This window comes from Syngnathus acus, chromosome 21 (genome assembly GCF_901709675.1).
Source record: "Syngnathus acus chromosome 21, fSynAcu1.2, whole genome shotgun sequence".
In the NCBI taxonomy this organism is placed as follows: Eukaryota; Metazoa; Chordata; class Actinopteri; order Syngnathiformes; family Syngnathidae; genus Syngnathus; species Syngnathus acus.
In genome coordinates, this window is record NC_051105.1 from 13,713,409 (window position 1) to 14,001,766 (window position 288,358).

General features: G+C 45.2%; 3 protein-coding genes, 6 long non-coding RNA genes and 1 pseudogene across 15 annotated transcripts in view; 6 read left to right on the forward strand and 4 right to left on the reverse strand.

The window, feature by feature from the left end:
- Nucleotides 1-3,051: 3,051 nt before the first annotated feature.
- Nucleotides 3,052-63,073, reverse strand: LOC119115099 (ribosomal RNA processing protein 1 homolog A-like). Its single transcript, XM_037239286.1, has 12 exons — nt 62,892-63,073; nt 60,948-61,030; nt 56,944-57,001; nt 56,774-56,859; nt 56,634-56,695; nt 56,425-56,554; nt 31,812-31,876; nt 26,100-26,212; nt 4,621-4,715; nt 4,366-4,463; nt 3,242-3,261; nt 3,052-3,158 (listed from the first exon to the last, which is right to left on the reverse strand). The coding sequence occupies exons 1-12, from the start codon at nt 63,016-63,018 to the stop codon at nt 3,052-3,054; spliced, it is 1,044 nt and encodes a 347-aa protein (XP_037095181.1). The 5' UTR covers nt 63,019-63,073.
- Nucleotides 63,074-83,176: 20,103 nt separating this feature from the next.
- On the reverse strand, nt 83,177-89,395 carry LOC119115100 (annotated as a pseudogene).
- A 20,922-nt stretch (nt 89,396-110,317) lies between these two features.
- LOC119139728 lies at nt 110,318-110,870 on the forward strand. The gene is made up of 3 exons (XR_005101427.1): nt 110,318-110,544; nt 110,659-110,736; nt 110,810-110,870. It is a non-coding gene; the product is annotated as an uncharacterized LOC119139728 (long non-coding RNA).
- A 33-nt stretch (nt 110,871-110,903) lies between these two features.
- Nucleotides 110,904-111,470, forward strand: LOC119139717. Of its 2 annotated transcripts, XR_005101416.1 has the most exons (3): nt 110,904-110,980; nt 111,012-111,095; nt 111,190-111,470. It is a non-coding gene; the product is annotated as an uncharacterized LOC119139717 (long non-coding RNA). The 2 variants fall into 2 exon arrangements; XR_005101415.1 differs by having other exon boundaries at nt 110,904-111,095.
- A 19,173-nt stretch (nt 111,471-130,643) lies between these two features.
- LOC119139696 (syncytin-A-like) lies at nt 130,644-132,717 on the forward strand. Its single transcript, XM_037280636.1, has 2 exons — nt 130,644-130,857; nt 130,959-132,717. The coding sequence occupies exons 1-2, from the start codon at nt 130,847-130,849 to the stop codon at nt 132,577-132,579; spliced, it is 1,632 nt and encodes a 543-aa protein (XP_037136531.1). The 5' UTR covers nt 130,644-130,846; the 3' UTR covers nt 132,580-132,717.
- A 40,207-nt stretch (nt 132,718-172,924) lies between these two features.
- The window catches only part of itgb2 (integrin, beta 2), a 134,358-nt gene continuing 18,924 nt past the window's right edge, over nt 172,925-288,358 (forward strand). For 3 of the 6 annotated variants that reach the window (XM_037280633.1, XM_037280635.1, XM_037280630.1), the window contains exons 1-12: nt 172,925-173,065; nt 175,912-175,972; nt 205,693-205,796; nt 223,526-223,727; nt 226,609-226,779; nt 226,870-227,108; nt 245,710-245,868; nt 252,132-252,227; nt 252,321-252,410; nt 252,514-252,651; nt 253,561-253,751; nt 264,446-264,678. In XM_037280633.1, coding sequence (XP_037136528.1) covers nt 175,915-175,972; nt 205,693-205,796; nt 223,526-223,727; nt 226,609-226,779; nt 226,870-227,108; nt 245,710-245,868; nt 252,132-252,227; nt 252,321-252,410; nt 252,514-252,651; nt 253,561-253,751; nt 264,446-264,678 — 1,681 coding nt within the window. In that variant the 5' untranslated portion in view covers nt 172,925-173,065; nt 175,912-175,914. Of the gene's footprint in view, nt 173,066-175,593; nt 175,736-175,911; nt 175,973-205,692; nt 205,797-223,525; nt 223,728-226,608; nt 226,780-226,869; nt 227,109-245,709; nt 245,869-252,131; nt 252,228-252,320; nt 252,411-252,513; nt 252,652-253,560; nt 253,752-264,445; nt 264,679-288,358 lie in introns of all 6 variants that reach the window. The other 3 variants (XM_037280631.1, XM_037280632.1, XM_037280634.1) reach the window with 3 other exon arrangements.
- LOC119139727 lies at nt 177,091-177,295 on the reverse strand. The gene is made up of 2 exons (XR_005101426.1): nt 177,252-177,295; nt 177,091-177,157 (listed from the first exon to the last, which is right to left on the reverse strand). It is a non-coding gene; the product is annotated as an uncharacterized LOC119139727 (long non-coding RNA).
- On the forward strand, nt 184,212-198,606 carry LOC119139721. Its single transcript, XR_005101420.1, has 3 exons — nt 184,212-184,223; nt 185,391-185,393; nt 198,383-198,606. It is a non-coding gene; the product is annotated as an uncharacterized LOC119139721 (long non-coding RNA).
- Nucleotides 206,774-209,247, forward strand: LOC119139743. Its single transcript, XR_005101441.1, has 3 exons — nt 206,774-206,957; nt 207,766-207,769; nt 209,217-209,247. It is a non-coding gene; the product is annotated as an uncharacterized LOC119139743 (long non-coding RNA).
- LOC119139746 lies at nt 272,401-275,725 on the reverse strand. The gene is made up of 3 exons (XR_005101444.1): nt 275,600-275,725; nt 275,357-275,360; nt 272,401-272,411 (listed from the first exon to the last, which is right to left on the reverse strand). It is a non-coding gene; the product is annotated as an uncharacterized LOC119139746 (long non-coding RNA).

The window sequence follows — 288,358 nt, forward strand, 5'->3', positions numbered from 1 at the left end:
TATATTGTAGCGTTAACAAAGTACAAGGAAAGACATGGGTTTGGTAAACGGCTCTTTATTTAACAACACAAGAGTTCAACGAGCCAACAACTACTGAACTGTAACGATAAAAAAATATACAAGTTGCTACACGAAATAAAATATATCAAATAACTATAACAAATAGTTCACCCGACAGGGCCCCAAGCACCGGCGTCAACTTCCAGGCGTGTGGCGGCGTGGACTTCCATCCCCGAAGGTGGCACTTCCAGCCACGGAGGTGGAAGAGAGCCCCATAGAATAGGACCGGGCGTGCGTAAAAGCCATGTCCGAGCCCCATCCACAATCCCCGGACAGCCACCTGGCCGAGCACCGGCCCCCGACTTCCATCTACGGAGGTGAAAGAGAGCTCCGTAGAGTAGGACCGGGCGTGCGTAAAAGCATTGTCCGAGCCCCATCCACCGTCCCTGGACAGCCACCCGGCCGAGCGCCGGCCCCCGACTTCAATCCACGGAAGTGAAAGAGAGCTCCGTCGAGTCAATCTTTGTCCTTTACATAAAGGACAAAGATTGACTCGACGGAGCTGCTGCTGACGCGACGTCGCGCTGCTGACGTCACTTGAAATTCAAATTACAGTAATCCCTTGCTACATTGCGGTTCGTTTATCGCGGTTTCACTTTTTTTTTTTTGGAAAATGTTTGAAAAAAAAAAACACACATAAGTCGCTCCTTATTATAAGTCGCCCCCCCACCCAAACTATGAAAAAAACCGCCACTTATAGTCCGAAAATTACGGTACATTCCACACAATTTCCCAACTTCAACCGAATCCGGTTTGTAAATAACTCGTCTACGAGTGATGAAAACCCAATCGGAAATTCACATTGTGGCGGTGTAAAAACACTTGTTTTCCGCGTAAGTTAAGCTAACAAGTGGAAATGATGTGACGAAAGTAGCGCCAAAATGCTGCCGAAAATAAGGCGGATGTTGTCGCATCACTGCTGCCAGTGAGTTAGGTTTACAGAGGCAAACCGATTTCCGTACTCACAGCTTAACTAATTTTGCCTTGAGATGTACCAACAGATGCCATCACGGCGGGCAGGCGAATGCTCACGAGTCGCTGAGGCTAACGTTGCCCGGCCAGCTGGTCGGCCACTTTCATATCGCCTATACGTATATAAAAAAAAATTCTCAACGGATTTACACGATTCACGAAAATGATAATTTCGATGGAAAAAAAACACGGAAATCCGTGGATCCGCGAAATGAGCACAGACACTCAGGAAAAGTGGGGAGTGCAATATTTCTTTGTTGAGCACAGGGGCACCCCGATGTGTCACTTTTGCACTGAAAAGGTTGCGGTGCACAAGGAATACAATTTGAAACGTCATTATACAACTAGACATGCTGAGGAGTACAGAAAATACCAGGGAGATGAGAGAGCCAACCAGGTTGCCAGTCTTAAAACACGTCTGCTGAGGCAACAAGATTTCTTTAAGAAAGCAACCACAGAGAATAATGCAGCAGTCGAAGCTAGCTACGTCGTTGGTAAGATGATTGCTAAAGCAGGAATTTTTTATTTTATTTTGTTATTCAGTTTTTTAATATATTTATTTATTTAATTTATTATTTTGTGTTAAAAATAAAGATTTTGAAAACATTGGAATGTTTTATCAGCGCTTTTCTAGTCAGTCAGTCAGTCAGTCAATCAGTCAATACAGTCAAACCTCGGTTTTCGAACATCGTGGTTCTCGAACAAATCGGAATTCGAACAAAAAATTCGAGATTTCTTTGCTTCGGTTGTCGAACAAAATTCAAACGTCGAACCTCGCGAGATGAGCCGAAAGGACCCGAGAAAACCCGACCGTGCGGCCCGGATGCCAACTGACTCTGTTCGTTATTGTATTTTCGTTACTTTGAGGATTGTATTAACCCCTAAATCATGCCTCCAAAGAAAGCAAGTGGGAGCAGTAAAGCCATCCTAAAACACAAAGACGCTCTTAAAGCAATGCAACAGTGAGCGCCCGGCGCGCTGCGGTTGCGCGATCGGACCAAATTAAGCTCCCTGCCCACTGAGGTCCACTTAAATTTTAGAAAGTACATCAGGACTTTAAAAATATTTTCAAAATTTCAGCGACGTCTCTGTCACAATAATGCGACCAGCGCGGTGCAGTTGCGCGGTCGGCGGCGCGCTACGGTTGCGCGTGCGGCGGTGCGCTGCATTTGCACGATCGGACAAAAATGCGCAAATGAAAAAATGCTTAAAAAAGGCGTTTTTTGTAGTCTTGGAACGGATTGAATTTTTTTCCATTATTTGTAATGGGAAAAATAGATTCGGGATTCAACCGATTCACTTCTCGAACCAGCTTCTGGAATGGATTGTGGTCGAAAACCGAGGTTTGACTGTATGTGGTTTCTTCAGTCGTCTGTATCTGCTGTAAGATCATTAATATTGGAATATTGGAATGTTTTATCAGCGCTTGTCTTGTGGAAATCCTGATGCGGCCCAGCCTCACCCAGACTCTGCCTTCAGCGGCCCCCATGTAAATTGAGTTTGAGACCCCTGCTCTAGAAGGACAGCCAACAAGATATACCAAGCCTTAGAACCCAAATAAAATTTAATTATACTTTATAATTTGGTTCGATTCCCAGTGAGGGAACCATATGCAGCCATGGGGGGGGGTCTCCCCTGTGCCGGTCCCGAGCCCGGGTAAATGCAGAGGATTGCGTCAGGAAGGGCATCCGGCGTAAAAACTGTGCCAAAAACCTCTCATGCGAATCATATGGACAAAAATGGATGGTTTGCTGTGGCGACGCGTTTGGGGATAAGCCGAAAGGAGCCACGACCTAAATGCAGTCAAAGGCTTGATGTAAACCTAACTCGTCATTATGTTTGTTTAATTTGTATTGAACATAAGCAGTGTTGAAAATGGATGGATGCATGCCTGTTTTATTTTTACATGAATAAACATTTACTGAGCCATCTTATTGTGATATATTTCCACTGGCGCATAGTTGGCAAATGACTAGGCTTGATTCCCACATTTTGCAGTGATAAAGGGCATTACAGTTCTTAAATGCTTCCCTTACTTCCACGCTTTATCTTATTTCTGCTGCCAAACATTTCATCATCCTCATCTGTTGAGACTTCCTCAGGATAGCCATCTTGAGGAAATATGCCTAAAAAAAAGGCAGAGAAAGAGTCACATAACACAAGCGGAAAATACATTTTGTTTAGACTACTAAAAAAAAAAAAGCAATACCTTCATTGAGATCCTGCAGCCTGCCATTCAATAGAGAGAAACAGAATGTTAAAAGACAAGTTAGGCTAATAATGCTTGTCAGAAATAACATTCTCTTCGCAGGAAACCGATCTTTTCAAATGAGTTGAACAACTTTATCAATTGAAAATTTGTGAATAGGGATAATTTCTGCCTTATTAAATTCTTATTTAAAGCAGGGCAACTTCTTGGGTACCGATAATGCAAAGTGTTACAAATTTCATAAACTGATCAAGTATCGTATTTTCCAGACTATAAGTCACTCTGGTGTACAAGTTGCATCAGCCATAAAAGGCATATTAAAGAAGAAAAAAACATATACAAGTCGCACAGGAGTACAAGTCACAGTTTTGGGAAATGTATTTGACAAAATCCAGCACCAAGAACAGACATGAATAGGCAACAACAAGCTAAACGATGCAGTATGCTAACGTTACATAAACACAAACGAGGAACTGAAAATGTGCCTGACGTAACATATTAACAGTTATTCAAATAACTATAACATAACACGTTTATCAAACCAGCCGTGTCACTCCAAACCATTAAATCCATCAAAATCTTTGTCCTCTGTGTCACTTAAAAAAAAACACAGTTGCTGACTCCGGAAGTACATGTGGCGCTGAGGTCAGACTCATTGTCAGTTGCGGCTCCAATTATTCCACAGGCCTAGTGCGCCCTATGTGGTTTAAAGTGAAAATAACATGTGAGCAACTATACTATACTATAGTAGTAATGTGTTGATGATAAAGTAATAATGTGTTTATAATTACACATATAAGGCGCTCCTGATTATAAGTCACACCCCGGCCAAACTATGAAGAAAACTGTGACTTATAGTGCGGAAAATACGGTATAAAAAGTATAATTTTCAAATATTGTTTCCAAAAAAACAAAAAAACTGACTTATAGTGCAGAAAATACGGTATTAAAGTATAATTATCAAATATTGTTTCCAAATTCACACTGATGATGCCTCACTAAAATGGGTGTCTGACAACTCCTTAGTCCTTTTTGCCCCCCAGAAATGGGATTATTAACACAGATTTGATAACAGACAGAACATTTAATACAATATGATACTCAAAATGTTATGACATACTTACACTTTGATGATTTTGTAGATTTTCTGTCTATTCTGGCTGGGTGTACGACTTTGACTTGACATCGCTAACAACTTGTCAGCAAGAGCTGCATAGTCGAACTATAAAACAAATGTTTCAAGGGGGAAGGGGAAGTGTCTGGATGAAAAGTGGTCCAGTGTAGCATATAAATTTTAAATAAACCACATTCATTAATATCTATACGTATTCATTATTAAAACAACAAAATGCATTTAGGTTAAAAATAAGAAATCTAACCTGTAGAACTGGTAGTACATTATCGTCATCAAATGGTAACTCAGTGTCTGAGTCTCCTGATCCATGATTGTCTTGTTCAGCGTATAATTCACGACCTGAAAACAAAGTAACCAGCAAATAATGTCTTCCTAATATGTTCAAAAAAATGATTCACACACCGTAGACCAGGGGTCACCAACTCCGGTCCTCAAGGGCGCCAATCCAGCCTGTTTTAGGTGCAGCCCTACAACAACACACCTGATTCAAATAATCAGGATCGCTATCAGCCTTAATAGAGCTTGCTGATGAGCTGATCATTTGAATCAGGCGTGTTGTTGTAGGGCTGCACCTAAAACAGGCTGGATTGGCGCCCTTGAGGACCGGAGTTGGTGACCCCTGCCGTAGACATTAGACAAATGAGCTCAACATGAATGAGTACACAGCTTGATTTTCAAAATGAATGTCATTCATTGATTCAATTAAATGGAAGTTTGACGAGACTTGTGTACCCAGTAGTAAACGTTCATGCAGAAACATGGAACATTGGCTCCATGGACCCCAAAAACTGTTAAATAATTGTTTCGAGCCACACATTTTTTACAATTAATTTTTGTTCTATTTTTGTCAGAAAGTAAGATGCAGCTAAATACGCATCTGATGGGCATCCATTACTTGGCATTATCTTCCGAAGACTAAGCCATTTTGACAAAAGAACATCATATCATTTCTTCCATGGCAGTACTGCTCTCTGAAGTGACGCGGCGTAAATAAAGCTTCCCATTGTGCACGTGCAAAATATGCCCTCCAAAAGGGGCATGATTAAGTAAATCTAGTTGAATTACTTGAACTTGTACCACCCAAGTGACCATGTATAACACATAAATATGAGTACAGTTTGGACATCCCACCCACATAAACAATCGCAATTTAGCTGCTACTAAATAAATAGCTAGCCACCGAACCAAAGTAGCAATCAAAGGCGTCATCTTTTGAGTGTACATATTTGGAAGACGCAATGTTACCACCAAATGGATGATCATGACAAATATCATTACACATTAAAGGGGCATTCAACTACTGTATTTTCCGCACCATGAGGCGCTTTGGGTTAAAAGGCGCAGACTCAATTCTTGGGGCTTTTCTATATTTAATCCACACATAGGGCGCACCACATTATAGGGCGCATGCATGCCATGATTTACGGTAAACAAATAAACATAACGGGAGCAAGACAGTGAGTTTGGTTGTACAGTGGAACCTCAGTTTTCGAACGTCCCGGTTCTCAAACAAATCGCTATTCAAACCAAAAATTCGAGATTTTCGTGAGATGAGCCGAGAGGACCCGCATGCCAACTGACTCGTTCGTTATTACGTTCTCGTTACTCTAAAACACAAAGACGCTCCTAAAGCAATGCGACACTGAGCACCCGGCGCGGTGCAGTTGCGGTGCAGTTGCGCGGTCGGCAATGCGCTACGGTTGCGCGTTCGGCGGCGGGCTGCAGTTGCAGTTGGACAAAAATGTGCAAATGAAAAAATGCTTCAAAGCGCGTTTTTTTTTTTGGCTTGGAACGGATTAAGTATACTTCCTGCGTAGCGTCCTGTTCTTTGCGCTATGCTTACTGTCTGCTGTATGCGCACTGGCTCAGTTTTGCTCCTCTTATTTATTGGGTTTATTGGGTTGTTGGTTTATTATTTATTCATCGCTCATTTTATTTATTTATTATTTTTTATTTATTATTTATTGTTTGTGCCTTCTTGTTTTTATTTTGTGTCGTCTACTTGTATGTCTCGTCACCGTGGGATAGAGGAAACGGAATTTCGGTTTCTTTGTGTGTCTTGACATATGAAGGATTGACAATAAAGCTGACTTTGACTTTGATACACACATATACACATATACACACGTATACACATATACATATATACATATACATATATACATATACATATATATATATATATATATATACATATACATATATACATATACATATACATATATACATATATACATATATATATATATATACATATACATATATACATATACATATATACATATACATATATACATATACATATATACATATACATACTAGGGGTGTAAATCGCGGGTTTTGTCACGATACGATATCATATCGATACAAAGGACCACGATACGATTATTGCCGATATCTTAAAGCCTGCTGTGATTCATTCACGATACATCACGATATAGTGCTCCACGATCGATATTTTTATTTATTTTTTTAAAATAAAAAATATAGAACAATATCCTGATTTATAACAATTCATACGCAAAATCAACAAGGTACTGCAAACTCTTTATTTAGGAAATTACAAGAGTATTGTAGTATACAAAGTGCTTATTTTAACACTGAACTTTATCAAATTCCTATATTTTTTCTCATATAAGTAAAGAAAAATGAATATTCTTTCTTTTTTTGTAATACCATTAACTTTAAAGTGCATTACTGAACTATTTATTTACAATCATTTTAATTGTCCGTTGAGCCATCTTTTCTTTGGAATCCAAAGTGCTTCCAAACGAATGACTTGAAGCCCAAAGGGGAGCGAATTTCCTCGTTTTCTTGGACACTAGCCATAGCACCAGCCCAGGAGCCGCGTAGTTGTCGGCTCCCCTTTCACGTGCCTGCTCTGCTCACAACACAGCACGCCGCGTACTGCTCCCGGAAAGAGGAAGCAAGCAACAATGAACTGGATTTCAAAATAAAGTCGCGTCTAATGTCCGAGGTCAAACACGGCGATATAAATCGATGTTTACGTTTAGCATCGATGCCAATAAATCGTAGAGCATTATATCGATTAATCGATGTGTAACGATGAATCGTTACACCCCTAATACATACATATATATACATATACATACGTATATACATATATACATACATACATATATATACATCCATATATATACATATATATATATATATATACTATATATACAGTGCCTTGCGAAAGTATTCGGCCCCCTTGAACTTTTCAACATTTCGCCACATTTCAGGCTTCAAACAAAGATATAAAATTTTAATTTTTTGTCAAGAATCAACAAGTGGGACACAATCGTGAAGTGGAACGAAATTTATTGGATAATTTAAACTTTTTTAACAAATAAAAAACTGAAAAGTGGGGCGTGCAATATTATTCGGCCCCCTTGCGCTAATACTTTGTAGCGCCACCTTTTGCTGCAATTACAGCTGCAAGTCGCTTGGGGTATGTCTCTATCAGTTTTGCACATCGAGAGACTGGAATTCTTGCCCATTCTTCCTTGCAAAACAGCTCGAGCTCAGTGAGGTTGGATGGAGAGCGTTTGTGAACAGCAGTCTTCAGCTCTTTCCACAGATTCTCGATTGGATTCAGGTCTGGACTTTGACTTGGCCATTCTAACACCTGGATCCGTCTATTTGTGAACCATTCCATTGTAGATTTGGCTTTATGTTTTGGATCATTGTCCTGTTGGAAGATAAATCTCCGTCTCAGTCTCAGGTCTTTTGCAGACTCCAACAGGTTTTCTTCCAGAATGGTCCTGTATTTGGCTCCATCCATCTTCCCATCAATTTTAGCCATCTTCCCTGTCCCTGCTGAAGAAAAGCAGGCCCAAACCATGATGCTGCCACCACCATGTTTGACAGTGGGGATGGTGTGTTCAGGGTGATGAGCTGTGTTGCTTTTACGCCAAACATATCGTTTTGCATTGTGGCCAAAAAGTTCGATTTTGGTTTCATCTGACCAGAGCACCTTCTTCCACATGTTTGGTGTGTCTCCCAGGTGGCTTGTGGCAAACTTTAAACGAGACTTTTTATGGATATCTTTGAGAAATGGCTTTCTTCTTGCCACTCTTCCATAAAGGCCAGATTTGTGCAGTGCACGACTGATTGTTGTCCTATGGACAGACTCTCCCACCTCAGCTGTAGTTATCTGCAGTTCATCCAAAGTGATCATGGGACTCTTGGCTGCATCTCTGATCAGTCTTCTCCTTGTTTGAGATGAAAGTTTGGAGGGACGGCAGAGTCTTGGTAGATTTGCAGTGGTCTGATACTCCTTCCATTTCAATATAATTGCTTGCACAGTGCTCCTTGAGATGTTTAAAGCTTGGGAAATCTTTTTGTATCCAAATCCGGCTTTAAACTTCTCCACAACAGTATCTCGGACCTGCCTGGTGTGTTCCTTTGTCTTCATGGTTCTCTCTGCGCTTTAAACAGAACCCTGAGACTATCAAAGAGCAGGTGCATTTATACGGAGACTTGATTACACACAGGAGCATTCTATTTATAGTCATCAGTCATTTAGGACAACATTGGATCACTCAAAGATCCTCACTGAACTTCTGGAGTGAGTTTGCTGCACTGAAAGTAAAGGGGCCGAATAATATTGCACGCCCCACTTTTCAGTTTTTTATTTGTTAATAAAGTTTAAATTATCCAATAAATTTCGTTCCACTTCACGATTGTGTCCAACTTGTTGATTCTTGACAAAAAATTACAATTTTATATCTGTTTGAAGCTTTCCATGGGCTCACCACCTGTGGGAGGGGCCAAAGGGGTCGGGTGCATTGCAAGCTGGGCGGCGGCCAAAGGCAGGGACCTTGGCGGTCTGATCCCCGGCTGCAGAAGCTGGCTCTTGGGACATGGAATGTCACCTCTCTGGCTGGAAAGGAGCCCGAGCTGGTGTGCGAGGCAGAAAAGTTCCGACTAGATATAGTCGGACTTGCCTCCACGCACAGTTTGGGTTCCGGTACAAGCCCTCTCGAGAGGGGCTGGACTCTCCTCCACTCTGGAGTTGCCCACGGTGAGAGGCGTCGAGCAGGTGTGGGTATACTTATTGCCCCCCGGCTGGGCGCCTGCACATTGGGGTTCACCCCGGTGAACGAGAGGGTAGCCTCCCTCCGCCTTCGGGCTGACTGTTGTTTGTGTCTATGCACCAAACGGCAGCTCAGAGTACCCACCCTTTTTGGGGTCCCTGGAGGAAGTGCTGGAGGGCGCTCCTTCTGGGGACTCCATCGTTCTACTGGGTGACTTCAATGCTCACGTGGGCAATGACAGTGAGACCTGGAAGGGCGTGATTGGGAGGAACGGCCCCCCCGATCTGAACCCGAGCGGTGTTCTATTATTGGACTTCTGTGCTCGACACGGATTTTCTATAATGAACACCATGTTCAAACATAAGGGTGTCCATGTGTGCACTTGGCACCAGGACACCCTAGGCCGCAGTTCGATGATCGACTTTGTAGTCGTGTCATCGGATTTGCGGCCGCATGTTTTGGACACTCGGGCGAAGAGAGGGGCGGAGCTGTCAACTGATCACCACCTGGTGGTGGGTTGGCTCCGATGGTGGGGGAAGATGCCGGTCCGACCTGGCAGACCCAAACGTTCTGTGAGGGTCTGCTGGGAACGTCTGGCGGAATCCCCTGTCAGGAAGAGCTTCAACTCCCACCTCCGGCAGAGCTTTTCCCACGTCCCGGGGGAGGCGGGGGACATTGAGTCCGAGTGGACCTTGTTCCGCGCCTCCATTGTTGAGGCGGCCGACCGGAGCTGTGGCCGTAAGGTCATTGGTGCCTGTCGTGGGGGCAATCCCCGAACCCGCTGGTGGACACCGGCGGTAAGGGATGCCGTCAAGCTGAAGAAGGAGTCCTATCGGGCCGTTTTGGCCTGCGGGACTCCGGAGGCAGCTGACAGGTACCGGATGGCCAAGCGGAACGCGGCTTCGGCGGTTGCTGAGGCAAAAACCCGGGCGAGTTTGGCGAGGCCATGGAGAATGACTTCCGGACGGCTTCGAGGAAATTCTGGTCCACCATCCGGCGTCTCAGGAGGGGGAAGCAGTGCAACGTCAACACTGTTTACAGTGGAGATGGCGTGCTGCTGACCTCGACTCGGGACGTCGTGTGTCGGTGGGGAGAATACTTCGAAGACCTCCTCAATTCCACCGACACGCCTTCCATTGTGGAAGCAGGGCCTGGGAACTCTGAGGCGGACTCTCCAATCTCTGGGGTCGAAGTCACTGAGGTAGTTAAAAAACTCCTCGGTGGCAAGGCCCCGGGGGTGGATGAGATCCGCCCGGATTTCTTAAGGGCTCTGGATGTTGTGGGGCTGTCATGGCTGACACGTCTCTACGGCATCGCGTGGACATCGGGGACAGTGCCTCTGGATTGGCAGACTGGGGTGGTGGTTCCCCTCTTTAAGAAGGGGGACCGGAGGGTGTGTTCCAATTACAGGGGAATTACACTCCTCAGCCTCCCTGGTAAGGTCTATTCAGGGGTGCTGGAGAGGAGGGTCCGTCGGGAGGTCGAACCTCGGATTCAGGAGGGACAGTGTGGCTTTCGTCCTGGCCGTGGAACAGTGGACCAGCTCTTCACCCTCAGCAGGATCCTCGAGGGTGCATGGGAGTTCGCCCAACCAGTCCACATGTGTTTTGTGGACTTGGAGAAGGCGTTCGACCGTGTCCCTCGGGAGGTTCTGTGGGGGGTGCTTCGGGAGTACGGGGTACCGAGCCAACTGATAAGGGCGGTTCGGTCCCTGTATCACCGATGCCAGAGTTCGGTCCGCATTTCCGGCAGTAAGTCGGATTCGTTCCCAGTGAGGGTTGGACTCCGCCAAGGCTGCCCTTTGTCACCGATTCTGTTCATAATTTTTATGGACAGAATTTCTAGGCGCAGCCGAGGCGTTGAGGGTGTCCGGTTTGGGGACCTCGGCATCGCGTCTCTGCTTTTTGCAGACGACGTGGTGCTGTTGGCTTCTTCAGGCCGTGATCTCCAGCTCTCACTGGAGTGGTTCGCAGCCGAGTGTGAAGCAGTCGGGATGAGGGTCAGCACCTCCAAATCCGAGTCCATGGTCCTCGATCGGAAAAGGGTGGAATGCCCTCTCCGGATCGGGGATGAGATCCTGCCCCAAGTGGAGGAGTTTAAGTATCTTGGGGTCTTGTTCACGAGTGAGGGGAGGATGGAGCGCGAGATCGACAGGCGGATCGGTGCAGCTTCGGCAGTAATGCGGACTCTGTACCGGTCCGTCGTGGTAAAGAGAGAGCTGAGCCAAAAGGCAAAGCTCTCAATTTACCGGTCGATTTACGCTCCTACCCTCACCTATGGTCACGAGCTATGGGTCGTGACCGAAAGAACGAGATCCCGGATACAAGCGGCCGAAATGAGTTTTCTCCGCAGGATGTCCGGGCTCTCCCTTAGAGATAGGGTGAGAAGTTCGGTCATCCGGGAGAGACTCTGAGTAGAGTCGCTACTCCTCCACGTTGAGAGGAGCCAGATGAGGTGGCTCGGGCATCTCATCAGGATGCCTCCTGGACGCCTCCCTGGGGAGGTGTTCCGGGCATGTCCCACCGGTAGGAGACCCCGGGGACGACCCAGGACGCGCTGGAGAGACTATGTCTCTCGGCTGGCCTGGGAACGCCTTGGGATCCCCCGGGATGAGCTAGATGAAGTGGCTGGGGAGAGGGAAGTCTGGGAGTCCCTCCTGAAGCTGCTGCCCCCGCGACCCGACCCCGGATAAGCGGAAGATGGATGGATGGATGGATATCTGTTTGAAGCCTGAAATGTGGCGAAATTTTGAAAAGTTCAAGGGGGCCGAATACTTTCGCAAGGCACTGTATATATTTACATATATATAGATAGATAGATAGATAGATAGATAGATAGATAGATAGATAGATAGATAGATAGATAGATAGATAGATAGATAGATAGAGTCAAGTAACATGGTGGATGGGGAAAACAGATGGTGCAAAAAGTGAGTATTGGATTGTTCCCAGGAATAAATTTTAGCAGCAGATGGTGCAAAATTTGAATTGAGAGTTATTGGGTAAATTGGCATTGCTGGAATTCCAAATTTTTCCCAAGAGATGGTGCCAAACCGTTACATGAGACCAGAAGGGGAGTCGGGCAAAACAAGCTGAACTAGCAAAAATAGGGATAAACAGAATAACGCGGGGTCGGTTTTGGGTCCCACATGGAAGCACAAATGTTTGGATTTTTGATTTTATTTTATTTCTTTGCTTGGCTAAATATATTGAGTAACAGCTTAAAGCAATATTATCACATCATTGGACCAAGGTGCCCACTACTATGAATATGGTGGTGTGTTAAAAAATGTTTAGAAGGTTGATTCAAAAGTTATGACATGTGTCAATCAGTAAGAAATGTTTAAAAGGTTGATTCAAAAGTAATGACATGTTAATCAGTAAAAAAATGTTTAAAAGTTTGATTCAAAAGTTATGACGTGTTAATCAGTAAGAAATATTCAAAAAGGTTAATTCAGAAGTCTTGAGATGTTTCAATCAGTATAATCAAGGTTTCATGATTTTATGTTTTGTTGACATGTAACATTGAAGTGTTATTTTCATAAAAAGGTATGTGAAGAATTCAAAAGAGGAATTGGGAGGCTTACCAGGGTGTTGGCTGTATTTTTGGTGGAAAATAGTGCGTGGGAAAAATGAAAAAGCGGAAACAGCTGCCAAGGGGCAGTAGTCTTGCTTAGCGTGGGAAAGGGCGCGGATTGCGCAATAAAGATGCTGAGGTTCACAGCTGAGGGGCAAAAGGGCAATCAGCTGAGATTGGGCAATCCTATGCTATACAAAGTATAGGTGCCAGTAAAGGGGGGGCAGTGAGGCCTATAAAAAAGCCGCCGCAGGCAACCACGGGGCTTCTCTCTCCCGAAGAGCATTAATACGTGAAGAAGCCCGCAAGAGTTCCAAGACTTTTTTCAAGCCTCAGGAATCTTAGTGTGAGACGAAAGATCGCTTGCTTGGATTAACTTGGATTTACTCAAAGAATTGGACTTGACGACATTTTATGAGGAACTAGGTGAGGGGAACGGCTTTTTCTGTGTTTACACGAGGGGGAGGCCAACCTATTTCCCAAATTTGAATTTTAGAAATAAAAGCGAACTGATCACTCGACTTTATTTCCACCAAAACTAGCACACAAATGGTAGCTACCTTTTCCTACTTTTCTGATTTATGTTTATAATCAAAAGGACTCCGGGACTGAATGATTTCATTTGCACGGGTATCAGTGAGTGAAATTGTTCAAGTTGTTGAAAGAATTAAGATTTGTAATTCTATTTCATGCGTCTTCAATAAATGTGGCTTGTATAATAATTTAATTCGTTGTGCGCTAATTTGTATGGTATATGATGGCGCCGCGGATGGCAGCCACGGTGAGTCGCTCTCTGTTTCTTTGTCTTGTTTTGTGTGTTTTCTGTGCCCTCTGCTGTCCATCCCGGATCACTTTTACCAGAGAAGCGCTGTTAAACATCGGACAGTCTTCTTCTGGTATTTTCTCTCCTGTTCTCTCTGATTCAGACTGTTTGTCGGAGATTCTAGCCGGAGCGGCGGTGCTATACAAGCTAGCGCGAAGACGGCGGCGCGGAAAACGAGCCGGAGCACTCGTAAAGCTGAGGCAGAGAGGGTTCCGTTCTGCCCTACCGTCAATTCATCTGGCGAATGTCCGCTCCCTGGCGAACAAGATGGACGAACTGCTGCTCCTCACTTCAAGGAACACGGACTTCAGCAGATCCGCCGCGCTGTGCTTTGTTGAAACGTGGCTCAGCGAACGAACCCCCCACCACGCCGTGGAGTCAGCGGGGTTTCGGCTAACGCGGGCAGATCGCAGCGCGGAGCTCTCCGGAAAATCAAAGGGAGGTGGTCTCTGTTTCTACATTAATGAACGTTGGTGTACTGATGTCACGGTGTTGAAAGAGTTTTGCAGCCCTCTCCTAGAAACACTTTTCATAAACCGCCGGCCGTTCTATTCACCACGGGAGTTCTCCTCGATCGTTCAAGCAGACCAGAAACACACTGAACCGAGAGGTCAGGAAAGCCAGGAGGTGTTACGGAGAGAGCCTGAAGAGACACCTCTCTGCCAATCCTGATCCCTCAACAGTGTGGAAAGGTCTGCAGAGCATCACGGGCTTCAAGAAACGAACCCCCCGTCCTGTGGAGAGCCCAAGGCTTGCTAACCAGCTAAACAGGTTCTACTGCAGGTTTGATCGGTCCTCCCACACAACGGGACTTCCTGCAGCACAATCTACATACTCACCTCTCCCCACAACTGCTCTGTCCACACCTCTATCAACGTTGTCACCCACTCTCTCTCTTGCAGAGGCCGCGCCCGCACTCCAGATCCGCGAGGAGGAAGTGCGCCAGATGTTCCGGAGACAAAAGACCAGGAAGGCACCGGGCCCAGACGGCGTGTCACCTTCCTGCTTGAAAGTCTGCGCTGAGCAGCTGGCGCCCACCTTTGCACGGATCTTCAACCGTTCTCTGGAGCTGTGTGAGGTGCCCTCGTGCTTCAAGAGCTCCACCTTCGTTCCAGTGGCCAAGAAGCCCACCATCACAGGTTTGAATGACTATAGACCTGTTGCACTGACATCTGTGGTCATGAAATCTTTCGAGAGGTTAGTGCTGAACCACCTGAAGGATGTCACGGGCCCCCTGCTTGACCCCCTCCAGTTTGCCTACCGGGCAAACAGGTTGGTGGATGATGCAGTCAATGTGGGACTGCACTACATCCTGCACCACCTGGACACCCCAGGAACGTACGCCAGGATCCTGTTTGTGGACTTCAGCTCGGTGTTCAACACCATCGCTCCTGACATCTTCCAACAGAAGCTCATCCAGCTTGCAGTGCCTGCCTCCACCTGTCAGTGGATCACCAGCTTCCTGACCAACAGGAGACAGCGTGTGAGGCTGGGGGGCGTCACCCACGATGCACCACCGAGAGGCATCGCAGGTCCTTCCTCCCTGCTGCCATCAGACTATACAACCAGGCTAAATCACTGTAGCTAACGGACAATAATTACGTGCAATAATAACGTGCAATAACCGTGTGTAGTCATATGTGCAATATCTGTCTACCTCATACTCTTTCTACCTGCTTTTGCACAGTTTTTCCTTCCCTTGCACTATTTTTCTTTATCTAATAATTTCTTATCTCCACTGTATATTGTGTATACTGTGTAAAAGTGTATTGTGTACATACTGTCCATATTTTTTTTAACTATATATATCTTTACTTTTTTAAATCTTTTACCCCCTTCCCTGCATGCGTGTGTGCATGTATGTTAAGTGTACTGCTGCTTACACAGGAGTTTCCCCATTGAGGGAATAATAAAGGACTATCTTATCTCTTATCTTATCTGACACCCGGACAACCAATACTGGAGCCCCTCAGGGGGGCGTCCTCTCCCCACTGCTCTTCTCTCTCTACACCAACGATTTCTCCTCAGGTGACTCTCCTGAAGTATGCAGACGACACCACTCTCATCGGACTGATCCAGGACGGTGATGAGACTGCGTACAGACGGGAGGTGGAGCGGCTGGTCCATTGGTGCAGCCAAAACCACCTGGAGCTGAACCCGCTCAAGACCGTGGAGATGACAGTGGACTTCAGGCGAGACCCTTCACCACCTTTACCCCTCACTATCCGCAGTAATACTATTCTCTCCACGGACACCTTCAAGTTCCTGGGAACCACAATCTCTCGGGACCTGAAATGGACCGGCCACATAGACTCTGTCCGGAAGAAGGCCCAGCAGAGTGTACTTCCTGAGACAGCTCAAGAAGTTCAACCTGCCGCGAGAGCTTCTGAAGACCTTCTACACTGCCATCATCCAGTCTGTCCTCTGCACCTCCATCACTGTCTGGTTTGGATCGGCCTCCAAACAAGACAAGCACAGACTGCAACGGACAATCAGGACTGCAGAAAGATAATTGGAATCAACCTCCCATCTATCCAAGACTTGTACCTCTCCAGGACCAGGAAACGTGCAAGGAACATCTCTACAGACCCTTCTCACCCAGGTTGCAGTCTGTTTGAACTACTCCCCTCCGGACGGCGTTATAGAGCTCGGTACGCCAAACCAGCAGACACAGAGACAGCTTCTTCCCCCAGGCTGTTGCTCTGATGAACTCACACCACTCTTAGAGTCTCAGAGTCATTACTGTGCAATAACATCCTGCTCTCCACACCTTTTTTTGAATTTGTCTACACTGTTTGTACTATGTGTCCTCTCTGCATCCATTGCAGCCTGGTCATCCTGGATAAGGGACCTTCCCATCTGTGGTCTCTTCTCAAGGTTTCTCATTTCCCCTAGCTGGAGTTTTGAGTTTTTCCTTGCCCTTTTGGGAGTTTAAGATCAGGGGATGTTTGAGAATATTTGCCATTTTTCACATGTCCTGAGTGTTGTTAGTCACCTAAATGTTGAACAGAGGGTGTGATTTACCGAAGTCAAATTCCTTGTTTGGCACGCTCAAACATGGCGAATAAAAACTCTTGAATCTTGAATATGCAATAGATTGTTTGTTGTTGTTCTGACAATTCGATTCATTTACAGGTAGTTATTATTATGGTATAAAATCGGACTGTGATAAATAAAATTAACGAGGGTGTTTAAATTAGTCTAGTCGGATTATTGTTAGATTCAAATCCGTTTGATTGTCCGTTGGTCACGGGCCCGTCCTGTATGTGTCTCACTCGGACAATTGCCGAATTAAATTGCCTTCAAAATTATTTGAAGGATCAGTTCATCCCATTAAATATTTCATTTGTTCAAATATGTACTTCATTTAAGTAAGACAACGAATGTGTTTAAATTAGACTAGTTGGATTATTGTTAGATTCAAATCCGTTTAATTGTCCGTTGGTCGCGGGCCCGTCCCGTATTTGTCGGGCCGCGTCTAAGTCTAACTCGGACAATTGAAGCATTAAATTGCCTTCAAAATTATTTGAAGGATAATTCTAATTCGTTTAAAAATTTGATTCGTTTTAAAAGAAATATCATTCATTTAAACAATCGAGTTGGTTGAAGCATTTCAACGGTTAGGAGTTTATATATAGTTTTAGAATGAATGATTAATGTATTAAATTTCTTCTCAAATACTATTATTGTCATACTTCCATTAATTCGATCCTTCATCGAATAAAGACAAGTAGGCTCGCTACTTCGGCAACAAAGTAGAGCAGACCCATATAAATAGTTACTTCGACACAACTAGGGCAAGTGTGCGCTAGATTAACAAATCCCTGAGGTCTTAACAAAGACATTTAAAAATATCCGTAACATAACAAAAGCCTCAAACAATAGAAGGGAGCCATCATTATGGCGCGGTTATTCTGACGACGTGCCTCAAATTTGAGTTACTCAGCACGAGCGTCGTTTGACTTGAGAGGGATTGGCGTCAGAAAGAGATTACCGTAAATTTCGGACTATAAGCCGCGACTTTTTTCTCAAATTTTGAACCCTGCGGCTTATAGTCCGGTGCGTCTTATATAGGATTCTTTCCGTGATTTTTGTGACGACTTGATCACTTTTATACACTCGTAAAAAGGCTGTGGACTGCTGTTGTGCAGCACCGCTTTGCTGGGCGGAGGGATATGACATGGTCACTGGGGAGAAAAGTGGTGTGTTGATCGCATGTCCATCCGCCAGGCAAATAAGGCCGTAAAATTTACACAAAGATGAGACAGAACGAGATCAAGACGGACATTACTGAAAGGAAGCTTTTATACACAAACCATCATTATGGGGGGCTTATATATGATTATTTCCGTGATTTTTGTGATGACTTGATCACTTTTATACACTCGTAAAAAGGCTGTGGCCCGCTGTTGTGCGGCACCGCTTTGCTGGGCGGAGGGATATATGACATGGTCACTGGGGAGAAAAGTGGTGTGTTGATCGCATGTCCATCCGCCAGGCAAATAGTGCCGTAAAATTTACACAAAGATGAGACAGAACGAGATCAAGACGGACATTACTGAAAGGAAGCTTTTATACACAAACCATCATTATGGGGGGCTTATATATGATTATTTCCGTGATTTTTGTGATGATCACTTTTATACACTCGTAAAAAGGCTGTGGACCGCTGTTGTGCGGCGCCGCTTTGCTGGGCGGAGGGATTTATGGACACGGTCACTGGGGAGAAAAGTGGTGTGTTGATCGCATGTCCATCCGCCAGGCAAATAGTGCCGTATAATTCACACAAAGAAGAGACAGAACGAGATCAAGACGGACATTACTGAAAGGAAGCTTTTATACACAAACCGTCATTATGGGGGACAAAAGAAATGCATATGATGCCGCTTTTAAGCTAAAGGCAGTCGATGTTGATGACATTGTGTTGCATCACCCTTTTCTTTATTTCGTGGTCCCGTCTACTCTGGAGCTATACGTGTCGCTCGCTAGTTTAATGTAATTTAGCGCTTCGTGCATGAATAAAATTAGCATGAACAGACCCTCATCATGGAAAATGCTAGAAGAAATGCATAAAACCGACGACGAAAGAGATACTGAGAAAGTGTGTGGCAAAGGATAACTAACGCTATTCCAATCGGAAGACTTCGATGGTTTCAATGCACAGGAGGAAGATGAAGACGATGAAGCACTTTTTTTTTTTACTTTTACTTGTATGCTTTTTTAATCAGCCCTGTTAGTGCTGTGCTACCGTGTTGCTGCTGTGTTACCGCCGCGTCTCAGTGACTTTTACCGGTATGTTTTATTTAATCAAACCCTGTTAGTGCTGTGTTACTTCCGTGTTGCTGCGGTATTACTGCCGCGTCACAGGCAGTGTTTGGAAAGAAATGTTAAGGTATGTTATTAAAACTTTAAAAAAAGCTTTCTGTGTCCAGTCTTTCTTTGTTAATAACTCGCGTGCACACTTCTGTGTTGCTGCGGTACTACTGCTGCGTCACAGGCAATGTTTAGAAAGACATGTTAAAGTATGTTATTAAAACTTTAAAAAGGCTTTCTGTGTACTGTCTTTCTTTGTAAAAAAACTCGTGTGCACGTGCGGTTTATAGTCCGGTGCGGCTTATATAAGAAAAAAACTAAAATATCCCCGGATTTTAGCTGGTGCGGTTTATAGTCCGGTGCGGCTTATAGTCCGGAAATTACGGCATATTGATTCTTTTAGAATTAATTTAACTCGGGTGGTCAGAGACGGATGAGTCCCTTCACCCCGGCTTATCGAACCCTTTGATGGGAAGCCGGTCACTTTGATAAAAAGTGCAGGTTTGACTATATATATATATATATATACCGTATTTTCCGCCCTAAAAGGCGCACCGGATTATAAGGCGCACCTTCAATGAACGGCCCATTTTAAAACTTTGTCCATATATAAGGCGCACCGGATTATAAGGCGCATAAAATAGAAGCTATACTGCAACAAACTGAGGTTGACTAGGGTTGCGGTATGCATCCACTAGCCAATAACCAACGAGCCCTCTGTAAACAATCGCGTTTCTCAAACGATCTCCTATAAAATGATCGGAACTGACTAAAGTTCGATCTAACGCATTGGTACTACTTACCTATGTTTCCCTTCCATATCGATCCGTAGATTTACTCGAAACATTAACAGAGCAGCCTATTTTCACATGAAATAGCCTGGTACGTATAGCAGCTATCGCCATAGCATTAGCCATCCGCAAAGTCCCACGAGCCTCAGCTCGCAATCTCCCATGAGCCTCCGCAAAGTGTAAACAATCGCGTTTCTCAAACGATCTCCTATAAAATGATCGGAACTGACTAAAGTTCGATCTAACGCATTGGTACTACTTACCTATGTTTCCCTTCCATATCGATCCGTAGATTTACGCGAAACATTAACAGAGCAGCCTATTTTGACATGAAATAGCCTGGTACGTATAGCAGCTATCGTCATAGCATTAGCCATCCGCAAAGTCCCACGAGCCTCAGCTCGCAATCTCCCATGAGCCTCAGCAAAGTGTAAACAATCGCGTTTCTCAAACGATCTCCTATAAAATGATCGGAACTGACTAAAGTTCGATCTAACGCATTGGTACTACTTACCTATGTTTCCCTTCCATATCGATCCGTAGATTTACTCGAAACATTAACAGAGCAGCCTATTTTCACATGAAATAGCCTGGTACGTATAGCAGCTGTCGTTATAGCATTAGCCATCCGCAAAGTCCCACGAGCCTCAGCTCGCAATCTCCCATGAGCCTCAGCAAAGTGTAAACAATCGCGTTTCTCAAACGATCTCCTATAAAATGATCGGAACTGACTAAAGTTCGATCTAACGCATTGGTACTACTTACCTATGTTTCCCTTCCATACCGATCCGTAGATTTACTCGAAACATTAACAGAGCAGCCTATTTTCACATGAAATAGCCTGGTACGTATAGCAGCTGTCGTTATAGCATTAGCCATCCGCAAAGTCCCACGAGCCTCAGCTCGCAATCTCCCATGAGCCTCAGCAAAGTGTAAACAATCGCGTTTCTCAAACGATCTCCTATAAAATGATCGGAACTGACTAAAGTTCGATCTAACGCATTGGTACTACTTACCTATGTTTCCCTTCCATATCGATCCGTAGATTTACTCGAAACATTAACAGAGCAGCCTATTTTCACATGAAATAGCCTGGTACGTATAGCAGCTATCGTCATAGCATTAGCCATCCGCAAAGTCCCACGAGCCTCAGCTCGCAATCTCCCATGAGCCTCAGCAAAGTGTAAACAATCGCGTTTCTCAAACGATCTCCTATAAAATGATCGGAACTGACTAAGTTCGATCTAACGCATTGGTACTACTTACCTATGTTTCCCTTCCATATCGATCCGTAGATTTACTCGAAACATTAACAGAGCAGCCTATTTCACATGAAATAGCCTGGTACGTATAGCAGCTATCGTCATAGCATTAGCCATCCGCAAAGTCCCACGAGCCTCAGCTCGCAATCTCCCATGAGCCTCAGCAAAGTGTAAACAATCGCGTTTCTCAAACGATCTCCTATAAAATGATCGGAACTGACTAAAGTTCGATCTAACGCAGGGGTGGGCAAACTTTTTGACTCGCGGGCCGAACTGGGTTCTAAATTTGGACCGGAGGGCCGAACCAGGAGCAGATGGACGTAGTGTTTGTGTGAAGTAATATAAGCGACCTGTAAAGGTCATTGCATAAAAGATTTTGGCCTTTAGTAGGTAGTAAAGCATGGATATTCAAAACAAGTTTTTTGAAAACAAATGCATTTATTAACAGCATTAAAAAAAAGAAAATAATTCACTAAAAAACTGCTATCAGTGATTCTCATAAAATACGACACTGTTATTATGAATAACAGTTCTCCATCACTTCAGTGCCTGCAGGTCAGATTAATGAAAGATGTTTATCTTATGAGATCACATCAAACGGCAAACATTCTGACCAAATATATCATCTTGAAGAATCGGTGAAAGCATACATCCAAATAAAGTAATCAAAACGGCAACACGGTGAGGGGTATCTGAACATCAGAGCAGAGTTTTAACTCACAAACACCTGGTAACAGAGGTGAGGAAACGGGAAACATTTCCTTAAAGTAAGCCTTAAGAACTTTACAGGTTAAGATTAGTCGCAAACAGGTGGTGCATCAATGTCCTTGAGCATCCTGCATTGTTTGAAAATGAGAATGGTCGCTAGTGTTCAATCCCTGCTATGTGTACAAATCATATTCAAAATGCATTTTTTTACAACAAACTTGAGAGCTTCCCCTTCATTTTCAGTGGGAACAGTGTTGTTGGTCTCCCTTTTTTGCTAGTGCGTCATAGCCTGGAGTAAAATTTGTTGTGGCAATTCTTAGGAGAGATCCGAGGTGTTGGTCCGTTTACCTCGATCTGTGACGGGTTGATGTTGATGTGGCTGAACGTCACGTCGCGTACGTCGAGCCAAATTGGCCACACTTTTTTAAACACTCGGCACTGTGTCCACCTTGCTTTTCCTTGGGCGACTCATTTTAATAGAAGGATTCCAGGGGAAGGTTTGTGGGTGGCTTTAGCGTAAAACTGTATCTGAAAGCTCAGCGCGCGAATTACAAGAATGCTGTCGTCACAGCCCACGCTCTAAATTCGGGACTGATACAAATAGAGCGCGAGTGCGCCATGTCCGTACTACTGAGTACGTACACGCACTTGTGAGTGTGCACCGAGCTTTCTGACACGGCTTCCGGTAGTAAATGCGCAGGCGAGCGGTTCCCCATCTACTGGGGAAACGCAGTCATTGCATGCAAAATGACCCAAAAAAATTTTTAATAATACAATTTATTCAGGGTTGGCGGGCCGGATTAAACGGTCCCGTGGGCCGGATGTGGCCCGCGGGCCGTAGTTTGCCCACCCCTGATCGAACGCATTGGTACTGCTTACCTATGTTTCCCTTCCATATCAATCCGTAAATTTACTCGAAACATTAACGGAGCAGCCTATTTTGAAGTGAAATAGCCTCGCGGGTACAACAGCTATTCGGTGACGCCCCCTGACTACAGTTACCGTAATGTTGGGAAGCGATGCGACCTTGTAATTTACTAGTCGTACTAAAACGTACTGAAACATTTTGGCAGAGCACTGTGTACAACCAGTATGGATCGACAAATTCATCAATTGATCCATATATAAGGCGCACTGGACTATAAGGCGCACTGTCGGCTTTTGAGAAAATTTTAGGTTTTTAGGTGCGCCTTTTAGGGCGGAAAATACGGTATATATATATATATATATATGCCGTCACGGCTGTCAAGGGAATGCTCGCGAGTCGTCGAGACTAACGTTGCTCGCTCCCCGAAATACATAAAAAAATATATTTTTCTCAACGGATTTACACAATTCCCGAAAATGATACTTTCGACGGAAAAAAACACAGAAAATCGCGGATCCGCGGAAAATTCTCATCCCTGGATTAATATTGTGTTTGTAGAATATGAATCAAGTAGCAGAATCAAACCATTTTTTTTCAATCTTAGGGGTAAGCAACAGAATCAACCCATTAGATGATACCCCAACACCAGAACCTCCGCCCCCACCCTCACCTCTACCCCCCGTGTCGGATGGTTGCCAGTTGTTAAACTGGATTCGATTGAAGTTGGGAAATTGTGTAAAATATAAATAAAAACAAAATACAACGATTTGAAAATCCTTCTCAACCCATATTCAATTGAATACACTACAAAGACAACATATTTAATGTTCAAACTGATCAACTTAATTGTTTTTTGCCAAATAATAACTTAGAATTTCATGGCTACAACACATCCAGTAAAAGTTGGGAAAGGTGGAAAAAACTACTGATAAAGCTGAGAAAAGCTCATCAAACACCTATTTGGAACATCCCACGTGATCAGGCTAATTGGGAACAGGTGGGTACCATGATTGGTTATAAAAGGAGCCTCCCCAAACATGCTCAGTCATTCACAAGCAAGGATGGGGCGAGGTTCACCACTTTGTCCACAACTGCGTGAGAAAATAGTTGAACAGTTTAAGAACAACATTTCTCAAAGCAAAATTGCAAGGAATTTAGGGATTTCAACATCTACGGTCCATAATATCATCAAAAGGTTCAGAGAATCTGGTGAAATCACTACACATAAGCGCCATGGCCGGAAACCAAGACTGAATGACCGTGACCTTCGATCCCTCAGACGACACTGCCTTAAAAACCGACATGAGTGTGGAAAGGATAGCACCAAATGGGCTCAGGAAAACTTCAGAAAACCACTGTCAGTAAAGTTAAAGTTAAAGTCCCAATAATTGTCACACACACATCTGGGTGTGGTGAAATTTGTTCTCTGCATTTATGAAAATCACACGGGGATGGGATTTTTATCCATCCCCTGGGGGAGAGGGGAGCAGTGAGCAGCAGCGGTGCCACGCTCGGGAATCATTTGGTGATCTAACCCCCCAATTCCAACCCTTGATGCTGAGTGACAAGCAGGGAGGTAATGGGTCCCACTTTTATAGTGTTTGGTATGGCCCGGCCGGCCCACAACCTTCCAGTCTCAGGGCGGACACTCTACCACTAGGTCACTGAGCTGGTAAATACAGTTCGTCACTACATCAGTAAGTGCGGGTTAAAACTCTACCATGCAAAGCAAAAGCCGTTTATGAACAACATCCAGAAACGCCGCCGGGTTCTCTGGGCCCGAGCTCATGTAAAATGGACTGATGCACAATGGAAAAGTGTTTTGTGGCCTGATGAGTCCACTTTTCAAATTGTTTTTGAAAACACTGGACGTCGTGTCCTCCGGACCAAAGAGGAAGCGGACCATCCGGACTGTTATCAACGTAAAGTTCAAAAGCCAGCATCTGTGATGGTATGGGGGTGCATTATGGTATGGGTGACTTACATTTCTGTGAAGGCAACATAAATGCTGAAAAGTACATACAGATTTTGGAGCAACATATGCTGCCATCCAAGCGGTGTCTTTTTCATGGACGCCGCTGCTTATTTCAGCAAAATAATGCCAAGCCACATTCTGCACGTGTGACAACAGCGTGGCTTCGAAGTAAAAGAGTCCAGGTTTTCCCCTGGCCCGCTTGCAGTCCAGACCTGTCTCCCATTGAAAATGTGTGGCGCATTATGAAGCGTAAAATATAACCGGGAAGTCAAAGTCAAAGTCAAAGTCAAAGTCAGCTTTATTGTCAATCCCTTCATACGTCAAGACACACAAAGAAACCGAAATTCCGTTTCCTCCATCCCACGGTGACGAGACATACAAGTAGGCGACACAAAACAAAAACAAGTAGGCACAAACCATAAATAATAAATAATAAATAAAATAAAATGAGCGATGAATAAAAACAGACCAATAACCCATTGAATATGAGGGGCAAAACCGAGCCAGTGAGCATACAGCAAGAACAGGACGCTACGCTGAAAGGGGGAGCGAGTTCAGGATCCTAACAGCCTGGAGTACGAAGCTGTTGGAAAGTCTGGTGGTGCGGGAGCGCAGGCTCCTGTACCGCCTCCCAGAGGGCAGAAGTTCAAACAAAGGGTGAGCGGGGTGACTCACATCACTCACAATCTTGGTCGCCTTGCGGGTGAGATGGGAGGTGTAAATGTCCTTCAAGGAGGGGAGAGAAGCACCAATAGTCTTACTAGCCGTTTTCACAATGCGCTGCAGGGCCTTCAAGTCTTGGTCAGTGCAGCAGGGAAGACCCCTGGGACTGTTGAACAACTGAAGCGGTTCATCAACCAACAATGGGAAAGAATTCCACAGGAGAAGCTAAGAGAATTAGTCTCCTCTCTTCCAAAACATTTGCGTATTAAAAGGAAAGGTGATGTAACGAAGTGGTAAACATGCCCTTTCCCAACTTCTACTGCACGTGTTGAAGCCATGAAATTCTAAGTTAATTATTTGAAAAATAAAATAAAGTTTATGAGTTTGAGCATTAAATATGTTGTCTTTGTAGTGTATTCAATTGAATATAGGTTGAAAAGGATTTTCAAATCATTGTATTTTGCTTTTATTTACATTTTACACAGTTTGGTTGAAGTTGGGAAATTGTGTAAAATGTAAATAAAAACAATTTACATTTTACACAATTTCCCACCTTCAACCGAATCTGGTTTGTACTTGTCTGTGCCACAAAAAAAGTTAGGGACCACAGCTGTGTAGGAACGCGTGATGTTTCCTGTGAAAATGTAGTACCATTAATCTGTTTAACTAGGTTCTTCTCATCCCCTTGAGCTGACTGACCTGCATCAGAGGACTCTGCTTTCAGCTCCTTCAGCAGATCTTCAATGGCATAGGGAGCCTGGTCAATAATCGTGCTGAAAATGCTGTTGCAGATGGCTCGGAAAAGTGTCCAACTGGACAGTCAAAGAATGATAAATTAGTGGATGTCAAAAATTACAATGCAAGCGGGAATTTTAACATCAAGGCCGAAATATGCAGCAACTGTGCAAACACTATATTCATGAATGAACAGTTAACAGTAAACAAGTTAGAGATTTCCGATTTTATTTTTCCAAAGGCAGGTAATTACAAAAGCAATGTAAAATTGTTTCAGTCGGTTGTCAGCATTTAGTTGTGCTTCGCTGACTGCATACAGTCCACCCCCCCCCTCCCTGCGCCAGTATTAATCTCTCCAATGCAAGAGCACTGATGCTTAAAACAGCAAATAAAAAGTTTGTTTTAAGCTTTTCAAAGTACCGACAGATTGTGTGAAGCAGAAATGCAAATAATGCACAAGCTCTATGAATTTTTAATTGCTGTATTGACTCCGCTTTATATTTTATGTAGCTATACAGTAATCCCTCGCTACTTTGCGCTTCACCTGTTGCGGCCTTGGTGCATCGCGGGTTTTTATGAAAACAAATGTGGATATATTCGGTGCATCGCGGCTTTTTGCGACTTTACAGCACACTATTGGCCGGTAGAGACAAAACCAATGGGAACATGATCTGTTGATCTGCATCCTTGCTGCTGATTGGCTGAGATATCTCAGCCTCCCGCAATCACGCTACATTAACATCTCTGATTTGCATTTCCTTTTGTCACGAACGAAACAGGACAATTAAATGCAGCACGGGCTCACACAAAGTTTAAAGGAGACAAGGAGGGCTGGAATGACAGCAGAGCAGGACAACAAGGCAAGCTGACGAGCCAGTCAGCGAGCTTGCGTCATTGAAGCAGACGGGCATAGCAACCTTTATAAAGCTGCTTAAAAAGTTTTTAAAGATACAATACAGTGTTTAAAAGTACAATAAATTATAAAATTCTTGTGCGGGTGCCCTCGCGCTGGGGCGCGTTAACTGGCCAGCACGCAAGAGCAAAGAGGAGTCGTGACACGTTTACGCTTCATAAAACGTTCATCAAAGTCTTGTGTGGATATTGTAACAATATATTTGCCCTTGTTTATTTTATTTATTTGAATAAATAAGAATGTTTCTGAACGTCAGTTTGACTTTAAAAATCTTTACAAAAGTGAAAAAAGTACAAAAGACCATTAGAATTACAAAAAAGTGAGTAGTCACCTTATCGTGGTGGAGGGGTTTGAGTGCCCCTATGATCCTAGGAGCCATGTTGTCTGGGGCTTTATGCCCCTGGTAGGGTCACCCATGGCAAAAGGGTCCTAGGTGAGGGGCCAGACAAAGCACGGCTCAAAAAGCCCCTTATGACGAAAAACACAAATGGACTTCGTTTACCCTCGCCCGGACACGGGTCACCGGGGCCCCCCTCTGGAGGCAGGCCTGGAGGTGGGGCTTGAAGCCGAGCGCCTGGTGGCCAGGCCTTCGCCCAGGGGGCCCGGCCGGGCATAGCCCGAAAAGAAAACGTGGGTTCCCCGTCCCATGGGCTCACCACCTGTAGGAGGGGCCAAAGGGGTCGGGTGCAAAGTGAGCTGGGCGGCGGCCAAAGGCGGGGACCTTGGCGGTCCGATCCCCGGCTGCAGAGGCTGGCTCTTGGGACATGGAATGTCACCTCTCTGGCTGGAAAGGTGCCCGAGCTGGTGTGTAAGGCAGAAAAGTTCCGACTAGACATAGTCGACTTGCCTCCACACATAGTTTGGGCTCTGGTACAAGCCCTCTCGAGAGGGGCTGGACTCTCTTCCACTCTGGAGTTGCCCACAGTGAGAGGCGTCGAGCAGGTGTGGGCATACTTATTGCCCCCCAGCTGGGCGCCTGCACATTGGGGTTCACCCCAGTGAACGAGAGGGTAGCCTCCCTCCGCCTTCGGGTGGGGGGACGGGTCCTGACTGTTGTTTGTGTCTATGCACCAAATAGCAGCTCAGAGTACCCACCCTTTTTGGAGTCCCTGGAGGAAGTGCTGGAGAGCGCTCCTTCTGGGGACGCCATCGTTCTACTGGGTGACTTCAATGCTCACGTGTCCAATGACAGTGAGACCTGGAAGGGCGTGATTGGGAGGAACGGCCCCCCCCCCCGATCTGAACCCGAGCGGTGTTCTATTGTTGGACTTCTGTGCTCGACACGGATTTTCTATAATGAACACCATGTTCAAATATAAGGGTGTCCATGTGTGCACTTGGCACCAGGACACCCTAGGCTGCAGTTCGATGTCGACTTTGTAGTCGTGTCATCGGATTTGCGGCCGCATGTTCTGGACACTCGGGTGAAGGGGGGGCGGAGCTGTCAACTGATCACCACCTGGTGGTGGGTTGGCTCCGATGGTGGGGGAAGATGCCGGTCCGACCTGGCAGACCTAAACGCTCTGTGAGGGTCTGCTGGGAACGTCTGGCAGAATCCCCTGTCAGGAAGAGCTTCAACTCCCACCTCCGGCAGAGCTTTTCCCACGTCACATTGAGTCCGAGTGGACCATGTTCCGCGCCTCCATTGTTGAGGCAGCCGGCCGGAGCTGTGGCCGTAAGGTCGTTGGTGCCTCTCGTGACGGCAATCCCCGAACCCGCTGGTGGACACCGGCGGTAAGGGATGCCGTCAAGCTGAAGAAGGAGTCCTATCGGGCCGTTTTGACCTGCGGGACTCCGGAGGCAGCTGACAGGTACCGGATGGCCAAGCGGAACGTGGCTTCGGCGGTTGCTGAGGTAAAAACCCGTGGGAGGAGTTTGGCGAGGCCATGGAGAATGACTTCCGGACGGCTTCGAGGAAATTCCACCATCCGGCGTCTCAGGAGGGGGAAGCAGTGCACCGTCAACACTGTTTACAGTGGAGATGGCGTGCTGCTGACCTCAACTCGGGATGTCGTAGGAGGGGGAAGCAGTGCAGCGTCAACACTGTTCACAGTGGAGATGGCGTGCTGCTGACCTCAACTCGGGATGTCGTGAGTCGGTGGGGAGAATACTTCGAAGACCTCCTCAATTCCACCTACACGCCTTCCATTGTGGAAGCAGGGCCTGGAGACTCTGAGGCGGACTCTCCAATCTCTGGGGTCGAAGTCACTGAGGTAGTTAAAAAACTCCTCGGTGGCAAGGCCCCGGGGGTGGATGAGATCCGCCCAGAGTTCTTAAAGGCTCTGGATGTTGTGGGGCTGTCATGGCTGACACGCCTCTACAACGTTGCGTGGACATCGGGGACAGTGCCTCTGGATTGGCAGACTGGGGTGGTGGTTCCCCTCTTTAAGAAGGGGGACCGGAGGGTGTGTTCCAATTACAGGAGAATCACACTCCTCAGCCTCCCTGGTAAAGTCTATTCAGGGGTGCTAGCGAGGAGGGTCCGTCGGGAGGTCGAACCTCGGATTCAGGAGGAACAGTGTGGCTTTCGTCCTGGCCGTGGAACAGTGGACCAGCTCTACACCCTCGGCAGGATCCTCGAGGGGGCATGGGAGTTAGCCCAACCAGCCCACGTGTTTTGTGGACTTGGAGAAGGCGTTCGACCGTGTCCCTCGGGAGGTTCTGTGGAGGGTGCTTCGGGAGTACGGGGTGCTGAGCCAACTGATAAAGGCGGTTCGGTCCCTGTATCACCGATGCCAGAGTTTGGTCCGCATTTCCGGCAGTAAGTCGGATTCGTTCCCAGTGAGGGTTGGACTCCGCCAAGGCTGCCCTTTGTCAGCGATTCTGTTCATAATTTTTATGGACAGAATTTCTAGGCGCAGCCAAGGCGTTGAGGGTGTCCGGTTTGGGGACCTCAGCATCGCGTCTCTGCTTTTTGCAGACGACGTGGTGCTGTTGGCTTCTTCAAGCCGTGATCTCCAGCTCTCACTGGAGCGGTTCGCAGCAGAGTGTGAAGCGGTCGGGATGAGGGTGAGCAACTCCAAATCAGAGTCCATGGCCCTCGGTCGGAAAAGGGTGGAATGCCCTCGGGGATGAGATCCTGCCCCAAGTGGAGGAGTTCAAGTATCTTGGGGTCTTGTTCACGAGTGAGGGCAGGATGGAGCGCGAGATCGTCAGGCGGATGGGTGCAGCGTCGGCAGTAATGCGGACTCTGTTCCGGTCCGTCGTGGTGAAGAGAGAGCTGAGCCAAAAGGCAAAGCTCTCAAATTACCGGTCGATCTACGCTCCTACCCTCACCTATGGTCACGAGCTATGGGTCGAGACGGAAAGAACGAGATCCCGGATACAAGCGGCCGAAATGGGTTTCCTCCGCAGGGTGTCCGGGCTCTCCCTTAGAGTAGGTGAGAAGCTCGGTCATCCGGGAGAGACTCTGAGCAGAGCCGCTGCTCCTCCACGTTGAGAGGAGCCAGATATGGTGGCTCGGGCATCTCATCAGGGTGCCTCCTGGACGCCTCCCTGGGGAGGTGTTCCAGGCATGTCCCAATGGTAGGAGACCCCGGGGATGACCCAGGAAGCGCTGGAGAGATTATGTCTCTCAGCTGGCCTGGGAATGCCTTGGGATCCCCCGGGATGAGCTGGATGAAGCGGCTGGGGAGAGTGAAGTCTGGGAGTCCTTCCTAAAGCTGCTGCCCCCGCGACCCGACTCCGGATAAGCGGAAGAAGATGGACGGATGGATGATACAATACAATAAAGGTTCATAAAAGTCTTGTGTGGATTTGTCACAATATATTTTCTCTGCATCGTGGACTTTCACCTATCACGAGTGGCCGTGGAACCCATTATCCGCGAAAAAATGAGGAATTACTGTATTTGTATTACATTTTTGAATAATGCACCTGGCCTAGTTAGTTTTCTGATGTGCTTGACTTTTTTTCTTTTGAATTTCATTTATGAAGCACACGTCAACAAAAATGAGGATTTCAAATCTTCTCTTCTTGGCATATTCAACTCCCTTGTCATGCACTACAGTTTTGTAATCAAATTCAAGAAAATTCAAGAATTCAAGAAAATCAAATTCTTCATCTAGGAGTTATCAGATGCGAGATTAAATTGTGATTAATGTAAATAATTACAATCATTTAATTGGATTTTTTAGTCCCCTGACAGCACTATTTTTTTTTGTTTGATCAGTTAAAAAAAAAACATTTGACCATCACTCCAAAATGCTTTGTTATGGTGAGTAAGATTTTTTTACTTGACTTTTGACTTGCTTGAATAAAGTAATCACTTGACTTGCTTTTTGGTGACTTGATTTGACCTGCTTGCTTTATTTTTCCTCCCGTACCTTAATTGGGGCTTGCTTAGAACGTAAAGGCTACGACTTGAGACTGGCTTGTGACTTGCATGTACATGACTTACTCCACCTCTGGTGGGTACACAGATTTATTGTAACATTTGCCTTCCAATGTGAGAGCATTTACCAAAAACCGTGACCACACAACCAAGAATCAAACCCGCATTTACTGAATCGTTCCACCCCTAATATGTATTTGTGTAGATGTATACAATTTAGGGTCTTACGGGGTCTTACTGTATGGGAACCAAGGTTTAAGTGAATATTTGCAAAAAAAAAAATTAAAAGGCCAAAAGGTACTGAAATTTGATTTTTTTTTTTTCTCCAATAAAGTCATCAATCATCATGAAAATGGTGAAGAATTTTCATATCTTCTAATTTAACAACATTCCGACCGATAAAGGAAATGCAGCCAAGTGCTTGACTTACTCTTTGGTTTTGGTTGCTGTTTTGCAGAATGGCTCTATGAATCTCAGGTTCTGCTCAGCAGAGAGCTGTAGAAAAAAGGTGAAAAGACCCATGACAAGTTTAACAGTTATAGTCCCTCAAAATTTGTTGCAGAATCCTCGAAAACAGATGTGTCACTCAAATAAAAGGTCGATTATAGTATTACCATTATATTAGCATCAACAGTGTTTTGGAGTTCAAGAATGAATTTTATATCTATTTCTGAATCTATATCAAGGACAATAAAGAAAAAAAACAATTCTGTTAATAGGCCAGAATTAGCCAGAATGCTATTTTCCATTGGCCATCCCTAGACAGATGGTGTTAATATACGTATTTACAGACAGTACTATCAGGCTAAAAATTATATGTTTACATTAAAAAAAATACATCACTAAAAGGTACTAATAAGCTCAAATAAAACGTAGAGACATGACAGACGGTTAAACAAACAAATGTGGATATTTGACCTTGTTTCCCAGGTGAGTAATGTGTTTTTGTGTGATCGGACAACGATGTGAGCCACATTTGGTTCCTTATCTATTTTTTTTTTAATTTGTTTGAGTGGTTTCATAGTTGAGTAAACAGTAGGTATATTAGAAAAAGAGTGCATGTATATTTTTGCTGCCTGTGTGGACATCTGATGGCGAATGTCATCGCAATATTGGTGTATTTGCTGGACTTAGTGGCAAATATAGTTTAAGATGGATTTACGTAACTACAGACAGGAATGGTCAAGCAGGCTGTGATATGAAACAGAGTTATTGGGTTACTGAGACACCAGAGATAACATGAATATCATCACACATTTGGATCCACACATCGGCACGGACAGATGGAAAATCATTTATATAAAGTTAAAAATAATAGAGGTCCTGAAATTGAACCTTGAGTGGTAGTGCTGCTCAATTAATCAAATTTTAATCATGATTAAGATTTTTGGCTCCAGACGATCTCAAAATCCATATGATTGAGGAAAAACGATTTGGTGTTTCGGCGGCTCGGTGGCGCACTGGGTAGCACGTCCGCCTCACAGTACGGAGGGTGCGGGTTCGATTCCACCTCCGGCCCTCCCTGTGTGGAGTTTGCATGTTCTCCCCGTGTCCGCGTGGGTTTTCTCCGGGCCATCCGGTTTCCTCCCACATCCCCAAAAACATGCTTGGTAGGCTGATTGAGCGCTCCAAATTGCCCCTAGGTGTGAGTGCGTGTGCGGATGGTTGTTCGTCTCTGTGTGCCCTGCGATTGGCTGGCAACCGGTTCAGGGTGTCCCCCGCCTACTGCCCGATGACAGCTGGGATAGGCTCCAGCAAGCCCGCGACCCCCGTGGGGATACAGCGGTACAGAAAATGGATGGATGGATTTGGTGTTTCTGTTCTGACATGCATGCACAACTCAACCGGAGCTCCAGGCCATATTTAACAGGCAGTGTTGTACTTGAACGTGCTCAACGAACATCTGTTCGCGTTTCTCAAACGATCTCCTATAAAATGATCGGAACTGACTAAAGTTCGATCTAACGCATTGGTACTACTTACCTAGGTTTCCCTTCTATATCGATCCGTAGATTTACTCGAAACATTAACAGAGCAGCCTATTTTCACATGAAATAGCCTGGTACGTATAGCAGCTATCGTTATAGCATTAGCCATCCGCAAAGTCCCACGAGCCTCAGCTCGCAATCTCCCATGAGCCTCAGCAAAGTGTAAACAATCGCGTTTCTCAAACGATCTCCTATAAAATGATCGGAACTGACTAAAGTTTGATCTAACGCATTGGTACTACTTACCTATGTTTCCCTTCCATATCGATCCGTAGATTTACTCGAAACATTAACAGAGCAGCCTATTTTGACATGAAATAGCCTGGTACGTATAGCAGCTATCGTTATAGCATTAGCCATCCGCAAAGTCCCATGAGCCTCAGCTCGCAATCTCCCATGAGCCTCAGCAAAGTGTAAACAATCGCGTTTCTCAAACGATCTCCTATAAAATGATCGGAACTGACTAAAGTTCGATCTAACGCATTGGTACTACTTACCTATGTTTCCCTTCCATATCGATCCGTAGATTTACTCGAAACATTAACAGAGCAGCCTATTTTCACATGAAATAGCCTGGTACGTATAGCAGCTATCGTTATAGCATTAGCCATCCGCAAAGTCCCATGAGCCTCAGCTCGCAATCTCCCATGAGCCTCAGCAACGTGTAAACAATCGCGTTTCTCAAACGATCTCCTATAAAATGATCGGAACTGATTAAAGTTCGATCTAACGCATTGGTACTACTTACCTATGTTTCCCTTCCATATCGATCCGTAGATTTACTCGAAACATTAACAGAGCAGCCTATTTTGACATGAAATAGCCTGGTACGTATAGCAGCTATCGTTATAGCATTAGCCATCCGCAAAGCCCCATGAGCCTCAGCTCGCAATCTCCCATGAGCCTCAGCAAAGTGTAAACAATCGCGTTTCTCAAACGATCTCCTATAAAATGATCGGAACTGACTAAAGTTTGATCTAACACATTGGTACTGCTTACCTATGTTTCCCTTCCATATCAATCCGTAAATTTACTCGAAACATTAACGGAGCAGCCTATTTTGAAATGAAATAGCCTCGCGGGTACAACAGCTATTCGGTGACGAAGCGATGCGACCTTGTAATTTACTAGTCGTACTAAAACGTACTGAAACATTTTGGCAGAGCACTGTGTACAACCAGTATGGATCAACAAATTCATCAATTGATCCATATATAAGGCGCACTGGACTATAAGGCGCACTGTCGGCTTTTGAGAAAATATTTGGTTTTTAGGTGCGCCTTATAGTCCGGAAAATACGGTAATCGATTTTGAATCGATCCCATTAAAATTTGACATAATTGATTCATAGTCTAGTCAAGTTTATTTATTTATATACGTAGCCCTAAATCACAAGTACAGGGATGAGAATGGCAACCACGCAACCATGTCAAGTTGGTTCAGAGGAGCAAGTTAACATGGGCGGTATACACTAGGCATCAGATCAACTCGTACCCTCGCCGGGTAATTTGGTTTTGGCTATATTCAAGATAATTTGCCTTGGTTACAGTGACTGTACGATAGCATCGCGGTTAAGCCGCTGGCCAGTGAGCCATTCTTTATTACTTTACTTTGAATCTGCAGTCACGAAACACAAGATTGCGCACAACGCTTTACTCTAACGAGTGCAACTGGAGACGGGGAGCAAGATAACATGGGAGCAAGTTAACCTCTAACACCGCTTGTTTCTGAGAAACAAGCTCAGTGCTCCCACTAATTTTGGCCTGCTAGCAGCCTCCGCCAACGCGTCCCGGCTAGCCTGGCCAATGATGCTCTCAAGACGGGCAAGTTTGAGTGCTTCTTGCGGCCCGACACGCTAAGTATGCGCACGTACAACATCAACGCCATGAGCTTCTCGTTCGAAGAGCTGGTGTGGGAGCTGCGCAAGCACGTGGCTGAGCTGGAGGTCTTGTACAACGTGGACCCCGTCCGGCAGGCCATCGCCGACTCCTGGCTAGAGGACTTTGACGACTCCAAGGCCAAACGCGACTGGGTCTGGAAGCACGACTACGACCTGCACGAGCTGGTGGCCTGGTGCAGACCATGCTCAACTTCCTCAGCGGCGACACGCGCATGGTCCACGGCAACTAGCCACGCGGCGCCTGAGCTAGGCTAACGCAGCTTTTTGGACATTGTGTATAAGTAGGTCACGTTTTTTTATCCTGATTATATGTTGTAATTGTGTCTACCGGATGTGAGTGAATGCTGGCGCGACTTGCTGCCGCTGCTCTCCGGTCATTTTTTATGCTATTTTAAGTCTGTCCGGCGACCTTGAGTGCCTTGAAAGAAGCCTTGTAAATAAAATGTGTTATTATTATTAATTCAACGTAATGGTGAGTTTTATTTTTATGTGGTTTATACTTGTTTTTATGCCAGTCGTATCATTTTATTTCATCGTGTTTATATATAGTATATATATATTATAAACGTATTATTTATTTAATTTTATAAATGTATTTACTTATATAAAGGCCGGTCCACGAAAATATTTCTGACACGTAACCGGTCCGTGGCGCAAAAAAGGTTGGGGACCACTGATGTAATGTATTTAATTCAATTTAATAGTTAGGTTTACAGAGGCAAGACGATTTCCATAAGATGCCGTCGCGGGGGGCGGGCATCCTTACCCCCCCATATAAACATTTTCTCAACGGATTTACACGATTCACGAAAATGATACTTTCGCCGGGAAAAAATAAAACACGGAAATCCACGGATCCACGGAAAATTCTCATCCCTGCAAACAAGTCTCAAAGGGCTTCACATGTATAAAAATTGACAATTATTCTCAAACATCCCCTGATCTTAAACTCCCAGGAGGGCAAGGAAAAACTAAAAAAAAACCTGCTGGGGGGAAAATGAGAAACCTTAAGAAGAGACCACAGATGGGAGGATCCCCCTTCCAGGATGACCAGGCTGCAATGGATGCAGAGAGGGCACATAGAACACATAATATAAAACAATTCAAAGAAAAAGCGGATGTCCAATTCAAAGTGAAGAGCCGAAGGAGGTCCCTTCAATTGTCTTGGAAGTGTCTTCGAGGGTGGTAATCGACCGCAGTTCCCTTATCCTGATTGGCCAACGAGAAATCCAGACAGCCGTTATCAGTTTGTCACCTAACCCCCCTAGCTGGGGTGGGCGAAAACACAAACTTCAGCCGCATCAGCCACCACCGGTTAATTAAAGGCCATGGCATAAAAATGTGTCTCTTAATTTCAGTTCACTGTCAGTTCTGATATCTATCGGTAGGGCATTCCAAAGCTCTGGAGCCCGAATAGTAAATGCTCTAGACCTGGGGTCGGCAACCCAAAATGTTCAAAGACCCATATTGGCCCAAAAAAACCCCCATACCTGTCTGGAGCCGCAAAAAAGCCTTTAGCCTTTATCTAAAAAGATAGATTGTCAATATTTAAGCTGTATGCCTACTATTAAAGTAATTTAAAAAAAATAAAAGTGGTATCAATTCAATCATTTTTTCTTGCGGCCCATTAGAGTTCACGTACCTGCATAGCACAGCTGTCTGTCCGATAACGGTCACGTCACACGACTCATCACAGGCAATTGAGAAAGCTGGAGCTGAATTGATGTCCTTGATTTGCTGATCAGTGATATTGTTTGCCATTTTAATTACCCTTTCCTTCACTGTTTTTGCGGAGAGAGGCATGTCTTTAATTTTCTGAATGATCTCCGTTTTGTTTTTAAAGTCCGAAAATAGGCACACTAATATGTTGATGAATTAATCCTTCATGTACTCGCCATTGGTGAATGGTTTTTCACGCTTTATTATCTCCCGGGCTGCAACAAAACTTGCAGCAGTAGTAGAGTTTGGAGATGCAATCCACTTGAAATGTTTTTTATGGTCCTCAAATTTCTCCACCAGCACTGCAATTGCACCTTTCCTCTCAGTTCCAACTGGGTGATCGGCGGCAAATTTAGCATGCTTTAGCTGAAAATGCCGCTCCAAATTGCTCTTCTTGTTATTTGTCAACTTCTCATTGCAAATCAAACATGCAGGCAATGAAGGCAGATAGTTCAGTCCATTCTTTCTTAAACCCTCTGTTCTCATCAGCAATCTTTCTTTTTTTGCCTTTTGAATCCATGGCCCATCACTCACACACATTATTAACAACTTGCCTGTGCTGTGACTCAGGCTATGACGCAATTTTGCTATTTGGCGCCATTCTGAAATTCTGTATTTTTAATATATTTACAACTACATACATTTTTACATCATAAAAATTTTTGTGTCATGATTACCTTCTAAAAATTATGTTTAAAAAAAAAAAAAAAAAAACATCTTTTTCCATTTTCACGCATTTTTGCAAAAGCTCCAGGGAGCCGCTAGGGGAGTGCTAAAGATGGAGCCGCGGGTTGGCGACCCCTGCTCTAGACCCTGCAGACTTCTTTTTGGCCCTCGGGGTCAGAAAAAGACTAACGTTTTGCGAGCGGAGGTTACGGGACGGAACGTAAGGAACAACTAGGTCGACGAGATACCAAGTGCTAAGCCATGCAGTGATTTATAGGTTAATAGAAGAACCTTGAAGTCAAATCTTAAATGGACCGGGAGCCAATGTAAGTTGGCTCATACTGGGGTAATGTGATCAAATTTTCTCATCCGCGTGAGCAGTCTTGCCGCAGCATTTTGTACGAACTGTGGACTTTTAAAACTGGATTTAGGAAGACCAGAGCATAATGCGTTAGTCGTCAAGGCACGACGTAATCTCGCTCGTTCATGTCTGTTATTGGTGTTGGATTTTGTCGAATAAATTTCCCCCAAAATGCGACATACTCCGGAGCGACTTATATGGTTTTTTTTCACGTTATTGTGCATTTTATGGCTAATGAGACATATTCCGGAGCGACTTTTAGTCCGAAAAATACGGTAGTTTCCGCATCACAAGTCGAAAGAATCGGATGAATCTTAGAAATAATACGGAGGTGAAAAAAACCCGCAGTTCTTATGTTCTTAATGTGTTTTTGAAAGGAGAATGTTCGGTCAAATATAACCCTAAGATTAGTTACAGTATCACTTTGAGTGATAGTACATTTATCCATATTTAGAGTGATGATAACGAGCAGGACCAGTTATCAACATCTCAGTTTTATCTGGGTTAAGACGTAGGAAATTAAGAGACATCTGTTAGGGTTGATAGATTAGTTTGATTCGATGATTATGTTGGAATGTAACCTGTAATAATTAACCAAACTTGTCCTGTCTTAAAGTAGTAGAACAAAGTGCTAAGATCCTTTGAAGTGATTGACCAACTGCAGAGGAAGCAATCCAAGTTGTTCTGTTTACACAACATCGTAAAACACCCCCTGCTATGATTTGACCTGAGGCCAGAGGTTTCAACCCCATCCTGTCCACTCTCACCCCCACCCTGCTTCTCTCAATAAATATGCTCTTGCAAGAATCCAAAGTCAGACTTGGTTCGATGATCGCTGTATGCACAGTGACGAACGAGCTCTCCACTTGCAAGTGTTAAAAAGGCATACCGTTTTTTCCCATGTATAATGCGCAAAATTTAACTAATTTATTGTCCTAAAATCTGGGGTGCGCATTATACATGGGTACAATTTATTTTATTTTATTTTAATCCGGATATCATACGGAGGCCGCCATTACAGATGCGCTTTCTTCTCTGCTGTTCACTTCAAACACGCTCCATACGAACACAATGCTCTCGTATCAGACGCTTGCTCGATCACCTGCTCGTTTGCTGTCACAATGTACCCTACACAAATCCGAAACATTTCTTCGCTATTGAGTTTGCTAGCGCATGCGCAGTGATACTGACCGGCAGAATAACATCCGGTTGTTCCCAAAGATGATCTTTTTTCTGAAATAATTTTACGTTTACGGACTTAAGTAGGAGTCAAAATTTGGGTGCGTATTATACATGGGTACAGGCTTTTTTCCAGCATCGACATGCCATTTTTAGGGTGCGTATTATACATGGGGGCGCATTATACATGGAAAAAAACGGTACTATCTCCCGTGTGGTTCTTGCAAAATAAGTTAGAGTGGGAACACTTAAGTTAAAATTTGCAAATCAAGTGGTAAAGAAATACAACTTGCTTTAAAAGATAAATAAAGAATTAGAATGTGCTGTCCTCACGTGCGTGGGCGGGACCGGCTTCATGATCGGCTGCAGGAACTGGCCAGCCTGTGACGAATCATAGGTGCCGGGCCCCTACCCCTCGCGCGCGAGAGCTCTGCATGTGTGTGCGTATGTGTTAAAATTATGAAATTGGCTAAACTTTTAGTGCAAAGAAATTTGCTAGACTGTGGTCTATCCAATTTGCACCGCAAAACAGAAACAATTTTGAAAAATAAAAGAGAAAAAGAAAGAAATCTGTGGGCAGAAACTGGTTCACACTAGTGCTTAGTAGTGTCTCACCTTGAAGACAAATTCGAAAGACAGAGAAAACATGTTTTCAGGAATTGGATGAAGCAAAATTGGGAATTTAAGACATTGCAATGCTTGATTTAATGGGAATAATTGATTGGTTGTGTTACAAGATTATACAAACTTCTACATGTGAGTTAGATCCGAGAGATTGAGTACTTTAAATTTAAAAACAAGGAAAAAAATTCTGATTAATTTGCCAGCAGCTTTTTGTGTTGTTTTTTTTGGATTGGTGGATTGTTCTATTAGGAACCTTGAGTTGAGAATAATATATGAATGTTGTGTGGAGAGCGTGGATAAATTGGGACCAATGTGATCGAAAGACTCCTTTTTGGAGACTGTGTGTGATATGCAAATGAGCAAGGATGAATGATTGCCTGAATGAAAGGATAATACAGGTTGAATGGTTGAAGTTGTTGGAGACTACTATGGAAAATTAGGAGAAAACCTTTGAAGAAAGAGTGATTTTGAGTAAGTTAAATGCTAAGAAAAAAAAAGTTGCTTTTGGATTGATAACTAGAGACAAAAAACTGGAGAACCAGTAACACATGCAGAAGATGTGTGAACTGGGAAACTGAGAAACGTTTTGGAAAGAAAGTCAAATTAAATTATGATAGAATCATATGTAGTAAAGAACACATGCTCCCAAAAAGTTTGTCAAGGTGTGAGGCATTGGCGTCGCCAAGCCTCAGAAGGAGGGAGGGAGTAGGACAGATAGTGAAAGATAGTAATAATACAACACTTTACGACATATGGATTCTCTAATACATTTGGCGTCATACCATTAGGTTAAAATTTTCTCAAGCTTTTCAAACTTGCTTGAAGCAATCGGAAGATGATTGAAAAGTGACTAAAGAAGCTATGAGGAAGTGGTGTAGCTGTTGGAAGGGCACGCGCTTATGCGCTTCCCTGACTAATCAACATTTGTTTAACTGATAAGAAAAGGAACCATCTGCTAGAGGACTTACGGTCCATTCCTCCAGTAACCAAGATCAGAGAATCTCCTTTAAAACAGGAGGCAGTAAATGGGATATCCCCTGTCATAAATGGTCTTCGGTCAGGAGGAATCATTAGGAAGTGTTCAAACTCTTCTCGCAAACACTCCTATTTGCCCAGTTCAAAAGGACAATAAAATTGACTAGTGAATGATACAAGATTTGCAAAAAGCAGACGAAGAACAGTCCTTGGCAGATAGCATGATCAGCGCACTCAAACTGAAAGATGTGTCAAATGCAAATTTACTGCTGCCTGATCTTTCTTCTCCGCAGGTCAACAACCGCTCCAAGCCGGGAGACTGGGACGACATGAAGGTCGTCAAAAAGGACAAACTGGGCCAGCCATGGTGGGAGGGGCCATTCCAAGTCTTGCTGACTACCCCCACTGCACTGAACATTGCTGGAAGGCCCAGCTGGATTCACCTCACCCACTGGAAGTTACAGAGTGCTGGACCCCATTTTCAGAGTGGTGGGGAAGTCTGACTACAAAGGGGCCTCATCGTTTAGGGTGGGGCGTCTCAATGTTGGTGAAGAATCCGTCGATCCCCACTCTGACTAGGCAATGGGAAATATCGGTCTCTCTGCCATCCTAGTAGCAACGGGGCTCCACATGCCAGGTGGATCCTCTGCTGCGTTGTGGTTGAAGCGTGCTATGGTCTATGGCAGGGGTCACCAACTCCGGTCCTCAAGGGCGCCAATCCAGCCTGTTTTAGGTGCAGCCCTACAATTTGCCCTGATTATTTGAATCAGGTGTGTTGTTGTAGGGCTGCACCTAAAACAGGCTGGATTGGCGCCCTTGAGGACCGGAGTTGGTGACCCCTGGTCTATGGGCTCATCCGAAAAGGCCAATTGACAATGTTAACCATGGAAAAAGATGGTCACATGATGAGATTTTTTGAGGACTGATCCTGGTACCCAAGATGCCCATACGAAACAAACACTTGGTATCAGAATGTAAAGTTCACTGTGAGATCCCACACACCGGAGGGATGCTATGTGTGTTCCAAACTCACCCCCTTCCTCCACGCAAGTTCACCTGGAGGCCAGAACAATGACTGTCACTGAAGCGAAATGCATGACCTCTGTGGGAGAGGTTGGATTTCAACACCGTGCTGTCATAGTCAGTGATTCTACCCCTACCGCCCTGGACTCACAGAAAGGAACCTGTGATCGAACTCTTTTGGATTAATCTCAATGTGACTGTTGAAAGACGATAGATGCCACAAGTGGCCTAAACAAAAAGGCTACCTGGAATGGACTACAAGTGTTTCATCCAAGAAAATGAAACCCACGAATGCATTAACGACTGCTCTCCAGGAGGAAACTGGATGGGAGCTTTGGACATCACCATTGAGTGCCAGGATGGGAGAGCCATTTCAAGGCGTAAGGGCTCTCCTACCAACATGGCTGCACCATCGGACGGGACCTACTTCATTCAGAATGGCTCGTGGCTTTGTGGTCACAAGAGTTGTCCGATGTTGCCCGCCAACTGGACACGGGTGTGTGCACCAGTGTGGGGGACCGACCACACCTACAGGATACAACATCATCAGCTGACGACAGCACACAACTCTTCTGGACGTCGACGCAGGGCTGTTGCAGCCTTTGAACCACATTACCCCGTCCGTCATTACCCCATCTGGGGTGCGAATGTCCCTGACAGCCACAAAGTGTGGTCCGTCGGAGACAAAGTCATTCATGCGCTTTTTCCTTGGATCGGAGTTGGAAAACAATCACTCTTCATCGAGACACTGAACTATCGTTTCCAATCTTTTCTGAATCTCTCTCGCTGCAAGTCAATGATGGACAAAACAGAGAAATTCAGGCTATTGGACTAGTGGTCTTGCAAAACAGGATGGTTCTGGACTTGCAGAGCAAGGTGGCGTTTGCCACATCATTGGGACTTCCTGTTGCACATACGTACATTCCAGGAGTTAATGACACTCACATCAACGACGCTGTGAACTCACTGAAGAACTTACAGCAGGCCATGTCAAAAGACAAAGTCCCACATCAATGGGATTTCTTTTCATGACTATTCTTCGGGGCCTGGTGGCAACTGCTGTTGAAACTTGTGACTCCTATGCTTGTTGTGCTGGTATTGTTGTGCTCGTTTACGACCTGTGTTATCTCATGTTTGAAGTCAGCTGTATCAAGATCTGTGTCTTCTACCGTAGCTGAAGTGCGAATGCAACATCTCAGGCATGTTGAATGTGATGATTTTAATGCGCTGCGGACAGAAGATTGCGATAGTGTTGATTAGCTGAACGTTTTTCACGGAAACTTGATAATCTGACCGGCGGAATGCCTCGCAAGTGATGATTACGTTGATGTACTGTTTCTGTGTTTTTGTTTTTATTTTTCTATCTCCGTTATATTTTCTTGCTTATGTTTGTTAATCGGGGTGACATAATCATATGATAAACAGGAGGGATATGTTAGGGTTGATAGATTAGTTTGATCCTATGATTATGTTGGAATGTAACCTGTAATAATTAACCTATCTTGTACTGTCTTAACAAAAGTAGTAGAACAAAGTGCTAAGATCTTTTGAGCTGATTGACCAGCTGCAGAGGAAGCAATCAAAGTTGTTCTGTTTACACAACGTCGTAAAAGACCCCCTGCTTTGACCAGAGGCCAGGGGCTTCAACCCCATCCTGTCCACTCTCACCTCCACTCTCACCCCCCCTGTTTCTCTCAATAAAAATGCTCTTGCAAGACGCCTGAGTCAGACCTCATTCGATCATCGCTGTATGCACAGCGACGAATGACTCTCCACTTGCAAGTGTTTAAAAGGGCATACTGTCTCCCATGTGGTTCTTGCAAAATAAGTTAGAGTGAGCACCACTCTAACACTGTTGACTAGACTAATTGCAAGCCAGCTCCCTAAGATTAGCTTCTATGTCAGGTTCTCTGGCTCCAGGGATACACATTACTGTGGCTGGATTTTTAGGCGTGAAGTTTCGATTAATGGAGTAAATAATATGACCAAAGTGCGAGCGCCAGTAGACTGAGATGGCTTGGGATGGCTATGCGTCTTAACTACGTGCTTAACTTACGTGTCCAATGATCGATGGTAGACAGACAGCGATGAAGCCTCCGCTAAGAGCCGACCAATGACGTGGTTGAAATGGCAGGGATTGACTGTCCGCGATTTACAAAGAACAGTAAACTCCAAAAAGTGGAGTAAAAAACGTAAAAAGCAAGTGAGGAAAAATCTAGAAAATAATGTAAAATGTAGGTCGTCTCTTCAGTGACACTGCGGCTAGGGCATTAAATCGATAATTGTAATACACCCATGGTGCACACTGGAGAAAAACCTTTCAGCAGTCTCATGTGTGATAACGTAATGCGTGAAGACAATCAAGTGCGAATTCACAAAATGGCGGAGGCAGGTAAAACACCACTCAGCAAGTCGTCCCAGCTGAAGTCTGATGTTTGGATAAATTTCGCATTTCAAACAACAAAGGACAATGATCAGGATAGATCCAAGGTGGTGTGCAAGATATGCGGAGCTCAGTTATTGGAGTAATATTACCAACTTCAGAACCCACTTGACAAGGTACCACACTAGTACGTTGACGTCCGACAACAAGCCGCTAGGGGCAAAACAAAAGAAATTGAGGGACGTTACCATCCGAGTCTCCACGGGCCATAAAGGTAAAGGCTATTGCAAATTTTATTTGCAAAATCCATTGCACTGTTGAGATAAGACAGTTTTGTTTCCAGTCAAAGTGTGAACTGTCAAATTTAAAAAAGTAACAGAATTTGCCTTGAGATTAATTTACCTTTTAGATTTGTGTTATTATTTTACTGGCCGTGGAACAGTGGACAAGCTCTACACCCTCGGCAGGATCCTCGAGGGGGCATGGGAGTTCGCCCAACCAGTCCACATGTGTTTTGTGGACTTGGAGAAGGCGTTCGACCGTGTCCCTCGGGAGGTTCTGTGGAGGGTGCTTCGGGAGTACGGGGTGTCGAGCCAACTGATAAGGGCGGTTCGGTCCCTGTATCACCGATGCCAGAGTTTGGTCCGCATTTCCGGCAGTAAGTCGGATTCGTTCCCAGTGAGGGTTGGACTCCGCCAAGGCTGCCCTTTGTCAGCGATTCTGTTCATAATTTTTATGGACAGAATTTCTAGGCGCAGCCAAGGCGTTGAGGGTGTCCGGTTTGGGGACCTCAGCATCGAGTCTCTGCTTTTTGCAGACGACGTGGTGCTGTTGGATTCTTCAAGCCGTGATCTCCAGCTCTCACTGGAGCGGTTCGCAGCAGAGTGTGAAGCGGTCAGGATGAGGGTCAGCACCTCCAAATCAGAGTCCATGGTCCATTGTCCTCGGTCGGAAAAGGGTGGAATGCCTTCTCCGGATCGGGGATGAGACTGTACCGGTCTGTCGTGGTGAAGAGCGAGCTGAGCCAAAACGCAAAGCTCTAGATTTAACGGTCGATCTATGCTCCTACCCTCACCTATGGTCATGTATGGTCACGAGTTATGGGTCGTGACCGAAAGAACGAGATCCAGGATACAAGCGGCCGAAATGAGTTTCCTCCTTAGGGTGTCCGGGCTCTCCCTTAGAGATAAGGTGAGAAGCTCAGTCATCCGGGAGAGAATCGGAGTAGAGCCGCTGCTCCTCCACGTTGAGAGGAGCCAGATGAGGTGGCTCGGGGATCTCATCAGGATGCCTCCTGGACGCCTCCCTGGGGAGGTGTTCCAGGCATGTCCCGCCGGTAGGAGACCCCGGGGACGACCCAGGACGCGCTGGAGAGACTATGTCTCTCAGCTGGCCTGGGAACGCCTTGGGATCCCCCGGGATGAGCTGGATGAAGTGGCTGCGGAGAGGGAAGTCTGGGAGTCCCTCCTAAAGCTGCTGCCCCCGCGACCCGACCCCGGATAAGCGGAAGAAGATGGACGGATGTTAATATTATTTTTCACTTCAACAATGCAATTTGCAGTACATTTTCAATTGCACTGCTGAGATAAGACAGTTTTGTTTACAGTCAAAGTGTGAACAGTCAAATTTACAAAAGTAACAAGATTGGCCTTGAGATATAAATTTAACTTTTAGTTTTGTTGATAATACTTTGCACTGAAACAATGCCTTTATACAATTTGTTGTTAATGTACAGTCACTTGCACTTTTCAGACTGAAACCTTTTTTTACAGTTAATGTGAACTGTCAAGTTTAATTCAAGTTTTCACCTGAAACCTGACGAGTAAAATTTGTCGTGTATTTTTCAACAAAGGTGAGCTATTTTCATTATTTAAGAGCAGACTGAATCGATTCCACTCGAATCTAATTGAATCGAACAGCAATTAATCAATTTAGAGCCTTCAGAATGGAAATCAAATCGATTTAGGAAAATAGCCATGATACCCAGCCCTACTGCATAGGTTGAACAGCATAGGATTGTTGTTTTTTAAATGACCTTTTAATTTGGTTTGCGACCAGTTTTTCAGGAATACAGTCAAACCTCGGTTTTTCGAACGTCCCGGTTCTCGAACAAATCGGAATTTGGAACGAAATATTCGAGATTTTTTGCTTTGGTTGTCGAACAAAATTCGGAGGTCGAACCTCGCGAGATGAGCCGAAGGACCCGAGAAAGCCCGACCCGCGCGGCCCGGATGCCGACTGACTCCGCTCGTTATTGTATTTCGTTACTTTGAGGATTGTATAACCCTAATCATGCCTCCAAAGAAAGCTAGCGGGAGCAGAACAGCTATCCTAAAACTTAAAGACACTCTTAAAGCAATGCGACAGTGAGCGCCCAGCTCGCTGCGGTTGCGCGATTGGACCAAATTAAGCTCCCTGTGTTGGGAAAAATATACTTTTTATCATTGGATTCTATGTATCTACTCGTGTGCAAGTCTTCTACAGGATGTGACAGTTTGACCTCGTGATGTTGACTTGGAAGCAGATGGCTGGCTAAGGAGCGCATGTTTGGAGTCACGAGCCGCGCTATACAATAAGCCCCATTTCTATTTTTCTTAACAGGACATGAGGTTGTCGTGCGATAGCTGAAGCAGACAAAGTCCTATTTAAGTGGAGGTCATGAGAACGCCACAGGCGTATCCGTCCCATAGGCATTAGGACTACGTCTTTCTCCTAGCTAAAGTCATGAGCTGACCATACCGCTTCTGTCCGAGATAGTATCTTGTTGTGCTGTGGAATGTCCTTCCTGTCTAAAGAAGCTATGCATTCATGTACACTTGCCCCATTGTTTGTTCCTCAATAAAAGGCACGACCAAACTGAAGGAAGGGCGCAGATCTCAGCCACACTTGCTGTGTGAGTCTGGATTGTGCCCATCTGCAGATGATCGCTTGCCATCGAAGACATATCCTGCCTCTGTGAGATTCTTTTCAGACAAATGTTGTGAACCCAACATTTTTGGGGGCTCGTCCGGGATTCCTGAAAATCTGCTCGCTGATCCGAGGAGTGTTGAAGACGCCGAATCCGTGCACGGCAGGAGTCAAAGGACGCCTGAAGGAAAGCCCTGGGGAGCGACGTACATCCACCAGGCCGGCCCAGTTCAGCACCTCTCGGCGGCGACGATTGACGGAATCTTCAAGAGAAATCTTTCACAGACTCGGTGAGACCTCTTCGTTGGCTGCGTGGTTGGGGTATTTTAGTCCCAAAAAAAGGGTACCCGGGTAAGGACGGCGGAGTCCTTGTTGTGAATTCCAAGTAATAGGAATTCGGTCTACAGATGGAACTTGTAGACGTAAATACACCTCGTTGTGTTAAGAAAATTCCGCGGTGTGAATGTGTGTGTGAATGGTAGCACGTATGTGCTGCATGTAATATAGTGGGAAGAAATAACGAATTTCTGTGGAAGCACAGGCAAGATTCCTCACCAGGAAACCTGGTCGAAGCAGGAATTACCACAGAAAGTCGTTATCCCACTAAAGAAACATTCCAACTTTAGAAATCCCTAGGATTTGACAGTTGGACTAAATTGATTAAAATGGGGGGCCGTCAAAGTGTTACTGACAAGGTATCAGGAGATGAGAAGTATATGTTAAATAAGTTTCCAGACAGTATCGAATGGTTGACAAAATGGAACAAAAAGTATGGTGTGACTGGTCACCTTAAAGTAGATCAGTGGAAAAATGTAGTTGCCAAACTTGAGGCTAGTGTGATTATGAAAAAAAGGAAAGAAAAAAGAAAAAAAGGAAAAAGAATTGCAGTGTGCAAAATTATGGTTAAAAGAGGCTGAAAACCGACGCAGAGCTGGACTAAAAGCTAGAGAGGACCGAAAAGCACAACAAAATAAAATGACTGGTACAATTTGTTTTGTCAAACCAGAGGACAATGAAGGACAAGGACGACTAAGACAGAGACAAAATGACGCGGCACCACATGGACTTGACGGAATGAATGAAGAAGCAGTTCAAGCACAACCTGAGCGTTCCAGTCTGTATCCCACTAGGGAATTACAGGCCGCAGCTAGAGCTGAAGCTAGTGTGCCCCCACCTTATTCTCCGGTTTCTCAGCACACTAGACAAAAGACAGGACGAAGGACAGTCCAGCCGCAGGCTGTCCCAGACAAAATGACTGAACTAACACGTGACAAATACTCAGATGAGGAAGGTGACAACCCGATAATGGGCAATTATCCCATGATTCAGGTCCCTAATCCAAATGCCGACGGACCTAATAATCAACACATGTATGTATTTCGACCTTGGTCAAACAGAGAGTGCAGAGAAGCTGTTGAGGGAATCCCCGATCCACAAGAGGATGTAGAGTCCTGGATCAGAGACATGGAAGGAGTAATACACTCATATAGATTAAATGGTAGGGAGGCAGGAGAAGCCTTCCAGTGCTCCGTCCCTCGTTTATGGGGAAGAGTGAGGGGAGATTACACAGGTAGAACTAATCAAGGGGAATTTTCCAATACCAAATGATGGACAATTAAGAGGTCCTTATTTGGCTCAATTAAACGCTTTATGGGACAGATGTAGAACAACATTTAGGAGAAGAGCTGATTATGGACGTCTGGCAGGGATAAAACAAAAATTGGGTGAAGATGTTGATGACTTTAGAGTGAGATTTGAAAAAGGAATTTAGAGTCACAGTGGAATCCCTGTAGACGACCAGACGCAGGGCCCCTACCAACAACAATTAAAAATGCCCTTTTAAATGGAATGGAACCCAAAATCAGTGAATGGATTCGAAAACACAATGTAGAGGTAGACACAGCCAGTGTTACTACCGTAATGCAATGGGCTAGACATCGCCGCTAAAATTGTAAAGAAACCTAAAACTCCCACAGGGTCAGCCGGAGTTTTTTGGCAGACTCGGACTGCGTGGAAGAATCAGAATTCTTCTATCAGAACCACCTGCCCTATCGAGGCAGAGGTGGACGCAGAGGAAATTTCAGGGGGGAGAGGTCGAGGATCAGCATCCAAAAATCCTCCCCACTGGTCTGGTGACCCCAATGCCTGCTGGCATTGTGGAGAAAAAGGCCACTGGTCCAAAGAATGTCCTAAAAAGAAAAAAGGACCGCGGCCAGAACAGAGCACATGACTAGATGAGGAGGACAAGCATGATCTCTTGGATGTTTTTACAGCAGTCGAATCATTGAGTCACTTAAAAGAAAAACCATTCATAGATTTGATTGTTAATGAACAAAAGTAACCTTTTTGTGTGATTCTGGCGCCTGCACATCAGTTTTAAGACACAAAGTTAAAGGCCTGACCACTGGAAAGCAGTCAATTTGGGTCAAAACAGCTAATGGTCAGACATACCTGGAACACATGACACTACCACTAAATGTTAAAGATCCAGAAACAGGCAGTGTGATTTCAGCACCAGTCGTCTACTCACCTCACTGTCCTGTAAATCTCCTAGGAAGAGACTTAATGTCAGCCCTAGGCATAGCTGTGTTCCCGCTAAAAGAAGGGATGACAGCGGCCAGAGTGCCACACCTCTTACTCACAGAGGGAGATGAAGCCGTTTACTATTCACTTGATTTCCCACACTCCCTCTGTGACAGAGAAACGGCAGATCTGATCAAATTTGCAAAATCCACCATTTCTGATTTACAAGACGAAATGCAGTACACCAAATTACATGTCACAATGAAAGTTTCACCATGTTCAGATGTTGAATATAGTGAGGAGTTTCTAAACAAGCCCTCCGTTCCAGTGTCCATTGACTATATATATTCTGATCACAGATTATTTGCAGGTGCCACAGTAATCTTACCTACAAATCTAAAAAACATGTATAGAGGAGGATCAGTGCCTCACGTGTCACTTTTGAAACCAGAACATATTCAGTGGAAAGACACAGGTCCGAAGCTAAAAATAGCTGGTGCAGCAACTGATTATAAGCCTTGTGAAACAGGATGGGAAGCTCCAAGTTGCGAGTACAGCCCGAGCTGTGACATGTACAGACATAAATTTTGCATGTTATTCACAGCTACTCCAAAAATCCATGCCCTAGAATGACAGACAGCAACTATTGCATTTTCGGAGGAGGATGAAAAAGATTTGAAGAGTGTAGATCCTGTTGTGTGGGCCACAGGCCCAACAGATGTTGGTCTGATTACAGCCATTCCACCTGTGGAAATTAAACCACTATCTTCTTACAGACCCAGAGTAAGACAGTACCCTTTGAAGCCTGAAGCTTCTATAGGCATTGAACCAGTCATTAAAGATCTATTAAACGCAGGAATAATTAGGAAATGTAATGACTCTCCATGTAATACACCTATATTCCCAGTTCAAAAAGCAGAAGCATCAAAATGGAGAATGATCCAGGATTTGAGAGCTGTAAATGATGCAGTGCAGACCAGGGCACCAAATGTTCCTGATCCACACACATTACTAAATTCATTGCAGCCAAATAGGACTCATTTCACCGTGATTGATTTGAGTAATGCATTTTTCTCTATTCCTGTAGCTGATGATTCTCAGTATTGGTTCGCATTCACATACAAGGGTCAGGGGTACACCTACACCAGATTACCACAAGGTTTTACCGACAGCCCAACCATTTTCACACAGGCTATCATGAACTGTATGGCTGGTTTCACACCTTCATCTGAGAGTCAAGTTTTGGTCTACGTTGATGATATTTTAATTGCTTCAGAAACAAAGGAAGCATGCAGACGTGATTCCCTCCTCCTTCTGCACCTAGGCCAGACAGGAAATAAAGTCAGTAAACAGAAGTTACAATGGGTAAAACCAGAAGTGAATTATCTTGGTCACACACTCTCAGCAAGGGGAAGAGCAGTACAACAGGGCAGGAAACAGGCTATATTAGACACACCACGACCTGTCACAAAGAAACAACTTATGTCTTTCTTAGGACTATGTAATTACTGCAGAGCCTGGGTTCCACTCTATGCCGAGATGGCTCAACCATTGATAGAGGTAGCTCATGGACAGCCATTAGCACTCAAAGATAAAATCACGTGGACACCAGAAGCAGAAGAAGCATTCACAAAATTGAAATTGGCATTGGTTCAAACAGCAAATTTGATCCTACCTGACTACAGCAAAAGGTTTATGCAAACAGTGGACTGTAAAGATGGGTTTATGACATCAGTACTGACTCAACAACATGGCATGAAATGGCTACCAATAGCTTTCTATTCCAAAAGACTTGACCCTGTAGCTAGAGCTTTGCCACCATGTGTTCAAGCTATATGTGCTGCTGCGATGGCAGTAGAATCGTCAGCAGATGTCATCTTGTTCCATCCCACAGACCTGTTTGTACCACATGCTGTTGATGTGTTGTTACTTCAAAGTAAAATGAATATGCTGTCTCCAGCCAGACATTTGTCTTATACAGCTCTGTTACTGTCACAGCCACACATAACCATTAAACGCTGCACTGTATTAAATCCAGCGACTTTACTCCCTACACCAAATGATGGAATACCTCATAATTGTGTAGAGGAAACTGAACAACTGCAGCTACCCAGAGCAGATTTGTCAGACACACCACTCACCACAGGTAAAACGTGGTTTGTAGATGGGTCTTGCTCAAGAACACCAATAGGGAAAACGCAGACAGGTTATGCTGTGGTGGAAAACCCAGATACAGTAATAGAAGCAGCAACTCTTCCTTCGCATTTCTCAGCCCAAGCAGCTGAAATCATTGCGCTGACTAGAGCATGTACTCTAGCAGATGGACAAGACCTAACTGTATACACAGACAGCCAGTATGCATTTTCAACAGTTTTTTACTTTGCAAAACAATGGGAAAGGCGTGGAATGATAACTTCAACAGGAAAGCAAATAACACATGCACAACTTCTAATCCAGCTCCTCCAGGCAGTAATGTTGCCCACGAAGCTTGCAATTTGCAAATGTGAGGCACACACACGGAGGAAAGACTTGGTGTCACTAGGCAATGCCTTAGCAGATAAAATAGCAAAGGAAGCTGCTATAGGAAAATACGGAACCTCAGACCTATTTCTGAGATTGCCGTCAGAAAAGGAGGGACTAATAAATACACAGATCTTGCATGATATGCAACATTCAGCCCCTAAACAAGAACAGAAAATGTGGATTGCTAAAGGTGCACAACTGACAGACAAAGACATATACATTGTAAATAATAAGCCTGTTCTCCCTAAATCCCTTTTTAAGGCAGCTGCAGTTTCGACACACGGTAGTTCTCATGTGTCGACAGGGGGGATGCAGGAGCTAATATCACAACACTTTACAACATATGGTTTCAATTTGTACTCAAAACTTTTTTGTAGAGCGTGTGAAGTCTGTATAAAAAATAATCCACAAGGGAATGTAAGACCAAAGAGAGGAAAATTCCCAGAACCAGCATATCCGTTCCAAATGTTGCATATGGACTTCATAGAACTAAACAGGTGTGGACTGTACAAATACTGTTTAGTCCTAATAGATGCCTTTTCAAGGTGGACAGAAATAATCCCAGCAAAGAATGCAGATGCTATAACAGTAGCAAAGGCTATCTGCAAGACCATCATTCCCAGTTATGGTATCCCAGAGACCATTTACAGCGACAACGGACCACATTTTGTCAATTCAGTCATTCACAAAATGGCTGAACATTTGCAGATTACATTGAAAAATCATTGTTCCTATCATCCATCGAGCGCTGGCCTTGTTGAACGGACAAATGGAACAATTAAAAATAGATTAACCAAATGCATGGCAGAAACAGGAAGACCATGGCCCGAATGTCTAGATTTGGTAAAACTCTATATGAGGATTACGCCCTGTAGCAAGGGTTTAACCCCTTATGAGATCATTCATGGCAGAGCATACAGGCTCCCTCTGTTCTCACATGATTTAGACAAAGCCGCAGAAGAGCTAACTCTAGCCGACTACATGATCAAAACCATGCAAATGAAAGAAGTCTCAAATGCAAATTTACTGCCCTCCACTCCTTTATCTCCACAGGATGACTCAGCGAAACCAGGTGACTGGGTCTTCATCAAAGTAATCAAAAGAAAGACGTGGTCTTCACCCCGGTGGGAGGGACCATTCCAAGTCCTACTCGCCACACCCACCGCTGTCAAGATTGCAGAAAGACCCAGCTGGATACATCTCAGCCACTGTAAGCTGCAGAGAGTGCTTGGCTCCTAGGCCTCGGTCAGGGCGAAGTCTGGCTACAAAGGGGGGTGCCAATTATAGTTTGGCATCAGTCTCAAACCGGTGAAGAACTAAGAACCCTGACCATTTAGCTCCCTAGGGGTTCAGGTGGCTCTGTGGAACTGAACGGAAAATGGCACTCAGAGGAGTGCTTGTCTGTGCTGTGGCTGTAGCATGCTTGCCAATGACATGGAGTGTCCAGGGTCCCCAAGGGGAAAGTGGAACTTCCGCTCGAATCAAGAGAATGACGACCGAACTGTTGACAAAGTATATAAAGATAAACCCAGATATACCCCATGCAGACAACATGTGGTACCAGTATGTATCCATGTTGGCCGAAACATACAATCAAACTAAATGTTATGTATGTTCCATAATGCCACGATCAAGTCAACAACCTGTCCTACATGCCCGACCCATGCCAGAGAAAAATGCATGGTGTTTCGCAATACTAAGGGCTTTTGGGTTTAATCCCCTCAAAGGACTCAGACGGTCGGAAAGTAATGAGGCACAACTAGCCGCCCATCCCTGTTACAACATCTCAAGGCCATTCACAGTAGTGTCAAGAAGTTCTGTCGTCACACCCGCACCAGTGACTCTCGAAGTGAGTGAAACCATCTCACATCCCCTGTGCTTCCGACGAAGACGTGTTGATGGAGTAAAGGTGGGAGAAACTAAACGCTGCATCACCACCTCAATTCTAGGACCTACCGACGAGACCTCGTTGAATATCACAGAAGCAATCAAACAAGTCCTAGCAGGAGGCGAAAGTCCCCACTCTATCATCGAAGGGGGATGGTGGCTCTGTGGTCGCCGAGGCTACGCAGTCCTTCCAGGACGATGGGATGGCACATGTGCCCCCGTATATGTGTCAGATCACACTGTGTTCCTCAGTCTGACACATCTTCAGGAACATCATCAGCGAAAGACACGTGCAGCTGTTGCTCCCACCTTCCGTCCCTACGACAGTGTCTGGGGCTCAGACGTACCAGATGAATACAAGCTTTGGAGCACAGGACAAAAGGTGGCACTCACACTCTTCCCACAGGCGGGTGTGGCTAAGACTATTCTCCGAATAGAAACTATGGACTACAGGTTGAAGACCTTTGCCAATTTTACTCTAGAGGCCCTTACAGGTTACCAGACGGAACTGCAAGCCCTGAGGCTAATGGCACTACAGTCCCGAATGGTTTTGGACCTCCTGACTGCCGAAAAAGGAGGTGTGTGTGAAATAGTTGGTACCTCCTGTTGTACCTACATCCCAGGAGAAAATGACACCCACATCGAGTATGCTCTACAAGGACTTCGGAACCTCCGTAAGGCTATGTCCCAGGACGAAACTCCAGCCAAGGATGTCCATCCCTTTTGGTGGCTGTTTTATGGCAATTGGAAGCAACTTCTCTTGAAAGTCGTGGTTCTTTTAGTTGCCATACTGTTATTTCTCTGTATTTTTACATCATGCATCATACCTTGTATTCGTCACATGATGACTAAAATGTTGACATCAGCGTTTGCTGTCCAGAATATCATGTTGGTCCAGCGTGAACAAGATGAGTGGGACCACCTTGCGTAAATCGCCTACCTGGTTGTTTTTTCTTTTTGATGATCCAAAACAAAATACATTCCATTATGACGAACATGGCCAAAGCCGAATGGAGAGCTGTAGTTCTGATGAACTCTGGAATGTAAACGTTCATACTTTTTGTTGTTGCCATACTATATTGTGTAGGCATATACTCATTTATACACATATGTAGTTATTAGTTGATGTTTTGGTTTCCTATGAATTCCAATGTTAAACAGGGGGGAATGTTGGGAAAAATATACTTTATCATTGGATTCTATGTATCTACTCGTGTGCAAGTCTTCTACAGGATGTGACATTTTGACCTCGTGATGTTGACTTGGAAGCAGATGGCTGGCTAAGGAGCGCATGTTTGGAGTCACGAGCCGCGCTATACAATAAGCCCCATTTCTATTTCTCTTAAACAGGACATGAGGTTGTCGTGCGATAGCTGAAGCAGACAAAGGTCCTATTTAAGTGGAGGTCATGAGAACGCCACAGGCGTATCCGTCCCATAGGCATTAGGACTACGTCTTTCTCCTAGCTAAAGTCATGAGCTGACCATACCGCTTCTGTCCGAGATAGTATCTTGTTGTGCTGTGGAATGTCCTTCCTGTCTAAAGAAGCTATGCATTCATGTACACTTGCCCCATTGTTTGTTCCTCAATAAAAGGCACGACCAAACTGAAGGAAGGGCGCAGATCTCAGCCACACTTGCTGTGTGAGTCTGGATTGTGCCCATCTGCAGATGATCGCTTGCCATCGAAGACATATCCTGCCTCTGTGAGATTCTTTTCAGACAAATGTTGTGAACCCAACACCCTGCACACTGAGGTCCACTTAAATTTTGGAAAGTACATCAGGACTTTAAAAATATTTTCTAAATTTCAGTGACGGCTCTGTCACAATAATGCGACCAGCGCGGTGCAGTTGCGCGGTCGGCGGCGTGCTACGGTTGCGCGTTCAGCGATGCGCTGCGGTTGCGCGATCGGACAAAAATGCGCAAATGAAAAAATGCTTAAAAAAGGCTTTTTTTTTTTTTAGTCTTGGAACCAATTAAAAATTTTTCCATTTGTAATGGGAAAATAGATTCAGAATTCGACCGGTTCACTTCTCGAACCGCCTTCTGGAACGGATTGTGGTCAAAAACCGAGGTTTGACTGTATTTGAGACTGATGGGTAGTTTGCCATGGAATTGGGGGTCACCACTTTTAAAAATGGAAACAGCCGATTTCCAAATGCTTGCGTACATATTTTGTGAAAAGGATGGATTGGTAACGTGAGTGATGGGCTGTGTGAATGCTATGATGAGGCCAGTAACCATTACTGTGTTACTGTATCATATCTACTTGCAGTATTTTCTATTTCGTGAAATGCCTTCAAGGACATAAAAAAATTGGTCAACAACCAAAGTCTCGCTTCCCCTCCATGTGCCAAATAACTCATTTTGATCGTAACCTTACCTCTGATGAACCCACAGCTGCCAGTTCTGTCAAGAAAAGGTCCAAGATATGAAGCTGCAGACTAGCGGGTGCATCATTGCCACTGTTCAGGAGCTCTGTGGCAAAGAGTTCTAGAAATCTTGCAACCACACTAAAAATCAAGAGCATAATGTATATAATTTAATGTTATGACACACTGCAGAATTTGTGCAAAAGAATATTTACGTTACCTGCTATCCCAGTTTTTACTCTTCAGCATTTCAAAGCCTTGTCTGAACATGAAGCGGATTAGCTGTAATGTGAGAAGTAGGTCCACCATAAGGGAACAAAAGTGATATATGCACACATGCACATGCTCACGGGCACCCACCTGAAAATACTTGTCCATTCGCAGTCTGTCGATACCATTCCACTCTCTTTTGAAGGTCTTAAGGGAGCACTCCAGATATAATAGTTCTGTGAAAGACAATATACCTTCACAACTGGCTTTTCTCATTTTTTACTTGCAAATGGAATTACACCAACATAGGATCTACTTACGTCCATTAACGTCATGAAAAGTGTGAATCAGTGTGGAAACAGAGTTTGAAAGCTCCTCCTGTGAACAAAATTGTGCTTTTTGTTAATTTAAGAAAGGCAACGTGAATTTACGGACTAGATGGCAAAGGGTGCCATTACCGTATTTTTCGGACTAAAAGTCGCTCCGGAATATAGGTCGCATTAGCCATAAAATGCACAATAACGTGAAAAAAAAACATATATAAGTCGCTCCGGAGTATAAGTCGCATTTTGGGGGAAACTTATTCGACAAAATCCAACACCAAGAACAGACATGAACGAGCAACAACAGGCTAAACGATAGGTATGCTAACGTGACAAACAGAAACGAAGAGCTGAGAACGTGCCTGACGTAACATTCAGAGTTATTCAAAATAACTATTACATAAATAACACGTTTATAAAACCATCTGTGTCACTCCAATTCATTAAATCCATCGATCGTCCTTTATGTCAACAATGGGTGCGCGCCGCTGACGGCGCTTGCACTTCAAAATATTCCACAGGCCCATATAACGATATATAAATTACCGTTTTTTTCCGTGTATAATACACCCCCATGTATAATACGCACCCTAACAATGGCATGTTGATGCTGGAAAAAAGCCTGTACCCATGTATAATACGCACCCAATTTTTTTTTTGTTTTTTTAATTTTTTTTTTTTTTTCTTTTTTTTTTTAAGTCCCAATGATCGTCACACACGCAGGGAGGCAATGGGTCCCATTTTTATAGTCTTTGGTATGGTCTTAACTAGGCTGGATGTATTTTTTTTGTTGCCGTTGATTTCTTCGACTGCCCATAAAGGCACCACCGCGATCAGATGAAAAGAGAGGAAAGTGACGTGCGGACATGTGAAAAAGGCGGCTCTGTATGGGAGAGACGTTGAAGAGGAATAATAACACCCTTGGAAACCAAAACTTGCCCCTCGTCGTGACTCGGAGCCGCAACAAATGTTTCGGATTTGTGTAGGGTACATTGTGACAGCAAACGAGCAGGTGATCGAGCAAGCGTCTGATACGAGAGCATTGCGTTCGTATGGAGCGTGTTTGAAGTGAACAGCCGAGACGCATTTTGTTATTTGCTGATTGTATTAAGCTATCACATTCATTGTCAGTCAAGAAGAGAAGAGGACTATTATCCCTTCTTTGACGAAATGACCAGAGCACAGTACAAACACACTATTGTTCTTTCGGTATTTATTCAACCCACATTCTTTCACAACATGACAAGAAGAGAACAATACATAAATCAATACTCGTAAGAAGAGAAGAGGACTATTATCCCTTCTTTGACGAAATGACCAGAGCACAGTACAAACACACTATTGTTCTTTCGGTATTTATTCAACCCACATTCTTTCACAACATGACAAGAAGAGAACAATACATAAATCAATACTCGTACCAGTACCATGATTTTCTTAAAAAAAAAAAAAAAAAAAATTTTTTTTTTTAAATTTTAAAAAAATTGTACCCATGTATAATGCGCACCCCAGATTTTAGGACAATAAATTAGTTAAATTTTGCGTATTATACACGGAAAAAAACGGTATATAACAAATAACTATTATATAAGCAATAATATTATCAAACCATCTGTGTCACTCCAAATCATTAAATCCATCGATCAAATTCCTCATCCTTTGTCAACAACGCCGCGCGTGCGCCCTGACGTCAGCCTCGTCGTTATTCCACAGAGCTAGTATATAACTATATTGTAGCGTTAACAAAGTACAAGGACCCAAGCACCGGCGTGGACTTCCAGGCGTGTGGCGGCGTGGACATCCATCCCCGGAGGTGGCACTTCCAGCCACGGAGGTGGAAGAGAGCTCCATAGAATAGGACCGGGCGTGCGTAAAAGCCATGTCCGAGCCCCATCCACCGTCCCCGGACAGCCACCGAGCCGAGCACCGGCCCCCGACTTCCATCTACGGAGGTGAAAGAGAGCTCCGTAGAGTAGGACCGAGCGTGCGTAAAAGCCATGTCCGAGCCCCAGCCACCGTCCCCGGGCAGCCACCCGGTCGAGCGCCGGCCCCCGACTTCCATCCACGGAGGTGAAAGAGAGCTCCGTAGAGTAGGACTGGGCGTGCATAAAAGCCATAATAGTTTTTCAAACCTTCTGTGTCACTCCAAATCCTTAAATCCTTCAAACTTTTCGTCCTCCGTGTCACTTTCAAACAAAGCCGCTAATGATGTCGGTAGTACGTGGGGCCCTTCGTCATCTTCGTCATCCCGAGATCGAATCTTTGTTCTTTATATAAACAACCGCCGCGCTGCTGACGTCACTTGAAATTCAAATTATAGTAATCCCTTGCGACATCGCGGTTTCCCCTTTTTTTTTTTTTTGAATTTATGAAAAAATTCACATATAAGTCGCTCCTCAGTATAAGTAGCCCCCCCCACCCAAACTATGAAAAAAACCGCGACTTATAGTCCGAGAAATACTGTAATTCAGAATATTGGCAGATATGATAAGGGCAGTGTGGTGTATCACTGATGTCAGAGTTTGGTCAGCATTGCGGGCCGGCAGCAAATTGGATTAGTTTCAGATGAGTCGGACGGACTCCTATTCGTAACAGATGCATGGACAGAACAGCGTTGAGGATGTCCGGTTTGGTGACCTCAGCATCGCATCTCTGCTTTTTGCTGATGTCCTGCTGCTGGCTTCATCAAGCCATGATCTCCAGCTCTCACTGGAGTGGTTCACAGCGGTGTGAAGCGGCTGGGACGAAAATTAGCACCTCCAAATCTGAGACCATGGTCCCTCAGTTAGAAAAAGGTTGAATACCCTCTCCACATCAGAGATTCTGCTCCAAGTGGAGGAGTTCAAGTATCTCGGGGTCTTGTTCACAAGTGGGGGTATGGGGTGGAGAGGGAAATCGACCGCCGGATGGGTGCAGCATCTGTTGTGATGCGGACTCTGTACCAGTCTGTGATGATGATTTACTGATGATGATTTACCAGTCGGTCTACGTTCTACACTCACCTATGGTCACGGGCTATGGGTCGTGACCGTAAGAACAAGATCCTGGATATAAGCGGCCGAAATCAATATCTCAGCAGGGTGTCCGGGCTCGCCTTTAGCGATAGGGTGAGAACCTCGGTCATCCGGAAGGGACTTGGAGTCGAGCCGCTGATTCTCCGCGTAGAGAAGGGCCAATTTAGGTGGTTTGGGCATCTGATAAGGATGCCTCCTGAAGTGTGTGAGGTGTTCCAGGTATGTACGACTAGAAGGAGGGCCCGAGGACGACCCAGGACACCATGTCTCCCACCATGCCTTGGGCTTCTCAGGGATGAGCTTAACGAAGTGGCTGGGGAGAGGGTCTGGGCTTTCCTGTTGAAGCTGCTGCCTCTGCGACTCGACTATTGCTCTCATGGATTATAAAATCATTTATTTTTTGGTACAAAACATGAAAATGGTTATATGTAAAAAATATTGAGAAAAATGTCTTAGAAAACTATAAGCAAGTACCTTTTGGACAAAACAAATCTTAAAACTAAAATTTAAGTTAAAAACAAAAAAAGTTTTCAAATGCATATATGTATATGTGTAGCTTCCTTGTATAAAGAACAGTTGCATATAAATGCCTATTGATTTATTATGATTCGGCTAATTTTGTAACGATTACTGCAATTGAATTTCAAATGATTACACAGCCCTAACCTTTATCCATCAAGGCCTCAATGTGGGAACGCCACAGGTACACTTAAAAACACATTTAATCTAGGATTATTGACTTAGCATGACACTCTGTATTGTTTTAATGTTTTATGGTGTCTGATGTCTATTTGTTGTTTTCACGCTCTTAGTATATGACAAATCTTACGCCAGGTACATCACTAGTGTATGCAACAATGGCTTAAGATGAGTTGCTATTTCACCTCCTCTCTGGTCCATGATCAATAAACTCCAGTTGAAGTGTGATAGCAAAGAACTCAAAACACTTAAACCAAATTTTAAAAAATTTGAATAAAAGAAAAATACCTGTAAGAGCGGTTTGTCCTGCATCCACAAGCAGTAGAACAGACCTTTCCACAGCTTGAGCATTTCTTCACGAGTAAAGCCATCTGGACACAGAATATAATAAACCCGATGGAGTGCCTAGGTGAATCCAGTGTTGCAAAAGCATGGGAGTCTAGTTTTAAGCAAAGTAATACCGCTTCATTCATAAGGTGTATTTCATACAAAGTAACTCACTGCTTCATTCGTAAACGCATTAAGCTATTCACACACATACTAGTGTTGTCAAAAGAACTTTCAGTACCATCACGCAAAAAATACATCGATACCTGCTTTTTGTGGTACCGACTATTTAACTTTTCACTCGGCGAGCTGTGTTGATTCTTGCCGGAACCGAAAGGGGTAGTACAGTAATCACTCGCTACTTCGCGGTTCACCTATCGCGGCCTCGCTCGATTGCAAATTTTTTTTAAACAAATATTGCGGATAGATTCGGTGCATCGCGGAAGTCTGGCGCGCGCGCGCATGTTTTGAAAAGTGTTTAAAATACAACATATATAAAAGTACAATAGAGTGTATAAAAATAAAATTATAAACATCTTGTGCTTGTTTAGGGGCAGAACATGCGCTGTGGTGAAAACAAGGCCAGGGGAAACAAATATCAGGCAATCCCAAAGGATGAACGCATGGAAGGCTGCAATTAATTCTGTTCTCACACAGTTACACACAATTTTCTTTTGGAAAAAGAGCAGCGACAGCTGCTTTGTGCATTTTTCGCTGGAATGAAGGTTTGTACAGAAAGACGTTTGTTTAAGCTTCTTCAACTTGCTGATTCAGATTTTCATCAATTTATATTGGACAAAAAAATAGTTTGCTCGGTTGCACAAATTGCCACATTGCCCATAATCTTAAAATATTGCATTCAATTGTTTCTCCTTTCCCAAGCCAATCATAGTAGAGCGCTTCCAGATTGATAATGTGAAGAACTCATTGATTAAAGCGAAAAAAAATGGACAAAGTTTTTTCAAACCAAATCATTGAAGTGCTATGAAACACTGACAGCTGTTCCTATTTTGCCACACAGTTGCATTTCGAACATTTTAATGTATAAAAGGTGTGTACATGCCTTTAGCCCAATAGATCAAGTTTTCTAATACACCACTCAAATACGAAGAATGTTTAAATCTAAAACATATTACCCCAGACCATTTTTAAAAGAAGGTCATGGAAAAAAAAGAAGCTTGTCCAAAAATTTATTGTTTCTCCAAACAATTCTCTCTCTTGCAATAGCAACATTTAATAAAAGGTTAAGAAATATGCTTGCAATGAAAGGTATGTCTGAACTTAAATTATGACTAAAACCAGAATCAAATTGTATATTTCAAATTGTTCCTAAAAATGTTAATTCCATTCCAGCTTTGACACAGATCTACAATTAATTTGTAAATATTTGCAGTTTTGACAAACATTACAGGTGAATGGTAAAAGTAAACATTATCAGATCATAATACCTGGTAAATGATTCATGATTTATTGTATGAAAAATAATAACTCCAGATATCTGCAGCACATTAAGCTGTGAGACGTAATAAAGGAGCTTGTCACGCTTGCGCTGGCTTACGTTTCGAGTCGTCACCGTTACGTTGCATGTTAGGGGAATTAGAATTCCATTAATTCAAAATGAAATTACGAGTAGATAGCAATAAGTTTTTGATGTCTACAATTATTGATAGTTAAACGTTTTCTCTGCTTTTAATTGTAAACCCGTTTCTCACACTTTAAAACGTTAAAGTTAATGCGGCAGGATGGAATGTTTCGATTAATAACTAATCTCGGACATTGTAAAGTGACCTTGTCGTGACTATTTTCAAAACACTGGGCAACGCATTCTTCATAATTCGCATTCTTTGTGAATAGTTCGAGCACGTTTCTAAATCAAATTTAGCGCTCAATACGCGGATGGCTTACCTGTCGCTTTCTGTGATCTGACATATATGTACTTCTTCAACTTTTTCAAAGCTTTAGTTCGAATAGGCTTTTCGTTTGACGCTAACTTTTGTGCCAACTGTATCTCAAGCTCCTGATGCGCCGCCATTTTCACACCAATTCACGTGGAGCGCCGTTGTTCGTCGCACTTTCATTGATTCAGTCGCAAGCTGATGACGTCACACAATGCTATCGAGGTAGTCGGAAGTCGGTCCTTTCCGATTTCCGACTACGAAAAGTACATTTGAACCCTCCTTTGAACTGAGAGATAGTGATGTGCATTCCAGTTCTTTTAAGTGAACTGAATCTTAAGAATCAGTTCACTCAAAAGATTCGTTCAAACGAATCGTTCAACGAATCGTCCCCCCCACACACACACACACATACACTGATCCGTTTTGTTTTTTGTTTTTTGTTTTTTACTTCAATAACACACACAACTAAGTAATACACCTCACAATACACCAGACAAAAAACAATCAAGTAAACACAGGGTAATGTCAGAGGCGTAGCCAGGAATTTTTCCAGTAGGGGCGCACGCCCACAGGAAAAAAAATCGAACATCACCCACGCCGTTCGCTGATCGCTAAAACAACATCCGGGTCCGGGAGGCAAACGGTGAATGGATAACATCGCGCACATAGAATAGCGCAAGCACATTCGCGCAAGACCGAAAGAAAAAAACGGCATGAAAATGAAGAATCGAAAAAGCTCGATTTCTTTCAACCGGGGCGCAGGGAGTCCTAACCGGGGCGCCGCCCCGGCTCGCCCCGGCTTGGCTACGCCTCTGGGTAATGTCAACAATGACAACGTACACATTTTTCTCTATATTACAACATCCTGTGGAAACAACTCATGTACATCAAACAATTCAAGTACACAATATATATACAAAATAATAATATACGTATATAAAAAAAAAAATATATATATATATATAATATTAATAATTGGCTCGGGTAATTTACACATTTCTTTCTATAATAGAACACTTGCACACTGATCCGTTGGCAACAGTCTCTCACCCGGTCGTGAACGGGAAGTTGCGACACTGACTTGTCTCGTTCGTGAACGGAAATTATGTCACTGACTCGTAAAGTCCCTCCTCCATCTATCGCTCGCTGATTGGTCGTTCGCGAATATTCACGAGTGAGTGACAGACAGTATTGCTGCTATCCCAGCCGACACACGTTATGCCACCAGTGTCAAACTCAAGGCCCGGCGGCCAGATTTGGCCCGCCACATCATTTTATGTGGCCCGCAAAGGCAAATTGTGCATCAAACTCGTCTGATTTGAAAACGAATTATTTGTTCATTTGTTTTGAAGCTTTTACTGAATATAATTTGAGGTGCTCATACATTTATTTGGGTTGACAGTCATAATAACCCTCCGAAAGAAGCTATGACTACAATGCGGCCTGCGAAAAAAAAGAGTTTGACACCACTGGTTTAAATCTAGGGTTAGGGTTTAAAGTAGGGTTTCATACTAGAGTTAGGGTTTCTACGTAGGGTTCAAAGCTAGGGTTATGGTTTCAAACATGGGTTTAAAGCTATGGTTAGGATTTCAAACTAGGGTTTCCAACTAGGGTTAGGGTTTCAAAGCAGGGTTTTATGCTAGAGTTAGGGTTTCAAAGTAGGGTTAAAGCTAGGGTTAGGGCTTCAAAGTAGGTTTCATACTAGGGTTAGGGTTTCAAAATAGGGTTTAAAGCTAGGGTTACGGTTTAAAAGTAGGGTTTAAAGCTAGGGTTAGAGTTTCAAAGTAGGGTTCATACTAGAGTTAGGGTTTCAAACTAGGGTTTAAATCACGGGTGTCAAACTCAAGGCCCGCGGGCCAGATACGGCCTGCCAATTCATTTTGTGTGGCCCCTGAAGACAAATTGTGCATCAAATTCATGTCATTACTAAAATTGCAAATTGTCTTCACTTTTAGTGATATCTTTTTTTTAAAAATGTGACCAGTTTTTACTCGTCTGATTTGAAAACGAGTTATTTGACAGTTTGTTTTGTAGCTTTTACTGTATATATAATATGAGGTGCTCATACATTGATTTGGGTTGACAGTCATAATGGTCCTCCGAAAGAAGCTATGACTACAATGCGGCCCACGAAAAAAATGAGTTTGACACCCCTGCGTTATGCCGACATTGATGTTTTAATTGTGTATTTGTTGGGTTGTAATTGATGGTGTTATTATACCGAATGTGTTTGTGTTTGAATAAAAGGTTGAAAAAAAAAGTTATGCCCACATTTATGTTTTGATTGGCGAATATAAAAACAAGGAATAAAACACCAGACAAGTTTTAACATAAATGTTTATTAAAATAATAATAATAATAATAATAATAATAATAATATTAAAAGTAAATTTCAAACCAGCAATTTAACGTGAAATTGCAGTAGATATATTGGATAACAATATTCAGACATATATATGCACACACGTTATTTAAAAACTACTAGAAGTAAATCGTAAATCTACATTCTGGCTTACATAGTTCACGCCAGAAAACGCAACATGTTCACTGACTGATCCGTTGATGCACGGGAAGGCAGTTCACTCGTTGACTCGTTCCCTCACTGATCGTTTTCGCGATGAACTGGGAATGCAAATCACTCACTGACTCGTTTACTCACCGATCCGTTCGTTGGTGAACGGGAAATACAATTCACGACTCGTTCGTGAACGGGAAGTTACGTAGTTTTTTTCTTCGTTTTGTTTTCCGGCGAGGTGGCACCAGCTTCAGTGCGCATTACCGACACCTACTGGTTGAAGTCATATGAACTGAAAAAAGAACGAGTCACTTTAGGAAGTGATTGTTATAATGTGTGGTGCATGATAAGGAAGACACGAGTCCAGCTATGTCTCAGTACCGTGTATTCACGCTGCAAGTAGGACATACAACTGGCGTAACCACACGTGACACGGGCTTATTATAGGTGAGGGCTCTGTGGCTGCCACAGGGTGGCACAGTATGTCAATACAATCACCCTGTAACATCTCCCTTCCTTTAGTAAAGTATCCACACTGGAACAATGCTGCCTGTAAATCAACTGTAAACCAACAACATATTAGTAACACCATATTCAACCTCAGATAGCAATACCTGGTTCAACATCAAATGTCAGATATCAAATATATGGTCATAGAACGTGACACTACATAGTAGCAGGATAAAAACACACCTGTCATCAAAATCACAATAAATCAGAACATCACTTATTTTGTTTGTTACATCACTTACTTCCTTTTTTTTTTTTTCAACAGAATTCACAGTCCACGTGTGTTTGAGAGTGCACCCAGTCCTTGCATGCCGTATTCGAGTGTATGTCAGTGTGTGTGTGTCACAGTCCATGTGTGACCTAGAGGTCAAGACTGTCAGGAGGCTGAAGACAGTGGAGACTCCCCGGCTCCGCCAAAGCCACCTCCATTGCCGCTTCCATTCGCAGGCTGCTCTTGGGTCAATCCTGGTCGAGCCAGCGGTTGGGCAGGGGTCGCCTCTGTGGGCATAACAGAAGATCAATTCTGTTGCGTCGATATGTTGTCCCCTCCACGTCGACCAGATAGGACTGGAGTCCCAACTGCTGCAGGCACACCCCTCGCCTCCATCTGCCCGTCCTGTCTCCCGGGAGCGGCTTCATCCTGATGGGCAGGCCGACGTTCAGCTCCGGCAGATCCCTCACCGCTTTGTCATACACTAGCTTCGCCGCCTGATGCTTCCCCCTCAGCTTGTCGGGAACCCCTGTGATGACCTGAGGTGCAAGTAGCTGGTCGGCCACAGGAAGAAGGGTTCTCAGCCTTCGTGACATGAGCCGCTGTGCTGGGCTGCAATGCAATGTTTCACCAATGCAGAATGGCCTTCCAGGGGTCCTCCTTGGCACGGTCAGCCTTTTTGCACAGGCCCTTCACAATCATTACTGCCGATTCCGCTTTGCCATTAGCTTTAGGGTGCCGCGGTGAGGACATGACATGTTCGAAGCCCCACTCCCTCGAAAATGCCCGGAACTCACTGCACGCAAACTGGCTCCCCTCATCCGAAATTGCTCTGTCCGGGACGCCATAACGTGCAAACTGTGCCTTGATTCGTCGGATCGTGATGTCGGCCGACAAGTCAGGGAACAGGTCGATCTCCCAGAAGTCAGAGAAGTGGTCCACCACAAGAAAAAGGTTCTGTGCTGCATAGCTGTACAAGTCCATGCTTACCAGCTGCCATGGACGCGGTGGGGAGCGGGTGTGACATCATGGTCTCTTTCTGTTGCTCGTGCGCATACTCGTCACACACAGAGCACTGCTGTACATAGTCTTTGACTTCCCCTTGCATGCCAGGCCAGTACAATGTATCGCGGGCATGTCTGTAGCATGCTTCGTCACCCACATGATTGCAGTGGATCCTCCTCAGCTTTTCCGGACGCATAGCTTTCGGAATGATGACGCGCTGGCTCCTGAAGAGCACACCATCCTGTGCGTTTATTTCATCTCTGATGGCCCAGTAGTCCCTGATGAGTACGGGGGCCTCCTCTTTGTGTTCTGGCCATCCCTGCAGTACGACTGTCTTGAGGGTTTGGAGACACGCATCCTCCTCTGTGTGTGCTCGGATCTGTGCCAGGCACTGTCTGCTGACATGGTAGTCTGTCTGCTGAATGGCCGCTGCGTCACACTGCTCCTGTTGCATGCTGCAGACCATTTCTCGTCGGTACCGTGTGTCTGTTTTCCGTGGCAGGGTGCTGGCTCTACTAAATGTGTCACTGATGTACATTTCAGGGCCTAGCTTGTACACCACCGTAAGGCAGTAGCTCTGAAGTGTCAAGAGCATGCTCTGTAGGCGCTTAGGCGCGCTGAGGAGGGGCTTAGTGAAGATGGACACTAACGGGCGGTGGGCGGTCTCTGCTGTCATATCACCACATCCATATAGGTAGTAGTGGAAGCGCTGACAGGCGAACACGATGCTCAGGCACTCCTTTTCTATCTGTGCATAGTTTTGTTCCGTCTGGGTCAGGGCGCGGGAGGCAAAAGTGACAGGCTGCCCTTCCTGTAGCCGGCAGCAGCCCAGGCCTATCTGACTGGAGTCGCTCTGTATGGTGACTGGCTTATTTGCGTCATAATAACGCAAGACCGGTACTGCTGTGACCAGTGTCTTCATTTCCTTCATGGCAGCATCATGTTTTGGCAGCCAGTGCCACGGCACGTCTTGGTCCAGCAGCCTCCTCAATGGTTGACATACGCCTGACAGGCAGGGCATTAATCTGGAGAGATAGTTCACAAATCCGACACACCGCTGGACCCCTTTAGTGTCTGTGGGGTTCGGCATGTCCAGAACCGCCCTGACCTTTTCAGGGTCAGCCTTGAGGCGCTCGGTGGACAGTATGTGGCCGTGAAAGCGGACCGCCTTCACTCTGAACTGCAACTTTTTCAGCCTCAGCCTGAGCATAACTTCCCTGCATCTGTCCATCAGGGCAATGAGGTTTGCGTCATGGTCGCGGTTGGCCTCACGTCCGTATCTCCGCAGCCGACTATGAGGATGTCATCAGCTATGGGCTCGATCGCTTTTAATCCAGCTAGGAGCTCATGTTGCTTTCTCTGGTACAGTTCCGAAGCAACTGATACACCAAAGGGGAGCTTCAGCCACCGTTTTCTGCCCCATGGTGTCCAGAACGTTGTCATCCGGCTGCTCTCCTCATCCAGTCGGCACTGCAGGAATGCATCACGCGCATCCACTAGCGTGAATATACGTTCCTCTGGCAGCTTGTACAGCACGTCATCTAAAGTGGGCATAAGGTAGTGGGACCGTTTCAAGGCTTGGTTGAGTGGCTTCGGGTCAATGCAAAGTCTCAACTTTTTCACTATGATCAGATTGCTGATCCAGTCTGTGGGCTGTGTGACTGTGGTCAAATGTCCATCCATTTCGTATTGATCGAGCTGTGCTTTAACAGCTGCCTTGAGGGCCACTGGAACATTCCTGGGGGCACACTGCACAGGCGCCACACTGCTGTCCAGCTCAAAGTGAACTTCACCAGGCTGGTGAACACGTCGTGGTATGTGTTGATGAGACGCTCTTTGGTCAGGTCTCCCATCCTGCAGTGTTCCACCTTATTTAGCTCCTCAGGAATGGTGAATCGTATCAGGCCCAGTCTCTCACATGTCTCCCCTGAAAGCAAGGGCCTCTGGCCTGTATGCACAACCTCAAAGTCCAGCTTGTGTGTTCTGCCCCTAATGACACACCATGTGCTGTACAACCTCAGCGAGTTCATCCACTCACTGTTGTACAGCTTCAAGAGCCATTCTGGGTGCCAGTCTCATCTTGTCCTTCATGCTCATCACATTGCAGGTGGCACCAGAGTCAAGCTGGCACCTCTGGACCCCCTGTTGCAGTGGCAGATTGACAAACCACTTCTTCCCTTGCGTGTTCACAGTTCCCACACTCTCTGCTGTGTACACATATCTCTCATCTCCATCACTGTCCTCATGTTCCCATGCCGACGGATCATCCACAGCGTTCAACTGGCGTGCGTGCTGACCTCTCTTCATGCATACTTTAGCAAAATGGTTGGCAGTGCCACAGGACTTGCATTCCCCAGTGTCTCTCATGCCCTGGGGCTGTAAACTGGAGTTGGTGGGCTTAGATGGCCTACCGGCAGACCTGTGTCCATACCTTCGTCCCCCCTGCGTGGCGTTGACGCTCTCTCCAGGCCCAGAGTTGCCCAGTGACATTGTCTTTAATTTGTTGTCCATGCCCTCGGCTGCACGGCAGATCATGATTGCCTGATCCAATTTGAGATCATTTTCTTAGTAAACGACGTCTGACGCCCTCATCAGCAATGCCAAGGACAAGCTTGTCCTTTATGAGTTCATCTTTTATAGCTGCGTATTCACAAGAGGCAGACTTTTCTCTTAGCCTTGTAACAAAAGCATCTATGGGTTCTCCTTCCTCTTGCTTCATATTTCCAAAAACATACCTCTCGAATGTGACGTTCGTCGCGGGGGTAAAGTATCTCTCCAGCGCCTCCAGAATAACACTCGCATCCTTCTGTTGGTCGGCAGTGAGTCCCAGGTTGTGTTTTTAAACATGGAGGCAGTCGTTTCCCATTAGCCGTCTCAGCGCCGCTGCTTGGACAAGCTCCACCTTCTGGTTGAGCCTGGTCGCCAGCAGATAATCTTCAAACTCTGTTCGGAATTTTTTCCAGTTGCCGTGAGTGCTCCCAGCCATCTTCATGGGCTCCGGAGGCGGGATGTTGGAAGCCATTATTAACGTTATGACGATACCAACGCGGTGCTAAAGCTAACAGGCTAACTGAAACTGCTAAAATTCACCAAAACAAATAAACGGATGCTGTCTCAACAACAGACAGAATGTGGGGCATAACTGGGTCCTGCTTGGACTTCTGACACCATGTTATAATGTGTGGTGCATGGTAAGGAAGACACGAGTCCAGCTATGTCTCAGTACCATGTATTCACGCCGCAAGTACGACATTTTTACCAGAGAAGCGCTGTTAAACATCGGACAGTCTTCTTCTGGTATTTTCTCTCCTGTTCTCTCTGATTCAGACTGTTTGTCGGAGATTTTAGCCGGAGCGGCGGTGCTATACAAGCTAGCACGACGACGACGACGCGGAAAACAAGCCGGAGCCCTCGTAAAGCTGAGGCAGAGAGGGTTCCGTTCTGCCCTACCGTCAATTCATCTGGCGAATGTCCGCTCCCTGGCGAACAAGATGGACGGACTGCTGCTCCTCACTTCAAGGAACACGGACTTCAGCAGATCCGCCGCGCTGTGTTTTGTTGAAACAAGGCTTAGCAGACGCACCCCCCACCACGCCGTGGCGTTAGCTGGGTTTCGGCTAATGCATGCAGATCGCAGTGCGGAGCTCTCCGGAAAATCAAAGGGAGGTGGTCTCTGTTTCTACATTAATGAACGTTGGTGTACTGATGTCACAGTGTTGAAAGAGTTTTGCAGCCCTCTCCTAGAAACACTTTTCATAAACTGCCGGCCGTTCTATTCACCACGGGAGTTCTCCTCGATCATCATGGCGGCTGTTTACATTCCACCACACGCACGTGCGAGTGAAGCCACGCAGATGCTGGCTGACCAGGTGACAAACATGGAGAAACTTCTACCAAATTCACTAATCATTGTTCTGGGTGATCTTAACAGGGCGAACCTCGCACACGAACTCCCCAGATACAGACAGCACATAACGTGTCCCACCAGAGGGGCACAGACACTGGACCACTGCTACACCGTAATTAAGGATGCAGACCACTCTGTGGCTCGTGCAGCTTTAGGACTCTCGGACCACTGTCTAGTTCATCTAATTCCGGCCTACAGGCAGAAACTAAAAACTTCTAAGCATGTGGTGAGGACTGTGAGGAAGTGGACAGTGGAGTCAAGGCAGGACCTCCAAGCTTGCTTTGATTGCACTGATTGGGGAGTTTTTGAAGCTGCAACTTCAGACCTGCATGAACTCACTGACACTGTCACATCATACATCACTTTTTGTGAGGATCTGTGTGTGCAGACTAAGGCCTTCTGCACGTACAACAACGACAAACCTTGGTTTACACCGAACCTCAGGAGGCTGCGCAAAGTCAAGGAGGAGGCCTACAGGAGCGGCGACCGGGACCTGTTCAAGCAGCCCAGAAACACACTGAACCGAGAGGTCAGAAAAGCCAGGAGGTGTTACGGGGACAGCCTGGAGAGACACCTCTCTGCCAATCCTGATCCCTCAACAATGTGGAAAGGTCTGCAGAGCATCACGGGCTTCAAGAAACGAACCCCCCATCCTGTGGAGAGCCCAAGGCTTGCTAACCAGCTAAACAGGTTCTACTGCAGGTTTGATCGGTCCTCCCACACAACAGGACATCCTGCAGCACAATCTACATACTCACCTCCCCCCACAACTGCTCTGTCCACACCTCCATCACCGTTGTCACCTACTCTCTCTCTTGCAGAGGCCGCGCCCGCACTCCAGATCCGCGAGGAGGAAGTGCGTCAGATGTTCTGGAGACAAAAGATCAGGAAGGCACCGGGCCCAGACGGCGTGTCACCTTCCTGCTTGAAAGTCTGTGCTGAGCAGCTGGCACCCACCTTTGCACGGATCTTCAACCGTTCCCTGGAGCTGTGTGAGGTGCCCTCGTGCTTCAAGAGCTCCACCATCGTTCCAGTGGCCAAGAAGCCCGCCATCAAAGGTTTGAATGACTATAGACCTGTCGCTCTGACATCTGTGGTCATGAAATCTTTCGAGAGGTTAGTGCTGAAACACCTGAAAAATGTCACGGGCCCCCTGCTTGACCCCCTCCAGTTTGCCTACCGGGCAAACAGGTTGGTGGATGATGCAGTCAATATGGGACTGCACTACATCCTGCACCACCTGGACACCCCAGGAACGTACGCCAGGATCCTGTTTGTGGACTTCAGCTCGGCGTTCAACACCATCGCTCCTGACATCCTCCAACAGAAGCTCATCCAGCTCGCGATGCCTGCCTCCACCTGTCAGTGGATCACCAGCTTCCTGACCAACAGGAGACAGCGTGTGAGGCTGGGGAGCATCACATCTGACACCCGGACCACCAATACTGGCGCCCCTCAGGGGTGCGCCCTCTCCCCACTGCTCTTCTCTCTCTACACCAACGATTTCTCCTCAGGTGACTCTCCTGTGAAGCTCCTGAAATATGCAGACGACACCACTCTCATCGGACTGATCCAGGATGATGAGACTGCGTACAGACAGGTGGTTGATCGGCTGGTCCACTGGTGCAGCCAAAACCACCTGGAGCTGAACCCGCTCAAGACCGTGGAGATGACAGTGGACTTCAGGCGAGACTCTTCACCACTTTCACCCCTCACTATCCGCAGTAATAATATTCTCTCCACAGACACCTTCAAGTTCCTGGGAACCACAATCTCTCGGGACCTGAAATGGACCAGCCACATATACTCTGTCTGGAAGAAGGCACAGCAGAGGCTGTACTTCCTGAGACAGCTCAAGAAGTTCAACCTGCCGCGGGAGCTGCTGAAGACCTTCTACACTGCCATTATCCAGTCTGTCCTCTGCACCTCCATCACTGTCTGGTTTGGATCGGCCTCCAAACAAGACAAGCACAGACTGCAACGGACAATCAGGACTGCAGAAAAGATAATTGGAACCAACCTTCCATCTATCCAAGACTTGTACCTGTCCAGGACCAGGAAACGTGCAAGTAACATCTCTGCAGACCCTTCTCACCCAGGTTGCAGTCTGTTTGAACTACTCCCCTCCGGACGGCGTTATAGAGCTCTGTACTGAAGGAATGGGGTCGAAATACAAAAAGTCCTGCCTAGCTACAAAAACAGATATGCTCGAACTTCATTGAATAAAGTACATAAGCAGAAAAGTATATTCACATATTAAATCAATAAAAGAAATATTTTAAGCATATAATTATACCTACACACCAAATCAATAAAGAAGACATAACTAGACATTTTTAATAGGCGGTAATGACAAAGGTTTTTATAACTTTATGATCTGATATATATTTCTGAGCACTGTGAAATAACAAATGTTTTTTGATATATTGCCTAAATAGCTTAATGACCCTTAAGGAACTGTGTAATGCATGCCTGATGTTTTTTCTCTAAATCATGGACACGGCCAGAGTCGTCTTGACCGTTCAGTACTTGATTATATCTTGTGTTTTGACTAAACGTCATATGTCGCCTAAATGCGAGACGCCAGCTTTTCGATTACTACTGAATAGGGGTGTAACGATTCATCGATACACATCGATTAATCGATATAATGCTCTACGATTTATTGGCATCGATGCTAAACGTAAACATCGATTTATATCGCCGTGTTTGACCTCTGACATTAGACGCGACTTTATTTTGAAATCCAGTTCATTGTTGCTTGCTTCCTCTTTCCGGGAGCAGTACGCGGCGTGCTGTGTTGTGAGCAGAGCAGGCACGTGAAAGGGGAGCCGACAACTACGCGGCTCCTGGGCTGGTGCTATGGCTAGTGTCCAAGAAGACGAGGAAATTCGCTCCCCTTTGGGCTTCAAGTCATTCGTTTGGAAGCACTTTGGATTCCAAAGAAAAGATGGCTCAACGGACAATTAAAATTATTGTAAATAAATAGTTCAGTAATGCACTTTAAAGTTATTGGTATTACAAAAAAAGAAAGAATATTCATTTTTCTTTACTTATATGAGAAAAAATATAGGAATTCGATAAAGTTCAGTGTTAAAATAAGCACTTTGTATACTACAATACTCTTGTAATTTCCTAAATAAAGAGTTTGCAGTACCTTGTTGATTTTGCGTATGAATTGTTATAAATCAGGATATTGTTCTATATTTTTTATTTAAAAAAAATAAATAAAAATAAAAATATCGATCGTGGAGCACTATATCGTGATGTATCGTGAATGAATCACAGCAGGCTTTAAGATATCGGCAATAATCGTATCGTGGTCCTTTGTATCGATATGATATCGTATCGTGATAAAACCCGCGATTTACACCCCTACTACTGAACGCTCTGCACAGAGGGAAATATTTTGCCTAACAAAGAAGAGATACGGTTGGAAGCATGATTAAACTAAGAATGTAATGATGTAAGCAAAGACATGGAGTATCAAAAGAACAAACATAGTGCATAGTCAGGGAACATTAATAAATTGATGATGTCACAGCCAAAAGCTCACATAATTCCGTACAAAATGACAAAATTGAAAGAATGACGAATGGATGAGGTGCGACAGTGTAAGAATGGAGCAGAATGTTTACAGGAAGGTCACTTGGAGATAAAACCAGCAGGTGCCAGAGGGAGACAGCCAAGGACTCGGCCAAAGATGGTCGCCAAGGCCGAAAAGACGGGATGGAAGACAACAGCCCCCACACACACCGAATCGCCCATAATCAGCACCCACTCCCATTGAATCAAACTCTACTGCGAACTCGCCCCACCCCAACGACTCATCACCCATCAAACTCGCCCCACACCGGCCTGTGCAACTGAATATAAGCTGACCAAAGAACCTTGAACGTTGCCTTTTCTGAATGGAGACTTTCTGCTCTTGAAGGGCCCAGCGCTGTATTGTACTTTCCTGAAAACAGAGCTTTCTTAACAAGAATTGTGATTGAACTCAACCAACCTGTGTAAGTCTAATTTCTGCTTCAGTGTCTTAGCATTTTCCTAAATCTGAAGAAATCAAACGAGCACGCAGTGAGTAAATTGGATAACAGGTGATTGGCAATGGCTTTTGCCGTGAGGTGCAGATAGCGCGCTCCCTAAATTGTGGACAAAATCCAACAGTACGCCAAAACCAGCAGACACAGAGACAGCTTCTTCCCCCAGGCTGTTGTTCTGATGAACTCACACCACTCTTAGAGTCTCAGAGTCATTGCTGTGCAATAACATCCTGCTCTCCACACCTTTTTTGAATTGTCTACACTGTTTGTACTATGTGTCCTCTCTGCATCCATTGCAGCCTGGTCATCCTGGAAGAGGGACCCTCCCATCTGTGGTCTCTTCTCAAGGTTTCTCATTTCCCTTAGCTGGAGTTTTGAGTTTTTCCTTGCCCTCCTGGGAGTTTAAGATCAGGGGATGTTTGAGAATATTTGTCATTTTTTACATGTCCTGAGTGTTGTTAGTCACCTAAATGTTGAACAGAGGCTGTGATGTACCGAAGTCAAATTCCTTGTTTGGCACGCTCAAACATGGCGAATAAAAACTCTTGAATCTTGAATACAACTGGAGTAACCACACGTGACACAGGCTTATTATAGGTGAAGGCTCTGTGGTTGCCATACAATCACCCTGTAACAGTGATTCGTTCACTCTCATTCACTGAAAAGATTCGTTCTTTTGAACGAATCGTTCACTCACGAGCCAACACTAGGACTTATTTGGGTGTGGCACTTCCTGTTTAGTGATGTAGTAACCATTTGATGCAAGTGCAGCTGAAATTGCCAAGACATCAAACATTCTAGCCTACTGCAATAATTCTACTACGCTACTAACGGTTACGTTATCAACATAATCTAAGTGAAATCGTTCAGAAAAGAATTGCTTCTTGGTCATTGAAGAAGATCAAATGTTTACGTTCCCGAAGTGTCTGTGAAGTTTTGGACTCATTCACGTTGATATTGTGCAGCCATCGAGGTACGGCATTGTTGCTAGCCATATTGTTAGTACTGAAGTTTATGTGTGGTTTATTGTACATTTCCTTTATTACTTTTTGTGAATGTTATCCAGTAAATATGTGTTTTATATGATTCTTTGTCTGTTTATAGTTTGACGGAGATGAATGAATAATAAACGTTTGCTGTAACAAGAACTATCGTGTAGTGACTGTATATCCGGAGGGAGTGATACAATCGCCTCTGAAAACCCATGCCAAGCAGCGACAGCACTTGATGGCCGTAGTAAAAGTTTCCTTTCACGATTTACGTGCAAAAATAATATGAGTTTCCAGCACCTGGTAATCCCTGACAGCCTCCCATCCATGTAACAACCAGGTCCAAAATGTCGTAGTAGTTGGGACTACTATTCCCATAATGCATTGCATGTAATGTGCACACGAGGTTCGGAAGTGAAAAAAGCTAGAAGAAATACGTCTGTGTCCAGTGTGATCATTATACATGGTGTCAAAAGTGACTAACTGTAAGTCTCCGCGGTAGTTTGAGCAGAAGTGTGAGCTGGCGAAACGTTTTCGTGCAGTTTGATCCGGAATTGACCGCTAGGAAGACTACAACAGAGCCCCGAGCAGAGTGCTAGCTCGTTAGCACCAGCACACAGGCAAGTGAGGCGAGCAACGATGCGCCTGACATCCTGACCCCCAACCGTGAAAGGGAGAGAGAATCAAGGGAGATGGCGACAGCTGTGCAACTCACACCCCTGGACCCATTTGACTTTTCAGAGTCAGAGTCAGAGTCAGCTTTATTGTCAATTCCTTCATGCTAAGACACACAAAGAAACCAAAATACCGTTCCCCCTATCCCACGGTGACGAGACACAGTACACGATTAACACACAAGTAAAACAACGGGGAGAGAGTTCAGGACCCCAACAGCCTGGAGATCACAAACTTCGCCAGTGGCGAGCAGTGCTGGCATCCCACAACAGAGTCCACCATTCGTCACGGATGTAGACGCACAGTCCACCTCCTCGCGATGTTCCCCCTCGTACAATGGCCCGGTCCGCCCGATAGCACGCCATCCGCTCCAGATGCACAGCAGCTACGCACTGTCCGGTCCGCAGAACTCAGCAGGCATGTTGATGTCCAGCGATCGAACGTTCGCCAGAAGAATGGAAGGCACGGCCGGGCGAGCTGGGTTGGCCGCCAGCCAGGCCCGGACGCCCAACCGGGGGAGGAATAGCAGGCGAGTCCGGCGACGCTCCAGGACGGAGCAGACCGAGCGCCTTTAATGTCCCCGCTTCAAAGTCCAGATCGCCACAAAACTCGCTTTCGCCGATGCCGAGCAGAACCAGCCCGCCGCACTTGTAGCACAACCCGGCACGACGAGACGAACACACAAAACTGGCGGACAAACCCACATTAAACGACAAAACAAAACACCGTTCGGGACAGAGAGAGGCCGCTGCGTGTGCACGCGCCGCCATCTTACTTCCGATTACTTTTCAAGCATATACCATATTGGCCCGAATATAAGACGACCCTGATTATGAGACGACCCCTTCTTTTTCAAGACTCAAGTTTGAAAAAAGACTTTTTGAACACCAAATTTAATTTTTATACAGAAAATAATTACAGTACATCTGAAACAAATGATAATATATTCGAGAGAAAAAACATGTTATTTTGTCTCATTCAAATCATGCAAAAACTGTCTATCACATCTTAATATCTGAACATTTAAATATGCAAACTAAAGTGCAATCACATTTGTAAATGCTTCTGGTTTTTGAAATGTAAATAAACCTACTGTTTCTGTTGGGGAGCCTAAGAACTGTAGGGGGTCTGCTCGGATGGTTATGCTCTTTTCACCCCCGGGTGTTGGTAAAAACACAGGAGGGAAGACATGGTTCCGTTTTGATTGCTTTACTGAATTATTGGCAAAAAGGTAACAGGCACTGTGGCTCATAGGGGCATACAGGCAAACTGGCAAAAGGGTATAGGCACACGTTTGGTCATAAGGATGTGAGAGCAGGTGTGTGTAGTGTACATGGGTGAGTGTTTGGGTGTGTGAATGTGATTCTTCTGTGTGTGATTCTTGTGTGAAGAGTGTGAAGGGTGTGTGTGGTTTGTGGGGTGTGTGTGTGTGGTTCTGCAACAGACAGAAAGTCAACGCTCAACTTCTGACGTCACACAACACTAGTAGACGGCACACATTACATAACTAACTGCGCGTAACGGTTCCGCTATACTAAATAACCATAAATTCAATACTCTCGGCAACACACCAAACATAAGTGATTTAGACAACAAAATACATTTGCTGGTGACTGTTAGTTGCCGTGGCGCTGCGTAACGTCTACTCGTACGATGCGGGGAAAACTTGAAGGAGCGCGCCGAAGCTATCAATCAAACGGCACACACATGAAACAAACCGCGTTCAGACAAACGGCACAACAGTAGACAGTAGTGATAATGATATGTATATACAGTCAAACCTCGGTTTTCGACCACAATCCATTCCAAAAGCGGTTCGAGAAGTGAATCGGTCGAATTCCAAATCTATTTTTCCCATTACAAATAATGGAAAAAAATGTAATCCGTTCCAAGACAAAAAAAAACCGCCTTTTTTAAGCTTTTTTTTTTTGCGCATTTTTGGCCGATCGCGCAACTGCAGCGCACTGACGAACGCGCAACCGTTGCGTGCCGCCGACAGTGCAACTGCACCGCGCTGGTCGCATTATTGTGACAGAGCTGTCGCTGAAATTTAAAAAATATTTTTAAAGTCCTGATGTACTTTCCAAAATCTAAGTGGACCTCAGTGCGCAGGAAGCTTAATTTGGTCCGATCGCGCAACCGCAGCGCACCGAGCGCTCACTGTCGCATTGCATTAAGAGGGTCTTTGTGTTTTAGGATGGCTTTACTGCTCTCACTTGCTTTCTTTGGAGGCATGATTAGGGGTTAATACAATCCTCAAAGTAACGAAAATACAATAACGAACGGAGTCAGTCGGCATCCGGGCCGCGCGGTCGGGTTTTCTCGGGTCCTTTTGGCTCATCTCGCGAGGTTCGACCTCCGAATTTTTGTTCAACAACCGAAGCAAAAAAATCTCGAATTTTTCGTTCGAATTCCGATTTCTTCGAGAACCGGGACGTTCGAAAACCGAGGTTTGACTGTACTCACTTTGTGTCAAAGACGCACATGACCACAGCAACACACTCAGTCGATACCAGCAACTTTTAACTTACCGCTGAGCACAAGCTCCAACAATCGCGATAAGCTGAGGAAACTCACGCGAGACTTAAGGCGTGGTGACGTAACTGTGCAACATTTTAACATCAACATAGAAACCTTTCTAACAGTTTCTCCATTTTCTGTTATCTCTTCTGTTATTTTCTTTTCTTTCTTACCCCTATTTTTTATTTTTATCCTTTGTGCTACCGCTATTTTTATTTTTATTCTTCGTGACAGGGGTTCGCTTCCAGCATTTTCAGCATTCGCTTTAAAGATATCTGGCGCCATCTAGCGTTGTGAATGGGTATAATGTCGAGTCCCTGAATGTAAGACGACCCCCACTTTTTCAGTCTTATTTCAATGTAAAAAACGCCGTGTTATATTCGGGCCAATACGCTACATAACACATATTGTCATATTAAGCAGTTAACCAAATGTCAGATTTTTCTGTTTTCATGCGCAAAAATAAAAACAAGGAATAAAACACCAGACAAGTTTTAAAATAAAAGTTTATTCAAATAATAATACTAAAAGTACATTTCAAACCAGCAATCTAATGTAAAATTGCAGTAGATAGATTGGATATCAATATTTCGTATAAATGCATACATATGTTATTTAAAATTTACTGTAAGTATTATAAAGAGAAGCATAATCTCCCTGCTGTTGCATAGCCCATATCCCTTCATGCAATAAAGTTGAAGGAGGGGAGGTCTCTTCATACGCTTGCACATTAGCCGTTAGCATGGAGAAAACGAGCACAAAAGAAGTGGTGTTTCAGTGAGTGGTTCTTTCGTTCCTTGGCAAATCGTAAATCTACATTCTGGCTTACATAGTTCAAATTCACTCACTGAATTGTTCACGAGAGGAGACGAAACATGTTCACTGACTGATTTTATTTTGAAAACTGGTTGTCTCTAAATGCTTATGCACTGCTATGTTTTCCCACTCTGGGCTGAGGCTATTTTAAATGTGCATGTCAATAACACATTTTTAATTTGAAAAATGACAAAACTAAAACATGGTGAGGTATATTAGGAATTTAAAGCTTTTATTTTGATAACCGGATGTCTTTACATGCCTGAAACCTGAAATTGAGTTAAATGGAATGGAGTGGCAGGCGGCTCGGTAGCACGTCCACCTCACAGTTAGGAGGGTGCGGGTTCGATTCCACCTCCGGCCCTCCCTGTGTGGAGTTTGCATGTTCTCCCCGGGCCCGCGTGGGTTTTCTCCGGGCACTCCGGTTTCCTCCCACATCCCAAAAACATGCTTGGTAGGCCGATTGAGCACTCCAAATTGTCCCTAGGTGTGAGTGCGAGTGCGTATGGTTGTTTGTCTCTGTGTGCCCTGTGATTGTCTGGCAACCGGTTCAGGGTGTCCCCCGCCTACTGCCCGATGACGGCTGGGATAGGCTCCGGCACGCCCGCGACCCCCGTGGGGACTAAGCGGTACAGAAAATGGATGGATGGATGGAATGGAGTGGCAATTCTATTGACAATGTACTGTACATGTATTATGTTTGAGGCAGTCGAACAAAATCCCGGACGTTTTTTGAAATTCCCCCCGTACGTGTTTCTTGGGCTCAAAAGTAGGACATGTCCGGGGAAAAGAGGACGTTTGATCACCCTAGCTAAGCCAAACCAGCTTGTAAGGCTAAAAGTTTAAAAGTAGAATGGTTCCAACGTTACCGTGTCTTTTAGGTCAGCGAGCTTCGGTTGGAGAAAAGTCCAGTGCTGCCCTGCGCCCTTCACTGGTGAAACACATTATTCACACTTTCATAAATGTACAAATGTTTGAAACATTGATTTCAGCATGCGCGTTTTCTTCCCGTTTTGTCCACCAGGTGGTGCCAAAGGACACGCTTCCTGCAGCATGGATCGACTGAAGTGAAAGCTTCCACAAGGTTTGAACCTGTTTCAATGACAAACTGGACGAATCCGAGTGCTTTTAACTTTTTAACTTCTTGGATGTTAAATAACATCTTAAACAGAAAGGTGACAAAATTAATTGTGAATGAATGAAATATGATGAATGCTGGGATAGGCTCCAGCACGCCGCGACCCCGTGGGGACAACCGGTATAGAAAATGGATGGATGGACGGATGCTCAGAAAAAAAAACTTTTATTCTCTTCCGATATTTTTAATGGCTTTCTAAGTTGCATTAATTTCATTAACAATGTCGTGTAAACCACGCAGGAACGTTAAGCTGTGTTAATGTTTCGCTTGTCTTTCACGTGACACCCAAAATGAGCAACAAGAGCGAAAGAGAGGGAAGAGAAATGGGAAGTGTGAGTTTCTCTGTAAGTGCTTTTTTTTTTCTCGCATCATAGACGACATACATTTTCTATTGAAGAAGCAGGGTAAAGTTTCACGCCACCACTATTCAACTTGATCTCTGCTACTTGATCGTCTGATGTCACATGCCTCTTTCAATTCAACTCAATTCAATATATCTGTCTACTGTATTTCTCTGTTACCCTGTGTATTGCGACTATGACAATTGAATTTTCCTCATGGCATGAATAAAAAAATGATCAATTTAGCCTATTCCAGGTGACTTTGGCAAGAAGCTGGGGACAGACACGAGTCAATAGGGCTTGTCACAATTATCCCAAAGTTACTATTTTTAGAAGAGCGAACTACGCATGTGCCGCGTTTTCGGACAAACACAAGAGCCGCACAGGTAGTAAACAGCTGGAGCGCAAAAGACCAACTCGCTAATTTTTTTTTTAATCAGAAATAACATTAACGTACCTATCATGGTTGCAACAAAACACTGCTGCTTTGGTGTCTGCCGGAGCGACTCGCGAAATGCTGACCGGAATCATATGAGGGGAGTTTTCTTCATATCTTTTCCAAAGCTGCGGAAGAACCAAGAGAAATGCTTTCGCTGGGTAGAAGCTTGTAAATGGCAGGGATTTACAGTACATAATGTCACCAAATACACATATATATGCTCTCTGCATTTTGTCGATGGAAATGGGCCAACATCTGAAAATCCCGATCCAATACCAGCGACTGCAACGTCTGTGGAGGTAAGTTTATCGTTTGCTTTCTCAGTACAAAGCATGCTATTGCTAACCATAACACGTGTTTACCCATGGAAGCCACTGCTACTTCAATGAAATTAAACACTTTTCTGTTAACCTTTTGAAGAAATTGTACATCTCAAGTAGCTTCATCTTACAGTGTTATTTTCTTTTAATAATAATAATAATAATAAATTATATTTATAACGCACTTTACATTCGGGGGAATCTCAAAGTGCTACATGGCAGATAAAAAACAAGAAAAGAAAACAAAACAAGGACAAGTTTAAAACAACTGGACGACAACCAAGATATGAGAGAAATTACGGAAATGCTAAGGTAAAGAGGTGAGTTTTAAGTCCAGTTTTGAAAGAGTCAGTGGATTGGGGTGCTCTTAGGTGGTCGGGGAGGGAGTTCCACAGTGTAGGGGCTGTATGGCAGAAGGCCCGGTCGCCCATGGTGCGCAGCTTGGTTTTCGAAACGTGGAGAAGGTGTGAATTGGATGAGCGGAGGCTTACTGTAGTTATTTGTCACATGAGTTTTATTTTAGAATGTATCATTGTCTTTCAATGTTTTGCTAATAGATAAAGCGGATGGCACGCAAAAGGAAAGCACCAACCCAAAGAAATGTAGACACCCCTGATGCATCAGTGAAAAAGAGGAGAAGGATGACCCCATGCAGCTCCGGCAGCCAAACGACAGGGGAAGACACAGCTGACCTTCAAACCAATGCTGACGCAACCGCAGAGATGCAGGATGCTGCGACAGCCCTTCTGGAGCTTTCATCAATGTCAGGTTGGTTGACATGTAATCATGCATTCTTACCCCAAAAATGTGTATCTTTTGCAGGAAGGGTAAAAATAGTTATGTTTTTTTTTTTCATGTATTTTTCAGGTCTCACAGTCCCCCAAGTCCTGCAAAATCAGCACAGCAGCAATATGGTGGAAAAGAAGTCTCAAACTGTCACATCTGATGAACTGGTCAGGTTGAAACTGGAAAATAGGATTCTGAAAACTGAACTGTCAAAGTTAAAAATTGAAAATGTCAGGTTGAAACTGGAAAATCAAGTCAAGTCAAGTCAAGTTTATTTGTATAGCCCTAAATCACAAGCAGTCTCAAAGGGCTTCACATAGACAAAAATTGACAATTATTCTCAAAGCATCCCCTGATCTTAAGCACCCAAAAGGGCAAGGAAAAACTCAAAAAAACCCTGCCAGGGGAAAATGAGAAACCTTGAGAAGGGACCACAGATGGAAGGATCCCCCTTTCAGGATCACCAGGCTGCAATGGATGCAGAGAGGGCACAAACAATACATAATATGAAAATCAATGAAAAAGCGGATGTCCAAGTCAAAGCGAAGAGCTGCCGGAGGAGCCCTCAATTGTCCTGGCAGTGTCTTCGAGGAGGTTGAGCTGCAGTTCCCCCATCCTGAATTGGTCCACGAGAATCCAGATAGCCGCTGTCAGCTTGGGTGCCACCTAACCAGCTCCCCAGCCGGGGAGGGGTGGGGGGAGGGTTGGGGGGGGGGGCAGAGGGAGCGAAAACAAACTCCAGCCAAATCGGCCACTACAGGTTAATTAAAGGCCATATCATAGAAATGTGTCTTTAAACGTGTCTTAAATGTTTCTACTGAGGTAGCAGTTCTAATATCCATTGGTAGGGCATTCCAAAGCTCTGGAGCCCGAATAGAAAATGCTCTAGACCAGGGGTGGGCAAACCTTTTGACTCGCGGGCCGAACTGGGTTCTAAATTTGTACCGGAGGGCCGAACCAGGAGCAGATGGATGTAGTGTTTGTGTGAAGTAATATAAGCGACCTGTAAAGGTCATTGCATAAAATATTTTGGCCTTTAGTAGGTAGTAAAGCATGGATATTCCAAACAAGTTTTTTGAAAACAAATGCATTTATTAACAGCATTAAAAAAAATAAAAATAATTCACTAAAAATCTGCTATCAGTGATTCTCATAAAATACGACACTGTTATTATGAATAACAGTCTCCATCACTTCAGTGCCTGCAGGTCAGATTAATGAAAGATGTTTATCTTATGAGATCACATCAAACAGCAAACATTCTGACCAAATATATCATCTTGAAGAATCGGTGAAAGCATACATCCAAATAAAGTAATCAAAACGGCAACACGGTGAGGGGTATCTGAACATCAGAGCAGAGTTTTAACTCACAAACACCTGGTAACAGAGGTGAGGAAACGGGAAACACTTCCTTAAAGTAAGCCTTAAGAACTTTACAGGTTAAGATTAGTCGCAAACAGGTGGTGCATCAATGTCCTTGAGCATCCTGCATTGTTTGAAAATGAGAATGGTCGCTAGTTTCAATCCCTGCTATGTGTACAAATCATATTCAAAATGCATTTTTTTACAACAAACTTGAGAGCCTCCCCTTCATTTTCAGTGGGAACAGTGTTGTTGGTCTCCCTTTTTTGCTAGTGCATCATAGTCTGGAGTAAGATTTGTTGTGGCAATTCTTAGGAGAGATCCGTTTACCTCGATCTGTGACGGGTTGATGTGGCTGAACGTCACGTCGCTTACGTCGAGCCAAATTGGCCACTCTTTTAACATTAGGCACTCACTTCTTTTCTTCGGGCCACTCATTTTAATGGAAGGATTCCAGGGGAAGGTTTGTGGGTGGCTTTAGCGTAAAACTGTATCTGAAAGCTCAGCGAGCGAATTACAAGAATGCTGTCGTCACAGCCCACGCTCTAAATTCGGGACTGATACAAATAGAGCGCGAGTGCGCCATGTCCGTACTACTGAGTACGTACGTACACGCACTTGTGAGTGTGCACCGAGCTTTCTGACACGGCTTCCGGTAGTAAATGCGCAGGCGAGCGGTTCCCCATCTACTGGGGAAACGCAGTCATTGCAGGCAAAATGACAAAAAAAAAAGTTTAATAATACAATTAATTCAGGGTTGGCGGGCCGGATTAAACGGTCCCGTGGGCCGGATGTGGCCCGCGGGCCGTAGTTTGCCCACCCCTGCTCTAGACCCTGCAGACATTTTCTTGGCCCTCGGTGTCGCTAAAAGACTAGCCTTTTGCGAACGAAGGTTACGAGACGGAACATAAGGAACAACTAGGTCGACGAGATATGAAGGCGCTAAACCATGCAGTGATTTATAGGTTAATAGAAGAACCTTGAAGTCACATCTTAAATGGACCGGGAGCCAATGTAAGTTGGCTAATATTGGGGTAATGTGATCACATTTTCTTGTCCGTGAGAGCAGCCTTGCAGCAGCATTTTGTACTAACTGTAGACTTTTGATGCGGGATTTAGGAAGACCAGAGAATAATACATTACAGTAGTCCAGGCGCGACGTGACGAACGCATGTATAATAGTTTCCGCATCACCGGTCGAGAGGATCGGACGAATCTTTGCAATATTACGAAGGTGAAAAAACGCAATTCTGGTTATATTCTTAATGTGCTTTTGAAAGGAGAGCGTTTGGTCAAATATTACCCCGAGATTAGTTACAGTATCGCTCTGAGTGATAGTACGGTTATCTATAGTTATAGTGGTTTCCTTAAATAAGTGTTGATAACGAGTTGGACCAATTATCAACATCTCAGTTTTATCTGGGTGAAGACGAAGGAAGTTGAGAGACATCCATTGCTTGATCTCCGCAAGGCACGCCTCAAGATTACAACAATCCCGCGGATCCGTCATCGATAACGGCATATATAATTGGGTGTCATCCGCGTAGCATTGAAAACTAATATTATATTTACGTATTATGTCCCCAAACGGAATCATATTAAGATTAAAGATTAAAGTCCCAATGATCGTCACACACACACCTGGGTGTGGTGAAATTTGTCCTCTGCGTTTAACCCATCCCCGTGTGATTTTAATCCATCCCCTGGGGGAGAGGGGAGCAGTGAGCAGCAGCGGTGCCGCGCTCGGGAATCAGTTGGTGATCTAACCCCCCAATTCCAACCCTTAATGCTGAGTGCCAAGCAGGGAGGCAATGGGTCCCATTTTTATAGTCTTTGGTATGACCCGGCCGGGGTTTGAACCCACAACCTTCCAGTCTCAGGGCGGACACTCTACCACTAGGCCACTGAGCTAAATATTAAATAGAATTGGTCCGAGTACCGATCCCTGTGGGACACCACACGTAACATTATAGAGCTCAGAGGACGTATTGCCATGGACCACTCGGTGCGTCCTGTCAGATAGGAATGGAACCAGCCTAGTGCTGACCCTGAAATACCAACACAACTTTTAAGACGCCCTCATAAAATATCGAAGTCTACAGTGTCGAAGGCAGCACTAAGATCGAGTAGTAACAATACAGATGAAGTGTTTGAATCCATAGCTATGAGGAGATCGTTAGTCACTTTAGCAAGTGCTGTCTCAGTGGAATGATTAGCTCTAAAACCAGACTGAAAAGAGTCATATCGATTATTGGCGACCATGTAATCAATAAGCTGCTGCGCTACTACTTTTTCAAGAAGTTTTGCTATGAATGGGAGGTTTGAAACTGGCCTATAATTACTGAGACAGTCTGGGTCAAGATTTGGTCGCTTAAGTAACGGTTTATGATAGCGGTTTTAAAGGCTGTTGGCACTATCCCAGAGGAGACAGACAGATTGATTATATTTAAGACGGACGGTCCTAAAATTTGAAATAATTCTTTAAGTAGTTTGGCTGGAAGAGGGTCGAGTAAACATGTTGTCTGTTTAGCCGCACTAACCAATTGTGTAAGCCTTTCAAGGGACACGCTTTTAAAATTTGAGAGGGTTATTGCATGATCATCAGCGCTGGTAAACGGCGGTCTCGACTGAGCGATTGGAATGGTATTCTTGATCTCGTCCCTAATGGATTCAATCTTTTTAGCAAAAAATTTCATGAACTCGTCAGCTGAGTGGAAGGAACTATCGGGGGTCGTCTGGCGTAGTGTCAGCTTTGCCACTGTATCAAATAGGTGTTTAGGATTGTTTTTATTGAGATTAATAACTTGCGAAAAATAACGAGTTTTTGCTAAGATAAGCGCATCTTTATATTTCAGGAGGCTGTCCTGCCATGCCTGATGGAAAACCTCAAATTTGGTTAAACGCCATCTGCGCTCATGCTTTCTACATAATTGCTTAAGCGTACGTGTTTCATCTGTGAACCACGGAGTGGGTAATCTACGGCGAGTTTTCAGACGTAGCGGCGCCACAGAGTCGATGGCATTTAACAATGTCGCATTGAATTCATTTGTAAGATTATCAATAGAGCCGATGTATGCGGGAAATATGGCGGTTGCCGGCGACAGTAACTCAGATAGCGCAGTTGCAGTCATGGAGTTAAAATTACGGCTCCTATAATTCTGATTGCTCTCTTGTCTTTGACAAGGAACTAAAATTTCAAATTTTATTAAGTAATGATCAGACAGAACAGTAGTGTATGGCAGTACTGCTATATTTGAGGTTGCAAGTCCTTGTGATAATACCAGATCTAAGGTATTTCCATTCTTATGCGTTGCTGCATGTACGGCTTGCGTAAAACCAAACGTATCAGTTAAAGTCTGAAACGCCGAAGTAAGTGGCTCTGACGGTAAATTCATGTGGATGTTGAAATCGCCCATGATAATTATATTATCCGCATTGGTCACTAGATCAGCCACGAATTCTGAAAATTCATCCAGGAAGCCAGAGTAAGCCCCGGGTGGACGGTAAATAACAGCAAGATAAAATGACGGTAAAGCGGTGGATCGGACAGTGAGAACTTCAAATGGTTTAAATACGTTGATCGAACGAGGCCTAAATCTAAGCTCGGAATTTGAGATGAGGGCGACACCCCCACCCTTTTTTCGAGGACGCGCCACATGCGAGCTCACAACATTTGGAGGCGAGGCCTCGTTAAGCGGCAGCAGTTCATTAGGTTTTAACCAGGTCTCGCAAAGACCAAAAACGTTTAGATTATGTTCCGTGATGAGGTCATTAACGAGAACTGCTTTCGTATGAAGCGATCTAATATTCATAAAACCGAGTTTGTGTAATCGGTCGATCAGGGTGCGTATCTATCGAAGTATTTTTAAAGGAGATGCGAGTAAAATTGTGTTCTCTAGGCCTGACATCACCTCTCAGATGTTTGTTAGCGCGGTGGGACGATACGACCGTGGGAATTTGATAGTAAATATTTGTTACACATGTAAAATTATCTGAAACAGGCACCGTTTCATCAGCAAAACCGGTCAGGGTGGAGTGATTGGATTTGTCTACTACCCCAGTAGAAAGTGTGTTTATGTGTACTGTAGCACTATTCAAACTGTCACGCTCTAGTCTACACGAGGAGCTATGTGCATGCTGGAAGTCTAGCCTAGCGCTAGTTAACTTTAGCTTAACAGACTCCAAACCCATCCTGACAGGTGGTCTAATCACCTGTGCCCCGGCCTGCTCCAAAGTGACCTGTCATGAGTGGCTCAAACAGTAATCTATATTCCTAGAAAGAGTGAAGGCGCCTTCACGGTTAGGGTGAAGGCCGTCCTTCCTCAGCAGGTCGGGGTGGCCCCAGAAGGAGGGCCAGTTATCTATAAAATACAGTCCCTGCTTTTTACAGAACCCAGCGATCCATCGATTAAGGGAGACTAATCTACTAAACCTCTCATCAGTGCCTCTCCCAGGCAGGGGGCCAGAGACAAATACTCGATGCCGACTCATCTTTCTGGCGAGATCACAAGTCCTCGCTATGTTTTTCTTTGTGAGCTCTGATTGTCTCACCCTAACATCATTGGAGCCGACGTGTATCACTATGTCCGAGTAGCTAGTGTTGTTGGAACTACGCTGTTGTTGGCTGGATTTTTAAGCTTACTATTTCGGGTAATGGAGTCACCTATGACCAAAGTGCGAGGGCCAGTAGACCGAGATGACTTTGGACGGCTATGCGTCTTACCTGGCTCATCGCAATTAGCAAGCCGCTTGGGGCTAATGCTAACTGGGCTAGCGGGCTGACTACAGTCCGCGTCTGTGTCCGTCACATCTACTGTTATCGCGCAATTCTGCTCTAACTGGCGGACACGTCCCTCTAGCAGGGACAACCTCTCTAAGAGAAGGGTGCAGTTGGTGCACGAAGCCGTACAAACCTCCTGATCCGCAGCCATACGTACTTTGTGTCCGATGATCGACGGTAGACAAACGGCCACTAGGATTCTGAGAACTGAACTGTCAAAGTTATAAATTGAAAAAGTCGAATAACGTGCACTGGGGGCATTTTCTTAGCATTTTATCGGTGGCAGATCGTGGCAGAGTTGTTACGGTGCAACTTTGACCATGGTGAAGAGTTGTTGTGCCATTGGATGTGCCTATCGCTTCCAAAAAGACGATACCAAGAAGATGTATCGGTTCCCTGCGGACCAGACCAGAAAGGATAGCTGGGTGGCGGCGCTTCGTAGGGCGGAACATGGCCGCAACAGTTCCAAGCTTTGGAAGCCAACTATCCATTCATACATCTGCTCACTCCACTTTGTGGGAGGTACGTAATTTTGTTTTATTGACGTCAACATTCATCTGTGAGGTATTGCTCGGATATTCCTTTTTTCTTGCTGCTACTCGGCCATGACCTAAGGAATGCATAATTACACAGCTTCATTACTGTCATATACGGTAGTATAAAGAATGTGGGTTGCGCCTGCGCGCATAGCAGGGAGCCTGGGGGAAGTTCATGTTGGCTGCACGGCCTGTGATAAGGGAGTCGGGAAGTGGACGTTTGATGCCAATAAAATGAGCGTGTTGCTCAAAGGTAGTTTGCCTCCATAAACGTTTTATTTCCATGGTGTCAGAAGTAAAAGTGGACCATGGCAAAGTTCAACCCGCCGAGCAACTTTTCCTTTGACAAGCCAGGAGAATGGCCGGATTGGAAGCAGCGTTTTGTAAGATTCAGAACTGCGACCAAATTGGACAAGGAAGATAGCGCTGTGCAGGTTAGCAGCCGGATCTATGCAATGGGAAGCGAGGCGGAGAATATCTACCGTTCGTTTGTGTTTGCAGAAGATGAAGATGAGGATTTTTCAATTGTTCTAGCAAAGTTCGACAACTACTTTGTCCCGCGGCAGGATGTAATACATGAACGGGCATGCTTCCATCAGCGTGTACAAAGAGTGGGTGAGAAAGCTGAGACTTTTATTCGGGCTTTATACGACCTTGCTGTGCATTGTGATTTCGGCATAACAAAGGATGAGAATATCCGTGAGCGGATCGTAGTAGGAATCCTCGATAAGGAAGTCTCCCGTAAATTGCCGTTGACCAAGGACTTGACCCTAGCGCTGACCATAGAGACGGTCAGGCAGGCGGAAGAAGTCGCTTCACGTGTCAGCATGCAGGGGGAGGCAGCGGGGACAGTACGCGAGGTCACCCACAAGCGCAATCAGGACAAAGGCCGCCATTTTAAGAAAAAGGGAGGAAATAGAGGACAATGTGGACAGTGCGGGAAAGCGTGGCATGGCAAAGAAGAGAACTGCCCAGCTATGTAACTCCTGCAACAAGGTACTCCTGCAACAAGGTTGGACACTGGGCCAAGGTTTGTAAGAACAAGAAAACAGTGAGTGAGGTCAGAGAACAAAAGGAGGAGCCACAGCAGAAGCCGGGGTCGGATCCGTATTTCATGGGGGCTGTGAGTAAGTCGGGTGGGTCACCAGATCAGTAGCCCGTTAAGGTAATAATGGGTTCCACATCAATCAACTTCAAAATTGACACTGGCGCAGATGTGAGTATCATTTGCGAGGAGACCTACCATTCACTCATCCCTTTTCGACCGCTGGAGCCTACGGATATGCCATTGGACAGTCCAGGTGGCGAGCTACAGTGCCTAGGCAAAATCCAAAGCACTGTAACCTACAAGGGTAAGACACACCCACTCACGGCGTACATTGTCCGCGGCCTTACTGTAAACAACCTACTCAGTAGTAGTCAGTGACTATGAATCTAGTGAGAAGAGTGGAGGAAACTGTCGGCAACAAGGGCCACAGTGGATATGTGGAAGCATTCGGGGAGCATGGGACATTAAAGACTGAACCAGTGAAAATAACGCTGAGAGAGGATGCTCAGCCATATGCTGTTTACACAGCGCAACGTGTACCCCTCCCTATGCTACCAAAGGTCAAAGAGGAGCTTCGGAGGATGGAAGAAAACGGCATCATAGAGAGGGTGACACAGCCGACCGAATGGTGTGCGCCCATGGTGCCGGTCCTGAAAAGCTCAGGCAAAGCCCGCATCTGTGTGGATCTCAAGAGGCTCAACGAGGCTGTTAAAAGAGAACAGTACATCCTGCCCACCACCGACGAGATCACAGCAAAGCTAAGCGGGGCGACAGTGTTCTCTTCCCTGGACGCTGCGAGCGGATTTTTCCAAATTCCTTTGCACCCAGATAGTTGGAAGCTCACCACCTTCATCACGCCCTTTGGCAGGTTTAATTTTAAGCGACTGCCATTTGGTATTACAAGCACCACCAGAAATCTTCCAGAGGAAGATGATGGAGACTTTGGATGGACTAGAAGGCGTCGAGATTTTCATGGACGACATTTTAGTCTATGGGGCCACAGAAAAGGAGCATGACAGTCGCCTGGAGAAAAAAGACCCCAAAAAAAGACCCAATGATTGTCACACACACATCTGGGTGTGGTGAAATTTGTGATGTGGTGCATAGAGACAGCGGGCCTGAAGCTGAATCAGGAGAAGTGCTCCATTAGGCAGAGTCAGCTGCGGTTTCTCGGACACATTGTCACGACTCGTCCCCGATCATGTCCGTGGTTTCTGTCCGTGTGTCTGTGTGCTCGCCCCTCCCCTCCTGTGTGCCCATGATTAGTGTGATCATTCTCACCTGCCTCTCGTTACCTGTCTTGTATTTAAGTCCTGTCTGTGTGTCACTCCCTGTCGGATCATTGTTAATGTCATGATGTCTTTTTGGTTCCTGTTGTCTTGTTGCTGTCATTGGTAATGTCACCCTGTCTTTTTGTTTCACGTCTTTTTTGATCAGTCCTGTTGTTGGTTTTGTTAGTGAGTTATGTCAGTTTATCGAGTCTGTATTTTGAGTTCCGCCAATAAACCCTGGTCCAAGCTGCACTTGGTCACCCAGCTCCATTTCCACTCCGATTCGTGACATCATATTTGAGTTTGTTTATTTTATAGGGTCATCCTATTGCACTTTCAGTTTAAATATTCTTAAGATGTTATAGGGATAACATGCTAAAAGGGGGAGATGTCATATACGGTAGTATATAGAATGTGGGTTGCGCCTGCGCGCATAGCAGGGTAATTACGGGAGCCTGGGGGAAGTTCATGTTGGCTGCACGGCCTGTGATAAGGGAGTCGGGAAGTGGATGTTTGATGCCAATAAAACGAGCGTGTTGCTCAAAGGTAGTTTGCCTCCATAAACGTTTTATTTACAATTACAGTATGTTTGTCCAATTGCTAGTTTCTAATAATTAGATTGTTCACATATCTACAATTATAAGTCAGAATCATCCATTGTCACTGGCGGATACAGGGTACAGCCACAGGCGGATCCACCCAAAGATCAGTTCGGCCCCACCTGAAACACCAAACTGGATCCGCCAGTTTCCCTTTTTATATCAAGCTTGTCTGAAAAACAACTATCAAATAGTTGTAAATGTCGTTACTGGCGGAAAAGTCGCCTTTTCCGAGGACCAAGCGCTTGCTGTCCCAGCTCCTGCTACGCTTCAGCTGGTGGCGTTCTTACTTGGTTTCCACAGCGGATCAACACGACTGTTATATTTTTTCAACTTTTCAATGTATCTCTTACGGCTTTCTTGGTCCAACTGGACGAAATAATCACTCACGACACCCACCCAGGCCACCATCCTCACGAGTCCAGTGGCAGCGGATGAGGCTTTTTGCCACCCAAACAAAAATGGCCGCCCCGATCTGTGACGTCAGTGCATATCCACTATCACAACTGACAAACTTTCACAGAAATCATTATAACATCAGTAAAACCCAAATAAGGGGAGAGCTGGAGACAGTATAGAAAAGTAGCAATGGCAAGTACACGTGTCATCATCATCATCGGTTTAAAGTCCATGTTCCAGGCGCCGCTGGGTTGGACTGGATTCTCAGTATGGCTTTCTTCCACCGGGGACAGTCCATGGCCATCTCGTGGTTGAGAGTCCTATACCGAGAAAATTTTTGGAGCAAATCTTTTTACAGCCGGATGCCCTTCCTGACACCAACCCAAGGGGAAATTTATTTTCTGTAGGGGTTAACTCCCTTAGCCCATTCCTCTCCCGAGGAGCCCACTGGGCAGTGGTACTATTTAACCCATAGTTGGGGGCTGGTTCGTGGGCACCAGGGCGTGTCCACACACCGGTGGGCCTGCGTGCCGCACGTCTAGGGGCCAAACCTCCTTGTAGTTTAGCCTGGGTCCGTGTTGTACCCAGTTACCATGTGTCGCCGCGTGGAGGCACTACATAGGGCTTGCTGTTAGAGAGGCTTTGTACTGGCAGGGAGAGACTTACGCACTCGGCTCTCCCGTTCGCATACTGCTAGCCAGCGGTGAGGGTTGACAGTGAGAAGTGACATGCACTGGGCACTCCACCAACACACTAGACGCATCATAACAATCCGACTTGGTCTTATGAAGTCAGACACGTGTGAAAATAAGTAAAAATATGAGTAAAATGCACAATTCTTAAAAGTTAAATTATTGCACAAATTAATATAATGCGGCTCGGTGGCGCACTGGTTAGCACGTCTGCATCTCAGTTAGGAGGATGCTGGTTCGACTCCGACCCTCCCTGTTAGGCTTTACAGACTGCTTTTGGGAAGTATAAAGCCCTTGTGTCCTCAATTGCTGCTATACTCACCTTGTGTGGATGTTGTTGTATTGCATGTCTGCGTGCCCTGTTTAATCGTCTCATCACTACAGCAATATCGCCCATGGAAGACGAGATGCCCCGGGTATGCCTAATGTCTGAACGCCAGCATGTTGATAACGATGATGATGCAATTTTTGCATTTGAGTTTACAGACTTTTTCCCAGATCTGTGTATTTCCGAATGATGATGTCGCAACATTTATCCTTTTTGGTGTAAATATATTTGTGCTCATACTTGTGATCCGACACCTGAAAATCGAGAGAAGTGGTTGTTTTTGGTCATGTAAAGATTGAGCAAATATGTGATAAACAGGATAATAATAATTTAAGTGAAGCCTTGGCCTGCCAGACCTGGAGGCCTTGTCTTTACGAGTTTATGACTTTCCTTTTATCTAGGTTCTTCCTCTTTAGTGACAGGGATGTCTTTTGATCCCTATCAGCCATATGTATCCTTCCTGTCCTTGTTGTGTGTGTGTTTTTGTTCCTGTAAGAGGCCTTCACTAACAATGAGCAGAGATTATTTGCATAGGCGAAATGTTCTTATTTGGTTCAAAGAAACTTCATTCCTTTTAGTTAACTGTAGGTTTGGTTCATAGATTGTTGTTGATCAGAACTGTTTTTCTTTTTTAAGTGTTATATACAGTTTGAAGTAGTTGCATACAAGTTATCCCATATTTACTCAATGTTTGTTTAAGGAACTGCATACCAGTTACCTCACCTTTACTTAATGTGTGTTGAAGTGTTTAGGACAAGTTACTCATTATTATTGTGTGTTAATTTACCAAGTAGATAAAGTTAGCTAAGGTTTAGTTGCATTGTTCCACAGGAAAGCGGCAATTCAAGTTATCTGATCACACTCGAGAACGAGTCAGCCAACCATGGGAGAAGAACAGCTGGTTGAGGAAAGGGGACAAATTCTGCGGGGGTCACGGGCCGACAATGAAGTGCTAATTCACACCACACTACATTCCTTAGCTAATCAGCGTTGCTACAGACACAATCTCCCCTCCCTTTAGTGTAGCAACGCCTCTGTAACCAGGACAACCAAAACATTGAAAAGAGGAGCACGTGAAGTAAGGACTCAGAATTGATGGAGATACGTGGTATCATCTGTCCCAGTGCGCCCCAGTGAAGGGTTCCTGCAAGGAACCAGATCCGCCATCGACAGCGTCCCCGGCCCCAGTTCAAACAGAGGCAGAATAATCCTCTTCCCCCTTGGTGGCCAGGTAGTCCACCCTGAGCCACTGAAGACAACGACCACGCGGCAGATATTTCCAAGTTCTCCCCGGACGGAGCAGAGCTGCGAAGGGGGTGAGAATTGGGCTCACCCTCCACCAGTGGGCGTGCCAAGCCCCCAACGGCTGAACAATCACGAGCAATTTTTATCTTGAACTGTTGTTATTGATAACATTCTGGTCGCCTAAGGCAGAGGGACCGTGTGAGACTTTTCCTGCAAAATAATATCTAGCCGCAGGTTTTTAACTCACACAAAATTTGGACTGGAGTATTGAGGGAAAACCTCATCTTCACTGGAAATTATTGCTGTCATTGTATTTTCTTACTTATGTTTGATTGATCGGGGTTGGCATAATCATATGATAAAACAGGAGGGATATGTTAGGGTTTACAGATTATCTTCATCGTATGATTATGTTGGAATGTAACCTGTAATAATTTACCTAGCTTGTCCTGTCTTAACAAAAGTAGTAGACCAAAGTGCTAAGATCTTTTGAACTGATTGACTAGCTGCAGAGGAAGCAATCAAAGTTGCTTTGTTTACACAACGTCGTAAAAGACCCCCTGCTATGCTTTGATCAGCAGGCCAGGGGCTTCAACCCCATCCTGTCCACCCACACCCCCACTCTCAACCCCATTCTGTTTCTCTCAATAAAAATGCTCCTGCATGAGGCCAGAGTCAGACCTCCTTTGACCATCGCTGTAAGCACAGCGACGACTGGACTCTCCACCTGCAGGTGTCTAAAAGGACTTACTTGTCTCCCGTGTGGTTCTTGCAAAATAAGTTAGAGTGAGCACCACCTTAACACTCCCTGTGTGGAGTTTGCATGCTCTCCCCTTGCCCGTGTGGGTTTTCTACGGGCACTCTGGTTTCCTCCCACATCCCAAAATCATGCTTGGTACGCCAATTGAGCACTCCAAATTGCCCCTAGGCGTGAGTGCTTTGATTGATTGATTGATTGATTGATTGATTGATATCTTTATTTCAAACATATTTAAAACATAAAAAGATAAAAAAGAAAACAAATAACACTTTAAAGTGTTCACAAACAAACAAACAAACTGAAAAAAAATGAATACCAAAGAATGCTTGAAAAGGAGTAGGAGGAAGCATAGCTTTTTAGATTCCTACCCCTTTCTCACTTTATCCATTAAACTAATGATTCAACATATAAATCTACAACAGAACACAAGTAGACACACTTTCAAACTTATTTTTCTGTTTCATTTTTGCTTTTGTGTAGCCATTTGGCATTTTTAGTCCTTGTACCCGCTAAACAAGACATTTTTGTACATTTTTTTAAACTGGTGTATATTTGGACTTTGCTTGAGTTCCTCACTTAGACTGTTCCATAGTTATAGTTATACAGAAACTTTTTAAGGTTGTTCTAATGTTTAAGATTTTGAAGTTGTGATTCCCCCTTGACTTAATAATAATAATAAATTATATTTATAACGCACTTTATATTCGGGGGAATCTCAAAGTGCTACATGGCAGATAAAAAACAAGAAAACAAAACAAGGACAAGTATAAAACAACTGGACGACAACCAAGATATGAGAGAAATTACGGAAATGCTAAGGTAAAGAGGTGAGTTTTAAGTCCAGTTTTGAAAGAGTCAGTGGATTGGGGTGCTCTTAGGTGGTCGGGGAGGGAGTTCCACAGTGTAGGGGCTGTATGGCAGAAGGCCCGGTCGCCCATGGTGCGCAGCTTGGTTTTCGGAACGTGGAGAAGGTGTGAATTGGATGAGCGGAGGCTTCGGGTGGCAGGTTTTGGGGCAAGGAGTTCTTTGAGGTATGGGGGAGCATGTCCGAGGATACAATGGTGAGTGAGGAGGGCGATCTTATAATCAATTCGGAATTTGATGGGGAGCCAGTGCAGAGAACGGAGGATGGGTGTGATGTGATTGCTTTTCCGCACCCTCATCAGGATCCTAGCAGCGCTGTTTTGAATGTACTGAAGCCTCTGGAGGCTCTTGCTAGGGATCCCGATGAGGAGTGCGTTACAATAGTCTAGCCTTGAGGAGACAAAGGCAAAGTTTTTCAGCATCCGTCAGGGTGAGTGTGGGGTGGAGTTTGGAAATATTTCTGAGGTGGAAGAAGGAGGTTTTTGCAGATGTGTTTTATGTGTGACTCAAGGTTGAGTTGAGGGTCCAGTTTCACACCCAGGTTGGTGACAGTGGCTGAGAGGGGAATAGTGAGACCGGCGAATAAGATGCTTGTTATTGGGCAGGTATGGATCTGATGGGGAGTGCCAATTAACATGGCTTGGGTTTTGTCACTGTTAACTTGCAGGAAGCTGAGATTCATCCACGCCTTTATCTCCTCCAGACACAGGGAGAGGATGGATGAGGGAGATGGAGAAGGCTGGGTTATGGAGGGCGGGGGGTCAAGTTTGAGGTATAGCTGGGTGTCGTCCGCATAACAATGATATGAGATGCCGAACTTCCTGATTATATTGCCGAGGGGTAGTATGTAGAGAGTGAAGAGGGTAGGACCGAGTACAGATCCCTGGGGGACACCGGAGGTGACAGTGTGAGTGTCGGATTTGACTTATAACCTCCCTCCCGATTCCTAAATAAGTTTCTGATATTTTCTGGTAGTTGTTTTGCTTTTGCCCTCTACATGATGATTGCTGTTTGATAAGATACTATGTCAGTGAATTTCAATAGTTTGGATTGTATGAAAAGTAGGTTTGTGTTCCAAGTAATTGACTTTATGAATAGTCCTTATTGCTCTTTTCTGCAGGATGATAAGTGGCTAGAGTGAAGTTGTGTAAGTATTCCCCCAAACCTCAGCACAGTAATGCAAATAGGGCAAGACAAGTGAACAATAAAGTGTCCGAAGTGAATGATAATCCAGTAATTCTTTTGCTTTGTATATGACTGCAATGCTTCTTGAACTTTTTGACTGTACGTGTTTGATGTGTGGCTTCCAACTCAGCCTGTCATCTATTATAACCCCAAGAAATTTGTTTTCCTGCACCCTTTCAATAATAGTCCCATCTATTTCTATTCGTACCTTTATGTTCGCGGTGCCTTTGCCAAATAACATGAACTTGGTCTTACATACATTTAATGATAATTTGTTCCAGTCAAACCATATTTTTATTTTTTTCATTTCCTCATTTAACTCTGATTCCACTTCATCATCATCATCATCATCATCGGTTTAAAGTCCATGTTCCAGGCGCCGCTGGGTTGGACTGGATTCTCAGTATGGCTTTCTTCCACCGGGGACAGTCCATGGCCATCTCGTGGTTGAGAGTCCTATACCGAGAAAATTTTTGGAGCAAAACTTTTTACAGCCGGATGCCCTTCCTGACACCAACCCAAGGGGAAATTGATTTTCTGTAGGGGTTAACTCCCTTAGCCCATTCCTCTCCCGAGGAGCCCACTGGGCAGTGGTACTATTTAACCCATAGTTGGGGGCTGGTTCGTGGGCACCAGGGCGTGTCCACACACCGGTGGGCCTGCGTGCCGCACGTCTAGGGGCCAAACCTCCTTGTAGTTTAGCCTGGGTCCGTGTTGTACCCAGTTACCATGTGTCGCCGCGTGGAGGCACTACATAGGGCTTGCTGTTAGAGAGGCTTTGTACTGGCAGGGAGAGACTTACGCACTCGGCTCTCCCGTTCGCATACTGCTAGCCAGCGGTGAGGGTTGACAGTGAGAAGTGACATGCACTGGGCACTCCACCAACACACTAGACGCATCATAACAACCCGACTTGGTCTTATGAAGTCAGACACTTGTTGGATGTTATTACCTGAACAAAAGATATTGGTGTCATCTGCAAAATTGACGAGTTTTAGTTCTTTAGAGACTTTGCACATATCATTTATATACAAAATAAACAATTTAGAGCCCAATACTGACCCTTGTGACAAGCTATGTCCAAATATCCAGAGCAGTGATTACCCAACTTTACAAACTGTTGCCGTTCTCTCAGATAATCCTTTATCCAGTCTAATACTCATCCCTTTATCCCATATTTCTAGTTTATTGAATAGTATGTTATGATTAATTGTGTCAAAAGCTTTTTTGAGGTCGATGAATGTCTTTTGTTGTCTATTGCATCTGTGATTTCATCGACTGATTCCATTAATGCCTGTGCTGTTGATCTGTTAACCCTAAAACCATATTGGATCTCTGCAAATAATTTATGTTTTTTCAAAAATCCATCCATTTTACTGTTAAAAAGCTTTTCCAATATTTTTGAGAGTTGTGGCAATATTGAGATAGGTCTGTCGTTTGTAAAGTTGTGTTTGCTCCCAGTTTTATAAAGCGGAATGACATTAGCAATTTTCATCTCCTTTGGGAATGTGCCAGTTAGAAATGACAAATTACAGATGTGCACAAGTGGCTTTGAAATCCCCTCAATGATTTGCTTAACTAACATCATATCAATCCCATTGCAGTCGATAGATGTTTTTTTTTTGCATTGTTTCACAATGTTAATGATTTCATTTTCCTCAACTGCCTTCAAAAACATTGAGTGGGGATTCCTTTCTATTCATTTATCTCTGTTTTCTACATTCGGTGCTGGATTTGGTATAATTTCTGCTCTTTCAGGCCTAACATTTACAAATAACTGATTAAAACTGTTTGCCACCTCTTCCATGTTATAATTTTCAGTATCATTTATAACAAAATATTTAGGTAATTTGTGTTGTTCGGTCCCTTCTCTGATAATGTTGTTTAGCAGAGTCCATATCCCTTTAATGTTATTTTTATTATCCTCTAATTTATTTTCATAGTATTCTTTTTTGCTTAATCTTATAATAGTAGTTAATTTATTCTTATATTTTTTATATTTATCTTCAGCGCCTTGTGTGCTTTGTTTTATAAAGTTCCTATAGAGTATTTTTTTCTTTTTATAGGCATTTCTTAAGCCTTTAGTCAACCATAGACTGTTCTTATATGTAGTTTTTTTTAGTGTGGATGGTTATTCGTCTCTGTGTGCTCTGCGATCGGCTGGCAACCGGTTCAGGGTGTTCCCCGCCTACTGCCCGATGACTGCTGGGATAGGCTCCAGCACGCCCGCTACCTCCATGGGGACAAGCGGTATAGAAAATGGATGGAAATTTTTTGTTTGTTTGTTTGTTTATTTTCACATACAAAAACAATTTAAAATGTACATAGATTAGATAAATGTGATGGAGAATGTCTAAAAAAACCCTCCAGGGGCTTACGAAGTGGCATTCTCTAGAAATATGAATACATTTAAGCTAAAATTTCAATGGATAGAGAGATATGCATCCTAATACATGTCATACAGATGAAAAAAAGAAATATTTATAACAGGGATAAAGCATACAACATACAACAATAGGGAAAAAACACACCAAAACTATAACTAAAGAGAATAATGGATGGATCCAGGTTCATTTAGCATACCATATGGAAAGTATTTAGTGTCTAAGAGAAGTGATTTCAGAGCCTTCTTAAATTGGTGAGAAGACAAGTCCCATAAAAATAGTGGCAGCGAATTGTACATCTTTCACCCTCTGTAGCCTATGTTAAATTGAGTTTGGGCTGTAGGGGCTATTGGTGGTCTGAGGTCATTTGAGCTGCGTATGGACCTGAGAATTATGTCTAAATAAGTTATGAAAAAATAGGGGAAGGGTTCTTTCTCCCCCAATGAGCCATGAACAAAGAGACCAATTTGAAGATGATTGACTTGAAAAACAGTGAGGATACCTAGCCGAGTAAAAAGAGGCTGAGATGAATGTTTCGGATGTACACAACATATTACTCTTGGAGCTCGTTTCTGCAGACGACATATAGGCTCAAGTTTGGTCTGGTGAGTACTGTTAGGGTTTGCAGAATATCTTCATCGTATGATTATGTTGGAATGTAACCTGTAATAATTTACCTAGCTTGTCCTGTCTTAACAAAAGTAGTAGACCAAAGTGCTAAGATCTTTTCACCTGATTGACTAGCTGCAGAGGAAGCAATCAAAGTTGCTTTGTTTACACAAAGTCGTAAAAGGCCCCCTGCTATGCTTTGATCAGCAGGGGAGCGGCTTCACCCCATCCTGTGTTCCCACACCCCCACTTTCAACCCCACTGTGTTTCTTCTCAATAAATATGCACCTGATGAGGCCTGACTTCAGACTTCATTCGACCATCGCTGTAAGCACAGCGACGAGTGAACTCTCCGCCTGCAGGCGTCTGAAACGACTAACTTGTCTCCAGTGTGGTTCTTGCAAAATAAGTTTGAGTGAGCACTACCCTAACATTTTGGTGCCGAAACCCGGGACCCTCATACCCGCCATCTGGCTGACGGAGGACGACACGCTGTACACCGTCGACGGGCCAGCGTCCATTAGGAGGACCTGGTAAAGAAAGACCTGGGAAAGAAATTCTTCGCTGGGCCAGCGTCTTAGGTCTGCCTTCGTCTGACAGAGGTGGATTGACGGGATCCGGCAGTGCAACGAACCGGGGGACAAGTAAGTTAAAGAAAAAAGCGCTGATATGGCTTTGGTTTGTCCGAGCTATGAGATACGGCTTTGGTTTGTCCGGGCTATGAGATACGGCTTTGGTTTTTCCAAGCTATGAAACAGCTGGGATTCTAGTCCCAGTGGAAGGAACGGGCTAAGAAAAGACAGAGTCTCTTTTTCCTAATTGAAGAAGGGCGTAGATTCTTTTTTTTGTCCGTTCTTCCAAGCTGTTTGGGACGGTTTTACACCCATCCTGGATAGGCCTAAAGATAAAAAGCGCTGGAGTTTGTGTGGTTGAGAGTGCGACTGGTAGGATAAATTGACTGCAAAGAGAATTTGGTGGAAGGTCAATTTAAACCTGCATTGAGGATCCTCAAAGAAAATTTAAAAAAAAAACTGTATAAACCTAAAATACCCAATTTAGATGGGAAACAAAACCGGTAAATCCCTAGCTCTTGAAGGAGATGAGAAGTACATGGCGAGTAAATTTCTTAATTGTATGCAATACATGCCAAAGTGGAAGCAAAAGTATGGAGTAGAAGGGAAGTTGAAAGTTGAAGTCTGGAAGATAGTGGTTGATGTTTTGGAGGAGAGTGTGAATAGGAAGTCAAAGGGACTGAAAAAGAAAAGTAAAGAGAAAGAATTGATTTGTGCTAGAATGTGGTTGAATGCTTCACAAGAGAGAAGAGAACAAATCCAAAAGAAAAAAGATATAAAGTTGAAAAGTGATGAGGCTGCGACTATGTTTGTCAGGCCGGAAGACAATGAGGCCACAGTGCGCAGGCGCACTGTCCCGGCCACGGCTCCAGCCGCAGCTGGAAATGCAGCTCAAGCGGAGCAAGAGGGATCTTCCGCTCGTATGCGAAACTTGTATCCAGATTTAACAGACCTGCACCCTCCCCCATATAACAGAAAAAAAAGTCAGGGTCACATTACTAGAAGTCCTGTACAAACACGAAGTTTGACCACTGCTGCTAGATTTTCCCAAAATTTGGACAATGTTGATGTGTGCCCAATGATACAGGTGCCAAACCCTATTGTAGGGGAAGGCCAACCTCCACATACGTATGTTTTTCGGCCATGGACTTTGGAAGAGGCAAGAAAAGCAGTTGAAGGGGTTACCCCTGTTGCTGAAGACCCAGATAAATGGGCAGAGGACATGGCTGGAATCATACATTCCTATAGACTGAATGGGCATGAAGCAGGAGAAGCTGCAATGTCTTCTTTGGGAAAGGACTGGGCAAAGGTTAGAGGTCATTATACGGGTAGAAATAATCAAGGGCCCTTTCCCTATCCCGTTGAGGGAAATCAATTGGTAGGAGAGTATGCAGCACAATGGAATGATCTTGTGCAAAGAGTGCGAACTGTATTTCGAAAACGAGCGAATTATGGTCATTTGGCAGGAATTAAACAGAAGCCTGGGGAAGATACTGATGATTTTCGCTTAAGATTTGAAAAAGAATTCAGGGTGCATAGCGGCATCCCATTCAATGATGCTTAGGAGAGTGCTTATCAGCAACAGCTTAAAAATACGCTCCTTACTAATTTCCGCCCTGAAATCGGCAACTGGGCGAGGAAACATTTGGTGGAAGTAGATATTGCAAGTGTGACAACAACTACGCAATGGGCCAGACATGCTGAAAAAGTGATCAAAAGAGGCAAAAGTTCTGATGTATTTCATCTAGGCGATGATGATGATGTTGACCTAGATGAAGGTACAACAGTCTTCTTTCATGGGTCCCAGCAGGCCAGAGGAAGAGGTAGAGGCCAACAAGGTCGCAGGCCTCCATATAATTCAAAATCCCCATCAGATTCAGAGACCTGTTGGAACTGTGGGAAACGGGGACACTTCGCATGAGAGTGTCGTCAGGCAAAACGACACCAATCAAAGGGTGGAGGAAGGGGCAGAGGAAAAGCCAAATTGTCAGCATGACTAGATTCCTCCCCTGTGATCTCTTGTGCTCCTACAGAGGAAGAAATAACAGATGTCCATATGAAAGCAAGACATGTCATTGTCAGATTATTAGACCGTTTTTAGATTGTTAGGGCTCCTGTCCATGCAAGGAGTATGACAATGCTGTTGTATGCCCAATGACAAATGACCAGAGATCAAATTGTGTATGTACACTAAAGTTAAAATTTGCAAATCAAGTGGTAAATGAATGCAACTGGCTTCTAGAAGATAAATAAAACTTAGAATGTGCTGTCCTCGTGTGCGTGGGAGGGACCAGCTCATGATCGACCACAGGAAATGGCCAGCCTGTGACGAATCATTGGTGCTGGGATCCACCTTACGCGCGCGAGAGCTGTGCATGTGTGTTAAAATGATGAAAATTGGCTGAACTTTTAGTGTACAGAAATTTGCTAGACTGTGGTCTATCCAATTTGCACTGCAGAACAGAAACGCTTTTGAAAGATAAAAATGAGAGGAAAAGAGAGAAATCTGTTTGCGAGCAGAAACTGATCCACACTAGTGCATGTTGAGTAAGAAACGACAGAACATGCTTTCAGGAATTGGAAGAATCAAAATTGTGAATTTAAGACGTTCACATTTAATAGAAATAATTGACTGGTTGTGTTATAAGATTATACAAACTTCTATATGAGAGCTGATTCTGAGAGATTGGGTTCTTCAAATTTAAAAACAAAGAAAAACTTCTGATTGATTTGCCAGCAGTTTTTTGTGTGTTGAGGTTTTTTTTTGGATTGGTGGATTGTTCTATCAGGAACCTTGAGATGAAAACGGTATGTGAATGTTGTGTGGTGAGCTTGGATGAATTGGGACCGATGTGATAGAAAGTCTCCTTCTTGGAGACTGTGTGTGAGATGCAAATGAGCATTGATGACTGATTGCCTGAATGAAGGGAAAATACAGGTTGAATGGTTGGCGTTGTTGGACACTTCTATCGAAAATTAGTGGGGCGACTTTGAAGAAAGAGTGATTTTGAGTACTGTTGGATTTTGTCCACAATTTAGGGAGCGCTATCTGCGCCTCACGGCAAAAGCCATTGCCAATCACCTGTTATCCAATTCACTCACTGCGTGCTCGTTTAATTTCTTCAGATTTAGGAAAATGCAAAGACACTGAAGCAGAAATTAGACTTACACAGGTTGGTTGAGTTCAATCATAATTCTTGTTAAGAAAGCTCTGTTTTCAGGAAAGTACAATACAGCGCTGGGCCTTTCAAGAGCAGAAAGTCTCCATTCAGAAAAGGCAACGTTCAAGGTTCTTTGGTTTGCTTATATTCAGTTGCTCATGCCGGTGTGGGGCGAGTTTGATGGGTGATGAGTCGCAGTAGAGTTTGATTCCATGGGAGTGGGTGCTGGTATGGACGATTCGGTGTGTGTGTGGGGGCTGCCGTCTTCCATCCCGTCTTTCGGCCTTGGTGATCATCTTTGGCCGAGTCCTTGGCTGTCTCCCTCTGGCACCAGCTGGTTTTTATCTCCAAGTGACCTTCCTGTAAACATTCTCCTCCATCCTTGCACATATACTGTCGGACCTCATTCTTTCAATTTTGTCATTTTGTACGAATTTATGTGAGCTTTTGGCTGTCACATCATTAATCTATTACTGTTCCCTGACTATGCAAAGTTAGTTCTTTTGATACTCCATGTCTTTGCTCACATCATTATATTCTTAGTTTAATCATGCTTCCCACCATATCTTTTCTGTTAGGCAAAACATTTCCCTCTGTGCAGAGCGTTCAGTAGTAATCGAAAAGCTGGCGTCCCGCATTAGGCGACATATGACGTTTAGTCAAAACACAAGATATAATCAAGTACTGAACGGTCAAGACGACTCTGGCCGTGTCCATGATTTAGAGAGAAAACATCAGGCATGCATTACACAGTTCCTTAAGGGTCATTAAGCTATTTAGGCAACATATCAAAAGACATTTATTTTGCAGTGCACAGAAATACATATTGAATCGTGAAGTTGTAGCAACCTCTGTTATTATCTTATATCAGCGTATCTGTTATTGTGGCTAGGCGGGTTTTGTGTCCTTTGACCCTATTCCTTCAGTACGTTAAATGCTAAGGAAGAAATAAATACATAAAGGGAACAATCAAAGTGGGTATGCAATTGTGAAATTGCCAAACCAGATTGTTGAAGCAGAGAAGCTTCCATACAACAGGTCAGCGCAGGCTGCTGAGCTAATTGCACTAACAAGAGCTTGTGAATTGGCGGAAGATAAGGAAGTCACTGTATACACAGACAGTCAGTATGCGTTTTCTACTCTGTTCTATTTCGCAAAACAATGGGTGCGCAGGGGGTTGACGACATCAACTGGTAAGCCAATTACCCATGCCTCCTTGTTAAAAGACTTGTTGCGGGCCATTCATTTACCTGCTAAACTAGCTGTGTGTAAATGTGCTGCTCACACCACAGGCACAGATGAAGCCTCGAATGGAAACAGATTAGCAGACAGAATCGCTAAAGAAGCAGCAGCAGGGAAACATGGCCATGAATTTTTTTTAATAGATTCAGAGGACACGCAACTCGTAGATAAGACTATACTGACAGATATGCGGGGCAATGCTCCAATGGTGGAAAAACGAATGTGGACGACAAAAGGTGCAATAGCGGATACAGATAATATCCTCCGCATCGATGACAAACCTGTTTTACCTAAGTCACTTTTTAAAGCAGCGATTGCAACACATGGGCCTTGCCATGTGTCGACAGGGGGGATGAGGTCCATCATACATCAACAATTCACTACCTTTGGTTTGAATGTTTACTTAAAAAATGTTTGTAAAGCATGTCCCGTTTGTGTGAAACATAATCCACAAGGAAACATGAGACCTAAGAGAGGCTCATGTCCAAAACCGTCTTACCCATTTCAAATCATGCACATGGATTTTATTGAGCTCACACAAAGTGGACCTCACAAATACTGCCTAGTGATGATTGACGCATTTTCCAAATGGGTGGAAATAGTTCCATCTAAACGTGCGGATGCCTTAACAGTGGCAAAAGCCATTTGCAAAGCCATCATACCGACTCATGGCATCCCCCAAACCATTTACAGTGACAATGGTCCACACTTTGTGAACCAAGTGGTACAGAACATGGCTGTACACCTTGGGATAACGTTAAAAAACCACTGCAGTTACCACCCTTCCAGCGCTGGCCTGGTTGAACGAGCAAACTATACTATCAAAAGCAGGTTGAAAAAATGCATGGAAACAACAGGCAGATCTAGACTTAGTGAAGCTCTATATGAGAATCACTCCCACTTCAGAAGGGCTGACACCTTTTGAAATCATCCACGGGAGGCCATATAGACTACCTGTGTTCCATGCAGATTTACAAAAGGCAGATGAAGAACAGTCTTTGGCAGATTACTTGACCAGAACGCTCAGACTGACAGAGGTGTCAAATGCAAATTTACTGCCGCCTGATCTTTCATCCTCACAGGTCGACAACGCCATCAAGCCAGGAGACTGGGTCTACATCAAAGTCATCAAAAGAAAGAACTGGGCCAGCCCACGGTGGGAGGGACCATTCCAAGTCTTGCTGACTACCCCCACCGCAATAAAGATCGCTGAACGGCCCAGCTGGATTCACCTCAGCCACTGCAAGTTGCAGAGTGTGCTGGACCCCTAATTCGGAGTGGTGGGGAAGGCTGACTTCAAAGGGGTCCCATCGTTTAGGGTGGGACGTCTCAATGTTGGTGAAGAAAACAACGATCCCCACTCCGCTAGACGAGGGGATGTCCCGGTGTCTCTGCCATCCTAGTAGCAACGGGGCTCCATATGCCAGATGGATCCTCTGCTGCGTTGTGGTTGGAGCGTGCTATGGTCTATGGACTCAACTGAACAGACCAAGTGACAATGTTGACCGTGGAAAACGATGGTCACACGATGAGATCTTTGAGGACTGGTCATGGGACCCCAGAAACCCATACGAAACCAACACTTGGTACCGCTACGTCAAATTCACTGTGAGATCGCACACACAGGAGGGTTGCTATGTGTGTTCCAAACTCCCTCCTTTCTCTACACAAGTTCACTTGGAGGCCAGAGCAATGAATGTCACTGAAGCGAAATGCATGGCATCCATGGGAGGAGTTGGATATCAACACCGTGCTGTCACAGTCAGTGATGCCGACCCTTCCCGCCCTGGACTTGCGGAAGGTACCTGTGATCAGCTTTTCTGGACAAATCTCAATGTGACTGTTAAAGGACGAACACTGCCGCAGGTGGCCTTCGCAGAGCGGCCACCTGGAGTGAACTATACGTGTTACATCCAAGGAAGTGAGACCCACAAATGCATTGACAGAGACTGCTCTCCAGGAGGGAACTGGATGGGAGCTTTGGACATCGCCACTGAGTGTCAGGATAAGAGAGCCATTTCAGGTGGTGAGGGCTCTCCGACCAACATGGCTGCACCATCAAACGGAACACACTTCATACAGAATGGCTGGTGGCTTTGTGGTCACAAGGTTTATCCGATGCTGCCCGCCAACTGGACAGGAGTGTGTGCACCAGTGTGGGTGACAGACCACACCTACAGGATACAACATCGTCAGCTGACGACAGCACACAACTCTTCTGGACGTCGACGCAGGGCGATTACAACCTTTGACCCCCATGACCTTGTCTGGGGTGCGAATGTTCCAGACGACTGCTGTTTAGCTCAGCATTATTTTACAGAAACTTGATGTTTTGACCATCGAAAATGCCTTGCAAGTGATGGGTACAATGATGTACTGTTTCTGTGTTTTTCTTTTTCTTTTTTTATTGATAACATTCTGGTCGCCTAAGGCAGAGGGGCCGTGTAACTCTTTTCCTGCATTTAATCTGGCCGCAGGTTTTTCAGTTGCACACAAAATTTGGACTGGAGCATTGAGGGAAATACCTCGTCTTCACTGGAAGTTATTGCTGTCATTGTATTTTCTTTCTTATGTTTGATTGGTCGGGATTGACATACTCATATGATAAAACAGGGGGGATATGTTAGGGTTTGCAGAATATCTTCATCGTATGATTATGTTGGAATGTAACCTGTAATAATTTACCTAGCTTGTCCTGTCTTAACAAAAGTAGTAGACCAAAGTGCTAAGATCTTTTCACCTGATTGACTAGCTGCAGAGGAAGCAATCAAAGTTGCTTTGTTTACACAAAGTCGTAAAAGGCCCCCTGCTATGCTTTGATCAGCAGGGGAGCGGCTTCACCCATCCTGTGTTCCCACACCCCCACTTTCAACCCCACTGTGTTTCTTCTCAATAAATATGCACCTGATGAGGCCTGACTTCAGACCTCATTCGACCATCGCTGTAAGCACAGCGACGAGTGAACTCTCCGCCTGCAGGCGTCTGAAACGACTAACTTGTCTCCAGTGTGGTTCTTGCAAAATAAGTTAGTGAGCACTACCCTAACAAATACTAGCCCAAGCGATATTACAATAGTAAATATACGGATAGATCATTGAATAGTATAGCATAGTGGCTACCTCGGAGCTGATTAGATGACGGGTTTTATGTACAATACCAATGCTCTTGGCCATTTTTATGGAAATAGTAATGATATGAGATTTCCAAGACAATGATCCATCAATCATAATGCCAAGGAATCATGTAGAACAGTGGTCCCCAACCACCGGGCCGCGGACCGGTACCGGTCCGTGGGTCACTTGGTACCGGGCCACCAAGCCACACAGAAAAAAAAAAAAAAAAGTTTTAATCGACGATCAATTAATTCAGGTCAAGACGCTCGTCCCGGTCACGTGACATGTTTCCCCAGTCGAGCCCGCAAAGCTAGCAAAACTGAGTAAGTATTTATTTTGAAAAAAATTGGCGATTCTCTCCCAATTACATCCGTCGGTTCAGGTCAAGACGCTCGTCTCGGTCACGTGACATGTCACCTCAGTTGAGCCCGCGAAGCAAGCAAAAATGAGCAAGAAACAGAGATGTTTGGAAAGCTTCTTCGGAAAGGGAAAAAAGCCCAATGAGGAGACGGAAGAAGAAGAGGCTATGACTTCTAAGAAAAGGAAAGCTGCATTTAAAAGACTATGACGCGCCAAGCCCACTCTGCATAATATGTGGCGACAGGCTAGCTAACGAGGCAATGAAGCCCTCAAAACTGCTTCGGCACATGGAGACCAAGCATCCTGCATTAAAAGACAAACCTTAACCACTTCGGGTGTCATTGTCTCCGATTACGCCTAGATGGGACCGGCTCGTTTCTGAGAAACAAGCTCAGTGCTCCCACTAATTCAATGTAATGGTGAGTTTTATTTTAATGTCGTTTATACTTGTTTTTATGCCAGTCGTATCATTTTGTTTCATCGTATTCATATATTTATTATAAATGTATTATTTATTTATATAAATGTATTATTTAGTTATATAAATGTATTATTTATTTATATCAGAGGTGTCCAAACTACGGCCCGCGGGCCAACTACATCTGAGCTAGATTTGCTATCAACGTCTAGGGGTCAAGGGGGGAGATTTGTTGAAAAAAAGGCATCTGAAGGAGCTAGTCAAGGAGTTGGTACACCTAATTTAACATACAATAGTTTGAGCTGAGGTCGAGTCATTAAAGCGTCGTCACAAATCATTAGCTTTAGCAGAGTGTTGTCGCGGCACGTGACCCCATAGGCGTGGTCTTTTCTCCGCCAAGTTTGAAGTTAGTTTGGGACGGATGACCATCGATCATTTTGAGAAGACAAGCCAGCGCATGAGCTCTGATCAGCGGAGTCAGAGTGCGTCAAAAGTTGTTTCGAGATGGTTAAAGGTAAGTCATATTACTATTTTATCGGTCTAATAATAATAATAATAATAATAATAAAATAATAATACAATGGGGTTATTTGTAAACATGATGTAATGTTTATGTAATATCATGCAGATATAATCGTATTTGCTGATGTACATGCACCCTTTGACGACGACTTTAGTGGAGTCTATCTAACACAATCAGACTACGGTGAGTCACCCGTTCATTTACGATAGTTAATATAAATGCTATTAGTTGGTGATTTATTTTATGTATGTCACAGATCTCGTGGCCGCGGCCACTAGAAAAAACTAACCGCCGACACAAGCTGGTTTTGAAACCCAGACTCTAGGCGGCAAAGCCAATCACATCAGAGCCAGCGAGACCAACCGCATCAGAGTCACGTGCTACCATTGAGACCAATCAACTCACGCCCCACGCCGACCGACAGGAAGTTGTCACGAGCATAGAGGCGGAACAGGAAGCATCCACAGACACAGAATTGGCGGACGCTTTATCTGCATACGAAGGCGTGAACCTTCCTCACAAGTCGACAAACAAAGTTAGAGGTATTCCTTCTTTTTTTCTCTTTCTATATTATCATTCGACTGGCTATTTTTTGGTATTATAACGGTTTAACTGCTGTTTAATATCTACTTCCAGTTAAGCGTCGTGACACAGGACGAGGGGTTCAAAGAGGAAGGAGGAGGAGGAGGGCAACCTTCTACAACACACGCCACTCAACCACCAGGGGGCCTGAGCCGGCACGCGAGAGTCATCACCACAAGAATAGAAGGCGTCCTGTAAAGTGCAGTGGTAATTGTATCTACAAAAGTTGGTTACAAGAATGTTTTAAGGTAATACGTATTCTGACAGATTTGGCCGAATCAAGATAGGTCTGATTTTTTTTTACAACACTGTGTTGTTTCTGTTGTGATTTTCTTTTAAAAGAAAATAAATATAATGGATCATTCTAACCTCACGTCAGCAGAGTCAGATTTCTTAACAAACATTGACGAAATAGATTTGCAGCCATCTTGTGAAACAAACCAAAGAAGTGATACACCTGAGCTAGATTTGTCAAGCGTGAACAATGATTTGCTATCAACCAATGCGTCTACGAGCCAAATATCAGATTTGCTCAACATTGTGAACAATGCTTTGTTGGAGGGAGAAAACCCCGATAGTCCTGATATTCTTACCCATTTACAAGTTGTCATAGATGAACTGAACAATCAAAGTCTGAATGAAGGTAGACAGAGTCCTACACTGATCCCGTCACAATTGCTAAACATGATAGCAGAATTAAATAACCGAGCTAATGATAGCAGCGGGCGTAGCAGTCCTGATATTCCTGTTCAATTGCTAAACATGATCCAAAATCTAAATACGCAGCCTCTGATTGACCCGTTGACCGTTAAGCCTGTCGATTCAACGCCGGCTGTTATTGATGACAGCACACCGATATTTCAGCACCATCGTGACAACGGTTCTGTAATAACTGTTGACATTTCACCGGCATTTCAGCCTAACAACTGCTCTGTTATAATTGATCACGAAATAGATGTTATTGATGACAGCACACCAACATTTCAACACATGCCCCACCAATCTAACAGTTCTGTAATAACTGATCAGCGCGGCGGTTCTGTTGTAGTCAATAGACCGCATTTCAATAATATCGAGGTAAGGCGGCAGTTAAATATACCATCGCAAGCGAACATCAATGATTTTGCAAACTTTTACCTCCAGATTGAGGATAAAATAGATCAAAGTCAAAAGTCAAAGTCAGCTTTATTGTCAATCCCTTCATATGTCAAGACACACAAAGAAACCGAAATTCCGTTTCCTCCATCCCACGGTGACGAGACATACAAGTAGGCGACACAAAATAAAAACAAGAAGGCACAAACAATAAATAAAAAATAAAAAATAATAAATAAAATGAGCGATGAATAAATAATAAACCAATAACCCAATAAATAAGAGGAGCAAAACCGAGCCAGTGTGCATACAGCAGACAGCAAGAACAGGACGCTACGCTGAAAGGGGGAGCGAGTTCAGGATCCTAACAGCCTGGAGTACGAAGCTGTTGGAGAGTCTGGTGGTGCGGGAGCGCAGGCTCCTGTACCGCCTCCCAGAGGGCAGAAGATCAAACAAAGAGTGAGCGGGGTGACTCACATCACTCACAATCTTGGTCGCCTTGCGGGTGAGATGGGAGGTGAGATGATGTTTTGCAAGAGGTGGATAGGCGAGCACAACCAGGTGATGTGATTCAAGCTGAGTTAGTGAGTGGTAATGATAGGGCTCACATTTACCAGCAAACGAGCGACATAAACTATCAGAGATAGTGTATCAGACATGCTTGAGCGTTTAGCCCAGACATGGGCAAACTACGGCCCGCGGGCCACATCCGGCCCACAGGGCCGTTTAATCCGGCCCGCAAAACCTGAATAAATTGTATTATAAATTTTTTTGGGGTCATTTTCCCTGCAATTACTATGTTTCCCCAGTAGATGGGGAAGCGCCCGCCCGCGTATTTACTCCCGGGAGCCGTGTCAGAAAGCTCGGTGCACACTCACAAGTGCGTGTGCGTACTCAGTAGTACGTAGTAATTTCATCTATCAGTGCCGAATTTCGAGTGTAGGCTGTGACGTCAATATTCTCGTAATTCGCGCGCTGAGTTTTCAGATACAGTTTTACGCTAATGCCACCCACAAACCTTCCCCTGGAATCCTTCCATTAAAATGAGTGGCCCGAAGAAAAGAAAGGTGGACACTGAGTGCCGAATGTTAAAAAAGAGTGGACAATTTGGCTCGACCTACGTGTGTGAGAAGACGTTCAGCCACATGAACGTCAACAAAGCCCGTCACAGATCTAGGTTAACGGACCGACACCTCGGCTCTATCCTAAGAATTACCACAACAAATTTTACTTCAGACTATGATGCACTAGCATAAAAGGGAAACCAACAATACTATTGATTTCTTTATTACTTTATTTAGATGTATTCTTTCATTGATTCTTCAAGATGATGTATTCGGTCAGAATGTTTGCCGTTGGATGTGATTTCGCCTCATTAGATAAACATTTTTTTAATGCCGTTAATAAATGCATTTGTTTTCAAAAAGCTTTTTTTAATACCCATGCTTTAGTATCTACTAAAAGTAAAAACCTTTTATGCAATGACCTTTACATGTCATTTATATTACTTCACACAAACACTACATCCATCTGCTCCTGGTTCGGCCCCCCGGTCAAAATTTAGAACCCAATTCGGCCCGCAAGTCAAAATGTTTGCCCACCCCTGGTTTAGCCCAATCAAATGCAGAGCTTTTGGCTGATGAGAGCTTAGAGCTTATTGTACAAATAGTCACTCCATTGCGCGGCGGAATGCGTCGCAGATTGGTGAACAATACCAACAAAGAGATTTTGAGGTTGAAAAAACGACACTTACACATACCTCGTAATAAAGACAACAATCTATGCTTTGCTCTCTCACTAACCTATCTGCTAAATGACACAGGAACAACAAAACAGGCCACAGACAGGCACGGCTTTTACATGAGAGTGTGGGGTTGAATTGTCAAACACCTGTGAGTCTGGGCGATGTCTGTAAATTTGAAAAAGTTCTCAAACGGAAAATAACTGTAATGTACCGAAAAGAGAACTGTCGCCCCATGACTTTTTTCGACACACATTATCCCACAACAGACGAAGACACTTTATTTGTCTTACACCTCGAGGGTCATTACTACGGCGTGAAAGCTATAGAGGCATTCGTCGGTCACGCGTTGTTTTGCAGACATTGCTACAAGGGGCACAAGAACTGGCAGCAACACCATTGTGAAGGACACTGTAACATTTGTCTCGATCCGCGTTGTAAACAACGGCGATTTAAACGTGTTATCTGCCCCGATTGTAACAAAACTTGCCGTAATGAGGTATGCTTTGCCAAACATAAAGAGTTTCGAGCGACGAATCGTGTGAGCAACTGCACCTCATACAAAAAATGCTTGCATTGTGGTCTCCAATATTATGTGAAAGCTGATGGTACCGGTGCTAAACATCGCTGCCCTGTTAAAAAATGCGCAGTGTGTGATGAAATCTTAAATCAAGATGATGCCTTGCTGAACCCTCACATGTGCTACATGCAGCCCATCAAGCCTCAACCACCTTGCAAAAATGTAGTCTACTACGATTTCGAAACCTATGTAGATACAGATGGTTTACACAACCCTTTTCTTATCTGCTGTAAATCAAATAGACTGGAGAAACAGTGGTTTGGCACAGACTGTGTTGACGAATTTCTCAGATTTTTTCGAAACCCCCGGTTTAAACAAACGACATTTGTTGCACATAATGCGAGACGTTTTGATTCATACATCTTGATAAGGAGAATGCTTGAATTAGGTATCAAACTTGACATTCTGATGCAGGGGAGTAAAGTTCTATCATTTGTCGATTTAGACACAAAATCTAGATTCATAGACTCGCTCTCATTCCTGACAATGCCTCTAAGTGCGATGCCGAAGGCCCAGGGTTGAGACAAATCAAAGGGTTATTTTCCACACAAATTCAGCTCTTTAGAACATCTAAACTACGTAGGGTGTCACCCTGACCCTACGTACTACGATATCGAACGAATGTCACCCTCTCAACGAGCTAAGTTTGATGAATGGTATGTCAAAGAAGCTAGCGGTGTGTTCGATTTTGCTAAACAGGCGATAGCCTACTGCGAGAATGACGTTGACCTGCTAATGCAAGGGTGTGAGAAATTCAGGATTGAGTTTTTTGAGGCCACCGGAACAGACCCATTCAATGCTGTGACAATAGCCTCTGCGTGCATGAAAGTTTTTCGCACTAATTTCCTAACCCCTCAAACACTAGCCATTACACCTTCAGACAACTATATGCGTCAGTACAAAGCTTTTTCGCATGACTCTATTCGATACCTGCAATGGATCATGCATAGCCAAAATATTCACATTAGGCATGCATTGAACGGAGGCGAGGTTAAGATAGATAACTACACGGTAGACGGGTATTCTGAAATTGGGGGCGTGAAAATAGTTTTTGAGTATTTTGGTTGTTATCACCACGGCTGCACAGAATGCCACGACCTCTCTAAAATTTGTCCGACAACAAAATGCCCCTTTCAGGAGAGGTTTGATAACACCCAAAAGAAAATTCAGGAACTACAGCTTAAACAGGATGTGCACCTTGTAATTATGTGGGAGCACGAATGGCTGCAAATGAAAAAGCTGAACATAGAGGTGAAGGAATTCCTGAAAAAAGCAAAATTTCCTACACCGCTCAAGCCGAGGCAGGCCCTTTTTGGGGGTCGAACAAACACATTTGTTTTAAAATACACGGCAGAACCTGACGAGCGTGTGTTGTATGTTGATGTGACGTCATTATAACCTTTCATCAATAGTACAGGCACCTACCCTATCGGTCATCCAACGATTATCCACGGTGATTTTAAAGACCCCAGGTCGTATTTCGGTTTCATCAGCGCCACAGTCAACCCATTGTATTTTCCTGTTTTACCCTTCAAAACAGCTAAAGGTAAACTCGTCTTCACACTGTGTCGTACATGCGCTGAGCGTAACAACCAGCAGACAGCGTGTCCACATAGTGATGAGCAAAGATCGTTAACAGGTGTTTGGACAACCCCTGAATTTGTTAAGGCACTTGTTCTCGGCTACACGGTTGCAGATATTACAGAAGTATAGCATTACACAAGACTGAGCGACACAATTTTCCGTGATTACATGCGAACATTTCTAAAAGGTAAACAGGAATCTTCAGGTTATCCGGCGCACGTGGTCAATCAGGCTGATAGAGAAAGATACATAGAAGGGTACGCAATTCATCAGGGTATCCAACTCGACCCTTCCAAAATTGCTGTAAACCAGGGAAAAAGACAAGTTTCAAAACTTAACAATCTATGGGGAAAACTCGCGCAGCGTGAGACCATGACAAACACAAAAATTGTGACAAAATCTGAGGAATTTTTTTAACTTCTGTTTTCAGGTCTGTACGATGTGAAATTCTTCCACTTTATCAGCGAAAAGCTTTCGATTGTACAGTATTGTTTCAACATAAACAATGAGATACCCGCCTCAAAAACATCAAACGTGGCTGCGGCGTGTTTCACAACCGCATATGCACATCTAAAAATGTACAGCTATTTAGAAATTTTACAGAGGGGAGTCATTTACACCGATACAGACAGCCTCGTGTACACGGTGAAACCGGGCGAAAGTGTTCTCCCTCTAGGGGATTATCTGGGTGATTTGACAGATGAGCTTTCGAATGACAACATTTCAGAATTTGTCTCAGCAGGGCGGAAAACATACGCTTACAGGACGCGGGAGACAGGTCACACAGTCATGAAGGTGAAGGGAATCACACAGACTCACGAAAGCGGTCAGAGCATCAATCTCGATAGCATGTTCAATTTGGTTCAGGGGTACATCGACACAGCAGGTGCAACCTCAGATGTGCTATACGCCCCCAGCACAGCATTGTTCACAATAAGAGAGGGTTTCATCTCAGAAACACGTCCTTTTCCAAGCAGCTTCGTGTGGTGTATGATAAAAGAAGGCTGCTCCAAAGAGGCAACACTGAACCGTTTGGCTATTGATATTTCTCTCTATCCATACGTACAGCTGTGTGTGTGTGTGTGTGTGTGTGTGTGTGTGTGTGTGTGTGTGTGTGTGTGTGGAGATGGCTTTTAACCAGATTGAATTTGACCCTTGATTAGAACTTTCTTTTTCATCTTTAGTAGCAGGGCCTTCAGGTTGTGGCAAGACTTTCTTCGTAAAAAATGTATTGGAAAATCCTGAACATGTTATGAGAAAAAAAACTGATAATATTGTCTGGGTTTATACTTCATATCAGCCAATGTACGATGAGCTCAAAAACCTGAATAAAGACATCATTTTTATCAAGGGGCTGCCTGAATCTTTTGATGACGAGAAGTTGTTCCCGCCACAGAAGCAGCATCTATTGATTCTGGATGACATCATCTTCCAAGCTTCGGATAATCCAGAAGTGGTTCGAATATTCACCCAATATAGACATCATAAAAATTTAAGCGTTATAATGCTAATACAGAATGTATATCAGGGGAAATTCAGCCGTACTATTAGTTTAAACAGTAATTATTTGATTCTGTTCAAAAAACCCCGCGATAAATTGCAAGTGAATGTTTTGGCGAATCAAATTTCTCCCAACAACCGGAAGTTTTTCCTGGAGTGTTTTGAGGATGCTACAAGGGAGCCGCACGGGTATTTAGTGATAGATTTGACACCTTCGTGCCCAGAACAATATAGACTACGTACAGGTGTACTACATAACCAGTGGCCTGTAGTTTATATCCCCAAACAATAAAACGATGACGAAGCTTTTAAAAACAAATGCTCCGTTACTCAAGTCTTTGTTTACATCCAAACCGGCCAAACGTAAGCATTTACTCCTCAGAGGTCCTACTAGTTTAGTGAAAGCATTGTGTGAGATTGCTCTAAATCAGGGGTGGCCAACCAGTCAGAGACTAAGTGTTAGAAAAATGTATATACCGTAAATTCCGGACTATAAGCCGCGACTTTTTTCCAAAATTTTGAACCCTGCGGCTTATAGTCAGGTGCGGCTTATATAAGGATTTTTTCGTGATTTTTGTGATGACTTGATCACTTTTATACACTGCGGTATCTTGAAGAAAAAAAACAACAACAAAAATACTATTTTGAAACACTACTATGGCTGCTGCTTATTCTGGCTGTGTTGCTTGTGACTATTATGCGCTTTAGTAGGAATGCACGCTAGGTGACCTGCGTCAAAGGGCTCTAAACCCTTTCTCTTACTCTGCCATGTGACTCAGAGATTACACAAAGCAGTGGCGCTGTTTGGACCATCTGCATTGTATTAAAACCCAATCAATCAGCATTTAAATTCAATTCTTCTGACATTTTGCTCACCAAAAACAAGTTGTAATGAACGTGAACTTTTAATGCATTTTATTCAGAAGGTTAATTTGAGGCAGAGCACGAGCAAAGGCCATCCGGATGGAACTTTTGACTTTGACTTCCCTCTAGTTCAAGTTAAGGGGTCATCTTAACATGTGCATTCATTTTGCGGCAAAAAAAAAAAATATATATATAGGCGTAGGAGAATTAGCCCCTGAAGAGCCAAAGGAGAACGTTGCCACTGTACAGGATTCGGAAATCAACCTTCTCAAGTCCGGAGAACTCACGATGGCCGTCCCGCTCAGCATCGAGGATATTTCCCAGTTTGGCGACGGCTCGCGGGAGCTCTTCATCAAATCCAGCTGTTACAGCGTGGTGACCGTTGCGGTGGCTGACGCGGGGCCGAGCATCGGCTGGATGTTTTCTTCGGAACCAAAAAGCATTTCCTTTAGTGTGGTTTACCGGGAAAATGCTGATGATCAATTGGAGCGATCAAAGGTTCTCATTCCACTGACGCGCTGCAATTCTCACAAAGAGACCATTCAGGGACAGCTAAAAGTGCGTCGGCCGGGAACCTACGCGCTCATCTTCGACAACTCCTTCTCACGATTTATCTCCAAGAAAGTCTTCTATCATCTGACCATGGAAAAGCCCATCATCTACGATGGAAGCGACTTCCCCTGAAGCTTTGCCAACACTAAGTATCACCATGGCAACCGAAGGGAGATAAGAAGAGACAGACGAAGAAGAGATAATGCGCCGAAGAAGAAGATGTTTTGATAGGCGTATAATTCACACGAAGAAGAGACAGAACGAGATCAAGACGGACATTACTGAAAGGGAGCTTTTATACACAAACCGTCTTTATTTCGTGGTCCCGTCTACTCTGGAGCTATACGTGTCGCTCGCTAGTTTAATGTAATTTAGCGCTTCGTGCATGAATAAAATTAGCATGAACAGACCCTCATCACACTCGAAGAAATGCATAAAAGCGACGACGAAAGAGAGACTGAGAAAGTGTGAGGCGAAGGACATCTAACGCTATTCCAATCGGACGCTGAGGAGGAAGACTTCGATGGTTTCAGTGCACAGGAGGAAGATGAAGACGATGAAGCTCTTTTTTTACTTTTACTGGTATGTTTTTTAACGAGCCCTGTTGGTGCTGTACTACCGTGTTGCTGCTGTGTTACCGCCGCGTCTCAGTGACTTTTACCGGGTATGTTTTTTTTAATCCAGCCCTATTAGTCTTGTGTTACTTCCGTGTTGCTGCGGTATTACTGCCGCGGCACGGGCAGAGTTTGGAAAGAAATGTTAAGGTATGTTATTAAAACTTTAAAAAAGCTTTCTGTGTCCAGTCTTTCTTTGTTAATAACTCGCGTTGGAAAGAAATGTTAAGGTATGTTATTAAAACTTTAAAAAAGCTTTCTGTGTCCAGTCTTTCTTTGTTAATAACTCGCGTGCACACTTCCCTGTTGCTGCGGTACTACTGCTGCGTCACAGGCAATGTTTAGAAAGACATGTTAAAGTATGTTATTAAAACTTTAAAAAGGCTTTCTGTGAACGGTCTTTCTTTGTAAAAAACGCGTGTGCACGTGCGGCTTATAGTCCGGTGCGGCTTATATAAGAAAAAAACTAAAATATCCCCCAATTTTAGCTGGTGCGGTTTATAATCCGGTGCGGCTTATAGTCCGGAATTTACGGTATATGTAATCATGCGTTCTCTAATCGATGCTTTACCGCAATATTACTGCAATATATGCTTGCTGTTTGGCCTTGCTGTTTTTATGATGTACCACAGAAGAGAGAGGTTACAGCTGGGTCCGACAGGTCGCAGCGGACAACTCAGCAAAATGAAGACATCTACCAAGACAGTTCCTTTTTAACAAAGACCCTTTTGATCTGATCAACAACATGCCTCATCGCTATCTCGCACCCCCCAATGAACCTGCAAGTGATCACTCATGTTTCCTGATTTCATCACAGACACAAAGAATGGTTGCTGATCACTCATACTCCTCATCACACTGTTCCTTTTTTAATATGTAACACCTTGTGATTTTTCTGCTTACGAGACAAAGCCCACGTGCTTTTCCCCTCCCCTTTAGGGGCTTTGTCTCATTTTGTGGGTAGGGCCAATCCAAATAAAAAGCGCAGGAGTGTATACAGATATTTAGTGTAGTGAGATTGTTGTAAGCGATCTGTACTGCACTCCTCGCGAGAAAAGAACTAATATTCCGTCTCACTTGTGGTTTGTTTGCTGATGCTCTCCTCTTAATAGTTATTCAGTCAGCGAATTAAACCTGACAGAAATTGGGGGCTCGTTCCGGGGTCTCGACACACCTGGCGGTTCCAGCGGACTCTTCGACGCAGGCGAAAATCCTCGGCCGAGGTAAACAAAAGCCCTTTGACGGGACTGTCTCGATCAGTCCGGCTGGACACCGGGAGGGTTGACGAGATCTTCCGAGGAGGAGAATCAGCAGACCGTGAGTAGGAATATTAATTCTACTAAAAGAGAATGAATGAGCAGTGACGAGGTCACTTAAAACGAGCAGTGACAAGAAGTCACTTAAAGACCTTGGGAATTCTAGACCCTGTCAAGTGCAATTAGAAACAGTTAAATTCCGCAGGGGCGGTGTGGAGCCCCCTAACTTTTTACGTTAGTTAAATTCCGCAGCAGGAGTGCGGACTCCTCTGTTATTAACAGTTAAATTCCGCAGGGGCGGTGTGGAGCCCCCTAACTTTTTACGTTAGTTAAATTCCGCAGCAGGAGTGCGGACTCCTCTGTTATTAAAAAACGCGCGTGGTGTGATTGTGTATGGTTTGACTGAGAGTGATCTCATTTGAGCGCTCCTCTATATAAACACACAGGATTGTAAACAGTGGCTTTGTGTGGATGCAGAGGCAAGAACTCTCCGCTCCCTTCGGGGAGGTGAAAGGAGACTTACCACACATCGAATTTTTAACCACTGTCCTGTGAATAAAGTTGGTTTTAGGACACTGTAGGTGCCATTCAAACTACCAACTCCAAAATTTAGAAAAAATAAGCCATGGGAAACTTCATCATCATCATCGGCGGTCACTCGTAGTCGAGTATGACGGTCCTCCTTCTTGGTCTTTGTGGGTCTTCAGGTGGTTGAAGAGGCCGATCCTGGACCCGATAACTCTGGAGCAGTGTGGACAGGGGAATGTAATGGTGGTGGGTTTGGGTTGGGCCTGCTTGGTGGGGGCTCTCTCCTTTCTGCGTCTGCGTTTGTCTTGAGCGGCATGGTGGAGGTCAACGTTATATTGAGCGGCGCCGTCACGGACAAGGTTTCTCCACGTCGTCCTGTCTGCGGCCTTGTCTTCCCAAGTTTTAAGGTTTATGTGACACTTCTTCAGGTTTGCTTTTATGTTGTCCTTGAACCTCTTCTTCTGACCTCCCGGGGCCCGCTTTCCTTCAGCGAGCTGGGAATAAAGAACTTGTTTTGGGAGGCGAGAGTCAGGCATGCGGATTACATGGCCAATCCATCTCAGTTGGTTTTGGGCAATGGTGGCAGTGATGGTAAGCAAGCCAGCCTCCTCCAGGACGCTGGTGTTGGTGCGTCGGTCCTTCCAGCTGATCCTGAGGATTTTCCGGAGGCATCTCTGATGGTAGGTCTCCAGTGCCCTTAAGTGCCTGCTGTATGTGGTCCAGGCTTCTGACCCATACAGAAGGGTGGGGAGGACCACAGCTTTGTAGACCAGGATTTTGGTCTTTGCTTGGAGGTCACGATTCTCGAAGACTCGCTTCCGTAGCCTTGAGAAAGCCCCACTGGCACAGCTGAGGCGATGGTCAATTTCATCATCAATGGTGGCTTTAGATGACAGGAGGCTGCCAAGATAGGGGAAGTGGTCAACCTTTTCCAGTCGGATGTTATCAATAGAGATGTTTGGGAGGCGGACAAGCAAACTGCAGTTTGGTAGTGGTTGGTGGAGGATTTGGGTCTTTTTTATGTTAATGGCCAGACCAAGCTGTTTGTATGCCTTCGCGAAGGCAGACAGAATACTCTGTAGGTCTTCTTCCGACAGGGCTACAAGGGCATTGTCGTCCGCATACTGCAGCTCCATGATGGATATGGTGGTGGTTTGACCTTTAGCCCTGAGTCGGTTGATGTTGAGGAGTTGACCGTCAGTTCTGTATATGATTTTGACTCCGTGGGGCAGATGCTTGCTTGTATGGCGGAAGATAGCAGCAATAAAGATGGAAAATAGTGTTGGAGCGATGACGCATCCCTGTTTGACACCTGTGTCAACCCTGAAGGGTTCCGTCTCGTCTCCACTGCCGCTGAGCACTGTGGCTGACATGTTATCATGCAGTAGTCTCAGTACTCTGATGTATTTGTCTGGGCAGCCAATCTTGGATAGAACCAGCCAAAGGGCCTGACGGTTAACTGAATCGAAGGCTTTGGTGAGGTCTATGAAGGCCATGTATAGTGGTTGATTTTGTTCCCGGCATTTTTCTTGCAGTTGTCGAGCAATGAAAACCATGTCTGTGGTGCCTCTGCTTGGGCGAAATCCACTCTGAGACTCAGGAAGGATGATTTCTGACAGGGGGGTGAGTCTGTTGGCCAGAACCCGAGCGAGGGCTTTCCCTATGGTGGAGAGGAGAGAAATGCCACGGTAATTCCCGCAGTCTGCCTTGTCTCCTTTCTTGAATACGGAGACGATTAAGGCATCTCTGAGCTGCGCAGGGATTTTCTCTTCTTCCCAGATCTTAAGAAGCAGGGCATGGATGTGCCTGAGAAGGTCGGGTCCGCCTTTCTTCAAGACCTCTGCTGGAATTCCATCGGACCCAGCAGCCTTGTTGTTCCTCATCTTCCCAATGGCATCCTGCAGCTCGTTCAGGCTGGGTGGCTCTCCCATGCTTTCAGCTGTGGGCTGTTGTGGTAGTTGATCAAGAGCCTCCATCTCAGGTATAGTGTCCCTGTTTAAGAGGTCCTCGTAGTGTTCTTTCCACCTGTTTGCAATTGCCTCCTTGTCCTTCAGCAGCAGGCCATCCTTTGAGCGAAGGGGGGTTAGGCAGCGGTGGCTGGGACCATACACCGCTCTCGTGGCATCAAAGAAGCCTCTCGTGTCTCCAGAGTCAGCAAGCTGCTCGATCTCCAGAGCCTTCTTTGTCCACCATTGGTTCTTCAGTTTGCTAACCTGTGTTTGGACGGCTGCCTTCGCTTTGGCATGGGCTACTCTTTTCACCTTGCAGTGGATGTCATTTTGCCAGGTGATGAAAGCTTGCCGCTTGTTGTTAATTAGCTGCTGGATCTCAGTGTCATTCTCATCAAACCAGTCTTGATGCGTCCGCTTTTTGTGCCCGAGGATTTTTTTGCAGGTGTTCATTATGGTAGTCGAAAGTGTGCTCCAGTGTGTTTCAGTATCCTCTGGGTAGTGGTTGGGCAGCGCTGCACTAAGAGCCTCCTGCAGCTGTTGTTGGTAGGCGGTGTCATTCAACAGCTCGATGTTTATTCTTGGCCGGCATTGTCTTTTCTGCATCCGTTTTTTTCCGCATTAGGCGGATGGACATGATGGAGCGAATGAGGCGATGGTCGGTCCAGCAGTCGTCTGCACTGGTCATTGCTCTGGTGTTTAGGACATCGCGGCGGTCTTTAGAGCGGACAATGACATAGTCGATGAGATGCCACAGTTTGGAGCGAGGATGCATCCAAGATGTTTTGAACTTGGTTTTTTGACGGAAAAGTGTGTTGGTGATGACCAGGTTGTGTTCTGAGCACTTGGTTAGTAGTAATGTGCCATTAGAGTTTGTGTTTCCAACCCCTTCTCGTCCCAGCGTACCCCTCCATAGGTGGTGGTTTCGTCCCACTCTGGCGTTGAAGTCTCCAAGCAGGATTAGCTTATCCTCCTTGGGGACGTCCGATAGGACTTTGTCTAGGTCAGCGTAGAAGGCCTCCTTAACTTCGTCCTGTGCATCGAGTGTTGGTGCATAGGCACTAATGACCGTGGCCATCTGATTGTTGGCAAGCATCAGGCGTATGGTCATTAGGCGCTCGTTAATGCCCACAGGGAGTTCATGGAGGTGGTTGATGAGGCGGTTCTTGATCGCAAAACCCACACCATGGATTCTTGGCTCAGTTGCAGGTTTTCCTTTCCAAAAGAAAGTATATCCACCTTTTTCCTTAATAAAGGAATAAATAAAAAATAAGCCATGGGAAACTTACGTAGTAAGCGAAAGTCTCTACCCCGACATGAATTAAAATGCAAGGATTGGAAATTAATGGAATGGGTCGACCCAGAAAATGTAAGATATCTTGACAAATGGATAACCAATTACAGCTTTGATGGTCAGCTGAGCTCAAAATCATTAAACGACCTCAAGCAATCAATTAAAGCCAAGTGTGGCGCGAATAAAAAGAATAAAGACGGGTATCATTTAATAGTACAATGGGAATTGGAAGCTGAGAAAAGAAAATGTGGACAAATGAAAGAAAAATTGAAGAATAAGGGAGGTGAAGAAAAGTCCAAAGAGAACTTGTTGTTGCATAGGCAGGAAGATGATGAAACGACATCAGCGCGGCCTCGCTTGAGGGCCGTAGCTGAGGGTGTGATAAATGAAGATGAGAAGGATGATCAAATTACAAAGAAAGGTGTTGTGGGACGCCAAAGCGAACCATCCCTTCCGACTTTGTACCCCAAATTGCCAAGCGCAGATGATCCTCCAAAATATAGCGATTCTGGTCATGCCATGGTGACGCGGAGCCGCGTGAAGTCAGAAGCTTCCTCTCCCTCGGCTCCCGCGGCAAGCTGCGGCCCAAGCTACATGGGAGCGGAAGTAGCTGACGCTTACCCAATGATTCAAGTAGCAAATCCTCATGATGACGGGGGACCCACAATTTTAGTATACAGAACATGGACACAAGCTGATGTAAAATCAGCTACAGAGGGAATAGCATTGCCTTCTGAAGACGTTGAACAATACTGCACCGACATAATACACCTCATTGCTTCCTATAACTTGAGAGGTGATGAGGTGCAGCAGGTTTTTATGGCTACCTTGACCAAAGATTGGGCCAGTGTCAAGGGCGGGTGGAATCCTTTTGATGACCATGGCCGTCCATTAGAATATAATGGGGTGCCATTGAGAACTCAAATTGACCAACTATTGGGTAGGATCAAAATAAAATTTCAACGTAGAGCAAATTATACGGATATTAGCCGAATCAAACAAAAAGAGGATGAGTTGTTTGAAGATTATAGACACAGATTGGAGAAGGTGTTCAAAGCCAATAGTGGTTTGGTGCCTGGAACTGATGTCTATAACCAACAGCTCAAAAATGCTCTACATGCAAATTCACGGCCAGCAATCCAGAGCTGGGTTGCTAAACACATGATTACTTTCCCAACCTCTACATTGCCACAATTTATTGATCATGCTATACACGCTGAAAAAGTTGTCAATTTAAAAAAGGGAAAAGAAAAAGGGAAAGTGGCCACCATTTGTTTTGCAAATGATAATTCATCTGACGTGTTTTATCCAAATAGAACTTTCGAACCACGCCAGAGAGGGCGCGGTCGTGAGAATTTCCGTGGCAGAGGCAGAGGAGGGTATAATCGTGGTGCGCTCGATTATGACCCAAACGGCCAGGGTCAGTCAAAGCGATATGGCTCCCGACTTCCTATTTGTTGGTCATGTGGCAAAGAGGGCCATATGGCAAAAGACTGTCCGAATCCCCATAAGGGTCAGGCTAATCCTCCCTTATGACTAACCGATGGTCAACAGAAGATTGAAAAGACTGTCCTGGTGACAACTCCCCCTGCTGATGTAGATTTGAATATTCAGGACTTGTTGATGAACAATGTAGAGAAACCTGTGATAACTTTGATGGTAAATGGGACTCCCATAACGTTTTTGTGTGACTCAGGCGCGTGTGTGACCACGTGTCGCGACAGACCTGCTGATGTGCGAGAAGGAGGGAAGACTTTCTGGGTGAGAGCAGCAAATGGTTTGACAACTCCGGTACCCCAGTCTCGTCCAGTCTGGATACGGGACCCAGAAGGGGGAAGTTGTTGCATTCCCATTTTGCTGATGCCCAATTGCCCTGTTAATTTGCTAGGAAGAGATGCTCTCACTGCGCTTAGTCTTTCCCTTGTGCCCCTTAATGACAAAATCGTTGTCAAAAGCCGACACCAATTACAGATTTTTGGCCAGTTTCATTGCTATTATTTCTATTCATTGGATTGACTGATGCAGAAGTTGTGCATTTTGGAACCCCTCTTCTAGCCCAAGCTAGCACCCTTTTGCGCTGCCCTGAACAGGCGGTGGACCCAACCAGCCTGCACGTAACCATGTGGCATAAAGACACGCCTGGTCCTGATCACAACTACGAAAACATGCTTGAGGCTGTTACGCCTGCCTCCTTGAGGGCATCTTTCCTCCTGCATGATGGAGAAAGCCGGGCCTGTGTTGTCATAGGGCCGGCTCCCTCTGAGATACAGAACTTACACATGTCTCCCACTCCGCTCCACATCTCATTGTTTCGGCCTTTCACGGCCACATGGCAAAGTTTGGGATTTATGGCCAGAGATGCACTGGCAGCTTCTGATTGGACTCAAGTTGGGCCTGACTCCTTTTATAGTCCTTCTACTAAGCTTTTTAAACAAAACATGAACCAGGTCCTGTCATTTATTAGTGGAGTTCACGTTGACTCCTATTCTGAGAAAGCATCCTCATTTTGAAATCTTGTGCTGTCGTCAGATGACGAGCAAATCCTTGCTGAGATTCCAAGTGAACTTTGGTCGACAGGTCCTTCTGACGTGGGTTTGGTGAAAGGAGCACTTCCTGTTGTTATTAGACCTAAAACTGAATACCGTCCTTGTGTGAGACAGTACCCGTTGAAACCCGATGCCTTGCAGGGTATTGCACCTGTTATTTCGGATTTATTAAGGGCAGGTGTCATCATTCCTTGCCCTGATTCTCCTTGCAATACTCCAATTTTCCCTGTAAAAAAGGCACTACCTTCTGTCGGTTGGAGGTTGGTGCAAGATTTGCAAGCCGTGAACAATGCTGTCATTCAAAGAGCACCTTGTGTCCCTGACCCGCATACTCTGTTGAATTCGTTAACACCTGATGCGAAGATATTTTCAGTGATTGACATTAGCAATGCCTTTTTCTCTGTCCCTATTGCTGAAGAAAGTCAGTTTTGGTTTGCTTTCACATATGCTGGTTTGAGGTACACCTTTACCCGGTTGCCCCAGGGGTACTGTGAAAGCCCAACAATTTACTCACAGGCGATGGCAGCCAGCATGGCAAAATTTGTCCCGCCGATGGGGAGTCAGATTTTGCTCTATGTTGATGACATTTTGATTGCGTCCCCTGATTATGCCTCTTGTCAGTCAGACACACTTGCGGTGCTGCATCACTTAGCAAGAGAAGGCCACAAAGTCAGCAAAAATAAACTCCAATTGTGGTCCACTGAAATTAAATATTTAGGCCACAATCTGAGTTCCCACGGTCGAACTATAGTAGACAGTAGAAAGACCTCTATTTTGCAAGCTCCCAAACCACTCACAAAGAAACAAATGATGTCTTTTCTGGGGCTCACGGGTTATTGTAGAAGCTGGATACCTGACTATGCACAAATTGTTGCTCCTCTGTCCAAATTGATGTATGAAGAGAACATCTCAATTTCCACTCGATTAAAATGGACTCCCGAAGCTGAGGATGCTTTTGTGCGAATCAAGCAGGCTCTGGTCTCCAGTTCCACTCTGGCCCTACCTAACTATGACAAAGCGTTTGTCCAAACTGTTGATTGCAAAGGTCATTATATGACCTCCGTTTTGCTACAATCACATGGCTCAAAGTTTCGACCTATTGCCTTTTATTCTTCTAAATTGGATAGTGTTGCTTGTGCTCTCCCGCCATGCGTGAGGGCCGTGGTGGCGGCCTCCATGGCTGTGGAAAGCAGTGCTAGTGTTGTGCTATTTCATCCTTTGACGCTGAAGGTTCCCCATGCGGTCTCGGCTCTTTTGCTGCAAACAAATATGACCTTTTTGTCGCCTGCACGTCATCTGTCATGCATGGCTACGTTGCTTTCTCAGCCGCATTTGACCGTTGAGAGGTGCACGACACTCAATCCTGCTACTCTTATTCCCCTTCCCGACGATGGCGAGTTCCATGATTGTGTCGATGCTGCTCAACAAGTTGCGAAGGCTCGACCCGATCTGGAAGATACACCTTTACCTGACAGTCGTGGTTTTCGTTGATGGGTCGTCAAAGAAAAGTGAACTGGGCGTGACCCTCTCTGGGTATGCCATTGTTTCTGCTACTGAGGTTTTACAAGCTGTCAAACTGCCATCCCATATGTCGGCACAGGCCGCTGAACTCATTGCTCTCACTGAGGCTTGCAAAATGTTTGCTAACGAATCTGTCACTATTTGGACTGATAGCCAGTATGCTTTTGCTACGGTGCACGTTTTTGCTCAACAATGGAGCAACCGTGGTATGATAACTTCTACGGGCAAGCCCGTCACCCATTCTACGTTGCTGCCTCAACTTTTGGACGCTGTCCAATTGCCCGCTAGGGTGGCTGTCTGCAAATGTGCTGCTCACTCTGCCAGGACTGATCCTGTTTCACTTGGTAATGCTTTTGCTGATAAGTCTGCCAAGGCTGCCGCAGAGGGCCTGCTCCATGTCCTCTCGTCTTCCACTGATTATGGTTCGATGTCACACGTCTCTTCTGACGTGCTGCTTGACATGCAGGCTCAGAGCCCCTCTAAGGAACGGCTCTCTTGGGAGAGGCGAGGGGCACTAAAGAACAACGATGGCCTTTTTGTGTGACCTCTGGGCAAGCCAGTTTTGCCTCGGAACTTGTTTAAGTGGGCTGCTATTTCGAGTCATGGGGTCACCCATGTCTCGACGGGGGGTATGGTAAAACAAGTTGAAGCTATTTATACAGCATACGGATTTGCGGGTTTTTCACAGCAATTTTGTAGGGCATGTTTGATCTGTGCTAAACATAATCCACAAGGTAACTTAAGACCTCGGAGAGGGAAGTTCCCGACTCCAATATATCCGTTTCAGACAATACATATGGATTATATCCAATTAAATAAAAGCGAAGGAAAAGAATATTGTTTGGTCATAATAGATGCGTTTTCTAAATGGGTAGAAATTTTTCCTACCAAACATGCTGATGCACTCACAGTGGCAAAAGCCTTATGCAAAGATATCATTCCAAGATATGGTATTCCAGAAACAATTTATAGTGACAATGGTCAACATTTTGTTAATCAGGTAGTACAGAACATTGGGAGAATGTTCCACATAAATATAAAAAATCATTGCTCATATCATCCGCAGTCTGCAGGTCTGGTTGAGAGATTTAACGGAACTATAAAAAACAGGCTAAAGAAATGTATGGAAGAAACCAAACGGCCATGGACTCAGTGTTTAGACTTGGTCAAAATGTACATTAATATAACAAGTACAACAGGGCTAACTCCCTACGAAATCGTTTTTGGAAGACCTTATAGGCTTCCTCAGTTTAAAAATATATGGGACATTCCTGAAGAAGCCACATTGGCTGATTACATGAGGAAAATGCTAGAACGTCAAAAGAACCAGACCAGTAACACTGATGATAAACCCATCTCTCCGCAGGAAGACCCCAAAGTGGTACCGGGAGACTGGGTTTTGATCAAGAGCATCAAGAAGAAGAATTGGCATTCACCCAAGTGGGAAGGTCCCTTTTTGGTATTGCTCACAACGCCTAATGCTTTGAAAATAGCTGAACGCAACACGTGGATTCATTTATCTCATTGTAAAAAGGTAATCTCCACAGACCCAACCTAAGTACGGAAGGTGAGCAAAGTCTGGTAATAGTGCCTGATCCTGGTGTCAAGATCCAGGGTTGACACGAAAGCTAGCAGAAGACTTCCAAGCCACCGACCTGAAGCTCAGGGCGTTGACTCTGGGGAGATCTAAAAATAAAGGTTAAGATTAAAAGTGAGAATTAGGATGTTACTGTATAAATGCTTTGAGAAGGTGCGGGCCTGCGCCTTCTGGATGACTGTTCTCACGTGTGTTGCTATAGTAGCATGGGTTGTGTGCTATGAGCCTCTAGCCTCTTTTCATCAGAAACACAATAACCTGGCTGGCACTCATACTAACCAATATAGTTCATGGGATGAGACTGCTAGACGTAAGCGTGACACCCAATCCCCTTTTGATCATGTTGTCTGCACACCGAACATTATCCACACTTCGACTTGCGTACCGTGGCTTTTGTCTTGGACTTACAATAACTCATTAATGTTCACTGTGGCTCCTAACACATCTTCCACTATTACCTTACCTATGAAGAGTTTAAAGGGTTTTCAAAATGGCCACCCCATTACTGGGGACAAATGGCTCGGATATTGGTGGTATTTAACTGGTCATCCAGTTAGCACTGACTGGAGCACCCTTGTCACCACACAAGTGCTAGAATATTGGCCCTCTGGTTCCAGTGAAGAGGCTGTGTTTTTTGCTAAGCGAGTGACTTTGAAAAACCAAGGCACGAGCCTCCTTTTGACCTTTGCACTTCCTGATGGCCAAATTCGGCCTCCAAATGCCACTTTGTTTAACACTTCCTGTTGGGGGTTTCAGTTGTGGGCTTGGTCCTCCGGTGTTGATCCTCATTTCCCTGTCGTAATCTGCATTAACAAAACTATGTCAGTGGCCGACCGTCCCGGTATGAATAATTATACTAAAACAGCTGGAGTGAGGATCACGAGTGTGCTCCTCACTGATATAGATAGCTATTTCATGGCCTCCACAGGAATAAGTGGTCAGACGAACAACTGGCTTCTTATGACTGAACAAGCCGCAAAGATGGCTAACACCAGTTGCGTCGTGTGTATGGGACCAAGACCCCTTTTAAAAATTATACCTGCAAACGTTGTTCCAAAGTGTGCTGTTGTTTTAATGTTGAACTCATCCATACCACCTACTCATGATTGTTTTATATGGGATAGGATTTATCCAGTTTCTCCCATGACGAAAAATAAACCCCTTTTTTCTTCCACTGTAGCTAAGGGTACTTACACGTGCATCAAGCTGCCTGGTACCGGTGTGAAGCTGGGTGCTCTAGCTGCACCAATGTGTGCTTCCTTGATAGATGTTACCGCCCCTTTTTTGCCCATTGCTCGTAGTGATATTTGGTTTTGGTGTAATAGTAACAAACTTTATGATGGGTTGCCTTTGAATAGCTCTGGAGTTTGCGCTTTGGTGACCCTTTTGCTTCCTGTTCAATTGATACCCATGACTCCTTATGATCTGGGATCTTTTGTTAAGTCTATGGTACCCAAATTCTGGTTAAGAACGAAGCGAATCGCTGAATGGCAGGGCGCGACAGATCCAACGTACATAGATGCCATTGGTGTTCCTAGAGGAGTACCGGATGAGTATAAGCTGGTGAATCAGATAGCAGCTGGTTTTGAATCCGCCCTGTGTTGGTGGTGCACTCTTAACAAAAATGTCGACAGGATCAATTACATCCATTACAACGTGCAGAGGCTTGGAAATTGGACCGAGGCGGGTTTTAAGGCGGTCCACTCCCAACTGGCCGCTACTTCCCTCATGGCTTTCCAAAACCGAATGGCCCTTGACATGCTACTCTCAAAAGAGGGCGGCGTCTGCGCCATGTTTGGGGAGCAATGCTGCACGTTTATTCCAAATAATACTGCCGCTGATGGAAGCCTGTCCCAGGCTCTTGAGGGCCTGAGGACCTTGAATGGGAAAATGAAGGAACACAGTGGAGTGAACACGGAGGTTTGGAACAACTGGCTAAATGTGTTCGGAAAATACCGTACCCTGGTTTCCTCGATCCTAGTCTCCCTTGCCGTTTTTTCTGCTGTTTTGACCTTGTGTGGATGTTGTTGTATTCCGTGTCTCCGGTCTCTAATTAACAGATTAATTACAACTGCTATCTCTCCAGCAGCTGAGACTTTTCCGTTGCTCCAAGGGGACGACTTTGTGACTGACGAGGGTTGTCTCTCTAGCAATGGCTCCATCTTTGAAGCTTCTGTGGTAAACCTGTCCAAATTGTTTCCCGACTCTGACATTGAATATTAAGGCTCAATCTCCTCCCGAGTGTAAATTTGTTCTTATGAATTGTGATCCTACGGCCGAAAATCTTTTTGAAGTGGCCGCTTTTAGGTGATAAGATGGTCTCTGAGAACTTATGATAAACAGGAGGGAATTGTTGGAAAAATGTATATATATGTAATCATGCGTTCTCTAATCGATGCTTTACCGCAATATTACTGCAATATATGCTTGCTGTTTGGCCTTGCTGTTTTTATGATGTACCACAGAAGAGAGAGGTTACAGCTGGGTCCGACAGGTCGCAGCGGACAACTCAGCAAAATGAAGACATCTACCAAGACAGTTCCTTTTTAACAAAGACCCTTTTGATCTGATCAACAACATGCCTCATCGCTATCTCGCACCCCCCAATGAACCTGCAAGTGATCACTCATGTTTCCTGATTTCATCACAGACACAAAGAATGGTTGCTGATCACTCATACTCCTCATCACACTGTTCCTTTTTTAATATGTAACACCTTGTGATTTTTCTGCTTACGAGACAAAGCCCACGTGCTTTTCCCCTCCCCTTTAGGGGCTTTGTCTCATTTTGTGGGTAGGGCCAATCCAAATAAAAAGCGCAGGAGTGCATACAGATATTTAGTGTAGTGAGATTGTTGTAAGCGATCTGTACTGCACTCCTCGCGAGAAAAGAACTAATATTCCGTCTCACTTGTGGTTTGTTTGCTGATGCTCTCCTCTTAATAGTTATTCAGTCAGCGAATTAAACCTGACACTAAGAGCCACATTTTTTACTGTGTCATCGCAAAGAGCCACATCATACACATGAGCACACATGAACATCCCCCCCCCCCCACACACACACTCACGCACACACTCACACGCACAAACGCGCGCGCGCGCACACACACACACCTCTGCTCAGCCAAATTTATTGTGTGACATTATCATGTCACGCACCAACATGATAATGACAAATTGACTCCTACAGTACTAAAACCACAGACCAAAGACCACATTTTCAACAATGAACATTGTGTGCATTGTCTCACACAGACAAACTCTGTTCAACAAATTCCACAAACAAAAACATAATAAGTTTTTTCACTTGTGTGGCGGACCATTCGTTTTAGTTTGTCGTTTTCAGGAGACAAGATTTCAATAACGTCACTGAGGCATTTTTTAACAAACTCCACTTCATTGTATGGCTTTTTAGCCCGTGCAATGTTCCAAGCCAGTTGAAACAATGCAAGCGTGACAGTCTCCGAGTGCTTCGTAATATTTTTGAAAAACTGTACCTATTTTTCTGCCTGACTTTTCAAAGTGTCCAAACTTGTGCTTGCGAAATTCAGTCCCTTTTGGAAAGTCCTTATCGATATTGGCATGAAGTGAGCTGAAGTGGCGCTGAACATTTGAAGCTTTTAAATGCGCTAATGACGTCCGACATATCAGGCAGAATGGCTTGCCATTGCGTTCAACAAAAAACAACTTTAACTCTGTTAAAAACGTCCTGTGTTCATCCTCATATATTCGTTTAACTGTGCATTTTTTCCTTGCCATTTTTAGAGCGAAATTGACACTCCTCAAATGGGTTTGTCCCTCCTCCTTTGCGAGATTTCACCTCACGCGCATGCGCGTTTGACCAAAATACCATATTGAACTCAAGCGAAGCAAATGCGCACAAAAAATAAACACAAATGTTGATATGAACGTAAAAGAGCCGCATGGAACCAGCCAAAGAGCCGCATGCGGCTCGCGAGCCGCGGGTTGGCCACCCCTGCTCTAAATCTTCTTAAAGGACATGTGCCCCTAAAATCAAAACTCTACAAGAAACTTAAAAAGCAAAAGAAAAATATCCGCTTTTTGGCTGATAAGAAAAATACTCTGAAGAAGAAAAGAGCTGTGTTAGTTCAGAAAGGTGGTTTTATATTGCCTTTACTAGCCGCATTCGCACCTGTTCTGGGAAGCGTCGTGAGTGGTTTTATGAACAAAAAATAAAATGAGTTTGAAAACGGCGCAGAAAATGTACCTGGTCTCCCCTTATCAGCTCGAGAGGCTAAACCGGCCAGCCCCGACCATTCGTGATACAGCCGAGTATTCTTTGGATGAAGAGATGAAACAGGTTTTGGATAATAAACATTTAAATCAATATGAAAATATCAAAATTTATCAAACCCTGATGCAGCGTTACATAGGGTTGGTCAAACAAAAAGACTCCGAGCAAATTCCTATTACGATTCGCAATGAAGGGAACGAGGCGGGTGGAAGAAAGACGACAGAAAAGGCGACAGATGAAGATTGGGGGGATATTTTGGACGCCATTGGTCCACCTTACCGCCGCAACGCCACCTTTGTGTTGAAAAGATTATCGGCAGAAGATGTAAGCTGGACGCCGCTAAGTGAATTTATTTTTAGAGGAAAAACTGTCAAAGGCTCACATATGAGCGATTTGGTGAAACATTTAATCGTGAGTGGGAAAAAACTAACCGGCCAACCGATAGGGTGGACCGAATTTCTGCGTACATTAGCACAGCTAAATCTACCTGAATCAAGCGTCTCCAATCCCTTGGCTCGTGCTGATTTCAAACTTCTGAAATACGCTAGGGATGAAGATGAGAATGTTTCTCACGCAAAAGATGTAAGCGTGATAAATAAAAGAAAAAGAAAGAAGACATCGCCGGTAGTAAAATGGGTTAGTTATTAAACGTTAGATACACTAATGGTGTTACTGAAAAAAAACCGCATGACTCTGTAACTCTCTTTAACAATGTTTATTGAATAAAATAGATTTTTATAAAACATTAACACGGTTTCAGACAATGACATTCTTTAAATTTATGCGATGAACACGATGTTTGTCCGCCGCACATCCGATCTGGCCTTCGACATTTTTTGACAAACTCGCTAACCATTGCGTCGTTATTCAGAGGATCAAGACTGTAATGCGTCATCACTTCATGGTAGCCTCGTTGGGCTAGATAATACACACAATGCTGACCACAGGTGTCTGTCAACTCGTGTTGCAGTTGGCCGTTCTGGTATTCCACCCGATTAGAATACCTCTTCAGAAATCTGTATATACTTGACGGGTAATACGGATTGTCCGGTGGCAGACCAAAAGGATCAAAGAATGTGGCCGAACCATCCGGTTCTAAAGTTAAAGCAAGCCAATGCTCGCCGGGGAGGTGCCTCGGATGCGTGTTTACAATATAGTGTCTAGGGGGTGTGTCTTTGACGTCAGCTAACTCGTCTGATGCGAAAACACTTCCAAACAATGCTCTTTGCATCCGAGTCATAATCAAGTCCAATTCACGACCGTTCATAGCGTTAATAATAGTCCATCAATACTTCCCTCTTGGCATTAATCTCAATAAGGGAATCATAAGCCGCGTATACAATAAGCGTGGCTGTGTGGGGTAGGGGCGTACGGAAGCGTAGGTCTAATCTTAAAACGCCTTTATTTACGGGTGACAAAGCTCCTGAGTCATCCGCCTGACTTAAATTGAAGACAAAAAGTGAGTAGCCTTGATTAAATCCTGTTTATCGATACAAAGAGGTAAATCTTTCAAAAAATGACCTTCATGGCTAAGAGCCAAGTACTCTATGTTATGATGCAAAAAATTAAACGGGTTTAAATCTCTCCGTCCCATGAAGCTGTTATGATTCACCATAGCTAATACAATTTGTTTAGGGATATGTCCGAGGAAGAGGTTGTCTTGGTGACAAATCCGCGAGTTTTGAGGTATGGAGAATGTCTTCATATTGACTCTGATTAATGGATACAATGCGTTACCTTTCTGTAAAGCTGCGGCATGGCCTATTGCTACGGCTGGTGAGACTGTTACTTTTTTCACAAACAGTGATGCTCCTAGTATCCTGAGACATGAATCGCTGTCTGGAGCGCTCATGAGACAAAAATCATCAGGAGCTCTAGTTAACTTCAGGCGCAGATCCACATTATTCAATAGATGGCGTTCAGAAAAGAAAATATCTCCATGAAGCGGACCCGTTAGGTGGAATTCACGTGACCCTGCTATCAGCTGCGCGCGTCTAACTAAACCCTCATTGGCCCCCGCCCCTTCGAATGCGATAGAATCCATACGGCCTCTTGTATCCTTAGCGAACATTCCTGCTGTGAATTGTGACTCCAAAGAATCGTTTGAAAAGTTTGACAATAACTCAATGATGGACCGATAGGAGTGTGTGGCGCTAGATTGTGAGATTAGCCGCCCGCCCAGCGAAACATCTAATTGACTAAAAATTGTGTTTATCGGGAAATTCACAATGCCGACTTGCTCTTGCGGCGGTAAATTAGTTCCATCTCTACGTGTTACTTTTAAACGCAGGTGTAGTAATGTGTCGGATAAATCTAAATATTTTGAGCCGTCCCCGGGTATAAAAAATTCGATTGGACCCTGATCCACAATGGCAGATAAAGGGAGAAATTCCACATAAGAACTGTCTTCGATGGAGAGTTGCGTCATGGGGGGGGCAAAACAGATCAAGACTTGATAGCGTGCCCTCTTGCGATTTAAAATGTAGAAGGGCCATTTTAAGAGAAAATATCTGTCCTCCGTCTCCTCCGCCTTTTCTTGACAACTGATCTGAGATCGGCTGAGCGCCTTTTTCTTTTAACACTCCTTTTTCTCCGCCCACCAGGGTGCAGCCCCCTGCGTGATAAAGCTGCAAGTCCGGAACCTTCTTGAGTGGTTTCTGGTTTCCGGTGAATCCTCTCTATGACCCGCCCTGCTACATCCGTTGCTATGTTTTTAGCAGCGGCTTGAAGGTGTGGCTTCGCCAAGTTAAAGCCGTTTTTGAACATCGGTACCACGAAGCGGAAAGGTTTTGCAAAAATAGAGCCCAGACCGCGCCCATATTGAACGGGGCTTCCTTGGAACCCCGTAAATGACCCCCCTACCCGTGTTTCATAATAATCGACAAAACGATACAGGTCGGGATGCGTGGTTGACGTCACCATTATTTTTATTATTTCGATCTAAAATGCAGAATGAGAATAACTTTCCCGTATTCAAATCCCACAGGGGTGTTCTGGTCTGTTCGTAGACTAATTGTAATGGTCTTGATATGGCTTCTGCACACGGTTAAATAGTAAACAGGGTTAAAAGTCTTATTTATAACATCACCGTATTCCCCTTCAATAGGGAGAGTTCGAAGCATCGGCGCGTAGGCGTCACCTACTGTCTGATGCTGTACTACGTCAGCATAAACAAATAGGAAATATGAGCCGGCTCGTCTGTCTGCCGGATGTTGTGCGTTCACGCCTTCCGGTCTGAGCGAGAGCCAATGTTCAGGGTTCATTCCAACAATGTACGCTAGAGGGCTCTTGAACATAATTCTCAAACCTTCTTCACCCGAAAACAGGAACCTGCGCTTATGTTGATCAAATTGTACATCAATCTTTTTCTTACTCGCTTTAGTTAATAGAGTTTGAATTTACGAAGCCAATGACTCATGATCGTTGTAAACGCCTCCTCGAACTTTCAGCATATGTCGAATTTCCAAATCATCTTGGAATACGTCGCCTCTGTGAGCAGAAAGCTTCGGCTGTTTGAGATAGAAATTCCGTTTTTTCTCAGGAACGTCAGAAATTGTGTTGATGTATGAAATTTCGCATAATCCGACTTCCCATGAACCTTTTAAATCGATATGTTGCGCTAATTCCACCTTCAATTCTGAAAGGGTATTTTCACTGAAAATGTGCATACTAGCATTTGACGCTAATGTTACGTAGATTTCTCTCTGGACTTCACCCATCTTGTAATTTTCACAGAATGACCGTTCTATCGAGCTTCAAATGTCTTTAACGCTCTTTGCGGATACCCAACTGTCGAATTTGGCCGCCCAGCCAACCCAGTGGACGAGGAACTCGCGTCTGCCTGACACGGTGCGTGATTTAAGAATTTTCTGTATGCGGAAAATTTTAGTTTTTTAAATTTTTATTTTTTGTAATTCCGCTTCGTAAAAGCTGCCTTCTATAGGCATACCGTCCAAGTCCGATATTTTGTAGACGGGTGGAACGCGATGGAGACGTTGTGTTATTCTGAATACTTCGTCCGTGTAACTTTGTAAATAACCCTTCTCAAAAACGCCTCTTAGTTTGGAAAGCCGCACAGTTTCACCTGGAGCAAAGCGGAACTTGTTTCCCCGGTGGAAAGGATTGTTTGCATACAGGTTGGTGAAAACAATATCTTTATTATCCTCGTTTACGGCATTTGGTGTCATTTTTATACTAGTATGAAAACTGTCATTATAGCTGACAATAAAATCCTGAATTACGTCGACGTATCGTTGTGTGTTCTTAGCTGTAGAATACCTCCACATGCGTGACTTCAATGTTTTGTTGAATCGTTCAACAGTCTGCGCTTTTGTATTGGAAGACGTTGCAAAATGTATAATATTATGCTGTCTCATTAATTTCTGGAAATGTTTTGTTAAAAAATTCTTTCCCCTTATCTGTCTGGAGTCGTAATGGTGTGCCGCTAACTGATAAGACATCTTCAAATGCTTTGGTGACCTGCGTACCTGTTTTAGCTTTCAAAATTCGTACATATGCACGTTTCGAGAAAATATCGATCACGTTCAGTAAATATTTATATCCATCATTGTAGCGTGCTAATGATTGCATATCACATAAATCTGCTTGAAATTGTCTCATAGGACCTCGAACAAAAACTTTATTTCTAGGAAACGTTATTCTGGCTGGTTTGTGTAAAGTATAAGCATCTTGATCTGACAGAAACTCCTTCACTTTTTTAATATTAGTGTTTTTACAGCTAACAGTCGCTGCTTTGTGTAAGCGTGCCTCTCCCCCAAAACTAGCTGGATTTTTAGCATTATAATAGAGCTTTTCAAGACATCTCTCCCCACCCATTGTTAGATGTGGTCTGGCGCATATCAAAGTGTGGCACGGTTAATGAAGCATACAGGTATGAGATTTTGTGATTTTTAATTGAATAAACACAGAAAAACAATCACTTTGTTGGTCACAATAGTTTATTACAAAAAATTCAGCTAGTTCTTAAAAACATTTACTAATGAGTAGAAAAAAAGTATAAAACACAACAGTAAAAATAAAAAACATGGTAAAAAAAAAAAGTTTTTCTACAGCTCCTAAGATTTAACATAACGCATGAATGAAAATAACATAGGCGGTGGTACTTTGGACTCAATTAGGGTTTTAAATCTCTTTAGCTCCCCAGTTATATCATTTGGCAAATGGTATTTAATATAGTCTATAATCAATGTTAGAACAGTTGCCAATTGGGTCCACATTTTTCTCACAATATTTCCCATTGTGTCTTTCCAAAGGTTCTAAATAATAGTTCGACTTCACTATTACTCAACACCACAATGTCACTAAATTCTTGTTTTATACAACGGAGACGAGCAAAGACCTTGCATTCATGGGTGAGGTCGTGCAAAATGGCAGCAGCCGTGTTGCGGATGTTTTTAAGAGAGGCAGATGTCCTAAAATAGAAAAGCATGATAAAGTGTGGAGGAAGTTAGCATTGCATAACTCAGCCATCACCGTTTCATAATTTGCATAGAAATAAAAGCAGCGATCCTCAATAAACAAGCATGTGTGATGCAATTGGCTGAGGCCGTCAAGGGTACACCCGTCACACATCATTTTTGCATGTTTAATTAATGCATCGTACAAAAGATGAGCTACCATTAGTTTCACATGTATGTAATCTTCCACCACCAGCCACGAAAGGGACTCTACCTTCATAGCTACCTTGCAGGTGTTGATGTCAGCGCCGGTATTATTTCAAAGTCCTGCGTCGGAATGTTGCCCCCAGCGGTGGGCGAGGGGTAGTCTTCTACAATTGTGTCATCCGCCACCGCGGTCAGATCCATGTAGCCCGCAAAATCACCGGGCACCATGACCTCTGGCTCCGGATTGAGCATGTGAGCAATGTCAGTGGCAGATAAGCGTGGCAAGTCCATACCGTTTTCAGGGTAACGCGCGCATGCGTCGTCAAACAGGTCGATGGCAGGAGACGAGGACCAGTGATCACGCTGCTCCGTTTGCTAAGCGGGTTTCGCCCACCTCCGGGGTCGCAGGTAGGGTTGCCGGACTCTCAAACACCTCGAAGGTTGATGACGAAGCTCCAAAGAGACGATCGAACCGCTGATTGTCGTAGCAGAGCGGCGAAAAGAGGTCGTTCACCCTCTCAGCTGTCTGTGACATCGTGACGTTTGGTTCGGTTGTAGGCAACGGCAGGATGTCGAACCCCTCTGGTGCTGACCACGCTGCAGGCGGTGATAAGGCGGATCGCGACCCCTCAGCCGGCGCGTTTGGTCGTGGAGATGCGATGAAAGCTGTGTCGGCCTGGTTTGTCTCTGTGCCAGAGTTGTCAGGGCTGGACCAGAGTGTGATCGTACAACGTGGTACGGTTTGCACACCTCTGGAAAGCTTTTCTCCTGGTCCGTTCTCCACAGGTGCAAAACTTGGTAGAAGTCGTCTGGCGGGTCTTTTTTGAGCCATCTTATTATTATTTCTCTGACGTGTAGAGCGGTCTCTCTTGGTGGTAGGTGTGAAGGCTGAGTCAGAAAGCCCGCTCTTATACAGTTTAGATAGGTATGCTAATGACTACAGCCCCACCTTTCTGTGACAGTAGGTAAAAAGAGGGGGGCAAGGAACGTCTGTACTGAAGAGGGGTGAGGAGGGCAAGGGTGGGTGGGGGGCAAGGAACGTCCGTACTGAAGAGGGGTGAGGAGGGCAAGGGTGGGGAGTTTAAAGTTATGTTTTTTAGTAAGGGTTAATCTAAAGCCAATTTACGTTTCACTCCGATGATGTTTGTCCAGACACGGCTAGATAGAAAGAGCCCCGTAATACTGTCACCAAATGCTTGCATCCGTTTATACCATTCTGCTAGTGGCACGTTCACTATTGTTTGAAAAACTCCACATTCGCTATTAAACACTTCTAGCGTCAGATACAGTAGATCGATTAGCTCTCCATCTTCTGTCCCATCAGTAGTTTGAGGAGAAACTTTAAGCTGTAAAAAACATCTCCCGCTCGCTGTAATTCTTGAAACCCATGTTATGTTCAGCTCACCTTGTAATCCGTATTCATCGAGATATTCAGTCAAAACCTTGGGTAGGAGTTGATTTAAAACACCCCAGTCATTTGAGTTCAACGAACCGTATGTGCTGGCTGGCTCACAGTCATTGGATGGTCCAGACCCCCCTTGGTTTCTCATGAAAAAAGATAGCTCACCGATCTCATAAGAAATTTTAAATCCCCACAGTCTCCGCTGTTAGATACCAGTTCTGTTCAGGTTTTTCTGTAGGAGGCTGTTGCATACGCGTGAGATACATATGCTTCTTCCTAGGGGCGTTTAACAAGCCATCAGGGCCTTTACGGCAAAGATGAATACTGACCGGTGTTTCCGCTATCATGATTCAAGCTTCAGGTTTGCAGTTTAACACCAAAGCTTTAGCTTAGCTCTTTTCTGTGAACTCGCCGCTCGATACTCTGCCGTAATATAGCTGCATCAGGTCCAGCCCCTCTCTCAAACCACACCTCTGTGTATCACGTGTTTTTAGTCAGGACATGTTTTTAACTTTCATAAAACTATCTAAACAAATTGTAACATACGAAATATGCTGGAGGCACATCAGATATAATGAAATATAAGGCCTTCAGAGGCCTTCGTCTGTCTCCCTCCAAAATTAAATGCTCTCAACACCTAGTCTCTTTCTTTCAGATAACTCCGTCAGCATATTGACGACGCTTTAATGACTTGACCTCAGCTCAAACTATTGTATGTTAAATTAGGTGTACCAACACCTTGTGTTTCTCCTTCAGATGTCTTTTTCAACAAAGTTACACGCAGACAACTCGGACCCAATAATTGTTGACTCTCCTGACTCTACTCGAGGAGGTTCCACAAGCTATTGTATGTCAAATTAGGTGCAAACACCTTGACTAGCTCCTTCAGATGCCTTTTTTTCAACAAAACTCCCCCCTTGACCCCTAGACGCACTGGTTGATAGCAAATCTAGCTCAGATGTATCACTTCTTTGGTTTGTTTCACAAAAAATGGATGCAAATCTATTTTATCAATGTTTGTTAGAAAATCTGACTCTGCATCCGGCTGATATAATACAGCCCCCATACATGCCCAGACATAACCCCATCCAAAATGGCACCACCAAACCAAAATGGTGACAGCCCCCCCTCTTGCCTGGCGCTATCTTGGCGCCCGCCAGACTGGCGCCTAGCTCATTTGCATCTCCATTTGCATACAATAGACATCAAAGGTTTATACATTGTCTATGGCGCCTCGCTCATTTGCACATACATTTGCATACAATAGACATCAAAGGTGCGCATAGCTCATTTGCATATACATTTGCATACAATAGACATCAAAGGTTTATACATTGTCTATGGCGCCTAGCTCATTTGCATATACATTTGCATACAATAGACAAAGGTTTATACATTGTCTATTTCTATAGACATCATAGGTGCGCCTAGCTCATTTGCATATACATTTGCATACAATAGACATCAAAGGTTTATACATTGTCTATGACGCCTAGCTCATTTGCATATACATTTGCATACAATAGACATCAAAGGTTTATACATTGTCTATTTCTCTCAATACCTATTGTGTTTTCCTTTCTATTCCTCGCACTATATATTTCATTTACTAAATGTAAGAGGGCCATGTAAGTCGAATGTTTTTTCCTGAACCCATACTGGTGTGTATATAAAATATTGTATTTGTTGAGATGTTCAATTAATCTATGGTAAACAAGTTTTTCAAGTATTTTTGATATAGCAGGCAAAACAGAAATAGGTCTATAATGATTGAAAATGGCTGGGTCATCATCTTTATTAATTGGGATAATTTTGGCTATTTTTAGTTCAGAAGGAACTGTTCCTTGGTCTAATGAAAGGTTGAAAATATGAGTTAAAGGCTGTACAATATGTTCCTGGATGGTTTTCAATAATTTACTGTCAATATTGTCACAACCTGGAGAAGAATCTTTCAGACTCTCTAGCCGCTAGAGTCTAGCGTCTTCCGAACCTCATCTTCAGAAACAGGTGAGAAATTCATATGATCTAGGATAGGAGAATTCATGAATTCGAGGGGATTATGGTTACTATGTGGGATCTTGGAGGCCAGAGTAGGACCAACTTCTGAGAAAAAATTATTGAAATTGTTTGCAATTTCCTGAGGGTCAGAAATGAGCCCTCCTTTAGCCTTGAATTCTTTAGATAGTTTCTTGCATTTTTTGTTTTTGTTGAGGATACAGTTAATTGTTTTCCACAACATAGTCATGTCACTTTTATGTTTAGAAAACTCTTCGTTGTAATAATGTTAGCTCCTCTAATAATATGATTTAATTTGTTTCTATAGTTTTTCAATTGAACATGATTAAATGGTGTTGGACTAAGAAGATATTTTTTGTACAATCTATGTTTAGTATTTACAGATTTGATGATGGCTGACGTTATCCATGGTTTGAATGGGTTATGATGAGGTTTGGAAGACACCAATCTAAGGGGAAAACACAGGTCATAAGATTGAGAGATACTTTGTGAAAACAGAGTGTAAGATTCTTGTGGGTCTACAGAATGAAGGATATCGGTCCATGGATGGTTGCTGATCACTGACTTGAATTTAGCTGTGCTTGTTACATTAACTGTTCTCTTATGTTTAGAAGATTTTGATGTTAGCTCAATGTGTTTCTTGGATATTATTAAGAAAATTGGACAGTGATCAGCAACCTCCATGCACAGAACCCCTGACTTACAGTTTACACCCAACTCATTCGTAAAAATATTGTCTATCAGAGTGGCAGACGTCTCTGTCACTCTGGTTGGAACTGATATCATAGGATGAAAATAATATGAATACATTCTATCAATAAATTCCTTAGTTCGATTATTCTTCATGTGGTCTATAATGTTGATATTTAAATCACCCATTAAATAAATTTGTTTCCCTTCTTTAGAAATAGTGTGAAGAACCTTAACCTTAGTCACTATTGAAATCAGACAGGCTAGAGCCAGGTGGTCTGTAGATACATGCAATAATGGACTGGTCAGTTTCAACAGTGTCAAATCCGCACTTATCGACCGTAAGTGACCCGACCCTCCGTTTAAAGGGTTAAACTTCCCTTCGACCCCGCTGCTGTAACGCAGCCCTCATAGGGAGACGAGAGTTTCCAGGTCGGGGCGGGGAAAGATTCGTCTGAGTCTAGCCAATCCCTTTAAAGTCACTCTGAAACCGATGCAGAGTAACCACTTGAGGCCCGGAATCAAGATGACCGCGCTCTTTTTACCAGCGGCTCCTTCCCCATTTTTGATTTGAAGCATTTGTTATCGCTCGGATAAATGTATCTGTCTTTGGTAAGACCGAAGGGATTCGTTGACTTACTAGAGCGCACTCGCCCTAGCTGAGCTCAAGATAACTACTTCGAACCAGATCTGACAATTCCTGATGTTAAGGATTAAAGCTGTCTTCACTTTAAAAAGAATTGAACGGATTTAAAGAATGACTATGATAGGGAAATAAAGAAATTTTAAAGTTCTAATTACTGCATATAAAACCATGCTCAACATAGTTAATACAAAATAATCGATAACCGAATTAAGGATTAAGAAGAAATTTAATGAATAAGCAAGAAAAAGATTTACAAGTCGAAAAAATACAACACTCACCCGTCTCAGAACAAAAGAGGAGACAAAAGGTCTAAAATCCTATTTGGTTGAACAAGTCGAGTGATCGGCTCTCCTTTTTTCCAAAATCCGAATTCTGTTTACAAAAGAGGTAAGGTCTGGCCATGAGGAGCTTAGCCAACGCCGTAACATTGGCGTCTTCCCCTTTCTGCCCGAAGCGGCTGTCGCCTCTGCCTTCCTCGAAGCTTAAAATTTGACAAAGTCCAATTCGAAGCTTAAAATTTGACAAAGTCCAATTCGAAGACTCTGGAAATTCATTTTAGTAGATTTTGGTTCAATCTCAAAAAGAATGAAAAATCCATCTTCGTGTAAATGGCATACTTTACTCCGGGCAGCGTCACGGCAATCGCCCTGACTAAGAAGAACCGCCTCGCTCTGTGTCAGGACATCATATTTATAGGCTTCTGGCATTACCTCATCGGAATATGTAGGTGAAAAGTCAGAATCCCTGCACCAGGTCATAATAATATCTAGGTGAAAGGTCAGAATCCCAGCACCAGGTCATAGGAATATCTAGGTGAAAGGTCAGAATCCCTGCACCAGGTCATAAAAATATCTAGGTGAATATCTGGTCGATTCCAATCGTGTAACAAACAACCTCTTTTGTCTCCCCACAACTTAATACTTTCATGTATCGATGGAACAACAATGTTAAATACAGGTTGGATAAAACTTTGCAACATTAAAATCGTATATCTTGTCTAGTAAAGATCAATCTTCACACAATCATACTGTTAGGGTTTGCAGAATATCTTCATCGTATGATTATGTTGGAATGTAACCTGTAATAATTTACCTAGCTTGTCCTGTCTTACCAAAAGTAGTAGACCAAAGTGCTAAGATATTTTCACCTGATTGACTAGCTGCAGAGGAAGCAATCAAAGTTGCTTTGTTTCCACAAAGTCGTAAAAGGCCCCCTGCTATGCTTTGATCAGCAGGGGAGCGTCTTCACCCCATCCTGGGTTCTCACACCCCCACTTTCAACCCCACTGTGTTTCTTCTCAATAAATATGCACCTGATGAGGCCTGACTTCAGACTTCATTCGACCATCGCTGTAAGCACAGCGACGAGTGAACTCTCCGCCTGCAGGTGTTTGAAACGACTAACTTGTCTCCAGTGTGGTTCTTGCAAAATAAGTTAGAGTGAGCACTACCCTAACATTTTGGTGCCGAAACCCGGGACCCTCATACCCGCCATCTGGCTGACGGAGGACGACGCGCTGTACACCGTTGACGGGCCAGCGTCCATTAGGAGGACCTGGTAAAGAAAGACCTGGGAAGGAAATTCTTCGCTGGGCCAGCGTCTTAGGTCTGCCTTCGTCTGACAGAGGTGGATTGACGGGATCCGGCAGTGCAACGAACCAGGGGACAAGTAAGTCAAAGAAAAAAGCGCTGATACGGCTTTGGTTTGTCCGAGCTATGAGATACGGCTTTGGTTTGTCCGAGCTATGACATACGGCTTTGGTTTGTCCTAGCTATGAGATACGGCTTTGGTTTGTCCGGGCTATGAGATACGGCTTTGGTTTTTCCAAGCTATGAAACAGTCCCAGTGGAAGGAACGGGCTAAGAAAAGACAGAGTCTCTTTTTCCTAATTGAAGAAGGGCGTAGATTCTTTCTTTTTTTTGTCCGTTCTTCCAAGCTGTTTGGGAGGGTTTTACACCCATCCTGGATAGGCCTAAAAATGAAAAGCGCTGGAGTTTGTGTGGTTGAGAGTGCGACTGGTAGGATAAATTGACTGCAAAGAGAATTTGGTGGAAGGTCAATTTAAACCTGCATTGAGGATCCTCAAAGAAAATAAAAAAAATAAATAAAAAACAATTGTATAAACCTAAAATACCAAATTAAGATGGGAAACAAAACCGGTAAATCCCTAGCTCTTGAAGGAGATGAGAAGTACATGGCATGTAAATTTCTTAATTGTATGCAATACATGCCAAAGTGGAAGAAAAAGTATGGAGTAGAAGGGAAGTTGAAAGTTGAAGTGTGGAAGATGGTGGTTGATGTTTTGGAGGAGAGTGTAGATAGAACGACAAAGGGACTGAAAAAGAAAAGAGAGAGAGTTGAATTGTGCTAGAATGTGGTTGAAAGCTTCACAAGAGAAAAGAGAACAAATTCAGGAGACAAAACCTGGAAAGATAAAAAGTGATGAGACCGCCATTCAATTAAGATTTGAAAAAGAATTCTGGGTGCACAGTGGCACCCCATTCGATGATGCGGCTGAGAGTGCTTATCAGCAACGTCTTAAAAACGCGCTCATCACTGTTTCCCCCCCGACTCCGGCAACCGGGTGAGGAAACATTTGGTGGAAGTAGATATTGCAAGTGTGACAACAACTACGCAATGGGCCAAAAGTTCTGATGTATTTCATCTAGGCGATGATGATGATGATGTTGACCTAGATGAAGATACAACAGTCTTCTTTCATGGGTCCCAGCAGGCCAGAGGAAGAGGTAGAGGCCAACAAGGTCGCAGGCCGCAATATAAGTCAAAACCCCCATCAGATTCTGACAACTGTTGGAACTGTGGGAGACGGGGACACTTCGCAAGAGAGTGTCGTCAGGCAAAACGACACCTATCAAAGGGTGGAGGAAGGGGCAGAGGAAAAGCCAAATTGTCAGCGTGACTAGATTCCTCCCCTGTGATCTCTTGTGCTCCTACAGAGGAAGAAATAACAGATGTCCATATGAAAGCAAGACATGTCATTGTCAGATTATTAGAACGTTTTTAGATTGTTAGAGCTCCTGTCCATGCAAGGAGTATGACAATGCTGTTGTATGCCCAATGACAAATGACCAGAGATCAAATTGTGTATGTACACTAAAGTTACAATTTGCAAATCAAGTGGCAGATGAATGCAACTGGCTTCTAGAAGATAAATAAAACTTAGAATGTGCTGTCCTCGTGTGCGTGGGAGGGACCAGCTCATGATCGACCACAGGAAATGGCCAGCCTGTGACGAATCATTGGTGCTGGGATCTACCTTACGCGCGCGAGAGCTGTGCATGTGTGTTAAAATTAAGAAACGACAGAACATGCTTTCAGGAATTGGAAGAATTTAAGACGTTCACATTTAATAGAAATAATTGACTGGTTGTGTTATAGGATTATACAAACTTCTATATGCGAGCTGATTTTGAGAGATTGGGTTCTTCAAATTTAAAAACAAAGAAAAACTTCTGGTTGATTTGCCAGCAGTTTTTTTGCGTGTTGAGTTTTTTTTTGGATTGGTGGATTGTTCTATCAAGAACCTTGAGATGGAAACGGTATGTGAATGTTGTGTGGTGAGCTTGGATGTATTGGGACCGATGTGATAGAAAGTCTCCTTCTTGGAGACTGCGTGTGAGATGCAAATGAGCATTGATGACTGATTGCCTGAATGAAGGGAAAATACAGGTTGAATGGTTGGCGTTGTTGGACACTTCTATCGAAAATTAGTAGAGCGACTTTGAAGAAAGAGTGATTTTGAGTACGTTAAATGCTAAGGAAGAAATAAATATATAAAGGGAACAATCAAAGTGGGTATGCAATTGTGAAATTGCCAAACCAGATCGTTGAAGCAGAGGAGCTTCCATACAACAGGTCGGCGCAGGCTGCTGAGCTAATTGCACTAACAAGAGCTTGTGAATTGGCGGAAGATAAGGAAGTCACTGTATACACAGACAGTCAGTATGCGTTTTCTACTCTGTTCTATTTTGCAAAACAATGGGAGCGCAGGGGGTTGACAACATCAACTGGTAAGCCAGTTACCCATGCCTCCTTGTTGAAAGACTTGTTGCAGGCCATTCATTTACCTGCTAAACTGGCTGTGTGTAAATGTGCTGCTCACACCACAGGCACAGACGAAGCCTCGAATGGAAACAGATTAGCGGACAGAATTGCTAAAGAAGCGGCAGCAGGGAAACATGGCCATGAATTTTTTTTAATAGATTCAGAGGACACGCAACTCATAGATAAGACTATACTGACAGATATGCAGGGCAATGCTCCAATGGTGGAAAAACGAATGTGGACGACAAAAGGAGCAATAGCGGATACAGATAATATCCTCCGCGTCGATGACAAACCTGTTTTGCCTAAGTCACTTTTTAAAGCAGCGGCAATTGCGACGCATGGGCCTTGCCATGTGTCGACAGGGGGGATGAGGTCCATCATACATCAACAATTCACTACCTTTGGTTTGGATGTTTACTTAAAAATTTTTTGTAAAGCATGTCCCGTTTGTGTGAAACATAATCCACGAGGAAACATGAGACCTAAGAGAGGCTCATTTCCAAAACCGTCTTAGCCATTTCAAATCATGCACATGGATTTTATTGAGCTCACACAAAGTGGACCTCACAAATACTGCCTAGTGATGATTGATGCATTTTCCAAATGGGTGGAAATAGTTCCGTCTAAACGTGCGGATGCCTTAACAGTGGCAAAAGCCATTTGCAAAGCCATCATACCGACTCATGGCATCCCCCAAACCATTTACAGTGACAATGGTCCACACTTTGTGAACCAAGTTGTACAGAACATGGCTGTACACCTTGGGGTAACGTTAAAAAAACCACTGCGGCTACCACCCGTCCAGCGCTGGCCTGGTTGAACGAGCAAACTATACCATCAAAAGCAGGTTGAAAAAATGCATGGAAACAACAGGCAGATCTTGGCCGGAGTGCCTGGACTTAGTGAAGCTCTATATGAGAATCACTCCCACTTCAGAAGGGCTAACACCTTTTGAAATCATCCACGGCAGGCCATATAGACTACCTGTGTTCCATGCAGATTTACAAAAGGCAGATGAAGAACAGTCTTTGGCAGACTACATGATTAGAACGCTCAGACTGACAGAGGTGTCAAATGCAAATTTACTGCCGCCTGATCTTTCATCCTCACAGGTCGACAACAGCGTCAAGCCAGGAGACTGGGTCTACATCAAAGTCATCAAAAGAAAGAGCTGGGCCAGCCCACGGTGGGAGGGACCATTCCAAGTCCTGCTGACTACCCCCACCGCAGTAAAGATCGCTGAACGGCCCAGCTGGATTCACCTCAGCCACTGCAAGTTGCAGAGAGTGCTGGACCCCTAATTCGGAGTGGGGGGAAGTCTGACTTCAAAGGAGTCCTATCGTTTAGGGTGGGACGTCTCAATGTTGGTGAAGAAAACAACGATCCCCACTCCGCTAGGCGAGGGGATGTCCCGGTGTCTCTGCCATCCTAGTAGCAACGGGGCTCCATATGCCAGATGGATCCTCTGCTGCGTTGTGGTTGGAGCGTGCTATGGTCTATGGACTCAACTGAACAGACCAAGTGACAATGTTGACCGTGGAAAACGATGGTCACACGATGAGAACTTTGAGGACTGGTCATGGGACCCGAGAAACCCATACGAAACCAACACGTGGTACCGCTACGTCAAATTCACTGTGAGATCGCACACACAGGAGGGCTGCTATGTGTGTTCCAAACTCCCTCCGTCCTCCACACAAGTTCACTTGGAGGCCAGAGCAATGAATGTCACTGAAGCGAAATGCATGGCATCCATGGGAGGAGTTGGATATCAACACCGTGCTGTCACAGTCAGTGATGCCGACCCGTCCCGCCCTGGACTTGCGGAAGGTACCTGTGATCAGCTTTTCTGGACAAATCTCAATGTGACTGTTAAAGGACGAACACTGCCGCAGGTGGCCTTCACAGACCGGCCACCTGGAGTGAACTATACGTGTTACATCCAAGGAAGGGAGACCCACAAATGCATTGACAGAGACTGCTCTCCAGGAGGGAACTGGATGGGAGCTTTGGACATCGCCACTGAGTGTCAGGATAAGAGAGCCATTTCAGGTGGTGAGGGCTCTCCGACCAACATGGCTGCACCATCAAACGGAACATACTTCATACAGAATGGCTGGTGGCTTTGTGGTCACAAGGTTTATCCGATGCTGCCCGCCAACTGGACAGGAGTGTGTGCACCAGTGTGGGTGACAGACCACACCTACAGGATACAACATCGTCAGCTGACGACAGCACACAACTCTTCTGGCCGTCGCCGCAGGGCGATTACAACCTTTGACCCCCATGACCCTGTCTGGGGTGCGAATGTTCCGGACGACCATAAAATATGGCCTGTCGGAAACAAAGTTGTTCATGCGCTTTTTCCTTGGATCGGAGTTGGAAAACAATCTCTCTTCATCGAGACACTGAACTATCGTTTTCAATCCTTTGTGAACCTCTCACTGCAAGTCGATGATGGACAAAATAGAGAGATCCAGGCTATTAGACTAATGGTCTTGCAAAACAGGATGGTTCTGGACTTGTTGACGGCAGCACAAGGTGGTGTGTGCCACATCATTGGGACTTCCTGTTGCACATACATTCCAGGAGATAACGACACGCACATCAAGGAAGCCATGAACTCACTGAGGAATTTACAGCAGGCCATGTCGGAGGATAACATCCCACATCAATGGGATTTCTTTTCATGGCTATTCTCTGGCGCGTGGTGGCAGTTGCTGTTGAAACTTGTGACTCCTGTGCTTGCTGTGCTGGTATTGTTGTGCTTGTTTACGACCTGTGTTATCCCGTGTTTGAAGTCTGCTGTGACAAGGTTTGTGTCTTCTACCGTGGCACAAGTGCATATACAACTTCTTAGAGATGACGGATGTGATGACTATGATGTGCTGCGAGACGTGGATTGCGTAGATGCTGTTTAGCTCAGCATTCTTTTACAGAAACTTGATGATTTGACCATCGAAAATGCCTTGCAAGTGATGGGTACAATGATGTACTGTTTCTGTGTTTTTCTTTTTCTTTTTTTTATTGATAACATTCTGGTCGCCTAAGGCAAAGGGGCCGTGTAACTCTTTTCCTGCATTTAATCTGGCCGCAGGTTTTTCAGTTGCACACAAACTTTGGACTGGAGCATTGAGGGAAATGCCTCGTCTTCACTGGAAATTATTGCTGTCATTGTATTTTCTTTCTTATGTTTGATTGATCGGGTTTGACATACTCATATGATAAAACAGGGGGGATATGTTAGGGTTTGCAGAATATCTTCATCGTATGATTATGTTGGAATGTAACCTGTAATAATTTACCTAGCTTGTCCTGTCTTACCAAAAGTAGTAGACCAAAGTGCTAAGATATTTTCACCTGATTGACTAGCTGCAGAGGAAGCAATCAAAGTTGCTTTGTTTCCACAAAGTCGTAAAAGGCCCCCTGCTATGCTTTGATCAGCAGGGGAGCGTCTTCACCCCATCCTGGGTTCTCACACGACCACTTTCAACCCCACTGTGTTTCTTCTCAATAAATATGCACCTGATGAGGCCTGACTTCAGACTTCATTCGACCATCGCTGTAAGCACAGCGACGAGTGAACTCTCCGCCTGCAGGTGTTTGAAACGACTAACTTGTCTCCAGTGTGGTTCTTGCAAAATAAGTTAGAGTGAGCACTACCCTAACACATACTTAGCCATAATAATGGGTTCTTCTAACTTTAACATTTATATTGATATTGCTCAAGCTGTTAAATCTTAAAATTATGGCATAGCAAACTCATATTCCAAAATTGTGCGTTGCTACGTGTTTGAACAGGTCGTGTCATCCCAATTGCTAACAATTTAATTTATTAGATTTGTTAGTTTCCATCAGGTCACCCCTATGTCATGTCAAGCTTTAACACCATCTCTTGGTGAAATTTTGGAACTACTACATGTTTTGGGATAGCCAATGTGCCTGGGCCAAATTCGATACCCAATTTTACACCATCTTGTACCACCATGCCACTTGACAACAGAGACAGCTTCAGCAGAAGACACAAAATAGTTTTCAATGTCAGATCTCTCTTTAAATACCATGTTGGAGTTAAGATATAAGGAGACACCTCCCCCCACTTGGTCATTTCTGTATCTATAAATATGGCTATAGTTACTCAATTCATACAATTCAGCAGTGTCATCATTCAACCAAGTTTCAGTTAATCCAATTACTTTAAAAGAGAAATCAAGACTAGTCAAACATAGAGCTAAAGTGCCATAATTTGCCTTCAGGCTGCGAACATTAAAGTGAATGATGGAAAAATCACTGTTCATATTTTGGTGGGTGACACAGGATTTAAATTCATTCTCAGAATAGTAGTCAGATGTACCAATAGAACCTTGTTTAAGCTGAGAAAAACAGTTTGTGTCCGGGTCAGTATTATATAAAATGTTCGATGTCATGTTAACCTGTTAGGGAGAAAAACCAAGTTAAAAAATAAAAATAAATCATTGATATTTGGATACATAGATTCAGTCCTGCAGTGGCTTACGCGTTTTGATTACCAGCCGGTCATAACTGATGACAGCATAGTTTCCATTTTCCCTGGCTTGTTTCATTGCAGGAATAAGGTCAACTCTCTTTTTCCTTAACAGATCAGAGAAGTCCTCATTGACGTAAATTGAAGTGTTTTTAAGATGGGCTCTCGCTTTGGTCATGATGAGTTCTTTGTCTTTGTATCTTAAGAATTTCACAACCATTGGCCTTGATTTTCCAGTGTTCTGTTTCACAGATCCAGTACGGTGGGCTCTTTCAATTTCAATAGATTTAGAGTAAATTTTCAGTTTGGTGCAGAAGAACTCTCTGACCTTCTGCTCACTGTCTGCCCAGGACTCATAGGAATAGTCCTGTTGTAGAGCATCAATAATGACATTGTTTCGTTGACTCTGATTTTCTATATAGTCAATTTTAGAAATGATATCATGTTTTCATAGTTGGTGGACTGAGAAGGCAGAGCCTGCAGCTCTGTTTCAAGAGAGCCAACTTTCTTCTCTCTTTCTTTCTCTCTCTCAGGTCATCAATTTGGCCTTGCGAAAACTGAAGACGAGATTTTACCTCCTGAAGCTCTTTCATGAGTCCGTCGATTCTTGTAGTTGTAGATTCCATGATCATCTTGGTGAAGTTCATGAAGGTTGCTTCTTGTCTGTTGAGCATTTCCACATAGAACTGCTTCTGCTGATCCATCATCTCTTTCAATGCCTCCGCGGTGACAAAATCTCCATCACTACTGATGGTTTTTCTGTTGCCCCGGGACATGTTGATCCGCTGGTTCGGGATGAGATGAACTTAGTGCAGTGGGATCCTTGGGTATTCTCAGTCAGACTGCCTTTGTCTCTGGTTAAGGCTGGTTCAGCACAGCAGGTGTGTAGGCCGAGGAAGAGTGAATCCACCAAATATCAGGAATCACAGAAATCATCCACCAATGTTGTTTGCATATGCTCTTTGCTAGTTAATGAATCGTTGAATAGTCTTTTAAACTAAAAATATTAAAATCCGTAGTATAGAGTTATAGTTAAAAAAACAGGTGGAAGTGCCAGAAGCCAAACGTTTCAGCAGCAGCCAGACAGGAAACAGGAAATATAGTCTTGGGAAGTTCCCGGGAGAGAAATTGTAAGATGACCTAGATTAGATTCATTTAAATTTAAAATAGATTTTATTTCTTTGTTACAGTCAATCAATAATGTGAACATGTAAGAGGATGCTTGTGCACTGGGATTTGTGTTTTACAAATTTTTATTCAAAAAAAAAAAGTCTTAAATGTCTTAAAACTAAGCCTGTTGCGTTTTTTGGATACAATTTCTCCTGTCGTGGAAAACACCCACTCACACGGGACAGAGGAAGCTGGAGTACAGAGAAATGTCAATGCCAGTTGGAAGAGGTTTGGGCAATTGGTTTTCTGATTGTCCCAGTATCTAATAGGATCCTGGGACCTGGCAATATTGCCCTCTGCCAGGTATGTCTGAACCTCCAGAATCTTTCCAACCGCGATAAACAAACCGCGATGTAGCAAGGGATTATTGTAATTTGAATTTCAAGTGACGTCAGCAGCGCGGCGCGGCGGTTGTTTACGTAAAGGACAAAGATTCGATCACGGGATGACGAAGATGACGAAGGGCCCCACGCACTACCGGCATCATTAGCGGCTTTGTTTGTAAGTCTTCGGAGGATGAAGAGTTTGAAGGATTTAATGATTTGGAGTGACACAGAAGGTTTGAAAAACTATTATGGCTTTTACGCACGCCCGGTCCTACTCTACGGAGCTCTCGTTCACCTCTGTGGATGGAAGTCGGGGGCCGGCGCTCGGCCGGGTGGCTGTCCGGGGACGGTGCATGGGGCTCGGACATAGCTTTTACGCACGCCCAGTCCTACTCTACGGAGCTCTCTTTCACCTCCGTGGATGGAAGTCGGGGGCCGGCGCTCGGCCCGGTGGCTGTCCGGGGAAGGTGGATGGGGCTTGGACATGACTTTTATGCACGGCCGGTCCTATTCTATGGAGCTCTCTTCCCCCTCCGTGGCTGGAAGTGCCACCTCCGGGGATTGAAGTCCACGCCGCCACACACCTGGAAGTTTGTTTTGTTAAATAAAGAGCCGTTTACCAAACCCAGGTCTTTCCTTGTATTTTGTTAACGCTACAATATAGTTTTATACTAGATCTGTGGAATGACGACGATGCTGAAGTCAGGGCGCACGTGCGGCGTTGACAAAGGACGAGGAATTTGATCGATGGATTTAATGATTTGGAGTGACACAGATGGTTTGATAATATTATTGCTTATATAATAGTTATTTGATATCGAATCTATATATCGTTATATGGGCCTGTGGAATATTTCGAAGTGCAAGCGCTGTCAGCTGCGCGCTCCCGGCCGGCATTGTTGACATAAAGGACGATCGATGGATTTAATAATTTGGAGTGACACAGATGGTTTGATAACATTATTGCTTATATAATAGTTATTTGATATATAATTTATATATCGTTATATGGGCCTGTAGAATATTTTGAAGTGCAACCGCCGTCAGCGGCGCGCACCAATTGTTGACACAAAGGACGATCGATGGATTTAATGAACTGGAGTGACACAGATGGTTTTATAAATGTGTTATTTATGTAATAGTTATTTGAATAACTCTGAATGTTACGTCAGGCCCGTTCTCAGCTCTTCGTTCGTGTTTATGCCACGTTAGCATACCTACCGTTTAGCCTGTTGTTGCTCGTTCATGTCTGTTCTTGGTGTTGGATTTTGTCGAATAAATTTCCCCCAAAATGCGACTTCAAGATTCAAGATTCAAGAGTTTTTATTCGCCATGTTTGAGCGTGCCAAACAAGGAATTTGACTTCGGTAAAACACACCCTCTGTTCAACATATAGGTGACTAACAACACTCAGGACATGTGAATAATGGCAAAAACAGTGTAGACAAATTCAAAAGGTGTGAAGAGCAGGATGTTATTGCACAGTAATGCCTCTGAGACTCTATGAGTGGTGTGAGTTCATCAGAGCAACAGCCTGGGGGAAGAAGCTGTCTCGGTGTCTGCTGGTTTTGGCGTACCGAGCTTCTTATACTCCGGAGCGACATATGTTTTTTTAACGTTATTGTGCATTTTATGGCTAATGCGACCTATATTCCGGAGCAACTTCTAGTCCGAAAAATACGGTATGTATTCTATGTGCCCTCTCTGCATCCATTGCAGCCTGGTCATCCTGGAAGGGGGTTCCTTCCATCTGTGGTCCCTTCTCAAGGTTTCTCATTTTTCCCCCAGTAGGTTTTTTTTTAGTTTTTCCTTGCCTTCCTGGGAGTTTAAGATCAGGGGATGTTCGAGAATAATTGTTAATTTTTTGTATATGTGAAACCCTTTGAGACTTGCCTGTGATTTAGGGCTATATAAATAAGATTCAAGATTCAAGAGTTTTTTATTCGCCATGTTTGAGCGTGCCAAACAAGGAATTTGACTTCGGTAAATCACAGCCTCTGTTCAACATTTAGGTGACTAACAACACTCAGGACATGTGAAAAATGGCAAATATTCTCAAACATCCCCTGATCTTAAACTCCCAAGAGGGCAAGGAAGAACTCAAAACTCCAGCTAGGGGAACTGAGAAACCTTGAGAAGAGACCACAGATGGGAAGGTCCCTTATCCAGGATGACCAGGCTGCAATGGATGCAGAGAGGACACAAAGTACAAACAGTGTAGACAAATTCAAAAAAGGTGTGGAGAGCAGGATGTTATTGCACAGTAATGACTCTGAGACACTAAGAGTGGTGTGAGTTCATCAGAGCAACAGCCTGGGGGAAGAAGCTGTCTCTGTGTCTGCTGGTTTTGGCGTACCGAGCTCTATAACGCCGTCCGGAGGGGAGTAGTTCAAACAGACTGCAACCTGGGTGAGAAGGGTCTGTAGAGATGTTCCTTGCACGTTTCCTGGTCCTCGAGAGGTACAAGTCTTGGATAGATGGGAGGTTGATTCCAATTATCTTTTCTGCAGTCCTGATTGTCCGTTGCAGTCTGTGCTTGTCTTGTTTGGAGGCCGATCCAAACCAGACAGTGATGGAGGTGCAGAGGACAGACTGGATGATGGCAGTGTAATAAACGACGCAGGTAGACTGTGTTTCAAGAAATGGGCAAAATCAAATATAATTTTTTTTTTTTTTAAATATCATCACGGTGGGCGGCTCGGTGGGGCACTGGGTAGCACGTCCGCCTCACAGTTAGGAGGGTGCGGGTTCGATTCCACCTCCGGCCCTCCCTGTGTGGAGTTTGCATGTTCTCCCCGGGCCCGCGTGGGTTTTCTCCGGGCACTCCGGTTTCCTCCCACATCCCAAAAACATGCTTGGTAGGCTGATTGAAGACTCCAAATTGTCCCTAAGTGTGAGTGCGAGTGCAAATGGTTGTTTGTCTCTGTGTGCCCTGCGATCGGCTGGCAACCGGTTCAGGGTGTCCCCCGCCTACTGCCCGATGACTGCTGGGATAGGCTCCAGCACTCCCGCGACCCCCGTGGGGACTAAGCGGTTCAGAAAATGGATGGATGGATGGATATCATCACGGTTAAAATGAACTGAATTAAAAAATTAGGTCATACATTACGAATAAACCTCCTGTAGAATTTTGCAAATCCGAGGAACTGCTGTTACTTCTTTCTTCTTTTAGGAGGTAACTGCCTACACCTTCGCCATCTGAATGCTTCCCTCTGCTATTTTGTAGCCCAGAAAAGACACCAACTTCACGAGGAACTCACTTCTCCCCCTTGACAAACAGGGCGTTCTTGAGGAGGCGGCTGAGGACGGACTGGACGTGGATGACGTGTTCGGACATCGTACAGGAGAAAATGAGAATATCGTCGCGGTAGATGAACACGAAGCAATTAAGCATGTCTTGGAGGACGTCGTTGATTAGTGCCTGAAAGACAGCAGACCGGTTGGTAAGGCCAAAAGGTACTACCAGATACTCATCGTGGCCGCTGGGGGTGTTGAAAGCTGTCTTCCACTCGTCCCCCTCTCTGATGCGGACGAGGTGATAGGCATTGTCAGGCAACAAAGACAGGGAACCAAGTGCAGCACGATCCTTTAATGGTGAGAGGGAAAACGGGGATGTAGAACGAGCAAGTAGTCAGGGCAGGCGGCGATCTGGAGCGTGGTCGAAGGTCAGGCAAGTAGTCAGGACAGGCGGCGATCTGGAGCGTGGTCGAAGGTCAGGCAAGTAGTCAGGACAGGCGGCGATCTGGAGCGTGGTCGAAGGTCAGGCAAGTAGTCAGGACAGGCGGCGATCTGGAGCGTGGTCGAAGGTCAAGGAAGCAGTTGGCTACAAAGTTTGGTCCGGGGACAAAAAGGCAGCAGTATCACGTGCAGGGTAATCAGACGAACTGACAACTACTGGCAGAACACAGAGAGGTTAAATAGGGAACCTAACGAGCTGTAGCAGGTGCTGGCAATTCCATGAGTCGGGCTAGGCTGGAAGTCAGGTGACGTGGGGACGTGACAGAACCCCCCCCCCAAGGGACGGCCCCCGACGTCCCAAAAGCAGAACCCCAAGACGGAGCAGGAGACCGGGCGGGAGGGGGGGAACCCAAGACGTGCGGCAGTCAATATACCGAATCAGAACACGTCGACCAAGCCCCGTCATCAGGCGGCACTACCGCCCAGTCCACCTTCCCAGCCGCGGCGTCGGGAGACGCCGACCAGGGGGCCGGCGTGGGAACCGGACGGGTCCCTACCGGACGACTCCGAGCAGGAAGCCGGTCAGACCCCAATACCCCGCCCACCGGAGCAGAACCCGGCTGCGGACGTCGCAACGGCAGCGGAGTAAGGGCCCGGGCCATCCGCTGCGGCCGACGGCGAGACCGGACCCGCGGCGGCTGCCCACGGATTGGAGAAGCGGAGGGCCGAGAGGCAAGGGCGCGGGCTGGAGTCGAGTAGTGGTCCTGGGACAGGGACTCGCGACAGGTAGTGGGGGGCAAAAAAACCGACCCCACACGGATCCTTGCTTGGCGGGTGTCCTTGGGTCTCGTCGGGCAAGAGACCACCCAGTGACCCTCACCCCCGCAGTACAGGCAAAGCCCCTCTCTGATGCGCTGACTGCGTTTCCTCACAGAGAGAGAGGTGCGTCCGATCTCCATGGGTTCTGACCTGCTGGGCTGGGTGTGAGGAGCAATAAAGGCGCGCTGACTTACGTGGACAGGGTCCCTGGCGGACGACAGGTCCGGTGAAAAAACCGGTGCGCTCCATGACACCCGAGGTGTCGGGCTGATGTCACGGTGACGGGGGGGCGGAGCCGCTCTCCTCTCCTCGCGTCGCCTCGACTGGATCCGCCGGTCCACCCGTACTGCCAGGTCCATGGCCACTTCAAGGGTCTGTGGGCGCTCGCAGGACACCATCTCGTCCTTGATATAGTCCGCGAGTCCGTGGACGAAGGCACCGACGAGAGCCGGGGTGTTCCAGTCGCTACGACGCGCCACCGTCTGGAACCGGATGGCGTACTGGGCGACGGATCTGCTGCCTTGGCGCAGCGTGAGGAGCTCTGTGGAGGCGTCCTCCGAGGCGGAGCCCAGGTCAAATACGCGCAGGATCTCAGCGGCGAAGGCGTCAAACGACGAACAGGCGGGTCCCTGCCGCTCATATTCTGCCGTTCCCCACAGCCATGCCTCGCCCGTCAGGTGAGTCAGCACGAAACCCACCTTGGCTGGCTCCGTGGCAAATGTGACGGGCTGGAGGTCGAACAAGACACGGCAGTTCGTCAGAAAGGCCCGGACGTACTTGGGGTCACCGTCGAACCTTGCGAGGTTGCTGAGTCTGGGCTCAGGGACGTCCACGTACTGCCCGGGTGCCGAGGCAGGACGGGGCGTGGACATAACGGTGGGCTGATCGGCGGGGCTAAGCGGCACGGACGTGGACAGAGATGGCACAAACCGATCTGCAGCAGCCAGAGGAGCCAAGTCTCTGTGATCCCTGAGAGCCTCTACCAGGTCCTGGTGGAGCTGGTGGTGCTGCTGCAGTTGCTGTTGCTGCTGCTGCAGTTGCTGTTGCTGCTGCTGCAGTTGCTGTTGCTGCAGCTGGAGCTGCTGTTGCTGCTGCTGGACGACCCTGGTTAACGCCGCCATCTCCTCTGTGGTCTTGCCGAGCTCCCACTCCGTGTGGGTCAAGCGGGCCGTGTCTAGGGAATCGTGCGCTGGTTGCATTTCTGGTCAGTTCGTTCTGTCAGGCAACAAAGACAGGGAACCAAGTGCAGCACGATCCTTTAATGGTGAGAGGGAAAACGGGGATGTAGAACGAGCAAGTAGTCAGGGCAGGCGGCGATCTGGAGCGTGGTCGAAGGTCAGGCAAGTAGTCAGGACAGGCGGCGATCTGGAGCGTGGTCGAAGGTCAGGCAAGTAGTTAGGACAGGCGGCGATCTGGAGCGTGGTCGAAGGTCAGGCAAGTAGTCAGGACAGGCGGCGATCTGGAGCGTGGTCGAAGGTCAAGGAAGCAGTTGGCTACAAAGTTTGGTCCGGGGACAAAAAGGCAGCAGTATCACGTGCAGGGTAATCAGACGAACTGACAACTACTGGCAGAACACAGAGAGGTTAAATAGGGAACCTAACGAGCTGTAGCAGGTGCTGGCAATTCCATGAGTCGGGCTAGGCTGGAAGTCAGGTGACGTGGGGACGTGACAGGCATTCCTTAAATCCAGATTTGTGAAGCATGTGGCTCCTTCAAGAAGCTCAAATGCAGAGGACAAAAGAGGCAAAGGGTAGCGACTTTTCACGGTGATGTCATTAAGGCCACGTTCATCGATACAGGGACGAACCGTGCCGTCCTTCTCTTCAACGAAGAAGAACCCGGCTCCCGGTGGGGAAGAGGAGGGTCGGATGATCTAGGCCACTAGGGAGTCCTTGATGTAGGCATCCATTTCTTGCCTCTCGGGGACCGACAGAGAGTACAGGTGACCCCTTGGGGGGGGGGGTGCCTAGCAGGAGGTCTATTGTGCAGTCGTAAGGCCAATGAGGTGGCAGAGAGGTGGCCTTGGTTTTACTGAACACTTCACCGAGGTCATGGTAGCAGCGGGAATCCCGGTGAGATCGGGTGGTGGGCGAGTGGAGCGGGAGCCCATTACAATGATAGCTAGCTTCAGGCAGTTTTGATGGCACTTAGAGCTCCACTCCCGCACAACCCCAGTCTACCAGTCGATGTGGGGATTGTACTGCCACAACCAAGGATGAGGGGTTGGACCGGAACTGACAACAAGTGGAACTGGATGATTTCTTGATGGTTATCTGACAGCAGCATCGTCACTGGGGCAGAAATGTGGCTGACGGTGCCTATGAGGCGTCCGTCGAGCGCACATGCAGGAACGGGTTCTGGCAGGGACAGATTGCCGATCCGCAGCTTCTGGGCAAGGTGTAGGTCCATGAGGTTGGCATCCACTCCAGAGTCCACCAAGGCGGACAGATCGTGGACTTCTTCATTAATTAATAGCCGAGCCGGCAGCAGGGTATTGCAGCCGGCGGGAGCGGGGACTGTAGTCGAGCTCACGCAGATTCCCCGACCCACGCGTGAGCCCCTTTCTCTTCCCGGGCACCTTGCTACTCGGTGCCCCTCACCTCCGCAGTAGAGGCAGAGGCTGTCAACCAATCGCCACTGACACTCGTTCGGAGAGAGGGGAGCCCGGCCAGTTCCCATCGGCCCTGGCCGGTCCGAATGCTCTGTTGGGGAAGGAGCCTGGACAGTCCGGCCACCCAGTCTCTGAGTTTGGTCCTAAACCACGTGACGTGTCGTCGACCACGTTCCTTGCGCCGCGCCTGAACGCGGCAATCGGTTCATATCGCCAGCTCCACGGCTTCGTCTAGCGACGCGGGGAACTCATGACACCAGCTCATCTTTCAAATAGTCGTCCAGGCTTTCATAAAATATATCAACCACTGAGGATGGGTTCCACGAATTACGGTTAACTGCGACGAAAAGGTTCAAGGTGTGTTCGGTCAGTGGACGACCCTCCTGGCAGACCCTGAGCATCTCCTGCATCTCGGAAGCAAATGCCTCGAAGGAAGTGCAGGTGGTTGTTTGGCGGTCAAACTCAGACGTTCCCCATAGGAGGGCCTTTTGGGTGAGATGCGTGATGGTGTAGCCTACCTTGGCTCCCTCCGTCTGTGGCTGGAGCGCAAACTGATTCCGGCAGCTTGAGATGAAGGGCTGTACTTGGTGCGGGTCCCCGTCGACCCGTTCCGGCTCTCCCACCTTGTGGGCTGAGCCATAACGGAGGCGGGCGGACGCAGTTGGGCCGGACGGATGAGCGCAGGGGCAGATGCAGTGGCTCCGCTGCCTTGCAATGCTTGCTGGAGCAGCCAAGTAGGGCTCTGGACTTGAGCCAATAGCTCCTCCAGTCACGTTTTGGTGAGCGTCAGTCGCTCGGGGAGGACAGTTGGCAAGTATGCTCGTAAGTATGGCTTCAGATAAACAGGTTTGTACGGCTCCGTGCACCACCTGCACCCTTCTTTTAAATAGGCTGTCCCTGTTAGTGGGACATGTCCGCCAGTTAGAGCAGAATAACCTAATAACCGGTTAACATGAGCCCTAAGCAATATGCTAACACAGATGAGCCTATAAAGACACATAGCCTTACCAATCCACCTCGGTCTACTGGCTCTCGCACCTTGGTCCAAGGGGACTCCATTACCCAACATTACACTTAAAAATCCAGCCTGGAGCCATACCTCCTGACATTGAAGCTAACCTTAGGAAGCTGGTTCACAGCAGCCATCGACAACAGCATAGCACTAACAACACTCGCTACTTGATACACGTCGGCTCCAACGATGCTAGGATGATGCAATAAGAGATTACAAAGAAAAACTTGGCGAGGACTTGTGATCTCGCCAGAAAGATAAGTCTGCATCGCTCCATGCCTGCGAGAGGTAATGATGAGAGGTTTAGCAGATTATTCTCGCATAAGCGGTGGACAATTGTGCTTGATGTCACGTTGCACCACAAGGTGGCTGCGAGTGTAGCCGTCCCTTCTGTCACTTCTAATGGCACACAAGTGCCACCAGGGGGAATGTGAGCACATGCAAACATCTTTCACTGGGACAAAAACTAAATGCCAAGTATTGCACAACATAATCATCACACACTTCTGGATGTGTTTGTCAATGACAGTGTTGTGAGCCAGGTTAGTCAAAAATATATATTTGAGGTGGTTTGACTTAGTGGTCGCAAGTTACCATAGCAGCGCTATGCGCATTTTGTACCTCACTTTGCATTTTGTCCCTCAATAGTACAAACCGGATTCGGTTGAAGTTGGGAAATTGTGTAAAATGTAAATAAAAACAAAATACAACGATTTGAAAATCCTTTTCAACCTATATTCAATTGAATACACTAAAAAGACAACATATTTAATGCTCAAACTCATAAAGTTTATTTTATTTTTCAAATAATTATCTTAGTTGGGAAAGGGCATATTTACCACTTCGTTACATCACCTTTCCTTTTAATAACACTCAATAAACGTTTTGGAAGAAAGGAGACTAATTCTCTTAGCTTCTCATGTGGAATTCTTTCCCATTCTTGCTTGATGAACCGCTTCAGTTGTTCAACAGTCCGGGATCTCCCCTGTCGTATTTTACGCTTCATAATGCACCACGCATTTTCAATGGGAGACAGGTCTGGACTGCAAGCGGGCCAGGGGAGAACCTGGACTATTTTACTTCGAAGCCACGCTGTTGTAACACGTGCAGAAGGTGGCTTGGTATTATCTTGCTGAAATAAGCAGCGGCGTCCATGAAAAAGACGTCGCTTGGATGGCAACATATGTTGCTCCAAAATCTGTATGAACTTTTCAGCATTTATGTTGCCTTCACAGAAAGGTAAGTCACCCATGCCATGGGAACTAATGCACCCCCATACCATCACAGATGCTGGCTTTTGAACTTTGCGTTGATAACAGTCTGGATGGTCCGCTTCCTCTTTGGTCCGGAGGACACGATGTCCAGTATTTCCAAAAACAATTTGAAAAGTGGACTCATCAGACCACAAAACACTTTTCCATTGTGCATCAGTCCATTTGACATGAGCTCGGGCCCAGAGAACCCGGCAGCGTTTCTGGATGTTGTTCATAAACGTCTGTTGCTTTGCTTGGTAGAGTTTGAACCCGCACTTACTGATGTAGTGACGAACCACACGTCGGTTTGTAAGGCAGTGCCGTCTGAGGGATCGAAGGTCACGGTTATTCAGTCTTGGTTTCCGGCCGTGGCGCTTACGTGCAGTGATTTCACCAGATTCTCTGAACCTTTTGATATTATGGACCGTAGATGTTGAAATCCCTAAATTCCTTGCAATTTTGCTTTGAGAAATGTTGTTCTTAAACTGTTAAACTATTTTCTCCCGCAGTTGTGGACAAAGTGGTGAACCTCGCCCCATCCTTGTGCTTGTGAATGACTGAGCATGTTTGGGGAGGCTCCTTTTATACCCAATCACGGTACCCACCTGTTCCCAATTAGCCTGATCACATGTGGGATGTTCCAAATAGGTGTATGATGAGCTTTTCTCAGCTTTCTCAGTATTATTTGCCACCTTTCCGAACTTCTACTGGACGTGTTGAAGCCATGAAATTCTAAGTTAATTATTATTTGGCAAAAAAAAATTACGTTTGTTAGAGTGGTGCTCACTCTAATTTATTTTTGCAAGAATCACACGAGAGACAGTATGCCGTTTTTAAGCACTTGCAAGTGGAGAGTCATTCATCGCTGTGCATACAGCGATGATCGGATGAGGTCTGACTCAGGCCTCCTGCAAGAGCATTTTCATTGAGAGAAACAAGGTGGGGGTGAGAGTGGGGGTGAGAGTGGAGGTGAGAGTGGACAGAATGGGGTTGAAGCCCCTGGCCTCTGGTCAAAGCATAGCAGGGGCCTTTTACGACGTTGTGTAAACAGAACAACTTTGATTGCTTCCTCTGCAGCCGGTCAATCAGTTCAAAAGATCTTAGCGCTTTGTTCTACTACTTTTGTTAAGACAGGACAAGCTAGGTTAATTATTACAGGTTACATTCCAACATAATCATAGGATCAAACTAATCTATCAACCCTAACAACGTTTATCAGTTTGAACATTAAATATGTTGTCTTTGTAGCGTATTCAATTGAATATGAGTTGAGAAGGATTTTCAAATCGTTGTATTTTGTTTTTATTTACATTTTACACAATTTCCCAACTTCAACCGAATCCGGTTTGTAGCTCAGAATGTATGGAGAAACTGCCGTCGCGATTTTCTTGTTCTTTATCTTACTACTAGCTTGTCGAGTTTGCAGATGAGTCGTTGTGGCACAATGGTGTTGAAGGCAGAACTGAAGTCCACAAACAGCAATCTCACATACGAGTCCCTTCTCTCCAGGTGGGTGAGGGCCGAGTGGAGGGCAGCAGATGGCATCCTCAGAGGACCATTTGGCTCGGTACGCAAACTGGAAGGGGTCTATGGTGGGGGGGAGAATGGATCTGATGTGCTCCATGACAAGCCGCTCAAAGCACTTCATGATGATGGGCGTCAGTGCCATGGGGCGGTAGTCATTGAAGCAGGACGGAGCAGGTTTCTTCGGCACAGGTACGATGGTGGCAGCCTTGAAACACAAAGGGACGATGGCCTGCTGCAGGGAAATGTTAAAGATGTCCGTGAAGACACCCGTCAGCTCCCCAGCGCAGTCCTTCAGCGCTAGACCTGGGATGTTGTCAGGGCCCGCCGCCTTACGGGTGTTGACAGCGGCAAGCGCCCTCCTCACGCTATCGGCAGAGAGGCACAGGGGCTGCTCGTGTGGAGGGGTCTTCAGCGGGCAAGTGCTGTTCTGAGCGTCGAAGCGAGTAAAGAAGCGGTTAAGATCGTTGAGCAGACGGACGTCGCCCTCACAGCTCTGCGGCGCGGGCTTGTAGTCCGTGATGGTCTGAATGCCCTGCCAAAGGCTCCGTGCGTCCCTGCTGTCCTTGAAGTGGGCGGTAATCTTGCAAGAGAACGCCCTTTTCGCTTCCTTGATGCCCCGGGACAGGTCGGCCCTCGCTGTCCTCAAGCCAGCCTCATCCCCCGCTCCGAAGGCTCTGTCCCTGGCCCTCAGCAACCTGAGGACAGCCCCTGTCATGGCTTCCAGTTAGCCCGAGTGACGATGAATTTCGAGTGGGTCACATCATCAATGCACTTCGTGATGTAAGAGGAAACAGAGTCAGTATACTCCTCTATGTCCGTCCGATCGTTGCAAGTGGCCGCCTGCTTAAACATTTCCCAGTCAGCAGTGCCAAAGCAGTCTCGAAGCGCATCAGAGGCACCCTCAGGCCACACCCTTACCCGCTTGCGAACCGGCCTGGATGCTTTCACCATTTGTCTGTATGCGGGCAAAAGCATAACAGTGGGATGGTCAGAAAGTCCAATGTGGGGGAGGGGGGCGGCTTTGAAAGCTCCTTTATGTGTACCCATTGCCTAACTTCCCACTTACCGAAAATTTCAAATTTGAAATACAACCAAATTCTCCAAAATTTCGTTTTTCTACTCGTTTCTACATTTCTCTACTGATTCAACCCATTCCAACTTTAAACTCTTCATCTTTTGCCTACTTATTCCACAACTTCCCACTTACCAAAAATTCAAAACATTCCAATTTGAAATTCGACCAAATTCTCCAAAATTTCATTTTCTACTCTAATTTCTACATTTTTCTACCGATTCAACTCATTCCAACTTTCAATTGTAATTCCAAATTTTCAAATTTGAAATTCGACCAAATTCTCCAAAATTTCGTTTTTCTACCTTAATTTCTACATTTTTCAACTGATTCAACCCATTCCAACTTTCAATTGTAATTCCAAATTTTCAAATTTGAAATTCGACCAAATTCTCCAAAATTTCGTTTTTCTACTCTAATTTCTATATTTTTCAACCGATTCAACCCATTTCAACTTTCAATTGTATTTCCAAATTTTCAAATTTGAAATTCGACCATCCATCCATCCATCCATCCATTTTCTGAACCGCTTAGTCCCCACGTGGGTCGCGGGAGTGCTGGAGCCTATCCCAGCCGTCATCGGGCAGTAGGCGGGGGACACCCTGAACCGGTTGCCAGCCAATCGCAGGGCACACAGAGACAAACAACCATTTGCACTTGCGCTCACACCTAGGGACAATTTGGAGTCTTCAATCGGCCTACCAAGCATGTTTTTGGGATGTGGGAGGAAACCGGAGTGCCCGGAGAAAACCCACGCGGGCCCGGGGTGAACATGCAAACTCCACACAGGGAGGGCCGGAGGTGGAATCGAACCCGCACCCTCCTAACTGTGAGGCGGACGTGCTACCCAGTGACCACCGAGCCGAATTCTCCCAAATTCTCCCAAATTTCGTTTTTCTACTCTAATTTCTACATTTTTCAACCGATTCAACCCATTCCAACTTTCAATTGTAATTCAAAATTTTCAAATTTGAAATTCGACCAAATTCTCCAAAATTTCGTTTTTCTACCTTAATTTCTACATTTTTCAACCAATTTAACCCATTCCAACTTTCAATTGTAATTCTAAATTTTCAAATTTAAAATTCGACCAAATTCTACAAAATTTCGTTTTTCTACTCTAATTTCTACATTTTTCAACCGATTCAACCCATTCCAACTTTCAATTGTAATTCCAAATTTTCAAATTTGAAATTCGACCAATTTCTCCAAAATTTCGTTTTTCTACTCTAATTTCTACATTTCTCTACCGATTCAACCCATTCCAACTTTCAACTCTTCATCTTTTGCCTACCTATTCCACAACTTCCCACTTACCGAAAATTCCAAACTTTCAAATTTGAAATTCAACCAAATTCTCCAAAATTCCATTTTTCACCTCTAATTTCTACATTTTTCAACCGATTCAACTTTTTTCAACATGATTCTGCAGCATTCCCCAAGTATTTATTCAACTTCTTCACCTTCACGAGCAATTTCTTCAGGAATTGCAAATTCTAGTTATTTTTCTACTTATTCTGCCCACTTTTTTATCCCTCAACTACTTCCACATACTTCAACCGATTCACTCTGTTCCATTTTTTACTTATTCCAAATATTTATGACACCGTTGCTTACATTTTTTTCATTCAAAAAAATTTCTGTTTTCACAAAATTAACATATTTCCGGCAAAATTTTCCCCATTCATCCTCAATGGCAGATTCAACATTTCACATTTACGTTGTTCCAGTTTGAAATCCACAAAATTCAACACATTCAAATGACATTGGCGACATTCCCAAACTTGCCAAATTAAAAAAATTCACATTTTCACGTTTAGAATTTGCACAAAATTTTGCAAAATTTCAAAAAATTTGGTTTTTCACTTCTAATTTCTACATACGTCAACCAATTCAACTTGTTCCAACTTTCAACTGTTCATCTTCTGCCTACCTATTCCACACCTTCCCACTTACCAAAAATTCCACATTTTCACGTTTAAAATCTGCGCAAAATTTCACAAAATTTCCTTTTTCACTTATTATTTCTACATTTTTCAACCGATTCAACTCATTCCAAAGCATTTACATCCTTCCAGTTTGAAATTCACATTCAGCACATTCAAATCACATTGGGGACAGTCCCAAAATTGCCAAATTAAAAAAATTAACATTTTCACGTTTGAAATTTGCACAAAATTTCACAAACTTTTACAAAATTTCATTTTTCACTTCTAATTTCTACATTTTTCAACCGATTCAACTCGTTCCAACTTTCAACTGTTCATCCTTTGCCTACCTATTCTACACCTTCCCACTTACCAAAAATTTCAAATTTTCAATTTTGAAATTCACACCGATTTTTCCAAAAATTTAGTTTTTCCCTTCTCATTTCTACATTTTTCAACCGATTCAACCCATTCCAACTTAATTCACTTTGTTCACCTCATGCTTACCATATTCACCCCCACTTTCACTATGCTTACACAATTGAACCCTTGACCCCCACTTCGAGTGTGGCGGCCATCTTGGATTGACCCTGAAGTGCCCCCAATGAACCCAGAATCAACCGGAAGTGCCCCAAATCAAACCGGAAGTGACCTCAGGTACACCGGAAGTGACCCCAAATCAAACTGGAAGTTACCACAGCTAAACCGGAAGTGACCTTTTTGAACCGGAAGTGACCCAAATAAACTGGAAGTGCACTAAATTAAACCGGAAGTGCCCCAAAATAACCGGACGTGACCTTGTTTTAACAAGAACTGCCCTAAATGAAACCAGAAGTGACCTAAATTTAACATTTGCTCTAACTTTTACATTTTTTAACCGATTCAACCCGTTCCAACTTTCAACTGTTCATCTTTTTCCTACCTATTCCACAACTTGCCACTTACCAAAAGTTCAAAATGTTCAATTTTGAAATTTACGCCAAATTCTCCAAGATTTCGTTTTTCAACTCTAATTTCTACATTTTTCAACCGATTCAACCCGTTCCAACTTTCAACTCTTCATCATTTTCCTACCCATTCCACAACTTACCACTTACCAAAAATGACAAATTTTCAATTTTGAAATTCACCACAAATTCTCCAAAATTTCGTTTTACACTTCTATTTTCTACATTTCTCAAGTAATTCAACTCGTTTCAACATCATTCGGCAGCATTCCCCAAGAAATTATTCATAGTCTTTGCCTTCACACGCAATTTCTCCAGGAATTGCATTTTCTAGTTTAATTCATGCCATACCCTGATGAAAAACTGTTCCTTCAATTTTTTGAGCAGTATTTATATATATATATATATGTATATATATATATATATATATATATATATATATATACATATATATATACACATGTACAAATATATATACACATTAGGGGTGTAAATCGCGGGTTTTGTCACGATACGATATCATATCGATACAAAGAACCACGATACGATATTTGCCGGTATCTTAAAGCCTGCTGTGATTCATTCACGATACATCACGATATAGTGCTCTACGATCGATATAGAACAATATCCTGATTTATAACAATTCATACGCAAAATCAACATGGTACTGCAAACTCTTTATTTAGGAAATTACAAGAGTATTGTAGTATACAAAGTGCTTATTTTAACACTGAACTTTATCAAATTCCTATATTTCTTCTCATATAAGTAAAGAAAAAAGAATATTCTTTCTTTTTTTGTAATACCATTAACTTTGTAATTAAATAGTTCAGTAATGCACTTACTGAACTATTTAATTACCAAACAAAAATAAGTTCTTTATAATGAATGTAGTAAACATTACACCTTGAGCATATGTTCTAATCCAAATGCAAAAAAAAAGTGCTTCCAAACGAATGACTTGAAGCCCAAAGGGGAGCAAATTTCCTCGTCTTCTTGGACACTAGCCATAGCACCAGCCCAGGAGCCGCGTAGTTGTCGGCTCCCCTTTCACGTGCCTGCTCTGCTCACAACACAACACGCCGCGCACTGCTCCCGGAAAGAGGAAGCAAGCAACAATGAACTGGATTTCATAATAAAGTCGCGTCTAATGTCCGAGGTCAAAAACGGGCGATATAGATCGATGTTTACGTTTAGCATCGATGCCAACAAATCGTAGAGCATTATATCGATTAATCGATGTGTATCGATGAATCGTTACACCCCTAATACACATATACCGTAATTTTCGGACTATAAGTCGCGTTTTTTTTTCATAGTTTGGGTGGGGGGGCGACTTATACTCAGGAGCGATTTATATACATATATATGGATTTTTTTTCACTTTTTTGGGCATTTTATGGCTGGTGCGACTTATACTCCGGTGCGACTTATAGTCCGAAAATTACGGTATGTATTTATACATATATATATACTATATCATCCCTGCATTTTACCTGTTGTTTCCCCTGTTCTAGGTGTTTCGGCTCCTGACTTTGAGGATTCAGATGCCTCTGCAGAGTACTGAACCGCTATGGAGTATTGATCAGTTCTTGTTTCCCCCCTGCCCGTAAAGTGTCGGGGCCCTGCTTTCTGGATGTCGGGAGCCGTCACTTTTTTTCTTCTAATATCTCTATGGCCTGTTACTGAGTGGTCCACAGAATGGTACCAGGGCGTGGACCGGTGTTGTAGGGGTCTCTTAGATAAGAAAAATCTTCCGATTTTTCACAGCCTGATCTTGGCAAGTGGAGACACTGTACTCTCGCAACATTTTTATTGATTTGCATATATTTTGTGTTTATTACCATATGCTTTTGGATGAGATTATATGGTGTGTGTGTGTGCGCGTGTGTGTGTGCGTGTGTTCGTGTGTGTAAAAATAGTGTATATGATATGGTATCTACAATTGCAATAGTGTTATAGTATAAGTTACAAAGGGGTAAGAAAAAAATTCTACTTTCTACTTCCTTTCTGAGCATGTGTGTATGCTGTTTTGCAGATACCTGTTTTATTTTTTTCTTCTGACTTTTGCTTTTTCATTTTATGCTTGCTTGAAATAAAAATTGCATTCATTCATATTTAAAGACGGCATTTTTATAGCACTATAGACCAGGAAGGGAGTCCAAAATGAACAGTCTCGTAACTTCATGGATTGAACTTACGAAGGGAAGGCCAAATGCTAAGTAAACAGTAGTATTTTTTTGTACTTGCACATGTGAAAGTCAATATCCCATGGAATTATGGGAAAAATGCTACATTTCAAACATGCTGCTGGTTGACATTTGACTATATTTTATATTTTCTGCTGCCTCTTTGTGAAGACATGAGATTTTATGCTTCAAAAAGCTTTTCCCTTGTTAAATAAATGTTAAATACATCAATAATTCTGTAATTTTGTCATGTTCATTCTATTTTAGTCTCACAAACACAAATAAAAAAGTATGTGTAAAAATAGTTAAAGCAGGGGAGGGGGAAGCATTCAAAAAATCAACATCAACCCTCAACAAAACTTCTGGGGTCTCAATATTCATGCATTTAACTGTCTGAGACTATTTGTCTATGCACAGGAAGGGAGTCCAAAATGAACAGTCTCGTAACTTCATGGATTGAATTTACGAAGGGAAGGCCAAATGCTAAGTAAACAGTAGTATTTTTTTGTACTTGCACATGTGAAAGTCAATATCCCATGGAATTATGGGAAAAATGCTACATTTCAAACATGCTGCTGGTTGACATTTGACTATATTTTATATTTTCTGCTGCCTCTTTGTGAAGACATGAGATTTTATGCTTCAAAAAGCTTTTCCCTTGTTAAATAAATGTTAAATACATCAATAATTCTGTAATTTTGTCATGTTCATTCTATTTTAGTCTCACAAACACAAATAAAAAAGTATGTGTAAAAATAGTTAAAGCAGGGGAGGGGGAAGCATTCAAAAAATCAACATCAACCCTCAACAAAACTTCTGGGGTCTCAATATTCATGCATTTAACTGTCTGAGACTATTTGTCTATGCACGACGCTGAGAAGGTGTTGCAAGTGCAGACTAGTTATACTTCCTGCCAAGCAGTCTTTGACATAACCGTCACCCAGAGGCAGCAGGCATCTTCCTCATTCTTGTGAGTTAGATTTTTTTACAAATAAATTATTACTGTTAATCAGTGCCTGAGGGAAAAATGAGGAAACAATGGCTATTTAATCATTTGAGTATTATTTAATGTTCTTATGTTTGACTACCAAATGCAAACGCATGAGGATATCGATTGAATTATAGAGACACATTATAGAGAAATAAGATCCATATTCATTCATCTGACTTAAAACATACTACTACCATGATACTTATCCACATTTTGATGCTACTCCTAGACAATACTGAGTGAGTAAAAAAAGTCTTCTGTTGTGTGAATATAAACTTTGTCAAGTAATGCAATACAACACAACTGCATAGTTCTTTTGATTAATAGTATAATATTGTAATTGTAAATCTGTATATGGGCGCATTTGGAAAGGACAGTATTTTAGTTTGAAAACTGATGGAACAATACAAAACTCAAACATAGTTTTTAGAAATGTGAGAAATGGAAACTAAGTTCTATTTGAAAAAATGACAATTGTCAACTGACGGCGAAAATTGTGTCTGTGTAGAGTTCAAACACAAAAGAACGACATTTTTGTGCAGTGAGTGAAATGTTATTTTCTTTCCAAGTTATATATCTGAAAGATGTAAGGGTATTCGAAGAAAATATGTATCTTAATTTCTTAAGAGGTTAATTTTGGGGGGTCAATTCTTAACTCATTTTCTGCCAGTCCAGTTAAAATCCAGTCCAGTATATGCAAAACTAAACAGCTCCAAGAAAATAGTTTGGTTAAAAAATCACATAGTTATAAAATGACACCGTAATAATATGGTAAATCTTACACTTTGTAAAAAAAAAAACAACATTGCACCTACTACAACAATTTCTCTCACGCTTAAACTTAAATTAACCCATCATAATTACACCAACGGGAGAGAAAATTCACAGTCATGCACATAGCCCATAAGTTATACGCTCTTTGTTTCTTCTTTTCACAAGAATCTGTTGGCCCTCTTCGTTGCAACCAAAATCGGCAAACCATTCCTCATAGTCTTTGTTGCTTAATTAATTCACACAGAGCACTTTTAAAAAAACACACACACAATTTTAACAAAGTGCTGTACATAACATCAGACATAAACACAACACACATAATACAGAAAACTTTTTTAATTACTCTTTTTATGAATCCACTTTATAATATCCATTTCCTAGTCCATTTTCTAAACTGCTTCTCCTCACGGGGGTCGTGGGCGCGTTGAGCCTATCCCATCTATCTATCTATCTATCTATCTATCTATCTATCTATCTATCTATCTATCTATCTATCTATCTATCTATCTATCTATCTATCTATCTATATTTGTTAACTTTGTTAATATTTGTTACCTTTCTTTCCATGTCAAAAGATTTCATTCATTGTTGATAATTTACAGATTCAAAACATTATAGAAGAATAGAAGAATTATTCAGAATATCAACCAAAAAACATGGGTTTAGACAATGGAACGAAAAAGAATGAGAAGTGCCTGTGGGTGGGGCAGTAAATTGGAACTTTGCCGCCCTAATATGGAATATCAGTCTTGACTTTTTTATGTATTTATTTAGGTTTTATTAAAGTGAAACTCCCACTTAGTGAATAAAATATCTTGTGTAATGGAAATATATTTGTTGGAATTAAAATAAAATTGCACTATGTGCAATACATTTTAAACTATTTAGAATAACTTACTCAGCATGACTACCAGTGCTGCTCAAGTTCTCCTTTTTTGCTTAAAATGCACGTAAACTTGTGTAGCATGTTTTCCATTCTCATGTCTCTGGTTGAGTCATACTTCCTGTCCTGTCCAGCAGTCTTCTGTATAACGGTGAGCTACATAGTGAATACTGTTTCTCTTCCTGTCTATCCTTGTCTGACAAACCATGATGCAAAAAATGAGCAGAAGCTTCTTTTTTTTTATGAGGAAGTTGACTGAAGTTGACTTTACAGATGACTAAATATTAGTATACTTAGTCATCTGTAAAGTCAACTTATACATTTACCAGGGAATGGATAAAGAATACTTTTCAGTTTAATGGCTTTCACTTCAAGAATATACAGAGTAGTTTCAGTAAGTTTATTCTTGTCTTATGTGCAAGATTCAGACTTATCAGACAAATACAATAATAAGGCTGTATAAAAGTCTACGTAGACCAGGGGTCACCAACTCCGGTCCTCAAGGGCGCCAATCCAGCCTGTTTTAGGTGCAGCCCTACAACAACACACCTGATTCAAATGATCAGCTCATCAGCAAGCTCTATTAAGGCTGATAGCAATCCTGATTATTCGAATCAGGTGTGTTGTTGTAGGGCTGCACCTAAAACAGGCTGGATTGGCGCCCTTGAGGACCGGAGTTGGTGACCCCTGACGTAGACATATATCAGGTTGATATTAAGTACAGACGGATTGTAAGAAAGTTGTGACAGTGCACAAAATATAATTTTGGACCATATGCAAACAATGTTAAGATGAACACTTGTGCACCAACAAACACACTAAATAAGAAAGCTTTTTCCTTCGTGCGCAGATGTGTCACGTTTCCGCTCTCGCCCTGCTGGCCTTGACGCGTCCTCCTCGCTAGGCCTCGGGGCGTGCATTGCCAATACAGAACTGTGCGTGCTAATCAGCGATGACCGCCACCACCTGTCCTGTGTTACCCGCTGATTAGGGCATGTATATAGACGCCGTTCGCTAGTGATGGCAATTTCGATGCCTCATGAACCAATGAATCACTTCAACACAACTGCTCTAAACTCAAAATGCTACTTTGAAGCCTGTGATACACTTAGAAGAGTGTATCATTCATTTTGTTGGACAATAATTAATTTAGTTTTTTTTTTGTCAGGACATGAATCATCATTGGCCTTTTGTCCTACTGTCCATCTTCCTATCAGTGGCTCCAAATGGTAAGTTATAACCTATTGTTTAAAAAAAAAAACGCTGGGTAGCGCTTCCGCCTCACAGTTAGGAGGGTGCGGGTTCGAGTCCACCTCCGGCCCTCCCTGTGCGGAGTTTGCATGTTCTCCCCGGGCCCGTGTGGGTTTTCTCCGGGCACTCCGGTTTCCTCCCACATCCCAAAAACATGCTTGGTAGGCCGATTGAGCACTCCAAATCGTCCCTAGGTGTGAGTGCGAGTGCAAATGGTTGTTTGTCTCTGTGTGCCCTGCGATTGGCTGGCAACCGGTTCGGGGTGTCCCCCGCCTACTGCCCGATGACGGCTGGGATAGGCTCCAGCACACCCGCGACCCCCGTGGGGACTAAGCGGTACACAAAATGGATGGATTGAGGAATTTCTATGAAACCGGCCTTATGATTTTATGATACCAAGTATGTGAAAAGCAGTGACGTGCGGTGAGGTTCATGACTGGGGAGGCACTGACGGCTTATTCATTATTAGTGTGAAGGTGAAGACCTTCACACTATTGTTATTCCTGTCCTTTATTAGTGTGAAGGTGAAGACCTTCACACTATTGTTATTCCTGTCCTTTATTATTATTATTAGTGCGAAGGTGAAGACCTTCACACTATTGTTATTCCTGTCCTTTATTAGTGTGAAGGTGAAGACCTTCACACTATTGTTATTCCTGTCCTTTATTATTATTATCATTGTGTGAAGGCGAAGGCCTTCACACATTGTTATTCTACTTTATTAGTGTGAAGGTGAAGACCTTCACACTATTGTTATTCCTGTCCTTTATTATTATTATTATTGTGTGAAGGTGAAGACCTTCACACTATTGTTATTCCTGTCCTTTATTATTAGTGTGAAGGTGAAGACCTTCACACTATTGTTATTCCTGTCCTTTATTATTATTATTAGTGTGAAGGTGAAGACCTTCACACTATTGTTATTCCTGTCCTTTATTCGTGTGAAGGTGAAGACCGTCACACTATTGTTATTCCTGTCCTTTATTAGTGTGTGAAGGCAAAGGCCTTCACACATTGTTATTCTACTTTATTATTATTATTGTGTGAAGGCGAAGGCCTTCACACATTGTTATTCTACTTTATTATTATTATTATTGTGTGAAGGCGAAGGCTTTCACACATTGTTATTCTACTTTATTAGTGTGAAGGCGAAGGCCTTCACACTACTGTTATTCTACTTTATTATTGTGTGAAGGCGAAGGCCTTCACACATTGTTATTCTACTTTATTATTGTGTGAAGGCGAAGGCCTTCACACTATTGTTATTCTACTTTATTATTATTATTAGTGTGAAGGCGAAGGCCTTCACACTATTGTTATTCTACTTTATTATTGTGTGAAGGCGAAGGCACAAACTTATCATTTGTAACTCTCATCATTCTCATTCAACATAAACATTCATTACATTAAGCAAATTCCACCACTTTGATTGTATTCGCATTCAACATAAACATTCATTACATTAAGCAAATTCCACCACTTTGATGGAAGGAACCTGATTAGCTCAGTCGGCAGCACAAGCGTTTCCTAGTACCAGCCGTTTTCGCGTGTGGTTTCGAAACCTGCGTGGTTCTTTCATGACACAAATTCATGTCATTTATTTCCTTTATTATTTTTGCCGCTTATCATTTTTAACGCTTATCATTTGTAACTTGTCATTTTCCCATTTATTTCACAATAATTTATTTCCTTTATTATTTTTGCCGCTTATCATTTGTAACCTCATTTTCCCATTTATTTCACAATAATTTATTTCCCTTTTTATTCTTCCCGCTTATCATTTGTAACTTGTCATTTTCCCATTTATTCATCCATCCATCCATCTTCTTCCGCTTATCCGGGGTCGGGTCGCGGGGGCAGCAGCTTCAGGAGGGACTCCCAGACTTCCCTCTCCCCAGCCACTTCATCTAGCTCATCCCGGGGGATCCCAAGGCGTTCCCAGGCCAGCTGAGAGACATAGTCTCTCCAGCGCGTCCTGGGTCGTCCCCGGGGTCTCCTACCGGTGGGACATGCCCGGAACACCTCCCCAGGGAGGCGTCCAGGAGGCATCCTGATGAGATGCCCGAGCCACCTCATCTGGCTCCTCTCAACGTGGAGGAGCAGCGACTCTACTCCGAGTCTCTCCCGGATGACCGAACTTCTCACCGTATCTCTAAGGGAGAGCCCGGACATCCTGCGGAGAAAACTCATTTCGGCCGCTTGTATCCGGGATCTCGTTCTTTCGGTCACGGCCCATAGCTCGTGACCATAGGTGAGGGTAGGAGCGTAAATCGACCGGTAAATTGAGAGCTTTGCCTTTTGGCTCAGCTCTCTCTTTACCACGACGGACCGGTACAGAGTCCGCATTACTGCCGACGCTGCACCGATCCGCCTGTCGATCTCGCGCTCCATCCTCCCCTCACTCGTGAACAAGACCCCAAGATACTTAAACTCCTCCACTTGGGGCAGGATCTCATCCCCGATCCGGAGAGGGCATTCCACCCTTTTCCGATCGAGGACCATGGACTCGGATTTGGAGGTGCTGACCCTCATCCCGACCGCTTCACACTCGGCTGCGAACCACTCCAGTGAGAGCTGGAGATCACGGCCTGAAGAAGCCAACAGCACCACGTCGTCTGCAAAAAGCAGAGACGCGATGCCGAGGTCCCCAAACCGGACACCCTCAACGCCTCGGCTGCGCCTAGAAATTCTGTCCATAAAAATTATGAACAGAATCGGTGACAAAGGGCAGCCTTGGCGGAGTCCAACCCTCACTGGGAACGAATCCGACTTACTGCCGGAAATGCGGACCAAACTCTGGCATCGGTGATACAGGGACCAAACCGCCCTCATCAGTTGGCTCGGTACCCCGTACTCCCGAAGCACCCCCCACAGAACCTCCCGAGGGACACGGTCGAACGCCTTCTCCAGGTCCACAAAACACATGCGAACTCCCATGCACCCTCGAGGATCCTGCTGAGGGTGAAGAGCTGGTCCACTGTTCCACGGCCAGGACGAAAGCCACACTGTTCCTCCTGAATCCGAGGTTCGACCTCCCGACGGACCCTCCTCTCCAGCACCCCTGAATAGACCTTACCAGGGAGGCTGAGGAGTGTAATTCCCCTGCTGTAGAGACGTGTCAGCCATGACAGCCCCACAACATCCAGAGCCCTTAAGAAATCCGGGCGGATCTCATCCACCCCCGGGGCCTTGCCACCGAGGAGTTTTTTAACTACCTCAGTGACTTCGACCCCAGAGATTGGAGAGTCCGCCTCAGAGTCCCCAGGCCCTGCTTCCACAATGGAATTGAGTGGAATTGAGGAGGTCTTCGAAGTATTCTCCCCACCGACACACGACGTCCCGAGTCGAGGTCAGCAGCACGCCATCTCCACTGTAAACAGTGTTGACGTTGCACTGCTTCCCCCTACTGAGACGCCGGATGGTGGACCAGAATTTCCTCGAAGCCGTCCGGAAGTCATTCTCCATGGCCTCGCCAAACTCCTCCCACGTCCGGGTTTTTGCCTCAGCAACCGCCGAAGCCGCGTTCCGCTTGGCCATCCGGTACCTGTCAGCTGCCTCCGGAGTCCCGCAAGCCAAAACGGCCCGATAGGACTCCTTCTTCAGCTTGACGGCATCCCTTACCGCCGGTGTCCACCAGCGGGTTCGGGGATTGCCGCCACGACAGGCACCAATGACCTTACGGCCACAGCTCCGGTCGGCCGCCTCAACAATGGAGGCACGGAACAAGGTCCACTCGGACTCAATGTCCCCCGCCTCCCCCGGGACGTGGGAAAAGCTCTGCCGGAGGTGGGAGTTGAAGCTCTTCCTGACAGGGGATTCCGCCAGACGTTCCCAGCAGACCCTCACAGAGCGTTTGGGTCTGCCAGGTCGGACCGGCATCTTCCCCCACCATCGGAGCCAACCCACCACCAGGAGGTGATCAGTTGACAGCTCCGCCCCTCTCTTCGCCCGAGTGTCCAAAACATGTGGCCCCAAATCCGATGACACGACTACAAAGTCGATCATCGAACTGCGGCCTAGGGTGTCCTGGTGCCAAGTGCACACAGGGACACCCTTATGTTTGAACATGGTGTTCATTATAGAAAATCCGTGTCGAGCACAGAAGTCCAATAATAGAACACCGCTCGGGTTCAGATCGGGGGGGCCGTTCCTCCCAATCACGCCCTTCCAGGTCTCACTGTCATTCCCCACGTGAGCATTGAAGTCACTCAGTAGAACGATGGAGTCCCCAGAAGGAGCGCTCTCCAGCACTTCCTCCAGGGACTCCAAGAAGGGTGGGTACTCTGAGCTGCCGTTTGGTGCATAGACACAAACAACAGTCAGGACCCGTCCCCCCACCCGAAGGCGGAGGGAGGCTACCCTCTCGTTCACCGGGGTGAACCCCAATGTGCAGGCGCCCAGCCGGGGGGCAATAAGTATACCCACACCTGCTCGACGCCTCTCACCGTGGGCAACTCCAGAGTGGAAGAGAGTCCAGCCCCTCTCGAGAGGGCTTGAACCGGAACCCAAACTGTGCGTGGAGGCAAGTCCGACTATATCTAGTCGGAACTTTTCTGCCTCGCACACCAGCTCGGGCTCCTTTCCAGCCAGAGAGGTGACATTCCATGTCCCAAGAGCCAGCTTCAGCAGCCGGGGATCAGACCGCCAAGGTCCCTGCCTTTGGCCGCCGCCCAGCTTGCACTGCACCCGACCCCTTTGGCCCCTCCCACAGGTGGTGAGCCCATGGGAAGGGGGACCCACATTTCCTTTTCGGGCTGTGCCCGGCCGGGCCCCATGGGCGAAGGCCCGGCCACCAGACGCTCGCCTTCGAGCCCCGCCTCCAGGCCTGGCTCCAGAGGGGGGCCCGCGTCCGGGCAAGGGAAATCTGTGTCCATATATCTTTTTCATCATAAGGGGCTTTTTGAGCCGTGCTTTGTCTGGCCCCTCACCTAGGACCCGTTTGCCATGGGTGACCCTCCCAGGGGCATGAAGCCCCAGACAACATGGCTCCTAGGATCATAGGGGCACGCAAACCCCTCCACCACGATAAGGTGACGACTCACGGAGATTTTCCCATTTATTTCACAATAATTTATTTCCCTTTTTATTCTTCCCGCTTATCATTTTTAACGCTTATCATTTTTAATGCTTATCATTTGTAACTTAACATTTGCCTTCGCCTTCACACGCAATTTCTCCAGAAACTGCAATTCTAGTTATTATTAAACAACTTATTCCTCCCACTTTTTTGGCATCTAACGAGTCCCACATGCTTCAACCGATTCACCCCGTTCAAACTTTCACACGTTCCAAAAATTCATGTCACGCTTGCTACCATTGTTTTTGTTCATAACATTTATCGTTTTTGCGTAATTAGCAAATTTGTGGCTTAAAATCCCCCATTCATTCTTAATGGCAATGTCAACACAAGCCATATTCCTGTAGTGGGTTCGATTCTCACATTTCTCACCTTGGGCGTCTCATCATTACACAAACTCACACGGCACCTGCTGCAGTTTTTTTCGTTCTAAACATTTAACGTTTTTGCATAATTAGTACATTTGTGCTATAAAATTATGCATTTAGCTCAGTCGGTAGCACAAGCGTTTCCTAACACGAGCCGTTTTCACGTGCGGGATCGAAACTCACGTGGAAATGGGAATTTGCCTTCACCTTCACACGCAATTTCTCCAGAAATTGCAATTCTACTTATTCCGCTCACTTTTTTGACGCTTAACTACTTCCACATACTTCAACCGATTCACTCCGTTCCACTTTTCACTTATTCCAAATATTCATGACACCGTTGGTTAAATTTTTTTCATTCAAAACATTTTCCGTTTTCACAAAATTCACAAATTTCCGGCAAATTTTTCCCCATTCATTCTTAATGGCAGATTCAACATTTCACATTTACGTTGTTCCAGTTTGAAATTCACATAATTCAACACATTCAAATCACATTGGGGACATTCCCAAACTTGCCAAATTTAAAAAATTCACGTTTTCACGTTTAAAATTTTCACAAAATGTTGCCAAATTTCACAAAATTTCGTTTTTCACTTTTAATTTCTACATACTTCAACCGATTCAACTCGTTCCAACTTTCAGCTGTTCATCTTTTGCCTACCTATTCCACAACTTCCCACTTACCAAAAATTCAAAATTTTCAAATTTGAAATTCAATCAAATTCTCCTAAATTTCGTTTTTCTACTCTAATTTCTACATTTTTCAACCGATTCAACCCATTCCAACTTTCAATTGTTCATCTCTTGCCTACCCATTCCACAACTTCACACTTACCGAAAATTTCAAATTTGAAATTCAACCAAATTCTCCAAAATTTCGTTTTTCTACTCTAATTTCTACATTTCTCTACCGATTCAACCCATTCCAACTTTCAACTCTTCATCTTATGCCTACCTATTCCACAACTTCCCACTTACAAAAAATCCAAAACATTCAAATTTGAAATTCGACCAAATTCTCCAAAATTTCGTTTTTCTACTCTAATTTCTACATTTTTCAACCGATTCAACCAATTCCAACTTTCAATTGTAATTTCAAATTTGAAAATTTGAAATTCGACCAAATTCTCCAAAATTCCGTTTTTCTACTCTAATTCAATTCGTTCACTTGTACAAGTGAACATGGAAAATTATTAATCACATTATAAATTGCATTTACAGATCAGATGGTGTGACGGATGGTGTCAAATGTGGTCATTGAACATGTGCATGTTTATATTCTTTCAGAACTTTACATGCTGTGGCAATGACTGTATGCAGTCAATGAAGCCCAGCTAGAGTGTCAAGTCAAGTCAAATTTATTGATATAGTGTTAATTACACAAACGTACTGAAAGGGCTTCACATGCCCACAGTTGACAATTATTCTCAACATCCCCTGATCTTAACCCCCAGGAGGGCAAGGACATTTTTCACAAAACCCCTGCTGTGGGAAAATGAGAAACCTTGAGGAGGGACCACAGATGGGAGGATTCCCCTTCCAGGACAACCAGGCTGCAATGGATGCGGAGTGGGCAACATTTCAGGCAAAATATGAAACAATATAAAATAATGTACTGTAGATGTCCATAATCAAATGAAGAGCTACAGTAACACAACTTCAGTCATTATGGCAGACTTAAAAAACAAAAACAAAAAAACAGAGAGTCAAACGAGAATACTCCCGGTTCTCCCTATGGTCAGTCCGGGCGTGTTTAATTGGCAGACCAGAAAATAAGACAATATAATAATCGAGGCGCCACATAACACGTATGTAAAATAATTTATGCATCATTCGTATCAATGCCTTTTCCTTTTGTCAGGACACTGCTCGCCTGTCATGTTGTCAAAGTCAAAGTCTGCTTTATTGTCAATTTCTTCACATGCCAAGACACAAAGAAACCGAAATTACGTTCCCACTATCCCACGGTGACAAGACATAGTACACAATATACATACAAGTAAACAACACAAAAAAATAAAAACAAGAAGGCACAAACAATGAATAAATAATAAATAAACAAATAACATAATAAATAAGAGGAGCAAAAATGGAGCAAGTGTGCATACAGCAGACAGTCAGAATAGAGCGCAAAAGTACAGGACGCTACGCAGAAGGGGGGAGAGAGTTCAGGATCCTAACAGCCTGGAGTATGAAGCTGTTGGTGAGTCTGGTGGTGCGGGAGCGCAGGCTCCTGTACCTCTTCCCAGAGGGCAGAAGATCAAACAAAGAGTGAGCGGTGTGACTCACATCACTCACAATCGTGGTCGCCTTGCGGGTGAGATGGGAGGTGTAAATGTCCTTCAGGGAGGGGAGTGAAGCACCAATAATCTTACCAGCCGTGTTCACTATGCGCTGCAGGGCCTTCATGTTGTATTCAGTGCAGCTACCACCCCAAACAGCGATACAACTGGAGAGGACGCCCTCAATGGTGCCACGGTAGAATGTAGTCATGACGGCCGGAGGAGCACTTGCTTGCCTGAGTTTCCGCAGGAAGTACAGGCGGCGCTGAGCCTTCTTCGCCAGTGATGCGGTGTTGGTGGACCAGGAGAGATCCTCACTGATGTGCACCCCCAGGAACCTGGTGCTGCTCACTCTCTCCACCACAGCACCGTCGATGGTCAGCGGCAGGTGTTGGGTGTGACCCTTCCGGAAGTCAACAACAATCTCCTTGGTCTTGTTGACGTTCAGCAGGAGGTTGTTGTCCCTGCTCCACGTGGTCAGAAGGTCAACCTCCAACCTGTATTGAGTCTCGTCGCCCTCGGTGATGAGACCCACCAGAGTCGTGTCGTCAGCAAATTTCACTATGCGGTTGTTGCTGTAGGTTGCAGCGCAGTCATGCGTCAGCAGGGTGAAGAGCAGCGGACTGAGCACGCAGCTTTGGGGGGCCCCCGTGCTCAGCGTGATGCTGGCGGAGATTTTGTCGCGTTGTGACAGCCAACAAAGTTTATGTGTGAAGACAGCTGATATGAGATTTTAATTAAAATAGTTCAAATGAAATAATGAATAAGCCACTCTAGAGCAGCGTTCTCCAACTTTTTTTGTGACACGGTTAGGTGCCGGGGGGTGACGTCAGTGCCTCCCCAGTCATGAACCTCACCGCACGACACTGGTACGAACGTACATACATACATACATTCAGATTCAAGATTCAAGAGTTTTTATTCGCCATGTTTGAGCGTGCCAAACAAGGAATTTGACTTCGGTAAAACACACCCTCTGTTCAACATATAGGTGACTAACAACACTCAGGACATGTGAATAATGGCAAAAACAGTGTAGACAAATTCAAAAGGTGTGAAGAGCAGGATGTTATTGCACAGTAATGCCTCTGAGACTCTATGAGTGGTGTGAGTTCATCAGAGCAACAGCCTGGGGGAAGAAGCTGTCTCGGTGTCTGCTGGTTTTGGCGTACCGAGCTCTATAACGCCGTCCGGAGGGGAGTAGTTCAAACAGACTGCAACCTGGGTGAGAAGGGTCTGTAGAGATGTTCCTTGCACGTTTCCTGGTCCTGGACAGGTACAAGTCTTGGATAGAAGGGAGGTTGATTCCAATGATCTTTTCTGCAGTCCTGATTGTCCGTTGCAGTCTGTGCTTGTCTTGTTTGGAGGCTGATCCAAACCAGACAGTGATGGAGGTGCAGAGGACAGACTGGATGATGGCAGTGTAGAAGGTCTTCAGAAGCTCTCGCGGCAGGTTGAACTTCTTGAGCTGTCTCAGGAAGTACAGCCTCTGCTGGGCCTTCTTCCGGACAGAGTCTATGTGGCCGGTCCATTTCAGGTCCCGAGAGATTGTGGTTCCCAGGAACTTGAAGGTGTCTGTGGAGAGAATAGTATTACTGCGGATAGTGAGGGGTAAAAGTGGTGAAGGGTCTCGCCTGAAATCCACTGTCATCTCCACGGTCTTGAGCGGGTTCAGCTCCAGATGGTTTTGGTTGCACCAGTGGACCAGCCGCTCCACCTCCTGTCTGTACGCAGTCTCATCACCGTCCTGGATCAGTCCGATGAGAGTGGTGTCGTCTGCATACTTCAGGAGCTTCACAGGAGAGTCATCTGAGGAGAAATCGTTGGTGTAGAGAGAGAAGAGCAGTGGGGAGAGGACGCACCCCTGAGGGGCTCCAGTATTGGTGGTCCGGGTGTCAGATGTGATGCCCCCCAGCCTCACACGCTGTCTCCTGTTGGTCAGGAAGCTGGTGATCCACTGACAGGTGGGGGCAGGCACCGCAAGCTGGATGAGCTTCTGTTGGAGGATGTCAGGAGCGATGGTGTTGAACGCCGAGCTGAAGTCCACGAACAGGATCCTGGCGTACGTTCCTGGAGTGTCCAGGTGGTGCAGGATGTAGTGCAGTCCCATGTTGACCGCATCATCCACTGACCTGTTTGCCCGGTAGGCAAACTGGAGGGGGTCAAGCAGGGGGCCCGTGACCTCCTTCAGGTGGTTCAGCACTAACCTCTCGAAAGATTTCATGACCACAGATGTCAGTGCGACGGGTCTATAGTCATTCAAACCTGTGATGGCGGGCTTCTTGGCCACTGGAACGATGGTGGAGCTCTTGAAGCACGAGGGCACCTCACACAGCTCCAGAGAACGGTTGAAGATCCGTGCAAAGGTGGGCGCCAGCTGTTCAGCGCAGACTTTCAAGCAGGAAGGTGACACGCCGTCTGGGCCCGGTGCCTTCCTGGTCTTTTGTCTCCGGAACATCTGGCGCACTTCCTCCTCGCGGACCTGGAGTGCGGGCGCGGCCTCTGCAAGAGAGAGAGTGGGTGACAACGATGATAGAGGTGTGGACAGAGCAGTTGTGGGGAGAGGTGAGTATGTAGATTGTGCTGCAGGAAGTCCCGTTGTGTGGGAGGACCGATCAAACCTGCAGTAGAACTTATTCAGCTGGTTAGCAAGCCTTGGGCTCTCCACAGGACGGGGGGTTCGTTTCTTGTAGCCCGTGATGCTCTGCAGACCTTTCCACACTGTTGAGGGATCAGGATTGGCAGAGAGGTGTCTCTTCAGGTTCTCCCCGTAACCCCTCTTGGCTTTCCTGACCTCTCGGTTCAGTGTGTTTCTGGTCTGCCTGAACAGGTCGCGGTCGCCGCTCCTGAAGGCCTCCTCCTTGACTTTGCGCAACCTCCTGAGGTTCGGTGTAAACCAAGGTTTGTCGTTGTTGTACGTGCAGAAGGTCTTAGTCTGCACACACAGATCCTCACAAAAACTGATGTATGATGTGACAGTGACAGTGTCAGTGTCATACGTACATATACATACATACACGTACATACATACGTACATACACCCTGCCACCCACCCACCCGTGACCCCTTCCAGTTTGCGTACCGAGCCAAACGGTCCTCTAAGGATGCAATCTGCTCTGGCCTCCACTCAGCCCTCACCCACCTGGAAAAAAGAGACTCGTATGTGAGATTGCTGTTTGTGGACTTCAGTTCTGCATTCAACACCATTGTACCACAGCGACTCATCTGCAAACTTGACAAACTGGGACTCAGTACCTACCTCTGCAACTGACTACTGGACTTCCTCTGTCAGAGGCCTCAAGTAGTACGTGTTGGCGACAATATCTCAAGCAGCATCACGCTGAGCACAGAGGCCCCCCAAGGCTGCGTGCTCAGTCCGCTGCTCTTCACCCGGCTGACGCATGACTGCACTGCAACCTACAGCAACAACCACGTAGTGAAATTTGCTGACGACACGACTCTGGTGGGTCTCATCACCGAGGGTGACGAGACTCAATACAGGTCGGAGGTCGACCTTCTGACCACGTGGTGCAGGGACAACAACCTCCTGCTGAACGTCAGCAAGACCAAGGAGATTGTTGTTGACTTCAGGAAGGGTCACACCCAACACCTGCCACTGACCATCGACGGTGCTGTGGTGGAGCGAGTGAGCAGCACCAGATTCCTGGGGGTGCACATCAGTGAAGACCTCTCCTGGACCACCAACACTGCATCGCTGGTGAAGAAAGCTCAGCGCCGCCTGTACTTCCTGCGGAAACTCAGGCGAGCAAGTGCTCCACTGGCCATCATGACCACATTCTATCGAGGCACCATTGAGAGCGTCCTCTCCAGCTGTATCGCTGTGTGGGGTGGAAGCTGCACTGAGTACAACAGGAAGGGCCTGCAGCGCATAGTGGACACAGCTGGAAGGATTATTGGTGCTTCACTCCCCTCCCTGAAGGACATTTACACCTCCCATCTCACCCACAAGGCGACCACGATTGTGAGTGATGTGAGTCACCCCGCTCACACTTTGTTTGATCTACTGCCCTCTGGGAAGAGGTACAGAAGCCTGCGCTCTCGCACCACCAGAGTTCACCAACAGCTTTATACTCCAGGCTGTTAGGATCCTGAACTCTCTCCCCCCTCCACCCTCGACTGGGCCATGTTGGCTGCCTTGCACTACTCCTCCTGTACTTTTGCGCTATATACTGACTGTCTGCTGTATGCACAATTGCTCCGTTTCAACCATGTTGCTCTTATTTATTTATTATTTATTCATTGCTCTTATTTGTTCATTGTTTATGCCTTCTTGTTTTTACTTTTTGTATTGTTTACTTGAATGTTTTGTTTGTCCGTGGACCAATATAATATAATATTATGATTAGAGTTGATGCAATCCTCAGAGTAACGAGAACGTAATAACGAACAGAGTCAGTTGGCATGCGGGTCCTCTCGGCTCATCTCGCAAGGTTCGACAACCGAATTTCGTCCGACATCCGAAGCAAAAAAATCTCAAGTTTTTTGTTCGAATACCGATTTGTTCGAGAACCAGGACGTTCGAAAACCGAGGCTCCACTATATATATATATATATATATATATATGTATATATATATAATATTTAATATGTCGTGTCACCGTGGGATAGTAGGAAACGCAATTTCGACCTCTTTGTATGTCTTGACGTGAAGAAATTGACAATAAAGCAGACTTTGACTTACATACATGCATGCATACATGCATACACATACACTTTATTTTGGTATGGCGCAGCCGTGAGTGGCAGCCTCCCAGCAGTGTTCTCTCTTTTCCTCTTTATATCCTTCTTTTCTCCTTTTTCTTTATTTCTATTTGTCCATTCGGCGATGCTGGTGCCTTCTACCGCACCTCGGCGTGTATATTTTTTTTCCCCTGGGAGCCGGGATGGCTGCGCACGTCGGTCGGGACGATGGCCATCCTGCTCATCCGACCGGTGCTGACCGGGTCCCTCGCCTTGGCCTCGCAGCCGCGACCCCCGTGGGAGGTCCGCTTCGGCGTGCTCGTCGGAACCAACGACCGTCGGCGTGCCTGCCCCATGGTGACCATCTGCACGTGCCCCGACTGGGTGCCCAGGACGCTACTCACACTTTTGCCTGTTTTGTGATGTTTTACCTATTCACGACCACGGTCCATTGGGCGCCGTTGAACTTGACTGTTTATGGACCCCGTGGAGGCTATTTTATGTATTTTGGCGTGTTCTTTGGTGTGTGTGTGGGAGGGGGGGGTGTTGGCCGCTGTTACTTTTTCTTCCTTTGTCATGTTGCTTTGCTTTATAGCAGGGGTGGCCAACCAGTCAGCGACTAAGAGCCACATTTTTTACTGTGTCATCGCAAAGAGCCACATCATACACATGAGCACACATGAACATCCCCCCCCACACACACACGCACACGCACGTGCGCGCACGCACACACACACACACACACACACACACACACACACCTCTGCTCAGCCAAATTTATTGTGTGACATTATTATGTCACGCACCAACATGATAATGACAAATTGACTCCTACAGTACTAAAACCACAGACCAAAGACCACATTTTCAACAATGAACATTGTGTGCATTGTCTCACACAGACAAACTCTCAGTTCAACAAATTCCAAAAAAACATAAGTTTTTTCACTTACTATGTGTGGCGGGACAGACCATTCGTTTTAGTTTGTCGTTTTCAGGAGACAAGATTTCAATAACGTCACTGAGGCATTTTTTAACGAACTCCACTTCATTGTATGGCTTTTTAGCCCGTGCAATGTTCCAAGCCAGTTGAAACAATGCAAGTGTGACAGTCTCTGAGTGCTTCGTAATTTTTTTGAAAAACTGTACCTATTCTTCTGCCTGACTTTTCAAAGTGTCCAAACTTGTGCTTGCGAAATTCAGTCCCTTTTGCAAAGTCCTTATCGATATTGGCATGAAGTGAGTTCGTTTAGCTGTGCATTTTTTCCTTGCCATTTTGGCCGGGTTGGCCACCCCTGGCTTAGCGTCTTGTCAGCTTTTCTGGACCTAATGGGTCATTCATTAAAAAGCCAGCAAAACCAATCGCTCTGCCCTGTGTTCATCGTCATATATTCGTTTAGCTGTGCATTTTTTCCTTGCCATTTTGAGAGCGAAATTGACACTCCTCAAATGGGTTTGTCCCTCCTCCTTTGCGGGATTTCACCTCACGCGCATGCGCGTTTGACCAAAATACCATATCGAACTCAAGCGCAGCAAATACGCACGAAAAATAAACACAAATGTTGATATGAACGTAAAAGAGCCGCATGAAACCAGCCAAAGAGCCGCATGCGGCTCGCGAGCCGCGGGTTGGCCACCCCTGCTTTATGGCTTTTAACTTTTGCACTTACTGGCTTTCTTTGTGGCGCCATTGTGTGGCAGCCTTATAAGAGCCTATTGAGTTGCACTCATGCCATCTGTGTGTCTTTTATAAATGTTCAATCACTCAATTAATCAATCAATCATCAATCAATACATACACACACACATTGCTCAATTAATTGAATTTTAATCATGCTTACGATTTTGGCTCCAGACAATCTCAAAATTCACATAATTGAGGACAAACGTGTCATGGAGAGAATGGAGCTGGGTGACCAAATGCGGCTTGGACCAGGGTTTATTGACGGAACTCAAAAGACAGACTAGATAGGCTTGACTAGGGACGAGAATAACTGAATAGAAAGACAAGACAAAGACAAGAAAGACGAAACGAGAAACAAGACGAGAACAGACTAGCGACTAGGAAAATCAAGAACAATCCGACGGGGAGTGACACGTAGACAGGACTTAAATACATGACAGGTAACGAGAGGCAGGTGACGGCTATTACATAGATTGTGAGCAGACACAGGAGGGAAGGGGCGACGCAAACAAAAACCATGGCAACGTTAAAACAAGGAAACGAACGGAGTCGGATTGTGACAAAACGTTTATTTGGTGTCTCCATTATGAGACGTGTATGCGCAACTCAACCGCGTGTGTGGAGAGTGGAGATCCAGGCCATATTTAACAGGCAGTGTTGTCTCATCGCGTTCAATGAACGGAGGTTCATGAACTCATTCATATTTTGGATGAACGTGAACTGAATGTAGCACATTTTTGACCACAGTCATGTGTTTGTTTCAATTTATTAAAGAAAAAGACAATTCAAGCAATTTTGTCTTGTATTTAAGATTGCACTGTGATAGCACCTGGATACCTGTGTGAATGGAATGGGTGAAAACAATGAGTACAATGCCAAAATCCCAGCGGTTTTTCTGTTGTTGAAGAAACAAGTATAAACTTTTCATTTTTAGGATTGAACTATGAACTGAGCAAGTTCATTTTAAAATTCATGAACTGAACTTTGAATGAATGAATGACTGAATGAATCTTTATTTCGAACATGATTTTAAGATTAAAAAACAATAAGAACAAACAACAAAAAACAAACAACAAACAATATACATCACTGTTAGAAAAGGAGTAGGAAGAAGCCTAAGCTTATCATGTCCTACCCCTATCCATTACTTAGCTCCAAGTGAGAACATTAAACTACAAAAGAACAAGAGAAAACAACAAAAACAGCTTATAATCCAAACATTTGACAGGAGTCACCTTCATTTTCCTCTTTTTGGTAATTAGCAAATATCATTCCTTCTTCTTCTTTCCTGTAACGTCAGATGTCCAACTCGGTGTCGCGTAGCCATGCCCGCATCTCTGGCCCTAGGTCGAAGAGGCTGGCTTCCGAGGGTGGTCCATATAAGGGGCAGATGTTGATTATATGGTCGGCGGTCTGCTCAGGGTCACCACACTCGCATGCCGCACTGTCCGCCAAGCCCCACGTCTTCATTGATGACCCAAAGCGACCGACCCCAGTCCGTAGGCGGTTCAGCGTGGTCCATTGCCGGCGTGGTAGGTCGTCTCCTCCGATGGCGCCATCTCCTGGGTCCCAAATGTAGCGGTGGACTCGGGAGGGTCCGGCCGACTCCCACTCCTGCTTCCAAGCTGCTGCCAACCATGCATCTCTGGAGATTAAGATTAAAGTCCCAATGATTGTCACACACACATCTGGGTGTGGTGAAATATGTCCTCTGCATTTAACCCATCCCCATGTGATTTTAATCCATCCCCTGGGGGAGAGGGGAGCAGTGAGCAGCAGCGGTGCCGCGCTCGGGAATCATTTGGTGATCTAACCCCCCAATTCCAACCCTTAATGCTGAGTGCCAAGCAGGGAGGCAATGGGTCCCATTTTTATAGTCTTTGGTATGACCCGGCCGGGGTTTGAACCCACAACCTTCCAGTCTCAGGGCGGACACTCTACCACTAGGCCACTGAGATGTCCTCAGAGGTGGAGTTGAGCATCTCTTGTGCTGCCTTGTTGTAAGGGTGGCGGGACTTGAGTCTGCTAGGAGGTGCTGGTGTTATTGTGGTGTTGTGCAAGATGTGCCAGTCATATTTTTGTGCCTTCCTGGCCAGGGCGAGGGTGGCAGCCTCCCGTCGGAGGCCGGCCGGTGCTATTCCCGCGAGGACCGGCAAGAGGGACACAGCAGTAGGTTTCAAGTATCCAGTTATTATCCGGAGGGAGGTATTAATAGCCACGTCGACCTTTCTCGCATGCGGGCTTCTGCTCCAGACTGGGCTGCAGTATTCTGCTGCAGAGAAGACCAGGGCTTGAGTGGATATTCGCAGCGTCTTAGCGGAGGCTCCCCAGGTTGTTCCAGCGAGGCGGCGGATCAGCGCGGCTCTGGATGTCACCTTGGCCTTGACTTCTTCCAGGTGTTGTTTGAAGGATAATGTCCGATCCAGACGCACTCCAAGGTACTTCGGGGCTTGCTGGACCTCCAGACATTTGTTGTCAACGCGCACCTCAGGTTCCCTCCTGGCTTCTCTGGTGCTAAGGTGGTATGCCGCTGCGACTGTCTTTCCGACGCTGAGCTGTAGACGCCACCTCCGAAGGTATGCTACCAGTGTGCCCATGTCTTCATTAAGACCCTCTTCCATCGCCTTCCACGTTGGTCGGCTCAGCATGATGGCAAGGTCATCTGCGTAGCCATACTTTCTCGATGCTGTATCAGGTAGGTCGTGGATGTAAACATTGAACAGCATCGGCGAGAGGACAGACCCCTGCGGTACCCCGTTCCTCAGTCTTCTGAGCCTACTGCACTGGCCACTGCTGGTCTGGAGGATGAAGCTGCGGTTGGAAATTGTCTCCATGATGAACTTCACCATGTGCCGGTCTGGTATTGTCCTCAGCAGCTTCAGGTGGAGTCCCCGGTGCCACACGGTGTCATATGCAGCCGTCAGATCCAGGTACACTACCCCGGCTTTCTCACTGTCCTGGAAGCTGTCCTCGATGTCCTGACAGAGTAGTGTTACCTGGTCTGCTGTTGATCTTCCATGACGGAAACCAGCTTGTTCCCGTGGGAGCTGTGAGTCCACCACTGGCTTGATGCGGCTATCGATCATCTTCTCCAAGATCTTAAATGGGACACAGAGCAGCGAGATTGGTCTGTATGACTTAGGATCTTCTGCAGGTTTATTTGGCTTCGGCAGAGCTATGACAGAGGCACGGCGCCAAGTCTTTGGGAGCTTTAATCTCCGGTAGCATGATGTAAAGAAAGCACAGAGCCAACCAGATGTTGTTGTGCTCTGGTGGATGACAAACTCTGGGTGGATGTTGTCACGGCCAGGGGATTTGCCTGGCTTGAGCTTGCTCAAGGCCTCACTGAGTTCCTCTGCTGTGAATTCTCCCGAGAGGTTGGAATCGACACTGGCCGCTCCCGAGAGGCCAGACACCTCACACGATATCAGTCGGGCAAAAACTTTGTCAGCATCCGGGAAGCGGCCGTTCTTCAGGAGATGGGATGCAATGGCATTTGCTGTGACTGGGCAGCTGCGGGGTGTTGTATTTCTGCCTGTGAGCTGGTTGATGGTCTGCCACGCCTTGCGACTAGAATGGGTGAAGTCGATTGATTCGACGACTTCTGTCCATCTAGCCCTACGGGTGATATCCAGCTTCTGGAGCAGTGCTGCTGCAGTCATGTCCACCTCTTCTCTGGAGCTAGCCCTCTGGTGATCACACAGAAGGCGGCTGCATTCCTTGTCCCAACCCGGGATGTAGTTCCTGTTATAGCCCCGTGGGATGGTCTTCTTTGCCGCACCCAGGAGGACCTGGCAGTAGGCTGCATAGGCCGCATCCAGATCGGCTGTGTCTGGGTCTGGCAGGCCAGCTGACCTTCTTTCAGTCTCCTCAGCATACGACTCCCAGTTGGCCTTTCGGAAGTTCCATCGCTTGACGGGTTTCCCTGGTACCGGTTCCACCAGTGCTGGGACTTTAATGATGGATGGCCGGTGATGTGATCGGGGAAACCTATCCAGGATGCGTCTCTCCGGTTTCGGGTCGTTACTGTGGCAGATGGCGAAGGCCAGGTCCGGGTTGGTGGAGGTGTTCCAGCGTGCAGAGAAGAACGTTGGAGGCTCCTTGGGGTCGTACAGCAGCAGAGCATCAGTATTGGAGGCCCATTCACTCAGCGCCACTCCATTAGGTGTTGTGTGGTTGTAACCCCAGTCTGTGTGCTGACAGTTGAAGTCACCTGCATAGATGGCAGGTGCAGTTATTGATGGGAGTGATGTCACGGACAGCTCCGATGGTGGGGGTTTGTATACGTTGACGACTGATGTTTCCTGGATTTTTGTAACCAGCCACTCGATGTTAGAGCCTGGTGGGGATTGGCTGCTAGCTGACCAGCTTAATTCAGTCCTGACGAACGTTGCCACACCGTGTTGCTTGCTGTAGATGGACCCAGCAAGATGGAACCCAGGAATCTTGAGGATGTTGTCGGATGTACAGTGTGTCTCCTGCAGGAGCAGAACCGCTGCCTCGTTGGAATCAGCCAGGTGACGCAGGACTTCGAGTTTGGCGGTTGTTAGGCCCTCGACTTTGAGTTGAAGCACTGACAGGCCTCGGTTTTCGACGGTTGGGATGACTGCCCGTCCGCCGGTCCTAAGCCTGCCAGCTCGAGCTCGACGAGCTCGACGTTTGGTTGACGACATTCGTTTCACAAGTTGGTCTTGCACCATTTCTTGCTACTTGCAGAGGAGGCCACGTGGAGGCTGTCGTCTTCTCCTCCATATCATTCCTTTATACATTTTTTTAAATAGAACTATATTTCTGCTTTCCTTCATTTTATCTTCTAGCCCATTCCACACAGTTACTCCATAGGATGATATGCACCTGCTCCTGAGATTGGTGCGAGCATACCCCTGATCAAAGTTACATTTTCCACTCAAATTATATCCCTTATCTTTTTCAATAAATAATTTTTGAATGTTCCCTGGGAGTTTTTGACTCTTTGCTCGATACATTATCTGTGCCAGTATAAATTAGAATAAGTCCATTAGCTTTAAAGCGTTTGATTTTAAGAACAAATTATTTGTATGATCTCGAAATCCAACCTTGCGTACAATTCTCAAATATCATTTATGTACAAAATAAATAATATGGGACCCAGCACTGACGCCTGAGGGACTCCACAGGTAATGTCTAGGCATGATGATATATGATTACCCATCTTAACAAACTATTGTCTATTAGTAATGTAACTTTTTAACCAGATCAATGCTACACCTCTCATCACATATCTTTACAATTTATACAATAATATGTTATGGTCAATGGTATCAAAAGCTTTTTTCAAATCAATAACTAGTCCTACCGCATATTCCTTATTGTCAATACAGTTAGTTATTTCTCCCGTCAAATCCATTAGTGCCATAGTTGTTGATCTATTTGTTCTAAATCCATATTGACTGTCAGTTAGCAAGTTGTGTATCTTAGTGAAGCTATCCAGTCTCACAATGAAAAGCTTCTCCAAGATTTTAGAGAATTGACATCATAGAGAAACAGGTCTATAATTTGTAAAGAGATGTTTATCTCCTGTTTTATACAGTGGGATAACCTTCGCCGTTTTCATTTTGCTTGGGAAGGTACCTGTTTTAAAGGACAAATTACAGATGTATGTCAGAGGATTTACCACTCCATCAACAACTTCCTTAATTAAGGCCATATCAACATCATTCCCATCTGTAAATGTTTTATTTTTGCATGATTTTATAATATCTAAAACTTCTTTCTCATCAACTGTGTTCAAGAACATTGAACTTGGATTAATTTCAATACCATCTCCTACTGCTCTCGCCTGCTCTATAGACGGGTCACTGATACCCTCAGCCAATTTCGGTCCTACATTCACAAAAAATGCATTCAAATCATTGACTGCATCTTCCATATTGTTTATGGTCTTGTCATTATCCATGAAGTGTTCAAGATACTTTGTGTTAGCACCTCCTTTCCGGATAATACTGTTTAAAACCTCCCATATCCCTATCCTTACTATTGTTTCTATTTTTCTCTATTAACTTGCTGTAGTATTCCTTCTTGCACCTCCTCATAATTTGCGTCATCTTATTTTTATATCTTTTGTACCTAATTTCAGTCTCTATGTCTTATAAATTCTCGATACATCAAATTTTTCTTTTTACTGGCATTTTGTAGACCTTTTGTGATCCATGGGGACTCTGTATACTTATGCTTCCTATTGCATTGCTTTAGTGGGCAGTTTTTTATCATACAATGACATAAATCTTTCTTCTTCCAATTCCTGAAAGCATGTTCTGTCGTTTTTTTTTTTTTTTCGAATTTCTCATGAGGGCTCGACACTTAACATGCATGAGTGTGGATCAGTTTCTGCTCGCAAACAGATTTCTCTCTTTTCCTCTCATTTTTATCTTTCAAAATCATTTCTGTTCTGCGGTGCAAATTGGATAGACCACAGTCTAGCAAATTTCTTTACACTAAAAGTTTAGCCAATTTTCATCATTTTAACACACATGCACAGCTCTCGCGCGCGTAAGGTAGGTCCCAGCACCAATGATTCGTCACAGGCTGGCCATTTCCTGCGGTCGATCATGAGCTGTTCCCTCCCACGCACACGAGGACAGCACATTCTAATTTTTTATTTATCTTCTAGAAGCAATTTGCATTTATTTACCACTTGATTTGCAAATTTTAACTTTAGTGTACACACACAATTTGATCTGTGGTCATTTGTCATTGGGCATAAAAACAGCATTGTCATACTTCTTGTTTGTACAGGACTTCTAGTAATGTGACCCTGACTTTTTTTTCTGTTATATGGGGGAGGGTGCAGGTCTGTTAAACTTGGATACAAGTTTTGCATACGAGCGGGACCTCTTGCTCCTCTGCTTGAGCTGCGCTTCTAGCTGCGGCTGCGCACTGTGGCCTCATTGTCTTCCGGCCTGACAAACATAGTCGCAGTCTCATCGCTTTTCATCTTTCTATCGTTTGTCTTTTGGATTTGTTCTCTTCTCTCTTGTGAAGCTTTCAACCACAGTCTAGCACAATTCAACTCTCTCTCTTTTCTTTTCTTTTTCAGTCCCTTTGTTTTCCTATCTACACTCTCCTCCAAAACATCAACCACTATCTTCCACACTTCAACTTTCAACTTCCCTTCTACTCCATACTTTTTCTTCCACTTCGGCATGTATTGCATACAATTAAGAAATTTACTCGCCATGTACTTCTCATCTCCTTCAAGAGCTAGAGATTTACCGTTCTTATTTCCCATCTTAATTTGGTATTTTTTTTTTAGGTTTATACAATTTTTTTCAAAAATTTTCGTTCTTTCTTTGAGGATCCTCAATGCAGGTTTAAATTGACTTTTCAACAAATTACTAGCCTGTGTTATTGCCGTGGATCAATGCTAGAACTGCTATTTAGTCAATTTATCCTACCAGTCACACACTCAACCACACAAGTTTCTTATTCCTGCCTACGCGAAGTCCGCTTTTAAAAAAAAGAGCTGCTTCATCCGGAGAGGGGACTCTACAACACCCCTTCCTTCCCTGGGAACTAAAGACAACAGTCCTGTTACCCAGCCCTGCCAACGTGAAGTTGTACTCTTTAGAACAGTGGTTGTCAAATGAGGGTACACGGAGGTACTCTAGGGGGTACGTGAGGTTTTACAAAAATATATAAAACAGTTTGAGAACCACTGCTCCAGAAGAGCCACTTCATCCGGAGGGGGACTCTACAACACCCCCTCCTTCCACAAGACTTAAAATCTTCTTTCCTGCCTATTTGGCTCAGACAAACCAAAGCCGTATAGCTCGTGCACCTTTAACTTTTTACGCGTTTCACAACAACAATCACACAACTTTAGGGCTTGAACTTACTTGTCCCCTGGTTCGTTGCACTGCCGGATCCCGTCAATCCACCTCTGTCAGACGAAGGCAGACCTAAGATGCTGGCCCAGCGAAGAAATTCTCTTCCCAGGACTTTCTTTTCCAGGTCCTCCTAAAGGACGCTGGCTTGTCGACAATGCAGCACGTCCTGCTCCGTCAGCCAGATGGCGGGTATGAGGGATCTGGGTCACGGCACCAAAATGATAGGGTGATGCTCACTCTAACTTATTTTGCAAGAACCACACGGGAGACAAGTCCTTTTAGACACCTGCAGGTGGAGAGTCCATTCGTCGCTGTGCGTACAGCGATGATCGAATGAGGTCTGACTCAGGCCTCCTGCAGGAGCATTTTTATTGAGAGAAACAGAGTGGGTGTGAGAGTGGGGGTGAGAAAAATCATCAACAGTGCACTATTTCAAATATACCAAGATCCAAGCTACCACAGTATGAAACCGAAATAAAGAATATTGATTGGAGCAATCAACTAGCACTCACCGACCCAGAACAAATCTTAGCAGATTTCCAGAATCGTATAGAAGCCATACGGAAAAAATACACTACTACCAGAAAACTCGACAGAATAAATTACCATGGATAAACTCAGATATTCTCAATTTAATCGCACAGAAAACCACTGCACTGAAATTGTATAGGTCAATAAAAACTATTGAAAATAAAACAGCTCTCACACATCTTAGAAATAAATGCACCTTAGAGATAAGTAAGGCTAAAACCACTTACTTCCAGAAGCAAATCACTCAGGCCGCCACAAACCCCAAAATCCTCTGGCAGACACTAAAATCCATCACTGGGCAAACTCATGAAAATACAAACAACAACATACAAATATCTTTACAAAATACACTCACTACTGATCAGGAACAGATTGCAAATGCATTTAATAATTACTTCATCACCTCTATTAAAGACCTGACAGAACACTTTGATCCTCCGTCTCCACCCACACCTATAACTCCCTCATCAGACAAGCTAACCTTCTCTGAGATTACGCTCTCAGAGTTATCCAGTATTCTCAGTTCACTCAATAACTCAAAGGCCAAAGACATATATGAACTAAACACAGACTTTTACAAAACCCATGCCAGTAGCTTCCTACCCCTAATCCTCCATTTAATCAATCTCTGCATAAGACATTCCATATTTCCGACTGCGCATCAGTCCAGACGACCCTACTGGTCTCTAGAACAGCCTGGACCACGCACGACGGCGACTGAGGAAACAACCGCACTCGGCGGCGACTTGGGGCACAGAACCGCACTCGGCGGCGACTTGGGGCACAGAACCGCACTCGGGCGGCGACTTGGGGCACAGAACCGCACTCGGGCGGAGACTTGGGGCACGGAACCGCACTCGGGCGGCGACTTGGGGCACGGAACCGCACTCGGGCGGCGACTTGGGGTACGGAACCGCACTCGGGCGGCGACTTGGGGGACAGAACGGCGCTCTGCGGCATCCAGGGGCCCAGGGCCACACTCGCGGCACACACTGGGGACCTGAACCGCAATCAGCAGCAACTTGGGGGACAGAACTGAACGCAGCGGCGGTCAGGGGCCCAGGGCCACACTCGCGGCACACACTGGGGGCCTGACGCGCAATCGGCAGCAACTTGGGGAACGGGACTGCACGCGGCGGCGGTCAGGGGCCCAGGGCCACGATCGCGGCACACACTGGGGGCCTGACGCGCAATCGGCAGCAACTTGGGGAACAGAATCGCACTCGGGCGGCGACTCGGGGACAGAACCGCAATCGGCGGCAACCCGGGGAAACAGAACCGCAAACGGCGGCAAGTCAGGGACAGAACCGCAAACGGCAGCAACTCAGGGACAGAACCGCGCTCGGGCGGCTTCTCACACAAAACCGCATTCGGACGGCTACACACACAAACCCGCACTCGGACGGCTACTCACACAAACCCGCACTCGGACGGCTATTCACACAAACCCGCAATCGGCGGCATTTGAAAGTCCGGACCGCGATCAGCGGCATTCGTAAGGCGGAGCTGCGGCAGCAGCAAGAGCCACCACGCGCCGCAGCAGTGGGAGTGGGGCCAGGGACGATCGCGGGTCCTGCGCAGCTGGCTTGGAGTCGGGCGACGTCAAAGGGCCCTGCGACGCTGGGGTGGAGCCCGATGGCGACTGCGAGTCTGATGACGCCGGGAGGCACTCCGATGGCGGCCGCGTGTCCGGCGTCGCGGCCGCGAAGTCCGATGACTCTCGCAGCCGATGGCGCCGGGAGGCACTCCGACGGCAGCCGCGCGTCCGGCGCCGCGGCAGCGAAGTCCGATGACTCTCGCAGCCGATGGCGCCGGGAGGAACTCCGATGTTGGCCGCGTGTCCGGCGTCGCGGCAGCGAAGTCCGATGGCGACAGCGGAGCCGATCGCGCTGGAACCTGCTCGGACGACGGACGCGGATCGGGCGTCGCAGCGGGAGCCGACGGTAGAGGGAGGTCCAAGCGCCGGTCGCCGCAGTGGTCGGAGCACTCCGCCACGAATGGAGTGTAGAAATGGAGCAGGGCGACCAAGTGCTGCTTGGACCAGGGTTTATTGCAGCAAACTCAAAAGACAGACTCGGCAAACCGACGTGACTTAACATCAAAACTAACAGGACTGACCGACAAAAACGTGAAACAAAAGACAGGAACCAAACAACCTCATGACAGTGACACGTGCATTGTCCGCAATGCTCCGACATCGAGTGGCACATAAACAGAACTTAAATACAACACAGGTAACAAGAGGCAGGTGAGTGTGATTACACTAATCAAGGGCACACTGGAAGGGAGGGGCGAGCACACAGACACACAGAAACGATGACAACCTATACACATCACAAAACTGGGGACGAGACATGACAAACAACCTTCTCAACAACTCACAATTTGGCTTCCGATCAGCTCGTTCTACACTATCTGCACAGCTACTACTCACAGAATATATACGCACTTCTCTTAATAAAGGCCATATCACAGGAGCAGTCTTTGTAGATTTCCGTAAAGCCTTTGACACAGTTAATCACCAAATACTCCATAACAAACTAGCTTCCTTTCATCTCTCCCCCTCAGTGCTAACTATGCTCTCATCATACCTCTCGGATAGAATCCAGGTTGTTAATATTGGTCAGGCCACATCTACTCCATTACCATCTCCCACTGGTGTTCCCCAGGGCAGCACACTGGGCCCATTATTATTCATTATGTACATCAATGACATGCCTAACATATGCAAACAAACTCAAATCATATTATATGCTGACGACACAGTTATTTTCACCTCAGATTCGAACATCGAAACCATAAACTCCAAACTTACTTCTGATCTCCAGCTCCTACATGACTGGCTAAAAGTAAACCATCTGACGATCAATATAAAAAAACCTGAAATAATGTATTTCCACTCCCCTAGGAAAAACATCTCCATAACTGTCCCCATTACTCTATCCGATCAAACTCTAGTAATCACAAACACATATAAATATCTTGGAGTGCACTTAGACTCCCACCTCACCTAAAAAAAACATGTTAACACTCTCACTAATAAGCTCAAACAGAAAATGTATGTCTATAACAGGATCAGGCCATATCTCACCCATAATGTCTCAAATATTTATCTACATTCAATACTGTCTAACCTATCATACTGTCTTCCCATTTGGTCTCTCACCACAAAAGAAACTCTGGATCCTATAGCCAGACTATACAATAGAGCATACAAAATACATGGCAGACTATCAATCTGGACCCATCACTGCACGTCACTTGCACGCTCCAATGCACTAACCTTCCAGAATTACACAATTCTCATGGCAATAAAACTCTTCTATCAACTACACACAAATTCTCTCCCACCTATAGTTCATTCACTCATCCCAGGCCGTAATGAAAGACAGGCCCGCATCACCCGCTCAGTTACACAGGACCTCATCCGAACCCCAGCATACCAAAACAATTTTGGTCTTAACTCATTTATCTGCACATCTATTTTGATCTGGAATAAGATACCCCTTCAAATCAGATCAGCCACCTCTATTATGCAATTTAAACGGCTATACACATATTTTTTAATAACAAACCAAACTTGCACCCATTAACAAAAAGATATATATATATATATATTGTATATATTGTATTGAAACGTATGTAATGTTATAGGAACCTGCTGTAAAACAGTTCTTGAACTGAGTCAGGCCAGTCCATGAAACTTTGATGTTACATGTCGACCTTTCCTTTAAATAAACTGAGAAAAAACTGAGAAACTGAGAGTGGACAGGATGGGGTTGAAGCCCCTGGCCCGCTGATCAAAGCATAGCAGGGGGTCTTTTACGACGTTGTGTAAACAAAGCAACTTTGATTGCTTCCTCTGCAGCTAGTCAATCAGTTCAAAAGATCTTAGCACTTTGTTCTACTACTTTTGTTAAGACAGGACAAGCTAGGTAACAGCTGGGGGAGAGGGGAGCAGTGAGCAGCAGCGGTGCCGCGCTCGGGAATCAGTTGGTGATCTAACCCCCCAATTCCAACCCTTAATGCTGAGTGCCAAGCAGGGAGGCAATGGGTCCCATTTTTATAGTCTATGGTATGACCCGGCCGGGGTTGGTCAAGGTGGAAGTGGACAAGGGTCTCTCCTGAAGTCCACTGTTATCTCCACGGTCTTGAGCGGGTCCAGCTCCAGGTGGTTTTGGTTGCATCAGTGGACCAGCCGCTCCACCTCCTGTCTGTACACATTCTCGTCACCGTCCCGGATCAGTACAATGAGAGTGGTGTCGTCCGCATACTTCAGGAGCTTCACAGAAGAGTCGCCTGAGGAGCAATCATTAGTATATAGAGAGAGAAGAGCAGTGGAGAGAGGACACACCCTTGGGAGGCACCAGTGTTGGTGGTCCGGGTGTCTGATGTGATGGTCCCCAGCCTCACATGCTGTCTCCTGTTGGTCAGGAAGCTGGTGATGCACTGACAGGTGGAGGCAGGCACCACGAGCTGGATGACCTTCTGGTGGAGGATGTCAGGAGCGATGGTGTTGAACGCTGAGCTGAAGTCCACAAACAGGATCCTGGGATATGTCCCTGGGGTGTCTAGGTGTTGCAGGATGTAGTGCAGTCCCACGTTGACCGCATCATCCACCGACCTGTTTGCCTGGTAGGCAAACTGCAGGGGGTCGAGCAGGGGGCCCGTAATGTCCTTCAGGTGGTTCAACACCAATCTCCCAAAGGATTTCATGACCACAGATGTCAGGGCGACAGGTCTGTAATCATTCAAACCTGTGATGGCAGGCTTCTTAGCCACCGGTAAGCACGAGGGAACCTCATACAGCTCCAGGGAACGGTTGAAGATCCGTGCAAAGGTGGGTGCCAGTTGTTCAGCACAGACTTTCAGGCAGGAGGGGGACACGCCGTCTGGGCCTGGTACCTTCCTGGCCTTTTGTCTCTGGAACATCTGACACACCTCCTCCTCGCAGATCTGGAGTGCAGGCGTGGCTTCTGAAAGAGAGAGAGTAGGTGATAACGACAATGGAGGTGTGGACGAGGGGTTGTGGGTGGAGGTGTGTATGTTGATTATACTGCAGGAGGTCCTGTTGTGTGGGTGGACCGTTCAAACCTGCAGTAAAACCTGTTTAGCTGGTTTGCAAGCCTTGGGTTCTCTACAGGACAGTTGGTTTCTTGAAGCCCGTGATGCTCTGCAGGCCTTTCCACACTATTGAGGGATCAGGATTAGCAGCGAGGTGTCTCCCCAAGCTCTCCCCATAACACTTCTTGGCTTTCCAGATCTCTCGGTTCAGTGTGTTCCTGGTCTGCCTGAACAGGTCCCGGTCCCCACTCCTGTAGGCCTCCTCCTTGGCTTTGCGCAGCATCCTGAGGTTTGGTGTAAAGTTAAAGTTAAAGTCCCAATGATCGTCACACACACATCTGGGTGTGGTGAAATTTGTCCTCTGCATTTAACCCATCCCTGTGTGATTTTAATCCATCCCCTGGGGGAGAGGGAGCAGTGAGCAGCAGCGGTGCCGCGCTCGGGAATCAGTTGGTGATCTAACCCCCCAATTCCAACCCTTAATGCTGAGTGCCAAGCAGGGAGGCAATGGGTCCCATTTTTATAGTCTTTGGTATGACCCGGCCGGGGTTTGAACCCACAACCTTCCAGTCTCAGGGCGGACACTCTACCACTAGGCCACTGAGGTTTGTACGCGCAGAAGGTCTTAGTTTGCACACACAAATCCTCACAAAAGCTAACGTATGATGTCACAGGTCGCCTGTGAGTTCATGCAGGTCTGAAGCTTCAGCTTCAAAAACACCCCAATCAGTGCAGTCAAAGCAGGCCTGGAGGTCCTGCTTTGACTCCACTGTCCATTTCCTCACAGTACTCACCACAGGCTTAGAAGTTTTTAATTTCTGCCTGTAGGTTGGGATCAGATGAACTAGACAGTGGTCCGAGAGTCCTGAAGCTGCACAGGGCACAGAGCGGTATGCGTCCTTTATTCCGGTGTAGCAGTGGTCCAGTGTCTGTGTTTCTCTGCTGCTGTCTGTATTTGGGGAGTTCGTGTGCAAGGTTCGCTCTGTTAAAATCACCCAGAACAATGATCAGTGAGTTTGGTAATTTTTTCTCCATGTCTGTTACCTGGTCAGCCAGCAGCTGCGTGGCTTCGATCGCACATGCGTGTGGTGGAATGTATACAGCCGCCATAACGATCGAGGAGAACTCACGTGGTGAATAAAATGGCCGGCAGTTTATGAAAAGTGTTTCTAGGAGAGGGCTGCAAGACTCTTTCAACACTGTGACATCAGGACACCAACCTTCATTAATATATAAACATAGACCACCTCCCTTTGATTTTCCCGTGAGCTCCCTGTTGTGAGCTGCACGTAGTAGCTGAAACCCAGTTAGCTCTACGGCGTGGTGGGGGATGCATCCATCAAGCCACGTTTTGACGAAGCAGTTTAAGGCAGTTATTTAAGATTTGTGAAAACATCTTGCCGGCAAATGCTAACAAGAATATTTCATGATAGTTACCACATTCGGATTGATCTTTTTTATTTGTAAACGGTCATGATGTCAGCAGTTTTAAAATTGGATGGCATACTTTCATTGGTCCAGATGTTGAATAGGAGCTCATGAAGCTTCTGTTGGATCAAGTGGCCTTCTAGTTTGTAGACATCTCTGTTGTTTTTCATGGCTTTGATTCCATATTTGACTTGATGGTGTCTGAGCAAGAGAATCTCAAATCATTTACAGTAGAAAACACTTATGGTCTTCAGTTTTTTTGTGTTTTGAAATATCATCCTATTGGGAACCTTTCCATTTCCCTCGAGCATTTGACTATCCTTCTTTTCCACACTTTACAGAAAAATACAATCTAATCATCATGTTGAAGCCAGGGGAATTTACAAAACCAGAGTTTTAATTTTTTTCAATTTTCAATATACCAAATGTCTCAATTAAATGTTTTTTTTTTTGCCCTGTCACTCATCCTGCTATGTTTTTTCAATAGGGGAGTACAATATTGTTTTGCATGAATGGAGGGAAATGACAGTTTTTTTGGGTGCATAAACAGACCCAATATTCACACATTCTAGCATTCTAGAGTTAAAACAAAGGTGGTAATTTGCTAACTCTCTTATTTGAATGACATCTTTATTTACAGTTATACAGTTATATGTATTTGTAATTAAGTGTTTTTGTATGTCGTTTATTTGTAGGATGGTGTCTTACAAATGGAGAAGAGGTTTGCTTTAAGTCCATCGTAAACTCCTGCAATGATTGTGTCAGATCTGGGCCATACTGCGCTTGGTGTCAACAACTGGTATGTTTTAAGCACAGTCTGTGATTTTCCCATTTGATCATTCGATCTTTTACATAAGTTGAATTTAGTAGAATTTAATATTATTTCTGAATTTATTTAATTGAATTTATTTAGTTGATTTTTTTCCCTATTAAAACAAACAAAAACAGTCTTTTCCACAATTGATCACTCAATTAGCCTATTTCTCAACTATCCAGTAATAACTTTGTTTTTAAGCAAGGAAACACTGGCCATGCTGGTCTTGGTTGATGTTTGGATGATGGAGAAGGTTATTTACCAGTTGAAGCCAACAACCTGCCTTTTCAATCCCACCTTAACCTTGTTTCAGACTTCCTGGCAGAGGATGTCCTAGACATTTAAGGTGTTCTTTCTGGTGCCTTTCCATCAGATAATGTCAAATGTCTTAAAAAAATAAAAAATAAAAAATCTAAAACGTTTGATAGGTTATGTGACAGTTCTGTCTGAGGTTCAAACTCACATGTCTACAATTGGGTTGGGAATCAAATGCACAAACTGCTGAGCACAAACTGCCTTGCCTGCTAGTTGTCAAGTTACATGGTGGATAGGATGGTAAAAAATGGTGCGTGAATGTGTATTGGATTTGGCCCAGACGAATTGAATGAAATTCCAAATTTCAAAGCTTGACATGGAGGACCTGAAGAAGGGGGCCTGAGTAAGGGTTACTTAATAGTTAGTTCTTCAAAATTAACTATTATTAAATTGGTAAAGGGGAGTTTGTTGGTTGAACCAGTCAACCTCCATTCCCATTCCAAATTTCACCAGAAGATGGTGCCAAAGTCAGATTGACCTAACACAGTAAATTAATAGTTTAAAAAGTCATCGATTAGATGAAGACTTGTTCTGAAACACAGCAACACACAATTTTGGATTATTGTATAGTATGAAATATTATATTAAATATTGAATAATATTTTATATTATTTTGTTTTTCTATAATATACTTTGAAACTGTTTGGGTATTTTAATTTGCTAACGAGAGAAGCCCATGCTCACCGTTAGGTGATGAGAATGAGACATTTTAATCACAATTACAGTAAGCTGCAATATACTTTATTTTATTCTGCTTTGCCATGTTATATAGTTAGTAGCAACTTGAGCAGCATCATAGCACTGATGTTTCATTTACACATGAATGTATTAGTCAAGTCAAGTTTATTTGTATAGCCCTGAATCACAAGCAGTCTCAAAGGGCTTCACATAGACAAACAATTGACAATTATTCTCAAAGCATCCCCTGATCTTAAGCTCCCAAAAGGGCAAGGAAAAACTCAAAAAAATCCTACCAGGGGAAAAATGAGAAACCTTGAGAAGGGATCACAGATGGAAGGATCCCCCTTTCAGGATCACCAGGCTGCAATGGATGCAGAGAGGGCACATAAAATACGTAATATGAAAATCAATGAAAAAGTGGATGTCCAAGTCAAGTCAAGTCAAGTCAAGTTTATTTGTATAGCCCTAAATCACAAGCAGTCTCAAAGGGCTTCACATAGACAAAAATTGACAATTATTCTCAAAGCATCCCCGGATCTTAAGCTCCCAAAAGGGCAAGGAAAAACTCAAAAAACTCCTACCAGGGGAAAATGAGAAACCTTGAGAAGGGACCACAGATGGAAGGATCCCCCTTTCAGGATCACCAGGCTGCAATGGATGCAGAGAGGGCACAAATAATACATAATATGAAAATCAATGAAAAAGTGGATGTCCAAGTCAAAGCGAAGAGCTGCCGGAGGTGCCCTCGATTTTCCTGGCAGTGTCTTCGAGGAGGGTGAGCTGCAATTCCCTCATCCTGAATTGGTCCACGAGAATCCAGATAGCCGCTGTCAGCTTGGGTGCCACCTAACCACCTCCCCAGCCGGGGAGGGGTGGAGGGAGGGGGGGTGGGGAGAGGGAGCAAAAACAAACTCCAGCCGAATCGGCCACTACAGGTTGATTAAAGGCCATATCATAGAAATGTGTCTTAGAAAATGCTCTAGACCCTGCAGACATTTTCTTGGCCCTCGGTGTCACTAAAAGACTAGCGTTTTGCGAACGAAGGTTCCGAGACGGAACATAAGGAACAACTAGGTCGACGAGATATGAAGGCGCTAAGCCATGCAGTGATTTATAGGTTAATAGAAGAATCTTGAAGTCACATCTTAAATGGACCGGGAGCCAATGTAAGTTGGCTAATATTGGGGTAATGTGATCAAATTTTCTTGTCCGTGAGAGCAGCCTCGCAGCAGCATTTTGTACTAACTGTAGACTTTTGATGCGGGACTTAGGAAGACCAGAGAATAGTACATTACAGTAGTCCAGGCGCGACGTGACGAACGCATGTATAATAGTTTCCGCATCACCGGTCGAGAGGATCGGACGAATCTTAGCAATATTACGAAGGTGAAAAAATGCAATTCTGGTTATATTCTTAATGTGCTTTTGAAAGGAGAGCGTTTGGTCAAATATTACCCCGAGATTAGTTACAGTATCGCTCTGAGTGATAGTACGGTTATCTATAGTTATAGTGGTTTCCTTAAATAAGTGTTGATACCAAGTTGGACCAATTATCAACATCTCAGTTTTATCTGGGTTAAGACGAAGGAAGTTGAGAGACATCCATTGCTTGATCTCCGCAAGGCACGCCTCAAGATTACAACAGTCCCGCGGATCTGTCATCGATAACGGCATATATAATTGGGTGTCATCCGCGTAACATTGAAAACTAATATTATATTTACGTATTATGTCCTCAAGCGGAATCATATAAATATTAAATAGAATTGGTCCGAGTACCGATCCCTGTGGGACACCACACGTAACATTATAGCGCTCAGAGGACGTATTGCCATAGACCACTCGGTGCGTCCTGTCTGATAGATAGGAATAGAACCAGCCTAGTGCTGACCCTGAAATACCAACACAACTTTTAAGACGCCCTAATAAAATATCGAAGTCTACAGTGTCGAAGGCAGCACTAAGATCGAGTAACAATACCGATGAAGTGTTTGAATCCATAGCTATGAGGAGATTAGTCACTTTAGCAAGTGCTGTCTCAGTGGAATGATTAGCTCTAAAACCAGACTGAAAAGAATCATATCGATGATTGGCGACCATGTAATCAATAAGCGAAGTCAAAGCGAAGAGCTGCCGGAGGTGCCCTCGATTGTCCTGGCAGTGTCTTCGAGGAGGGTAAGCTGCAGTTCCCTCATCCTGAATTGGTCCACGAGAATCCAGATAGCCGCTCTCAGCTTGGGTGTCACCTAACCACCTCCCCAGCCGGTGGGGGGAGGGGGGATGGGGAGAGGGAGCGAAAACAAACTCCAGCCGAATCGGCCACTACAGGTTAATTAAAGGCCATATCATAGAAATGTGTCTTTTTACGTGTCTTAAATGTTTCTACTGAGACATTAAGAGTATTAAGAGTTGAGTAAGGACAAGGGGTTGACATTGATACTGTTGGAAGACTGCAATCCCATGCTTAAGCTTGACCTAGAGGTCACCAGCTTGTCGTTTTGAAGCTGCTTGAGTATTGTAATCTGCTAAAAAGGAGAACCCACGATCATAGTTATGATTATGTGTTAAATTGACTAATGTGAAAGTATGTGTTGTTATTGTCACGATGTTTAATCAATATCAAACATGTATGTAATATTGATGTTAACAGCCCTCGTGTGGGTGCACGCTAGTGTAAATAAACGAGTTCCCGCGGTCTTAACAAAGACAGCTAAATCTATTCCGAGCGGATAACAAAAGCCCCAAATCTTAATGTGGAAAGAAGAGCCGCTGAAACGGCCGCAATCAATTTTATCCCGGGTCTCGAAAAGGTAATTACTCAACACCGGGGTCTTTTTGCTTTAAAAGGGACTGGTGTCCGGAAATGACGGAAATAATCTAACAATAGATTTGTTACCTGAAAAGCGGTTAGACTTGGAACGAATCTTCTTTCCGTACCGGCTTAAATAAATTCTCGTCTCCCCTACATACTGCGTTACAGCAGAGGGGCTAAAGTACAGAATTTTACCCTTTAAACGGAGAGCCGGTCACTTACATTAGATAAGTGCACGATTTGACATTTGACGATTTTAAAGAATGTCTTCAGGCCTCGAGGCAAAGAAAGCTTGAGGGGACCAAAGTACAGTCCCATTTTGATTCCAGGCTCGAGTTGAGTAATCAAATACAGTCAAACCTCGGTTTTCGACCACAATCCGTTCCAGAAGGCGGTTCGAGAAGTGAATCGGTCGAATTCCGAATCTATTTTTCCCATTACAAATAATGGAAAAAAATTGAATCCGTTCTAAGACAAAAAAACCCGCCTTTTTTAAGAATTTTTTCATTTGCGCATTTTTGTCCGATCGCGCAACTACAGCGCACCGCCGAACGCGCACCGCCGAACGCGCAACCGTAGCGCGCCGCCGACCGCGCAACTGCACCGCGCTGGTCGCATTATTGTGACAGAGCCGTCACTGAAATTTAGAAAATATTTTCAAAGTCCTGATGTACTTTCCAAAATTTAAGTGGACCTCAGTGCGCAGGGAGCTTAATTTGGTCCGATCGCGCAACCGCAGCGTGCCGGGTGCTCACTGTCGCATTGCTTTAAGAACGTCTTTGTGTTTTCGGATGGCTTTACTGCTCCCACTTGCTTTCTTTGGAGGCATGATTAGGGGTTAATACAATCCTCAAAGTAACGAAAATACAATAACGAACGGAGTCAGTCGGCATCCGGGCCGCGCGGTCGGGTTTTCTCGGGTCCTTTCGGCTCATCTCGCGAAGTTCGACCTCCGAATTTTGTTCAACAATCGAAGCAAAAAATCTCGAATTTTTCGTTCGAATTCCAATTTGTTCGAGAACCGGGACGTTCGAAAACCGAGGTTTGACTGTACCATAATAGGAGATAAGCCAGATAAGCTTGTTGCCAGCTACAATGAGTCTTTACTTTGTCATTTTATTTTGTCTTATTTCATGGATTGTGCATGGGCTAATGTCGAGGCAAAGTAAGTTTGAGGGGACCAAAGTACAGTCCTATTTTTTTCCAGACTTGAGTTACATAATCAAATACCGTAACAGGAGATAAGATAAATGCTTTTTGCCAGCTGCAATGAGCCTTTATTTTGTCACTTTTATTTGGTCATATTTAAAGGATTGTGCATGGCCTAATGTCTCTCAGTATTCAAAGGGAGACAAAAGCCACAATGGTACGTTTTTCACGAATAAGCTCAGTTATATATAAGTTATTTGATCAGGTAAATGAAAAAAGATTCTTTTGACAAGGCTTGACTGTATTGTGATCATCAACAATCTGCCGTGTTGGTCCGAATACAAGACTGATTATAAGACTACCCCCTCTTTTTCAAGACTCAAAATAGAAAAAATACTTTTTGAACATCAAATTTAATTTTTATACAGAAAATAATTATAGTACATCTGAAACAAATGATTATAACAATATATTCGAGAGAAAAAGCATCTTATTTTGCCTCATTCAAATCATGCAAATACTGTCTATCACACAGGTGTCAAACTCAAGGCCCGGGGCCAGATGCGGCCCGCCACATCATTTTATGTGGCCCGAGAAGACAAATTGTGCATCAAATTCATGTGTCATTACTCGAATTGCAAATTGTCTTCCCTTTTAATAATATTTTATTTTTAAATATTTGACCAGTTTTTACTCGCCTGATTTGAAAACGAGTTATTTGTCAGTTTGTTTTGTAGCTTTTACTGTATATAATGAGATGCTCATACATTTATTTGGGGTGACAGTCATAATGGCCCTCCGAAAGAAGCTATGACTACAATGCGGCCCGCGAAAAAAATTTGTTTGACACCCCTGGTCTATCACATCTTAATATCTGAACATTTAAATATGTAAACTAAAGTGCAATCACATTTGTAAATGAATGGCTTCTGGTTTTTGAAATGTAAATAAACCTACTGTTTCTCCATTTTCTGTTATCTCTTCTTTTATTTTCTTCTCTTTTATTTCTTACTGCTATTTTTTATTTTTCTTCTTCGTGCTACTGCTATTTTTATTTTTCTTCTTCGGGATTCGCTTTGGCCCGGGGAGTTAAGCATTCGCTTTAAACATATCTGGCGCCATCTAGCGTTGTGAATGGGTATAATGTCTAGACCCCGAATGTAAGACGACGCCCACTTTTTCAATCTTATTTCAATGCAAAAAACACTGTCTTATATTCGGGCCAATACAGTAAATAACTTTTTATTGAACGTTTTTATTTTTCTGACATTACATGAGCCTATTAAAACTTGACAAGCTCAACCAGTGGCTGTGACATAGTGAATGGGAAATTGTGCTCCGCTATAAAAGCACATGCACGGATTTTCACGTTGCACACACGGTTAGCCATAAATGCGCAAACCTCAGTTGTTGTTGAGGTTTTACCAGGCAGAAAGGATGTTTAATGAAGTTAATGTACAGCAGCTTTATGTCTCTCCTCTGCCTGGTTGCGCGTTAGTACCCTCTTGCCATTGCTATCATACTATATTTTTCATGGCATACCACGCACATACAAACACCTGGCAATTTCACTTTTTTGGACCACAAACCAATAGGCTTTCCATTGTCCCTCATTTCTGTGAGCAATGTCCATCTCTATTTATTTTTGACAGCTTTGTCAACATAACTTTTATAAGTTGTGTTGGAGCCTTCATTCATAAATAGCGCATCCATCTCGGAAAGCTAAGTTTTCTTTTAACTGCCCTAGCTAGCTGTACAGCGCTGCTTCTTTTTATGTGGGAAAACAATAAAAAATACTGTCCAGTCACGAGGAGATACGCAAATGTAGCATAGCATCACAACTATACCGTTAACATTATCTGACGGTACTAATGTTAATAAGCAGTACCAAGAGACACTTACCAAAGAAACCGCTGTAAGTAAATCATACCCATCAATGTCTATTTTGGGTTGGTGTAGATGTGGATTCAAAAATGTTCAATCAGCTTCATGTACGCCATATACAATGATCAGTTTAACTTCTAAGTATTCAGAAGTATGCATATACACTCGGCACGTGTACTCCTTAGAAACCAGCAAAAACAACATGTTGCTCAATCGGTACGCTCAATAGGCAAGATGTTTTGAAAAATGAATAATGTGTTATTCTGAGAATGAAAACTGAAAACTTTGGCATGGAAAATGATAAGGATAGCAAAACCATTAGCCGTAATTCATATTGTATTGAGCTCATTGCCAGACAAGAGAGTTCACCATGATCCAGGAAATCAAGAAATGAGACTGTTTACACAAATTAGCGCCAGCAATAGTCCAAGAGCTGCCAAGCATTGGACAAGATGTAGCAGGCCGTTTTGAGGGACGAATTGGACTCTAAGATACCCCAAAAAGGAGAAGACCAATCGTTCCCACCTCTTGTTACGAATGCAAGTGAAGTGTATAAAAATGTGTGAGTTCAAAGTCAAAGTCTGCTTTATTGTCAATCTCTTCACATGCCAAGACACACAAAGAAATCGAAATTACGTTTCCACTATCCCACGGTGACAAGACATAGTACACGATATACATACAAGTAAACAACACAAAATAAAAACAAGGCACCAACAATGAATAATAAGAGTGATGAATAAATAATAAATAAACAAATAACACAATAAATAAGAGGAGCAAAACGGAGCAAGTGTGCATACAGCAGACAGTCAGAATATAGCGCAAAAGTACAGGACGCTACGCAGAAGGTGGGAGAGAGTTCAGGATCCTAACAGCCTGGAGTATGAAGCTGTTGGTGAGTCTGGTGGTGCGGTTGTTTTATGAGGCGCGGTTCTTCCATGTCGTGAGGGAGAACGCCCGGCGCCATGTAGCCCTATGCCTGAACGCAGACTTACCGTAATTTTCGGACTATAAGTCGCGGTTTTTTTCATAGTTTGGGTGGGGGGGGGGCGACTTATACTCAGGAGCGACTTATATGTGTTTTTTTTTCAAATATTTTCAAAAAGAAAAAAAGAAAAAAAAAAGAAAAAAATGAAACCGCGATAAACGAACCGCAATGTAGCAAGGGATTACTGTAATTTGAATTTCAAGCGACGTCAGCAGCGCGACGTCAGCAGCGCGACGTCAGCAGCGCGACGTCAGCAGCGCGACGTCAGCAGCGCGACGTCAGCAGCGCGACGTCAGCAGCGCGACGTGGCGTTGTTTACATAAAGGACAAAGATTGACTCGACGGAGCTCTCTTTCACTTCCGTGGATTGAAGTCGGGGGCCGGCGCTCGGCCGGGTGGCTGTCCAGGGACGGTGGATGGGGCTCGGACAATGCTTTTACGCACGCCCGGTCCTACTCTACTGAGTTGTCTTTCACCTCCGTGGATGGAAGTCGAGGGCCGGCGCTCGGCCGGGTGGCTGTCCGGGGACGGTGGATGGGGCTCGGTCATGGCTTTTACGCACGCCCGGTCCTATTCTATGGAGCTCTCTTCCATTTCCGTGGCTGGAAGTCCACGCCGCCACACGCCTGGAAGTTTGTTTTGTTAAATAAAGAGCCGTTTACCAAACCCACGTCTTTCCTTGAACTTTGTTAACGCTACAATATAGTTATATAGTAGATCTGTGGAATAACGACGAGGCTGACGTCAGGGCGCGCGCACGCACGCGCGGCGTTGTTGACAAAGGACGAGGAATTTGATCGATGGATTTAATGATTTAGAGTGCACAGATGGTTTGATAACATTATTGCTTATATAATAGTTATTTGATATATAATTTATATATCGTTATATGGGCCTGTGGAATATTTTGAAGTGCAAGAGCCGTCAGCGGCGCGCACGCATTGTTGACAAAGGACGATTGATGGATTTAATGAATTGGAGTGACACAGATGGTTTTATTAACGTGTTATTTATGTAATAGTTTTTTGAATAACTCTGAATTTTACGTCAGGGCCGTTCTCAGCTCTTAGTTTGTGTTTATGTCACGTTAGCATACCTATCGTTTAGCCTGTTGTTGCTCGTTCATGACTGTTCTTGGTGTTGGATTTTGTCGAATAAATTGCCCCCCAAAATGCGACTTATACTCCGGAGCGACTTATATATGTTTTTTTTCACTTTTTTGGGCATTTTATGGCTGGTGCGACTTATACTCCGGTGCGATTTATAGTCCGAAAATTACGGTAATATAATCGGCTGAAATTTAACTAACCTGGTGTGACTTTGATTTGTGTGAATATTTAATAATATTTAATAATAATAATAACAACAATACTAAGAAAACGAACACATGTTGAAGAAGTTGGACACAGGTAATTGGTAATGGTTGAAACGAGGCGGAAAATAAAATTTTCCAACATTAGTAATCCATACATCTGAATTGCATGAATAAATGAATTTTATTTGTCTCAAACATGTAAACAATACATCAATAAATCAAATAACCAAAGTGAAAGTCATGTAAATTGCAACTTTGTATGAGTGCTAGATACAAACAAAATACAATATACAGCACATAATCAGCAGAGAATCAAGGGTCAGTTCTCTCACCAACACTATTTAACATCTATATATACGACCTACCGGACACAGCATCCAGAAAGTATGGTTATGCAGACGACCTTGCCATCATGCTGAGGCGACCAACGTGGAAGGCGACGGAAGACGGCCTGAATGAAGGTGGTATGGTAGCATACCTTCAAAAGTGGCGTCTCCAGCTCAGCGTTGGAAAGACTGTTGCTGCATCATACCATCTCAGCACCAGGGAAGCAAGGAGAGAACTTGCAGTGAGCATTGAGAACAAACGCCTGGAGGTTCAACAAGCCCCGAAGTACCTTGGCGTGCGTCTGGATCGGACCCTATCCTTCAAACAACACGTTGAAGATCTGAAGGCAAAGGTGGCATCCAGGGTTGCACTGATCCGCTGCCTTGCTGGAACAACGTGGGGAGCCTCTGCTAAGATCTTGCGGATATCAACTCAAGTGCTGGTCTTCCCTGCAGCAGAGTACTGTGCTCCAGTTTGGAACAGAAGCCCCCATGCCAAAAAGGTGGATGTGGCAATTAACAACGCCCTCCGAACTATAACAGGATGCCTGAAACCCACCCGTGTCCCTCTTGCCTGTCCTTGCGGGAATAGCGCCGGCCAACCTTCGTCGAGAGGCTGCCACCCTCGTTCTCGCTAGGAAGGCAAGAAATAACAACTGGCACATCCTGCACAACACTACAACAACTCCAACTCAACCAAGCAGACTCAAGGCGCGCCACCCCTACAACATGGTAGCACAAGAGATGCTCAATTCCATCCCTGAGGACATCTCCAGAGATGCTTGGCTGGCAGCAGCTTGGAAGCAGGAGTGGGAGGCAGCTGGTCCCTCCCTCATGCACCGTTATATCTGAGAACCAGGAGACGGGGCCATAGCTGGAGACGAACTACCTCGCCAGCAGTGGACCACACTGAACCGCTTAAGAACTGGTGTTGGGCGCTTCGACACATCTATGCGGCAGTGGGGACTGGCGGACAGTGCGGGATGCGAGTGCGGAGACCCCGAGCAGACAGCTGACCACATCATCAACACCTGCCCCCTATATAGACCACCCTCGGAGGCCGGCCTCTTTGACCTGGGACCAGAGATGCTGGCGTGGCTACACGACGCCAAGTTGGAGCGCTGACGTTACACGAAAAAAGAAAGAAGCAGAGAATGAATGAATGAACGAATTGATGAATTAAACTTTTTTAATTTTAATTAAGTAATTAATTACTTAATTAATGAATTAAACATTTTCAATTTATTAATTGATTATTTAAGGCAACTCATCTGTGTCAACTGAATATTCATTCATTATATGTGTCTCAAACATGTAAACAATACTTTAATAAATCAAAAAAACAAAGTGAAAGTCATGTAAATTATGACTGTATGAGTGCTAGATACAAACAGAATACAATATACAGCACATAATAAGCAGGATTTACATCTCTGAAAAGGAGTGGGAAGAAGTAGGATTTATTTAATCCCACCCCTATCCAATTTAAAACCAAACATTTTTAGTTACCTGTAACAAAGTTGTTACTTTACATTTTAGAGTACGTTTATTTTCACATGTACAGAAAAGAAGAGAAAAAACCCAATTGAATTATTTAATTTCAATGTGATCATAACTCATAAGTATCAACGTCACAATACTTTTACATTGTTTCAGGTTTAGATTCATATTATTCCAGAGTTTAACACCTGCAATGGAGATACAAAGGCTTTTCATTGTTAATCTGTGTTTGGGTAGAATACATTTACCGTCATTATTATTATATTAATATTATTATTATAGGAATATATATCCACACTTAAAATCCAAGTTAGTAATACATGCCCACACTTAATGTCAGACCATCTGGGCAAAAACTTCATCAGGCATCAGTCATACAGGTGACAGAACCACTGTCGACAAGACTTCTGACCAGCCCTGATTTACTTCTAACCACATCAAATAAACGTGTAACATTTTTTAAATTACCCCACCACCCCATTTTCTCTCCGTCATAGCGAGGGAAAACTTTGATCCACGTAAAATTAATAGGGTGGAAAAACTAGACTGGCCAGTAGAAAAGACCTTGCTTTCTTTGTAAATATATGGCGCTTTATGAAGTGCAAAATCGTCCGCCCAGGAATATGCGTTTTTGCTGTTGCAGAATTTGTCCTTTGAACAGCTGGTGAGTGATAATGGCATTCCTCGCTCACACATTTCTAGATACCGTAATTTTCGGACTATAAGTCGCACCAGCCATAAAATGCCCAAAAAAGTGAAAAAAAACATATATAAGTCGCTCCGGAGTATAAGTCACATTTTGGGGGGCAATTTATTCGACAAAATCCAACACCAAGAACAGTCATGAACGAGCAACAACAGGCTAAACGATAGGTATGCTAACGTGACATAAACACAAACTAAGAGCTGAGAACGGCCCTGACGTAAAATTCAGAGTTATTCAAAAAACTATTACATAAATAACACGTTAATAAAACCATCTGTGTCACTCCAATTCATTAAATCCATCAATCGTCCTTTGTCAACAATGCGTGCGCGCCGCTGACGGCTCTTGCACTTCAAAATATTCCACAGGCCCATATAACGATATATAAATTATATATCAAATAACTATTATATAAGCAATAATGTTATCAAACCATCTGTGCACTCTAAATCATTAAATCCATCGATCAAATTCCTCGTCCTTTGTCAACAACGCCGCGCGTGCGTGCGCCCTGACGTCAGCCTCGTCGTTATTCCACAGATCTACTATATAACTATATTGTAGCGTTAACAAAGTTCAAGGAAAGACGTGGGTTTGGTAAACGGCTCTTTATTTAACAAAACAAACTTCCAGGCGTGTGGCGGCGTGGACTTCCAGCCACGGAAATGGAAGAGAGCTCCATAGACGATAGGTATGCTAACGTGACATAAACACAAACTAAGAGCTGAGAACGGCCCTGACGTAAAATTCAGAGTTATTAAAAAAACTATTACATAAATAACACGTTAATAAAACCATCTGTGTCACTCCAATTCATTAAATCCATCAATCGTCCTTTGTCAACAATGCGTGCGCGCCGCTGACGGTTCTTGCACTTCAAAATATTCCACAGGCCCATATAACGATATATAAATTATATATCAAATAACTATTATATAGGCGGCTCGGTGGCGCACTGGGTAGCACGTCCGCCTCACAGTTAGGAGGGTGCGGGTTCAATTCCACCTCCGGCCCTCCCTGTGCGGAGTTTGCATGTTCTTCCCGGGCCCGCGTGGGTTTTCTCCGGGCACTCCGGTTTCCTCCCACATCCCAAAAACATGCTTGGTAGGCCGATTGAAGACTCCAAATTGTCCCTAGGTGTGAGTGCGAGTGCAAATGGTTGTTTGTCTCTGTGTGCCCTGCGATTGGCTGGCAACCGGTTCAGGGTGTCCCCCGCCTACTGCCCGATGACGGCTGGGATAGGCTCCAGCACGCCCGCGACCCCCGTGGGGACTAAGCGGTTCGGAAAATGGATGGATGGATAACTATTATATAAGCAATAATGTTATCAAACCATCTGTGCACTCTAAATCATTAAATCCATCGATCAAATTCCTCGTCCTTTGTCAACAACGCCGCGCGTGCGTGCGCCCTGACGTCAGCCTCGTCGTTATTCCACAGATCTACTATATAACTATATTGTAGCGTTAACAAAGTTCAAGGAAAGACGTGGGTTTGGTAAACGGCTCTTTATTTAACAAAACAAACTTCCAGGCGTGTGGCGGCGTGGACTTCCAGCCACGGAAATGGAAGAGAGCTCCATAGAATAGGACCGGGCGTGCGTAAAAGCCATGACCGAGCCCCATCCACCGTCCCCGGACAGCCACCCGGCCGAGCGCCAGCCCTCGACTTCCATCCACGGAGGTGAAAGACAGCTTGGTAGAGTAGGACCGGGCGTGCGTAAAAGCATTGTCCGAGCCCCATCCACCGTCCCTGGACAGCCACCCGGCCGAGCGCCGGCCCCCGACTTCAATCCACGGAAGTGAAAGAGAGCTCCGTCGAGTCAATCTTTGTCCTTTATGTAAACAACGCCGCGTCGCGCTGCTGACGTCGCGCTGCTGACGTCGCGCTGCTGACGTCGCGCTGCTGACGTCGCTTGAAATTCAAATTACAGTAATCCCTTGCTACATTGCGGTTCGTTTATCGCGGTTTCATTTTTTATTTTATTTTATTTATTTTTTTTGAAAATGTTTGAAAAAAAACACATAAGTCGCTCCTGAGTATAAGTCGCCCCCCCACCCAAACTATGAAAAAAAACGCGACTTATAGTCCGAAAATTACGGTACAAACCGGATTCGGTTGAAGTAGGGAAATTGCGTAAAATGTAAATAAAAACAAAATACAATGATTTGAAAATCCTTTTCAACCTATATTCAATTGAATACACTCCAAAGAAAACATATTTAATGCTCAAACTCATAAAGTTTATTTTATTTTTCAAATAATAATTAACTTAGAATTTCATGGCTGCAACACGTGCCGTGGAACTTGGGAAAGGGCATATTTACCACTTCGTGACATCACCTTTCCTTTTAATAACACTCAATAAACGTTTTGGAAGAGAGGAGACTAATTCTCTTAGCTTCTCATGTGGAATTCTTTCCCATTCTTGCTTGATGAACCGTTTCAGTTGTTCAACAGTCCGGGGTCTTCCCTGTCGTATTTTACGCCTCATAATGCACCACACATTTTCAATGGGAGACAGGTCTGGACTGCAAGCGGGCCAGGGGAGAACCTGGACTCTTTTACTTCGAAGCCACGCTGTTGTAACACGTACAGAATGTGGCTTGGCATTATCTTGCTGAAACAAGCAGCGGCGTCCATGAAAAAGACGTCGCTTGGACGGCAGCATATGTTGCTCCAAAATCTGTATGTACTTTTCAGCATTTATGTTGCCTTCACAGAAATGTAGGTCACCTATGCCATGGGAACTAATGCACCCCCATACCATCACAGATGTTGGCTTTTGAACTTTGCGTTGATAACAGTCCGGATGGTCCGCTTCCTCTTTGGTCCAGAGGACACAACGTCCAGTGTTTCCAAAAACAATTGGAAAAGTGGACTCATCAGACCACAAAACACTTTTTCATCGTGCATCAGTCCATTTTACATGAGCTCGGGCCCAGAGAACCCGGCGCCGTTTCTGGATGTTGTTCATAAACGACTTTGGCTTTGCATGGTAGAGTTTTAACCCGCACTTACTGATGTAGTGATGAACTGTATTTACTGACAATGGTTTTCTGAAGTTTTCCTGAGCCCATTTGGTGATCTCCTTTACACACTCATGTCGGTTTCTAAGGCAGTGCCATCTGAGGGATCGAAGGTCACGGTCATTCAGTCTTGGTTTCTGGCTGTGGCGCTTACGTGCAGTGATTTCACCAGATTCTCTGATGATATTATGGACCGTAGATATTGAAAACCCTAAATTCCTTGCAATTTTGCTGTGAGAAATGTTGTTCTTAAACTGTTCAACTATTTTCGCACGCAGTTGTGGACTAAGTGGTGAACCTCGCCCCATCCTTGCTTGTGAATGACTGAGCATGTTTGGGAAGGCTCCGTTTATACCCAATCATGGTACCCAATTAGCCTGATCACATGTGGGATGTTCCAAATAGGTGTTTGATGAGCTTTTCTCAGCTTTCTCTGTATATTTTGCTACCTTTCCCAACTTCTACTGGAAGTGTTGCAGCCATTAAATTCGAAGTTAATTATTATTTGGCAAAAAATAATTAAGTTTATCAGTTTGAACATTAAATATGTACTCTTTGTAGTGTATTCAATTGAATAGGGGTTGAGAAGGATTTTCAAATCGTTGTATTTTGCATTTATTTACATTTTACACAATTTCCCAACTTCAACCGAATCCAGTTTGTATTTACAGGTCAAGAAATATTTTACTTTTCCATTACTTCCCCTGGATGGATGGCATGATGAATGGCTGGAGGGGGATCTGATACGGAGGGGCATGGTGGGCAAATTATATAGCAGTATTCAAAAGATGGCATCTCCTACACTAGCCTGTATTGGGGAATCTTGGTTTACACCAACATAGGAATGGAAATCCCTGATTTTTGGCAATCAAATGAATACATTCATAGTCTTTCTGTGTCAGACGGACTACTTCAATGTAATGTGCTCCATTGATTAGCTCTAACAGTGACATGCGGTGAGGGTTGGGGTTGGTGAGGCACTGACTCAGAGTCAGATTTACAAACGTACTGTATGACGCTAAGGCACTGACTCACAAGTCAGATTTACAAGCATACATGGTTGTTATCCCATTCTTGATTAAATTTAATAACATTTTAAACACACCACTGTACATTTAAACACACCACTGCAGTATTCTTACCTTTACTTGTAAATGAAGTCCATTCTCCTGTCCTTCTGGACGAAGATCTCGATGACTTTGTTGTAGAAGTCCTCCTTTTTGTCCTTTTCTTTGAGTTTTAAAGTCTCACTTTCTCAATTGAGATAATTGCCAGGGAAGAAAGTCGTCCTTGGTCAGTTCTATTCCGACTGTATGTCTTGATTCTTTTCAATGCAGAAAACGACCTTTCCACGGATACCGTTGTAGCAGGTATAGTGAGCACTAGCTGGAGTAACTTTGCTGCTTCAGGAACAGTCCCAATCAGATCCTTCTGGGCTAAAAAGTTGAGAAGCTCTCTAGGAGATTTGCATTCAGTCAAATAGCAACGCGTTAGCACCGAATGTTGTTGGTTGTTTTTCTTTTCTTTTTTTTCTTCTTAATTTACTCTCGAATTTACTCGTGTCGTGAACTATTAGCCGCAGGCTCACTATCGCCCCATCTTTGAGGCAAAGCTACTGGCTGCCTCAAGGCCCGTATTATCCCGCTGACTGCAAGCACGCGCCGTTTGCACGCGCTCAGTACAGTGTGTGAGTGGTGCACACTCTCACACGCACGCCCTGAGAGGCACGACCTGTCACTGCCTCAGCCTCCATGATTCTCGTCTCCCGTTGTTATTTGAACAAGAAATACAGCTATTTTGACTATGAAAATGATCCAAATGTATAGGAAACACACCAAAATTGCATTAAAAGCATAGACCACAGGACAGATATTATATTATGTTTTATTATATTATTCATTTTTTAACAACTTATGGTGACAGCTGAGGAAACCATGTTGAGCCCTTTACCGCCCCTGGTGGCAAGGTGAGGCACTGCCTCACCTGCCTCCTATGAGTGCACGTGCCTGCATTAAATCGTGCTCACTTACCGAGTTCTCCAAGTGATTTTCACCACGTTGTCCATTGACCGTTTACGGCACGCTGTTATTTAAAAAAGCAGTGACGGTAGATATCCCATGATTCCACTCGAGAGTGCGAAAACTACTCATTTTCTCAAGTTGTTAGAGATTACAAATATTGAGTAAGAGTAAGTAATAATTGTAGTTGACGAAACCGATTGGTATGATTGACCCATACTCAAATATTCTGACTGGTATTTACTGAATATATTATGAATATCTTAGAAATATAATTAGTTTGTCAAATACTAATTTATTTTGTCAAACAAGATTAATAAATATAAGACAAAAATAACTATCTAATTTTTCAACATTCATTTTGATATATCCAACTCAAATGATCTGTTTTGTGATTTTTTGAGATTTTAATAAGTTAATATACTTTTTTAATATTTTGATATATACTAAGGCCCTGAATGACTTTTTAGAGTGTATCTGATTGGCACAATTGCCTCATGCATCACCAACTTTCTGGTAAATATTTATCAAAACCTGCCAAAATTAATTTCAACCCATATTTGGCAGGTGTTAATTTAATACCTAGACTATAACTGATCAGCTATTGTTTATAAAGGCACAAAAATCTGCTACTTGGAAATGAAGATTTATGCTATGACTTTACTTGTGGGCACACTTGACATCAAATGAAGCACTTGTGGCCCCGGAACACGACTATAGATTCTACTATTGTCATTAATTGTTGCAAAAGAGTTTAATTGAATTTAATTTTCATATCATTCATAGTATTGTAATGTTATGAATTATATTAATTATATTAATGTTAATCTTATAATTAATAAGATGAAAGCTTTGATTATGGTGCTCTTTGGTTGTGGTGCCCCAAATTCAGGTGTGTTGTTTTCGCTTTTGTCATGTGCATATACACAAACAAAGTTTAAATTAAATATGATTTAATTTTCTCTTATTTTACATGTCATCTGAAAAGAATTTCACCAAAGCAGGTGAGCAGGAATCAGCACGCTGCGAAACCCGATTTAAATTGATGGAAAGAGGGTGCAATGAAGAGGAAATTATCGACCTTGTGAGCAGTCAACAAGTTGAGAAGAATGAACCTTTGTCCACATCATTCAATATGCAAGAGCCTATTCAGCTAAGTCCACAGAAGATAAGTCTAAGACTGCGACCTGGTGAGTTTGATTCCTGATTTAATCACACTAAGAGTCTGTGATATGTTTTTCCCCCCGTAAGAAATAATTATGAATGTAATGGCATGACAACTTTGGCTCACACTGACTTTGGTCCTCCTCACAGTTAGGAGGGTGCCGGTTCGATTCTACCTCCGACCCTCCCTGTGGGGAGTTTGCATGTTCTCCCCGTGCCCGCGTGGGTTTTCTCCGGGCATTCCGGTTTCCTCCTACATCCCAAAAAACATGCTTGGTAAGCCAATTGAGCACTCCAAATTGCCCCTAGGTGTGAGTGCGAGTGCGGATGGTTGTTCGTCTCTGTGTGCCAAGCGATCGGCTGGCAACCGGTTCAGAGTGTCACCCGCCTACTGCCCGATGACTGCTGGGACAGGCTCCAGCACGCCCGCGACCCCCGTGGGGACAAGTGGGACAGAAAATGGATGGATGGATACAAGCGGCCGAAATGAGTTTTCTCCGCAGGATGTCCGGGCTCTCCCTCAGATATAGGGTGAGAAGCTCGGTCATCCGGGAGAGACTCGGAGTAGAGTCGCTACTCCTCCACGTTGAGAGGAGCCACATGAGGTGGCTCGGGCAACTCATCAGCATGCCTTCTGGACGCCTCCCTGGGGAGGTGTTCCGGGCATGTCCCACCGGTAGGAGACCCTGGGGTCGACCCAGGACGCGCTGGAGAGACTATGTCTCTCAGCTGGCCTGGGAACGCCTCGGGATCCCCCGGGATGAACTGGATGAAGTGGCTGGGGAGAGGGAAGTCTGGGAGTCCCTCCTAAAGCTGCTGTCCCCGCGACCCGACCCCGGATAAGCGGAAGAAGATGGATGGATGGATGGATGGATGGATGGATGGATGGATGGATGGATGGAATCTTCGTCTTCCGTGTCACTTATGAACAACACCGCTGCTGAGTCCGGAAGTACATGCGGCGCTGACATCAGACTCATTGTCAGTGGCGGCTCCAATTATTCCACAGGCGTAACTCTAACCCGGCCAAACTATGAAAAAAACTGTGACTTATAAAAGAAAATAGAAACAGAAAATATGGTATGTTCTTGTTTTCCCCGTGCCTGCGTGGGTTTCTTCCGGTAACTTCAGTTTCACAGTCCAAAGATATGCATGGTCGGCCGATTGAGCACTCTAAATTGGCCGTAGTTATCATTATGACTGCGGATGGTTGTTAGTCTGTATGCCCTACAATAGGCTGGCAACCGGTTCAGGGTTTCCGCCACCTACAACCTGAAGTCAGCTGGAACAGGCTCCAGCACGCCAGCGACCCTCATGAGTGCAAGCAATACTGAAAATGGATGGTTTCATTTATTTATTCATCCATCTATTTTCCATACCGCTTGTCCCCTCGGGGGTCGCGGGCGTGCTGGAGCGTATCTCAGCAGTCATTGGGTAGTAGGCAGGAGACATCCTGCATTGGTTGCCAGCCAAACGCAGGGCACACAGAGACAACAAACATCTGCACTCACACCTACGGGCAATTTGGAGGGCTCAATCAGCCTACCATGCATGCTTTTGGGATGTGGGAAAAAACCCGAGTATCTGATGAAAACCCATGCAGGCACGGGGAGAACATGCAAGCTTCACACAGGGAGGCCTGGAGCTGGAATCAAAACAGCAACGTCTGAACTGTGAAGCGGATGTGCTAACTGGTGTACCACCGTGCCGCCCTCCTTTTTTCAATCATTCATTCTGATTAAGGTATTAAGATTTTGAAAACAAGACAATCAAACGTAGTATCAGCCACATCACAATGTAAAGTTGTGTACATAGAATACGTATAATCATCAATTGTACATCGTACTGTGATTAAACATAAACAATAAAAAAAACAAAAATAACAAGGAATAAAAAAAATTATATAATAACAAATAGTTCCATCCATCCATTATCTGCACCACTTGTCCCCATGGGGGTCGCGGGTGTGCTGGAGCACAACAGTGATCGGGCAGCAGTGGGAGACACCCTGAACTGGTTGCCAGCCAATCGCAGGGCACACAGAGACGAACAACCATTCGCACTTGCCCTCAAGGTAGAGTGCTCAATTGGCCTATGCATGTTTTGGGGATGTGGGAGGAAACCGGAGCGCCAGGAGAAAGCCCATGCAGGCACGGGGAGAACATGCAAAGTCCACACAGGGAAACAAAGGAAAATGGAGTTGAACCCGTAACCTCTGAACTGTGAGGTGGACGTGCTAACCAGTGCTGCACCGTGCCGCCCATAAAATAGTTAATAATCATGAATAATAATAATGATAAAATAAGAAATATATTAATAAACTAATGGGAAGTTGAAAGGGAATAAAGAAAACAGTAACAGTTCACAGCACGTCGCACACCTATGCCAGGTGTTGCATTCAGATTGGTCACGGCATCTCCTAATCAGGCCCCTTCATATTAGACAGGTATTGCTCCCATTTCAAGTAAAAGGTTTTATTTTATTCCATTTCATTGTACACATTTAGTTAGATTTCAAAACTTGTAGGTTGTTTCAGAAGGAATGGGCTGCATTTGGAAAAGCATGTAAGGGTGGGTGGCCAGATGGCTGTTCTCCCAGTCCCAGCCTTTGTCTAGCTTCGCCAGTGGTAGCTCACCAGACACTGCTGGTCACACTTTTCAGGGCTTCCAAATATCACAATCATTTGCATTTTACTTTCTTGGACACCATACTGAGCAATATAGAGCAAAAATAAAAAAGACCGCGGAAGTATCTTGATGTGAAACACATGACACAAACAGTGACCAACATTCACACTGTGTGAGAGAAAGCATAACTGTGTGCTCCATGTGGTTTAGCAGGCTGTTTGCAAACTGCAATGAATGACTGTGCATGAACTGCATATTGTTTTTTTTCCCCTCTGCACAGGACGTCCAACTACATTTAGTGTTTCATTTAAAAGAGTTCAAGGCTATCCAGTGGATCTCTACTACCTGATGGACTTGTCTTTCTCGATGAGAGATGACTTGGAAAATGTCAAAGGACTTGGGCAAGACCTTTTTGCAGCTCTCAAGAAAATTACACAACATGCTCAAATTGGTAATATTACATCTTGAATGATCTTGTACTCTGACAGTATTGCAAGAAGAAACATGAAATATGGGACTAATGTCACTTTTTTAACTTTAGGGTTCGGTGCCTTTGTTGATAAGACAGTTCTTCCGTACACCAATACTAACAAGAAGAAATTGCAGAGGCCATGCGATGAGAATTACCAGTGTCAAGCTACCTTTGGCTACCGACATGTGCTTAGTATGACACCAAGGATTGAAGAGTTCAAAACAAAAGTAACACAGCAGTTAATTTCTGGGAATTTGGATTCTCCTGAAGGGAGTCTTGATGCTATGATGCAGGCAGCTGTTTGTGGGGTAAGGGCTCAAGCGTTATTCGTATTAACTACATGAATGAATGAATGAATGAATGAATTTTATCTCAAACATGTAAAAACTACATCAATAAATAAAAAATAGTATATTCAGTTAGGCGGCTCGGTGGCGCACTGGGTAGCACGTCCCCTCACAGTTAGGAGGGTGCGGGTTCGATTCCACCTCCGGCCCTCCCTGTGTGGAGTTTGCATGTTCTCCCCGGGCCCGCGTGGGTTTTCTCCGGGCACTCCGGTTTCCTCCCACATCCCAAAAACATGCTTGGTAGGCCGATTGAAGACTCCAAATTGTCCCTAGGTGTGAGTGCGAGTGCGAGTGCAAATGGTTGTTTGTCTCTGTGTGTCCTGCGATTGGCTGGCGACCGGTTCAGGGTGTCCCCCGCCTACTGCCCGATGACGGCTGGGATAGGCTCCAGCACTCCCGCGACCCCCGTGGGGACTAAGCGGTTCAGAAAATGGATGGATGGATATATTCAGTTAGCAAAAAGGTGGGGGAGAACACTGTTAGCGGCCAAAAATGAACACATTTTTAATTTCTGTACTACTTAACACATGTACCGAAAAGAAGAGAAAAACGCTGTGTTGTCCTCACTGCAGTGTAGCAACTGAAGCTATCCAACAAGTTAAACTCTGATACAATAACCAGGAGTCTGTCGTAGTTAACATTTTACTGTCGTTTACTGAAGATTCCAGTATTACATGGCAGAGTGAAAACTGCAACAAAACAAGGTTTGACTGTTTTTAGCACATAGCGTTAGTATAGCATATAGCGTTAGTATTTTAGCAAATAGCATATATATACATGTAAATAAAAACGATCTTCTTAAACTATTAATTACCTTCTCTTTCAATATTAAACCCAACTTAATCTAACAATTATTCAACTCAAGAATAAACTTTACTCACGACTTTGCTTCTAGCATCCCTCACGGTTAGAAATTAGTTTGTTGAAACTCTTTTTGAACAGATAGAAAAAAGGCAGGACGTAACTGACAACAATACTCCGTCCGGACTCCACGGCGGGTGCCGAAGCCACAGGTGCGGAGGGCAAAAGTGCCGAGCCCGGGAAGCGAGGCCAACCCGGACCGTCCCTTCCCTCCGATCGTCTCAGACGCTCTCGGCGAGGACCGGGCTGGTCAGGATGCCGGCGGTGAAACTCCGCAATGAGCGATGGCTCGAGAATCCAGCGGCCCGGCACCCAAGAGCGGTGCGCGTCCTTGTAACCCTCCCAATCCACAAGGTATTGGAAACCGCGGCCGCGCCGACGCGACCGGAGCAGGGAACGTGTAGGCCGGTTCTCCCTCGATGAGCCGGGGTGGAGAAGGGACGGATGCCGAAGCCATCCTGGTATCCGAAGACGCAGTGGAACGGAGAAAGTCCTGTGGCCGAACTGGGAAGAGTGTTGTGAGCGTACTCCACCCATGGCAGCTGCTTGGCCCACCCGCGCTGATCACTGGCGGTCATGCAGCGGAGAGCCTTGCCCAGCTCCTGGTTGAGTCTTTCCGCTTGCCCATTAGTCTGTGGGTGAAACCCCGAAGAAAGGCTCGCCGTGCACCCCAAGAGCCAACAGAACTCCGGCCAGAATACGGCCGCGAATTGCGGGCCGCGGTCCAAGACGATGTCCTGCGGGATGCCATGATAACGGACAATCTCGCGCAACAGGATTGTTGATCTGTTTTGCCGACGGAAGCTTGGGCAAGGGGATAAAACGAGCCATCTTACCGAAGCGGTCCACTACCGTAAGTACCGCCGTGTTCCCGTCCGAGGGGGGAAGCCCCGTGACGAAGTCAATTGACGGGCAAGGGTTGGAGCAACCCGGTCGGGGGACCATTAGGAGTTCTACTGCGGTTACATGTGGGACAGGCCCGGATATAATCGCGAATGTCCACCCTCCAGGTGGGCCACCAGAAGCGCTGGGCCACCACGTACCTTGTGCGGGCAGCTCCGGGATGACAAGCAAGGCGGGAGTCGTGCGTCCACTGCAGGACTGATGACCGCAGGTCCTCCGGGACAAACAGGCGATCCTCCAGAAAGTTGCTGGGACCAGGTTGGTCACGTGAGGCCGCCTCCACCTGGCGCTCGATCCCCCATGAGAGAGCCGCGATCTGAACAGAGCTCGGGAGGATAGTCGGATCCGGGCCGTGCTCCTCTTCTCCTCCAGGAAACACACGAGACAAGGCGTCTGCCTTCGCGTTGCGGGACGCCGGTCTGTAAGAGAGCGAGAACTTGAAACGGCCAAAGAACAGGGACCACCGAGCCTTTCTGGCATTTAGTCTCTTTGCTGATCTCAAATACTCCAGGTTACGGGGAACAATGAACGGTAAGGTGGCGCCCTCTATCCACTCCTCCAAGGCCAGTTTGACGGCAAGGAGTTCCCGATTGCCGATGTCGTAATTGCGCTCTGCGGATGACAAGCGGCGAGAGAAGAAGGCGCACGGATGTCCTGGCTGCTGCGCTGGGACAGCACCGCCCCGACACCCACATTTGAGGCGTCCACCTCGACCACAAATTGTCTCTCAGGTTCGGGCACACAAAGGATCGGGGCGGACGTAAACCGCTTCTTTAACTCGTTGAATGTTCAAACTGCCTGTTCCGTCCATTTGTATGGAGAGGCGGGGCTGGTGAGGGCCATGAGAGGATCAGCCACTGTACTGTAGCCGCGAATGAAGCGGCGCTAAAAGTTTGCAAAGCCCAAAAATTGTTGCAGCTTTCTGCGGGACTCAGGGACCCGACTGCCCTCACTTTCTCGGGGTCCATCTCGATGGCCCCCGCTCGTATCACGTAGCCGAGGAACTTGACCGAGGGAACGTGAAACTCGCATTTCTCCGCTTTCATGAACAGGGAGTTCTCGAGGAGATGGCGCAACACCACCCTCACGTGGCCGATGTTAAGTTAAAGTTAAGTTAAAGTCCCAATGATCGTCACACACACATCTGGGTGTGGTGAAATTTGTCCTCTGCATTTAACCCATCCCCGTGTGATTTTGATCCATCCCCTGGGGGAGAGGGGAGCAGTGAGCAGCAGCGGTGCCACGCTCGGGAATCATTTGGTGATCTAACCCCCCAATTCCAACCCTTAATGCTGAGTGCCAAGCAAGGAGGCAATGTCCCATTTTTATAGTCTTTGGTATGACCCGGCCGGGGTTTGAACCCACAACCTTCCAGTCTCAGGGCAGACACTCTACCACTAGGCCACTGAACATGTGTTTGGCCCTTATCGGGCTTTAGTGAGTCCGAATGGGACCACCAAATACTCGTAATGGCCGCTCGGGGTGTTGAATGCTGTCTTCCACTCATCACCTTCCCGGATGCGCACCAGGTGGTATGCATTACGGAGACCTAATTTAGTGAAGACGGTGGCTCCCTAGAGGCTCTCAAAGGCGGAAGAAAGGAAGGGCAGTGGATAGCGGTTTTTAATAGTGACGTCATTGAGTCCCCGGGAGTCTATGCACGGGCGGAGCGTGCCGTCCTTTTATCCCACAAAGAAAAATCCTGCTCCTGCAGGCGAAGAGGAGAGCCGGATGATCCCTGCCGCCAGAGAGTCACGAATGTACTCGTCCATGGCCTTGTGCTCCGGAGCGGACAGTGAGTATACGCGGCCCTTGGCGGGAGAGGTGCCGGGTAACAAGTCGATTGCACAATCATAAGAGTGGTGAGGAGGAAGCGCAGTTGCCTTGGTTTTGCAAAAGACATCTCCAAGTTCATGGTAGAGGGCCGGAACCTTGGAAAGGTCTGGCCTGGGACTGAGTGAGGACCCTCCGGTCACGCTGATGGCCGCCTTCAGGCACTGATCGCTCCACTGCCGCATAATTCCCACCTCCCAGTTCAGCACAGGGTTGTGCTGGCGCAGCCAGTGGTCCCCCAGAACGAGTCGCTGCCCTGGGAGTGACAGAAGAAAAAACGGAATAGTTTCGTGATGATTACCGGAAATGAGTAACCGGCTCCGTGATGGACGTTACTTCGCCGATCAGCCGACCATCAATGAGAATGGCAGGAATGGGGTGGCTCAGGGGCATGAGTTTAACTCCCCATTGACGGGCCAGCCCTAGGTCCATCATATTGCCCTCCGCACCGGAATCCACCAAGGCTGTCACGTCACGGTCACCCGCAGCAAACCAAATGCGAGCCCGCAGCGTGAACGTGTTGGTATTGGGAGAATGGGTGCTGGTCGAGCTCACGCGGATCCCCCGACGCCGCGTGAGCCCTGGCCTTTTAACGAACATCTGGCAGCCCGATGACCCTCCTTCCCACAAAACAGGCATAAGCCCTGCGTGAAGCGTCTAAGGCATTCCTCCGCGGGAAAACGAGCCCTTCCCAGCTCCATCGGCTCGGTTGGTGGTGCGCTCGGTGGCTCCTGCCCTGAGGAGGGGAAGTGGCGACGTGGTGCGCGCGGCGATCTCCGTTCATGTTCGCGCCGCCGTGTTTGGATCCGGCGATCGACTCTGGCTGCGAGGTCCATCGCCTCCTCCAGGGTCCTGGGGTGATCATACGCCACCATCCCGTCTTTCATATAAGTCAAATTCAAAGTCAAAGTCTGCTTTATTGTCAATTTCTTCACATGTCAAGACATACAAAGAGCCCGAAATTACGTCTCCTACTATCCCACGGTGACAAGACATATTACACATTACAAAAGGTAAAAATAAGAAGGCACATACAATGAATAAATAAGAGCAATGAATAAATAAGAGCAACTTGGTGGAAATGGTGCAATTGTGCTTACAGCAGACAGTCAGTATAATAGCGCAAAAGTACAGAAGGAGTAGTGCAAGTGGAGTTGTGCAAGGCAGCCAACGTGGCCCAAAAGGCCAGGACGTTATGCAGGCGAGGGTGGAGGGGGGAGAGAGTTCAGGATCCTAACAGCCTGGAGTATGAAGCTGTTGGTGAGTCTGGTGGTGCGGGAGCGCAGGCTTCTGTACCTCTTCCCAGAGGGCAGTAGATCAAACAAAGTGTGAGCGGGGTGACTCACATCACTCACAATCGTGGTCGCCTTGCGAGTGAGATGGGAGGTGTAAATGTCCTTCAGGGAGGGGAGTGAAGCACCAATAATCCTTCCAGCTGTGTCCACTATGCGCTGCAGGGCCTTCCTGTTGTACTCAGTGCAGCTTCCACCCCTACAGCAATACAACTGGAGAGGACGCTCTCAATGGTGCCTCGATAGAATGTCAAAGTCAAAGTCTGCTTTATTGTCAACCTCTCCACATGCCAAGACACACAAAGAAATCGAAATTACGTTTCCACTATCCCACGGTGACAAGACATAGTACACGACATACATACAAGCAAACAACACAAAATAAAAACAAGAAGGCAATGAATAATAAGAGTGATGAATAAATAATAAATACACAAATAACACAATAAATAAATAAATAAGAGGAGCAAAACGGAGCAAGTGTGCATACAGCAGACAGAATATAGCGCAAAAGTACAGGACGCTACGCAGAAGGGGGGAGAGAGTTCAGGATCCTAACAGCCTGGAGTACGAAGCTGTTGGTGAGTCTGGCGGTACGGGAGCGCAGGCTCCTGTACCTCTTCCCAGAGGGCGGAAGATCGAACAAAGAGTGAGCGGGTTGACTCACATCACTCACAATCGTGGTCGCCTTGCGGGTGAGACGGGAGGTGTAAATGTCCTTCAAGGAGGGGAGTGAAGCACCAATAATCTTACCGGCCGTGTTCACTATGCGCTGGAGGGCCTTCATGTTGTAGTCAGCGCAGCTACCACCCCAAACAGCAATACAGCTGGAGAGGACGCTCTCAATGGTGCCACGGTAAAATGTAGTCATGACGGCCGGAGGAGCACACGCTCGCCTGAGTTTCCGCAGGAAGTACAGGCGACGCTGGGCCTTCTTCGCCAGTGATGCGGTGTTGGTGGACCAGGAGAGATCCTCACTGATGTGCACCCCCAGGAACCTGGTGCTGCTCACTCTCTCCTCCACAGCACCGTAGATGGTCAGCGGCAGGTGCCGGGTGTGACCCTTCCGGAAGTCAACAACAATCTCCTTGGTCTTGTTGACGTTCAGCAGGAGGTTGTTGTCCTTGCACCACGTGGTCAGAAGGTCAACCTCCAACCTGTATTGAGTCTCGTCGCCCTTGGTGATGAGACCCACCAGAGTCGTGTCGTCAGCAAATTTCACCATGCGGTTGGCGCTGTAGGTTGCAGCGCAGTCAGCAGGGTGAAGAGCAGCGGACTGAGCACGCAGCCTTGGGGGGCCCCCGTGCTCAGCGTGATGCTGGCGGAGATCTTGTCGCCAACACGTACCACCTGAGGTCTCTGAGGAAGTCTAGTAGCCAGTTGCAGAGGTAGGTACTGAGGCCCAGCCTGGCGAGTTTGCTGATGAGTCGTTGTGGCACAATGGTGTTGAAGGCAGAACTGAAGTCCACAAACAGCAATCTCACATACGAGTCCCTACTCTCCAGGTGGATGAGGGCCGAGTGGAGGGCCGAGCAGATGGCATCCTCAGAGGACCGTTTGGCTCGGTACGCAAACTGGAAGGGGTCTATGGTGGGGGGTAGAATGGATCTGATGTGCTCCATGACAAGCCGCTCAAAGCACTTCATGATGATGGGCGTCAGTGCCACGGGGCGGTAGTCATTGAAGCAGGACGGGGCAGGTTTCTTCGGCACAGGTACGATGGTGGCAGCCTTGAAACACGAAGGGACGACGGCTTGCTGCAGGGAAATGTTGAAGATGTCCGTGAAGACACCCGTCAGCTCCCCAGCGCAGTCCTTCAGCGCTCGACCCGGGATGTTGTCAGGGCGCCCCGCCTTACGAGTGTTGATAGCGGCAAGCGCCCTCCTCACGCTATGAGCAGGGAGGCACAGGGGCTGCTCTTGTGGAGGAGGAGGGGCCTTCAGCGGGCAAGTGCTGTTCTGAGCGTCGAAGCGAGCAAAGAAGCGATTGAGATCGTTGAGCAGACGGCTGTCGTGATGGTTGGTGGAGCACTTACTTGCCTGAGTTTCCGTAGGAAGTACAGGCGGCGCTGAGCTTTCTTCGCCGGTGATGCAGTGTTGGTGGTCCAGGAAAGGTCTTCACTCATCTGCACCCCCAGGAATCTGGTGCTGCTCACTCGCTCCACCACAGCACCGTCGATGGTCAGTGGCAGGTGTTGGGTGTGACCCTTCCAGAGATCAACAACAATCTCCTTGGTCTTGCTGACGTTCAGCAGGAGGTTTTTGTCCCTGCACCACATGGTCAGAAGGTCGAGGCCTGAGGCCGTGGAGGAAGGTGCTTACCAGGGCCGGGGTGTTCCAGCGGCTACTTCCGGCCAATGTCTGGAACTTGAGGGTGTATTCGGCTACCGACCAGCTTCCCTGGCACAACGTCGCCAACTCCTCGGCTGCGTCTTCGGCGGCGGAGCCCAGGTCAAACAGGCGGAGTAATTCCTCTGCGAAGTCGTGGAAACTGTCCCATGCCGGGGCCCCCCTCTCGTACTCGGCCAATCCCCACAATTGCGCCTCGCCCGTGAGGTGGCTCAACAATGAACCCCACCTTGGCTGGTTCGGACACAAAGGTAACTGGCTGGAGACCAAACATGATGCGGCAGTTGGTTACAAAAGCCCGGACGTGCTTGGGATCGCCGCTGAACTTCTCAATGTTGCCAAGGCGGGGCTCTGGCACGACCACGAGTCTCCTAGCCTCTGGGGCTGGCCGGGCCGTGTGCGTGGGACTGGGCGTGGGCGGGGCCGAGGACGGATGACGGGTTGCATGCTGGGTTGCCAGCTCTTGAAGGGTGCCAAGTACCTGGGTCATCTCCCGCTGTTGCAGCTCGATCTGCCGCTGCTGTTGCTGCAGCTGTTGTTACTGTTGTTGGCCCATCTCGATGAGGGTCCGTAGATCGGCCGACAGGCTGCTAACAGCGGTCTCTGCCCGCTCCAGTCGGGACAATGTGTCCGGGTCGCTCGCTGGCTGCATGGTGCTGGTCAGCTTGTACTGTAACGAACGGACAGTACAGCCAAGTGCGGTGATGACACAGAGTTTATTGTCAAGGGGAAGGGGATCGGTGGAGGGCTGGAGCGGTGTACGGGCGAAGCCGGGTTTGTCGGGCGTGGATGGCTGGAGTGATCGGTGGGACTTCTCACTGGCGAGAGCAGATCGCAGCCAGGATTGCTCTAAAGAGGATAGCGGCTGACTGGGGAGCAGGTCGGACAAGGCAAACAGGTCAAGAATCGAGTCGGAATGAATCGGGGAGTCCAGCTTTCTTGGACCAGTGTGCACACGGCCATCACGAGACAAGCTGACGGAGAGTGTTCCGCTGGCTGCGCTGATATAGCGCTCTCAATGAGCCCGTGCCAGGTGACGGTGATTTCGGCGACAAGGGGGGCGTGGTCGAGTGGCCGGTGGCGCCTGCGCATGACATTCTTTCAATTATGGTTCCATCTATTTGTACTTCAACATCAGTTAGTTTGCGACGTTAACCAAAAATCATGAGTTTGGTTTTACTCAAATTAGGTGTTAATTTATTAGCGTCAAACTTTTTTCATTTCCATATTAATCAAATTTAAAAGTTATTTTAAATTTTCCTCTTAGCAAAACATATTTGTATCGTCAGCAAAAACTAAATTTTTTAATAACTTTGAAACATTACATAGGTCAATGATGTAAAGATTGAACAGTTTGGGGCTCAATACCGACCCCTGGGGGACACCGCAGTGTAGACATATTCTAAAGGTGTGAAGAGCAGGATGTTATTGCACAGTAATACCTCTGAGACTCTATGAGTGGTGTGAGTTCATCAGAGCAACAGCCTGGGGGAAGAAGCTGTCTCGGTGTCTGCTGGTTTTGGCGTACCGAGCTCTATAACGCCGTCCGGAGGGGAGTAGTTCAAACAGACTGCAACCTGGGTGTGAAGGGTCTGTAGAGATGTTCCTTGCACGTTTCCTGGTCCTGGACAGGTACAAGTCTTAGATAGATTGGAGGTTGATTCCAATGATCTTTTCTGCAGTCCTGATTGTCCGTTGCAGTCTGTGCTTGTCTTGTTTGGAGGCTGATCCAAACCAGACAGTGATGGAGGTGCAGAGGACAGACTGGATGATGGCAGTGTAGAAGGTCTTCAGAAGCTCTCGCGGCAGGTTGAACTTCTTGAGCTGTCTCAGGAAGTACAGCCTCTGCTGGGCCTTCTTCCGGACAGAGTCTATGTGGCCGGTCCATTTCAGGTCCCGAGAGATTGTGGTTCCCAAGAACTTGAAGGTGTCTGTGGAGAGAATAGTATTACTGCGGATAGTGAGGGGTAAAAGTGGTGAAGGGTCTCGCCTGAAATCCACTGTCATCTCCACGGTCTTGAGCGGGTTCAGCTCCAGATGGACCAGCCGCTCCACCTCCTGTCTGTACGCAGTCTCATCACCGTCCTGGATCAGTCCGATGAGAGTGGTGTCGTCTGCATACTTCAGGAGCTTCACAGGAGAGTCATCTGAGGAGAAATCATTGGTGTAGAGAGAGAAGAGCAGTGGGGAGAGGACGCACCCCTGAGGGGCTCCAGTATTGGTGGTCCGGGTGTCAGATGTGATGCCCCCCAGCCTCACACGCTGTCTCCTGTTGGTCAGGAAGCTGGTGATCCACTGACAGGTGGGGGCAGGCACCGCAAGCTGGATGAGCTTCTGTTGGAGGATGTCAGGAGCGATGGTGTTGAACGCCGAGCTGAAGTCCACGAAGAGGATCCTGGCGTACGTTCCTGGGGTGTCCAGGTGGTGCAGGATGTAGTGCAGTCCCATGTTGACCGCATCATCCACTGACCTGTTTGCCCGGTAGGCAAACTGGAGGGGGTCAAGCAGGGGGCCCGTGACCTCCTTCAGGTGGTTCACCACTAACCTCTCGAAAGATTTCATGACCACAGTTGTCAGTGCGACGGGTCTATAGTCATTCAAACCTGTGATGGCGGGCTTCTTGGCCACTGGAACGATGGTGGAGCTCTTGAAGCACGAGGGCACCTCACACAGCTCCAGAGAACGGTTGAAGATCCGTGCAAAGGTGGGCGCCAGCTGTTCAGCGCAGACTTTCAAGCAGGAAGGTGACACGCCGTCTGGGCCCGGTGCCTTCCTGGTTTTTTGTCTCCGGAACATCTGGCGCACTTCCTCCTCGCGGACCTGGAGTGCGGGCGCGGCCTCTGCAAGAGAGAGAGTGGGTGACAACGATGATAGAGGTGTGGACAGAGCAGTTGTGGGGCGAGGTGAGTATGTAGATTGTGCTGCAGGAAGTCCCGTTGTGTGGGAGGACCGATCAAACCTGCAGTAGAACTTATTCAGCTGGTTAGCAAGCCTTGGGCTCTCCACAGGACGGGGGGTTCGTTTCTTGTAGCCCGTGATGCTCTGCAGACCTTTCCACACTGTTGAGGGATCAGGATTGGCAGAGAGGTGTCTCTTCAGGTTCTCCCCGTAACACCTCTTGGCTTTCCTGACCTCTCGGTTCAGTGTGTTTCTGGTCTGCCTGAACAGGTCGCGGTCGCCGCTCCTGTAGGCCTCCTCCTTGACTTTGCGCAGCCTCCTGAGGTTCGGTGTAAACCAAGGTTTGTCGTTGTTGTACGTGCAGAAGGTCTTAGTCTGCACACACAGATCCTCACAAAAACTGATGTATGATGTGACAGTGTCAGTGAGTTCATGCAAGTCTGAAGTTGCAGCTTCGAAAGCTCCCCAATCGGTGCAGTCAAAGCAGGCTTGGAGGTCCTGCCTTGACTCCACTGTCCACTTCCTCACAGCCCTCACCACAGGCTTAGAAGTTTTTAGTTTCTGCCTGTAGGCCGGGATCAGATGAACTAGACAGTGGTCCGAGAGTCCTAAAGCTGCACGAGCCGCAGAGTGGTACGCATCCTTGATCACGGTGTAGCAGTGGTCCAGAGTCTGTGCCCCTCTGGTGGGACACGTTACGTGCTGTCTGTATCTGGGGAGTTCGTGTGCGAGGTTCGCCCTGTTAAGATCACCCAGAACAATGATTAGTGAGTTTGGTAGAAGTTTCTCCATGTCTGTTACCTGGTCAGCCAGCATCTGCGTGGCTTCACTCGCACGTGCGTGTGGTGGGATGTAAACAGCCGCCATGACGATCGAGGAGAACTCCCGTGGTGAATAGAATGGCCGGCAGTTTATGAAAAGTGTTTCTAGGAGAGGGCTGCAAAACTCGTTCAACACCGTGACATCAGTACACCAACATTCATTAATGTAGAAACAGAGACCACCTCCCTTTGATTTTCCGGAGAGCTCCGCGCTGCGATCTGCTCGCGTTAGCCTGAAGCCCGCTAGCTCCACGGCGTGGTGGGGCGTTCGTTCGCTGAGCCACGTTTCCACAAAGCACAGCGCGGCGGATCTGCTGAAGTCCGTGTTCCTTGAAGTGAGGAGCAGCAGTTCGTCCATCTTGTTCGCCAGGGAGCGGACATTCGCCAGATGAATTGACGGTAGGGCAGAACGGAACCCTCTCTGCCTCAGCCTTACGAGTGCTCCCGCTCGTTTTCCGCGCCGCCGTCGTCGTGCTAGCTTGTACAGCACCGCCGCTCCGGCTAGAATCTCCGACAAACAGTCTGAATCGAAGAGAACAGGAGAGAAAATACCAGAAGAAGACTGTCCGATGTTTAACAGCGCTTCTCTAGTAAAAGTGATCCGGGATGGACAGCAGAGGACACAGAAAACACACAAAATAAGACAAATAAACAGAGAGCGACTCACCGTGGCTGCCATCCGCGGCGCCATCATGATGATTACCAACACCTTCATCACCTTGGCTGTGTACACAAATTCATTCTATAAAAGTTAGGAACAAAATCCTTGACAAAGGGCAGCCTTGGAGGAATCCAGCAGTCACTGGAAACAAATCTGACGTACAGCAGGCAATGTGGAGTAAACTGTGACACTGGTAGTACGGGACCTAACAGCCAATACTAGGGAATCCGGTATGCTGTACTTTTGGAGCATCCCACCACAAGATCTCCCAGTGGACACAATCGACCCCCACCTCCAAGCCCACAAAACACATTTAGATAGATTGGGCAAACTTCCATGCCACCCCAGTGGAGCTCGTTGGTGAGCGCCTGGGAGAGGGGCCTGCACAAATGGGGCCCGGCTGGGCTCACCTGAAAGGACATGAGTCGCCATTTCCATGGGGTCCCCATTTGATACTTATTGACCCAAGGCTTGGCGACTGTACGTTGGGGTTCCTCCAAGTGGAGGTTACCACTATCAGCCTTTGGGTGGAGAGCGCTTCTGCTGGGGCCTCCCTAAACCTGTTGGAGAGTTTCATTGCTCATGTGGACAATGACAGTGAGACCTGGATTGGCGTGATTGGGAGGAACCGTGTCCCCGATCAGAAACTGGGTGATGTTTTGCTACTGGACTTCTGTGCTCATCACAGATTGCTCATAACGAACACCATGTTCAAACACAAGGGTGTCCATGTGTGCACTTGGCATCAGGACACCCAAGGCCACAGTTCGATGATTGACATATTATTGTGTCATTGACTTTGCGGCTGCGTGTTTTGGACACGGGTGAAAAGAGGGGTGGAGCTGTCAACTGATCAGCACCTAGTAGGATGCTGGTTCCGATGGTGAGGGAAACGCACTGTGAACTGTTCGACCCAAACATATTGCGACGGTTTGCTGGGAACATCTGGCAAAATCCAGCTGGTGGACACTGGTGGTAAGGGATGCCGTCAAGCTGAAGAAGAAGAATTATTTCGGGTCTTTTTGGTCTGTGGGACCCGACGCTGATGATGAGTCCAAGCAGCTTAGGCAGTCGCCGATGCAAAAACTCATGTGGGAGGAGTTTGTTGAGCACATGGAAAGCAACTTCTGGAAGGCTTTGAAGAAATTCTGGCCTCCCAGAAGGGGGAAGTTGCTTACCTCCACTTGAGAAGCTGTGCGACGATGTGGAGAATACTTTAAATTTCTCTGCAATTCCACCAACGCGCCTCACTTTGAGTCCCTAAATGCTCTGGATGTTTTAGGTTTGTTCTGGTTCACGCACCTCTACGTCGCAGGGAGATCACAGACAGCGCCCTTTGATTGACAGACCGGGGTGGTGGTTCCTCTTTATAAGAAAGGGGCCCGGTGGGTGTGTTCCAACTATAGAGGGATCACACACCTCAGCCTCACTGGTAAGGTCTGTGCAGAGGGGCTGGAGAGGGCACGTCGGGAGGTCAAATTTCATATTCAGTTTTTGTCCCCCCTTCCTCAAAGGTGCATGGGAGTTCGCCCACCGAGTCATCATGTATTTTGTGGAGTTGAAAAAGGTATTTGACCGTGCACCCCAGGGTATCTTCTGAGGAGTTCTCTGGGTGTATGGCAGGGGTGGGCAAACCTTTTGACTTGCGGGCCGAATTGGGTTCTACATTTTGACCGGGGGGCCAAACCAGGAGCAGATGGATGTCGTGTTTGTGTGAAGTAATATAAACGACATGTAAAGGTCATTGCATAAAAGGTTTGGCCTTTAGTAGGTAGTAAAGCATGGATATTCAAAAACATTTTTTGAAAACAAATGCATTTATTAAGAGCATTAAAAATATATTTCACCAAAAAACTGCTATCAGTGATTCTCATTAAATACGACACTTATTATTAATATCAGTTTCCAACACTTCAGCGCCTGCAAGTCAGACACTGCACCGATCCGCCTGTCGATCTCATGCTCTATCCTACCCTCGCTTGTGAGCAAGACACTTGAATTCCTCCACTTGGGGCAGGCTGGCACTTGAGATCCCTGATCCAGAGAGGGCCTTCCACCATTTTCCGACTGAGGACTATGGTCTCAGATTTGGAGGTGTTGACTTTCATCCCTACCGCTTCACACTCAGCTGCGAACCGCTCCAATGAGAGCTGGAGATCACGGCCTGAAGAAGCCAACAGCACCACATCGTCTGCAAAAAGCAGAAATGCAATGCTGAGGTCACTAGACCGGACACCTTCAACGCCTCGGCTGCGCCTAAAAATTCAGTCCATAAAAGTTACAAACAGAATCGGTGACAAAGGGCAACCCTCACAGGGAACGAATCCGACTTACTGCCGGGAATAAGAACCAAATTCTGGCGTCGATGATACGGGGACCAAACTGCCCTTATCAGTTGGTTCTGCATCCCGTACTCCCGAAGCACCCCCCACAGAACTCCCCGAGGGACACGGTCAAACGCCTTCTCCAGTTCCACAAAACACATGTGGACTGGTTGAGCGAACTCCCCTGCACACTCGAGGATCCTGCAGAGGGTATTGAGCTGGTCCACTGTTCCACGGCCAGGACGAAAACCACACTGCTCCTCCTGTTCCACAGCCAGGACGAAAACCACACTGCTCCTCCTGAATCCGGGATTTGACCTCCCGACAGACCCTCCTCTCCAGCAGCCCTGAATAGACCTTACCAGGGAGGCTGAGGAGTGTGATTCCTCTGTAGTTGGAATACACCCTCCGGTCCCCTTTCTTAAAAAGCGGGACCACCACACCAACCTGCCAATCCAGGGGCACTGACCCCGATGTCCACGCAATGTTGTAGAGGCGTGTCAGCCAGGACAGCCCCACAACATCCAGAGCCTTTAAGAACTCCGGGCGGAACTCATCCACCCCCGGGGTCTTGCCTCTGAGGAGCTTTTTAACTACCACGGTGACTTTGACCCCAGAGATTGAAGAGTCCATCACAGATTTTCCAGGCCCTGCTTCCGCAATGAAAGGCGTGTCGGTGGTATTGAGGAGGTCTTCGAAGTATTCTCCCCACCGACTCATGATGTCCCGAGTCAAGGTCAGCAGCACACCGTCTCCGCTGTAAACAGTGTTAACGGTGCACTGCTTCCCCCTCCTGAGACGCCGGATTGTGGACCAGAATTTCCTCGAAGCCATCCGGAATTCATTCTCCATGGCCTTGCTGAACCTCCCATGCCCGGGTGGCTGCTCCTGTGACCCGACCTTGGATAAGCGGAAGAGAATGAGATGTGACTATATAAATGACCGTTTAAAAATAATAAATAATTAAAAATAAAAAAACTATTTGCTGAACACGGACGATTCACAAGCCCAAAGTAGCTATTGTTATTTTACATTTCATGCTACTGATAGTTAGCTATGCTTCAATATGACCATCCGTATGACGTATTCAGAGTGAAGTGTTACAATATGACACACTACCGCAAGGTGCCTTGGTGTTGCCGTGCCTTGACCTTAGAATTCTGTGATGAATAAAGTTCTGAATTCATTTAAGGCTAACGTCGATCGTGCTAGATGAAGCAAGCAACATGAGGCTAACCCGATTCATGTCCCTTCGTCTTTCAGCCTTCTATCCCAGCATGTGCGTCTCACATTTCTTCCTTGCATCATTACATCCTCCTGTTTGTCCCGCTGTTGTTTCAGGAACCAAACTCTTTTGAAGAGAAGTGTGGAGCAGAAATTTGTCAGCAAGCAAAAAATTGTTTAACTAAAAAAAGATCGGTAGATTCACTGGTCACACATGTGCAAGCACTTTTACTCCCAACGTCTTTTATTCTTGGGACAAAATTCCAAAAAAATGGGCAGTCTGGAGCTCTTGCCCTACAATTTGTACTGGCTTGGATTCAGGGTTCCTGTTTAGTATAGTGGGGATCAGCTCTGTGATAACATATCGACAACTACCGAAGCGTGACCCAACAGTGAGCTGAAGAGGATGAGATGAGCGAATATCGTGCTCGGACAAAGCATTGTGCAAAGGAGGAGACAAGCCATCCTCACGTCTGTCATCATGTGGAACGTTAGATCTATCCCTAGGAAGATGGACAAGCTTGTGGCGCTGACATGAGAGAGACCTCTGGGACATAAACCTGCTGCTTGTTTACTGCTTGAGTTGTAGCTGTGACACTGACACTGGAATCGGTCTTGGTCATTTGTGAGGCACTGGTTTGAATCACTCTTCCCGCTGCAGTGTGTATGTGTTCATGTATATGTTGTTGATATGCTTGAGCACATACACTGGGTGATCTACATTTCTGTGCCCACCTTGCTTGCTATTTCTTTTTGTATTGTTTACTGCAACCACTATTGATGCTGCAAATTTTCCAAATGTGGTACTAATTCAGGTTATCTGAAGTAAGAACTTTAGGGGGCATGGTAAACACCTAGGGGAAAATGTACTTAACATAACATATCTGGTCAAAGTAGAATAATTTCTAAACCTTTCATAAGCGCAAAGATATTTGTTAATTGTACAAAGTTTCACACATACAAACAAATCCTGACTGCTGCCCTTTTACTTAAATTTGAAGCCCATCGATCAGGTTTTGAAATATGAAACTCAAAGAATGTAAACAAATACTGACCGGTAGACCATTCAAATTCACTGTCACACTTATGTGTAATAAATGTTTTTGGGTGTGGCAGCAAAACTGGTTTGCTATGTTGGTACCCTAATTACCGTTTTTTTCAAAAGCCTGTACCCATGTATAATACGCACCCAAATTTTGACTTTTTTTTTTTTTTTTTAAGTCCCAATGATCGTCACACACGCATCTGGGTGTGGTGAAATTTGTCCTCTGCATTTGACCCATCCCCGTGTGATTTTGATCCATCCCCTGGGGGAGAGGGGAGCAGTGAGCAGCAGCGGCGCCGCGCTCGGGAATCATTTGGTGATCTAACCCCCCAATTCCAACCCTTAATGCTGAGTGCCAAGCAGGGAGGCAATGGGTCCCATTTTTATAGTCTTTGGTATGGTCTTAACTAGGCTGGATGTGTTTTTTTTGTTGGCGTTGATTTCTCCGACTGCCCATAAAGGCACCACCGCGATCAGTTAGGTTAAAATGAAAAGAGAGGAAAGTGACGTGCGGACATGTGAAAAAGGCGGCTCTGTATGGGAGAGAAGTTGAAGAGGAATAAAAACACCCTTGGAAACCAAAACTTGCCCCTCGTCGTGACTCGGAGCCGCAACAAATGTTTCGGATTTGTGTAGGGTACATTGTGACAGCAAACGAGCAGGTGATCGAGCAAGCGTCTGATACGAGAGCATTGCGTTCGTATGGAGCGTGTTTGAAGTGAACAGCAGAGACGAAAGGAACAAGGCAAAGTGTTGTGAAATAAAATATTACCTGTAATACGTATTTTGTTATTTGCTGATTGTATGTATTAAACTATCACATTCATTGTCAGTCAAGAAGAGAAGAGGACTATTCGCATCGGATCCATAGTGCGCATGCGCAGTCATACTGCCTCCGTATGACGTCCAGTCCGCGATGGAGATTAAAAAACAAATACCGTTTTTTTCCGTGTATAATGCGCAAAATTTAACTAATTTATTGTCCTAAAATCTGGGGTGCGCATTATACATGGGTACAAATTTTTTTTAATTTTTTTTTTTTAAATTTTTTTTTTTTTTTTTTTTTTTTTAAGAAAATCATGGTACAACAAAACCAACAACAGGACTGACCGACAATAGTGTGTTTGTACTGTGCTCTGGTCATTTCGTCAAAGAAGGGATAATAGTCCTCTTCTCTTCTTGACTGACAATGAATGTGATAGTTTAATACAATCAGCAAATAACAAAATGCGTATTACAGGTAATATTTTATTTCACAACACTTTGCCATGTTCCTTTCGTCTCTGCTGTTCACTTCAAACACGCTCCATACGAACGCAATGCTCTCGTATCAGACGCTTGCTCGATCACCTGCTCGTTTGCTGTCACAATGTACCCTACACAAATCCGAAACATTTGTTGCGGCTCCGAGTCACGACGAGGGGCAAGTTTTGGTTTCCAAGGGTGTTTTTATTCCTCTTCAACGTCTCTCCCATACAGAGCCGCCTTTTTCACATGTCCGCACGTCACTTTCCTCTCTTTTCATCTGATCGCGGTGGTGCCTTTACGGGCAGTCGGAGAAATCAACGCCAACAAAAAAAAAATACATCCAGCCTAGTTAAGACCATACCAAAGACTATAAAAATGGGACCCATTGCCTCCCTGCGTGTGTGACGATCATTGGGACTTAAAAAAAATAAATAAAAAAAAAGCAAAAAAAAAAAAATAATAAAAAAATTGGGTGCGTATTATACATGGGTACAGGCTTTTTTCCAGCATCAACATGCCATTTTTAGGGTGCGTATTATACATGGGGGCGCATTATACACGGAAAAAAAACGGTAATATTTGACAATAACACAGGTTTCTGTTCCTGTCTTTGGTAATGTCCCCCTGTCTTTTTGTTCCACGTCTTTGTCGGTCAGTCCTGTTGTTGGTTTTGTTAGAGAGTTATGTTAGTTTACCAAGTCTGTGTTTTGAGTTCCTCCAATGAACCCTGGTTCAAGCTGCACTTGGTCGCCCTCTTCCTTTCCACACTCCATCCGTGACAAGATTTTCTTCAAAAATTGTTATACCATGATTTTCTTCAAAAAAACAAAAAAAAAAAAAGTTTTTTTTTTTTTTTAAATTAAAAAAAAATTGTACCCATGTATAATGCGCACCCCGGATTTTAGGACAATAAATTAGTTAAATTTTGCGCGTTATACATGGAAAAAAACGGTATATTACATTTATATGAAAAAAATATTTGAAGGATGCAGAGAGGCTAACTGAAAGTGGCTTTTAAATGTAATTTACTTGTAATTGTAAAAACAAATTGTTAACTTGTAATTTATTTGAAAACTGCTTTGAAAATACACATTTTGTTCATAGGGCAAAATAGGTTGGAGGAACAGTAGCACTCGACTGCTTGTGCTTGCAACTGATGATGGATTTCATATGGCTGGAGATGGAAAATTGGCTGGAATCCTGGAACCAAATGATGAACAGTGCCACATGAGCAACACTCTTTATACCAAGAACAATGAAATGGTATGTGCAGGCACACATGATGATGGGCATTCAATATCCAGGGTCTTTGTCACAGCTACTTAGTGCTGTGCATCAAGTATTCAAGATTCAAGAGTTTTTATTTGCCATGTTTGAGCGTGCCAAACAAGGAATTTGACTTCGGTAAATCACAGCCTCTGCTCAATATTTAGGTGACTAACAACACTCAGGACATGTGAAAAATGGCAAATATTCTCAAACAACCCCTGATCTTAAACTCCCAAGAGGGCAAGGGAGAACTCAAAACTCCAGCTAGGGGAACTGAGAAACCTTGAGAAGAGACCACAGATGGGAAGGTCCCTTATCCAGGATGACCAGGCTGCAATGGATGCAGAGAGGACACAAAGTACAAACAGTGTAGACAAATTCAAAAAAGGTGTGGAGAGCAGGATGTTATTGCACAGTAATGACTCTGAGACTCTAAGAGTGGTGTGAGTTCATCAGAGCAACAGCCTGGGGGAAGAAGCTGTCTCTGTGTCTGCTGGTTTTGGCGTACCGAGCTCTATAACGCCGTCCTGAGGGGAGTAGTTCAAACAGACTGCAACCTGGGTGAGAAGGGTCCGTAGAGATGTTCCTTGCACGTTTCCTGGTCCTGGAGAGGTACAAGTCTTGGATAGATGGGAGGTTGATTCCAATTATCTTTTCTGCAGTCCTGATTGTCCGTTGCAGTCTGTGCTTGTCTTGTTTGGAGGCCGATCCAAACCAGACAGTGATGGAGGTGCAGAGGACAGACTGGATGATGGCAGTGTAGAAGGTCTTCAGAAGCTCTCGGGGCAGGTTGAACTTCTTGAGCTGTCTCAGGAAGTACAGCCTCAGTCTATGTGGCCGGTCCATTTCAGGTCCCGAGAGATTGTGGTTCCCAGGAACTTGAAGGTGTCCGTGGAGAGAATAGTATTACTGCGGATAGTGAGGGGTAAAGGTGGTGAAGGGTCTCGCCTGAAGTCCACTGTCATCGCCACGGTCTTGAGCGGGTTCAGCTCCAGGTGGTTTTGGCTGCACCAGTGGACTAGCTGCTCCACCTCCTGTCTGTACGCAGTCTCATCACCGTCCTGGATCAGTCCGATGAGAGTGGTGTCGTCTGCATACTTCAGGAGCTTCACAGGAGAGTCACCTGAGGAGAAATCATTGGTGTAGAGCAGGGGTGTCCAAACTACGGCCCGCGGGCCAACAGCGGCCCGCGGTCCAGTTTTTATTGGCCCGCAGCAAAGAAGAAGTACTGGGCAGGCTAACGAGTTAGCGGAAAGATGCTAATTCGCGATCGTGCTAACACGCGCAAACGGACCTCTAAAGGAAATTAAACGAACATTTGGAGCAATACTACATTGTCCTAAAGGTTAGTTTGTAAAGAGACGGTTGCCTTGTTTAAGGATTTCAACTTAAAGAGACACTATCAGACTAAACATGCGAACACAAACGACCAGCTAACAGGGAGTGACCGCGCTGATAAAGTGAAGCAGCTCCAAGCTGAACTGGCTTCACAACAGCGATTCTTCACACGGGACTGTGAGTCAAAAATAAATATTACTAAAGCAAGCTACGAAGTGGCCATGTTAAGACTGTTGCTGTTATGGACCTGTAGACCTGACACAAACTATTATTTTCTGAAAGGTTATTTTGTCATTTGAAAAATAAAGACAATTGTGACGGTGAAATTTGTTTTATAACAGTGTGTATTTGCATGACATTTTTGTAGTTAAAAAATGTCCGAAAAAACTATTGGCCCCCGGGCCCCTTCACTTTATCAAATCTGGCCCTCCTTGCAAAAGGTTTGGACACCCCTGGTGTAGAGAGAGAAGAGCAGTGGGGAGAGAACGCACCCCTGAGGGGCTCCAGTATTGGTGGTCCGGTTGTCAGACGCGCTGTCTCCTGTTGGTCAGGAAGCTGGTGATCCACTGACAGATGGAGGCAGGCACCGCAAGCTGGATGAGCTTCTGTTGGAGGATGTCAGGAGCGATGGTGTTGAACGCCGAGCTGAAGTCCACGAACAGGATCCTGGCGTACGTTCCTGGGGAGTCCTGGTGGTGCAGGATATAGTGCAGTCCCATGTTGACCGCATCATTTTTTTTTCAAGATGGCGGCGCCCCAGTTGGCCGCGGCCGCATCAGCTCTCAACAACCGACGAGTATTTTCACAAAATATGTCGCCTAGGACACTACAAACAACACAAAGTTTAGTTTATCCATCCAGTAGATTAGTGTATGATCGCCAGCGCCTGCTGGAGGTACGGTCATCAAGTGTTTTCGGACTCGTAGCCACAACTACCCTAGTCTGTTTACGTAGCCTCGGAGTGCTTAGGGCGCTAGCCCCAGAAGCTCACGATGCAGCGGGCTCGCCGGGCAGCACACGCCGGAGGAGGAGTAAGCGTAGGCGGTGTGACCGGCGGCGAAAGCGCGGCTGTCGAGGTGGGCTAACGGCTAAGCTTAAAGCTAACCCCTACAAACCGCCGCTTCCATCCATCTTCCTCTCCAACGTCCGCTCACTGGATAATAAAATGGTCCATCTACAACTGGAACTCTCTTCAAAGAGGGAAGTTAGAAACTGCTGCGCTCTCATCCTGACGGAGACATGGCTGAACTCATCAATACCGGACAACGCCATTAGCCTGGAGGGGCTCGCTACATTCCGCGCCGACAGAAACAGCGAGCTAAGCGGTAAATCCCGAGGAGGTGGGCTGTGTGTCTACATCAACAACAACTGGTGCAAAAATGCTAGATCTGTCGCCAGCTTCTGCTCTTCGGACATCGAGCTTTTGACTGTTAACTGCAGACCCTTCTACCTGCCCAGAGAGTTTACTGTTGTTAGCATCACGGCTGTGTATGTGCCTCCTAGCGCTAATACTAAAGAGGCCATGAGTGTTCTCTATTGGACAATCAGTGAGCTGCAATCCACGCACACAGAGGGTGTTTTCATCATTGCTGGGGACTTCAACCAGGCTAACATGAAGACTATTCTCCCTCATTTTTACCAACACGTGGATTTTCCAACTCGGGGAGAGAACACTCTGGACTTGGTTTACACCAATATAAAGGATGCATTCAGAGCAGCCCCCCGCCCCCACCTCGGCTCTTCAGACCACCTATCTGTTATGCTAATCCCTGCATACAGGCCCCTGCTGATCAGAGCAAAACCCACAGTGAAGCAGGTGAGGGTGTGGTCTGAGGGGGCCATGGAGGCACTCCAGGACTGCTTTGAGTGCTCTGACTGGGACATGTTCAAATCAGCAGCAACATATGACAATCAGATCGACATTGATGAGTACGCCATGACTGTGTCAGCCTACATCAACAAATGCTCCGAGGACGTCAGCACCACTAAGAACATCATCACCCGAGCCAACCAACGACCCTGGATGACTGAGGAGGTACGTCATACGCTACGGGCACGGAACTCAGCCTTCAAGTCTGGCGACAAGGAGGCACTGAGGACAGCGAGAGCCAACTTGAACCGTGCCATCAGGCTAGCGAAGCGAAGCCACAGTCGAAAAATTCAGGATTTTTTCCACGACGCCAATAACACCAGGAGTATGTGGCAAGGCATACGGACGATCACGGACTACAACTTACCCTCCCCCCCGGTGGGTGAGGTTGATGCTGACTTCCTAAATGGTCTAAATAACTTCTTTGTGCGTTTTGAGGCACTAAACAGCACTCCGGCAGTTAAAACTGTTCCCCACCAGGAAGAGGAGGCCCTCTGCCTTGACTCAGCCGACGTGTGGAAGACTCTGAGAAGAGTCAACCCACGTAAGGCCCCAGGCCCCGACAACATACCTGGGCGGGTGTTCAAGGAATGTGCAGGCGAGCTGGCTGGTGTCATCACAGACATTTTTAACATCTCGCTGGACCAAGCCCAAGTGCCAGTATGCTTCAAGGCTGCCTCCATCATTCCGGTGCCGAAGAAACCTCAAATCACCTCATTGAATGACTACAGACCTGTGGCACTGACTCCCATCATGATGAAGTGCTTCGAAAGGCTGCTCAAAGAACACATCGTCTCCAGACTCCCCCCAACATTCGATCCGTTCCAGTTTGCCTACCGGCAGAACCGCTCTACTGAGGATGCCATCTCCTCCGTTCTTCACCTGAGCCTGGCTCACCTGGAGGAGAGGAACACCCACGTGCGGTTGCTGTTCCTGGACTTCAGCTCAGCGTTTAACACCATCATTCCACAACATCTGGTGGAAAAACTGGAACACCTGGGCTTCAGCACCCCCCTTCGGAACTGGCTGCTAGACTTCCTCACCAACAGACCTCAGTCAGTCAGGGTCGGACAGAACACCTCAGATGTCATCACCCTCAGCACAGGCTCCCCTCAGGGCTGCATCCTGAGCCCCCTGCTGTTCACCCTGATGACACACGACTGCGCCCCCAGGTTCACCACCAATCACATCGTGAAGTTTGCAGACGACACAACGGTGGTGGGCCTCATCAGGGACAACAACGACCTGGACTACAGAGAGGAGGTGGAGCAGTTGGTGGGCTGGTGCAGAGAAAATAGCCTGATCCTGAATGTGGAGAAGACGAAGGAGATCATCGTCGACTTCAGGAAGAACCAGCCTCACCACGCTCCACTGATCATCAACAGCTCAGCTGTGGAGGTGGTCAGCAGCACTAAATTCCTGGGAGTCCACATCACAGACGACCTCACCTGGTCTGTGAACACCACAACACTGGTCAAGAGGCCACAGAAGCGCTTGTACTTCCTGCGGAGGATGAGAAGAGCCCACCTGCCCCCACCCATCATGAGGACGTTCTACCGAAGCACCATAGAGAGCATTCTGACAAGCTGTCTCTCGGTGTGGTGTGGAGGTTGCAGCGCCTCCGATTGGTAGAACCTGAGGAGAGTGGTGAGGACAGCAGAGAGGATCATCGGGGCTCCTCTTCCCTCCATTCAGGACTTGTCATCCCAGCGCTGCGTGTCCCGCACTCGCGCTCTATTTGTATCAGTCCCGAATTTAGAGCGTGGGCTGTGACGACAGCATTCTTGTAATTCGCTCGCTGAGCTTTCAGATACAGTTTTACGCTAAAGCCACCCACAAACCTTCCCCTGGAATCCTTCCATTAAAATGAGTGGCCCGAAGAAAAGAAGTGAGTGCCGAATGTTAAAAGAGTGGCCAATTTGGCTCGACGTACGCGACGTGACGTTCAGCCACATCAACCCGTCACAGATCGAGGTAAACGGATCTCTCCTAAGAATTGCCACAACAAATTTTACTCCAGACTATGATGCACTAGCAAAAAAGGGAGACCAACAACACTGTTCCCACTGAAAATGAAGGGGAGGCTCTCAAGTTTGTTGTAAAAAAATGCATTTTGAATATGATTTGTACACATAGCAGGGATTGAAACTAGCGACCATTCTCATTTTCAAACAATGCAGGATGCTCAAGGACATTGATGCACCACCTGTTTGCGACTAATCTTAACCTGTAAAGTTCTTAAGGCTTACTTTAAGGAAGTGTTTCCCATTTCCTCACCTCTGTTACCAGGTGTTTGTGAGTTAAAACTCTGCTCTGATGTTCAGAGACCCCTCACCGTGTTGCCATTTTGATTACTTTATTTGGATGTATGCTTTCACCGATTCTTCAAGATGATATATTTGGTCAGAATGTTTGCTGTTTGATGTGATCTCATAAGATAAACATTTTTCATTAATCTGACCTGCAGGCACTGAAGTGATGGAGACTGTTATTCATAATAATAGTGTCGTATTTTATGAGAATCACTGATAGCAGTTTTTTAGTGATTTTTTTTTTTTAATGCTGTTAATAAATGCATTTGTTTTCAAAAAACTTGTTTGGAATATCCATGCTTTACTACCTACTAAAGGCCAAAATCTTTTATGCAATGACCTTTACAGGTCGCTTATATTACTTCACACAAACACTACGTCCATCTGCTCCTGGTTCGGCCCTCCGGTCCAAATTTAGAACCCAGTTCGGCCCGCGAGTCAAAATGTTTGCCCACCCCTGTGGTAAGGTGATGACTCATGGAGGGGTAAAAAAATCAAGCACATATAAAAAAAATAAACGTACAATTTCCACACAATACAGTCATAAATTAAACTTTCTTGCTGTGCAATAGTGCTAACATCATATGCCACGCAGCAGCCCTTTAATTGAAATACAGCATGTAATAGCAATACAGTAAACTGTAATTACTAATTACATGATGAATATGATGTTACTGCATTATGCGTGTAAATGCATAAACTTATGCGTGTAAATGTTTCACTATATTAATGTGAAGGACTACCCCTCTGTTGGACAAGTAGCCATGCAGTTGGAAAAAGAACATATCCAACCAATATTTGCTGTGACACAAGATGTGGAAGACACGTACAAGGTAAAATCTTCTTATCAGTATCTGTATCTTTCTATCTATATAGTGTGGTGGGGTGTTGAATGATTTTTAACCATATTTCCCATTTTATTAAAGCAACTGTCTAGAATGATTCCGAAATCTGAGGTGGGAGTTCTGTCACAAGATTCTGGAAATGTTGTTCAATTGATTGAAAAAGCATATAATGTAAGTCTTGAACTATAACTATTTTCAGTTTTCAAAAACCAATTGTAATTTTCATTTCTGCATTGGAGTCTTGCATAATCCTTCAAAACAATTGTATTTGCAGAGATTGTCCTCCAAAGTTACCCTAACTCATGATACTCTCCCTGAAAATGTAAGAGTTGTCTACACTCCACGCTGTGATAATGCAAAACAAGAAGGGAACAATAAAGGCGTTTGTGACAATGTTCATGTGGGACAGAAGGTCAGTTTTTTGTAGTGTTCTAAAGCTTGGTTATATTATATAAAATACAATGAAAATTTATGGTACTGTATGGTACGGGACTGTATTGTACCAGGGGTGCATATGGGATTTTGGAAGTACGGAGAGCGTAGTTATTACATATTTTCAGTCTTTTATTATTGTGATTTTCCTCAACATTACAAAGCAATTGTAACCGCCACTTCTCTGCAATAGGCATAGGATGTGATAATGCACTTAAATTCAGTTTTTGAGAAAACGTGGTGATTTATTTTTTTTGTTGTTTCTTCATTTGTTCTCTTATTTCTGAACACTATAACAGGCACTGCATGGCTACCTGTTTCTTTTAGGACCTGAACCTGGATTAGGTTGACCAACCATCCCATGCACGTACAGCGCTTGAAGCTCAATTAATGCGTCCCGCAAAATCAATGCTTAGAATCAAACACTGGCCATCATAAGGACTGATGTATATTGGGCCTTCAAAAGTAATGTATTAAGAGCCATTATTCTCACGTTCACTTAAAAGTGCCCACACGTGATTATCAATTGCAAATTGACAGAGCCTCATTGTAAATTAGTCATTGACTGACGGCTTAAGCGAAGACACTGCAGGAAGCGTTCACAAGGTTGCGACAACCACAAAGTTGAGGCAGCACATGAAAATGAGAGACTGCAGCAAAAAGAGAGTTATATCTGTACACATTGATCAGCTGCTCAAACCTCTTTTAAATTTTCCCATTGCCAATCTTAACTACACAAAATTTCTCTTCTCAAAACTCTCTCTCTCCTCTCTCCTCTCTACACGCTGGAAATGTTTTAATTGTGAGAATAATTCATGTTTAATGAAATGATTAACTGACATTTTTTAAGGCTCTTTTCTCAGAATGACTCTTAAAATGTTCCCCACAGATTTCTTTTGATGTGTCAGTAACAGCAGACTCATGCATGGAGAACAAGACATTCACTATCAGACCACTTGGTATTAAAGACACATTGATGGTGACCTTATCTACAAGCTGTGAGTGTCAGTGTAGAGATCCAAGCGAAAGTAGCCCACAATTTTGTAATGGCAAAGGAAGAATAAACTGTGGTATTTGCAGGTAAGCTTTATCCTTTCATTTATCACATATTTATCATTTATTTGTCTGTCAACAAAGGACAATCCAGTTTTAATTCAAATATATTCATTATACTACAAAGAGAACCAGAAAACACATGCATACACAAGCAATATATATCTTGCTCATTGGACACGGATTTGGTACTGTGCAACAGAGGTGGTTCGTGCCTTTCTCGTGAGCATATTACAGTGGAGGGATGCAGAGAAGCATTTCTCTCATTACACTGCACTCCAAATTTGTTCAAAGTATTTGCCCTTTTTCCTCAAATTTGTATTTTATTTGCAGTTTCCCCACTTTAATATTTAAGATCATCAAACAAATATACATGTATATCAGAATAGGCTAACACAAGTAAACATAAAATGCAGTGTTTAACGTGTTTTTCTGTATTGAGAAAAAAATAACTAAGCAAACTGACCCTGTGTGGGGAAAAGACTTGCCCCTTAAACCTTATAATCTGTGTGGTCCACCCTCAGCAGCTGGAATGAAGTCCAGCTTGTTTTACAGAAAGCATTCTCCATATAGGGCTCTAACAAAATGTCCATAGATTTTTGTCAGTGGCACCAATTTGGGTTCATTAACCTGTACAGATGACAGACAAATCCGATGAGAAACATGGTCATGAAACACTTACAGAATTTTTTTTTTTTTAAAAGCAACAACAACAACAAAATAACGGTTTTACTGTAACAGGCAATTGTAGGTGTTTAAAAGGCAGCTCAAGCTAGGTAACACGAGTTTCCAGAACAAACTGGAGGAGGCTGAAAATATGTTTGGGAATTTATTTACCAGGAGGCACTTAACACAAGGCAGGAATTGAGACAATAATTTAAACAAAAAAAACAAATAATTTAAACATAAAAAAAAAAAAGCACTGGCACACTGGTTACCATGTCCACCTCACAGTTCAGAGATTATGGGTTTGATTCCACCTCCGGCCCTCTCTGTGTAGAGTTTGCATGCTCTACCCGTGCCAGCGCTGATTTCCCCCAGGAACTCTGGTTTCCTCCCACCCCAAAAACATGCTTGGTAGGTCGAATGAGCACTCCAAATTGCCCATAGGTATCAGTGCAAGTGCGAATGGTTGTTCATCTCTGTGTGCCCTGCGATTGGCTGGCAACCAATATAAAAGTGCCATACAATTTGATCAATGTCAAGGTCGTATAAATAGTGAGATAAAAAACAAAAAACAGTGAGGGGTTTAAAACAGTGACCAATCCTTTGACAATGAACCCTATTACACCAATGACTCTTAAATCGTCAATGGCATATCAATAAAGTAATCCTTTTGCGTAGCTTTTACCCACGTGTCATGGAGAGCAGTGGTTGACCCAATCTCGTTTTGGTCGGCGTCTGGGGTTCCGCCGGCTGGAGCCGTCATTCAAAGCAGCGAGAGAAAGTACGTTATTACGCCGCACATTATATTGCGTCGTCCAACAGGTGTTGTGCCAAAGTACATAGGTTCCCCCGTGAAGTTTTGTTTACCCTGCCGCGGGAGCGCGCATGCCTTGTTTGGAAAGCGGTGGAAAGCGAAAAACCGATGCCGCACGGCGACAGCACTAGGTTGTTTTCAATAAAAACATGAAGAACACACGTTTGCGTCTGTCAATTTTCTGTTTTAGAAAGGGTTTATTTCATTTTATTTCTTTAAGTTCATTCGCATTCTGCCGTTGACACGAGGTGTGTTCAAAGACCAATCGTATAGACGGAACACTCATTCACTTCACTAAAAAACAATGATATAATTATGTGAACTCTTTGCATAAACCTCGATGCAAAGGAGCTCCACTTTTTGGGGAGCATTGCATGCTACAAGAAGTATACATTACAAAGGAGACCTTATACTTCATTGTGATCATCATTTATCCATTTTTATTATTCAGGTATTTTTTAAAGCAACGGTAAAAGTCACTGAAACGCGGCGCTAACAAAGCAGCAACATGGTAGCACAGCACTAACAGGGCTGGGTAAAATAAAATACCAGTAAAAGTCAGTGAGAGCCGTTTTCATCTTCCTCCTGTGCACTGAAACCATCGAAGTCTTCCTACTCAGTGTCGGATTGCAATAGCATCAGATATACTTCGCCACACACTTTCTCAGTCTCTCTTTCGTTGTCGCTTTTATGCATTTCATCTAGCATTTTCCATGATGAGGGTCTGTTCATGCTAATTTTATTTGTGCACAAAGCGCTGAGTTACATTAAACTAGCGAGCTACCCGTATAGCTCCAGAGTAGACGTGACCGGGAAATAAAGATTCAACAGTTTTTATTCGCCATGTTTGAGCGTGCCAAACAAGGAATTTGACTTCGGTACATCACATCAGAGCCTCTGTTCAACATTTAGGTGACGAACAACACTCAGGACATGTGAAAAATGACAAATATTCTCAAACATCCCCTGATCTTAAACTCCCAGGAGGGCAAGGAAAAACTCAAAACTCCAACTAGGGGAAATGAGAAACCTTGAGAAGAGACCACAGATGGGAGGGTCCCTCTTCCAGGATGACCAGGCTGCAATGGATGCAGAGAGGACACATAGTACAAACAGTGTAGACCAGGGGTGTCCAAACTTTTTGCAAGGAGGGCCAGATTTGATAAAGTGAAGGGTCCCGGGGGCCAATAGTTTTTTCGGATGTCATGCAAATACACACTGTTATAAAACAAATGTCATTGTCACAATTGTCTTTATTTTTCAAATGACAAAATAACCAAATATGAGTCACTCAGGCAGATGTGAACAACTCTAAAAACACAAATTCTGCCTTTCATTCATATCTGAAGTCAGATAACATTGAACAAACTGTATGAAATACCTTAAATTTACATGAGTTTAAAATTACTTTTGCCTCATGAACATTTTAAACGGGAGTTATAAGTAATGCAAAGTTGTCTGTTATTATTAAAACTTAAAACTAGTGAATTTTGCTCTTGTCATTTACATTATCTTTCAGAAAATAATAGTTTGTGTCAGGTCTACAGGTCCATAACAGCAACAGTCTTAACATGGCCACTTCGTAGCTTGCTTTAGTAATATTTATTTTTGACTCACAGTCCCGTGTGAAGAATCGCTGATGTGAAGCCAGTTCAGCTTGGAGCTGCTTCACTTTATCAGCGCGGTCACTCCCTGTTAGCTGGTCGTTTGTGTTCGCATGTTTAGTCTGATAGTGTCTCTTTAAGTTGAAATCCTTAAACAAGGCAACCGTCTCTTTACAAACTAACCTTTAGGACAATGTAGTATTGCTCCAAATGTTCGTTTAATTTCCTTTAGAGGTCCGTTTGCGCGTGTTAGCACGATCGCGAATTAGCATCTTTCCGCTAACTCGTTAGCCTGCCCAGTACTTCTTCTTTGCTGCGGGCCAATAAAAACTGGACCGCGGGCCGCTGTTGGCCCGCGGGCCGTAGTTTGGACACCCCTGGAATACAGTATTGTTTTAATGTAGTGCCGCAAAGGATTCCGTTTTCGTTCATTATTGCGGCACTTATAGACAAAAAGCAGTAGTGTTTTCCAAAAAGTCGACAACATTTAAAAAAGCAGTAGTGTTGTCCATAAAGTCGACAACATTTCCCAGCGCGCAGTCGTGAAATCCTGAGCACAAATTACAAAAAAGGAGTAATCCTGTCTTTTATCAAATTGTCCTCACATCTGTGCGCATGAAGGAGCCTCACTGAGCCTGCTTTTTATATGCTCCTGGGGATTACATTATTCTAGGGAATCTTTTCCCCTTCTAGATCATTCTAATCAATTCTAGCACTGACTGATGACTCATCCTTTCTAGCCTGTCCTTAAATAACCCTTCTCTTGCCAGCGATATTGATAACTAAAGCTGTTATATTCCACACTTGGATATTTTTTTTATCCCAAAACAACCTTTCCATGATACACCATACAATTTGTATGTACCGTATTTTTCGGACTAAAAGTCGCTCGGAATATAGGTCGCATTAGCCATAAAATGCACAATAATGTGAAAAAAAACATATAGAAGTCGCTCCGGAGTATAATTCGCATTTTGGGGGAAATTTATTCGACAAAATCCAACACCAAGAACAGACATGAATGAGCAACAACAGGCTAAACGATAGGTATGCTAACGTGACATAAACACAAACGAAGAGCTGAGAACGGGCCTGACGTAACATTCAGAGTTATTCAAATAACTATTACATAAATAACACGTTCATAAATCCATCTGTGTCACTCCAATTCATTAAATCCATCAATCGTCCTTTATGTCAACAATGCTGGCCGGGTACGCGCAGCTGATGGCGGTTGCACTTCAAAATATTCCACAGGCCCATATAACGATATATAAATTATATATCAAATAACTATTATATAAGCAATAATATTATAAAACTATCTGTGTCACTCCAAATCATTAAATCCATCGATCAAATTCCTCGTCCTTTGACAACAACGCCGCGCGTGCGCCCTGACGTCAGCCTTAGCGTTATTCCACAGATCTAGTATATAACTATATTGTAGCGTTAACAAAGTACCGTTTTTTTCCGTGTATAATACGCAAAATTTAACTAATTTATTGTCCTAAAATCTGGGGTGCGCATTATACATGGGTACAATTTTTTTTTAATTTTTTTTTTTTTAATTTAATTTTTTTTTTTTTTTTTAAGAAAATCATGGTACTGGTACGAGTATTGATTTATGTATTGTTCTCTTCTTGTCATGTTGTGAAAGAATGTGGGTTGAATAAATACCGAAAGAACAATAGTGTGTTTGTACTGTGCTCTGGTCATTTCGTCAAAGAAGGGATAATAGTCCTCTTCTCTTCTTGACTGACAATGAATGTGATAGTTTAATACAATCAGCAAATAACAAAATGCGTATTACAGGTAATATTTAATTTCACAACACTTTGCCTTGTTCCTTTTGTCTCTGCTGTTCACTTCAAACACGCTCCATACGAACGCAATGCTCTCGTATCAGACGCTTGCTCGATCACCTGCTCGTTTGCTGTCACAATGTACCCTACACAAATCCGAAACATTTGTTGCGGCTCCGAGTCACGACGAGGGGCAAGTTTTGGTTTCCAAGGGTGTTTTTATTCCTCTTCAACGTCTCTCCCATACAGAGCCGCCTTTTTCACATGTCCGCACGTCACTTTCCTCTCTTTTCATCTGATCGCGGTGGTGCCTTTACGGGCAGTCGGAGAAATCAACGCCAACAAAAAAAATACATCCAGCCTAGTTAAGACCATACCAAAGACTATAAAAATGGGACCCATTGCCTCCCTGCGTGTGTGACGATCATTGGGACTTAAAAAAAAAAAGAAAAAAAAAAAAAAAAAAAAAAAAAATTGGGTGCGTATTATACATGGGTACAGGCTTTTTTCCAGCATCAACATGCCATTGTTAGGGTGCGTATTATACATGGGGGCGTATTATACACGGAAAAAAACGGTACAAGGAAAGACGTGGGTTTGGTAAACGGCTCTTTATTTAACAAAACAAGAGTTCATTGAGCCAACAACTACTGTACTGTAACGATAAAAACATATACGTAAAAGTTGCTACACGAAATAAAATATATCAAATAATTATAACATAAATAGTTCACCAGGCGTGTGGCGGCGTGGACTTCCATCCCCGGATGTGGCACTTAGAATAGGACCGGGCGTGCGTAAAAGCCATGTCCGAGCCCCATCCACCGTCCCCGGACAGCCACCCGGCCGAGCGCCGGCCCCCGACTTCCATCCACGGAGGTGAAAGAGAGCTCCGTAGAGTAGGACCGGGCGTGCGTAAAAGCCATGTCCGAGCCCCATCCACCGTCCCCAGACAGCCACCAGGCCGAGCGCCGGCCCCCGACTTCCATCCACGGAGGTGAAAAAGAGCTCCGTAGAGTAGGACCGGGCGTGCGTAAAATCCATAATAGTTTTTCAAACCTTCTGTGTCACTTCAAATCATTAAATCCTTCAAACTCTTCATCCTCCGTGTCACTTACAAACAAAGCCACTAATGATGCCGGTAGTACGTGGGGCCCTTCGTCATCTTCGTCATCCCGTGATCGAATCTTTGTACTTTATGTAAACAACCGCCGCGCCGCTGACGTCACTTGAAATTCAAATTACAGTAATCCCTTGCTACATCGCGGTTCGTTTATCATGGTTTCACTTTTTTTTTTTTGGGGAATTTTGAAAATTTGTGAAAAAATTCACATATAAGTCGCTCCTCAGTATAAGTCGCCCCCCCACCCAAACTATGAAAAAAAACGCGACTTATAGTCCGAAAAATACGGTATATTGTATATAATATTCTTAAAATGAAAAATGTCTCCGCTCCACCTGCTCCCTGGTCAGTGAATTTCGCTGACACACATTGCCCACAGCCATGCCTTCACCGACACACATTGCCCACAGCCGCGCCCCACAGTAATCAGCGCTCATCACCTGCTCATCAGGACACCTATTTAAACGCCGCCCTCCTGTCACACTCCGTCAGTTCGTCTTTGTTGCCAACTGTCCCACTCACTGACTGTTCCCCAACTGACTCCCGTTACAGACTTTGCCTGTCTGACCACAACCGATCCTGAACTCTGCCCAGCCTGCCCTATTGCCTGGTCCTGACCACAATTTCGCTGTTTCCCGTCTGTCTGACTCAACAAGGCCTGTCCTCATGCCCCGTTTTGCTCCTACCTGCCTGTACCTGCCTGCCTGCTTGCCTGTCTGCTCACTTGCCTGCCCCCACTCCATGAGCAATTAGCCGTGTCCTGGCACTTATCGGTCTTCCTCTGTGCTGCTTCTTTGCACAAACACATTATAAAACTCGTATCACGTGAATCACAAAATGAAAAGATGATAATGCCAATCTCCATTGATATATGGCTATAAATGCAAAGCTGTTTCTAGTTAAATGATGCAGCAACTAGCAACTGAATAAAAACTGTAAGTAAAGAGAATATAATTGGACATAAGGGTTGTGTGAATCTATGTGTAATCACTGGTCAGGTCAGTATCAAGCCTTGGCGTACTCTGCCATTTATATTTGGAATTGTAAAGGCCAATTATATCGCTTTTTCGTGTCAAAATTTGGAATTTCAACAAAGCCAATTTACCTGGGACAAACCCAGCACTCACATAACATCAAATAGCATCTTTTCAACAGACATGGCACTCAAAATACAGGTCAGTTTCTATCATCAACATATTACGCCGAAACAAACAAATCAACATAGCACACTGCCATCACAACACTGCTGGTAATGTCTGGCACGGTTCCTTGTAAGGAGTAGTTTCAACTCCACGGTCTGGCTGAACTTTGCTCATGTCCCAGGGACCTCGATTTTTGAGGCAGCCAACACGACCTGTGGTTTCTAGGTAGTCTGTGCCTAGTGTGGCAGGAATCCATGAAGCTGGTGGTGAGGGGATGCTCTCAAGCTGAGGCCTCTTTAGTCTATTGGACTCAGGGGGCTTTGATGCTGAGCGAACTTTCTCCAGATCCAAATTAAATTCGTGAACACGGTGCTGTGGGAGCTAGGGTGTTGAGCGAAGGCCCACGTCCAAAAGGCACACACTGCTCTGCTGTAATTGACACCCCTCCCTCCTCTACGAGATAGGGCGACACCCGCACCCTTTTTACGAGGACATGCGAACTCACAAAGTTTGGAGGCGAGGCCTCATTAAGCGACAGCAGTTCATTAGGTTTTAACCAGGTCTCGCAAAGACCAAAAATGTTTAGATTATGTTCCATGATGAGGTCATTAACGAGTAGTGCTTTTGTATGAAGTGATCTAATATTCATAAAGCCGAGTTTGAGTCTAATCGGTAGATCAGGGTTCGTATCTATCGGAGGATTTTTCAACGAAATACGAGTAAGATTGTGTTCTCTAGGCCCGACATTACCTCCAAAATGTTTATTAGCGCGGTGGGACCATACAACCATAGGAATTTGATTGTTAATATTCGGCAAACATGTAATATCTGTAACAGGCACCGTTCCATCAGCGATACCGGTCAGAGTGGAGTGATTGGATTTGTCTACTACCTCAGTAGAAAGTGTGTTAATGTGTACTGTTGCACTATTCAAGCTGTGACGCTCTAGTACACACAAGGAGCTATGTGCATGCTGGGAATCTAGCCTAGCGTTAGTTAACTTTAACTTAACAGACTCCAAACCCATCCTAACAGGTGGCCTAATCACCTGTGACCCGGCCTGCTCTGAAGTGAGGTGTCATGAATGGCTCAAACAGTAATCTATATTCCTTGAAAGAGTGAAGGCGCCGTCACGGTTAGGATGAAGGCCGTCCTTCCTCAGCAGGTCGAGGCGGCCCCAGAAGGAGGACCAGTTATCTATAAAATACAGTCCCTGCTTCTTACAGAAACCAGCCATCCATCGATTAAGGGAGACTAATCTACTAAACCTCTCATCAGTGCCTCTCCCAGGGGGCCAGAGACAAATACTCGATGCCGACTCATCTTTCTGGCGAGATCACAAGTCCTCGCTATGTTTTTCTTTGTGATCTCTGATTGCCTCATCCTAACATCATTGGAGCCAACGTGCATCACTATATCCGAGTAGCTAGTGTTGTTGGACCTACGCTGTTGACTAGACTTATTAAGGTTATCTTCTATGTCGGGTGCTCTGCCTCCAGGGATACACATTACCGTGGCTGGATTTTTTAAGCGTGATGTTTCGAGTAATGGAGTCACCTATGACCAAGGTGCGAGAGCCAGTAGACCGAGATGGCTTGGGACGACTATGCGTCTTACCTGGCTCATCGCAGTTAGCAAGATGCTTGGGGATAATGCTAACTGGGCTAGCGGGCTGATTACAGTCCGCATCTGTGTCCGCCACATCTACTGTTATCGCACTATTCTGCTCTAGCTGGCGGACACGTCCCTCTAGCAGGGACAACCTCTCTAAGAGAAGGGTGCAGTTGGTGCACGAAGCCGTACAAACCTCTTGATCCGCAGCCATACTTATGTCAAGTCAAGTTTATTTGTATAGCCCTAAATCACAAGCAGTCTCAAAGGGCTTCACATAGACAAAAATTGACAATTATTCTCAAAGCATCCCCTGATCTTAAGCTCCCAAACGGGCAAGGAAAAACTAAAAATAAAAACACACTTATGTCCGATGATCGACGGTAGACAAACCGCTGAGAGCCAAACAGTGACGTGGTCGAAATGGCAGGGATTGACGGTCAGCGACTTTTAACAATCGTAAACTCCCAAAAAAGGAGTAGAAAACGTAAAAAGCGAGGAAAAACTAGAAAAGAATATACAAATTTAGGAATGTACATCGTCTCTCTAGTGACGCTGCGGCGCTCTACGTGGCAAACCGGAAGTCTACCTACCTATTTTTGAGGGGGCGTGCTGTGCTGACGAACGCTGATTGGTTGCATCAACTTGCATTACGCGACTCAGCATTCGTTTGCAGCAGATTAGGGCATCAAGCACGGGGACAATCATCTCGGGAATTGTTCAGATTTTAGAATGTCGGTGCAACATTTTAAAAGCACCAACAACAAAATGCTCGCAAGAAAAAGGGCGCATGGTGCACAGCCCCTCCTTCCACCATAGCTGCAGCGCGAGTGGGCGGCAGTTCGTCTTCACTGGCTACTGCTCTTGACCAGCCCCTCCGCCCGCTCCACGCTAGCACGCTCGGGCTGTGGCAAAGACTCAGTGCGTCAGGCCCTTTCCACAGATTTCCCCAGCTGCGTTGCCTACTGTGGCCCGCGATGGATGGTGACTGCGGTCGTCCTTCGTGCATTCAGCAATCCTACCTGTGGCGGCCCATCGTGTTGGCTCAGCCGACGTCTAGCTTTTGAATTGTGCGGCTCCAGACCCGAAGTCTGAATCGGCTAAGCACTTCTAATGCCAACAACCAACAAGTTAAACTGGGACAGAGTAAACACTCAAATAAATGCACATACCAAGCAACATATGCAGCATACATATGAATATACATATGGTTCCATAGCTGCTTAGATTAGAAAAACCATTTTCTTTGCTTGCCCTTCAAATGCAGCATTGTTTTTCATGATATGTTTGTCATTTTTTTCTGTGGTTGTAGTTTTTTACCCCTTCGTTTTTTCTTTGTTTTATTGGTCACATTAAAAATTAAAAGAATGACTTACCGTTTTTTTCCATGTATAATGCGCAAACCTTAACTAATTTATTGTCCTAAAATCTGGGGTGCGCATTATACATGGGTACAATTTTTTTTTTTTTTTTAAATCCAGATATCATACGGAGGCCGCCATTACAGATGCGCTTTCTTCTCTGCTGTTCACTTCAAACACGCTCCATACGAACACAATGCTCTCGTATCAGACGCTTGCTCGATCACCTGCTCGTTTGCTGTCACAATGTACCCTACACAAATCCGAAACATTTCTTCGCTATTGAGTTTGCTAGCGCATGCGCAGTGATACTGACCGGCAGAATAACATCCGGTTGTTCCCAAAGATGTTCTTTTTTCTGAAATAATTTTACGTTTACGGACTTAAGTAGGAGTCAAAATTTGGGTGCGTATTATACATGGGTACAGGCTTTTTTCCAGCATCAACATGCCATTTTTAGGGTGCGTATTATACATGGGGGCGCATTATACATGGAAAAAAACGGTAGTCTCCTAAAAACAATGTGTTCATATCCATGAGTGTTATGTACATACAATGAACTTGAAATGTTGATGTTTCTCTCATTCTTTTTAAGTTGCACTCAAGGCTCTGTCGGTCAGTTCTGTGAATGCTCCATTGGCAACAAAGATGAACATTCCCTGAGAAGATATTGTTTGAGCCAAAGTGGTATGGAATGTGAGAGTCATGGAGACTGTGTGTGTGGAAGATGTCAGTGCCACACAACAGCAAGTGGAGGCAGTTACTACGGTGACTTCTGTGAATGTGACGACGAACATTGTGAGAAGTTCCAGAATAAATTATGCGGAGGTATGTTTGTTTCTTTTACATGCATTTTCTGTACATGGAAGTGTTCAAACAGAGGTAATCTCAAAACGGTACATCACCAATAACACTAGAGAAATGTTTATCCAGACTTTCTCTCCGACACCTGCCCTCTCCTGCATTACAGTTAATGAACTTGTGAACAATTTTAACACTAAAGTTACAAATTTTATTGATGCCATTGCACCAGTGAAGGTGATCTCTGGCAAGAAGAAATCTCCATGGAGAAATGACACCCTGGTTAGAATCAGTAAAAGAGAATACCGAAAAGCTGAACGCAGGTGGCGAAAACCAAATCTCCTGGTTCATTATGACATCTATAAAGAGAAACTTCGTATTTATAATCTGGAATTGAGAAATGCAAGGCAGTCTTTTTTCTCTGACATCATCTCCAAAAACAATAATAATTCCCGTGCCCTGTTTGCTACTGTCGACAGGCTAACAAGCCCTTCTGTGTCAGTAGCCTCTGAACTTCTATCCACCAGGGCCTGCAATGAATTTGCCTCCTTCTTCACAGACAAAATTCTGAAAATTAGACAAACGGTCACTACCTCCATTGCAGGTACAGGATATGCGTCGGCACACAACTCAAATTCACTTGTGATGGCATGACACAATTTGTTCCAATCAACCATAAAAACCTGGAGGACATAATACAACATCTGAAATCCTCCTCCTGCTGCTTGGATATTCTGCCAACGAGCTTTTTGAAAACAGTTTTTAATTGCATGGCCTTAGATCTCCTGCACATTGTAAACACATCACTTGTCTCAGGTGTGTTCCCACAGGCCCTGAAAACTGCAGTCATCAAGCCACTCTTAAAAAAGAATAATTTAGACAATTCAGTGATGAATAACTACAGGCCCATATCAAACCTACCGTTCTTAAGTAAAATCATTGAAAAAGCTGTTTTTAAGCAGCTGACTAATTATATGGCACTAAACAACTCTTTCGATGACTTTCAGTCAGGTTTCCGACCGCACCACAGCACTGAGACGGCTCTCGTTAAGATCTTCAACGACATTCACTTAAACACAGACAGTAGCAAAATCTCAGTCTTAGTATTACTGGATCTCAGTGCTGCATTTGATACAGTTGACCACAACATTTTACTAGAGCGTCTGGAGAACTGGGTGGGAGTTTCAGTCATAGCACTTAAGTGGTTTGAATCCTACTTAAAGGACAGAGACTACTTTCTGTCTATAGGTAACTACACATCTGAACATACTTGTACAAACATAACCTGTGGGGTCCCCCAAGGTTCAATCTTGGGGCCTCTACTATTTAATATTTACATGCTCCCACTAGCTAAGATTATGGAAGAAAACTAAATATGTTACCATAATTATGCGGATGACACACAAATTCACATCACCATATCACCAGGAGATTATAATCCCATACGAACACTGATTAAATGCATTGAACAACTCAATGACTGGATGTGCCAGAACTTTCTCCTATAAAACAAAGAGAAAACTGAAGTAATTGTTTTTGGAGCCACAGATGAACGATTAAAAGTCACCACTCAGCTTCACTCAGTGATACTAAAGGGCACAAACCAAGCTAGAAATCTTGGTGTAGTTATGGACTCAGACTTGAATTTTAATAGTCACATTAAAACTATTACAAAGTCAGCCTACTACCACCTGAAGAACATATCAAAGATTAAAGGTCTTATGTCTCAGCAAGACTTGGAAAAGCTTGTCCATGCTTTTGTTTTTAGTAAACTTGACGATTGTAACAGGGTTTTTGCAGGCCTTTCTAAAAAGTCAATCAGACAGCTGCAGCTGATTCAGAATGCTGCCGCTCGAGTTCTCACTAAAACAAAAAAAATAGATCCCATCACTCCAGTTCTGAGGTCCCTACACTGTCTGCCAAAGAATTAATTTTAAAATACTTTTATTGGTTTATAAGGCTCTGAATGGTCTAGGGCCTAAGTATATTTCTGACCTGCTGATCCCTTACAAACCATCCAGACCTCTCAGATCATCTGGCACAGGTCTGCTCTCTGTTCCCAGAGTCAGAACCAAACAGGGAGAAGCAGCGTTCAGCTTCTATGCTCCAAATATTTGGAACAAACTCCCAGAGACGTGCAGGTCTGCTGTAACTCTCAATGTATTTAAGACAGAACTGAAGACTTCTTTGTTTGCTGCTGCCTGTTAGAGTGGTGCTCACTCTAACTTATTTGCAAGAACCACATGGGAGACAGTATGCCCTTGGAGCACTTGCAAGTGGAGAATTCGTTCGTCACTGTGCATACAGCGATGTTCGAACGAAGTCTGACTTAGGCCTCTTGCAAAAGCATATTTATTGAGAGAAAGAGGGTGGGGGTGAGAGTGGACAGGATGGGGGTGAACCCCTGGCCTCAGGTCAGCAGGGGGTGTTTTACGATGTTGCGTAAACAGAACAACTTAGATTGCTTCCTCTATAGCTGGTCAATCAGTTCAAAGGATCTTAGCACTTTGTTCTACTACTTTGTTAAGACAGGACAAGTTTGGTTAATAATTACAGGCTACAACATAATGATAGGATCAAACTAATCTATCAACCCTAACATATCCCTCCTGTTTATCATATGATTATGTCACCCCAATCAACAAACACAAGCAAGAAAATATAATGAAGAAAGAAGAATAGTAAAAATAAAAAAAAATAAAAAAACAGAAACAGTACATCATTGTATCCATCACTTGCGAGGCATTTTCGATGGTCAAATCATCAAGTTTCTGTAAAACGTGCTCAGCTAAACAGCATCTACGCAATCCACGTTTCGCAGCACATTATAGTCATCACATCCGACATGCCTGAGAAGTTGTATTTGCACCTGTGCTACGTTAGAAGACACAGATCTTGATACAGCTGACTTCAAACATGAGATAACACAGGTCGTAAATGAGCACAACAATCACAGGAGTCACAAGTTTCAACAGCAGTTGCCACCAGGCGCCAGAGAATAGCCATGAAAAGAAATCCCATTGATGTGGGATTTCGTCTTTTGTCATGGCCTGCTGTAAGTTCTTCAGTGAGTTCATGGCATCGTTGATGTGAGTGTCATTAAATCCTGGAATGTATGTGCAACAGGAAGTCCCAATAATGTGGCACATGCCACCTTGCTCTGCAGTCATTAAGTCCAGAACCATCCTGTTTTGCAAGACCATTAGTCCAATAGCCTGGATCTCTCTGTTTTGTCCATCAGCGAGAAAGTCACAAAAGATTGAAAATAGTGCAGTGTCTCTATGAAGAGTGATTGTTTTCCAACTCCGATCCAAGGAAAAAAGCGTATGAACGACTCTGTCTCCGACGGACCATACTTTGTGGCTGTCAAGGACATTTGCACCCCAGATGGGGTAATGTGGTTCAAAGGTTGCAACAGCCCTGCGTCGACGTCCAGGAGAGTTGTGTGCCGTCATCAGCTGATGATGTTGTATCCTGTAGGTGTGGTCGGTCGCCCACACTCGTGCACACACTCGTCCACTTGGCGGGCAGCATCGGACAACTCTTGTGACCACAAAGCCACGAGCCATTCTGAATGAATTAGGCCCCGTCCGATGGTGCAGCCATGTTGGTAGGAGAGCCCTGACCACATGAAATGGCTCTCCTATCATGGCACTCAGCGGTGATGTCCAAAGCTCCCATCCAGTTTCCTCCTGGAGAGCAGTCGTTAATGCATTTGTGGGTTTCATTTCCTTGGATGAAACACGTGTAGTCCATTCCAGGTAGCCTTTTTGTTTAAGCCACTTGTGGCATCCTTCGTCCTCCAACAGTCACATTGAGATTAATCCAAAAGAGTTCGATCACAGGTTCCTTTCTGTGAGTCCAGGGCAGTAGGGGTAGCATCACTGACTGTGACAGCACGGTTTTGAAATCCAACTCCTCCCGCATTGGTCATGCATTTCGTTTCAGTCATTGCTCTGGCCTCCAGGTGAACTTGCGTGGAGGAAGGGGGGGGGGGGGGTTGGAACACACATAGCATCCCTCCTGTGTGTGGGATCTCACAGTGAACTTTACATACTGGTACCAAGTGTTGGTTTCGTATGGGTTTCTGGGGTCCCATGACCAGTCCTCAAAGTTCTCATCATGTGACCATCTTTTTCCTCGGTCGACATTGTCACTTGGTCTATTCAGATAAGTCAATAGACCATAGCACGCTTCAACCACAACGCAGCAGAGGATCCACCTGGCATGTGGAGTCCCCCTTGCTACTAGGTTGGCAGAGACACCGATATATCCCATTGCCTAGTCAGAGTGGGGATCGCTGGATTCTTCACCAACATTGAGATGCCCCACCCTAAACGATGAGGCCCATTTGTAGTCAGACTTTGCCACCACTCCGAAAATGGGGTCCAGCACTCTCTGTAACTTCCAGTGGCTGAGGTGAAACCAGCTGGGCCTTCCAGCAACGTTCAGTGCAGTGGGGGTAGTCAGGAAGACTTGGAATGGTCCCTCCCACAATGGCTGGCCCAGTTTGTCCTTTTTGACGACCTTTATGTTGTCCCAGTCTCCTGGCTTGGAGCGGTTGTTGACCTGTGGGGAAGAAAGATCAGGCGGCAGTAAATTTGCATTTGACACATCTTTCCGTTTGAATGCTTTGATCATGCTATGTACCAAGGACTGTTCTTCGTCTGCTTTTTGCAAATCTTGTATCATTCACCAGTCAATTTTATTGCCCTTTTGAACTGGGCAAATAGGAGTGTTTGCGAGAAGAGTTTGAGCACTTCCTAATGATTCCTCCTGACCAAAGACCATTTATGACAGGGGTTATCCCATTTATTGCCTCCTGTTTTAAAGGAGATTCTCTGATCTTGGTTACTGGAAGAATGGACCGTAAGTCCTGTAGCAGATGGTTCCTTTGCCCACCTCCTTATCAGTTAAAAAAATGTCGATTAACCAGGGAAGCGCATAAACACGTGCCCTTAACAGCTACACCACTTCCTCATAGCTTCTTTATTAAATTTTAATCATCTTCCGATTGTTTACAGCAAAGGTTTGAGAAAAAAATTAACTTAATGGTATGACGCCAAATGTATTAGAGAATCTATGTTATAAAGTGTTGTATTATTACTATCTTTCACTATCTGTCCTACTCCCTCCCTCCTTCTGAGGCTTGGCGACGCCCATGCCTCACACCTTGACAAACATTTTGGGAGGATGTGTTCTTTACTACATATGATTCTATCATCATTTAATTTGACTTTCTTTCCAAAACGCTTCATAGTTTCCCAGTTCACACATCTTCTGCATGTGTTACTGGTTCTCCAGTTTTTTGTCTCTAGTTAATTATCAATCCAAAAGCAACTTTTTTTTTCTTAGCAGTTAACTTGCTCAAAATCACTCTTTCTTCAAAGTTGCTCAACTAATTTCCAACAACGTCAACCATTCAACCTGTATTTTCCTTTCCTTCAGGCAATCATTCACCCTTGCTCATTTGCACCTCACACAGTCTCCAAAAAGGAGTCTTTTCATCACATATTGGTCCCACTCTTTTCAAGCTCTTCACACAACATTCATGTATCATAATTTTTTCCTAAGGTGCCTGATAGAACAATCCACCAATAAAAAAAAAACTCAACACAAAAAAACTACTGGCAAATTAATCAGAATTTTTCTTTGTTTTTAAATTTAACCAACTCAATCTCTCGGATTTAACTCACATATACACTGCTCAAAAAATTAAAGGAACACTTTGAAAACACATCAGATTTCAATGGTGAATTTTTTTTGGGGGGATATCTATACTGATATGGACAGTTTAATGTCTCAGGAACAAAAGGATGCCACATCTTTTGATGGAAATAAAAGTTTTCAGCCTACAGAGGGCTCAGTATACAGACACCCCAAAAATCAAAGTGAAAAAATGATATGGCAGGCTCGTCCTTTTTGCCTAAATTCAATTTCTGCAACTCAAAATTATTTTCAATATCTTGTGTGGCCCCCACGAGCTTGTATGCATGCTTGACAACGTCGCGGCATGCTCCTAATGAGACGACGGATGGTGTCTTGTGGGATGTCCTCCCAGATCTGTCTAAGGGCATCAGTGAGCTCCTTTAAAGTCTGAGGAGCAACCTGGCGGCCTATGATGGATCGAAACATTATGTCCCAGAGGTGTTCTATCGGGTTTAGATCAGGTGATTGTGAGGGCCATTCAATTGTGTCAATTCCTTGATCCTCCAGATACTGTCAGCATACTCTTGCCACAATAGGCCGGGCATTGTTGTGGATCAGGAGGAACCCAGGACCTACTGCACCAGCGTAGGGTCTGACCATGGGTGCAAGGATTTCATCCCGATACCTAATGGCAGTCAGACTGCTATTCTCTAGCCTGTAGAGGTCTGTTCGTCCCTCCATGGAAATGCCTCCCCAGACCATCACTGACCCACCACCAAACCGGTCATGCTGAATGATGTTGCAGGCAGCATAGCGCTCTCCTTTGCTTCTCCAAATCCTTTTACGTCTATCACAGGTGCTTAGGGTAAACCTGCTCTCATCTGTGAAAAGCACAGGGCGCCAGTGGCGGACTTGCCAATTCTGGTGTTCTATGGCAAATGCCAATCGAGCTCCACGGTGCTGAGCAATGAGCACAGGGCACACTACAGGACGTCGTGCCCTGAGGCCACCCTCGTGAAGTCTGTTTCTGACTGTTTGGGCAGAGACATTCACACCAGTAGCCTGCTGAGGGTCATTCTGTAGGGCTCGGGCAGTGCTCAACCTGTTCCTCCTTGCACAAAGTAGCAGATATCGGTCCTGCTGATGAAATGAGGACCGTCTACGGCCCTGTCCAGCTCTCCTAGAGTAACTGCCTGTCTCCTGGAATCTCCTCCATGCTCTGGAGATTGTACTGGGAGACACATCAAATCTTTTTGCAACAGCACGCATGGATGTGCCATCCTGGAGGAGTTGGACAATCTGCGCAACTTCAGGAGGGTTAAGAAATCGCCTCATGCTCCCAGTCGTGATAATGACTCTAGCTACAGCCAACACTTGTGGAAAAACAGTTAAATAAGATCAAGAGGGAGGAACTTGAAATGGCCTCCACCTGCAAAATCAGTCTTGTTTTGGGGACCATCTCGTTGTTGCCCCTCTAGTGCACCTGTTGTTAATTCCATCAACACCAATGGAGCTGAAACTGATTAACAACCCCCTCTGCCATTTACCTGACCAAAACCTTATCAGAAAAGTCTAATTGAATTCATGCCATACCCTGATAAAAACTGTTCCTTTAATTTTTTTGAGCAGTGTAGAAGTTAATATAATCTTATAACACAGCCAATCAATTATTCCTCTTAAATGTAGCAGTGCACTGTCTTAAATTCACAATTTTGCTTCATCCAATTCCTGAAAACATGTTTTCTCTGTCTTTCGAATTTGTCATCAGGGCGAGACACTAATGAGCACAAGTGTGAACCAGTTTCTGCCCACAGATTTCTTTCTTTTTCTCTCTTTTGTATTTTTCAAAATTGTTTCTGTTTTGCGGTGCAAATTGGATAGACCACAGTCTAGAAATTTCTTTGCACTAAAAGTTTAGCCAATTTCATCATTTTAACACATACGCGCACACACATGTACAGCTCTCGCGCGCGAGGGGTGGGGGCCCGGCACCAATGATTCGTCACAGGCTGGCCATTTCCTGCAGTCGATCATGAAGCCGGTTCCCGCCCACACACGCGAGGACAGCACATTCTAATTCTTTATTTATCTTTTAGAAGCAAGTTGCAATTCTTTACCACTTGATTTGCAAATTTTAACTTTAGTGTGTACACACAATTTGATCTCTGGTCATTTGTCACTGGGCATACAATCAGCATTGTCATACGTCTTGTATGTACAGGAGTTCTAATAATCTAGAAAATGTTCTAATAATCTGACAATGACATGTTTTGCTGTCATATGGGTGAGGCTTCAGGTCTTCTAAATTTGGATACATGATTTGCATAGGAGCGGAAGCTCCTCTTGCCCCTTTGCTTGAGCCGCGGCTTGAGCTGTGGCCTTGCACCTGCGCACTGGGGCCTTTTTGTGTTCTGGTCTGACAAACACTTGTGACCTCATCACTTTTCATCTTTCTATGTTTTGTCTCCTGAATTTGTTCTCTTCTCTTTTGTGAAGCTTTCAACCACACTCTAGCGCATTTCATTGATCTCTCTTTTCTTTCCTTTCTCAGTTACTTTTCTTCCCAGCCATACTCTCCTCCAAAACTTCTACCACTTTTTCCACATTTCAACATTCAACTTTCCTTCTGCTCCATACTTTTTCTTCCACTTCGGCATGTATTGCATACAATTAAGAAATCTACTCGCCATGTACTTCTCATCTCTTTCAAGAGCTTCTTTATTTGGAGATTTGCAGTTTTCATTTCCCATCTTAATTTGGTAGTTTTAGTTTTTTCAAATTTTTTCATGCAGGTTTAAGAGAGTTCAAGAGTTCAAGAGGTTTTTTTTTTTTTTATTCGCCATGTTTGAGCGTGCCAAACAAGGAATTTGACTTCGGTAAATCACAGCCTCTGTTCAACATTTAGGTGACTAACAACACTCAGGACATGTGAAAAATGGCAAATATTCTCAAACATCCCCTGATCTTAAACTCCCAAGAGGGCAAGGAAGAACTCAAAACTCCAGCTAGGGGAACTGAGAAACCTTGAGAAGAGACCACAGATGGGAAGGTCCCTTATCCAGGATGACCAGGCTGCAATGGATGCAGAGAGGACACAAAGTACAAACAGTGTAGACAAATTCAAAAAAAGTGTGGAGAGCAGGATGTTATTGCACAGTAATGACTCTGAGACTCTAAGAGTGGTGTGAGTTCATCAGAGCAACAGCCTGGGGGAAGAAGCTGTCTCTGTGTCTGCTGGTTTTGGCGTACCGAGCTCTATAAAACCGTCCGGAGGGGAGTAGTTCAAACAGACTGCAACCTGGGTGAGAAGGGTCTGTAGAGATGTTCCTTGCACGTTTCCTGGTCCTGGAGAGGTACAAGTCTTGGATAGATGGGAGGTTGATCCCAATTATCTTTTCTGCAGTCCTGATTGTCCGTTGCAGTCTGTGCTTGTCTTGTTTGGAGGCCGATCCAAACCAGACAGTGATGGAGGTGCAGAGGACAGACTGGATGATGGCAGTGTAGAAGGTCTTCAGAAGCTCTCGCGGCAGGTTGAACTTCTTGAACTGTCTCAGGAAGTACAGCCTCTGCTGGGCCTTCTTCCGGACAGAGTCTATGTGGCCGGTCCATTTCAGGTCCCGAGAGATTGTGGTTCCCAGGAACTTGAAGGTGTCCGTGGAGAGAATAGTATTACTGCGGATAGTGAGGGGTAAAGGTGGTGAAGGGTCTCGCCTGAAGTCCACTGTCATCTCCACGGTCTTGAGCGGGTTCAGCTCCAGGTGGTTTTGGCTGCACCAGTGGACCAGCCGCTCCACCTCCTGTCTGTACGCAGTCTCATCACCGTCCTGGATCAGTCCGATGAGAGTGGTGTCGTAAGCATACTTCAGGAGCTTCACAGGAGAGTCACCTGAGGAGAAATCTTTGGTGTAGAGAGAGAAGAGCAGTGGGGAGAGAACGCACCCCTGAGGGGCTCCAGTATTGGTGGTCCGGGTGTCAGATGTGATGCCCCCCAGCCTCACACGCTGTCTCCTGTTGGTCAGGAAGCTGGTGATCCACTGACAGGTGGAGGCAGGCACCGCAAGCTGGATGAGCTTCTGTTGGAGGATGTCAGGAGTAGAGATGCACCGATCCGATATCTGACGTCATACGTCAGCAGCACGTGTGCTGCGGGACGCGGGCTACGTCATACGTCAGCAGCACGTGTGCCGCATGCCACGAGAGTTTTCTAAACAAACGCAAACATGGAGCGAACGAAAGAGTCAGCTGTGTGGAGGTACTTTAAACTGAACACGCCAACTAGCTCGATGGCAGTTTGTAATGTCTGCAAAGCTAATGTTGCCAGGGGTGGTGGTAGTACTGCCAGTTATAGTACTAGTACTAAGTACTAAGCAGAGCTTGTTTTCAGGGAGCACTTCTCGTTGCTGCTTAAATGAGCATTTAGAGCATCAACAGGTCATGAGTGGTGTGGAACGGCACCTAATGTTTACATGTTTACTATTTATTTTAATATTTGGTTACTGTGTGCTTCATCACCCTTTCTATATTTGCCCAGTGCAGTTTCAGCTGCAACATTTGTATTTTTTTTTAAGAAGTTTGTATCCTAATTTACTTGAATTTAAATGCTGATACACTTTATTGCTGCTGTTGCACAATTTTTGTTACAAATAAATAGTTCATTGCATTAATCTGCTTTATCTTGTTACATTTTGTCTTAGGAATGAACTGTGTAGTCATGCCTGATGCCATTGCCTTTAGTCTTTTCTGTTCCACATGTAGAGGTATGTAGCTTGTTAAGTCAACCATAATATCGGATCGGTATCGGGTATCGACCGATACGCAAAGCCACGGCATCGGTATCGGTATCGAAACTGAAAAAGTCGGATCGGTGCATCTCTAGTCAGGAGCGATGGTGTTGAACGCCGAACTGAAGTCCACGAACAGGATCCTGGCGTACGTTCCTGGGGAGTCCAGGTGGTGCAGGATGTAGTGCAGTCCCATGTTGACCGCATCATCCACCGACCTGTTTGCCCGGTAGGCAAACTGGAGGGGGTCAAGCAGGGGGCCCGTGGTTCAGTACTAACCTCTCGAAAGATTTCATGACCACAGATGTCAGTGCGACAGGTCTATAGTCATTCAAACCTGTGATGGTGGGCTTCTTGATATGATATGATAGATGGCGGCGCGTGCATACGCAGCGACCTCTCTCTGTCCTGCCCGAACGGTGTTTTGTTCGTCTAATGAGTGTTTGTCCGGCAGTTTTGTGTGTTCGTCTCGTCGTATTGAGTCGTGCTACAAGTACGGCAGGCAGGTTCTGCTCGACATCGGCGAAAGCGAGTTTTGTCGAGTTCTGGACTTTGATGCGGGGACATTAAAGGAGCTCGGACTGCTACGTCCTGAAGCGTCGCCGGACTCGTCTGCTATTCCTCCCCCGGTTAGGAAGCGTCGAAAGCGGTGTGCGAGGAGGCTGAAGAGGGGCAAGCGTGGGGGCGTCCGGGCCAGGCTGGCGGCCAACCCAGCTCGCCCGGCCGTGCCTTCCATTCTTCTGGCGAATGTTCGATCGCTGGACAACAAAATGGATTACATTCGCTTGCTGAGATCTACGAACCGGACGGTGCGTGACTGCTGTGTGCTCGTGTTCACTGAGACTTGGTTGACCGTCAACATTCGGGACTCAGCTGTACGTCTGGAGCGGCTAGCGTGCTATCGGGCGGACCGGGCCATTGTACGAGGGGGAAAATCTCGTGGAGGTGGAATATGCGTCTACATCCGTGACGAGTGGTGCCGGGACTCTGTGGTGGTATGCAAGCACTGCTCGCCACTGGCGGAGTTTGTGATCATTAAGTGCCGTCCTTTTTACCTGCCAAGGGAATTTACCGCGATTCTGCTGGTCACGGTTTACATCCCGCCTTCCAACATCGAAGGCGACAGGGTTGCGGCTCTTAGTGAACTGTACCAGGCTGTCAGTGAACAACAGACAGCGCACCCTGACGGTTTCACCATCTTCGCTGGGGATTTTAATCATGCTAACCTGAAGTCTGTTTTTCCGAGGCTTCACCAGCATGTTGATTTTCCTACACGTGGCGACAGCTTCCTGGACCTGGTCTACTCTTCGCATAAAGGAGCTTTCAAAGCCGCCCCCCTCCCCCATCTTGGACTTTCTGACCATATCACTGTTATGCTTTTGCCCGCATACAGACAAAAGGTGAGAACATCCAGACCAGTTCGCAAGCGGGTACGGGTGAGGCCTGAGGCTGCCTCTGATGCGCTTCGTGACTGCTTTGGCTCTACTGACTGGGACGTGTTTAGGAGGGCTGCCACTTGCGACGGTCGGGCGGACATTGAGGAGTATACTGACTCTGTTTCCTCCTACATCAGGAAGTGCATTGATGATGTGACGCACTCAATATCCGTCGTCACTCGGGCTAACCGGAAGCCATGGCTGACAGGGGCTGTCTTCAGGCTGCTGAGGGCCAGGGACAAAGCCTTTAGAGCGGGGGATGAGGCTGGCTTGAGGACTGCGAGGGCCGACCTGTCCCGGGGCATCAAAGAAGCGAAGAGGGCGTTCTCGTGCAAAATTACCGCCCACTTCAAGGACAGCAGGGACGCACGGAGCCTTTGGCAGGGCATTCAGACCATCACGGACTACAATCCCGCGCCGCAGAGCTGTGGGGGCGACGTCCGTCTGCTCAATGACCTCAACCGCTTCTTTGCTCGCTTCGACGCTCAGAACAGCACTTGCCCGCCGAAGGCCACTCCCCCTTCCCACGAGCTGCCCCTGTGCCTCTCCGCCGACAGCGTGAGGAGGGCGCTTGCCGCTATCAACATCCGTAAGGCGGCATTGATGATGTGACGCACTCAATATCCGTCGTCACTCGGGCTAACCGGAAGCCATGGCTGACAGGGGCTGTCTTCAGGCTGCTGAGGGCCAGGGACAAAGCCTTTAGAGCGGGGGATGAGGCTGGCTTGAGGACTGCGAGGGCCGACCTGTCCCGGGGCATCAAAGAAGCGAAGAGGGCGTTCTCGTGCAAAATTACCGCCCACTTCAAGGACAGCAGGGACGCACGGAGCCTTTGGCAGGGCATTCAGACCATCACGGACTACAATCCCGCGCCGCAGAGCTGTGTAGGCGACGTCCGTCTGCTCAATGACCTCAACTGCTTCTTTGCTCGCTTCGACGCTCAGAACAGCACTTGCCCGCCGAAGGCCACTCCCCCTTCCCACGAGCTGCCCCTGTGCCTCTCCGCCGACAGCGTGAGGAGGGCGCTTGCCGCTATCAACATCCGTAAGGCGGCGGGCCCGGACAACATCCCGGGTCGAGCGCTGAAGGACTGCGCTGGTGAGCTGACGGGTGTCTTCACGGACATCTTTAACACTTCCCTGCAGCAGGCCATCGTCCCGTCGTGTTTCAAAGCTGCCACCATCGTACCTGTGCCGAAGAAACCTGCTCCGTCCTGCTTCAATGACTACCGCCCCGTGGCACTTACGCCCATCATCATGAAGTGCTTTGAGCGGCTTGTCATGGAGCACATCCGATCCGTTCTCCCCCCCACCATTGACCCCTTCCAGTTTGCGTACCGAGCCAAACGGTCCTCTGAGGATGCCGTCTGCTCTGCCCTCCACTCGGCCCTCACCCACCTGGAGGGGAGGGACTCGTATGTGAGGTTGCTGTTTGTGGACTTCAGTTCTGCCTTCAACACCATTGTGCCACAACGTCTCATCAGCAAACTTGACAAGCTGGGCCTCAGTACCTGCCTCTGCAACTGGCTACTGGACTTCCTCTGTCAGAGGCCACAGGTGGTACGTGTTGGCGACAAAATCTCCGCCAGCATCACGCTGAGCACGGGGGCCCCCCCAAGGCTGCGTGCTCAGTCCGCTGCTCTTCACCCTCCTGACACATGACTGCACTGCCACCTACAGCGACAACCGCATAGTGAAGTTTGCTGACGACACGACTCTGGTGGGTCTCATCACCAAGGGAGACGAGACTCAATACAGGCTGGAGGTTGACCTTCTGACCACGTGGTGCAGGGACAACAACCTCCTGCTGAACGTCGACAAGACCAAGGAGATTGTTGTTGACTTCCGGAAGGGTCACGCCCAACACCTGCCGCTGACCATCGACGGTGCTGTGGTGGAGAGAGTGAGCAGCGCCAGGTTCCTGGGGGTGCAAATCAGTGAGGATCTCTCCTGGTCCACCAACACCGCATCACTGGCGAAGAAGGCCCAGCGCCGCCTGTACTTCCTTCGGAAACTCAGGCGAGCGGGCGCTCCTCAGGCCGTCATGACTACATTTTACCGCGGCACCATTGAGAGCGTCCTCTCCAGCTGTATTGCTGTTTGGGGTGGCAGCTGCACTGACTACGACTTGAAGGCCCTGCAGCGCATAGTGAAAACGGCTGGTAAGACTATTGGTGCTTCTCTCCCCTCCTTGAAGGACATTTACACCTCCCATCTCACCCGCAAGGCGACCAAGATTGTGAGTGATGTGAGTCACCCCGCTCACTCTTTGTTTGATCTTCTGCCCTCTGGGAGGCGGTACAGGAGCCTGCGCTCCCGCACCACCAGACTCTCCAACAGCTTCATCCTCCAGGCTGTTAGGATCCTGAACTCGCTCCCCCTTTCTGCGTAGCGTCCTGTTCTTTCCTGTCTGCTGTATGCACACTGGCTCGGTTTTGCTCCTCTTATTTATTGGGTTATTGGTTTATTATTTATTCATCGCTCATTTTATTTATTTATTATTTTTTATTTATTATTTATTGTTTGTGCCTTCTTGTTTTTATTTTGTGTCGTCTACTTGTATGTCTCGTCACCGTGGGATAGAGGAAACGGAATTTCGGTTTCTTTGTGTGTCTTGCCATATGAAGGGATTGACAATAAAGCTGACTTTGACTTTGACTTTGACTTCTTGGCCACTGGAACGATGGTGGAGCTCTTGAAGCACGAGGGCACCTCACACAGCTCCAGAGAACGGTTGAAGATCCGTGCAAAGGTTGGCGCCAGCTGCTCAGCGCAGACTTTCAAGCAGGAAGGTGACACGCCGTCTGGGCCCGGTGCCTTCCTGGTCTTTTGTCTCCGGAACATCTGGCGCACTTCCTCCTCGCGGATCTGGAGTGCGGGCGCGGCCTCTGCAAGAGAGAGAGTGGGTGACAACGTTGATAGAGGTGTGGACAGAGCAGTTGTGGGGAGAGGTGAGTATGTAGATTGTGCTGCAGGAAGTCCCGTTGTGTGGGAGGACCGATCAAACCTGCAGTAGAACCTGTTTAGCTGGTTAGCAAGCCTTGGGCTCTCCACAGGACGGGGGGTTCGTTTCTTGAAGCCCGTGATGCTCTGCAGACCTTTCCACACTGTTGAGGGATCAGGGTTGGCAGAGAGGTGTCTCTTCAGGTTCTCCCCGTAACACCTCCTGTCTTTCCTGACCTCTCGGTTCAGTGTGTTTCTGGTCTGCTTGAACAGGTCGCGGTCGCCGCTCCTGTAGGCCTCCTCCTTGACTTTGCACAGCCTCCTGAGGTTCGGTGTAAACCAAGGTTTGTCGTTGTTGTACGTGCAGAAGGTCTTAGTCTGCACACACAGATCCTCACAAAAACTGATGTATGATGTGACAGTGTCAGTGAGTTCATGCAAGTCTGAAGTTGCAGCTTCGAAAACTCCCCAATCGGTGCAGTCAAAGCAGGCTTGGAGGTCCTGCCTTGACTCCACTGTCCACTTCCTCACAGTCCTCACCACAGGCTTAGAGGTTTTTAGTTTCTGCCTGTAGGCCGGGATCAGATGAACTAGACAGTGGTCCGAGAGTCCTAAAGCTGCACGAGCCGCAGAGTGGTACGCATCCTTGATCACGGTGTAGCAGTGGTCCAGAGTCTGTGCCCCTCTGGTGGGACACGTTACGTGCTGTCTGTATCTGGGGAGTTCGTGTGCGAGGTTCGCCCTGTTAAGATCACCCAGAACAATGATTAGTGAATTTGGTAGAAGTTTCTCCATGTCTGTTACCTGGTCAGCCAGCATCTGCGTGGCTTCACTCGCACGTGCGTGTGGTGGAATGTAAACAGCCGCCATGACGATCGAGGAGAACTCCCATGGTGAATAGAACGGCCGGCAGTTTATGAAAAGTGTTTCTAGGAGAGGGCTGCAAAACTCTTTCAACACCGTGACATCAGGACACCAACGTTCATTAATGTAGAAACAGAGACCACCTCCCTCTGATTTTCCGGAGAGCTCCGCGCTGCGATCTGCCCGCGTTAGCCGAAACCCCGCTGGCTCCACGGCGTGGTGGGGGGTTCGTTCGCTGAGCCACCTTTCAACAAAGCACAGCGCGGCGGATCTGCTGAAGTCCGTGTTCCATGAATATTATATTTAAATTGACCTTTCAACAAATTTCTAGCCTGTGTTATTTGCTAGTACTGCTCTTTAGTCAATTTATCCTACCAGTCACACTCTCAACCTCGCAAGTTTTTTATCCCTGCCTACGCGAAGTCCTCTTTAAAAAAAAACAAAAAGAGCTGCTTCATCCAGAGGGGGACTCTACAACACCCCCTCCTTCCCTGGGAACTAAAGACAACATTCCCGTTACCCAGCCCTGCCAACGCGAAGTAGTACTCTTTAGAACAGTGGTTCTCAAATGGGGGTACGTGAGATTTTACAAAAATATATAAAAACGTTTGAGAACCACTGCTCCAGAAGAGCCACTTCATCCAGAGGGGGACTGTACAACATCCCCTCCTTCCACAAGACTTAAGATCTTCTGTCCTGCCTATTTACTTGTACAAACCGGATTCAGTTGGAGTTGGGAAATTGTGTAAAATGTACATATAAAAACAAAATACAATGATTTGAAAATTCTTTTCAACCTATATTCAATTGAATACACTACAAAGACAACATATTTAATGCTCAAACTCATAAAGTTTATTTTATTTTTCAAATAATAATTAACTTAGAATTTCATGGCTGCAACACGTGCAGTAGAAGGTGGGAAAGGGCATGTTTACCACTTCGTTTCATCACCTTTCCTTTTAATAACACTCAAACGTTTTGGAAGAGAGGAGACAAATTCTCTTAGCTTCTCATGAGGAATTCTTTCCCATTCTTGCTTGATGAACCGCTTCAGTTGTTCAACAGTCCGGGGTCTTCCCTGACGCATTTTACGCTTCATAATGCGCCACACATTTTCAATGGGAGACAGGTCTGGACTGCAAGCGGGCCAGGGGAGAACCTGGACTCTTTTACTTCGAAGCCACGCTGTTGTAACACGTGCAGAATGTGGCTTGGCATTATCTTGCTGAAATAAGCAGCGGCGTCCATGAAAAAGACGTCGCTTGGACAGCAGCATATGTTGCTCGAAAATCTGTATGTACTTTTCAGCATTTATGTTGCCTTCACAGAAATGTAGGTCACCTATGTTGCCTTCACAGAAATGTAGGTCACCTATTCCATGGGAACTAATGCACCCCCATACCATCACAGATGCTGGCAGTCCGGATGGTCCGCTTCCTCTTTGGTCCAGAGGACACGACGTCCAGTGTTTCCAAAAACAATTTGAAAAGTGGACTCATCAGACAACAAAACTCTTTTCCATTGTGCATCAGTCCATTTTACATGAGCTCGGGCCCAGAGAACCCGGCGGCGTTTCTGGATGTTGTTCATAAACGGCTTTTGCTTTGCATGGTAGAGTTTTAACCCGCACTTACTGATGTAGTGACGAACTGTATTTACTGACAGTGGTTTTCTGAAGTTTTCCTGAGCCCATTTGGTGATATCCTTTACACACTCATGTAGGTTTTTAAGGCAGTGCCGTCTGAGGGATCGAAGGCCACAGTCATTCAGTCTTGGTTTCCGGCCGTGGCGCTTACGTGCAGTGATTTCACCAGATTCTCTGAACCTTTTGATGATATTATGGACTGTAGATATTGAAATCCCTAAATTCCCTGCAATTTTGCTTTGGGAAATGTTGTTCTTAAACTGTTCAACTATTTTCTCACGCAGTTGTGGACAAAGTGGTGAACCTTGCCCCATCCTTGCTTGTGAATGACTGAGCATGGTTGGGGAGGCTCCTTTTATACCCGATCATGGTACCCACCTGTTCCCAATTAGCCTGATCACATGTGGGATGCTCCAAATAGGTGTTTGATGAGCTTTTCTCAGCTTTCTCAGTATTTTTTGCCACCTTTCCCAACTTCTACTGGACGTGTTGCAGCCATGAAATTCTAAGTTAATTATTATTTGGCAAAAAACAATTAAGTTTATCAGTTTGATCATGAAATATGTTGTCTTTGTAGTGTATTCAATTGAATATGGGTTGAGAAGGATTTTTAAATCGTTGTATTTTGTTTTTATTTACATTTTACACAATTTCCCAACTTCAACTGAATCCGGTTTTTACATTTTCCTGTGCACTTTTACGCGTTTCACATCACACAACTTTAGGATTTTTATTTACTTGTCCCCTGGTTCGTTGCACTTCCGGATCCCGTCAATCCACTGTTGTCAGACGAAGGCAGACCTAAGATGATGGCCCAGCGAAGAATTTTCTTCCCAGGTCTTTCTTTTCCAGGTCCTCCTAATGGACGCTGGCTTGTCGACAGTGCAGCACGTCCTCCCCGTCGGTCAGCAGTGGGTATGTTGGAATCCGGGTCACGGCACCAAAATGTTAGAGTGGTGCTCACTCTAACTTATTTGCAAGAACCACATGGGAGACAGTATGCCCTTTGAGCACTTGCAAGTGGAGAATTCGTTCGTCACTGTGCATACAGCGATGTTCGAACAAAGTCTGACTTGGGCCTCTTGCAAGAGCATCTTTTTTGAGAGAAACAGGGTGGGGGTGAGAGTGGACAGGATGGTGGTGAACCCCTGGTTAAATCATAGCATGGGGTGTTTTACGATGTGTAAACAGAACAACTTGGATTGCTTCTTCTGCAGCTGGTTAATCAGTTCAAAGGATCTCAGCACTTTGTTCTACTACTTTGTTAAGACAGGACAAGTTTGGTTAATTATTACAGGTTACATTCCAACATAATCATAGGATCAAACTAATCTATCAACCCTAACACTGCCTATTGCTGATTTTACCTTAACTTATACTGCACTGTAACTCCGTTCCTGTTTTATTTTGATTTTTACTCATTTTAATTTTAATCAACTGTTTTGAATGTTTTTTAATGTTTTTAACTGTGCCTTGATGCTTTTAATGTTTTCTTTGATGCCTTTCATGTCTTGTGTGAAGCACTTTTGATTGCCTTATTGCTGAAAAGTGCTATACAAATAAACTTGCCTTGCCTTTTATATACCGTTTTCTTCCATGTATAATGCGCCCCCATGTATAATAAGCACCCTAAAAATGGCATGTCGATGCTGGAAAAAAGCCTGTACCCATGTATAATACGCACCCAAATTTTGACTCTACTACTTAAGTCCGTAAACGTAAAATTATTTCAGAAAAAAGATCATCTTTGGGAACAACCGGTGGTTATTCTGCCGGTCAGTATCACTGCGCATGCGCTAGCAAACTCGATAGCGAAGAAATGTTTCGGATTTGTGTAGGGTACATTGTGACAGCAAACGAGCAGGTGATCGAGCAAGCGTCTGATACGAGAGCATTGTGTTCGTATGGAGCGTGTTTGAAGTGAACAGCAGAGAAGAAAGGAACAAGGCAAAGTGTTGTGAACTAAAATATTACCTGTAATACGCATTTAGGTAGAGAACTGAACTCTTGCTCTTTATATAGCTGACGTCAAAAAATATATATAATTTACCCATGTATAATGCGCACCCCAGATTTTAGGACAATAAATTAGTTAAATTTTGCGCATTATACATGGCAAAAAACGGTAAATACATAAAAATGGGAGTCATAGTGGGGCTAAATAATATTTAAAAAAAGCTAAGGGGTTATTCATTTAACTTTAACAAACTTTAATAAAGAATTTATTAATAAACTTTAATAAATACTCAACTCCATACTTAACCATACTTATCCATGTCAAGAACAGGATGACTAAATGCAACACAAACAAGTTTTATTGCTAGTGGGATAAGGGGAGGTGGAAGACTCGAAAAAGCAGGAAGTCCACACTGTCCTGTAACAGGGAACAGGATGGAGCACTGACCGTAGCGTCAGCTGACGAGTGTTGTGGGAGCCGACAAGGACAAAGGGTCAGGCCATGCGGCATTCGGAGCAGGTTGTTTATCTGACCTGCAAAGGCAACAGGAGTCAGACGTGAGCAAGCGAGCAGCATCACAGACGATCTGACAATAAATTACAGGAGAGGTCTGTTTAAATAGGGGACTGAATGGACAGATAATAAGGAGCAGGTGACAAACAATTCGTGTTGATTTGCGTGTGTGTCATGGAAGAGTACTACTTGGCCGAGAGGAACGTGTGTGGCAGAGGAGAGCAGTCCTTGGGACAGATGGTGCGGACATGTGAAATTCCACTTAAACTCAACGACAAATAAAGTACAGTAGTCCCTCGTTTATCGCGGATAATTGGTTCCAAAAACCACCCGCGATAAGTGAAATCCGCGAAGTACGGTCACCCTCTCATCTGTACATTTTTTGTGTGTCAATAAATGTATGTGAAGATTCAAGGAGATTCAAGAATTTTTATTCGCCATGTTTGAGCGTGCCAAACAAGGAATTCGACTTCGGTACATCACAGCCTCTGTTCAACATTTAGGTGACTAACAACACTCAGGACGTGCGAAGATTAACAAATATTCTCAAACATCCCCTTATCTTAAACTCCCAGGAGGGCAAGGAAAAACTCAAAACTCCAACTAGGGAAAATGAGAAACCTTGAGAAGAGACCACAGATGGGAGGATCCCTCTTCTAGGATAGGTAAACAGCCGCCATGACGATCGAGGAGAACTCCCGTGGTGAATCGAACGGCCGGCAGTTTATGAAGTGTTTCTAGGAAAACTTTGCAAGACTCTTTCAACACCGTGACATCAGTACACCAACGTTCATTAATATAGAAACATAGACCACCTCCCTTTGATTTTCCGGTGAGCTCCGCGCTGCGGTCTGCACGTATTAGCCGAAACCCAGCTAGCTCCACGGCGTGGTGGGGGGGAGAATCAGTCAAGCCACAATTTCAATAAAGCACAGCGCGGCGGATCTGCTGAAATCCGTGTTCCTTGAAGTGAGAAGCAGCAGTTCGTCCATCTTGTTCGCCAGGGAGCGGACATTCGCCAGATGAATTGATGGTAGGGCAAAACGGAACCCTCTCTGCCTCAGCTTGACGAGGGCTCCGGCGCGTTTGCCACGTCGTCTTCGACGTGCTAGCTTGTATAGCACCGCCGCTCCGGCTAAAATCTCCGTCAAACAGTCTGGATCAGAGAAAACTGGAGAGAAAATAAATACCAGAAGAAGACTGTCCGATGTTTAACAGTTCTTCTCTGGTAAAAGTGATCTGGGATGGACAGCAGAGGACACAGAAAACACAAAATAAGACAAAGTAGTAGAGGGCGACTCACCGTGGCAGCCATCCGCGACGCCATCATGACGTCATCGTGAAACCATTTAAGTGCATATTTTATTATTAGAACATTAAATACCGTTTTTTTCCATGTATAATGCGCAAAATGTAACTAATTTATTGTCCTAAAATCTGGGGTGCGCATTATACATGGATACAATTTCTATTTTGTTTTTCTTTTTTTTTTTTTTAAGAAAATCATGGTACAACAATTTTTGAAGAAAATCTTGTCACGGATGGTTCTTTACAACGTCACTTTCCTCTCTTTTCATTTTAACCGAACTGATCGCGGTGGTGCCTTTCTGGGCAGTCGGAGAAATCCAGCCTAGTTAAGAAATCACCAGAAAGATCACCATGACAATTGTGAATAATAAATAAATAATTATTATATATATTATATATATTATTATTATAATAATAAATAATTGTGATAAATAACTGGAACATCACTCAAATATTGGTGATCCCGTTGAGAGTCTCACATATTTCTTCGCTATCGAGTTTGCTACTGCATGCGCAGTGATACTGACCGGCAGAATAACATCCGGTTGTTCCCAAAGATGATCTTTTTTCTGAAATAATTTTACGTTTACGGACTTAAGTAACCCGGCCGGGTCATACCAAAGACTATAAAAATGGGACCCATTGCCTCCCTGCTTGGCACTCAGCATTAAGGGTTGGAATTGGGGGGTTAGATCACCAAATGATTCCCGAGCGCGGCGCCGCTGCTGCTCACTGCTCCCCTCTCCCCCAGGGGATGGATCAAAATCACACGGGGATGGGTCAAATGCAGAGGACAAATTTCACCACACCCAGATGCGTGCGTGACGATCATTGGGACTTTAATAAAAAAAAAAATTAAAAATAGAAAAAAGAAAAATTTGGGTGCGTATTATACATGGGTACAGGCTTTTTTCCAGCATCGACATGCCATTTTAGGGTGCGTATTATACATGGGGGCGCATTATACATGGAAAAAACGGTAATCGTTTCAAACATGTAAACAATACACTAATAGTATAAATAGCATACAGAAGATTTTGTATAAATATTGAAAATACAAATATTATACGTGTGTGCGTGTTACATGTTAACAAGAAATACTGGGCAGGGTAACGAGTTTGCGGAAAGATGCTAATTCGCGATCGTGCTAACACGCGAAAACGGACCTCTAAAGGAATGTAAATGAACATTTGGAGCAATACTACATTGTCCTAAAGGTTAGACACGTGTGATCGTTCATTTCTCTTATTAGAAGACCCGCTTACATCGTCAATGACTCCTGTACCACTGTAACCGACACATGTACACGAACGTAAAACAGGAAGTGGTATCGCCTGAAAACGGCCTTCATAATAAATCACCCTACCTCAGTGGTTCTTAACCTTTTTGGTGGTACCGAACCCCATCAGTTTCATATGCGCATTCACCGAACCCCTCTTTAGTGGGGGGGGGGGAATAACATACAAACTCACACCAAATTACATACCTGGAAATCAATGTGTCTTCTGCTGTTGCCTTTGAGAGATCAGTTCAGATATGCGTGGCTTCACCTTGGCAAGTGCCACTCTCATGTCATTTTCACAGCAAAGTCTGTTCCTTTTCTTCGTTTTTATGTCCAGCATTGCTCACAAAGATATGTTGTAAAAAATGGTATAAAAAAATCCAGGGCTTTCTTAGCAATAACTGGATAATTGTTCATTTGTCAACACCAAAACGTTGAGAGCGTTGTTGTTCTGAAGAGTTGCTGTTGAACCTGGCTCTGCTGAATTTCAATGATTTCGTAGAGGAATTCATCATCTGCTGTTTCAACAGCAAACGTGAACGGCTGTCTCACCCATGCTGGATATGACTCTATTGTAGGGAAATATCCGTCGAGAGACTTTGCAAGCTCATCTAAGTGCGTGGCAATTGTTTGCTTCAGTTCCGTGGATACAGAAATATCTCCGATTCCAGACATCTTCGATCTTACTTGCACAGTCGTCCAGAAGCGGGAGGTTTGCGAAGTTATTGTTCTCTGTTCGTCGTTTCCATAACGGTAGCTTTTTTTGAAAAGCCTTCAGGTGTTCTTCCGCTTCCATGATATTGACTCCACCACCCTGCATCTGCTGACTGAGATGATTGAGAGCTGCGAATATATCAGCCATGTACGCTAAAATGAGAATGAACTCAGGATTTTTGAAGCAATCTGCATGGCAGTGTTGGTGCTCTTGCAAAAACAGGGCTAATTCCACACGCATGGCAAAAATTCAGCACCTGTCCCCGGGATAACCACCGAATATTAGAATGGAACACAAGTACCTCAAATTCAGAGCCCATTTCTTTACACAGCTCTCTGAAGATGCGGTGCCTCAGAGCACTTTTTCGCACATAGTTCACACATTCCACCACAGTTTTTAATACTTCTGCCATTTTTGGAGGTAAGGTTTTTGTTGCCAACGCATGCCTGTGCAGAATACAATGCGTCACAATGATGTGTGGTGCATCGGCCTTTACTAGCGCACCAAAACCAGACTTTCTTCCCAGCATGACCGGAGCTCCGTCCGTACAAACTGCAGAAACCATATCCCATGAAAGATTGTTGTCTCTGAAGAAGTCATCCACAAGCTTCT

Coding starts and splice junctions, on each gene's coding strand:
- LOC119115099 (XM_037239286.1), bottom strand. CDS start 63,018: ATGGCGGCGCATCAGGAGCTTGAGATACAGTTGGCACAAAAGTTAGCG. Junction 56,860..56,943: donor TTTTCATGACGTTAATGGAC/GTAAGTAGATCC, acceptor TGTCTTTCACAG/AACTATTATATCTGGAGTGC. Junction 3,159..3,241: donor GCTGCAGGATCTCAATGAAG/GTATTGCTTTTT, acceptor CCTTTTTTTTAG/GCATATTTCCTCAAGATGGC.